At 41.0% G+C, this 288,358-nt stretch overlaps 1 protein-coding gene across 2 annotated transcripts; it reads left to right on the top strand.

Annotated features, from left to right (window-relative positions):
• The first annotated feature begins 137,808 nt into the window (after nt 1-137,808).
• Nucleotides 137,809-266,765, top strand: MPPED2 (metallophosphoesterase domain containing 2). Of its 2 annotated transcripts, none has more exons than XM_034769877.1 (7): nt 137,809-138,160; nt 143,867-144,110; nt 184,255-184,436; nt 215,491-215,716; nt 257,173-257,288; nt 261,565-261,678; nt 266,511-266,765. In XM_034769877.1, the coding sequence occupies exons 2-7, from the start codon at nt 143,983-143,985 to the stop codon at nt 266,627-266,629; spliced, it is 885 nt and encodes a 294-aa protein (XP_034625768.1). In that variant the 5' UTR covers nt 137,809-138,160; nt 143,867-143,982; the 3' UTR covers nt 266,630-266,765. The 2 variants fall into 2 exon arrangements, with proteins under 2 accessions (XP_034625768.1, XP_034625769.1); XM_034769878.1 differs by lacking the exon at nt 137,809-138,160 and adding an exon at nt 139,310-139,572.
• The last annotated feature ends 21,593 nt before the right edge of the window (nt 266,766-288,358 follow it).

Here is a 288,358-nt window from a genome sequence, read left to right as displayed (position 1 = left end):
ATGCTACTTACATGTAGTTTAGTCTACACATAAGCGCCATTGCACACAGTAGTACCGTGTAGCACCCCCGGTTTATCCGCGGTCGGGCAGCGAGGAAGCTGCAGTTACCATCCCTTGCCGCCGGGGGGCGCTGTGTCCTGGCACGGGACTGCTCGCCGAGGTCACAGCTCTCAATGCAGAGCAGGTGGCTGCAAAGAGGAGCCCGCTCCCTTTGCCCCCTGCCAACAGCAGCCCCAGCTCCGCCTCCAGAAGGGGGGGGGGGGTCAGGTATGTGGAGAGCCCCAGAGCTGGGGGTGGGGTCCAGGCGAGGATGTGGGGGGGAGGGAGGAGCAGCTATGGCTGGAAATGGGGAGGAAGGGGAGTGTGGGCAGCTGCAGGTGTTCCCAGCCTTATTGGCGGTGGGAGGGAATTTAACCTACTGGGAGCATGTGGAGGGGGGCTCATGGTGGTGGGAGGAACTGGACCCCTGTGGCTTTGCTGGCAGAGCTATTTCACTGGAGCCATCTCTAGTGTAACCCCACCCAAGGCAGGCTCTAGCTCAGGCCACATTTTGCTCTGAGTCCATTGAGGGCTGTTGGGAAATTGGCTGTTTCTCCCACTTTATAGGTAGGGCGGTTAGGGCGGTTAGGCCTTTCCCCCCAGAAACCAACTGTGTGTGAAAGGGAAGCTGAGACAACTCCTTCCCTGGCACCATCCTCCCTCTCTCCCAGACCTACAGCGGCGCTCCATATATCCAGGGCCTGTGCCTGTCTGGCCCTGAACAGTTTAGCTGGCAAAAAGTGAGCCTGGAGCTCTCTGACCTCTCTGCAGAACTGAGCTGGAGTGAAGGCAGGAGCCCCTACGCAGACGGTCCTGGCTTCCCATAGGTCCCTGGGACCTGCAGTGCACATGGTCTGTTCCAGGGAGGCGAATCCCATTCCCTGATAGAACAATATGGGGAGAAATCCTGCCACGTTTTCTGCTGGATGGCAATTTGGCTCATGGCCCAGGACTGTGTTTTAGTAGTAGCTGTATTCTAATTTTATTCCAAATGTAGTACTTTCCATCTCATTCAGAACTCCCCAGAAAGTGTTCTGCATAATGATCAGTGGTTGCTTATGGCCATTAATATTTTTAAGTAGGTTCTTATTTGTCGCCTCTGGCTAGCTTTATAGGTACTGAGATTAAAATGTATTGTTGGACCAAGGCAGCAGGATAGGGATATAGGATAAAAATCCAATGCAGAGTTGATGTCTGATTTACAGGCAAAGTAATTTATCTTGGGCATCTCATTGCAGAGGTGAGCTTATGCTGCTGGAATCTGGCAAAGCAGTAACTTGATTTTTGGGTAAATTTCCTTTTTTTTCTTTTTAACCCCTTTCCAAGTTGGTGATTAAACACACACAATCACACTTACACACTGACATTGTTGATGTGGTTTTCAGCTTTTCCTGATTGAAGAGTTCATGAGCATTACAAGCATCCTAAATTATGTGACTGAGCAGTACATGTTTGTGTAAACCCCTACAAATCTTGTGTTGCTTACTGAGTTTTGCGCTTGTAGGGAAAGTAGAATATTGAAATAGAGATTTAGATGTTGATCCCAGGGAAGAGTTTTGACTTTGCCCTCTCCATATTTAGGCAGACTATTCGGCCTTTAAAGTTGTATGAGTTGTCAGTTTGTATGTCAGTAGACTTTCTAACTTGGTAGTTAAATTTTGAAGTCACGGTCAGATATATATCTTGATTGTCTCAGATGCATAAACATAGCTTCCCTAGTAGTTCATCTGGACACACAGCTAAAGTATGTTCCTTAGTCTGTGTCCAGTCCAGAGAAGCATGTAATGTACTTGAGAGTTTAATAAGCACCTCCGTGTTCTGCGAAAGTGCAGAGTGCATAGTATGCATAGCAGGTAAGTAGCTACTTCAGTGGGATACTAATAAAGTAAAGATTTTATGGTTTAATACCTATCCTCTTCTGTTTACACCAAACTGACAATATGCTTATTCACATCTCAGTATACTGTTGCTGTAACACCTCTGTGACTTAGATTTGTTTTATACAGGAGATTAATTCCTTTGCATACGGTGAAAAATGCAGCAGTTGCATTGTTTAGCGTTTACTCCAAATAATGGCTGTAGGGCACTGATGGATGTGGAGTATAGATTGTGAACATGAGAATTGAGCATGTTAATGTATCAAACACACATTTTAGAAGAAACGGCTTCCTTTCAAGTGGCTTGTTCCCTTCCTCCTGATGTTGTTTTAGTACTTAAGAAAATAGAGCAGGGGCATTAGGCTCATGGGAATAACATCGGGGAAGTTGGTGTCTCCTGACATCCTAACATGGGTGAGGTTTCATTAGCTTTCACGTGCACCCTCCATGGAGTAGGACAGTGGTCTGGTTTCTGTTTAAAAAATAAGAATTCCTGATGGATAGGGAGGTGGCTTTCTTGTTCTCCATTGCTAGAGTTGCTGGTTAGGGCAGAAGCTTTTTCCAGATCACTGTTTACTCAGCATGAGCGGGAGAAGGGTAGTCTACAGTGTGATGTGACCCTCTCTTTCTCCTTGCCTGTCAAACACAAAGCTATTAACCAGGGATAAGTGATGTCATCACACTGTATGGCTCCTTTAAAAATCATTCAACCAGGGAAGGCATTCCTATTAGGACATCAGGTTCATCCCCTGATGTTATTCCAATGAACCTAACTCCCCTGCTTTTGTGTGAGGGAAGAGGTTAAAAGTAATCAACTTAAATAGCATGCAGCATTACATTATTTGCAAGCCTCAGTAGTAACCGAATAAAGTTTCTGGTGTTTCCTTATTTTTATACAACAGAAATACATTTGTTTTTTTGCTTATTTCTGATACATACCATGGTTATTCATGTAAATAAAAACCCCGGACCAGATGATGTAAATAAGTATAACTCCACAGACTTTAAAGTAGCTTGTTGATTTATATCAGCTGAGGATGTGGCCCTGTATGCCTGAAACCCATTTATAACATATTCTGAAGTATGAGGAAGGATGGACTTGTGAGATGACACAGCACTAGGAGTCAGGTCACCTGGGGTCTATTCCCTACTCTGCCAAGATGCAGAATGTCTCTCTACTTCATCTGTAAAATGAGAAAAATATTTCCCTACTTTTACATGTGTGGTGTGAGCCATAAATCAGTATTTAAAGTAGACTAATATCACTGGATGGAAGGTGCTCTGCAAGTGCTTATTATAAAAGAAAACCCATTTTAAAACTAATTGCCAGATCCTGAGGTGATGTAAATCAGTGTAGTTTCATTAAAGTCAATGGAGCTATGCAAATTTAGACTGGCTGAGGATCTGACACACATTTTGTGTGAGGTCTTATATAGTTCAGCCTATGCAAGAGTATTGAGGTTTGCAGATTGCAGAGACTGTGAAGGCTGCAAAGAACCTGCAAATGTTACTTATTAATGGTCTCTATTAATAGAAAGAAAAGAAACCAGTGTTACATTTTTCAAATGGCCAATACAGTTAAAGCTGAAGTAAATTTAATTCTGCTGGCTCCACATAAGTGAAATAGGTCACCATTTCCACTTTGGAGGCCTTTTTTCTTTGCTCTGATGGCACTGTTCAAAGCTTGAGAACGTAAATATTGTATACTGCTTCATTTTACATTGTTTTAAATTTACTTTTAAGCAAAAACAACAACCAAAGAGAGAAAAGAATCCCCAATCCGTCTGCAGGCTTCTCAGCACTAGTAAAACAGATTTGAGTTAAATTCAAATGTACTGACTTTGACCATGTCACAACATGTAAAATTATATTTATTTACTCTGCAATGTGCTGGGTGACCCACTTATTTCTGTCCCACAATCATGCTGAGAGAGTTAATATTAAATGGAGAAGGGGATAAACACAGTCTCTGTCCAAAGCTTTCACTGCTCTCCCAGGACTCTTGTCCTTGTCAAAAGTTCTACAGCTTCTGTGCCTGGCTGACCTATTCTTGCTAGACTTGGTTGGGTGGAGGAAATTAGTTTTGGCCCATGCCATGTGTGCCTTCCAGAGAAAAGGCCTTGAGAAGATTTTATTTAATAACCCTCAACTCCCCCTCCATAGCTGCTTCAGTACAGCCAGAAGTGGATTTGTGCAGCTGTGAAAGGTATTGTTTGATTTGCAAAAGATAATCCAGCTCAGAGATGGATTAATAATGGAACATCCCTTTAGCCCTAGGAGTGGCAGAACAGGCGGCAGAGCCAATTCAACACCCCAGATTTGGAACCGTGCCAGTCTATTGATGTGTTTACAATCCTTTGACTTTAGGCTTCTCACACTTCTACCCACCTCTGGGCAGCTGGTGCTGATTCAAAGCCCTTTTGGTAACACTTTTGCCACAGAGTGCAGATGCCATTCAGTGATGTGTTGAATGTAGCCAGGTGCATAATGCAACATGAGAATTCTCTGATGCAGGATCTCTCCCCACTGCTTTCCTTTGTCCTTTTATAATTGATCAGGGTCTTTTAACCCCTGTGTCCAACAAAGGATGCCTGACAGTAGAGAAATGAAGATCACGTGAGTTACAGAAATTCTGGCTGTTATCAACACAGAGTGCAATGGAGGAAACCTATAAATGTTAGGGTAAGAGTGCAATCCTGAAAGATGCAGAGTGTCCTCAGGTGTCCTTAAGCCAGTGGAAGATGAAATCATGCAGCACCCAACACCGTGCAGCAGTGGACATAAACCTCCTGGGGGAAGTGTGCCGCACCTCTACCTTTCTCCAGGAACAGACTGCTCTGAGAACTTGCTTATAAACACCACCGTGGAGTTTATTTACAGTGTTTTAATCCCTCTGCCAATACATATCTGTGTTTCCGTGACATTATATTTGAACTTTCTAACCCCTTCTTCAAGAAGGGGGTGGAGTAAGGTGTGTCCACTCAGAGAACTCCCTTTGTGAGGTGCTCTGAGTCCTCTCTCTTCCTCCTCAGCATTCTTTCCTGGGTCCTTTTGTACATGTGCTAGACCCTCAGCACTCTGTCACAGTGACATTACGTGATAAACAACCATAAACAAGGGAATCCAGTAGAAACCAAGATAAATGTTCTCCTGCTCTGAGCAACAAGGCCAAAGAGCATAACCCAAGGTAAATGGTCGTCCAAGAGATTCTATTTTGGCTCCTTTTACATGAGGCAATGATAAGAAATTAGTCTATTTTTTTTCCAGCTCCTAGGGTGTACATAAACACGTCCACTTATCTTGATTCTGAATTTAAGGCTCCTGCAGCCATCCTGGCTATTTTGTACCCCTTTTTGTTGTTCCTAGTCTCTCTCCCAACTTGTTTTGATACTTCATTAAGGCTGTTTTGTCTACTTTTCCACCCTTGCACTGTTTGGGGAAAGTAACAGAAACAGTCTTCCTACCCCACACCTTTGAAGATCTCCCCAAAACTATCTTCACCTTGTAAAGGGATGGGCTTGAGGTAAAGCAAAGCCGTCACTTCGTCTTCATGCATTCCCCTGTTTTGTGTCCCTTTGTTTTGCTAGAACAAACTACCTTTGATTTAGTAAGGTTGGTGTATTAGTGCATAATAGATTATCTGTCACCAAGCCAAATCAATCGTGGTTAACAGTGTATTGACAGAGCATGTAGCTACTATCCTTGACTTGAGCTTGAAAATACCTGTTATCAAGATCACCAGCAAAGCAGCATTAAACACCATATTTGTTTCTCTTTGATGATGATCATCTGCTGCAAGAATGTTCTCAGTCAGCCTTAATGTTTTCCCATAGTGAATATCTATTTTCTCTATGAACCAGCTAAACTGAACATTTTTAACACCACTTTGTGTGCACATAAGAAGTCAGTTTCCTTAATAAGGATAAAATAAAAAATGGAAGGATGATAAACCTTCATGCTTCACGGCAAACACCAACCTCTAACTTTCATTCTAAGCCGGTTATTTCTTAACTTCCCACTTGATTTCTTTAATCTTCATCTGAAGCTTCGAGTACTGACCATTGTTGGAGAGAGGATACTGAAGTAGATTGACTACTGGTCTGATCAATTATGGCTGTTCATTTTCTGCTTTTGTGCAATTTTTTTTACACAGCTCTAGAAAATTTTAATAGCAATTTGAAAAAAATGGTTATGGAAAAATTTATATAGTGTGGTGACACCTTGTGATGTGATAGCTGCTGCATTCCAAACTAGAAATGGCTGTGTTTCGGTAATGGAGGAAGTGTTCCTTGTATATTCCTTCATGAGGATGTTTTGGGATTAATGGGATGGATTTTCAAAATTGCCCAACCTTGGCCTAATTTTGCTCCCCTTGAAGACAATGGACGTTTCCCCATTGACTTCAAGTGGGGAAAAGTTAATACAGAACTGAGCCCTTTTGAAAATCTCACCCAATGTTTGTAATCTTGGGTAACAGGTACTAGATATATGCACTGTACTATTATTCGGCCAACTCCTGACATCCTTACTTACTTTTTTACTCTATTCTTACTTGGGCAAAACTGCCATTGACTCCGGTAAGTGTCTACCTGAGTAATGGCTAGGTAAAAATGGAGGGTAAATTGTTCCATTGATTTCTAAACAGAACTCCCTTTAATTTCAATGCAGAGAGTTGCTTAAAAATCAATGGCAGCATATAGCTAGGAGAAGGGACTTCAGGCTTCATCTCATTATTGAAATGGAAGGAAACTACCTTTTCTGTTGTACCAGAGTTCTGTTCCGTTAAGAACACAGAGCCTAACACCTAAGAGGCTCAGCACCTAACTTGCCACCCCAGGAGAGACCCTGGTGTAATTTAGACAGCCCTTTGGGGCCTACGGCAGCCACTGCAAGCTACTCTATGGGCTGCAGTGCTGCCCAGAATCTCAGTGCACCTTTTACACCTTGGTCTCCCTTCTGGGCTTCAATAGGAGTTCTGAGTGTTGAGCACCTTGCAAGAGCTGTCAGCACACTGCAGGATCTATTTGATCCACCAGTCCCATTCTAAGGAGCAAAAGCATATGCTCACAAAGATTTTGTCACTTATGTCCCTGTCTAGCAAAACAGAAAGGTATATGTCTAACTGTAAGCAGATGAATGGTCTCGTTGAATTCAATGGGGCTTCTTACCATGCCCAAAGTTCAGCATGTGCTTTGTTAGATCGGGGCCTTATTTGGGATTTTGCTTGCACGTTTGAAAAGGTGTGAAATATTTATGCTGAATAAGTGAAATAATTATTACCAAGCCAACCTGGGGGAGAATATTATTGATGTACTTTCTATTGCAAGAAAAATGCATTTGACCTCACAAGCAAGCAGTACTTTTTCTAGTTCAGCTTGCAGTTTATGAACAGATGAAAATGTATTCTGCGTTCATAATTTCTAGAAAATGATTAGCCAATATCCACAGCTTTTTGATCTTACTTACCAAAATATACATTTATGCAAGAGTTAAGCGAATTCTATCAAAAATCATGTATTTTATTCAGTGTTATCTATTCCATTTGATTCTATACAGGTTCTTTCTTACACTGGCCTTATTGCTAGGGTATCTGAGTGCCTTCCAGTGGTGCATTAAGGGACATGACTAACATCTGTCATGTGTGATTCATTCCCCCAGGGGAAGAGTTGTATGTGAAATGGAGTGATTTGTTTCAGTAGGGTTTTGTTTTGGAAATTTTATTTACATGTACATCCTGCTATGCATTTATGTTAAAAGAAGGCAAGGTCAAAGAAGCGTGCCTTGCACTTGGAGCAGGAGGTGATGAGGTTTGTGATGTTCCTTAGCTCCTGGGGGAGTTGATTCCACAGTCGGGGGGTGGCCCCGGAGTAAGATCTGTCTCCTGTGCAAACAAGCGTTGCCCTGGTCAGCGGCGGCTCCAGGCACCAGCGCTCCAAGCCGCCGGGGGGCGCCCTGCCGGTCCCTGCGAGGGCGGCAGGCAGGCTGCCTTCGGCGGCTTGCCTGCGGGAGGTCCGCCAGTCCCGTGGATTTGGCGGCAATTCGGCAGAGGGTACACCGAAGCCGCAGAACCAGCGGACCTCCCGCAGGCAGGCCGCCAAAGGCAGCCTGCCTGCTGTGCTTGGGGCAGGAAAAAAACTAGAGCCGCCCCTGGCCCTGGTGGTAGAAAGTTCTATTGTACCTGAGGAGTGGAGTTGTTTACCATGGTCTTCATCCTGAAGCATTCGGTGATCTTTAGATATGCTGGGCCCAGGCTATTGAGTGCCTTGAAAATAAAGACCAAAATCTTGAACTTGCCTTGATATTTTCAGGAATGAGTTTTGCTCACATGCATATCTGGGGAATGGCTGATCTTTGTAAGAATCCCTATATTCACATGCAAACAAGGGTATTCATGTGTGAAGTATTTAAAATGTTCTGCATAACCAATCAGAGTAGAATCAATACCATGTGACTTGTGACTAATATATTCACAAATAGTGAATAATTGAAGTGAACAGTTTTGAACCCATGGGCTGAAAATAGATTGTCCAAACTATTCAGCAAACACTCAAGAATAATAAATGTATCCTCAGACATTAGGGTCAGCTGTCAAATGAATCACACACAGATAATGGACTACATTTGTTGGATAATTTATTTATAATATTTAATTCAGCCAGCTTTGTGAGGATCCATGACTGCAGATAGCACCCAATAGACTGTCAGGAGAAGGGATCCTGAACAAAATGATGTGTGTATATTTTGCTGCACATTTGGCTAAGTTCATACTCAGACATCTATCAAGTAGGATCAAATTCTAGAGTCCCCACCACTAGGAGTACTCCGATAGGGTTCCAACATGATTCATCCGTGGGGCAAGTAGCTGAAGTGAAGTGTCTGTGTACTGAAATTTTTCATTCTGCTCCATTACTGTAGTCCCTGCGTACCAAGTGATGCAGTTGGAAGAAACTTTGTAGAACTCCAGCTTCAAGCAGGAGGAGACATTATACTAGTCCCTCTTTCCTCCAAACTCCTAATGAATGGATGAATGCAAACCATTCTCTTTCATTTATTGTACTAAATATTGCTTAGGTAAAGAATAGCTGACCTGAAATTAGAGGCAGGGAATTTGCATTGCACATAAATTGTATGAGATTTTGCTATCGTAGGAAGAGTTTGGTGGTACCCAGATCTTTTTAGGTATACCTGTCCCATCGGCAAATTTAATATTTTTCATGACCAGACAAGTTGAACTGAAAAATAGACTTGACTGTATCTGAGGCTGTGATGGTTTTATAACTGTGACATAGTTTCAGCTCTCTAGGTGCCAGACAAGGGGCCTGCATCTCCATTTTAGAAAAGTGATTTCACACAGTGTCTGCTGCATGCTTTGTGTACAGCTTCCGCTTGACATCATTGCATTCAACACACATGCTGTGTGTTTGTGTAAGGGCTACCAGTTTACTTGATTCAAGTCTAAGGGAGAACACAGACTGTAAAGTAGTAATTAAAACTTGTGCTGATGCATTAATAATGGTCTAACATCAGAATGTCTGTTATTAATAGTCTTAAACGCCTAAAGTGCTAACAGAAATAGCCATTTCTGGGGAGGAGCACGGCAGCAGTTGTGTCCCAGCCTTACTCCATAATAGATTTTTCAAGTGGAAATGGAAGATAACTCTACAGGTGTTTACAGTAAGTAGTGAAGTAGATATGTAGTCAGGAGAGAGAACTAATATGGCAAGAAATGTCATTGTCTTGGGTTTTATTTCTGAGCCAAATGATAGTGGGCCTGATCCTCTACTGCCTTTACACAGAGTTTGGCGTAAAACACCATCAGATCAATATTTTCCACTCACTTATACTGGTGGTATCATTTTATACTCTTTGTACTCACTTTGCACAAGCATTACTACTAGTTGTAAGTCAGTGGAAAAGTAATGGGACAGAGAAGTAGATCAGGAGCCTCTGATCATCATTATTCATAATGCAAGAAAGAGAACATTCAATGAAATTCATAGGTGGCAAATTGTAAATTGATAAAACGAAACAATTTTAACATAATATTCAAATAGCTTGTGAAACTCATTGCTGCAAGGTACCATGGAAGCTAAGAGCTTGACTGGATTTGAAAAAGGATTAAATGTTTATATAGATAATAAGGCTATATCTAGAAATATATAGTAGAAAAGAATATACATTTTTAAAAGTTTTGGAAAGGGTGCTCCTCTATTGGAGATTAGGTGGAAACTTCCCTTAGGGACAGGTTATCCCATAACTACTGTAGGGCTTCTTGCATCTGCTCTGAAGCATCTGGTACTGCCCACTTTTGGTGAATGGCTACTGGACTAGAAGGACCACAGATCTGATCCAGGACAGCATTTCCTCTATACCAATCTGAGGAGCAGCCGGAGGCTGAAGCAGCCCCCAGCACATGTTAGAACTCTTAGGGTATGTCTACACTGCAACATAAGCCCAGGGTTAGTAGAACTCAAGTTAGCAGATGCTGGGTTTGTAAGCCTACAGCTTGAGAATCTATACTCATTTGTAACTCCAGGTTAGGAATTGATTCCCAGAGCACGAGTGGGTACATTGCAGTGTAAGCCCAGGGTTCAAATTTAGGTTCAAGCCTAACCCCCTTTCCATTTACAACAAATCGCGCTAGAACACAGGTCTCGGAACCAGAGTCCCAGGATCCCACAGGAGTGGAGGGTCGGAGCCTGAATCAAGCTGGGTCCCAGGATTCATGTCCTGTTGTTTTGCAGTGTAGAAGCAACCCCACTGGACTAATGCTCTTGTATTCCACAATCCCATGAGCAGACTTTGTCCTCTGGACAGTCAAGTTTGGTGGGCTGTTAAGTTTTAATATACTGCATGAACAACGGGCTGGAGTGGTCACGTTTTGGAAGAGCACTAGGAAGTCTGGGATATGGGTGGTTGGACCCGCATAATACAGTATAGATGCTGGAGTCCCAGTTGGGACCCAGGGTTAAAAAATTCCTAACCTAGGGTTGCAAATGAGGGTAGACGCTCAAGCCCAAGATTAACAAACCCATGCTCTTCTAACTGAAGTTCTACTAACCCTGGGCTTACATTGCGATATAAACATATCCGTAAAGGTCTGCTCTAACTTGTGTTGGCTAGAACAGTCCCCTAAGGCTGTGCTGGCTTCGTGCCACCCAGGAATTTCCCCACATAAGCGTTAGGGGCAAGTCTCCATCCCCTTTGTGTTGCAGGAGACTAAAGTGCCATCTGTTTCTTTATCTGCATTTCCTCTTCACAAGTTGATGGAACTTGTCCCATTGCTGGCTGCCTTGTTGTTTCATTCAGTAATAACCATGCAAGAGGCTTCAGGAAGAATTCATTATTTTCTTTTCCTTCTTTCCATCTCTGGCTCTTGACTGTGTTGCAGCATTATTGTGTGTGGCTCACTCCCCTGGCACCTGCTACTTTAGATGTTCAGTGTCTGTCCCTCCTGCTGTTCCTTAGTCTCCTGTGAAATATCAGTGCCCATTTTTTTCTACTTCAGAGTCCAGCATGCTCTTTCTGATACATTGCTACCTCCAATCTCAAAGGGGTGGGGGACTTTGTCTGGACTCGCAAGAAAAAAGGGTAGTGGCTCCTTTAAGGGTCCCCCCTACTTCAGAAATTGGGGAGGAGGGTGGCTGGCAGGGGGAAAGGAATCACCTGAGCTGATGGGCAGAGCGGTGAGGCTCAAATAACCCATTGGCCCCTATGCACATAGGGGAGGATGTATATACCATATACCTCCCGTCTGAGCCCCCTCTCACATCCAGAGAAACAGCTCGCACCTTCCCATGTCTAGAATTAGCATATAGCTGGGTGTTTGGGTCTGCTGTGGGCAAAGGAAATTTTTCCTCATTGCTAGATTGACTGAGCTGTGGCAGGTATTTTGCCTTCCTCCCCTGCAGATCAGGGTACCACTTGGGTAGGTCAGGAGGTTAGGTTCAAGTTGCTGCAATTTGGCAGGTGTCCAGCACCTCATTCTACACAGAATACTCATTCTACACAGGGTCCAATTCCCTGATAAATCAGAGTTGCAAGGGGATTTAGCAGAGGGCATCCATTAATGAAGCTGGGGAATGGGGTTGTGGCTCCTCATTTCTTGTTTAGTGAGGAGAAAAACCCTCTTCCCCAGCTCCCTAACCCTCATATCAAGGGAGGGTAGTGGGGTGCCAACAATGCAGGAGAATCAGATATGGAGGGATGGGGGGCTGACAGCAGCCCTCCACCAGGTGGAAATGATTAAGGAAGGAATCATGACCTGCACTGTACAAGTTATTGCTGGATAGTTCCCAGATGAATTAAGTTAATAAAGTCGCAGTCTAATTAAACCACATCCATTGCATCTTGTCTTTCTGCTAGTGCATCAGGGACAATCCCCAGGATTTGACCTTAATCTCAGATTCTCATTTTCTCCTCCCTGATGGTGTTTCCATAGGGTTAATTATATATGCATAAAAGTTTGATTCTAGTAGCAAAGCAGTAATATTGAAAATGTTTGGTAATCAGGGCAAAAAAGCCAGAGCCGGTCCTGTTGGTAATGAAACAAATAGCACTTCTAAAGGGAAAAATTTAGAAGGGAGAGGACAGATCTGCCACTGGCAGGACCCACGTACCATTAGAAACTTGATTGACCTTATCTGCCTTGTACCTGAAAAGGGTGAATTGGAGTAGATGTTTGGAAAAGAAAATAGCTAACAGCTACTCTGAAGAAGGTGTCTACCACCCACCCTAAAACACACATTACTCCAGCTGATGCTTAAACACCATCACTGGGCTCACAAACTACCAGCTTGTCACTCAACTTCTCTGTCAGCTTGCTCAGAAATTAATAAAGAATTTTCTCCAACTTCAGCTGCTGCCAGAGGGAGGCTTTCCAGGTTAGGAAGGAAAAAAGAAAAGGAAAAACCCTTCAGTAGCTTTGTGAAGCACAAGGTTCTTCTAATGCATATAAAAAAAAAAAAAGCACGGTTATCGAAGCCAGGAACAAACATTTCTCAGACTTGCACAAAAGATACTAATCCTCCTTCTTAGACTCAACCCAGAGGATAGTAATAGGCAGCTGCTCCTTTGTCTCTATGCACTTTTGCTTTAATTTTTGGTTTGGGCTCTGCTGGAACTTCAGGAATAAATAACCAACTAATAACATTTTCCGGATATTCTTTCTGTGTTGTTACCTGGAAAGGTTGCAGTTTTACCAGGATTCCAGATTATGGTAGACTTGGGTGTGGGGCTTTCTAGGTTCACTTTGTTTTTGTTTTGTCTCTGGCTGGACCATTTTAAACCCTATTCTGGTTCAGCTGTAATTAAATTGGAGCAAGGTCAAAGCTTGAAAAAACAAACTACAGCTACATACAGTTTTGCTTTGAATCTGTTATGATCCTGCTCTCTGTGTACTTGCATTTTTCCGTGTTTATGCCTTTAATTGTCTTCAGAGTCAGCTGCCTTTGAGTGAGGCAGAATGATTACAGTGTGTTACAGGGGAAGGGGGGCAAACTGTGTGTGCATGGAGACTTTTGTTCTGCCTTATTGTTTGCCTTAAACCAAAATTAATAACAATTTAGGCTGAGAATGATTATATTATTGTTCTTTGTGTATGGGGAAATAACATGACAATTCTCATGATGAGGATGGAATAATAAAGACCCAATAAAGAGCTCTGAGAAGGTGAAGAACCAGTGGCAGAGCCTCCTGGTTTTAAAGAAGGAAGGTTGAAGTTGCAAGTATGGGGAGGGGAATGTCAAAATGAGCTATTTTATTTAGATGAAGGTAAACTACAAAACACAATAACTGATAAAAGGAGGGGAGAGCCCATGTCCATTTAAATTTCGTTTCCAAGCCCAGGGCAAATCCCCCATACTTGGCTTGCTCAACCAAAGATGATCCATTCCTTTTCATCCCCCTCCTTCACTGATACAGCTGCTACAACATAGGTCCATGCTTACTCAAGGAATTCTTGCTCTTTCTAGCTTCCTTTCTACTATGGCTGAATAGTCACCTCAATTAAAATCTACTGTAGCTTCACAGCTGGAACGGGAGTAGAGGGTTCTTAGGGAAGTGATGTGGAGCAAACAGCACTGGAAAAGACATCTGGGCAGGTGGAATTTCCATCATCAGGGACACAAGATAAGGAGTGGGAAGAAGCTCCAGTCTTGTAACAAAAATGCTTTTCTATTAAAGGCCCAGGCTAACAGCAACTGCAGTTCGAGCTGGGTCATTGGGATTCTGAACTATGTACTTCAGTCTAGCTTATGGATTTTAAATCTGTCACACTGTCTTTTATTATAGATGTGGCCCTGCACTTGCAACCTGTTCTCTTGATCTGTTGCCAGGAAGGCTTTTGTGGCAGTGCTTGGAAGATATACTGCAGCAGCTCCCTTTTATAATATCTATCATTAACACCTCTTTTGGCATCTGGGAGAGTTTCTTCTTTGCTGGAGATTGGAGCAGTTGATTAAGCAGCCTTTCGCTGTCCTCAGGCAATTTCTCAGATTTCCACCTTATTTCAAATCTACCTTTCTTAGCAAGGTTCTGGAAAAAGGTTGTGGCAGGGCAACTGCAGCCCTTGCCTTCATGATGATAACATACTGTTTGAAAAATTTCAATCAGGCCAAAGCACTGAGACAGCTTTAATGAGGATTTGTAGTGACCTTCTGTTTTATAGTAGGTGGATTCTGGCACATTGTCAATTTTAATTCTTACTGATCTTTCTGTGGCTCTTGATACTGTAGATCATAGGTTTCTCTTAAAATACTTGTAGCAGATCCTGAGCCTTGTGGGCACTGTTCTGACATTGCTTCATTAGTATTTGCCTCAGTGGTGCCAGTTTGTCACTATAAATAAGTGATCTTCTGATATTGCTCCTTGAATTACGGAGTTCCCTAGGGCTATGAATTGGGCGTGTCCCCTGCTTTTCAGTATGTATATGATAGCTATGGCTTGCATCTCTTGCCATTATAATGTTTATAACTGACAGAGAGAAGGCACTCAAATGTATTTATTTTTTCCTAAAATCATCTAGCCTCCCTGTCAATGTAGAATTTTCCTTACTGTAAGCTTTCTAGAATTCTTTGTCCTATCTAATTTAAAATATTAAAGAATAGGGTTTCCAATCTTTCCTATTCACTCAGGACACTGTTTCTGAGTGATCCTTTTCTTATTTCTCTTCCATTAGCTCAGTTGTGCCCCCTAAAAAATTGGTGTTTACACCCCTCACATATTTGTAAAATATTATGATATTGTTTATTTAGATATTAAGGAACACTTTGAAGCCCTCACCAAGATCGGGGCCCTGTTGTGGCACTGAACAAATGCATAGTAAGAAACAGTCTCTGCCCTTCTTCTTATTGGGTGTGGTGCTTGCCAAGCCAATTTGTAGCAGACTCATCAGCAAAGTGCAGAGTCCTCAGACCACCATTAAATCTGGTCAGAGGGCAGTCGTCAGTGATGTGTGACATTGTCTGTCTTTGGCCACACCTACACATGGGATCGTCTCGTTGGCCCCAAGTGTGAAGGTTGGCTGCACATTGACCCTGGCCCATTAGAAATCAGTTCAGAAGGGCCCATGAGTGGTGTAGCAAATCAAAGCTGGGTACATGCATGGTCGGGTCAGTTATAAAAGACTGGTTCTGATGTTAGCTGTAGACCATTCTTCATGCCACATTGAGATCACAGAGAAATCTGGGCAGGGCAAGTGGCCCACAACAGGTGCTTTGACGACAAGCACATTCTTGAGTGGTTGAAGAGATCTGTGTATAGCGGTTGGATTTGCCCTGATTTTCTCTATCATTCTAGCTGTAGTATCCTCATGACGAATGTGTGGAGGAGCTATACTGCTTAACACTACTGATGTGGGTAAAATCATCTCAGTTATGAAGAACATGGTTGAGTGTAGTTGTGTGTCAGCCAACTTGACGTAAGATAAATGGAGCCAGACTGGAGCACAGTATTCTGCTACAGAGTATCAGAGGGCTAAATAACTGGATGATTGGAAAGTTTGAGCATTTGTTCACCATGAATTGCTGGCTAATTTGTTTATGTGACCTCAATTTTCCTCAGGTAGTTAAGATATGTGAAAGATCTATCTAGTGTTACTCTGTGGTAGAGGTGGGATTCATGTTTCTAGCAATGTCCATTGAGAAAGATATTCAGTTTTGGGCGGTTGTGGTGAACACACTCAATACTGTCTTGGGCACACTTGATCGTAAATGCCACTGACTACAGTATTCGGCCATCTTAGTCAAGTCTTCAAATTCTGTTAATGACCCTGCTGGAAAGCCTAAGCAAATGCCATCTGTATACATGAACTTGTGGGACTGGGTAAGTGGGAGGTTGTTTGTGTACAAATTGAAAAGTGTTAGTGCTAGCAAAGAGGCTTGGGGTAGACTCTTGATTTCTTTTCCATGCACTAACTCTGTCTCCCACGTGCACTTGGAAACACAAGTGGAGGAGGAGATCAAGGGCGTTGGCTATGCATGCTGGAAGTGCTCTTAACAATTCGACTAAGAGCCCCATGTGCCAGACTGTGTCATATGCTGCTGTTAGGTCCAGAAATATGACTCCCATCTTTTCTAAAGATCGTTTTTGATTAATGTTATCAAAGTTAGCATTTGATTGTAGTTTCTCCAACCTCTCTGAAAGCCTGTTTGCTCAATGCTGAGAATTGACTCCACTTCTGGGAAGATGACCTGGAGAATGAGATGCTCCAGCACCTTGAATGGCACAGATAACAGGGATATTGGTCAATGGCTTGCAACATTGTTAGTCCTCCAGTTTCATGAGAGCAATGACTTGTGACATTTACCATCTCTTTGGAAGTCACTGTTGGTTGACCACTCACAAGAAGAACTGCACCAGCAGTCGGAGGTGCTTCAAAAACTCTGATGATATGTTGTTATAGCCAGCAGCAATGCCGCTCAGAATTTTGTCTCACTCTGTGGCTGCAGACGGCTCTATGTGTTGCCAAGTGGCATTTCTCTGATAGAACTGACACCATTTGTCATGGACTTGTCATCTGACATTCTTCTCCTCTGGGGTGTTTGACACGTTCAGCAGACAGCTGGCAGCTTGGTTTGGCATGACAGCTGGTTGGCTTAAGGCTGGTGGTTCCTGAGCTGTGCTGCAATGGCAAATCAAATTCCAGCATTTGTGGCTTCAATGAATGATATCTAGATACTGAGTTGTCATTCTTCTCTGCACTGAAGAGCTTACAATCTAAACAGAAAAGATAGACAAAGGGTTGGAGAGGAAACAGACACATGATAAGGTAGGCAGCTTACGGTCACGCAGTGACTCTGTGGCAGGGTTGGAAATGGAACCAATTGTGTCTCAGCTTCCAGTCTATTGCCTAACTCACATTGCCTTTGTTTCCCCTTTGAAGAGAACTATTTCCTTCTTGCTCTGTGACCTGGTGTCACTTTGTATGCATCTAAAAATTGCATTAGTCTTTTTGACTCCAATTTCAATGTGAAATTCATGTCTAACTTTTTCTTTTCTATCATACCTAATTTGCTTTCAAAATTGCTTGTTCCACTTCCTCCATCAGTGATTCAGATTTTCTTGCCACATGTATTAGTTTACATTTTGAAGGTAAATCTCATTTTATACACATGCTTCTAATCTCTCTAGGTCCCTCAGTATTATTTTTCTGTTCTCATGGGTATTTACAGCTCCTCCTTAATCCCTGTCAGCTGTAAATATCACTAGCATGTTCTTTACACTCTCTTCTCCAAATTGTGAAAGAAAATGTTAAATGAGTCCAGACCTATCAACCATCCTGACTGGACTCTGCTGGACATTCCCCTACTTAATACTTTGCCATAGGGACATAAACATTGCCATACCAGAATACACGCTTAGTCCAGTGTCCTATCTTCAGTAATGGCCAATAATAGATGCTTTAGGGGAAAGAGGAAGACCATAATGGACAATTATACAGTAGCCTGCCCGAAGGGGAAGTTTCCAGGTAGTTAGGGGTTGCAAGTTATCGTTATCCTTTGTTTATAGTCTTTGAGACAGTTTTCAATTCACAGGACAGTGGATCCAAGTCGATTTGAATTTACCTTTTCAAGTAAGATTCTGAGAGACCCGGTATCAAATGCTTTACTAATATCCAAACATATTACATCTAATGCATACTTTCCATCCAGTAGTATTCTATTAAAAATGCAGTGAAGTTTGGTAAGATATCACCTTCATAAACCAACACTGTTTGTCTGTTCAGCTCCTCATGTTTGTGGTGATTTAAAACAAAAAATATTGCATTATTTAGTTAGAACTAGAATTTAGACTTACCCAGTTGCAATTATCAGGAACACTCTTCCTTCCATTTTGGAAGAAGTCAGCACTACATTTTCTTTTCTGTAGTCTCTGTTATTCTCAGTTGCACAAGACTTTTCACAATCATTGTCAGCGATATGGTAAATAGGATCAGGAATTCATTTCATATGCTAAAATGCAGACCATCTAGATCAACTGATATTTATATATGTTCCATTTTAACAAGCATCACATTGCTTACCCTCTTCTATAATTATTTTTCAAGGATCTGTGCCATTGTTACCATCAGATAACATTACTGACGTGCTATGGCTGTACAAAGCTCCATAAAGCTGAGAGGTCAGCATCAAAGCTTATCACCAGAACTAAACATTCCAAGCATAACTCCCAAGGGCTGTGCTGGCTTCTTATTAAACAGTATATTGATTACAAGATTACACTTTTTAGATACAAGGCATTGCATGGTCATGTGTCTGTGGATTTGAATTGCCTTCTTATTCCCAACGTAGAAAATCTTGCCCCTGTCTCTGCAGAATAACTGGTTGGGGTGGACAGGCCAAATTTGTATGGGGTCTTCATGGGAAGTACATACTCCTGATGAGGAGCTCGGCATCCTGCATGTCGGGGCAAGAGTGTCAGATGGTAGCAGAGAAGGTGGTAAGGCTGCGTCTGGATGACCCACTGCCCCAAAGATTTTCCAGTCCTCTCTCAACATTCCTGTACCTCCACAGACAAGATGTGTTAAGGCTACACGAACTACTTCAGGCTGCAGTTACAAAGCTGCACAGTTCTCTGTGTGGAAAGATCCTGTCCTCCCGGTGCGTTTCCCACATGCCTACCTCAACTTCAGTATTTGGCTGGGTGCTGGACTGAGGCGTTGCCCCTATGTGCATAGTCCTGCCTTATGATCTACTGATGAGGGTCTGGTAGTAGTTCTGGCAGTAATAGTTCTTCAGTAATAAGAGCTATGTGCACTTAGCTTTCGCTCCATGTTGAAAATGACTGGGATGTGGAATGTCCTGCACATGGATCAGCACGAGCACAGGCAATTGTATGAATGTGAATAATTAGCAAAAGGCAGTGGTGAATTTCAGCTATTGCAAGCTAGTCAGTTTAGCTGCTTGGTTTATGGGTGAGTTAGGTATGTTAAATGTAATGCAATATTCTACCCAGCAGGCAATCAGGTTAAAATGTCATCAGTGCTCTCCAGACCTCCAACCTGCCCACCCCACTTTCCTTGAAATGTTCTAGGGTCCTTTTGTCTGCAACAATTTATATATTTTAATTTACAAAATGCACTTAATGCAGCCTTGCAAAATTCTAATCACCCACTCATCCAAGGTGATGAATATATTTTGGGGTGCAGGGTAAATATTTGTGTTAGGGAATTCCCAACACCAGCACCAATATACATTTTTGGCCTGGTACATTTTCAGGACCGTTTTGAAAGGCTGACCTGATAATAAAAACCCAAGATGTTATGTAACTATGTCACAGCAGCGAAGATAAACCTGTCGTATACAATTATGTACAGTCCTGGGTTGCTACTGCCAAATGGAGAAGGGCAGAGATGATATCTCAGAATTCAGTAGCATACACAGTATTCCCTTGATACTTGTAAACTATTCATGTTAGGAATAGTCGTCCAGTCATGTACAGGTGATGTGACTTTTAATTTGACAGCCTGCATGTACCACAAAATGCTTCAAACCCCTCTATTTACTCTAAACAACATCTGTTTTGATTTGTTGTACCCCACACAAATTGGTTGAAGAAAACCATATCCATTTTGCTCACCATTAAAATGTTGAAGTATCAAAATATGAGGGCAAATTAGTTTTTTAATGTGATAAGTGGTGTTTCTTCGCTTCTGAAATTCCAGTCGTGGTCTATGGCAAATAGTTGCCCTTTCCCTTTAAATGAAACACATAGGATCAGGGCTATACATATGCCATTGGTTTGCACATTTGATTTTACTATTATGGAATCAAAACTCCAGGGATTATCCAAAAACCATGTCGGGTCATTGGTTGCAGAAGTCTGCATTAGGAATTTTCTATTAACAGGTATAGTTATGCAAATGAATACTGGTAGGCAGCTTCTCCTCAGAGAAGTTTTACTAGCTAAGTATAGGATAACTTGAAAACGTTAAATTGTTTTCACTGAAATTTTCTTAGGATGGTAGAAACTTAAAGAAAATGGCACATTATGGTAAGCCTGTCCACTTCCAGGGTTCCCCCATCTGAAACATAGAAGAGAACATAGAAAGTCTGGAACTAAGGTTGTCTGTTTTTTGGAATATTGCAAAGAGAATTGGTTATGTGTTTCACCCCACAATTGACTTCACTTAAGAATGTCCCCTGTAGAGCAAAATTCTCCCCACTGCACACTGTGGCTCTCCGTTGCATAATCTACACTCATTCCATGTGCAGAACTTCCATAGATGCCAAAGGGAATTGCACATACCAAACTGACACACACACTATAAAATAGTAATGGGAATGTTAAAAAGGAATCTGCATTACAGGCCAGAAAAGAGGGCTTTTCTCATAGTTACAAAATCAGTTCATTAAGCACTTTGGAACCTTTGGAGAAAAGGCTGCAAATAAATGTCAGATGACGGCATCATTAGTCATATTTATTATAATATATAATGTACAGTGTTTATTGATAAGACAATATACTGTCCAGTAGCTGAATCACATAGTAGATCAGAGAGATCACCAGTTCCTGTCAGACCAAAAGTAATCTAGACCCATTAAAAACTGCATGGTATTATGAAGCTATAACAGAAGTTAATCATCATATGTAAATAGGCAAACTGTGCACTGGATTATCTGACAGTAGTTTGACAGATATAAGGCCACAAAGTTGAGCACAGTTTGCAATATTCAAACCTTTTTGCTCACCCCAGACACACAATATTAACATTATGATTTCTAAATTAGAAGTTCTATTACATGATGTGCAAAAACTAATAAAATCCTTTATCTGCTTCAGGTGACATAAAATGTTTTGTTTTACAAAGTGCTGCTCGGATGTTTGTTTTACCCATATTTTGGAGCCACTATAGAATGCAGTGATCTTACTGGAGGGGGAGAGACTGAAAGATGCTGATCATTTAAATAATCAAGAAGTGGTTTTTCTAACAAACATAATTATCTGAACACCTATCTATTCAGAATAAGAGTGATATGGATTAGATTTCCCCTGCCCACTGACACCCCTTTGCATTTTTTGTTTTGTTTTTATTTTGGGGGCTATGAGGGTTGTGTACATAGAGAGAAAAGGTCGTGTTCCAGGGTTATTTACAATCCAGAATTGGATGGATACTCACAAATGTTTCATCATGTGTTTGCTGCTCTTAACTTAGATTTAACATAATAATTAGTTCTCTCCATTTTATTAGGTCATTCAGACTGATACACATCCTGAACTGTAGTTTGCTAATCTTCTCTGTAATTAGTAATTATGATATACTTAACCCTGATAGAATCTGATATTTCAGTTTCCAGATGTTATTTTAAATTCCTCTCTCTTATCAATATTTGAAAATGGATGTGGTTAAATTTGTAATGATATCTTAATTATTTATGTTTTAGTTTTATCCAGTACCTTGCTGCATGGCAAGTATACAGTATTTCAGTATCATCTTTAAACTGTTGGCTGCCATCTGGACTATATTGCTACTAAATAAAATCAGATGGAAACCTTTACCTTTCCTTTGTCTCAGATTTATTCCAACCATATATCTGAACTAAGCACAGTCCTGCTAAATCCAATCTATTTTCAAAAGATTTATGAAATTAGCTTAGATTCTGGAACTTGATATTCATTCTTTGAAGACTGTTTATGAAGAGACTAGTGAATGGATTAGTGGAAGGAGAAGCAGTGTGAAATAATCAAACTAGTAAGACTAAGCTGTAAAAAGATTTTTTTTTCCTAGGGAAGGTATTGCAAATCAGTCTTCATCCCATTCCAAAGATTTTGTTCAGCTGAGTCCATTGCAAACCAGTCTATTAGAAGATAGGCTATTTATATCTTGGGAGAGAGCTACAAAGCAATTCAAAGGATTTGGATGCCCAACTCCCATTAGAAACTAATGACAGAGAAAATCCCACTAGTAGAGTATAAACTTTAAAAAGAGTCTGAAGTTAGGAGTGTAGCCAAAATAAGTGCACAAGTTCTGGGTGATATTTTCATTTGATGGGCAGGAGTGTTAACTAATAAAAATCTGTATTTGTGTTTTAAATAATTAGGGTAGTTATAAGAAGTAAATTTTATGTTAATTTGAAATTGATTGCCTCTTCTCTGGAATAGGATTGGGAACTAATAGCAAGATCTGCTTAAAAAAGGAAGCCACAATATGGCCCACAGTAACAGCAAAATTTGTTTCAGAAGTTATAGTGTATACTTGGCATACAGATGATTAATTCAGAAAATTCAGATTGAAATCTATTTAGGCCTGGAACAAAAGCAGAAAGTCTAAATGCAGCCTGGCAAATTTATCTGTCTTTTAGAAATCAAAGTAATAATCAGAATTGGTATCACTTCATCTACTGGAATAAAATGAAAGCAAAGCTCCTATGTGCTAAAGAGACCTTTGTTTTTTAAAGTGATTCTAAGGGTATGACAGGTGAATCCATTTAGCAAGACTGGAAAGTGAAATGTTTTCCTAATAGCATGGATGAAACAATTTTTAGTCGTCAGTGCAGTTGGAATGATGTCATGCATGGTTATACTTTAATTCTTCCTGCATTTACTAAAGGGGGAGTGGGGTCTAATATCCTGAGACTGAATAACTGAATGCAAATCCTAAAGCTGGAAATGAAGAGCCTTCCCTTTTCAACATGACTAACGTTAATTTTTTTCTACAGAAAAAATGTCTCTTTAATGGTAATTGCCATTTATTGTAAATGTGCCACATAAAGGAAGCTATAAGTCATTATTATTGACCTATTACTGCTCGTTCTGTTTTACCTCTAATTAAATAAAAATGTGCACTTTGAGATAATATGCTTTTTGTTTGAATATTCTTTTATTGGACCTATGCCTGGTAGGTTTTCTAACAGTTCAGAGCTTGTGCTGATACTTTTGCAATCCCAGCACATGTACTGTAGTAATCAAAATCTACCCCTCATTTTTTAATTAAGCAGCAGAGATGTTTTCATCTAATTTGTTTTCCCTTAGTTGTGTTATATTTTCATCAAATTTTTTACCTACTTGCTTTCTACTGAGACTTCCAAACCCGATGTCCTACCATTGGATTGCATTACAATTCACTTCCTGCTTGAATTGAGCATGGAACTGAGAGAGGGAGTATATTTCTAGAAAGACATAGTCCTCATGACCTCATTTGGAGAAGGATGTGTTAGTCCTTGAAAGAAGGAATTTATAGATCACATTCTGAAATTTTAAATGGCATAAGCAATGTTATAGTCCACCTAAGCAAATAGTTGAATGATTGGGAGGAAAAAAATGTATCTATAGGACAGAATGGTAGAAAAGAGAAAGTGTAAGTATCCAGGCACAAAGTGGAGACTTCAGCTCATTAAATGATGACAGCAATGCCGAAGATACTCTGGGCCTGATTCTCTACTCCACTACACAAATTTTACACCAGTGTAATTCTACTGACTTCAGTGGAGTTGCAGTGACATAAAACCAATATAATGAGGTGGAGAATCTAGTCCCGTGTGTTTCTATATCTTGGGTAGGGACCACTCCTTACTCAAACTAATAATAATGAGCACAATAATGGAAGTATGTTGTGGGGCAAGGCAAATTTTAAAACTATGGGTCTAATCCTACAACACTAATATGTCTGAGTCAGTTTACTCCTGTGAATAGTCCCAGTGAGTTCCATAGACTACTGGTTCAACAGGACAATAACATTATTTAGATTGTAAACCCTTAGAGGCAGGATTTTTCTCTTTTCTGTGTTTGTACAGCAGTCTGCACAATAGGGCCCCAATCCTGATGGTGCCTTCAGGCACTACCATAATATAAATATTAAATACTAATAAAATATTTAATCTGGGCAAAATCTTGAAAGATGTGGTGGATCATACTGGGTTGTAGATTAAAAATAAAAATGTCAAAAGGAAAAACCTTACAGTTCATAAAGACAAAAATACAGAATACAACTGAATAGAATAAGGTACTTGAGGAAGATAAATTAAGGGCAGTCAAGAAAAATTACAGTAGGTGCAAAAGACTGTGTATGCAAATTACTAATTAATATTTGTAGAAATAAAAATAACCCTCTGTATGATTAAGGTGATTAGGGAAGCGGAGAGGCTTATAGGACATCTAGAATATCAGAGAGAGAAGATAATGGAAGCATAACTATAGACAAAGGTTCATGTTTTCAGCTGGTGTAAATCAGCATGACTCCTTTGAACTCAGTGGAACTACAACAGTTTACACCTACTGAGGATCTGGTCCCATTAGTCGCTATTGCTACTTGAAATAAATGCCCCAAGTAACATCATCAGCTGGGCCCAGAAAACCCGATGGAGAGTCATGAGCTATGATGATTATAGAAATCTGATGATGGCTGCTGCAGGAAAAGGAGGCGACGGAGACAACTTTTAGGGCTGCCTGTCATCATGGGTTCTTCTAACTATCTTCTTCCTGCTATTGAATTTTTCTGGAGTGAGGAAGTGCTTTGTCATGCTGAATTTATAAAATTGTTCTTTTCTTGGTAGTGGTAGCTCCCCTTAGCAGGACATTTTTCCTGTAGTCTTTTTTAATGCAGGTGACAGAATTACAATTGTTTGTTTTTTAGGATGAATCTCTGACTTGTTTTCCTATGATGACTGATCAAACTACAGAAGATTCCTTTTGAGATATAAAAGAAAAATAAATCGGAGTAATTCAAGGAAAAAGCCTCCAGCAGAAGTCACCATGGTGTGGTAGGAACCCTAGGAAATTGATCTATATTTAACGTGCTTGAAATGGTCATTTCTGTTAATGTTCGGTCCGTTGAGTCTCAAACTTCGAGATCTCTTGTATCACCTTCAGTGACTCCATCATTAAAGTCTATGGCAATGGCCCTTAATAGGATGGAGCAAATTTTAGAAAATATAATTTTGTCTCTTAATGGTCTTCGAATAAGAGCTTCTGATGTAGAAAAATCAATACCTACTGTTCAGAAAAGCTAATGAAACAAATCAACTCTATAGGTTCAGTTGTCTGCTATTATTTGTGATAACGTTGAATTGCAGAGAGGTGTAGAAGATCTGGAAAATAATTTAAAGTACACAAGTTTACAAAACTTAAATTTACATACATGTCTTCTCATGTTTAATACCTATCTGAAATAAACTTTAGGAACAGATGAGAGCATCATCCTATGTGTGGCAAAAAATGTTTAATATCTGTGGGTAAGTATACATTCTTTGGGTTAATTTAATGGTATCAGCTTATTTCACATTTGGCTTCACTTTCTATTCCTAAATCAGATGTTCCTGTTCAAAAATGTTTTCTGCTGGTTAAATTCTCTTTTTTATTATAGTACAGGACTGGATTCTCTAGTTATCTTGTCACTATTCAGATTTTAAGGAATATATAATTCTTATTTTTCCAGATATCTCACTATCCATATTGAATCAGACCATTTCTTCTTTTTTTAATACAGATTACTCAACAATCTCTCTCGTTTCGTGCCTAGTTTCATATAATTAATATTTCTATTATTCTAAATATTATATTAAATGTAATATTTAGATTAACGATAAAAATGTTATTGACGGTCAAAAAGATAAGAAAAATAATAAAATTGGAGATGGAAATGGATGTATTAATGATTTGAAAGCAAAAATATGGAAGAAAATGATCAAAATACCACCCTTTTCTTTTTCATAGGAATGCCTTTGTCTGTGTGTGATTGTTAGTTTCTTCTTTACTTCTGTTTGTGTTTTGTAGTTTTTATTTTTTCTTTTCTGTTAAACAATAATAGAATACCATTTATTTAAATATTTTTGGTTGTTTTCTACATTTTCAAATATATTGGTTTCAATTACAACATAGAATATAAAGTGTAAAGTGTTCACTTTATATTTATTTTTTATTACAAATATTTGCACTGTAAAAACAAAATTAATAGTATTTTTCAATTCACCTAATACAAGTACTGTAGTGCAGTCTCTTTATCAGGAAAGTTGAACTTACTTTTTGTACAGAATTACACATTTGTAACTGCATTAAAAAATAAAACAATGGAAAATTTTAGAGCCTACAAGTCCATTCAGTCCTACTTCTTGTTCAGCCAATTGCTCAAACAAACAAGTGTGTTTACGTTTGCAGGAGAGAATGCTGCCCGCTTCTTGTTTACAATGTCATCTGAAAGTGAGAACAGGCATTCACATGGCACTGTTGTAGCCGGCGTCGCAAGATATTTACGTGCCAGATGCGTTAAAGATTCAGATGTCCTTTCATGCTTCAACCACAATTCCAGGCGACATGCATCCCTGCTGATGAGCAGGTTCTGCTCGATAACTATCCAAAGCAGTGTGGATCAACACATATTCTTTTACATTATCTGAGTCAGATGCCACCAGCAGAAGGTTGATTTTCTTTTTTGGTGGTTCGCATTCTGTAGTTTCTGCATCGGAGTGTTGCTCTTTGAAGACTTCTGAAAGCATGCTCCACACCTCGTCTCTCTCAGATTTTGGAAGGCGCTTCAAATTCTTAAACCTTGGGTCGAATGCTGTAGCTATTTTTAGAAATCTCTTTTTGCATTTTGTCAAATCTGCTGTGAAAATGTTCTTAAAATGAGTATGTGCTGGGTCATTATCCGAGACTGCTATAACATGAAATGCGGGTAAAATAGAACAGGAGACATACAATTCTCCCCCAAGGAGTTCAAAAATGTAATTAACACATTTTTTTTAATGAGCATCATCAGCATGGAAGCATGTCCTCTGGAACGGTGGCCAAAGCATGAAGGTGTGCACTAATGTTTAGCATACCTGGCATGTAAAGTACCTTGCAACTCCTGCTACAAAAGTACAATGTAAATGCCTGTTCTCACTTTTTGGTAATATTGAAAATAAGAAGCAGGCAGCATTATCTCCCATATATGTAAACAAACTTGTTTGTCTTAGTGATTGGCTGAACAAGAGGTAGGACTGATTGGACTTGTAAGCTCTAAAGTTTTATATTGCTTTGTTTTTGATTGTAGTTATGAAACAACAAATCTAAATTTGTAAGTTATACTTTCACAATAAAGAGATTGCACTACAGTACTTGTACGAGGTGAATTGAAAACTAATATTTCTTTGTTTATTATTTTTACAGTGAAAATATTTGTAATAAAAATAATATAAAGTGAGCACTGTACACTTAGTATTCTGTATTGTAATAGAAATCAATATATTTGAAATTTATTAAATATTTTTGGATGCTTTTCTACATTTTCAGTTGGTTTAACAGTGCGATTAATCATGATTAATTTTTTTGAGTTAATCACGTGAGTTAACTGCGATTAATTGACAGCCCTAGTAATAATGCTTGTTAAATACTAATATTTAAGGCCAATTCTACAAATACTATCAGGTGTAGAGCTTACAAGTTATAAATAGTTACTTTGGGGCTGATTCTCAACTGTTACTCCGGTTTTATGTTGCTGTACCTATTGATTTGAATGGAGTTACCTTGGCACTAAACTGGAGTAACATCATTGAAGATCAGGCTGTTTAATAGAATGGCATAATAAGCACTGCAGCCAGGAACGCTCTGAGTCAGAAAAGCACTTAAAACACATGCATAACTTCAAGCATGTGAGGTAGTCCTACTGATGTGCGTGGGAATTAGGCACATCCTTAAGAAATTTGCTGAACTGGGGCCTGTGTTTTTGCTGGATCAGGTTGTCATGCTCATGAATGCCAACCTCAGGGCAGACTGTCAAAAAGCAGGGCAGAAACTCCAAACTGGTTGTATGTTCCATAATTAGATTTCACCAACCCAGTTACAGATGTGAACTCCTAAACTACTACAACAGTCTTACCATGGAATCACAGACAGTCCATTTGGGCATTCCAGTCTGTCTTGCCACCTGGGCAGGCTGAAGTATGTGATAGATGGTCATTTTACACCAAAAATCACAATAATGTTCAGGTTACTCCCAGTCCCAAATGACCAGTCACTTACCCCAGGTCAATTGTACTCCGATCTCAAACCAAAGACGATGCCTGTAGCCAATCCTGAAATAAACTAACTAAAGATTATTAACTAAGAAAAGAAATGTGTTATTTCCAAGGTTAAAACAGGAAACGTACACACACAAATGAGTTAGTCTTAAATTCAAAAAGTTAATATAAGTTTCTGCAATAAGCATCTCTGTATGTCTTTTAGGGGTGACCCATGCCGAGCAGCATGGGGATCTCTTGCATTTGTTTAGGAATCTTTGTCCCTTAAGATCCAGACAGCATAAAAACCCCAGTTTCTCCTTGTCAGGGATTTTTATCCCCTTCACCCCAGAATCCAGGCTGATGGGATGAGTTAATGTGCAGGCCTCCCATTCCTGGAGGGAGTGAGGAATGGAGTCAACACTTCCGCTGTCCTTTGAAGCTACACAATGCTGCCTGTGCCTTCAGTGGGCCATCTTGGGGGCAGGACGAACACTTTACCTGAATTAATGCTTGTCTTGTTCCAGGAGTTACACAGTTCTAGAGGTTTACAATACAAATAATAAATATAACTTTATACCCTGGAATGCAGATATTTTAAGTAGGATTAATACATGTTGCATCCTACAAGCATTCCCTAAAGTCTAAACACTGAATGTGTTCTTATAACACTAATATCTATTTTAACTATATTAACTCCCAGGTAAGCCAGACTGGTTTCCAGCTATGCATTTGTTAGTGTTCAGTGAGGCCCTGGGCCTTTGGCATTAGTTAGCACCTGGTCTGCAAGCATCACACCGGCCATAATATATCTCTCTTCACAGATATCCAAATACTTTACAAAAGTGAGGAAGCATCATTATCCCCGTTTTACAAATGGAGGAATAATACATAAAATGCAAAACAAACAAAAAGCTCCAATATTTTTTTAAGTATATAAAAATGGATTGAAAGGTGCAGTGATATTGCTGTTGAAGGGTAGGTATGGAAATCAGGCTCCTGAAAGTGATGCTGATGATGATCCGAATGATTTCTCCATCGCAGTATTCAGAAGCAGAAAGGAACATCTCGGATACTGTCATTTTCTATTGGGAAGTTAGAAATTATTTTTTTTAAATGCCTACATCTAGTGTGCAAACTCAGATCTCTTACAGCCTTTCCTCTGCTTGGGTTGTGCAAGGAGAGTGGGCAACAGTTAGGTCCTGATTCTTCAAACAGTTTATTCATGGAAGGTAAAGTTGTGAATATATGTAAGTGTTTGTAGGATCAGAGCATTAGTTACTTTTCCATAAAGCCATGTGTCAGTATTCCTCAAATGTCACAATTGTCATAGTTTTGGTCATGAGCAAATTGTGAAGCCAACAATTTTACGGTATTCCACAGCACTACAGATTACAGCAGAGATAATACAGTTGTTTGAGCTATTACTATGGAATGCTAGGATACATTTTATAAGGTTTGATCTTTTGGGGAATCTCTGTGTATTATATATGAATTCCAGATTGATTTTATGTACTCGCAGTATCCTCCTCCTGTGTTCTCCCTCATGCTTCTTTTGCTAAGGAGACAGGGAGGTGATGTCGATCTATGAATAGGTCAATTAGTAAAGACTATCCACATCTGAATAGACCTTATGTGAGGAGAAGAAGTGACGGCATCCTGACCTCTTTGCAGGGGGCTGGAGTTTGAAGAAGAGGAATTTCCCCAAAAGCAGAACAAAAAGATCAGGTGTTAGTGCTGTAAGCACAGAGCTTGAGACATAGAGTAGGGCCTCACATAGACAAAGAAAGCTTGGTCAGGAAAGAGGAGCAGAGGGATATTCATTCATAAACTTCAGGACCAACTGAGAAAGAAGGAAACTGGCTGTGGCGGAATGGGGGAGGAGGGAGAGGAGGTGGTAGACTTCTTGATTGTGCAGGATGGGAGGGACCCTGGACTCAGTGGAGGACTCTGCTCTAAGCTCAAAAAACTCTCAAGTGGTGAAGAAACTGAAACAGGGAAATGCATACAAGTGTGTTAGTGTTTTGCCTGAACCTGTATATTTCTTGTATCTTCTAAAGTAAAGAGTGATTAGTTTTGGAATCTGTTGCAAAGCTAGTGTGCCTATTTGCATCCACTATCACATCACGTGTTCCTGAAGAGGTTGACTGTAAGCCAGAGTACCCACAAAGTGGAACACTGGAAAAGGAAGTGTTTAAGCAACTGGGGTGTCAGTGACAGGGCTGGGGGAGAGGAGAGGAGGCAGTGCTGGTCATGATGGCCTGGGCCACAAGGTCCCATTTCTGATAGGGGGTAACATGGAGAGTCTGTGCCCAGGAAATGAGCCAGAGAGATCAATGAAAAAAACAGGGTGGAGCCTGCTCAGACTCAGGAAGCTTGGAACACAAGTTTGGCATGGTCAGACCCAAACAAAGCAGCCTGGAAAGTGTCCAGTTATATATGTGTGTGTGTGTGTAGTGGTGGGAGTTGGGCTTACTGGCTGTGTCCCACATGTTGTGGGATCAAATGCAGCAGCCTAGTGAGTGTCCAGAGGGGGCTTTACCAGATCTGGCAACAGAATTTAGTGCTAATCTATTCAAGTTGGAGCTAGTTACACATTAGAAAAGGTAAGCATCATGCTGGAAATTTTCTGTTCTGTAATGGCGTCCTACAATTTTACCTCCAGTTCTTCTATTTTTTAAACTATAATAATGGACTATGGGAGTTTACAATAGTAGTATTACAGTATTTTGAGTCATTTGTACAATATTCTAGTATTTTTATATGGGTTGGTTGAACAAATTGATGGATATTAAATATATGAGGGGGGAATTATCTGAGGGTATCTTGGGGGTTATTTTAGAGACTAACAAGACAAGACAGTTATTTTGAGCAACAATCAAATAATAATTTTACATGGAATAACTCTTTGAGAGTTGTCTGATTCACTGATAATTACATTTTAATTGAGTCTTGTTTGGCCTGAGTGATTATGTTCATGCTCCAGTGACCATGCCCTCTAAGTACTAAGGCATGTAATTAGACCTTTCTTTGACCTTTCAATATCATGTTGACCATATCTAGGTTATAACAGATCCATGGCCTAGATAGTTGTTTAGAGCCAGATGGTGTTTTCATGCAAAATTAACACAAGAGGTTGCTACAAAGCTCCTAGTACCACTCACAGAACGAGAATGGATTGAGACAGCATGATATCATGAACTACAACTGAACTTACCAAGTTTGAATATTTGCTGTAACAATTTATCCTTTATGACCTGGAATTCCTTATCAAATTGTTGCATAATAGATGGGGGCCTTGATTTTAAATTATTACTTTTAATAATACTTCATCTGTTTCCTCAATATATGTCATATGAACTGACATTTTTACATCATTGATATATTTAGCTAGATATAAAAATAGTTTTTTAGAGTCACAGAAGGATGTTTATTACTGTCTCTTCATGAAGTTTCATTTTGGCTCGGCCCCATTTTAGGAGTTCAAATATTTCTCAATTTTCACAGATATGCAGATAGTTTTACCAGAAATGCAAAATGTAAGTGTGGTAGTGAACCTCTGTCAGACAAAGCTGACATACAAATGTTCTCAGATAAAAAGATTATAGCCAAGATTAAAACTGCTGCAGATTTTAGGTGCATCAGTTTTTGAGTATGCACCTTGAAACTCCTTAAAAGGGCCTGATATTTTTAGAAAGCGCTGAATATCCCCGAGGGGTGTATACTTTGGCACTCAAAAATCATTAGTCACTTTTGGGAATCTTGGCATATTGCTTAATAAACTTACAACCTTAGACCCGCTATAAATACAAGGACATGAAATAACTGGAAAGAATTTTCATATAAATGGTTTCATCTTTACTGGAGCTGTTTCTTCGCATAGCTGTCTATGAATTCAGCATTGAATAATACACCAAATAATCCATACTTCTCTGTGCAATCCTTATGTCTGTGGTTAGGTAGATAGCTGGTATGTGAAACAGATTTTAGTATGTCTATTGCTTTGATGGAAAAAGTATGATAAGATACTAAACCAAATTCTTCCCTGATGTAACTTCATGGCAGTTTTGCTGATGATGAATTTGGCCTGTTCAGTTCAAAGTCAACTGAGATTGTATCTATAATAATGAGATTTCACTTTGGCCCTTACTGCACTTTGGTAGACATTGGATATGAAGTCCTGCAGTACATTTTTTTTTTTTTTTAGCATTGCCTCAGTTTTGTATATCTTCATTTAAGAGATTTATATTCTTTCTGACCCAGATCCCACTGCTAGTCTGCATTCTGCACCTTCCCTTGTGTTCAGGTAATGGGTCCAAGATGTGTATGGAAATCCAGATAGGGGAATACTGAGTTTACATAGCTTATATGTATGTGTGTGTATGAGGAACATATAAGCCATGAAAAGTGTCTTGTGACTCCTGGATTTCCTTATGTTTTTGTCAGCAAAAGTCTTCAGTTATCAAATTTCAGTTTTCCAGTTGGCTAACACTTAGGTAAAAACTTGGGTGTTTCAAAATCTTAGTTGTTAAATAAGCAGTTTCTAATTTTCTTGAAGAAGCTAACAGTCCCAAGGATTTTATAACTACATTCCTCTCTGAAATCATGTTTTCCTTTCTGTCTGAGCAAGGATAGACCCTAACAATTGCCCTATCCTGAAAGAGAACTTGATGTCGAATCAGGTGCTTAATCTTCTATCACTTACTCATGTATAAATCAAGAGTAACTCCACAAACCCCGTGGAGTTACACCAGTATAGAACTGATGTATGTGAGCGTTATCTCAGTGACAGAACAGTTCCATCATAATTTAGTTTGTTTGTTCTAGTCTCCTCTCAATGTGTGCTGGATGGGGGTTGTTTTGGAGGATAAGCAGCATGGGTGAATAGAAACAGAATTTGTCGATGCTGTCAAGTAATTCACAGTAATTAAAAATAAGTGATTTATTTTTATATTTAAGTACTAAATAAAACTAACATTAAGTAATTTAGATACTTAAGGCCCGATCCTACAAATACTATTCATTAGAAACTAAGGGCCAGGTTTCACCTCTCTGGGAGTAAGCTGTGTAGGGAAAGGGAAGGGTCTCCGTTCCCACTCACTTTGTTCTGTTCCTCATGCCAGATTGTGCTCCCTTGAACTGCATATGCAGGGGCCTTCCAAGTATAGATCTTACACCTTCTTTGTGGAAGGGCTCTCCATAGCACCATTCTTCCTTTTCCCCATACCCAGTGGATGACCGTCTGATGGGTTGTAATTCACATTGGGAGGGAGAGGATCTGTACGGGCAGGGAGAAGGTTTTCCTGTGTTTGGGGGTGGGGAACATAGGAAGGCACGCTGTTCTCCCTCTGGCATTTACCTGTGTTACATTTTCCTTAAGAGAGCTTCCTTCGCGGTGGGGAAACTCCTCTTTAAGGAAAGCCCTTGGGAAGAGCAACAGCCACAGGGAGTCCCTGGTAGCCCAAACCCATTGGAACTGTAACTGCCAGGGACCAAGGTATGTGAAACATTTGAACTCAGGCTGGTGGAAGCTCCAAACCTCCATGCAGATCCCTTGGAACTTCAGGAGGTGAGTGGGATTTGGAGGCTGGCCCTATGGTTTGTTCTACAGAAGACAATTCTTGACAGAACAGCTTTGCAAAGTGAGCCTCACAAATTTCCCATTTCCTTATCAGCTTCCATCTTTGTTCCCTCTCATGGTAAAAATCCAGCTTATTTTTCTGTCGTGGGGTGGATGGGCAGTTATAGCTTGACCTTTTGCACTATCCGTTTGGAAGCCCATCTGTGGCAGACAGTAGATTTGATGTAGACGTCATTGAGAGAGACAGAAATGGAAACTTGTGATGACATTTTTAGGGAATCACTCTCCAGAGTTGAACTCTACTCTGTTTACCACATGGTTTGTTTTATTCTCTCAGTCAGACACATCCAGAAAAGCCATAATCAAATCAGTGTTACTTGATTTGTAAAACCTACGTAGCCCATTTTGACTGAAAGTAGTGGCTAAAGTAACCAAAAAGGAGCTGCACTCCCATCTTCTAAAAATCACACAGGAGCCTCCTCTCCTCTTCCTAGCTTGGGGAATGAGTGCTCTCCCAGAGCTCCCCCTACTCTCAGACTGGTGCACTGAATCCATACTCTCCAGTTTCATTGTATTTTAACTGCTGACTGGAAATTTAAATATGAATGGGTTTAATATGTGCTTATAGTGTAAGTCAGCTTTGGGGACTCATAAAGTACTAGATAACACAAACAAACATGGGAGATTCAGCCCACACTTACAGTCTGCTTTTGTCTGTTTTACTCTGTACTTCCAAACAATAGGTTGCAGTAAGTATTCAATTTTCTGATGAGGCTTAAAAGAACTTAGGCTCTCTTGCGCATCAGCATGGAACTCCTGTTTCTCCATGATAAGAAGGCGTTTGCCTTCAGGGAAATGGAAAATGATTGAATGTGTGTGTTTTACATCACTTGAACCACGATCATGTTACTGAAACAGGCCAAGGCATTAACAGGGTTTGGCCACTAGGGAATTAAGAGTCAGCCATATATCATATATCCTAGACATATGTTGCTTAAAAAAAAAAAGGTGTTGAGGAGAGATGCGTTGAGGGTTACAGTTCTATAGATATAGGGGTATGACATATGTAAATAAAATATAATGTATGCTGAATGTTAAAAGTGATCCTAAACTATGAATGAACTCTGAAGAAAAACATAAGGTTAATATTTGGCATGGTGGCCAGAAATGATATAAAGACTTTCAAATCCACAGGTCTGTGTCACTGGTCATACAGCATTTACAGTATTGAATGCCTTTTATTTTTATGTATCTAATTCTTTTAGAAAAAAGTAACAGAGGGTCCTGTGGCACCTTTAAGACTAACAGAAGTATTGGGAGCATAAACTTTCGTGGGTAAGAACCTCACTTCTTCAGATGCAAGAAGAAGTGAGGTTCTTACCCACGAAAGCTTATGCTCCCAATACTTCAGTTAGTCTTAAAGGTGCCACAGGACCTTCTGTTGCTTTTTACAGATTCAGACTAACACAGCTACCCCTCTGATACTTAATTCTTTTAGGTTTCTCCTGACATCTTGCAACTGTATATTCATAACATCTATCTTTCCTTCCTTCCTTCCAGAATTAAATGGCTTAAGTATTTCATTGTTCCTTGAAAATTTACTTATCATATCCTTACCCTCATCTGATAAGTTGTGTCAAAAGCGGCTATTGTATCTCTGAGCCTTTTAAGATTTTTACATTACTCTATAACCTGGAAGGCAGGGATGTCATTTGGTGTGTGGTTCAGGCTAAAACTCTACATGCTGCAATAATATTGACACTAACTCTGCATAGTTCATTCACTTCCTTTCACGTACTAGACATATTGACTATTCCCACTGACTCTGAGTGACACACACTATGCAGAGACCCTGAACCAGTTGCTGACCATTTTTAAGTAGTGGTGCTCCAGAGCATGAAAATCTTTGCAGGAATACTTAATATGCTAGATGTTCCCATAGACTAAAAATACACCAAAGAGGAGGAAATGGAAAGGAAAATTTTGTGATCTGCCAGGAGCATATGGGGAGTCATAATTCAAAATGCTTTTCTCTTAATGTTACATTAGCTTTGTCATATTACTGTCTAAAGGTCAAATCCTCAGCCGACCTAAATCTTTGTACTGAAGCTAGTAGAGCTATGCTGATTTCCATCAGCTGAAGATCTGACCCTAAAATCTAGAAGCTTAGGGCTTTGTCCTGCAACTTGTTGCAGGTGGATGGACTGCTTTGCCGGTGCTGAGCACTGTTTAAGTCAGTGGAGATATATGCAAGCTCAGCAGTCCACGTGTACCCAAGAAGTTGCAGGATCCAGGCTTTAGCCAAGTCTAGGGACCACACACATTCTGGCTAAAGGTGTAGGGACTGTGTATTTTTAAAAATAAAATAGCTGCATTCTGCATCTCTGTACACTCCCCAGTCATGTCATGGGCTAGATCCTTAGCTGGTTTATATCAGTTTATCTCTTTAAATACTTTCTTCAGCATATTTTATTTATCCACAATAACAGATCTCGTGATCTTACTCAGATGTGTACAGAGACCTCCATTTGCCTAAGGGTGAACTGTCAAACGTGATTTCCAACCAAGTTTTCTTGTGGGTATAGTTTAGTGTCTTCTTCTTCAGTCTGCCAACCTCTTCTAGTGGGTACAGTGTAACTTTAGGTCTCAAGGAACAGGCACTGTTAACCTGTGAAATCATGATTTTCACTGTGCAATATAAGCTGTCACCCAGGAAAGCAGTGTACAATGCATCTGTGAAATGTATGAAAAGAAGTCCAGGAATTCAGTTAATTAACCACATCAGTTTCTTAACGTGATCAATTTTAATTAAACTGAATTTTAATAGCGATCTGTGTAGTCTGTAGAGAGCAATTGCTAATTCTACAAAGCATGTGCTGCTTTTCACTTCAGATTTGCTCCCATCTAATTAATATGGATAGGGCATTAAGCCTTTTTGGACTCTGGTGGTTTTCATTTCATGACTATTAATGATTTTAATGAACTGGACTAATTCAGTAGTTTTCATCCTAGTGTTTCAGAGCTTTGTTCATCACAAATTTCAGGTTTATAATTGGTTTCCAGGTCTTAACAGTGGTCATTGATCAGCTTCAGCAGTTTCTTTTACAACCCAGTAGGAACATAAGAAAAGTTTTTAACCCTTTGCTAGCACAAGCCCACTGCAGCAACACCCAAAGTCTGCAGCAGCATCCAAAGGTAGAAGGTTGGACATGTAAGTTTGTTGCGAACACTAAATTGCGACACTGGGCAGAGCAGAAAGTGTTGCTGTTTAGGAAGTGAAAGAATCGCAGTGTGTAATACTAATGAGCAAACAAGCAAAGTTAAAGGTAAAAGTGTAGAAATCTTAGGCTGTCTACACTGCACACCTTACAATGACGCAGCTGTGCCACTGTGGACGCACCGTTGCAAGGTCCGCTGTGTGGCTGCTCTTTATCGCTGGGAGGGAGCTCTCCTGGAGACAAAATAAAACCACCTCCAATGATGGGCAGTAGCTTCTTTGGCAAGAGAGCGTCTCCCACAGACGTAGCGCTATCCACACTGGCGCTTTTGTCGTGTTTTTTCACACCCGGAGCAACAAACGTTTTAGAGACGAAAGTGCCAGAGTAGACGTAGCCTTAGTCTATTCATGACGCACAGAATTTTAATTAACAGTATTGATCATCTGATATTTTATTTATGTATCTATGTATTTTGTTACATGGAATGTTGTATTGAAACCTAAGCTTCAGTGTAGACTGAGCCTGATTCTCTTCTGCCCTATCTGTGTAAGGTGCATGGCAGTGGAGAATCAGGTCTGTTGATTTGTCTGTAAATCAAGGCACTGTATAAATAATAACAAACAGATGGAATCTTTCCTTCCAGTTTTTTCTGTATCTTGGGCATTGTCTAGGATATATTGTAAAGTGTTCAGTGCAGGAACTGTTGCTCACTACATGTTTGTAGAGTGCAGGGGTAGGCAACCTATGGCACGAGTGAAGGCGGCATGTGAACTGATTTTCAGTGGCACTCACACTGCCCGGGTCCTGGCCACCAGTCCGGGGGGACTCTGCATTTTAATTTAATTTTAAATGAAACTTCTTAAACATTTTAAAAATCTTATTTACTTTACATACAACAATAGTTTAGTTATATATTATAGATTTATAAAAAAAGACCTTCTAAAAATGTTCAAATGTATTACTGGCATGCGAAACCTTAAATTAGAGTGAATAAATGAAGACTTGACACACCACTTCTGAAAGGTTGCCAACCCCTGGCATAGTGCTTAGCACAAAAGGACCCTGATCTTTGCTGAAGCCTTAAAGTGTTACTGTAATACTAGTATTAATAAATTAACCCTTCATGCAGGACAAACATACCTTTCAGGTTATAGTAAAAATAATAATAAAAAAGTCACTTGAAGACTATATAAAAATTAAACAGTGTATACAGGGGTTGTTAGACAGTATTTAACAGATTATATTGCAAACTGCTTTGATCCTTACATGAAATACTAAAAGCTAAAAACTCTTTGAGCAAAAATACGGCTTTTTTTTTATTTATTCTTGCTGCTGTCAGAGCCTGTCTTGTTGGTCCTGCAAAACTTCAGGCCTCCTAATTTTGGGGAACAAGTAATCTCAGATTTCATTTTGCATTTAGTTAGTAGCTCATTCCTGGTGAAGATATATTTTTTCAAGGCTAAGTGAAAGGCTAAACTGGGCTCCAGAAAAAATAAGCAATGAGATTTTAAGACTCAAAATGCTAGATTATTCATAATCCCTTTCACAGTGTCGCTGCTGCTGTTGACAGTCTGGGGAAAAGCTATCTCCTAGCTAGATATATGTAGTATGGCATGCTACCTTCTAGCCAGCGTAACCTCTGTTTATTGTAATGAAAGGGTAGCATGATCTTCGTCATGTTTGGTGCTGACTAAGTTGTTGTCTGGCATGTAAGCTTATTAAACTTAAAAGAAAAAAAGTTACCTTTGGATTTGTAATCAATCTTGCAGAGCTTGTGGGTTGGGAGGAAGACAGTATTGAGTGCATGAGATAATCCTTTTGGGAGCATGAAGAATAAAAAGAAAACAAAATTGGGTTCTTCTCTTTGCTACACTTGCTCCCAGGGGAAAAGTTTGGGGGATGGATGCTTTTCTCACTTTATTTAAGATGACTTAAAATAGGATTTGCATGTCATTTCCATTTCCATATGTGTTCTAGGTGGGATTTGTTCATTTAATGTAATCAACAACTTGCTCTAGTGATTCTATAAAGTCAAAACACATCCTTTATACAAGGACAGGCAAAGAGCTAAGGTTATAATAGCATGAAATAGATTCTAAAAATGTCTATATCTTTATATTAATTCCCTCTGAATAATGTGAGTAGCAGTTACGAGTTTGAGATACCACTGCTTGTCCCCTGTCCTCAGATTCACCATAAGTAAATGTTGACATTTTAATGACAACCACTTTGTATGTGCATTGAGAGGAAAATCTATGCCTATAAAGATATAAAGTGTGTGTGTGTGTGTGTGTTAGGTACAGTGTCATGCAGTCTTACTTGCAAAATTGTTTCAAATTGGTTAGAAATACTATTATATGAGTTGGCTGAAAATCCATAGGAAAGGTAAAGGTAAAGTTGAGTGAAGGTGTTTTTATTTTGGAGGATACTGAATTGGAAGGAGTTGCAAATACTAATGAGGACAGTAAAATGATAATAAAACGCCACAATAACAACCAAGAGAGATTAGAAACAGGCAGAAAAGCTGAAAAATGTTATATCTAGGGAAACATGTGCAAGGGAGAGTAACTGGGAAGGAGAATGGTGAAAGCAGTAATGAGAGGGACAGACAAGTCTTCCTCTGTGTTTGATAAGTACTGAGCACAATGGTGCTGTGATTTGGAAAATGGTCACATTTTAAATGGATGGATCCCAATTCTTTCGTCACTGCAATCAATGTGATCGCACAAATATAAGTCCCATGATGTCATAAGCTTTACAGAAGAAAGCTGTGTATTTCTTGAATTATTTATTTTACATAAAACATTTATGAAATGCCTACTGAACAACATGTAAGAGCTATATAATATAATCAATATAAGCATTAAAATCAAAATGAATGTCAGGCACATCATACATCTTGTGGGTTTGCCCTTCAGCTATGCAAAGCATGTGGCTAAGAAACTTTTCCTGCCTTCCTTGATGCCATGGCCTCCCAAGGAAGGTCTAAGTTAGAGGAGCAACAGAGTTGTTATAGCTTACACCAGCTGTAACAGTTCCCTGAGGGCAGAGCCGTCTTTAGGCATATGCAGCATACGTGGCTGCGTAGGGCACCCGAAAATTTGGGGCACCACTGGGACAGCAGGTAAGAGCGGGTTGGCTCCTGCACACTCAGTGCACACTGCAGTCTCCTTAGTCAGGGACCATATTCACAGAGCTGAATGCACCAGTGGGGAACTGTGACTCTCCACTGCTGTGAGGTGGACCGGGCAGTTCGGTATCCTTTGCTGCCTCATCCCTCTCCCCCGGGCTGCGAGCCCGGGCTGCGTACGAAGCTCGATGTGTGTCAGCAATGAGAAGGCATGGGGTTCTTCTGGGGGTCCATGGGCAAGGCGTGGTGGCTGTGCCCCAAGTTGGACATAGGGGCACCAGTTTAATAATACTGCATAGGGCCCCATAAATCCTAAGAATGGTCCTGCCTGTGGGGACCATTCTCCAGCTGGAAGTCACAGGATTGTTGTCACCCTACCCTCTGCTGGCTCCTCACCATCATTGACTCACCTCCTGTGCCAAAGATTACTGTGAGAGGGTAGCATAATGTTGGCTAGGCTGTCTTTACGTCACATGGAGATTCTCCTACAAGGGAAATTCTAGCTGCACCTTTTAATAGAGCTTTAAAATCCCCTTGCACCGGTGGAGCAGCACAAAGGGGATTTAATCTGGGCCAAAGATCTATGCATAACTAACCTTAAAATGTTATTTGAAAGGTTGAAAAAGTCACCCTATTATTAATCTAAGTGCTAAAACCTACAAGGATTCAGAAAATTCTGAATGAGAGGTGTATTTTGTCCCAACTAAGGAACTATTTTTGTAGTTGTCTTGTAGCCTGATCTGTAGATTATGAACAAAAATTCCCAGTTATCACTTTAAGGGTAGACAGGTTCTTGTCCCAAGATCAGGCCCAGTATTAGTAAAATTATTATATAGTTGGGAACCTAGATGTGCACAGGTGCAACACTCACACTATAGGAACTCTTTTATATTTACAAATAATTTATTAATACATTTAGCAAAGTCACACACACTCTAACTCAGTAAAGTAGATAGAGATAATACAGAAAGTACATCTGAACAGCCATACTCACACCATCCCTTGGAGAACAACCTGAAATGTTAGCCATTATCTTCCTCATCACCGTCACCTTCCTCATCTTCACTAGTGGCCATCATTCTGGCCCCTCCCACAGCTAAATCTCTCTCCCTCTCCTACTGCCCTGGGATGCCACTTTTAAAATATGTTACGCTGACATTACCATGTCTAATGCATATTTGGTAGGGGTTTCTCCCCTCTTCTTTATTTGTGTTTCCTCCCCTTATCAATGTTAAGGTGTCTTTTTTTTTTATAGGTTAATATATTTATGAGTTCATCCCATTATCATATACGTCAATTCATTGTCATGGCACTCTTCCGGCCGGATGTTCCGTCCAAAACCTTCCAGAAGCTGGTATTAGTTCATGTTTCTATGGTTGGCTGATGTCATTACGGACAAAATTCCCCCTTGCATTCTACTTCCAGTTCCCCAAAATTTATGGATTACCTAAGTTTATCTATGTCAAAGTTCATAGGCCTCAAACCTCATCCTAATTGCTGAAGCCAATGCTTTACAGGATACAAGCCCGTAGGTTCCTTGCATTACTGCTGAATATAAGAAAGCACAATATAATGCAAATCAGAGAATATAATAGAAGTAAGCTAGCCTACTGGGCTACAGTCTGAATACGTAAAGATACACAGACTGCATTCCTATACAATAAATACTTTGCAACGCAAACCTTATATAGTATATAAGCATTCCATAAATGTCACCTCTTTGCTTGATGTACATAATTTATGTGTCTGTATATATTAATACAGTTTTGGCAGCTAAAATTAGATTACATTTCACAAGGAATTGTGCTTTTTCTGGTGTAGATTATATTGTCATATTCCATCATAGAATCTTTTCTTGAAATTATTGAATGCCACTTTTGCCACTAGGTGGTGCTGATGCAGGCAGATGGCTCTTTGAACATGTTGAAGAGTTGCTCCCATCTAGTCCTTAAATATTTGTGCATCTTTTGAACAGGTACACCAACGAGAGACGCTATGGTGCCACAAATTCCTGGTGTTTTCAGTTTTTCTTCTCTTGGTGTGCTGTATTATCTGTCTCCTGCTGAGCGATTGCAGACGGTTTATTGTCCAGCTCAATTTCCTCTCTGGCAATATTGATTTGCGTGCTGGTAAACTGGCAATGGCTTACTCAACAGTAACTAGTCTGATACAGGCTATTCAGTCTGGTTTGTTTGTATATTATTGTTCTCAGTTTCCACAGAATGCCAATCAACAGTTTGTACTCCTATTAATGCCCTCTTACACCTACTAATCCTGTTGGGTCCAGTTAGAACAAGCGACAACACTTCTGTTCAGATGCCTGCCTAAGGTGTAGTTTTGGAAGCTATCCTCTGTCTAAATTCAACACAGGTCATGACTCAGTGTTCATGAGTTTGTCTGAAAGACATAGCAGTTGCTTTAAAAAAAAATACACACGCAAACAAAAACCGTATGTTTTTAATTGAACAGAAGCTTATTTATTACTTTGTGGATTGGGAGTATCATTGATGTTTGCATGTGAACTCACTACATAATAGGCCTAGTCTGCTAATTTTTCCATGGTATGTTTTGCTGGCATGATCAAAGCATTCTAGTCTGATGATTGAACTGCCTAAGCATCTAAAAAGCCTTTAGGACATCACAGAAAATCTACCACAGTGTATGACTCTTACATTCTTTTTATAGACTTACTGAACTGTGTAGCTTTTTATTTTTCCAACCTTGCTACTGTATTTAATAGCAAATGAAACTTGACGTCTACTTAAATTAATGACAGTTTGCAACAAGACGGAGCCCTTTGCATGCCAGCTGATTTAACAAACTTTTCTTTTCTTTTCTTTTTCTTTTCTTTTCTTTTTGACACTATCACTTTTCACAAAGCATGTTTTCTGTGGTTCTGTTTGTTTTGTATTTCTATCATCTATGAGGATTGAGCCAGATGACTTTTGTTTGTAGCTAGTTTTCATCAAGCACTGGCCATAAGTCAAGAATTACTTGAGCATGATCTTGGACTTTTCATACAGAAAATCTCCTATTGGAAGTCCATGGGAGTTTTGCATGAGTGGCAGTAGGCCCATCACCTACAAGGAAATTGTCTTTCACTGATGCCTTCAGTTTGAATCCTTGCATTTTGTTCTGCAGATATTCTATTACTTTAAATGGATTTTTTTGGTAATCTGACAAATCAAAGCTAATGAAATGTCTATTTTTGGAATGTGTGGGTTTTTTGTGTTTGAAAAACCCTCATTGCATTGAAGTTGGAAAAAGGGTTTTGATTCTCATTTACGCTAGAATGGTCCTAGCAGTGCAAAGGGGCCTTAGAGTGGGAGCAGATTTTATCTACTACCTCTTTATATTATTAGACTCGTGTGAAGGAGTTTTGATGTAAATAAAAATTGGGCCCAAATTAGGACTCTGCTATTTTGAGACCCTTAAATAAAAAGCACTAAAATACTTCTCAAACACTAAGTCTCAGAATTCTTTGTAAGGTGGGTCAATTTGATTATCCCCATGCTAGAGGCAGAAATTGAGGCATCAGGATGTTAAGTGACTATCTCAAGTTTGCTCATCAGGTCACAAACAGGAACAGAACTCCTAACTCCCAGGCCCCTGCTGAAACTACTAGAAAATCCTTACTCCTTGCGATCATGATACTTTGTATAAAATAAATTTAAATGTAAAATACTTAATTTTTTTTATCAGTAGGCTCAGTTATTTATGGAACATTCAGATTGTGTGTGAGGAATACAAGTCTTTGAGAATGTGGGCTCTGCTGTGCAATGCAGCCTGTAACAGGGTGGTTGGAGGGCCAGGCTGCACAAGACTTCTGGTTTCCCTGGTAGAGCTTAAGGAGGTGTGGTAGGGAGACCAGGCCCTCCCTCTCTAGTGGCTTGACTGAAGTAGAGTCAAGTCTCTATTCCAGAGATCTGCCATGATCTCCGGTCCCTCTGCGCAGGGCAGTTGTAAGATTGATGGGGCCAACCCCCAGAATGTCTCTCTAGTTCAGTGATTAGACCCATGGCCTGCTTGCGGCCCAATCAGCACACAGCTGTGGTCCATATGACATCCTCGAGGCCATATAGGTAGTATATATATTGTGTGGATGTGGCCCACACAGGAGCGGATTTACATTGAAACAAACCATGTGGTGTGCTGCCCCCCTCTCTCCAAGGGGCACGCAGAGACGTGCCAGCAGCAGGGCTAAGGCAGCTCCCTGCCCGATCTGCCTCCCTCCCTCTGTGCCACTTCGCTCCTGGAAGCAGCCTGCATGCGGTCCCTGGGGCGGGGGTGTCTTTGTGCACTGTCCCTGCCCCGAGCGCTGACTCCGCAGCTCCCAGTGGCTGGGAACCGCGGCCAATGGGAGATGCAGGGGCGGCCCCTGCAGGTAGCGGCGCAGAGAAACCCCCCTGGCCCCAGCCCCACCTAGGAGCTGCTGCCGGTGGAGTGTGTGTGCTGGTCGCTTTGGGAGCCGCACTGCCCCCCTGCCCTCTTCCTGCACCCCAACCCCCTGCCCCAGCCCAGAGCCTGCACCCAAACTTCCTCCCAGAGCCCGCACCCCTCACACCCTCCCACATCCCTGTTCCAGCCCAGAGCCCACACCCTGCACGCAAACTTCCTCCCGGAGCCTTCACCCCTCCTCCCACATGTCTGCCCCAGCCCAGAGCCCGCACCCAGCACCCAAACTTCCTCCCAGAACCAGCCCCCACACTCCCTCCTGCACTCCAAGCCCCTGTCCCAATCAAGGTAATTCACTTTATTTTCATTTACTTCCTATTACTTATAATATAGGAGGAGGATGAAGAAAAAAAGAAGAGAGAGAATGTTCTTTTTCTTGGCTGGGTCCCAAGGGGGGGGCAAAAATGAAGCTGCGCACGGGGCCCCACTAATTCTAAATCCATCAGTGGGCCCACATAACTCAGCATATGCATCCCACAGTGGTAAATAGGTTGAGAACCACTGCTCTAGTTCAATCACACAGTTCAGGCAGATATAGAGCTCTCCTCAGTTTGCTCAGGAGTCTCCCTCAGGGCTTGTCTACATTACCCACTGGATCAGCGGGCAGCGGTCGATCCAGTGGGGGTCAATTTATCATGTCTAGTCTAGATGCGATAAATTGACCACCGAGCGCTCTCCGATCAACTCCAGTAAGTGAAGACACTGCGGTAAGTAGATCTAAGTACGTCAACTTCAGCTACATTATTCTCTTCTCCCTCCCTCCTCCTCCTCCCCCGCCCAGTGTAGACCAAGCCTATGTCAGGGACGCAGTGCTGCTTCCTCTGAGGATGTCCTGAGTATCATGCTCCTCTCATGTAGGGAGGCAGCTAGTGCCTGCTTGCCAGTCAGCCCTGAACTGAGACAGGTTATTTTCTTCTCCTTCCAGGCCTGACATTGGCTGCAGGCATAGTGGGGTGGGGCTAGCTGGGCCCATAGGCACACTCTAACTTTTTTCATGCTAGTGAGAGGTTTCTCAGCTTCATCACACAGCCCATAATATCAAAGGCCACATATGCTCAATGCTAATTCATAAACATGCAAAGAATGAACCTTAAAAGTTGTAAAGGTTCAAAGAAATGTAAAAGATGTATATAGCTATCCAAACTATAGCCAAATTCGCTGAGCTATTCTGAGCCAGAAATCTGAATATTCACTCATAACAAGATTTATTACAAGATTGAACTACTTACTAGCTTGGCATATGTCAGAAACACTAGGCACATAGTCTTTTTCAAGGTATTTCTATTTATGTGATATTCATGTTGTTGGTATTTCCATCTCCACCCCAAGTAGTTATGAAAGTTGTCCCGGTAATACATCTAGGGCCGGATTCTACAGACTGCTACGTTCACTTTGCACTGCCTGCCTGGTGTACAAAGCACTTAAACCAGCTGGAGCTTCTAATGCAGAAGAGAGGAAGGAGAATCTCCTCCAGGCAAAACTGACAGATACAGTGTAGCCATATCCTCAGAATAAATAGGAGGGAGGAGAAGGCGGAGGGTAAGGCAGGAGGGGGCACGGTAGACCTGTGTTCCAGAACACCTTACCCTTCACTGGCATAAGATCCATTACGACTTTATGCTCAGATCAGGAGGTAGAATAGGCCCCTTGCTGTGTTAACTCATGCTGGAGTTGAGCTGCCATCATCCACTGTGTCCAAGCTAAAATCGGACATAGTGGAGAATTGGGGTCCTAAACTTTTGCTGTATGCAGGGATTATTAATCATGTTGCAAACATATAGACAGGTTCAACAGGATTGTGTCCTTTAGTATGAGTTTTCAACTTCCCACCAGTTCTGATAACAGAAGTGGGAATAGACCTCACTTCTGATTTAACAACAGAACTCTGATCTCAGGGAAATACTAATTTCCTCTTGTAATATAAGAAATGTTGAGAGAGCTCCCAGTACTGGGGAATTACAGAAGGTAACAGTGTTTTTATGTAGCGTTTATTGAAACTGGCGAAGGTACTTTTTTGTGAAATTTTGCCTGAATATGTTTGCTGCTTCATATAACGTGGTTTGAGTCCTCAAGATCCCAGAGTGTGAAAGTGCAAGAACTCCAACATTCCCAGACGTTTTTGGCAGCCATCGTCACTTAATGAAGCCTCCAGCCCCGACCCTTCTGCCTGAGGCCCCGCTGCCGCCCCCCACCTTGCCCAGGGGCCCGGCATTTCTGTTGGCTGCCCTCCCTATGGATCTCTTTACTGGGCCCTGTTTATTCTACCACAGAACATTGCTCACCCATATGGATACATAGCTTTCATGGATCACTTTTCTAATTTCGACACTGTGACTCGCATCATTACAGGCACAGTAAAATCAACACCACAACTGTGGCTTCCAGTAGTGGCGTACAGAGTTATGTCACACATCAGCATTTGTAAAACTGTCAACATAACATTTTACAATCAAGTGATTAAATAACTGCTACAGTTCTTACTTGGTCACAGACTTCTACAGAATAAAGGGTTCTGGTTTGGGCTGGTTCCTAACCAGCATTATACCTGGAATTTAGAACTATTCATTACAGGATTCTTGAAATATGACATGATCTTTGCAGCAGTTCACATATTGCTTGGCATCAAACACATCACTTAACTAGCCCCAAAAGAGAGGATTTCTCCTAAAAAATAACATGAATGTTAAATGTATTTTTAAAAAATGTAACTTATTTTAAACTTAATCTCTTTAAAAATACAGAGGACCACAGTAATAGTCATTGATGAGTTTGCCAATTTGTCTTAAGTTGTCGGTAATTATCTTCCTTGTTTGGTATATGAACAAAAAACCCTGATGTTTTATGAAACCAGAAATTAATAATAACTAAGGCCCTGACCCTGCAACAAACTCCTTAGGGGGAATGCCCCAAATAAAAGTCAATAGGGCTTTGTTTAGGTGCAGACCTCCATTCTCACAGAGCTCATTGCAGGATCAAAGTCAAAAAAGAGAAGAAGGTAAATGCATTTTGTTACATTTCCCCACCCTCCACCCCATTCCACAAAATCAACAATACTTAATAGCCCTCAGTTTTTGCACGAATTATTTTATTATGTGGCACTGCAGTGGAAGGGTAGCATTTAAAAATGAGTTTATCAAAGAAGAGGAAAGTAGACGCCGAATGCTGAAGATTTGATTAAGAGTGGACTTCAAAATACTTTTTACTGATGGGGCAGGGAAAGCTGTGTGCTTACATTGCAAAGAAAAGTGTGGCAGTATTCAAAGAATACAACTTAAACCTGCATTTCAAGACCAAACATGCATCCATATAAGAACATGTCTGCTGAAGAGAAAGTTAGAAAAGCAAATGAGATGGTTGCTCAAACGCAAAAAGAGCAGTTTTTTTCACGAAACTATCTGCAGCAAAAGATGGAATTACAAGAACGAGCTACATGATTGCACACCAGTACACAACTATTTTATCAGTCTAGTAAGAAAGGTAGCCACTATCTCTACAGTGCACTGGGGACTCAGTGTTTCCAAGCCTACCCTTGAGCATCCACACTGTATTGTAAACCTGGGTTTACAGTTGCTGGACCTGAGTCTCAAGTTATGCAAATGTCTATATTGCACAATGCAGACCTTCTGAGTCAGGTCTGTGGGTTGAGCTGCATCCGCCCTGCTAAATGACAGTCACAGCAGGGTCTTAGGACCTGGATCCTGAGTGCTTGCTGTCCTGAGTCAGACAGATTTGTGTGTTAGCAGAAGCAGGGCTTGGGCTCAAACCTGAGTCAGAGCCTGCCTGGGCTTAGTGTGCAGTGTAGCCATATCCTAAAGATGCTGGAACAAGGATCTGCTCTTTACAACCTGATGCTTGCATCTAGCATTGAGATAAAGAAACTGCTTTGCCAGATGAATGAGGGTTTCATACATTTTGCAAGAAAGCTGGGTTCAAGTAACCAAGCATCTGTTGGGTGAAAGCTCTTTTGTAAACTAGCATATAACATGCATGGTCACACTAGGGATGTTCCTCCCACCGAAAGTTACTATTTGCTTCACAAGTTGTAGCCAGGCCATCTATAGGATACTCTTAGGTCCCATTTCCAGTGCTAGAGATCACAATGTTTGTTTTTATACTATACTGTATGTTTGTTAGTTTTATGTTTAGTGTTTCAGTTAAGTCCCAAGCAGACTGTGAAGAGCAACAAAAGAATCTCTCAAAACTGGGTGACTGCGCAACAAAATGGCAGATGAAATTCAGTGTTGATAAATGCAAAGTAATGCACACTGGAAAACATAATCCCAACTATACATATAAAATGATGGGGTCTAAATTAGCTGTTACCATTCAAGAAAGAGATCTTGGAATCATGGTGAATAGTTCTCAGAAAACATCCACTCAATGTGCAGCGGCAGTCAAAAAAGCAAACAGAATGTTGGGAATCATTAAGAACGGGATAGATAACAAGACCGAAAATATCATGTTGCCTCTATATAAATCTATCGTACACCCACATCTTGAATACTGCATGCAGATGTGGTTGCCCCATCTCAAAAAAGACATATTGGAATTAGAAAAGGTTCAGAAAAGGGCAACAAAAATTATTAGGGGTATGGAATGACTGCTATATGAGGAAAGATTAATAAGACTGGGACTTTTCAGCTTGGAAAAGAGACGACTGGGGAGGACGGGCTATGATAGAGGTCTATAAAATCATGACTGGTGTGGTGAAAGTAAAATGAGAAGGAATGAATAACACTTCCTTAAACACAAGAACTAGGGGTCACCAAATGAAATGAATGGGCAGCATGTTTAAAATAAACAAAAGGAAGTATTTTTTCACACAACGCACAGTCAACCTGTGGAACTCCTTGACAGAGGATGTTCTGAAGGCCAAGACTATAACAGGGTTCAGAAAAGAACTAGATAAATTCATGGGAGATAGGTCCATCAATGGCTATTAGCCAGGATGGGCAGGGATGGTGTCCTTAGCCTCAGTTTGCCAGAAGCTTGGAATGGGTGACAGGGAATGTATCACTTGATGATTACCTGTTCATTCCCTCTGGGGCACCTGGCATTGGCTACTGTTGGAAGACAGGTTCCTGGGCTAGATGGACCTTTGGTCTGACCCAGTATGGCCATTCTTATGCTCTTATGTATCTGTGATCCAGCAATATCTTACTTCAGAGAATATTTAAGTGTATGTTTATTGGTATAACAAATCTATGGCCAGCTATGACTTCACAGTTGTCACTATTGTATACCACCTGGCAACTCAGCTGATCCAAAGTCCATTGTACTCAATGGATAGACTTTAATAGGCTTTGGATAAGGCCCAATTGCAGCAGGTGGGATCACATTTGTATCTTTCTGGTTCCAAAAGCACAGCTCCTACCCCTTCAGCTAAAGGAAAATCTCGTTTAGCTTTTAGTTGTATCGAGCCTATGACTAAATAAATAAGCAATTCTTATTATGTATAAAAGAGAGCAGTGATACAAATACTCCCTAGCCAGTTCACTGTGTAAGATGCTGAACATCCTTGCCCAGTTCAGCAAAGCACTTAAGCACATGCTTTCATTGAAGTTAACAAGACTACTCACCCGCTTAAAGTTAAGGACGTACTTACGTGATTTGTTAAATTGGTTCAACCCTTTATAGGATCAAGACTGCTGTGTCCTTATACATTACATGTTTGTTTGTTTGTTTTATCTGAATGCTATAGGCAAGATTATCAAACAAATTTTGTGTCTTTTTATTTTAAAACAAAGCACAATACATCCCATTATGTGGTATTAACAAGTAAAAAGAGAGATACAAATTGAAATTGTTAAACAGTAAATCATTTGTATCAGTGATACTGCTGGTAACATTTTACATGTACCCAAGAAGCTGCAACTAGCTCTGCAGTAGCTTTATAAGTTGTTTCTCAGAGCTGTATAGTTAAACACTTTGTAAATGCACTACTTAATTTTTCCACACGTTGTAATTCATTGTTGGCCTTTTCCACAGTGAATTGTTGGGATTAACTAATAAATCAGCAGAAAAGACATGCCAATTTCCTCAACAGTTGACAAATTGCAGTGTGGGCAAAGTACTGTATGTTTTATTTATTTTTTAAAATTTACTACTTGGAGAAAGCTAAGCTTCAGATGCCTCTAAAATGCTTTGTTGGTTTTTATTTGGCAATATTGCATTTAATTATACTCTACTCTCTCTTTTTCAAGCAGCATATGAAAATATGTTTCACTAACGGTTACTGCCGATATGCAAGTAAGATTTTCCTTGCTTTGCTAATATTTACTTAGAATAAAAACATCATTTGGGGTACAAGATTTCCAGTTACCTGCTCCTTCCTTACATTGCTTCATTTTTGAATAAAAGAGATTTGTTCTGAGTTTCTTTATTCACAATAAATGAAACCCAAATTTTATTTTTATATTTAATTCTGAATTATTTAAATAATCGGGGTCTGATTTTCAAAACCTGAGGAAACAATGGGCATGTGCCAAGTTACCTGGTAATTTGGATGCATACATATTTGATTTGTGCAAGTGATATACTAAATGCACATGCAAATTATATTAGCAATTGTATGTGACCTTGGGTTTCTCCCATCTTAGAAATCCTTGCCTGCAACAGTTAAAGCAATTAAATTAATATGGCATTGCTTATAAGCAGTGGGGACTTTATTTTTTATCAGAACAAACCTATTTAAGAAAAGCTTTTGTTAAGTGCTTAGAAAGTGCCAGCTGAGAGTGTGCTCCTGTCCTTGGCCATGTATGACACTTCCTGAAATTATATTAGCTTTATACTGAACGATATGTAAGCAGCCTTTCAATATCTAGGAATCCAGAATACAAAGGTGTTCAAAAACAAAACAAAAATCCCCAACTATTTATGTGATCCATTCAGTATTTAAGGTTAGCGCTACGAAAAGGACTGAGATACTCTGCAGTGTAATTTCTTAGTATGGATCAGATATTGCAGACTTCACCTGGGAGGTTTCTTTCAGTAAGGCTTTCAGGATCAGTCCTGCTGTTAAAATGTGTGGACTGTAGATCATCCCTTGCATGGGAAGTACCCACACAGGGTGCAGGAACTTCTGATCTGTTCCTTCTGTGCAGGAGTGGAGCAGGCAGGGGAGGCATCCCTCCATGCTGTTGTGTGTTCCAAGACTCTCAGAATAAATGAAGCTGAAGGTCATCTGCACTGGGAGCCCAGAAGCTCTGCACAGCTGCTTAGGTCACAGTTTTTCCATGACAGCATGGTGCCCATGCTGCTCCTCCTGGCTACAGTCCCTTTGTATCATGCATCCACTACTTTGTAAAAAGGAGGAAGTGATGTTAAGCTCTATGAAGCTGAAGAGAGTGGTAATGTGAGGAAACGATAAGCTTCTGGATCCCACAGTGCTTCTATAGGAGCAGGGCAAGGTAGAGGAACATGTCTCAGAGCTTCTGTGGCCTCCCTGGTACCCCTCACTCTAGATGGAACTGATATGGCTCCCTTATTGTGGAGGGAATAATCAGATCTGGTCTCTGCAGAGTATGGTGCTCTGATTTAAAAAAACCCAAAGAGCTATGGGCAATTGTCTATTATTTTCAGCAAAGTCAGTCACTGGAATGCTGCACATGCTCTTTTAGTACTCTGGGGGCAAAGGTCAGTGAGTTGCTGCTTCCAAATCTGGATACCTGTGGAATTCATTTAAAAGAGAAGTGGTTCAACTTATCAGCTTCTGTGGAGAAAGCTGTTGAAATTCACTCATGCCCTGCTCCATCATTGAGACCTGCTGTGCCCACTTCTCCAATTAACGAAAAGGTTTATGTGCATTTAAATAGGGAAGAACAGTAGACCAAATTCTCTGCTGGTGTAAATAGGTGAAACATCATTAAAGTCAGTGGAGCTGTGTTCATTTACACCAAATACAATATTATTATTTAAATATTAATATTAAACATTCTCATTATTCTTAATTCTATCTTCCAGTTGTCATAGTCTGCACAAAATAATATGGAAATGAAATTATTTATTGTACAAAACCAGGACTATTAGAGTAATTAATATAATTATGAAATATCATTACTTAGATGGAAATGGGAGGAAACGGATAGGCTAGAGTGCAACTAAAGAATGTACAGCTGTGGCTAAGAGCATAGCATGGGCCCTGTGCTAGCTAGTGGAGGACAGTCAAGCAGGAATGGTCAGGCAGGTGGAGCTATTGCTCTCTTTCCTCTCAGAGAGAAAGAGAGCACCCATAGAAGAGACACACTAGAAATTACATCACTTGCCATGACTTACACAAAATGTAGGGTCATTTTCTATATTTAGGAAATGCTGAGGGAAAGGGTTGTGCATTAGGGATGTTTTATACAGATCATAGGAAGTGACCTAGCATTAAAACACAAGATAACTTAAAGGAATAAAGAATAATAATTTATAGCACTGCCAAAAATAATCCCTGTAGGGGAGAGCCAGGACTTGACTGCAATGAAATATAAAGGGGATTCTTCATTGAGACTGCTGGACACAGACAGATCATGTGGTTCGTTCTGACTCTTCATCTCCCAGACTGGCTAACACAGACAGTGCTCCTGGTGTCAGCACAGAGGTTGTCCCTAACCTGGTTTAAACATGGAAAGGATTCTTGGCTACACTATAAATTCCTTTACCCTCTTTATATTTAAAAAATAGCCCTCCATCTCCTTATGAGATGGTGGGAAGGACCCAGAAACTGTTATTAAAATACAAATCAGCAAAAAACCTCCTTGGAAGGAAAATTCTAGCTATGCTGATTTAGACTGAGATGTGGAACAATTTCTGGAAGCATGAAAAATGTCTGAGGGATATTTTCCATGTCTATTTTTAACCAGAGTCTGTAAATAAATTAAGTTGACTTCTGTTATAGTACTATGTCAGGAAAATAATATGGGGCCATGCAGTATATAAAACATGCCCTTGTTGTTTGCACTATTATGAAAATATGTCTCATCAGTCGTAGATGGAGCTTTACCTTTATCAAAGGATCTCTTGTCAAATACTGAGTATGTGATCCAAAACAAAACTCCAGATCTGGATGTAGGGGATCAGGAGGGATTGGAATCCAAACGCAGTTGCCAGGTTCATAGCCTACTCACAGCTTTATATTGGGCCAGACCAAACCTTGGATCTGCAAATGTCTGAACATTGGAGGCTTCAAAAGATGGGTCTGACTTTTATTTAATTTCAGTTATTTATTTTAAATTAATCAATAATTTAATTCACCATTAAACTATTAAAGTATTTGACTTCTTTCTCATTACAGATTGAAACTGAGAAGCTGGGGGAGAGAGAGATTCTTTTCCTGTCCCTTTCCTCCCAACATGCATATGTCAGAGATTAATTACTAACAGGGTAAGACTGTAGGCAGCATTTTTTTTTTAATCTCTGTCTTGTGATTTGGCAAAAGCAAGTCAGAAGTGACCTTAGAAGGTCAAGAATGTTTCCTCAAAAGTGTGCATGTTAGTGAAAGTCAAGTTCGTGATATTGATGACCAACTTCAGAAAGTTAGGCTAGGGAAAGCTGTGTGTCCTGTGCCTTGTAGGATTATAGGTGTATACTCCAGATTCGTGGAATTAAAAGGATTCTGGAAATTTTGGGACCAAATTCTCCAAGTGGCCTCAGTCCAGTCTCTAAATTTGTGCTAGCAGTTTTGCATAAGCTAAAACCTCACATTTGAATGTACAAATTGCATTTACACATTAGATAATTAACTACTCCATTTAAAGACCTGATCCAATACCCATGTAATGCAATGGGTGCCTTTCAATTGACTTCAGTGGGCATTGGAAAGGACTTAAGCACACTGATGTAAATTTTGCATCTACAAAAAATTATACACAAATGTTCAGGTGCAAATTTAGGGCCCAATCCTGCAATACTTACTGATGTGAGTAATTCTAAGAAAGTGAATAGGATTTGAGTAAAGCATTGGAATAAGGATAAAGGAGGGAGGATGGGGTTCTTTCCTTTTTTGGTTAATATAGTCCTTATATTTTCCCTCAGGATTTAGTAGAGATTTGATTTGATTATATGTTTTTGATGCAAAGCCAAACTTTCCGTATGTCTGGGACACTCAGTCCATCTCCGATATTTGCCTTTTTCTGCTTTTCATACTCTGGCTGCATAACTCCCTTTTTAAATGAAAAAAGAAAAGGTTTGTATGAGTACTCATAATTTTATCTGGAGACTAACAATTGCTGTGGAGAGTCATTTAGGAGTAATGATGATTTGAATAATATTAATTAACTAGTCAGGTTGAGAGCACCAGGCTAGGAGGAGAATAGACAGACAAGCCTTTGATATCCAGAAATGCTCCTATGTTTTTGTTTCATGTATTCAGTTTCTTCTGCCTCTAATTCTATTTTATCTCTAATCAGATTTTCTTGTAGTTCAAATCCACATCTTTTGGGGTTCTGTGGACTTGTTCTCATTATGAAAGAGAGATCTTCCTTCAGAATCGAGGAAAGGCAATACAGATGAAAAATTAAGAGAATAGAGAATACTATCTGAAATGAAATGACTGTGGTAATTTCAGGATATATCACTGAGGCCAGGGCTCTTGAAAAATGGCCTGAGATTAATATGTTTTGGTGATGTTGTTTATTTTACTTGATAATATTCTGATTCTCCTGAAAATTCTCCTTTGGTGTAATATTCTATTCCTAGTCCAACCTTAATCCCAAGATTCAGCATAAGAATCTAATGAGCATACGAGAGTTTCAACTATGTGACATGTCATTGACATTTTCACAACAAAAATATTTTAATGAGAACAGAAAATGTGGTGCAGAGAGGGGAATATAGAAACTAATGCACAATTAGCTTCCCAAAAGTACAAATATTTACTTTGGAGGGTGACAGTAGCATCCACATCTTCCTTCTGCAAAACAATTTTTAAAGAAACTCCTGAGTGTTATTACAATGGGATGTCATGTTAATCACATTTCACCTGCTTACAAAGCGGAGCGCAGACCAGCAGAATATAATGCAAAGTAAGAACTCTGACTTTAGATACAAGAACTTTTTTTTATTCATGTTATTAGGGAGTGGAGAATGATGACAGTGGTACCCATACCAAGTGTTCTGATAGTGCATTGAAATACTACATTACTGAGAGAAACTGGGTTATAGCATGTTGCAGCACAATATATTTTAATCCATTATCAGATCACAATAATCTGAATTTAAAAACAGATTAAATATCTGCAAGAAATAACATTGACAGCTCCACCATAAATTGATTTGCCTGTGAATCTGGAACGGTAAACTCTCCAAAGGTCTGTGTCCCATATGCCCTGGCTCCACTGTAAAATCTGGAATGGATCATTTGGGACAGTCTTTTCTTGAGTTAGAAATCGTAGGAATTTTGAGGGGGTTTTCCTAGGACATTTCATTTGTCATTGTTGAAAGTTAGAGGGAGTAATCAAAAAACAGATTTCATATTCAAGACATACTCTGAGAAATCAAGCACTCAAAAGCTAGGAAAATACAGAGTTAAAGGCAGAAGAAAATGTTATCATAAATGTGTGCCCTCCTACATATTCAATATATGTGCTTTCTTGTTATATCATTATAATCTGATATTTCTTATACAACCTTGTTTACACTGTAGCACACAAACTGTACAACCATGTAGTCTTAGAACTTCATGGAAAAACTGTCAGGAAAAGGAGAGTTCTGCCAAGAGACGAGAGCTGGTGTGCTCAAAAGAAAGTTTCAGAGTGGAGAAGCCATCAAGGACTGAGCAAGAAAGACAAAAGAATTGCTTTCCCATAGGGCTGGATGGAATGAGCCTCCAGTCGATGTGGAGTCAAGTAGTAGTAACAATTTAAAGCAAAAATTGGTTAACTGATCAGAACTGGACCAATTGAAGGGTTTCAGGTACTTGAAATAGCAGACTATTACATGGGGATGGCAGGGGAAAGATGTTTATGTTCCCAGCTTGATACAGTGAGACTGAAGGGGCTCAGCTAACTAGGCATCTGCATACACAAACACAATTTGCACATATATCATTGTAATTGTGCAATCAAGCTAAGCACAAGCCTTGAACACCCTGACCCCCCACTTCTTTGTTCAGATCCATTTCCTTCAACACTGCCTTGCTTCCCCCTTGTCCCAGAGAGATTTACACACTCTTTTTGCTTGTTGGTGACTGGCTCTACAGACAAAAAGCCCACTCCTTAGCATGCCAACCCACAGTACAGTTATCCGCTAGAGCGCTGGTCTGTTCATTCCTGACTCTTTCTTCCCATAGTCTTGTAACAGCAAACAAAAGTAAACACACTTTCTCCCCACCAGCTCTCCACAGTGGGCCTGCTGAAGTCCTGAAGCACCTCTTCTCCCCCAGGGCTCCTTATCAGACATCTGGCTCTCACTCAGAATATCCACTGAGTACTGTGGTTGATAAGCTAACAGTAGTTACTGTTCTGTGGGTCCACAGGGCAGTTTGCCTTGGAGCCTTTTCACTCTGTGGTCTCCTCAGACTAGAAGAAGAGGTCACTTCCATAAAACCAGCACTAGGCTGCTTCCTCTTCAAGCATGTGCTCTGCTATATGGCAAGTTGAACAGGTTCTCCGGGTGCTACCTCTGACTGGCTCTCTCTGTAAGGAATTAGCCCCTTCCTTGTCTGAACTAGTGTCCTTTTATTCCCTTGGGCACAAGCAGTGTAAAAGTGTGTAGGTTCAAGATGGCAAAGTTGTGGCCTAAGCATCTGTAACACCGATAGACCCCGTTTACTGTCAGGCAGGATCGAACCTGGGATCTCTGGAGCTAAATGCATGAGCCTCTACTGCATGAGCTAAAAGTTATATGGCATTAATCTGTAAGTGTTCTCTTTGCCACTAGAGGGGACAGAGCACCACAACAAGGAGGTGTGTGGGTTACACATCCAAGACATGATGAGCCTAAAGCCTTCTTGCCTTGCATGATTATTATACAACTACGGATGAATCCCTATGTTCTTCCTGTCAAGCACAGTCTATATCTGCATGAGGAATAGACACAGCAAACTAAAAGGAGCAAAGAATGTGAGGGCTCAAAAATCACTGTGGTAGCAGAGAGAGAGCTCGTGTTCTTCTCTCCCACTGTTTGACCAAAAAATTCCATCAGCTATAGTCAGTATAGAGTCCATGATGCACAGTTGAATAGTTCATACTCCATCCAGTAGCAGGAGTGGGACACACATGCTAGCCTCTTCATTACATTACTATATGCTTAGAACAACTGTTTTTTTATAAGACTGAGGTGATGGTGTTTGTCTTAAAATAAAAAGGGATCAGCATTTGGAATCATAGATATAAAAGGGAAAAGTAAAGAGAAAACAGCTCAATGTGGCTCCTGAACCAGTTTCCTACTATTAGCTGTGTGTGTGCCTTAAATTTATTTTAAAAATTACTCTGGATATTAAATACTTTTGCAGTGTTATCTTGGTCAGTGTCGGTGTGAGAGGAGAGTCAAAGCAGTGTGGACATTCTTCATGTGGGTTGTGTGTGTGTTTAGTAATTCCCTTGAAAAGGAGTCCGAACTTTTGGCAACTATCACTTTGGTACAGTAATACTGGTCTCATGAAACTCTCACCCAGGCCATTGCAAAGATAATTGAAAAATCATGTAAAATCCTAACATATAACTCGATGCCTGTGTTGAGGGCTTCCTACTTTGTGCTATAGTGATGTGACTTCAAAGAGAGAGAACTTCAAAGCCTAGATACCATATGGATCAGAAAGGGAATTATGTAAATTACTACTCGGCTGAAAACAGTCCTGGATTTAGGGGAAGTCCTTTCTTCATTTGTACTATACTGCCCCATCTCTTCATGCAGTCAAACCAGAACCCCAGCTCCAAACCTCTCTCTCTTCCTGAACGTTGGCAATGTTCCAGTCCAGAGCTGAACTTTGTAGCTTGAGCCATTCTTTAGAAGCAATTTTAGAGAGATACATGAGGGTCAGCATTCTTGGGGAGAATGTTTTAGGTCAGTGGTTCTCAAACGTTTGTATTTGTGACCCCTTTCACACAGCAAGCCTGAGTGTGACTCCCCTCCCCTTATAAATTAAAAACACCTTTTTTTATATTTACCACTATTATAAATGCTGGAGGTGAAGCAGGTTTTGAGGGTGGAGGCTGACTGCTCGCGACCCCAACATAATAACCTTGTGACCCCCTGAGGGGTCACGACCCCTAGTTTGAGAACTCCTGATTTAGGTGAATATACTAATGTATCTTAGGGTCAGATTCTGATATTATTCAACATGAGTAAGAATACTTTTCGCCACAAATTGCCCTATTGACTTCAAAGGGCTGTTGTGGATTAAGGTTCACACTCAACATGAATACAGGTATCAGAATCTGTCCCTGAGCATGTTGTTCAAGAAAACAAGACTACCAGCCACAGGCAAGAAAATGAGACTAGCATTACTGGTCTCAGGCAGACAGAGTGGCAGGTATTATACAAGCTTCCATACCTTTTCCCCAACAGCACTGCCAGTTCAACTCAATCTTGGTTGGCAACACCCCAGCTATTTCAGACAGGGGGTCCTCTTGATCATAGACTAGTCCAGTGATACCAAATTATGTGTTTTATACAAATTAGCACTAGAGTGTTTTCCTCCACCCCAAACTCATTTTCACTTGTGCTTCTGGGTGAGTATTTTCAGATGGAACAATGCTAGCAGGGACAAGTCATCTTACAAATTTCTGATGAGGAAATACATTTTCCAGGTTGCCTAGTGCAGTGGCTTTCAACCTTTCCAGGCTACTGTACCCCTTTTAAGAGTCTGATTTGTCTTGCATACCCCCAAGTTTCCTCACTTAAAAACTACTTGCTTACAAAATCAGACATAAAAATATAAAAGTATCACAGCACACTAGTACTGAAAAATGGCTTACTTTCTCATTTTTACTATATAGTTATAAAATAAATCAATTGGAATATAAAAATTGTACTTACATTTCAGTGTATAGTACATAGAGCAGTATAAACAAGTCATTGTATGAAATTTTATTTTGTACTGACTTTGCTAGTGCTTTTTATGTAGCTTTTTGTAGAACTAGGCAAATATCTAGATGAGTTGATGTACCCCCTGGAAGACCTCTGTGTACCCCCAGGGATATGCGTACCCCTGGTTGAGAACCACTGGCCTAGTGTAACATAAAGCCCTAGATAAATTTAGCTATAGAGAGGGACGAGGTAGTGGAAAGAAGGATCTCTATTTTCCAGTGTCCTTGCTAATAGTAGTGTTTAGATTACAGTTTTGTTTCTGTTTTTACTCAAAAATGTATTTAAATGAAAATCCATTAGATAGACAAATTTTCATAGCAGAAATAATAACATGTTTTCTTCAGAGTCCATGACCTTGCAAGTTGTGCCACTGGAAGGTTTTGCCTTTTTAAATAAACCAAGTATTGCTGTGCAAAGAGCTAGGTATGAAGGGCTAAAATTCATAACACATAATTGCAGTAGAACAGTTAAAGGTAATTTATCTCTGCATCTTCTTGACAAATAAATACCTACTTGTATGTAAGTATATGTGATGCAAGGTCAGTGTGCAATGTACAGAGGAAAAAACCATTATTCCAGAGATTGATACACATCCCTCATAGTGACTAAACTTCATTGGCTACAAACTGAACCTCTGCAACAAGAAACTGGAGGGCAAGGTGTCATGGGCAGTGATCAAAAAAGCAAGGACAAAATTAGATGGAGTTTTTTATTGTAAACAGAATACTGTGTTAATTGTCAACTGAATTTTTTCTTCTCTCTAAGTATTTGGACAATTTAACTTCAAAACGGGGTTTATGTAGAATTCTTTTGGTGGCTTCCTTGAGCTTGAAATGGAGAAAAGGTAGAATATGAAAATAAGAGTATGGAAGCAGGTCATAGCACTGAATACACAGCATTATCTGATCCTCTTTTTTAAAAAATCTCTAAATATTAAGCTTCACTAGGGGCAGTCAGTTCATCATCACTTTGACATTTAAATTAGCTCCAAGCTTCAGGATTCAGAAGCTATATCTCAGACTATTTACCGGCCAAGAGGCCAGCTGAGAGAACCACCATTCTTTTTGAAAACGCATACCTTGGGCAGTATTGTGTCTCTGGGCATCATTTCACAGCTCTCAGGCAGACTCTGGTTCAGTTTCAGCTATGATTGATAGGTGTTTCTGCATCTTGTCCAATTAAATTATGATACATCTAAATTAAGGCCTTCATAATCAGGAAATTTTAGAGAGAATATTTCCCAGCAACATGACTCAGCTGAGTTTGCATTTGTTGTGTTGCAATAATGATCTGTGATTATTTCCTTCCCAACAGTATTTTATTTGTCTAAATTTTACGCTTACAACCTTTGGCCCTAAAACAGAATTTTCACTGATTAAAATCAAGCAGTAGGTATGTAACTGTCACACGTAAAAAAGCAAGAGCATCAACAATTTCCAGTAGTAGAGGGCTTTCATGATAGTGTCAGTGCTCAAAAACAGGGGGACAAAAGATGGAGAAATGTCTCCAGTATTGGCACTCAGCTCTGAATTGGGAACTGCAGAATATTACTGACCTGGACTAGATTCCAGGTAACTGACTTGGGGCTGATCTACACAAAATTTGAGCACTAATTTGGCTTAGAAACCTAATTTAGTTTTATAACCAAATTGAGCAAAATGGACTTAATGTGCTCTTAAACTGACTGAAGAAGAACCGCACCAGGGAGCTGCCTGGGTTTAACTAAATCTGTTTTTAAACCAACCTCACTAAATTGGTACCCAAACTGGGTATAGATCAGCCTGTGGAGGTGAAAGGTTCTGTATTTCATTGCTAGTTTCCTGAGCCATCTAGAACTGGTTAGAGTGGACATTTCATTAACTGTGTGCAGCACTGAACATGTGTCATAATTTTCTTTTTTAAATTAAACTAACACTTGGAAAAATCTGAGGAGGAGCGTCTCCCTGTGCCTTCAGAATGGTGAAAAGACATTGGATGGTAATGAAATTATATTTTGTGCATTTTCCATAAAATGAAGTAGTCATTCCACTGTGTGAAGTGCTATAATTATAAAGCAATTTGCCACCCCTAATGGGAAGACTTTTATTTCATAAAATATTAACAAAATAGAATATCAGTGCAATAGGTTAGGAATAGTCTTATTTTCTCCATAAAAAGTCAATTTGTAACCACTGCAAAATGTCTTTCTCAAGATGACTATGTCTGGGTAACTGATCCTTTTATATCAGTGTCGAAATATAAGCATTAAAGTAATCACAACTGATCTCTCAACTCTAATGCCTTTCAACTTAGTAGGCAAATACTTTCTGCTATGAACATATTTAGTTTAGATTCTGGTGTCATTTCTGAATGGCATTGGTCAAGTGAGGAGGTATATGATCAGAGCCTAAATGCCTAATGTCACTGAAAGGAACTAAATCTAAAGGCAGGGCTTTCTGCTCCACAACTCAGACCTGTCTGATTTGCTAAGGTGGCTAGTTGCACAAGCTGAGAGAGTAAAGAGAACTATTTTATATAATATGGGGAAAAAATCAACATTTTTTCCAAAGAGAAACAAGAGAGAGGAAAATGAGCGAGTGTCTGTAATGCGGCAATACAGTTGTGACCTGGGCAGCTGCAGGGCACATATGAGGAAGAAAGGACCAAGCAGAGCAGGTCAAGCCTTATTGGATTCTCGGATTAACTAATCTCACTTTTCTTTTCTCTCTTTAAATATTTTCCTTAACCTACTACTAGAATTCATCTTTTCAGTCTTCATTAGTCCAATTTCCCATGGTGCAGAACACCCTCAGTTCCCATGGAACTCAGTATTATTTATCGCATTTATTATGGTAGCCCCTGGGACCAAGCCAGAATGGGGCCCCATTGTGCTAGGCACTGTACAAACATAGAATAAGAGGCAGTCCCTGCTCTGAAGAGCTCACAGTCTAAATAGACAAGACAGGCAAAAAGTGGGGGGAAGGGATAAAACAAACAACAGAGTGAACAATGTGATTGGGGTGGCTCTAGCTATTGGCACACTAGGAAGATGCCTAGGGCAGCAGATTCTGCCTGGAGTGGCTGGGCCAAACCTGAGTGGCTCTGTGACCCCAGTGCCAGGTCACAATACCACTCATTCAAATTTGGACCGGCCACACACTCATCATGATGGAGAGGCATCTGGGCCAAACCTGAGTGGGTGGTGCTTGGCCCACCCACTTCTGCCATAACCACTGAACAATCAGAGAGCTTGATGTGCCCCCTGGAGAAAGTCCAATGCGCTTACCCCCGACCCCAGTTAAAACCTCTGCATTAGATGGTTGGGGGAGGGAGTTGCTTTGTTGTTTATATCCATTCATTGGGGTTACGGTAGGAGGTGATTAGCTAGATGGAAAGACAAAGTAAGGGGAGGAGTTTGAGGGTGCAGGACACTGTAGGTATGTTTACATTGCAATTATGGGTGGATGTACCTAGTTTTAATCTACCTAGCTCAGGTACTAGAACAGTGAAGCTGTGGCAGCATGGGCTTCAGCACAGACTAGTCACCCCAGTAGGTACCCAGGGTTCCAGGTGAACCTGTATAGCCTCTGCTGAAGACCATGCTGTTGCAGCTTCACTGCTGTAGTACCTGAGCTAGGTAGATTAAAGCTAGCTTGGGCATGTCCAGGGCCGGCTCCAGGCACCAGCTTACCAAGCAGGTGCTTGGGGCGGCCACTTCAGAGAGGGGCGGCACGTCCAGCTATTCGGCGGCAATTTGGCGGACGGTCCCTCACTCTGGCTCGGAGCGAAGGACCTCCAGCCAAATTGCCGCCACAGATTGCAATCGCGGCTTTTTTTTGGCTGCTTGGGGCGGCCAAAACCCTGGAGCCGGCCCTGGGTATGTCTACTCAAGCTGCAATCAAACCCCGAGATTGTAGTGTAGACGTACCCCAGAAGGGAAGGGTAGGAGCAAACAATCAATCAGCACAAGAGGATAGGAGAAGAATGTGCTCATCGTTTTTGAAAATCATTTGTATATATATTTTTTCTTTTTGTTTGTTTTATTTAAAAATCCTTGTTGCTATAAAAATACCTACCTGGTATTTTGGATTTAGGCTTCCTAGTTTGCCTCACAAATCGTCATTCTTTGCATATGGTTAATTAAGGTTCATAGGAGATAAGTTATAGGAGAAATGTAGAGGGTGCAGGGAGCCCTTACCCAATCCCCTGCATTCCTGACATGGATCCCCTTCCTTTTCGCACTAGCTAGAGAACCCCTGAGGGTCAGCACATTAAAATTATTACAGGATATACCTGCAGCTGCATTGTGCACCCAGAGGGGAATGAAGGATGAATGCTTCTGGGGACTGCAACAAGATGGTTTGGTTTTTAAAGCCACAGGACCAGTAAATGTGTGTTGCTCCATTGAGTCCAATGGAGCTATGCCAATTGACACCAGCTGAGGAACAGGCTCCTTGACTTCAGTGGGGTGACACCAAAAGAGAATCTGGCCCTAGATGTTCTGTCTTTGTCCATTCCAAAATGGTGTGCAATTTTGCCCAGTATTTTAGAAAAAGCCATAGGAAACCATGACACTCACAGTGATAAGCTGTAAGGAGCTGGTTTTATCTCCTGATGCTGTGCATCACTGCTCTGAGTATTTTATGAGTAATGAATATATAACAGTGTCATTAGATGCCTTCTGTCTGTAAAGTAACAGAGGAAATCTATAGTTTGTCATTTGCAGATAGCCCAAGGGCTGCATCCACAAGATATAAGCATTCACCACCCTATTTCCCAAATGTACATCTAAACCAGCTTCAGCTGAATCATTTTGCTCACTTTCTCCAAGTGAAATAAAATACCCTTCATCGCAACCAAGCAATTAAAAAAAAAAACCCTAATCTTTTTTTTATTGGATTTTTATAAATTTCATCCAAACAAAATAAAAACAGCGTAGGGGAACTAGACTTTTTTACATACAGTACGCACAATAAGGCAAGGCTCATTAGTATTTTAGCCATTCTAATGCCCAGAGGCCCCATCCTGGTGTCCTTTTATTGAGGCAAAACTCCCATTGACTTTGTGTTAAATTCAGTGGGAGACTAGTTTGAGTTAAGGAGCTTAGGATGGGGCCCCAGCTGGACAGTTAGCCCAAGTGCGTATGAGCTGCATATTTAGCCCCTAAAGAACGCAGTGTAATGCACAGGCTTGATTATTAGCAAATATCATCGAGTGGCAAATTTTAGCCAAGCTGCCCTAGCTGCTGGTGAAAAATCTGTATCTAGCAGTGTCATTCACTCTGGAAACCCATCCTGCATCTATTATTAACAGAATGGAAGCAATCTTGCTTATGTCTGTGTGTATGTTCACAGCTGTCTGGCAATTGGAGGTGGTGGAAAACACAGAAGAAACATAGCCTAAACTAGTTGCTTGTGGGTTGAAAAGCAGCGTGTTGCTATTTATCCCCGTCAGCTGCAGGCCCTATTAACTATTTTTAATGAATCACCACTGCTTTTACTTTTGCCATCAGCCATGACCTTCACCATTTAGAAACACGCGGTCTCTCATAAACGATAGCCCACGACATATAAGCTTGAGAAGGATTCTATCACGGCTCAAACTACAATATCTATCACTAAAACAAACTGCTCTTTCTAGCTGAAGAGACACTCATATATATCACAGAACCAGCCATCCATATTTTGAAATTTACTGCTCTGCATCTATGCTTTTTTTCTTTTTTTCCTTTTTTTTTTTTAAGGAGGCCATGCAACCTTGCTCACTTAATACTTTTGATAAACTTCTACTGACAAGGAGCTTGATTAATGATGGTTAAAAGAATTGAATCAAGTGTAGGAAAGACAGGGCCAAAAAAGCAGACTGCTGGGCTGATGGAAACTAACGTCTCTACAGAAATATATGATGGACCCTCCTTTTTGCCATGCCAAGTAATTACTCGCACAGGCCTGTTGTAATAATTCCTATTACAGCCAAAACGGAAAAGTCAGTAACTCACAGCCCTGGGACAAGGTGAAGGCAAGGCCAGAGTAGTATGGATCAATATTTCATTTACTCACTGAGGTTAGCTTCTATCCCTGTATCAAATTCTTTTACAGAAAGCCATGAAAGAAATGAGGTTTGCTGAAAAACACTAATACAGGGCCCTCATTTCCTTGGGGGTGCTCATAGAGTAAGCGGAGCAACAAAACCTTTCAGCAAAACAATATGCACTCAAGGTCACTCATTACTCGCTACTGTTGGAAAATAAAGTGCCATTAGCCTGATATGAGTAATGTACATCAATCAACTGCAGACCAGCAAAAGTATGTTTTCAACTTGGTATTGCTGCTGAAAATGAATGAGCCATGTTAACACTTTCTGAACAGTTTGGCAACTGTTGTGGAATTTTTTCTTTGGCATTATCATTTGTTTCAAAGTTTCATTGCAACTCAACTCTTCACAATCAAAGCAGGTCATTTATGTTGGTTGCTTTGCTTTAGTAGAACTGAATGTATTTTCATTAAACAAAATTAATTAATGTTGATGATGATGATGATGCGCACACTATGCTGGATGCTTTCCAAATAGGCAAAAAGGTACTGTCCCGCCTGATGGGGCTCACAGTCTAAGTACAGAGACAGACAGATGCATAATGGGGAAATAATACAACATGTACGTAAAATGGTCAAGGAGATATTTGGTCAGGCTTTAGCAAAATGAGATTAAGGTGCACAAGAATTGCTGTAGGTAGCTGAGTAAAAGTGGGTTTTCAAAAAGGACTTAAGTGTGGAAAGGGTAGGTTCATTAGATGGAGTTTAGGAATGCCATACTATATGTAGGGATACCACCACCTGAGCTCAAGGGCAATATACATATGTATTATATAATAATAAATAAATCTCTAAGATCCTGAAATGGAGATAGCATTCTACAATACATTTTCCCTCTGTCTTTTTCAAACTGCTTTATAATATTTTAAATGTTTGTGTTCCCTGTGGATGTGGGGTTTTCTGACGAGCTAGCTGGGACAGGGGGTAACAGTGTGTCTTCTGGAGCACACACTGCAAAATAGTCATGGTGAAACTGAGACCATTTGAAATGTGCTTGTTTTCCACTTGATGGGGCATCTGTGAAAACCCAGCTTTTCTTTTGAAACTTTCAGCATTTGTGAAATTTGAGTGGAGATGACAGTGAAGTCTCTTGCACTCTCTGCATCTGTGGGGGTTTTGATGCAGCTCTGACTGCTTTTTTTAAAATAATTTTTGCTTGGGTTAGTTGGGATTGGTCACATGATTGAATTTATATGTTACTGTTTGAGGTTTCCTGATTGGCTGAGCTTCCCCTTGTGGTCAGGAAGAAGCCCTTTTGATTCTGTTCTTCTCAAAAGGGGACTGTAGATAAGTTGCTCATCGCTGTCAGTGCTTGGTTGCTCCCTGACCAGTGAGGGATTAAGGAATAGTTATGGGCTACTGAAGCCTTGCCCCTACGCCCTTGCTAAGCATACTCTGGTTGAAGGTGGGGTTTAAAAGCCAGCGAGACAGCTGTGTCTGGAGCTGGCAAGCCAGGACATAGAACATGCCCAGGGAGCTCACAGGGAGGACCAGAGCTGAGCCAGCATTGAGCCAGTGAGCAGGGAGAGCCCATGGCACCCAATGGTGAAGATGTGAGTCAGACACCTGGGAGACAGGGTCCCCCAGAGATAGGCAAAGGCTGGATGGGAGATGGACTGGGGTAGGAAGTGGCCCAGGAAAGCTGACTGGAGATTGACATCCTACAAAGGCAGGTGAGCAGCCCAACCAGCTACATAAGGCCCTGGGTTGCAAACCAGTGGAGCACCGTGGGCCTGGGTTCCCCTACTCCATCTGCGCAGTGACCACTAGACGGGACGGCTGCCATATCGAACTGTTGCCCCTAGGCAGGAGCCCCTGCACCATCACCTGGATCACAATTGGTGGATAAATGGAGTGTCTGTGACAGCATTAATCAACTCGGGCTGTAGTCAGATCATAGTCTGGAGACAACTCGTGGGAGAGCAAGATAACAGCAATACAGTTAACCTGCAGTGCGTTCGTGGGGATGTGTGCCCCATGAGGGCTGTGGAACTCGAGATAAGGGGACGCATCAAGGTGGTGCAGGTCGGGGTCTCACCAACTCTCATGTACCCAGTGATTCTGAGACAGGATCTGGAGGAGTTTAGGGAGATTGTAAAGGTTTGGGGCTATGGGCTCGTCCGAGAAGAAGTGGGAGCCCCCCAGAGAGAGGATCTGGACCTTGGACAGAATGGGGGTGACAATGACCCTAGAGAAGACCTCCTCCAGCCAAGAGCTGCCAGAAGGGAGGCAACCGCTCCCAAACCCCAAGATTGGGATGAGCTGATTACAGAGGTGGACTTTATCAGCACCCAGAAGGAGTACCTGATGCTGAGCTGGGCGTATGAACAGCTCGCCAGCATAAATGAGGAGATAGCAGATACCCATCTGGGGAATTTATGGTCCCATTTTGAACTGTGGAATGAAAGATTGTATTGAGTGGCCCGGGATGTATAGACAGCTGAGACCCGAGCCCAGCTACTGGTCCCCAAGAGTTTCCGATGGGAGATATTGCAGCTGGCCCACATGATATCCTGTAGGGGACACCTCGAGTGTGAGAAGACTCTGGACTGAGTGACGCTTTGTTTCTACGGGCTGGGGTGCATGCGGCGGTCAAAGAATAGTGTGACTCCTTAAGTGTCAGCTGGTGGGGGCCCAGAAATCTCCCCTCCGGTCCCCCTTCCATTAGTCAGGATACCATTTTGAGAGGATCGGGATGGACCTGATGGGGGCCCCTGGAGAAGACAATGATTGTCTACCAATATATCCTGGTGATATTGGACTATGCCACGTGGTACCCAGAAGCCACACCCCTCTGGTCAGCCATCATCACTCACATAGCGCCGGAGTTGCTGAAGGGTTCGCAAGGGTAGGGGTGCCTTAAGAAATCCTGAAAGACCAAGGAACCAGTATGACATTTAAACTGATGCAAGAACTGCACGTGCCCTGTTTAAAAATCAAAGCACTAAAGACCTCCGTCTATCAGCCCCAAGCTGATGGGTTGGTAGAGGGCTTTAAGAAGACCCTGAAAGAGATGCTACAAAAATTTGTAGCTGGGGACCTGTGACATTGGGACTTCTTTTATTCGCCATTCACGAGATGCTGCAGGCCTTGATGTGATTCTACCCATTTGAGCTCCTGTATAGGCAACGGCCCGGGGGGGTGCTGGACTTTCTCCACGAGACTTGGGAAGAACAACTCTGCTGAAGTCCAACGTGGTCCAATATGTGAACCATCTGCAGGAGGAATTGGAGAGGCTTGGGGTTTTCACAGGAAAAATGGCAGAATGCTCAGCAGAAGCAAGAATGGGCCTATAATAAAGGAGCCAAGGGAGTTTGCGCTGGGGACAGGGTGCTACTACTACTCCCGATCACCAAATCGAAGCTGATGGCGCAATGGCAGGGCCCATTCAAAATAGTGAGAAAGGTAGGGGCTGTCCATTTGAGATATGCCAGCCCAGGAAGCAGAAGGAAACTCAAGTATACCACATTAACTTGCTCAAAGCCTGGCACGAACAAGAAGGACTCCTGATGACCTCAAAACCAGGGTGGTCCCAGGTTTCCCTGCCCCATCTGCATGACAACCTCTAGGGGGGACTGCCACTATCATCAAGTGTTGCCACTAAGCAGGAGCCCCAATCACACTCCCCTTTGTGTTTTTCCCTTGCATATTATCGAAGAGAAGAGGATCCTTTGGCCCCAATGCCGAGTGTGTTACTCATCTCAACAGCTAACTCCTAGAATCTGAAATGCACCCTCCCGTTTTGAAGTTGTTCAGTCAAATGAACAAAACTTTGCACTTTTTCCCTGAAGATCTCAAAGTACTTTACAAACATCAGTTAATAAAATGTATGCCTTTGAGTTAGGCAAGTAGTAGTAAACCGAGATGGTGAAACCAAAGGAAAACAAGAGGTGAAGAGATTGATCATAATTTATACAGTAAGTCAGTGGCAATGAACAGAACAAAAGTGAGGATTCCTGATTCCTCATTCCTGCTAGCTAAGACTGCTTTCTGTTCTAGTAAAACCATTGACAAATATGGATTTGAATATATCCGAACTTTTTTTCTTTAAATATGCTCCTGATTTTGACTTTGTAAAATACAAAACCACTAATACTGCAAGACTCCCAGGTTTATCTCTGGTTAGTTTTCACACAGCCACGGAATGGGGTGTTTCCTGTCGAGTATGCACATGGCATGAGTGTCCAACAATACTTCCTCTCCCCCACCCCACTTTCATTCTGCTCTGCCTGCCTGTTCCTTTTCATTGTGATAGTACCCAGTATATCAGTCCTAAGGCATTTCACTTCCAGAGGGCTAGCTCTGTGTGTGTGTGTGTGTGCGTGCATATGAAGCAAAGCAGTGGTGTTGAATATAAAACTCTGACTAAACAGGGTCAAATACAGTCAATTTACTAAACAGTCTAGCATTAACAGGGGCAGGTAGTTTGCTGTCATAAAAGCTTTAGGCATTGCCTGAGGAGATTGTCAAAGGTACAGGGTGGAGTTATGCACTCCCTTCCCAGTGACTTTCCGGAGGATGTAAGAACCTAACTCCCCATTATAAACCTCCCCCGATGTGGTTTAAATGCATCTCTTAGCAGTCTCATTCACTGCAAATAGCAGCCCTTAATCTATCTCTGGTAGTTATATGGTGTCTCTTACTATACTATCTGAGTGCCTCAATATCTTCAGTGGATTTATTCTCCTAACACTCTTTTGAGGTAGGGAAGAGCTATTATCCCTATGTTGGAGATGGGGAACTGAGGCACAGAGAGACTAAGTGATTTGCCTAAGGCTGTAAGGGAATTGAATGTAGGGTCTACTGGGTCTGAAGCTAGCATCCTAACTACTAGGAAATTCTTCCGCCTCTGTTCATAAAACAATGAATGACTACTTGGTATCACTGAGCACTGAGAATACATACTCTTGCCTAGCTCTGAACAGTGAAGATGGACGTGAGATAGGTAAAGGGACATATCCATCACCCAGAAGTATACAAGTGAGACAGCCTATGCTGTGCTTATAATAAAGAATAAATGTTTGGTCTGGAGGTCAAGATCCTTGGATCCATAGTGCACTTAGTTAGATCAAGATCTAGTATTAGGTTAGAATCAATATTGCAAATTGCAGCTAAAATGACAAAGGATATGTTTTCATCTGTGTTATGATTTAGGTACAGTAGTTGTAATGCATAAGCAAGTCAATTTCATTAAGAAGTAATTTCTTTAAGGGATCATAACTGATACTGAAACTTGGCTACTGGATGAAATTTGTATCTGAAACAAATGCTAGGGATATACATATTTCTTGAATGTCACTCAGTCGTGTTTCAGGAGAATAAAGCTAGCATATTACAGTGCACTTTGCCGAAACAAAGATCAAAGGAAATGAAGGAAAATTGTATATCTGTGCTGAATATATTGTGCTCCATGAACTGATGCAAACACCACTGTCAAAGCAGCATAATAAAATGGAAACTTATAATTTTATCTGTTACAGGAAACATTTTGCAGTTTAAAACACAAAAATATATTATCTAGAACCTTATCCCTCAGGCTGTCTTAACTCAATCAAATCAGGTGTGAGGTGAAACTCCTGTCTTTTAAAAGTTTAGTTTCAGTTTCTGTTGTATGACAAACCTGAGCAGAGTAAGCTTTTAATGACTTAAAAGCTTCTGAATATAAAGATAAAAGAGAAAGTGTCACTTGATAAAACATTCTTTTCCTGTGCTTCAGCTGCTTAATGTGTAATCTTCTATTCCCAAGAAAGGATTAGGATCCCCCAAAATAAGTCTTGTTCTCAAAACCTAGGACAAAAAAAGTGATGTTTTTTATTTGACCATACATAGCAAGTTTTCATTCAAAAACATGTAGTCCAGAAAGGTCCCTGTAATACAGTATGTCACCCAGTTTACACAGTACGGTTCTCTGTCGTCCTCTAGTGGCTGAACTGCTTACAGGTCTATGAGTCATCTACAGCGTTAGAGCTAACCGAGTTGTGTCTTTTAGCTCAGGCAGGTGAGGCTCATGGTTTTAGATCCAAACTTCCTAGGTTCAGTTCCCCATTATGGAGTCAACCAGGAGCATTGCTTTATACGTGCAATATAACCATGCTCTCAAAAGCTTAATGAGCCCTATGCTTCCGTCCATTCGCAATGCAAAAGAGCAGGAAATCCATCTAACGTTACAGCACTGGGGGTGGTGATTCTGTGGCCTGCTCCTCTCTTCGGTATGAGCCTGAAAGTACTTCTCTTTGCACAACGATCTGCTCTGTGTTTGTGAGGAGGGAGTCTGGGTAGAAAGGAATCAGAAGTGGGGAACAGCTGCTTTGCATGGCCTGCTCCCTTGGCAACCTGGCAGATCTCCAAGTGGAAATCTCAATAGGAGAGTTAATACTGGCTTGAACCAGCATTAACTCCTCTCACAGCTTCAACACTTCTGCCTCTCCTCGCCCTCTGCAATGGAGTGGGGTAGTGCTGAGTTGAAATGGAGGGTGGTGATGGCCGTACAGCTTTTGAGGGTCCATGCTGACAGTGGGGAGAGTGACCTATGGAGCAGAGCATGGGGGGGCTAGCTCTAATCACAGAAGCCCAGTGTAACAAAGGTGTTATACACAGGGGTGCTTGTCAAGCTGGGCTGCAATGACTCTACAGCAGGGATCAGCAGCCTTTGGCACGCGGCCCATCAGGGAAATCTGCTGGTGGGCTGGAACGGTTTGTTTACTAGCCGCGTCCACAGGTTTGGCCGATTGCAGCTCCCGCTGGCCGCGGTTTACTGTTCCAGCCCAATGGGGGCTGCGGGAAGTGGCGGCCAGCACATCTCTCAGGCCACGCCGCTTCCTATAGCCCCCTGGCCTCGAATGGCAAACCACGGCCAGTGAGAGCTGTGATTGGCCAAACCTGCAGATGCGGCAGGTAAACAAACCATCCCGGCCCGCCAGCGGATTTCCATGACAGGTCTCATGCCAAAGGTTACCAATCCCTGCTCTAGAGCATGAGTGCCAATGTCAAGCCAGACTGTTAGGAAGCAGGGCACAAACCCCTAATTGGTTGTGAGATTTTATCAACCAATCATCACGTTTAAACTCCTCAGGCCCTGTAACAGCCTTAACATGGAATCACAGTCCCCTGGGGTATTCTGATCTGTCTCACCACCCCAGTGAGCCTACGTTTGTGATAGATGGTCCCTGATACCAAGAATCACAGGAATATCCAGGTTACACTCAGTCCTAAAGTACCAATCACTTACCCCAGGTAAGTTGCACCTTAGATCTCACACCAAAGACAATGCTTGTAGTTTATTATATAAGTGGCTATCTAAAGATTTATTAAATAGGAAAAGGAAACAAGGAAGTTATTTACAAGGTTTAAGAAGGTAACCATATTTATACAAATGAGTTCCAATCTTAAGTTTCAAAATGTAATAGAAGCTTCTATAAAAAGCACGCTGTCCTTTAATGCTAACCCAGGCTTAGCAGCTGGGGATCCCTTGTTTATACTTAGAAAACATTGCCCCCCAGAGTCCAAGCAGCCTATAGATACACATCCTTCTTTTTAGGGGGTTTTATTCCCCTCCTCCTACATGCCCTGAGCTGCAAAATCAGTTGATTGGGGGAAATCTATTTGCATGACTCATCTTCATGGGTGGAAGTAGCGGGGGAGAGCAGAGTAGCAAAGTATTTTCTCCTTTTAGTATTCCACAATAGTCCATTAGGTGTTGATGGGCCTTCCTTGTTGGTTAGGACATAACATCTTCTGATGGAGACCAGCACTTTACACTAATCAATGTCTCTCGCCTGTCTGGTGATTTACAGTCACAGAGGCTTACCATACAAATGCTTAAATATTACTTTATAGTATGGGATACAGGTACTATACGTGAGATTAATGCGTGCAGCAACTCACAAATATTTAATAAAGACTAAACACATTCTTATAATCCTAATACCTGTTTTAACAATACTAGCACACAGGGGGGCCAGACTGATTCAGTGTTCAGTTGTGACATGGGGATCTTGGTGCGAGCTAGCACCTGTGTCTGCCAGAGTCACGGTGATGGCAAGAGGCTGATCTTTATTTCGTGGCCCCAGTCGTTGGACATCAGCCAGGGTTACAAAAAGTTAACAACCTTGTCGCATGATTGGGTGAGCGTCCAGTGACTCCCTTTACAGACAGAGTTTTCCATGTGGCCTGAGGATCTTGAGGTTGCCTCCTGCCTGCTTTATGGGTTGGTCATCACTGCAACAGTTAGCTTGAGTTAGTACACAAGTTCCTCCACTTGAGCTAACCTAGCTTGATTAAAACCACACAATGGGCATCTTTCCACTGCAAGGGAAGCTGTAACATAGGGCAAGTAGGCAAACCTGTACTAGTTGTAATCTAGCTACCTGGGGTACAATCACACCCTCGCTTGCAGTGAGACATACCCTGTGAAATGACACTGGAACCACACAGAGTGATCTGGTTAGCAGCGCCCAGGGAATGAATTAGCACAGTGATTGGATTAGCAGTTGATGAGTTGTTGTAACAAACAGCTACATCACCACTGCATTACTAACTTGAGCATCAACAGCACTTGAGCTTCAACCATCTCACCCCGACCCCACACACATCTCCCCAAACAGGCCAGCTAACTCCAGTTTAGAGCACCACTTAACTCAGAGCTACAGATTTGTGTGTGTGGATGGGAATTGGGTTAGGGGCCTGTCATGTTCTGGGCTGCAATCCAGACCAGTGATGGGTAATGTGAATATCTGCCCTGAAATCCCTGGGTGCCTTAAATGCTCTGCTGGCTGTCAGTGCCCATACAGTGTCTGTGTGATAAGCGGCTCCTAACTAGCAATTCTGATTCTAGCAGCCTGCTTTGTTACACCCCAGCCTGGTATACACCAGCTCTGGTTATACCTGGCAAGATGACCCCAGCACCCCCAAGTCCCTGATTTTCCCACAACTGTATATTCTGCAATGTCCAGTCCTCTTTTGGACCATTCAGTGGACTAATAAGGGTTCTTTGCTGCTCTAAAGAGACAAACTGCACAGTTGATCACTTTAACTGGTATTATCACTTTAATTCAAGCACAGCACTGGGATCGTTTAGATTAGAAGTAAAAGAAGTTTATTCACAAAAGGAGATAAGATTTTAAGTGAGTTCAGGTATCAAAGATAGAGTTAGAAAAAGTTACAAGCAAATAAAAGTGAAAAATGATTTCTAGTGACTAAGACTTAACACAACAAGCTACAGCCCTTGTTCAAGGTAGTTTCTTTATCAGTCTACCTTCCGCAAGATGGCTGACCACCCATCTGGTCAGGATTTCCCACAGAGTCCAAGGTGCTCAGTTCCTAGGTGAAAGATAACTTGGGGTTCTTTGCCCCTCTCTTGTATAGTCCAGTGAACCTTTGAAATGGATTCTTCTGAAGGTTATCCCCCAAAGTAAAGTTCATTCAAGTTGTGAAGTAGGTGACAGTCTACTGGTGAAGGAAATTCCATGCCATCTTCTTCTCCCATTGGTGTTTGCTAAAATGCAAACTGATCTGTTTCCTGCAATCTTCTTCCCTTGGTGGGTCTGTTTACCTTCTATGTAAATTGTACTGCCATTGTCTTTTAATGTACTTTGGAAGAACCTTCAACTTCAAGGTGAGAGAAGCATATTCCCTTGTGTAGGGTGGGGTAGCTTCAGCCTTCCCTGGCAGACACTTTTTCAGAACATAATTCCCAATATGCTTGTAATTTTGAATTTCACCTTTGTACATGCACCACACAGTAACAATAATCAGTATTTCAGAGTAGCAGCCATGTTAGTCTGTATCTGCAAAAAGAACAAGAGTACTTGTGGCACCTCGGAGACTAACAAATTTATCTGAGCATAAGCTTTCGTGGGCTAAAGCCCACTTCATCGGATGTATGGAATGGAACATATAGTAAGGAGATATATATATATATACACATACAGATGATTTCATGTTCTCTGTATGTGTATGTCTATCTCCTTACTATATGTTCCATTCCATGCATCCGATGAAGTGGGCTGTAGCCCACGAAAGCTTATGCTCAAATAAATTTGTTAGTCTCTAAGGTGCCACAAGTACTCCTGTTCTTTTAATAATCATGGGATCTTACAAGATTCCTTTTAGATACAGGTTATGACCTTAGTGAGTTGGGGGTACACTCACCTGGTTAGGCCAGCTGGAACTCACTACCAGATACCAATGAGCCTCTTGCACTGGGATGCTGTTATGGTCATCTGGCAAAACTCAAGTTATAACTTGAACGATCACTACAGTCAAGATCAACAAGGAGTGACTCAAACCCTGCTGAGGGGGGCATTCTTTAGAAGTTCCACCACATAAGCAGAGTTTGCTGAGCTCTTTTTCAGGATCAGTTAGCCTGCTGTCAGGCACTGTTGAAGTTCCTGTTCTTCATTTAAACCCTCTGGTACATAAACAGTTTTCTGCCTCTTACATATTTATGAACATAGTTTGTATTTTAAGAATTAAATATCATAGTAATTGACAAAAGCTTTTTAAAATGCTGCCTTTCAATCATGCCATATTCTTCCAGGTCACTTCTGTAATGGTTTTGTATTTTCACTCAGAGCCTAAGGTTCAGATATTACTGACTAATATATTCCAGGATATTGCAATAGGGAAAGAAAAATCAATTGTCTGTATATTCAAGGGGTTCCAGAGTTTGTAAAAGTTAAGAAAGATGAAAATTAGTATCCGTTGACTAAAGCCCTCATGTTTATTTTTCCAAGACATATAAAAAAAGCAGCATTAAATTAAATTGGAGTAATCCATGCTCTGTTAATAGGTACAGCTACTTTGTGCTTACCATTGAGTTTTCGCTCCATGAAGGCAGTAACAGCAGCAGCTCAGACAGTTTCTTAAGGCCTTTCCTGCTCTTCTGTGCCCCCTATTTGATCATCTGCCAAGGCTTGTGAATAGTGCCAAATCAAACAGCACAGCATCTTTATGAGTCTGCTCTTGGGAGCTAAGGAATTCAGCAGTTGGAGTGCAACACAGGATGTAAAAGGTGCAATTATAGTGGACTTCTAGGAGTTTAGATTTAGAGTGTTTTATTTTTAATCATATATCATAGATATTTGGGGCATTGAGCCTCTTATACTGAAGACCATTTACTTCCCATGTGCTTTGCCTACTGTAGATCTTACACCATGCAAAATTACACTTGCCTAGATTCAAGGGTAACATTTTGCTTTCATTCTTTTGAGATACCAGAGGTCCATGTAAAATTTGGAGACTGTATTTTGTGTATGCTATTGTTGATAACTGAAGTGCCGTGTTAATTTGCGAACAAGAAACATGCTCTCAAAGGCAAATAAGCACATACTGGAAATAAACAAGACCAATGCTTCTGTGCGCAAGTGTTGCTTTTTTTTTTTCCATAAATCGTGGGGCCCTCCTTACTTTTTTAGTTTTAGTCTCTTTACTTGATGTCAGACAAGAATGCATTTGATATGATCAGTCACTATTGGGTTTTTATAATGGTTAAGTTAATCCATCAATAGTGAACAAGGATGTAGTGAACTGTTTAAAGTGAAATAGGACGAAATCTCTGAATTCTTCCAGTGAATTACAGTGTGGACACTATAATTCTGATAACAGGGCAAAATGCACCCTCAGGCAGAGGGCCAGCACATGGAACTTAAAGCATCTCTACCACTTGTGCCGGCGTGCTCAACAGAAGTGAGTTTCACCCAAAGTGAAATCCACTCTTCGTTTAGAGGCCGTTACTAAATGGGAAGTGTTGCACATTCTCATCAATTGTAGCTGATTCAGCACCTTACACAATTGAGTCCTAGGTGAAAAAAGTCTGAGTAAATGGGCTTTGTTCACTTTAAACTCCACTATAATTAGGCTTGGCAGAATCCATTTGTGTGTGTGTTTTTTTTTAATCATTTCAGAGGATAACATCGATGTTTACTTTAAAGCATTTTTTAAATTTATTGATTTAAATTTTAACAGTTGTGCAAAATTATGGGTTGTAAGCCTTTGATTTTTATCCATTTAAAATTCACAGCTATGGGAAATTATGTGATGGGAGCATTCAGAGGGTGGGATAGCTCAGACAATAAATATTTAGTGACAGTAGAAATTGAGATCCAAAAGGTGAAAGCTTTATAACTGTTAAAACACAAATTGTCAACATCACATGTCAAAATATACAAAGTAAATATCCTTACATCAAATCCTAATAAGTTCTTGAGCAGAATTTTTCTTTCTTTGCCTATCTGTAAATTTCAGTTATCATCAATGGAAATATTTTTTCATTGGTTTGTGTGGGTACAGTCACCTGAAGAAGAGCTCTGTGTAAGCTTAAAAGTGTGTCTCTCTCACCAACAGAAGTTGGTCCAATAAAAGATATTACCTCACCTACCTTTTCTGTCTATGGTGAAATGGACATTTTCTGATCATCTAATCCTTCCAATTCTAATATATAATACATTGGGGCTGAGGGAAGAAATCTTTACCACCAGTGTACATTTCGTGACCAGAGCGCACACATAGTTGGCCATGAGAGGACATATTGAATGCAGTCTTCCCTTCTACATGGGGCTTTGGGTTATGTGGATCAGTGCAGTGTGTGGAACTTTACTGGCCCCCTTCCCCATTTGTGATTGGTGTGCCTGCTTCTCTGACTTCTTATTCTCCTGGGAAAACCCACAAATGACTTGTTCTGATAGCTCAAAACAGGTTGCAGAAATCTCCTCCACGCGCTTGCCCCTCAAGTCTGTTGGTAGCACATTGGGCCTGATTTTCCTTTCACATGGCTGTGTAAATCAGGAGTAACTTCACTGAAATAAATGGCATTACCCTGGGTTGAAATGGGCGTAAGAGGAGAATCAAGCTCATATTGACTGCTTCACGTAGGCCTCAGGTGCTCACAAAGGGCATTTCAGCATTTGACCCAAGGAAACAAATGTGACCTCATCTAAGAGAGTTCCTGTGGTGCTTAGGACCTGATTGAGCTCTATTGAAGTCAATGGTAAAACTGCTTCATGTGATCCACATTAGAGTGCCTAAGGCCTCGTCTACCCTGGGGGGGGGGGGAATCGATGTAAGTTACATGACTTCAGCTATATGAATAACGTAGCTGAAGTCGACATACTTAGCTCTATTTACTGCGGTGTTTTCACTGCAGTACGTCAACTGCTGCTGCTCCCCTGTCAACTCTGCCTGCTCCTCTCACCGAGCTGGAGTACAGGAGTCGACGGGAGAGTGCTCGGGGGTTGATTTATCGTGTCTAGACTAGATGCAATAAATTGACTCCCGCTGGATTGATCGCTGCCCGCCGATCCAGCGGGTAGTGTAGACATACCCCAAGTCTTATTTTTAGGCACCACCACAATCCACAAAGCTCTCACTCAATTGCTGCCTAACCCTGCGGGTGTCTAACGTTGCTTGGCACATATGTTTTTGCAGTAAAAGTTGCCTGAGTGTCTATGTTTCTGTGTGTGTGTGTGCACTGCTGCCTCACTCTAGGAGCCTGGATGCCTGTCTCCCCACTAAACCCCAGAACAATCCACATAGCGGGGGAAAGACAGGCATTCAGCTGCCTAAGTCACATGCAGTGCCCAATCTGGTAGGTGTGCTCGAAAGCCACCTAACTCCACACAAAACAGCCTGGGTGCGGGGAGTGGAGAAGGATTTCCTTCAGTCCACGGGTTAGTGTACTCAGCAGGGATGTGGGAGATTCCCAGTTCAAGTTCCCCTTCTGCCTGAGAAGGAGAAGGGATTTGAACAGGGATCTGCCACGAAAGCTAGAACTTGTATGTGTGCAGGAGAAGGGGAATCACATCCTTAGATCATTGTGTAGACATAGCCTTAGCCTACAAGCAACATTTCTTAAATTGACTGTGTGTTAGAACTCATTACTACCAAGAACAAAATAAAAAAAATCCTTTCTAATCGTACTTGTTCCCCCCACCCCCACCGATGGTGTTTTAGAATTCAGGCTCAAATCTTTTCTACAGCAGATCAATACAGAACTTGTTTGCATTTGCAGGGCTAACTTTACAATTGGCTTAGGTGGCTGGATGTATACAGAGGTCAGTTCAGCTGGAAATGCTTGAGAGAAATCAAATCTCTTTTACCTGTTCTGGCTGAATCTAGGGCCAAGTTCAATACATAAAGAATTCCTCCTTTCTCCACAGAATATTAGCTTCTTCTTGATTGTAGCTACCATAGTTCGTTATTTTATAGTTTCTATGAGGCTAGTAGGAGCAGTAAGAATCTTAGGTTTAATTTTATTTTTAATCTCACTCAGCAAAAACTCAAACCACCTGTCTGTCTTGCAAACCCTTTTTATGTATGTCCTCCAAACCTTGCAGTCAGATTAATTTTCAAAATATTCATTCAAAAAGATTTTCATAAATCGGTCATTTTGGCTGATGTGTGCTTAATTGTAGCACATGCACTCACTGCATGCTAAAGGAGGGCAGGCTCATTGTAAAAGATATCACACTTATGCCCAGAGCAGTTGACTCTCCCTGTTACCTGACTCTTCCTGTGGGTGAGTTTCTAAATTGTACTGACATATGCTGAGGAGAGGGTTACTCCCTCAGTGGAGGATGTAAGCAGGAACTATGACCATTTATCAAGTAGAAGTGGATTCAGATGTATAGAGAGTAGGTAATAGCTGGTTGTGGGAATCAAGAGTGCTAAGAAAATAAACTTAGCATCTTTCATCCAAATGATTTCCATAATGACATTACATCTTTCATTTCCTTCTATAAGGAACGGTGCTTTTCACCCATATGGATACCAAAGCACTGTACATAATATCATGTACTACAGAACTAACTGACTATACCATTTTGTATGTATAAATTGTGTACCCACCAGCTGAGTACAACCACTTTTAGGATGAAATCCATGAACTGTTTTACAGATCTCAGCAGTATTATACAGATTATGTCATGAAGAAAGGAGAACTGTATCCATTTGAAACTGTATTTGGAACTTTTAGTGAGACAGGAAGCAATAAAAACGCAAGTTGGAGTTTGGCCAAGGCCCCAGGGCTAATTTAATAACAGTACTCTTGTGAAAAGTACCACTGGACTCTTAATTATCACAGTTGGCCAGAGCCTTGGTTCTCTGGAAAGTCCAAAAGCTGGCACCTCTATCAGCTCAGTAGCCACAGTACCATGCTGGAGCAATAGTTCAATACCAACTTGGTGGATGCTGCTATTTACTAAATCAGTAGCACCACTTTCCTGTAGCATGCTGGGTTTCCTGATATGTTCCTCCTCCAAGTACTGACTGAGCCCAGCGCCATTTAGTTTCTGAGATCTGACAGAGTCACAGCTTGTTCATATGGCTGCAGAATTCTTAGTGTACAGCCTTTTGATTTAGGGCATGGTGGAACAAGGAAAATCCCAGGCTCAGGATGGAATGGATGGAAACGTTAAAGTTCCACAGGTGGAAAAAGTTTTTGCTTCACTTATAAATCTTGTGAATTCTTTATTTCACTAATGTGTAAAGTATCCTTAGAAAACAACCTACAGATACACTTTTATCCATCATTACAGAGGTTCTGATTTTTTTTTCTGAGAGAAGCACAGCAATGCTTTGGGCTTAAATCAGATACACGTGTAAAGGTAAAATAATTCCACTTTCTCATTTCTGAAAGTGGCTCTTTGTAACTCGTAAACCTCAACTCCCACTGACTTCACTGGGAACAAAACTGGGCCCATTATATCTATTTTGTCTAAGACTGGTTGAGTGAGGTGCTCAACACCATACAGGAAGCTCTCAACACGTTCCAGGATTGGGACCTTACTTTTTCTGTTCTGTGACAGGGTGGTCTGCCTCTTAAGGGTAGTGGTGCCTAGGGGGTCAGCCCACCTCCATCATGTGTTGTGGGGCTTTAACATTTTGGAGGTCTGGTATATAAGGACCTAGGAGATTCATAGATTCATAGATTCTAGGGCTGGAAGGGACCTCAAGCAGTCATTGAGTCCAGTCCCCTGCCCTCATGGCAGGACCAAATACTAGGGCTGGAAGGGATCTCAAGAGGTCATCGAGTCCAGTCCCCTGCCCTCATGGCAGGACCAAATACTGTCTAGACTATCCCTGATAGACATTTATCTAACCTACTCTTAAATATCTCCAGAGATGGAGATTCCACAACCTTCCTCGGCAGCTTATTACAGTGTTTAACCACCTGACAGTTAGGAACTTTTTCCTAATGTGCAACCTAAACCTCCCTTGCTGCAGTTTAAACCCATTGCTTCTTGTTCTATCCTTAGAGGCTAAGATGAACAAGTTTTCTCTCACCTCCTTATGACACCCTTTTAGATACCTGAAAACTGCTATCATGTCCCCTCTCAGTCTTCTCTTTTCCAAACTAAACAGACCCAATTCTTTCAGCCTTCCTTCATAGATCATGTTCTCTAGACCTTTAATCATTCTTGTTGCTCTTCTCTGGACCCTCTCCAATTTCTCCACATCTTTCTTGAAATGCAGTGCCCAGAACTGGACACAATACTAACCAGCGCAGGAGTAAAGCAGAAGAATGACTTCTTGTGTCTTGCTCACAACACACCTGTTAATGCATCCCAGAATCATGTTTGCTTTTTTTGCAACAGCATCATACTGTTGACTCATATTTAGCTTGTGGTCCACTATAACCACGAGATCCCTTTCTGCCATACTCCTTCCTAGACAGTTTCTTCCCACTTTGCATTTGTCTTTATTAAATTTCATCCTGTTTACCTCAGACCATTTCTTCAATTTGTCCAGATCATTTTGAATTATGACCCTATCTTCCAAAACAGTTGCGATCCCTCCCAGTTTGGTATCATCTGCAAACTTAATAAGCGTACTTTCTATGCCAATATCTAAGTCGTTGATGAAGATATTGAACAGAGACAGTCCCAAAACAGACCCCTGCGGCACCCTACTTGTTATACCTTTCCAGCAGGATTTGGAACCATTAATGACTACTCTCTGAGTACGGTTATCCAGCCAATTATGCACCCACCTTATAGTAGCCCCATCTAAGTTGTATTTGCCTAGTTTATTGATAGGAATATCATGCGAGACCATATCAAATGCCTTACTAAAGTCTAGGTATACCACATCCACTGCTTCTTCCTTATCCACAAGACTTGTAATCCTATCAAAGAAAGCTATCAGCTTGGTTTGACATGATTTGTTCTTTATAAATCCATGCTGGCTATTCCCTATTACCTTACCACTTCCAGGTGTTTGCAGATGATTTCCTTAATTACTTCCTCCATTATCTTCCCTGGCACAGAAGTTAAACTAACTGGTCTGTAGTTTCCTGGGTTGTTTTTATTTCCCTTTTTATAGATGGGCACTATATTTGCCCTTTTCCAGTCTTCTGGAATCTCTCCTGTCTCCCATGATTTTTCAAAGATAATAGCTAGAGGCTCAGATACCTCCTCTATTAGCTCCTTGAGTATTCTAGGATGCATTTCATCAGGCCCTGGGGACTTGCAGGCATCTAACTTTTCTAAGTGATTTTTAACTTGTTCTTTTTTTTTATTTTATCTTCCAAACCTTTGTGTCTGGGGTGAAATCTATTGCTGTTTCATTAGGACCAGCTACCAGGAGCTTTTCAGGGCAAAGCTGCCCTCTCACCCAGGCAGTTGGGGATCAGCTTGTGGAAGGAACCAACATATATGCTGCCTTCTCTGTTCTAGCAAGAGACACACCAGCGAGAGCAGGGTATTTGTGGAACCCTCTGGCCAAAGAACTAATTAGGGTGGGGGGGGGGCGGGGATGGGGTCAGCTGGCTAAGGCCCTAAAGCTAGCCTAAATTACAACCCATCTCCAAGGAGGAGAGATGGAAACTCCTGCCTTGAGAGGATGACTGGAGAAGATGCAAAGGAGAAGTAGGCCTTATTCTTTAATAAAAAGAAAGGGAATAGTCTCAAAATTTCAAAATACGCAAAATTATCAGTTTGCTTTTAGAAAATCACAAACTGCACAGGAATTTTTGTTACAGAAACTAACATAAATATTTCAAAAGAGACTTGGACAATAGGTATAAGAAAAAATATGTGATTATCTATTCTTTAGTAATGAAAATACTATGTATAGTCCCTTGGAGGATATTTTGCTGTGTTAGGATGGAGATGGTTAATTCAAAATAAGATTAATTATAGTTCTACATATTGAAAAATCTATCAGTCTTAGTCTGATTTCTGACATATAAAAATGGATGGGTTTTCATTCTGAAGGTGCAATTGGGCTGTTTTACTGTGTGTAGTCAATATATAAATGCGCAACATCCAGAATCTTAGTCAAAGTTGTGTTTATACAATCTGCAGTTCACATTAGAAATCTAAAATAAGCCTGTTAATAGGAAATCTTAATCTTATCCTTCACCAATCATTTTTCATACAATTTAAATTCATATTAACTCACTTTGAAAACAAAGGAAGAAGCTAATGCAGGGTCTGATCCTGCCGTCACAAGTTCTGAGTCAAGGATTACATGATTGGGCCGGAGATAGGAAAGTTACTATTATAGCATCCTGTGTTCACCTTGAGCAATTATATGGTTTAAAGTTTATGCAGCAAATTATTAGGTTTGGCAATGACTCAGTCATCAAGATTAGTTTTACACCAAATTGCTTTCAGACACCAAATGACAAGCTGTGTAATGAAAGGTTGGAATTATTTCTAATTTCTTCAGTAGTAGTCACTAATCACTGATGCTAATTCTCCCATTTGAGCATGGCTTATTTTTTTAAAGACTATCCCGATGTGTCTGCCTTACCAATGCTTTTATTCAGCTCCTAAAATTGACAAAGAAATCAGGTAAAGTTCTAAACAAGCAGGAGGAATTTTCAGACAAATTACTGTTGAATTATCAGTTTTTGCAGTGCATTCTTATTACGCCTCTAGCTCCTAGGCAGCATTGTTCATTGTCTATCATTCATGTTTATTTATGTTTTCTCCTTTGGATTGATTAAAGTGAATTGCAACAGAATGTTTTAACGTGATTTATATCCATAATTTTTACAGTATGATGATATTAATACTGAACCAAATGCTGCAGCCATTACTCAAGCTAGACTCCCTTTGAGTTCAGTAGGAGTTTTGACTGAATAAAGGCAGCGGGATTTGGCCCAATAATATTGATAATACTACTCTCATAAGCATTTTACAAATTCTGGGCCTAATCCATACACGCTGAAACAGGAGTGGGCTCTCCTTTTAGGTATGTATCACTTATACCCATTTTTATACAGAGATGGACTAGTTTGCCAAAAAATCTTGGTTCCTCCCAATGTGGAGTTTCCAATTACTTTCGAAGAGACTTAGAAAGTAATCCTTGTATCCCAAAGAAGTTTTATCCATAGAACACATGACCTGATTCTTTGCTTCAGGGACCTGGAATCTGAGGAATCCCATTAAACATAATGATTTGATTTCAAACTGAATCTCTGTTATGCTTAACCTTGGGCTACATTAGCCACCTCAGTATTAGTAGCACTCTCCTCTGCAGGCCAGAAAGTGAGCCATTGGAATGTCACCCCATGACATGAACTTGTATCCATTATGGAGAATCTACTATGGTATAAATGTCAGGGGGAAGGTTTTCATATATAAGAGATGGGATCAAATGAGATATTAAACTGAGATGCCTATTTGCCCATTAGGGTTGTCCAAGTGCATCTTAAAGATCAGATTGTACTTTTCAAGAAGAAATAACTGAGTGTCTATTATATTTAGTAAGCACTGAAGAGTCAGGTTTGTCAGGAAAGAACACAGAATTCAGACTGACTTTGCTCAGGTTTCTGTAAATAGCTAAAAGCAACAGAGGGTCCTGTGGCACTTTTAAGACTAACAGAAGTATTGGGAGCATAAGCTTTCGTGGGTAAGAACCTCACTTCTTCAGATGCAAGTAATGGAAATTTCCAGAGGCAGGTATAAATCAGTATGGAGATAAAGAGGTTAGTTCAATCAGGGAGGGTGAGGTGCTCTGCTAGCAGTTGAGGTGTGAACACCAAGGGAGGAGAAACTGCTTCTGTAGTTGGATAGCCATTCACAGTCTTTGTTTAATCCTGATCTGATGGTGTCAAATTTGCAAATGAACTGGAGCTCAGCAGTTTCTCTTTGGAGTCTGGTCCTGAAGTTTTTTTTGCTGTAAGATGGCTACCTTTACATCTGCTATTGTGTGGCCAAGGAGGTTGAAGTGTTCTCCTACAGGTTTTTGTATATTGCCATTCCTGATATCTGACTTGTGTCCATTTATCCTCTTGCGTAGTGACTGTCCAGTTTGGCCAATGTACATAGCAGAGGGGCATTGTTGGCACATGATGGCATATATAACATTGGTGGACGTGCAGGTGAATGAGCCGGTGATGTTGTAGCTGATCTGGTTAGGTCCTGTGACGGTGTTGCTGGTGTAGATATGTGGGCAGAGTTGGCATCGAGGTTTGTTGCATGGGGTTGGTTCCTGAGTTAGAGTTGTTATGGTGCAGTGTGCGGTTGCTGGTGAGAATATGCTTAAGGTTGGCGGGTTGTCTGTGGGCGAGGACTGGCCTGCCTCCCAAAGTCTGTGAAAGTGAGGGATCATTGTCCAGGATGGGTTGTAGATCACTGATGATGCATTGGAGAGGTTTAAGCTGAGGACTGTAGGTGATGGCCAATGGAGTTCTGTTAGTTTCTTTTTTGGGCCTGTCTTGTAGCAGGAGGTTTCTGGGTACACGTCTGGCTCTATTGATTTGTTTCTTTATTTCCTTGTGTGGGTATCGTAGTTTTGAGACTGCTTGGTGAAGATCTTGTAGGTGTTGGTCTCTGTCTGAGGGGTTGGAGCAGATGCGGTTGTACCTCAGGGTTTGGATGTAGACGATGGATCATGTGGTGTGTCCGGGGTGGAAGCTGGAGGCATGAAGGTAGGCATAGCGGTCGGTGGGTTTTCGGTATAGGGTGGTGTTAACGTGGCCATTGCTTATCTGTACTGTGGTGTCTAGGAAGTGGACCTCCCGTGTAGATTGGTCCAGGCTGAGGTTGATGGTGGGGTGGAAGCTGTTGAAATCATGGTGGAATTCTTCCAGGGTCTCCTTCCCATGGGTCCAGATGATGAAGATGTCATCAATGTAGGTAGGTAGAGAAGGGGCGTGAGTGGACGAGAGTTGAGGAAGCGTTGTTCCAGGTCAGCCATAAAAATGTTGGCATATTGAGGGGCCATGAGGGTGCCTATAATGGTGCCACTGGTCTGGAGGTATATATTGTCACCAAATTTGAAATAATTGTGCGTGAGGATAAAGTCGCAGAGCTCAGCAGCAAGTTGTGCTGTGTCATCATCAAGGATACTGTTCCTGAAAGCTTGTATAACATCCCACACACAGATGGAATGTAATCTTTTTATCATGGTCACTCTCACTCAAATAACGTGACAACTTATCCTTATGGTGTCCTGGCCAATATTAATTTATTCTCTCTTTCATTAAAAAAAAACAAAACCTGCTTCTAATTGCCTAAGCTGTGTGTGAGCTATTGTCTACATGGTTACTACTGCTACTACAAGTATTGAACAAATGACTTTGCAATGCCATAAGTATGAAAAATGCCATGTAAAAAGAAGCTCTAGTCTATTTTGTGTCGTGTTTCAACAGCCTAACGTACCTGAAACAATACTATTGTATTGGGCTCCTACTGCACTTTTCTGATAAGTGCTTTTTATGAAAGCTTTTGCTCATGGTGCACATATACTGCATCCTACCAGGAATGTGCAGCCCTGTGCTAGCTATTCAAATGCAATGGAATAGTAGAAAGTTTTTGGATGCTATTGTGAGTAAATCTAGAGAAAGTAGGCCCTGCTTTTTGTTAGAAATAGTCTTTTAGGTTTTCTACTGTAATTCCTTTGTTTTTTTTCATGGTAGTATTAGGAAAGAACTATACTGTGCAAGAGGCAACTCCTAATCTGCAGTAACTAAATGGGACTTTTTATTTAATTAAATATTAATTTCTTGTTCATCTGCAGGCTCAGTCCAAGCTGTGTTATCATACTACACCTTTGTATATGGTGTAGGTACAGCTAGTTGGTATTCCTATGGTGGGTCATCTCTAAATTTGTCCAACTATATCACTTACTAAATTTTCCAAATGATCTGGTTATCAAACATTCAACTCAAATCCTGTCTTATTGCAGGAAGCAGCATAACTAATGCAGCTTAACATAATACTGTATAGAGAAGGCAATACTCCACTTGGGACACTTGAACAAACTCTGGGGTTTTCTACTTGCGTTCCAGAATGAATCTCATTTTTAAAAAATGCTGAAGTGTTTGCATTGAATTTATTCACATGCAATGGGTATTTCCCCAGACCCAGGGGTACAATTGGATAGATATTTGTTGCTGTAGAGAGAACCTCTTCTCTGTTTCTGGCAAGAAACAAAGTGTGAGGAAATGACTGCTAGATTAGCAGACAAGAAAAGGTGTCTCCATATTCCTCATGGAGACCCACTCCTCAACACTTTGGAACAGATTTTCCACTGGTGTAAATTATCATAGTTTCATTTAAATCAAGCTTACATCATTTGGTTGAAAATTAAGCATGAAGAATAATCCAAAACACATAAAGAAACCAAGCTGGCCTCTGTTTTAATGCTTGCAACTTTTTGCATCTGCAAAATTGGTTGTATGTTTGTGTGTGTGTGTGTGTGTGTGTGTGTGTGTGTGTGTGTGTGTGTGTGAGATGGAGAGAGAGAGACAGAGAGCAAGAGCACTTTGTTTGAACAGGAGCAAATACCAAACTTTAATACACCTTCAAGCATTATTATTAAAATATAATCTGTCAATAAGTGTTGAAATAATTAAAATAGGATTTTATTCCCAACAGTGGTATTTAGAGTATGGTGAAAAAAGAAATTCTGAAAGCTTGAAGATAAAATGTTTTCAGTTTCTTGAGGGGGGGCGGGGAGGGGCACAGTGTTCTTATTTCTTAACTAAATGGGGTTCAGAACATACAGAGTCCTGATACAGATACAGGCTGCTAGTCTGGAATTGAGCTCATTCTCAAAGATGTAAATTTTTATCTAAAAAGACAAATCACATTGAAGAAAGTTGATGGGCACAGCTCTTTTATGTCTGTCTGTCTCTCTTACAGGCTCCGCAGGCTTTTCTGCTTTATCAGTCAAACTCAAGTTAGAGGACCACTGCCTACTGTATGCTGGTGCTACTGAAGAATAGCATGGTGTGGGCTGCTAAACTCAGAAAACCTGTCACTACACTGAAAAATGCCAAAGTAGCACTGACAGCCAGACCATAGCAAAGCTTTATTGAGAGATAACGAGAGCCTGCAGCATATCTTACACATGGCAGTGTAAGCAAGCCTGCTGACAGTCCAGTGTAACACAATGAATTCCAGGAATTCATCTTAGATCCTGACTCTATATGATGGAAAAATAATACTGTATGCTGGCTGGGGAGGGAAGGTAGCAAACCATTATAATCGAGAATATATTTTGGGGAGGCACCAGTCTTGTTTGTTCAGCATATTTTATTAGTTGTAGAATATGTAGCAGGTTCTTAGTAGCAGTTTTGTGGTGGACAGCCTTGACACTATACAAATAATAAACGAAATGGAATTAAGTACAAAAAGGATAGGAAGGTTACCATCTGCTTGCAAATAGAATACGACTGTCACTATAATCACAGGAGGGACAGTAAAGCTAGCTCACAGGGCTAGCATTTTAGTCTCTATGGTATTTGATTCTTAGTACTGCCGGGTGGTTTCCACTCCCCAGGCTGCCTTTACATTGACAATGTTCTTGTCTGACCTAACAAGCAAGTCAGTATTGAACCTATTCTTCATCATGGTATTAGGGAGCACTTTCCTACTGGAGGTGCTGTCTTACAGATGAGACATAAAGCTGAAATGTTAACCACTTGTATTCTGACCGGATTGCATTTTAGGTAATTACATCTGTCTTGTTTCCCTCTGCAGTTTCAAGAGGATGCAGTATTCTTCACTTCCTGTCTCAAATTGTGCAACATTTGAGCAGTAGGTGAAGTGGTGCCTGTATATTGTGAAGTTCTGCAAAGCACTTGAGTGCTGCAAATGAAAGGCTCTATATAAGTGTAAGGCAGTATGAATAATTAGGCTCTTAAATCCTGCACTATAAACTAATTAATCTAAAAACTTAAATGGTACCTTAATTTCTGTCGTGCATTTCCTTTGTATTAGGGAATCATCTTAGGCAGGAATATACAGGTGGCTGTGTCACAGAGAACAAACCAAATAGCAAGGAAGCTGGCTTTCTCTTTTCGCCTCATCATCTTCTAGCATATGAGTTCCATACACTGTGGTTAATATTTGTCACATGACACAGATCAGTAAATATTGTAAAATTTCCTGCCACAATGGCTTAGTAATGAGAGATCAAGATCCAGCAGACTGAGCCAGCTCAGACAATACAGAAATACCTCCATCATCTTCCTTTCTCATTCTCTGGGAAATTCCACAATATATAAAAACTCTCCATTTTTTTGCAGCTCTGTATAGTCAAAGCTTAGTTATCAATCTACTTTATTTTCAGTTGTCTCCATGCTAATTTAAAATATATTATTTTCTTTAATAAGTTCAATAATAAGAAGATCATATCCTTCTACTGAGGTATTCATTATTACCACTGTTCTTTGACTCCAGAAAATCTGGTCTCAGAGGTAACAGATTTATTAAATCCAGAGGTATAACAACTTTCTGAATGGCATCCAATCTCCAATAACAGGTGCTTTTTTACTGGAACAATTTAACTTTTCTAAAGTATTTTGCCAGTGTGAGTAAAAAGTTAGGAGGTGATGGGACATCACAAAAGAGGGAGACTACTTCAACGCCCCCGCCCTTACTGCTTGCTATGACTAAATTGCTTTGACTTCCCACTGAAGAAATATTACACACAAACTTGAATTTCCCACCACTCTGAAAAAGTGAATGCCATAAATCAATGTGAGATTTGAGGCTGATATAAAGTTCACCATCCTCTCTACTCTCTCTCTCTCTCTCCCCCCCTCTCTCTCTCTGAAGTATATATGACCATTCCTTCATCATATGGAGTCCATCCCTGCAATGGTTGACACAATTTATTTTTCTGTATTCTGTCATTTGTTGCAGTCTCTTCTTCTTAGTCTATTCCCATGGGCTACTGCCTGGGACTTCCGCTGCATCAAAGTACAACTATGATGACAGGGAGAACTTAATAGCCACAGTACTATTCTTGCAGGGTCCAGAAGACACCAGCAAAAGCATAGTTAGTTTATATTTTTATAGTGCTTTGACTATGTAAACCACTACAGGCTGTAAATGAAAAATACTGTTATTACTGTTAATTGACAGAGGGATGATTTGCGGATTCTTCCTCCATTGTTGTTAGATCCACAGCATAAGGCCCCCTTTCAGGAAAGCATCCGTATTCAGGACAGCACTCAAACATATGCTTAAAGTCAATTGGAACTAAAGCATGTACTTACAAGTAAGCATGTCCTTATGTGTTTTTCTGATTAAGAATGAACTGAAGCACGTACTTAAGGGCTTTACTTAATCAGGGCCACATTTCTTGAAGAGCACCGTAGACTGAATCCTGAAGTCCTCACTAAGTTCTTAGTCAGTGCTTACTCAGGCAAAACTCCCATTAAAGTGAATAAAGTTTTGCCTCAGAACGGGCTTTAACATTTGACCTCTTAACTTTCGCAGCAGGTGTGATGCCATAAGGTATTAACATTAGGGTTGAAATCTTGGCCCCACTGAAGTCAATGGCAGAACTCCCATTGACTTCAGTAGGGTCAGGATTTCACCCTAGGTGCATGCCTGAGCTAATCAACCTCAGCCATGCTGCATCAAAAAAGAACACAATGTAATAGTGACATCTATAGAAGTCAAAGAAGTTTATAAATAAAAGAGAGAAACATCCTGGATATATAGGAAGGTCTCTCAGCTACAAATGTGTAAACTTAGCTTGGTCAATTAGCAATAGTTACTCTTCTATGCTGTCATGAATACTCTCTTTAAAAAACTAAAGTAAGATGATGGGTATATTAAGCTGTCATTAGAAGAGAATGAAAACAAAAGATTCTGAAAATAAATGAGTACTCACATTGTTCTCTGCAGGCGTTCCAGCTTTGGCTGGGTGTGATCCCATAAGATCTCACAAGCCAAGCAGTGCTGGGTGGGAAATACGTAAGGAAAACCCAGGATGCTGCTGGAGGTGGTTTTAGAAAGTCAGTAGATGGCCTACAGACCCTTCCCTCTGAGTGTGTGCTGAACCTGTGCCTCACCATGCTAGGGGATGCAGCACTGCTGAAGATGTGTGATAACACCAAGGGATTGACCTCTTGTGGTCATTAAAGATTCCACAATACTTCTTATGAGTTGGTCATTAGCCTTGTGTCCTGGCCAATTGCCATTTTTATAACTAGATTCTGCCTACCGAATTCCCCCCATAGAGTTTCAAATAGATAACATGGGTCAGATTCTGTGGCCACCTCCAGCCCTTCTGTCCCTCTCTTGCAGTACCAAAGGGCCAGAAAACAGCAGATCTCTCCATTTGGAGACTTGCCTGCTGTGGACAGTTCCCCAACTCATGTATTGCATATGGAGTTGGCTTTTACGTCAACCTGTCTGCTGTAGGTGCCAACATGGGGAGTTAGGGTTAGAAAAGAGTATGTCTGGAGTGCAATTATGCTTTGGAAATCTCTGGCTGGTGAATAATCCTTTGGGAGGACAATAACTAGCCAGTGTAGATTGGAGCAACCTTGTTGCTGCCCTGATCTACTCTGGGACTGGCAAAAAAACTGGTACCAGAATCAGAAAGCTGTAACCAGTTCCTTTGCAGCCCTGCACCAACCCTCTCAGCTGCCCTAACTGGATAATACAAGCAGAGAGATATAAGAGAATCTTATCATATTTTTCATACTTCCTGTCACAAACTGTTGTGCATTGTAAATATTTGCTGCATTCCACTACCGAAGTGGCTGCATTTTAATGGTGCATGAAACAATTGCTACATATAAATTGAGTAAAGAAACTTGGAGTGAACAGATGCCACACAAATGTAAGATATTTATTATTGCATTTAATTGATTAAAAAAATCTGAAGCCATGTTTGTGATGATGGTTGAACAATATTAAGAAACATGCTGTGTAGCTTCAAAAACCACATGGAAATGAGAAAGCACAGAATAGCCTGCATTCTTTTAACCTCTGTCCAGTATGCCTGATGGTTTATTTTTAAAGAGGTAGAATATTAATCACGAGAACTGGATCTGCAGTGGTATTTGCAGAATAGAATAAGAATTGGATATGGCCTTCAAAGTAAATCAAGCACAGATGGAGTGTTTACCAACATATCTTTGCAAGGGATCTTTAAAATAAGGTACCTATCTACCCAATCTTTTTCTTGTCCTTTCTACTAAATTGTCATGGAGCTTTGATTCCAAATAAGGGAACTATAATGAAATAAAGGAAACATTGTTTAGTTGTCAAAATGAATTTGAAGTTTGACATGTGTGGGAAGGAAGAAACCATACAAGATTGGATATTGGGTCCCTGAAATGTACCTATGTGATGCGATGACTATGTTCTGTCTCAAATGAAAGCCCTTCATGCTTGATAGAATCAACTGTTTTGTTGGTTTTCATGATTTCACAAACAAAGCAGAAAAAGTGAGATGGTTAACAGGAGCTGGGAAAATACTGCAAGAATGTTCAGTGAATATCTATTTGAATTATTAAACAAATTTGCCTTGACTGTTTGTGCCTCCATTGCATTTGATTTTTGTGAATTTTACTGGACGGACGTTTGTGGAAACGGTAAATTTTAAGTGAATGTTGCAGAATGTACACAGAAAGTACATTGTTGAATTTGTAAAATGTCAAATCAGGTTTGCAGAGCAGATACGAAGAGTCACTCTCATCCAGTCAGGAATCAGTAACATATCATGTGATCTTTGAGGCCAGTCAATACAGCTACAGTTTCTAATATCAAAAGTTTCTGGGATAAGGGATAAATGTCACATATTCCGACTACTGCTCAGTATCCTGTACAAAGGTTTTTACTCAGGGTTTGTGTATAAGGGAGCATGTTTCTCCGTACCTGTGATTGTTGTGTATATTATTATGAGTAAGTTGAAAAAATTATGAATTGACACATTTTAAACCAGAGACACGAATTTAAGATATTGTGTTTGTCTTGCAACAGCTAAGCAGTTTTAGGTAGCTATGATTGTCAACTTCGCAAGAGACACACAGAATCCCAAACTCAGATCTTGATAGTTACAGAAAGTATCTTGTTTTAGAGTGTCCCTTTATAGAAACATTCTGGAGCATTCTTAATAATGAGGAAGCCAGTAGGGTGCTGTAAAACCTTTTCTATAGGTTTTCGTAGAATTTTATATCATTGTTCAAAAAAACGGTTATCATTGTTTTTTTCCAAAAGGGTCATGCAAAAGTATTTGATATTTTGAAGTCTATGCCTGTTTTAAGTTATGGTGTTCGTTGTTGAATAGAGGTATTTATTTTTTTAAATACGAGCATTGCAGCCCACCGTTCTGGGAAGTAAACTGAAAGGTAAACAAATTAACTTGGGAAATCTGAACTCAGGGCTGAAGAGCAACTACAGATGTCTCCTCTCTTATTTACTCAATCCTGTGTACTGTACTTTACTCTGAGTACTTTTTTTTTTTTTACCATTTCTGCTTGGGGAATTGCACACCCAACTCTATTTCTGTTAACAAGTTATTGTTCCTTTTGCATTATGCTGAAAATATTCCTTAATAAGGTTACATTTTTGTCATTCATTTTCCCCAGCTCATACATCACTAGAACTCTGGTTAGAAATCAAGAAAAGCCCAATTATAAGGTAAGCCCTTCCTTCCTTCAATAAAGTTAAAGCTGAGAAATAAAGAGACATGGTTTTAATATATTGTATTAAATAAACATTCTTGGCCAACCCCATCTAGGTGCTTTGCACTGCTCAAGCAGCACAAAGTAGCTGGAAAGCTGCCCTAACAGGACAGCTGGGGATTCCCCTAGCTGAGGGGAATCCTGCTGTAAGCTAGTGGCTTGAATGGGCTCTCTCCTGCCATCTTCTGATGAACTGTGGGGAAGATTCATCAAGAGCACACTGTATTTGCATGGACACACCTACTTTGCTTAGGTGATCAGCAGACATACCTGCTTTCCCAAAGTGATCACTTTTGACTGTTTTGGGTTAAAAAAGTCTTGGATGTTCTCCTTGTTGTATGCCTAAAGAGCCACAGAAGTGTACTTAATATACCCTAATTGAGAGGGGTCATCCTTAATGTAATCTCACTCATTAAGTAAGGGGTAGTGAGCCCAAAATCCAAATGAAAGACACAGGGAGTATGGAAAGGTCTTCCTACCAGCTCTTGCTGTTTAAAGGGTCCTGGGTACATTTGACCCTTCTCCTCTTCCAGTGTTTAATCAAGGGATCTAATCAGCTCTGTCTTTAGAGTCCTTGTTTCTTCATAGCGATCACCAAAGCCGAAATCACAGATAGGCTGGTTTGCGGGGGCTGAGCCTTAGATCTGGTTTGGGGACAGTGTTATGGTGAAAGATGCAGTGGAGGCAGCAGCAGCGAGGTTCCTCACTACCAAGTCAAATCACTAACAGTTGAAATCACTGAGAAGTGGGCTAGGTGCTGCAGTTGAAATCACTGAGAAGTGGGCTAGAATACTGCATCGCAGCTAATGGCAGCAATGAACCACAACAGTAGTAAGCAGCAATAGAGGCAGTGGGAGAGGTAAGTACTATCATCTCTGTAGGTGGGAGTTAAATCCACCTGAAATTACCCCGGACTCTGGGACTTCTCTGACCTCTGACAACAAACCATGAGTGGGGTGCAGCAGAGGGAAAGTGGAAGTGGCAAGTTAATGGATGAATGTCCCTTTGGACATTTACATCACAAGGTGAGAAGATGAGGCAAAGGATTACTGCCCAAGATTGTGGGAGGTGGGTGTTCACTTATTGTTTGCATACTTTTGAGTCATTGTGGTGTTTTCCCAAATTAATACTGTGTTCCCGCTCCTCTTAATAAAAATTTCATTTTGTTATACACAGACTCAGTGCTTGCAAGAGGAGAAGTATTGTCTCTTAGAGGCACTGAATGGTAGTGTTTAGTTTTCCCAGATTTCTGGGTAGGGACTTGAGCCATTTCTGTTGTGTGATGTTAAGAAGAACCCCTAGATACTGAACCCAGCCCTTGTTGCGGTTGACACCACCTGGTAGAAGAATTACACCTTGTTGGTGTATAACCATGTAAACAACTCTCCTCCTCCTGCCCCTGCTCTCTTTCATAGTGAGAATGTTGAGCACAGGTCAAAGATGGGAGGCTATCACAGGAACACACTGCTGCTGGCATAATATAGAGCAACTCTCAGGCTATTCTGGAAGACAGGCTATTCCCCTGTCAGCCCAGGATTTGGGGAGCAGAATGCTGATTTAGAACCACTTGACTCCTGAGATCCCTCACTGAATGCAGCTCAGTTGGAGCTGAGAATCTGGCACATTACATTTGAACATTTAAACGTATGGGTTATTAAGGAAAGTACCTTCCTCCAAAGAATATAATATTTATTCCATTTCTTAAGAAGAGACTTGCTTTTACTAACTGTACAGGAAAGGTTTAACAATGGCAGGCAATCAACATTTCTATCATGTGGGGCTGGATAGCTCAAGTGATTGGTAATAGGCCACTGGTTAGAGTCTGCCATAGGTTGATAGTGACTAAAAGTCATTACTATCTGACAGCTGTTTGTTAATCAGTGTAAATAAATTGAGTGGATGTCTGGTCAGCTCCAGGCTGACAAACGTCCCACATTTCAGAAACCACTAGTGTGATTGTCACCAACTGCCATGCTTTTTTTGGCAGTCTCTGCAGGGAGATTCAGGGACTGAATGGGTTATGGGGATATGACTTAAACCCCTTACAACTACAGGTGGGATAGACCTTCCCTCTACAACCCACAGTATTGATATTGATTTATAAAGCCCTATGAGGAGAACCTCTCTCTTTTCTCTCATGCTTTGCTATGTCAGTTGAGGTAACGTGAGGTAATAATCTGTTAATGTAAATGTTGTGGGGCTGGTAACAGGACTTTCTCATGGGGGGAGGGATACAATTCTGGACTTATTTCTCCTGGTGACCTGACAGAGCCTGAAGTTTGCACATAGTGCAAAGCTCATCTGTTTATATAGGCGTTTCCATAAGAGAGCTTTGTGTATGCATCAAGAGCATTCAACCCACTACCTTTAGCTTCTTGTGGGATCAAACTCTAAAATAATAACCCCAAAGGGCTCCTTTTCAAAGACGTAAGATGATTCTGACAATTACTCTAGTATTTTATATCCATCTGCCTATCTAGCGTGCGTTTTGATGGCAAGGATAATGTGGTCTGTGGTGTTGAAATTAGTGCATAACAGGTGGAATTAAATATATTTGTTCACCAAGTCATGTATACGGATCTGGTCTTTTCATTTTTCTGTCCATGACTGTCTTGAAATGCAGTCCACTAGTGTGTACCTGTGCACCATCTTGTTGAAGTCACTGAGACGCCACATGAGTTCAGGGCTCGGCCCTAGCGTTTCATACTGCAGGAACAACGCCCACAATTTCAAATGAATAAATGATGGGCCAGATGTGTATTTAGGTGCAGCCTGCTGTCAGGAGTGGTGTGCAGTTGCACTACCCCAATGTAGCTCAGGGAATTGCTACTGCTTTCCTGAACCTTACTTGTTCATGGGGAAAAATAATCTCCTACTACTGACCTTTAGAAGTACCAACTTAATCCCCCCTCCCTCCTGCACCAGCTCTGTTGTTCTGACTGGGGCACTGAGGGCAAAGCCAAGGCTCCATTCATTCCATGTGTATTTACTGTGGGGGGAGGGAAATTGGGTATGCAGCACCTGCTCTCCGGCTGTACATATAGCTGAAATGAAAAGAGGCTACATCCCTTTATGCCCCAGTGTGGCAATGTAAAACCAGTCCACAATATAGTCTCGAGCAGGGTTGGCTCTGGGTTTTTGCCGCCGCAGGCAAAAAAGCCTCCCGCCGCCCCGCCCCCGGTGGGGAGCGCGGCAGGGGAGGGCGGTGAGCCTGGCCGCGGTCCCGCTCTCCCCGACCGGCCGGAGCGCCGGGAAGAGGGCGGCGAGCCCGGGCGTGGCCCCGCTCTCCCCGACCGGCCGGAGCGCCGGGAGGAGGGTGGCGAGCCCGGGCACGGCCCCGCTCTTCCTGGCCGGCCACAGCGCCGGCGGAGGGTGGCCCTACTCTTCCTGGCCAGCCGGAGCGCCGGGGGGAGGGCGGTGAGCCCGGCCGCGGCCCCGCTCTCCCCAACTGGCAGGAGCGCCGGGAGGAGGGCGGAGAGCCCGGCCGGGGCTCCGCTCTCCCCGACCAGCCGGAGCGCCGGGAGGAGGACAGCGAGCCCGGTCATAGCCCCGCTCTCCCCGGGTGGCCAGAGTGCCAGGGGGAGGGCGGCGAGCCCGGCTGGGGCTCCACTCTCCCCGACCGGCCGGAGCACCGGGAGGAGGGCGGTGAGCCCGGTCGCTGCCCTGATCTCCTGGCCGGCCAGAGCGCCGGCGGAGGGCAGCCCCATTCTTCCCGGCTGGCAAGCCCGGCCGCGGCCCCGCTCTCCCCAGCCGGCCAGAGCGCCGGCGGAGGGCAGCCCCACTCTTCCCAGCTGGCCGGAGCGCCGGGGGGAGGGCGGTGAGCCCGACTGCGGCCCCGCTCTCCCCAACCAGCTGAAGCGCCGGGGGGAGGGCGGCAAGCCCGGCCGGGGCCCCTCTCTCCCCGGCGGCTGGAGTGCCGGGGGAGGGCAGCAAGCCCGCCCGTGGCCCCGCTCTCCCCAGGTGAGCGCCGCCCCCCTCCAGATGCCGCCCCAAGCACATGCTTGGAAGGCTGGTGCCTGGAGCCGGCCCTGGTCTCGAGTTAAATAATTTGGTGAACCAACAAAAAGCAACAAAACTCAGATAAAAATGGCAGTGCATTTGTGCTGAATGTGAATTGTTCAAATATTTCATCAGCAGCTAAACTGACCTCTATTTAAATGGTGGTTGAGCCATCCCAGACTTGCAAAACTCACAAATTAAGAATTCAGTAAACAGAGGTTCCATCATTTGCAATCTGAATCTCGATGCAATGTTTGTGCAAACTGTTGAAATGGATTCGGAACAGTGTGTGTTACTAAGGAACGGAGTTTGTTCACCGAGGCTACAGTGGCGATCAGCCCGTGTGTGGGATCCACAAATGGAGGAGGCTTTTTACACCTCCCTCTCTTTCCTCTCCCCTCCCCCTCCCCATTGTGCCCGTGGAAGGTCGGTCACAACCTAGCTCTAAGTGTAAGGAGGTGTTCCTCTACCAGACCTAGGTATAAAGGCAGAGGGCCAGACTCTGATCTTCGTTACACCAATATAAATCTGGAGTAACCCCATTTGCTGTAATGGTGTTACTCCAGATTTCTTGTGATGTGTCTCAGCTCAGAATCGGGCCCTTAGATAATATTTTGAAGCATGGTTGAGAATGGATACCTGGGCTAAAAACAGGGAAATGTCTGTTATTAGGGAAGGGTTTTTATTCTGTGTTAAATGTTAGATCTTTTTTAGCTTCACTTTCCATGTGTATTTACATTGTACATATAACTGTACATACAGTTTTTTATCATGCTTTAGTAAGATTGAAAGTCCTTATGGTAAATTGCAATTAGTCATTTAAGCTTATTCTGAACAATTTAATGTCTAAATCACTGAAATACGCTCTGACATGTTTAAAAGACTACCAAGTACTGTATTTCAAAAGCTTATATTTATGCTAGTGTCATTATATTTTATTAATAGGAAGTCACTCTACAACAACAAACTCCCAATTTACATACGTAAGATTTTAAAGATGAGGTATTATCCATTCTAAGTACATAATTCAATTTTGATGCTGGTTTTCCACTAAAAAAATAACAATTTGGCATATTTCTATTATTAGAAGCCATTTTGCCTTGATGGAGGGCGTTTTAAGTAGCCAATATTTTGGAACAAAAGTTCTGATTTGTAACTTGTCGTATGTATAATGTATAAGAAAATCTTATCTATTCATTTAATTAGAGTGCGAGGAGAAAGAAATATTTCTTTGATCAGTAGTAACCAAACTCTAACAATAAAGTGGGGGGGGGGAATGTGCAGAAAGGTTCAAAATACAGAACTGCATTGTTTGCAAAAAGCCTGCTGTTTCCTTTATGTCTAACTGATCCATGCCAGAAGCCCTCTTGAATTTCTACAAGAATAGAGCTTCAGATCATCTGCATTCAGCGCCAGAGTCATGGCCCTGGAACCGATAATTGCCTCTGACAGGATTTAATTACCTTCTCCAGGACCTTTTCTCTGTTTGATTGGAGACCACCCCCTGCCTCCGATCAAATCAGACAGTAATAACACACTGAAGCACAGCAGCCAATCACGAGTCAAGTCTGAACAGTGACCTTGCTGAGTAGAAGCTGATTGGTGGTGTCAGCCTTGTCAACTGTGTCAGTGAACCATCAGACAAGAAAGAGAGAGAGAGAGAGAGAAAGAGAGAGAGTGGAAGATAAGAGAACAGCATTAATGCTAATGGAGTCTGTCAGCATGCAAAGCTCGAGGTTGCATTTCAAGCATGGCAATGCACAAAAACAAAAATATTATAAAGCTAATGCAAGTCTGAAATATTCAGAATTGTACCTTTTTCAGGAGGCTAGTTATGGGAACACATCAAAGCTATAATTCACTGACAGCTCAGACACGGTGTGACAGAATCACTTTCAAGAAAGATTCTCCCTGCATCCCATCCCTAAATGGGGAGAATGTGACGGAATCACTTTCAAGAAAGATTCTCCCTGCACCCCATCCCTAAAATTTCTCAATTTTAAGCCCACCACTGTCATATCAGATTGTAGCGGAATATTAGTAGTTGGTATGCGCCAGGCAGCCTGTGTTTTTAATATTAACCTGACACATGCAGTCACTATAATATTTATGGTCATTTTAATGTGGAATCTAAATGTACCTGTGGTTTTAAGAATATGGCATTCTTTTAGCAGCTAGCTTTTAGATTCTTATTTCTTTTAAAGAGAAGCAGCTGAAGAAGTTAGAGTGTGGTATTTTTTGCCGAACATTTTCTCAGATAGCATGGAAAACTTGACAAACTTTCCTCTTCACACCTCCTCCACGTGCCCCCTATTTATAAACCAAATATGCTTATGCTATTGGCTATGAGTACCAAAATCTTGAGACTTGAACTGACTGGGATTGGAGGGAAATTAAAGTCTTAATATGTTGACAACAGGCAAGGAGAACCAACTGGGGTCTTTTCATTTTTGCTTAAGTTTATATTGCTCTTGGTACAAGTAAAGCGCCTATTTCTGTTTGTCAATGGCAAAACTCCAAGTAAAGTAGGGTGGGGCCCATGCTCTTTTTGCTCTGTATTGGTTACTTTATCTGTTCCACCTCAAAATGAGATGTGAAAACATTTTGGTAAATGAACAGAGAGGTGGTATAGTTTCATGGTGGCTTCTCCAAGCATCCCTACAACCTTAGGTGAAATGCTAAACTTTGATTTACAGCAATGCTTCTTAGTGAATTGTAGCACCTCCTAGTGTTCTGTTGCTGTATTTCCTGTCTCCACCAATGGGAAGATCTACTGTGCTAATGAATGTGCTAAATTGGGGCATTTCCCCTTCTGTCCTGATATCTGTAGATGCCACTCTCAGGGTGTGTTTACAAAAATGAAATCATAATTGAGCATCCGTGTTGCTCTGGCAGTGTCAGTAATGGTTGAAGCTGTAGTGTAGAAAGGGATCCTGTATTAGCTAATCAAGATCTGTGCATGAATTCCACATATGAATTTTGCTAATGTAGCTGTACCCTTAGCACCATACCTCACCATCACACCGAGGCCAGACATATCAGGTAAGTGGCTTATATTGTGGTCGAAAAATATAACAAAGGTTATTTTCCTACTCTCGGAACAGCAATTTACACTGGAGCTGAAACTTCCACATTAAGGCCAAAGAATCCCACTACATGGAGTATGGCTTCAGTGAAAATAAGTGGTTTTTACTACCATGAACCAGTGAATCCGATTTTTCTGTCCTTATGCTGGTTTGACTGAAGGACAGTTCTGATTATATTTTGCAGTGTAGTTTGTAGCCATGTTGGTCCCAGGATATGAGTGCGACAAGATGGTGTGGGAATATCTTTTATTGGACTTCTATTAGTGAAAGAAAATAACTTTCTAGCTGTACAGACCTGAAGAAAAGCTCTGTGGCATACGAAAGTTTGTCTTTTACCATTACCAATAAGAGATATTACTTCACCCACCTTGTCTCAGTTCAGATTATAATTATTTTACCTGTTAAGTGGACTCTAGCACACAGCAGTCTCCTTAGATATAGAGCATCTAAAGAGAGAGGGTTGTATGTATGCATTTTTCACTCCATTGCTAGTATAAAGCTAAGAATCAAGAACACGTCTGTGGATTTGGGGCATCCAATGAATGATCCTAACTCCATTACAAATTATTTGGCAGCCTGTTACATACAATCCTGCTTCTTATTTTTTTCAGGGCGAACTGTCAAATAAATATATTAAAATAAGCACCTCCGTATCAATATAAATACATTTTGAAACATAGAAAAAAGGACTGCATCATTGTATGAAAGTGCAAACTTCTAGGGCTTACAGAACAAATAAAAATTTTCTTTACACTGTTTTGTGAACTTTCAGCAGTGAGAGAGCAGAACAGAATGGAAATTGCCTACCCTAAACGTGGAAGGAGATTTGCATCATTTTTCTTTTGCCACTTGCCAGCCATCTGCCACAACCTTACAACCTATACAAAACTATATAGCCACAAATTCCATAGCAAATGCATAGGGCCTGATGCACAGGTTTTCTGCTGAAGTAACTCCACTGATTTCAGAATGGAGAATCAGTTTCATGTTTCACACTTGGAGGGAATAGGAAAAATGAATCTGATTTCTTTCTCCTTTAGATGGCTATACGGTAGTCCGTGCAGATTACATCAACTGCATCCATAATGGCAAAACAGCAGTAAACATACAAGTGAAAGAGGGATGAAGGATTGTCCAGGGGTTAGGCTGCTATTTTGGAGACCCAGGCTTAATTCCCTGGAGCCACAGACTTCCTGTGTTACTTTGGCAAAATCACTTAAGATAAAATGATCAAACACACTTAAGTGACTTGGGAGACTGAGTCCCAGTAAATGTGAAAGTCATTGGAACTTAGACTCCAAAGAGTCTAATTCACTTTTGAAAATTTTATCTCAGTCTCTCTGTGCCTCAGTTTCCCATTTGTAAACTGGGGATAATAGCCAGGGCCGGCTCAAGGCACCAGCCCTCCAAGCATGTGCTTGGGGCAGCACCTGGAGGGGGGCGGCGCTCACCCGGGGAGAGCGGGGCTGCGGCCGGGCTCGCCGCCCTCCCCTGCCGCGCTCCCCGCCGGGGTGTAGGGGGGGCGGCGGGAGGCTTTTTTGCCTGGGGCAGCAAAAAAGCCAGCGCCAACCCTGATAATAGCATATCCTTAACTTCTTTCTTGATCACTGTGGACAACATCATCTCCTGCCTGTCACTCAGGTCCATAACCTAGGCATGATCTTCAACTCGGACCTCTCTCTAGATCCTCATGTCACACTATATCTAAATCTTGCTGATTCTTTCTGAATAGCCTCTCTAAGATATGGCCTTTCCAGTCCATCCATGCAACTAAAATTCTTGGCCAGACTCTCTTCGTCTCCCATCTCGGTTACTGCAACATCCTTCTCTCTGGCCTTGACAAATGCAGTCTTGCCCCACTCATATCCATTCAGAATGCAGCTGCAAAGATCATTTTACTAGCCCATCACTTTGACCATGTCATCTCTGTCTTTGCACCCCTTCATTGGCTCATAGACTCTAAGGTCAGAAAGGACTAAAGGACAATAATGATCATCTAGTCTGACCTCCTCCACATTCCTGGCCACAGAACCTGGCCTGGATCCCTATCCATCTATCACATCAAACATAAGCTGCTTCTCTTCACTTTCAAAGACCTTCGTGGCCAATCCCCACCCTATCTATCATCTTTCATTCACTATCAAACTGTTATTGCTTGCCTCTGATTGGTCCATGATGCCAGCCTCCATTGCCCACTTTTTGAATTTTCAAACAAACACCTTTGTGCTTTCTCCCATGCTGTCTGTCATGCTAGGGAGGAGCTCTCCATAAACATCCATAAAGCTACCTCATTAACTCCTTCTAATCTCTCCTCAATATTCTCCTTTGTTATAAAGTCTAAAAAACACTTCATCGTGGTTAGTCTGCTGGTGTGCAGAAATCACTGGCTATCATGCTGACCAAAACTGTCTAAAGTTTCCTTATATTCCCCAGTCTGTCTGCATCCATCTTTTATTTTGTTTTGTACATAGATTGTAAGATGCTTGGGGCAAGGACTGTCCTTTAGTTTTGTGATTTGTACAGCATCTAGCATTATGGGGTCCTAGTCCGTGACTAGGAGTCCTAGATGCTAAAGAAATACAAATAGTAAATATTAATAATCATGGGCATGGTGTGAGGATAAGTACATTCAAGACTGTCAAGTGATCAGATAATTATATGACCCCAGTTACAGTAGTACCTAAAATAGTGCATTTTCTCATTTTCTGGCATTATATGGTCCCTACAGCGACCAGAAGATCTGCAAGTGTCTACAAAATTAAACAAACACACTCACTCTAAAAAAATTATTCACTTTTGAATGAACAGTTGGGCTGTGATTGCTTTCATAGTCTGTGCTTAGAAAAGAAATGGGTTTTCCAGAATTGTAAATGTTCTGTTGTAACATTTACAACAGAAGGCCTATCAGTAGGATTGATCCTGCTCCTATAGAAAACTGGGAGAGTTTTGCCATTGATTTCAATGGGAGCAATACTGGGCCCATAATTTCTGTATATTTTATTTTTTGCTTTGCCAGAACATGCTAAATACATAGACACTATCCTATGTAAGAGCCATGTGAAACAGCATGTAAGAGTTACGCTGTTCATCATTGGTGATCCCTCAATTCGAGCATGATCTCTACCCCAGATTTAATATGGGTCCTAAGATCAAAGTTCTTTCTTTTTCCTTCCTTCTCTCTCTCTTTTCAGCTTCAAGGAAGGTGCTTCTCGAAGCGGGCCACTGCCTGATGGAGAATGTCTCCATTTGGGTCAGTTGGTGGCTTGCTCCTCCCAGCTTATGATGTCCACTTCAGTTTTCAAGTTATACTGTTAGCCACAGTGTAGATCACCAATTTGTGTTTGATAACAATAATCTTCAAATATGTTAAGGGCTGTTATAAAGAGGATAGTGATCAGTTGTTTTCCATGTCCACTGAAGGTAGGACAGGAAATATTTGGCTTAATCTGTAGCAAAGGAGATTTAGGTTATATGTTAGAAGGAACTTTCTAACTATAAGGATAGTTAAACTCTGGAATACGGTGCCAAAGGAAGCTGTGGAATCCCCATCACTGGAGGTTTTCAAGAACAGGTTAGACAAACATCTGTCATGCATAGTTTAGGTATAGTTGGTCCTGCCTCAGTGCAGAGGACTGGACTAGATGATCTCTCAAGGTTCCTTCCATCCCTACATTTCTGTGATTCTATATAGGGTCAACTCCATCTCTGGTGTATCTTCATGGGCTTCAGTGGAGTTACACCCAAGATGAATGTAGACCAATCTGTCTAGCACAGGCTGTGTAAAAAGAAAATGCTTTACTAGCAGAACAAGTTAGGATCCCAACTGGCACCAAGTCCTTCAATGGCTAGATCTGTCCTGATATCTCTATAGTGATTATTGAGAGGAGTAAAGAAACAGGAGAAATTCAGAGACTCAGAGTGTTACAACTTGCTAAGGTAATTCTTGATTTTACTCCCTTCCTCACCCCATTTTCCTGATCTTCAGCCCACTTTGAGTAGTTACCAATCTAATTCACAGGGCGGTTGTAAGGATTTGTTGTTTAATATTTGAAAAATGCTATAAAAACAGATCCTGATCCTGAAACAGCTACAGAGGCCTGATCCAAAGCCAGTGAAGTCCATAGGTATCTTCCATTGACTCTAATAGACTTTGGATGAGGCTCTACTGAATTCTTCTCATTAAGTAGCTGCAGGATCAGGCCCATAAAGCATAAGTGCTGAGGAGCAGTAACATAGCTATGGGAAGCCTTTTTTATTTTGGAAACCCAAAACTAGGCAAAATTTACCAGGGTTCATGTTGTTATGAACCTGAAAGTTGGCCCATGCTCATCAAGAATTGCAAACCTATTGGTATGCCTTGGCTGAGCTTCAAGCAAACCTAGGCTGATTTATGATTTCAGGTAGAAACCAGATGGAACATGGCGTTTTCAGCTGTGTTCTGCTTTGATCTTCTGAACAATTTGAAGCCCTGGAACATGAAACAAAGCTGGAAAAAGAAGTGCACATGAGTCCTTCTGAACCAAAACTCTTTACATCTAAATATATATTTAGTTAGGCCTGTGACGTGTTTATCGCTATACAGGGAGTTGGGTGAAACCTCATTGAAATTGGTGGGCATAACAGTTGGATAAATGTAAGTAGTCCTTTGTAAGTAAGATTTCTGAAACAATAGTAGCTACTGCCTAAAACAGGCCACATGCAAGGCCAGTGAGGAGCTGAGTTATGTGGACAGAGAGGTTTCACTGGACATTGTTTGGTAGAGCTGTGAGTGAGAGTAGCAGCCAGAAATACCATAAAAGAAAATAGAGAAGGCACTAGAAAGCCAAGAACAACTAGAGAAGTACTTCTAGCATGGCCCTGAAAGAAAGCCAAGATAGAGGGCTTTTGGAGCAAAGTCCTGGTTGGAAAAAGAGGCTTGGAATATTCAGCAAGCAGTCTGTCTTCTGTTGTTTGATTCCTACGGTGTCCAGCAAAACACTACTTTGTGTACATTCTTTGTAAATAAGATTGCATCAAAGAAATACCTGACCCCAGCATCAATTCCTCCTTCCCAATAGAAACAACCCATTTCGCCCCAAATATTGGTGAACCACTTGGATAAAAAGTGGTAACAATATGTACTACAACATATTTTTATGTTCTACAAGATGTACTACAACTATTTTTACCACTTGTGCTGATATCAATCAACTAACCAACACAACACAGAGCTGTTTTGTATAGTTGTATTATTCATAAATCACTGTATTTCTATGTGGTGTTTTACTGGCATAAAATAAGGTAAGGTACCCACCCAGGCAATTTACAATCTGTGTAGTGTCCACAGAGTTTGAGATTTGTGCTGATCTTCAAAAGTGAAGATACATTTCCCCTATAAGGAAATGACTAATTCTTACTTACATTATGCGAAAGCCACATATCAAGTGGACTGGGATCAAAATTCACAAAAGTATATTTGAGATTAAATAGTTAATAGAGGCAAACTATCTTTGAGACTATTAATCTGGTGCTGTTTGTGATCCTTAGCACAAAACTCCTGTCAGAAACATTGTAAGTGAGAGCAGGACCAGGGGAAATTAATGTAAAAGGAGTTGCTTATAAAATACCAGTGGATGCTTTTGTTTGTGTATGTGTCTGGGGAGAGAGGGTTGTTTTTAAGGTGACCCCATCTGCTTAAGTGCACTGCATATTTATTTTAAAACTCATAAAAAAGATAAAATCCTGAATGCAAAAAGGCCTAAAAATGCATCTAAATTGAGAAACTGCAGCCAATTGATTATTCAGCTGGCAAAATGGAAATTTCAAGTTGCATAGACTGCTAATTGTGGCCTGCCTATGGAATGACAGGTCTATAATTTTTAGTTTTGTGCACATTCAAAGCCAGTCACCTTGACACTTAGCAGTCCATTATCTGCTGGCCACCAACCATATGATGATATTCAAAGAATGACAGGTCTCTTCCATTATAGAATGATAAAATGTGCCATGCTTTATTTGGATAAAGCTGTCTTCACAGACAGAACAAACCAGGTGCTTATCTGATCCCTACATGTGACAGTGACTCTGGGGCACCTTGTACTACACAGGGTTAAGATTTTCTTTTGTTCTTCTGGGAAAAGATGAGTGAAATTGGCATCCTCCACATTGCTTTCTAAACAGACAGGTCACTTGTGATTCACTTCTCTGGATTCTTTCAGTATTGAGCATTTTCACACAAGACAGATTGAGGGAAGCTCTGGGTTCCAGTTCATAGAACTAAATGATTCACAACCTGATGAGAAATGTTTTCTTTTCTTTTTTCTTTTAAACATTTTTATTGAGTATTTTGTATGAATAGAGAACAAGGTCATGAAAAGTGTCCCAGGCGACACATTATTAGACAATAAAAATCAACAAACCAGGACAAATCAACAACAAACCAGGTCAGGACCCAGCATTTAACTCAAATTTAAACAAACAGAGTGCCAGATTCAGCTTGAGCTTATGTCAGTTTCTGCTGCACACACAAGAGTGCAGTGCCTGGTAAGTCTGTCAGTGGCACCTGGTAACAGAACAAGATGGCTGCAATCTCCCCAGTGCTATAGAGCAGTGGTTTTCAACCTGTGGTCCGTGGACCCCTTGGGGTCCACAGACTTAAGTCTAAGATTTCCAAAGGGGTCTGCGCCTCCATTTGAAAATGTTTAGGGGTCCGCACATAAAAAAAGGTTGAAATCCACTATTTTTAGAGGACAAGCACAGACTGAAAAGTGGGTGATGCCTGCTAGTGAGAGGTGTTGCCATTTTGACTGTGGGATTCTCTGATACTGTAACTCCTCACTTAAAGTCGTCCCAGTTAACGTTGTTTCGTTGTTACGTTGCTGATCAATTAGAGAACATGCTCGTTTAAAGTTGCACTATGCTCCCTTCTAACATCTTTTGGCAGCCACCTGCTTTGTCCACTGCTTGCAGGAAGAACAGCCTGTTGGAGCTAGCTGGTGGGGGCTTGGAACCAGGGTGGACCAGCAGCCTCCCTATCAGCTCCCCGCTTCCCTAAGTTCCCTGTGCAGCAGCCACCCAGCAGGCCATCAATTGCTGGCAGTTCAGCTGTCCCTCCCCCCACTGCCATGTGCTGCTTCAGCCCTCTGCATTGGAGCTGCTCCCTGCATTGGAGCTGCTCCTGCTTGCTGTGAAGGGCGGGGAGGAAGAGAGGGGCTAATGTCAGGGTGTCCCCATCCCTCCTGCTCCTGCACCCCGGTTACCCCATCTTCCATAGAACAGGGGGGACACACGACAGGGCTCAGGACGGAGGGAGCTTCCTGGCAGCAACTGCCATCTCAGCTTGCTGATCTACTTAAAAAGGCAGTGTACTTAGAGTGGGATCAGCGTACTAAAAGGAGCAATGTGTATCTCTCTCTCACACACACGGTGTGTGTCTCTGTCTCCCATGCTGTCTCCCCTCCCTCCATTCGTGCTGCCTTAGGGCTCAGCCAACTGCTAGTTCATCATTTAGCAGTAAGGCATTACCTGGGAAATATCCCTCTGACTTCACCGTCTCAACCAAGCTTCACAATCATCATCGCTGTGTACCAGTATTAAATTGTTTGTTTAAAACTTATACTGTGTGCAGGGGTGGCTCTATGTTTTTTGCCACCCCAAGCACGGCAGTCAGGCGGCCTTCGGCGGCATTTCTACGGGTGATCTGCCGGTCCCACAACTTCAGTGTACCCTCCGCTGAATTGCTGCCGAAACTGCGGAACCAGCGGACCTCCCGCAGAAACGCCTCCAAATCCGGAACCAGCGGACCTCCCGCAGAAACGCCTCCGAATCTGCGTGACCGCGGATGGCACGCCGCTGAAGGCTGCCTGACTGCCGACCTCACAGCAACCAACAGGACGCCCTCCACAGCTTGCCACCCAGGCACGTGCCTGGAGCCGCCCAGACTCTGTGTGTGTGTGTGTGTGTGTGTGTGGGGGGGGGGGGGGTTCTGTTCTGGCTCCAAAGGTTTTGTCTCAAGCCTAACTCTAGTTTCAGTAAATAACCAGGCGTAACTCAGTTACTTTACCTGAGGTTTGATTTGAGAATTCTGTACAACCCATTCAACAGGAAAACTGTTTCAGAAATATTTTAGGGGGTTTTAGCGAGACAGTAGTACCATGTTTGTATCTCTCTGCCTATAATTCCAAGGCTGCCTTACTCACTGTAGGCCTGATCCAACACCCACAGAATCAGAGGGTCAGGCTGTATAAGCCCAACTGAATGCAGACAGAGAAAAACTTTCAATAATATATTTTAGAAATCTCTAAAAATGACCTAAAATGGATTTTCTGTACAAAATAAAATTGCAGATTTAAGGTCCGGTACCTTCTAACCTGAGCTAGAAACAATAGCCTTATACTTCAGGAAAGGAGGATTCCTGGCTTTGAAAATGATACCCAGCTTCCATTTCAATGTGAGATTTTATACCATAAACTCCTCACTCAGCCAGGACTGAGTACTGAAAGCTAGAGTAATTTGAAGGGAAAAATCCACATTATTCTTGTAAGTTTTTTGTTTTTAAGAAACATTTGTGTATAATATATTGCATACACACAAATACCCCCCTTTTAGATTCTAATGTATAGATCTTGTACAGTACACTCCACATACCTTAACTCTAGAGAATGGACTAATGGAGAGAGAGTGCTCTAAACTGAACAATCCTGAGATTCTCATCTATTCCTTATATGCTACAATAGCACTAACACACCTTTTACGCCACAGGATGGCTTGCACTCAGGGAATTGTGTTTCATCCAATTTTCTTACAAATAATTTCATAGATTATAGGACTGGAAGGGAGCTCGAGAGGTCATCGAGTCCAGTCCCCTGCCCGCATGGCAGGACCAAATACTGTCTAGACCATCCCTGATAGACATTTATCTAACCTACTCTTAAATATCTCCAGAGACGGAGATTCCACAACCTCCCTAGGCAATTTGTTCCAGTGTTTAACCACCCTGACAGTTAGGAACTTTTTCCTAATGTCCAACCTAGACCTCCCTTGCTGCAGTTTAAACCCATTGTCTCTGGTTCTATCCTTAGAGGCTGAGGTGAACAAGTTCTCTCCCTCCTCCTTATGACACCCTTTTAGATACCTGAAAACTGCTATCATGTCCCCTCTCAGTCTTCTCTTTTCCAAACTAAACAAACCCAGTTCTTTCAGCCTTCCTTCATAGGTCAAGTTCTCAAGACCTTTAATCATTCTTGTTGCTCTTCTTTGGACCCTTTCCAATTTCTCCACATCTTTTTTAAAATGCGGCGCCCAGAACTGGACACAATACTCCAGCTGAGGCCTAACCAGAGCAGAGTAGAGCGGAAGAATGACTTCTCGTGTCTTGCTCACAACACACCTGTTAATGCATCCCAGAATCATGTTTGCTTTTTTTGCAACAACATCACACTGTTGACTCATATTTAGCTTGTGGTCCACTATAACCCCTAGATCCCTTTCTGCCGTACTCCTTCCTAGACAGTCTTTTCCCATTCTGTATGTGTGAAATTGATTTTTCCTTCCTAAGTGGAGCACTTTGCATTTGTCTTTGTTAAACTTCATCCTGTTTACCTCAGCCCATTTCTCCAATTTGTCCAGATCATTTTGAATTATGACCCTGTCCTCCAAAGTAGTTGCAATCCCTCCCGGTTTGGTATCATCCGCAAACTTAATAAGCGTACTTTCTATGCCAATATCTAAGTCGTTGATGAAGATATTGAACAGAGCCGGTCCCAAAACAGACCCCTGCGGAACCCCACTCGTTACGCCTTTCCAGCAGGATTGGGAACCATTAATAACAACTCTCTGAGTACGGTTATCCAGCCAGTTATGCACCCACCTTATAGTAGCCCCATCTAATTTGTATTTGCCTAGTTTATCGATAAGAATATCATGCGACCGTATCAAATGCCTTACTAAAGTCTAGGTATACCACATCCACCGCTTCACCCTTATCCACAAGGCTTGTTATCCTATCAAAGAAAGCTATCAGATTGGTTTGACATGATTTGTTCTTCACAAATCCATGCTGGCTGTTCCCTATCACCTTACCACCTTCCAAGTGTTTGCAGATGATTTCCTTAATTACTTGCTCCATTATCTTCCCTGGCACAGAAGTTAAACTAACTGGTCTGTAGTTACCTGGGTTGTTTTTATTTCCCTTTTTATAGATGGGCACTATATTTGCCCTTTTCCAGTCTTCTGGAATCTCTCCCGTCTCCCATGACTTTCCAAAGATAATAGCTAGAGGCTCAGATACCTCCTCTATTAGCTCCTTGAGTATTCTAGGATGCATTTCATCAGGCCCGGGTGACTTGCAGGCATCTAACTTTTCTAAGTGATTTTTAACTTGTTCTTTTTTTATTTTATCCACTAAACCTACCCCCTTCCCATTAGCATTCACTATGTTAGGCATTCCTTCAGACTTCTCGGTGAAGACCGAAACAAAGAAGTCATTAAGCATCTCTGCCATTTCCAAGTTTCCTGTTACTGTTTCTCCCTCTTCACTAAGCAGTGGGCCTACCCTGTCTTTGGTCTTCCTCTTGCTTCTAATGTATTGATAAAAAGTCTTCTTGTTTCCTTTTATTCCCGTAGCTAGTTTGAGCTCATTTTGTGCCTTTGCCTTTCTAATCTTGCCCCTGCATTCCTGTGTTGTTTGCCTATATTCATCCTTTGTAATCTGTCCTAGTTTCCATTTTTTATATGACTCCTTTTTATTTTTTAGATCGTGCAAGATCTCGTGGTTAAGCCAAGGTGGTCTTTTGCCACATTTTCTATCTTTCCTAACCAGCGGAATAGCTTGCTTTTGGGCCCTTAATAGTGTCCCTTTGAAAAACTGCCAACTCTCCTCAGTTGTTTTTCCCCTCAGTCTTGATTCCCATGGGACCTTACCTATCAGCTGTCTGAGCTTACCAAAATCTGCCTTCCTGAAATCCATTGTCTCTATTTTGCTGTTCTCCCTTCTACCCTTCCTTAGAATTGCAAACTCTATGATTTCATGATCACTTTCACCCAGGCTGCCTTCTACTTTCACATTCTCAACGAGTTCCTCCCTATTTGTTAAAATCAAGTCTAGAACAGCTTCCCCCCTAGTAGCTTTTTCAACCTTCTGAAATAAAAAGTGGTCTCCAATGCAGTCCAAGAATTTGTTGGATAGTCTGTGCCCCACTGTGTTATTTTCCCAACATATATCCGGATAGTTGAAGTCCCCCATCACCACCAAATCTTGGGTTTTGGATGATTTTGTTAGTTGCTTGAAAAAAGCCTCATCCACCTCTTCCACCTGGTTAGGTGGCCTGTAGTAGACTCCTAGCATGACATCTCCCTTGTTTTTTGCCCCTTTAAGCCTAACCCAGAGACTCTCAACACTTCCGTCTCCTATGTCCATCTCTACCTCAGTCCAAGTGTGTACATTTTTAATATATAAGGCAACACCTCCTCCCTTTTTCCCCTGTCTATCCTTCCTGAGCAAGCTGTACCCATCCACACCAACATTCCAATCATGTGTATTATCCCACCAAGTTTCAGTGATGCCAACAATGTCATAGTTCTATTTATTTATTAGCACTTCCAGTTCTTCCTGCTTATTCCCCATACTTCTCGCATTTGTATATAGGCATCTAAGATACTGGTTTGATCTTTCCTCCCAGTTTTGTCCTGACTCTCCTTTCTCTCTGCCAATATAGCCCACACTCCCTCTCGTTTCCGACCCATCTCCCCAGTCTCCATGTTCCCCACTTACCTGTGGGCTTTGCTCACCTGTCCCCGTCGAACCTAGTTTAAAGCCCTCCTCACTAGGTTAGCCAGTCTGTGTCCGAATAGGGTCTTTCCTCTCCTCGAAAGGTGAACGCCATCTCTGCCTAGCAGTCCTTCCTCGAATAGCATCCCATGGTCTAGGAAGCCAAAGCCCTCCTGGCGACACCATCTTCGCAGCCAGGCATTCACCTCCATGATGCATCTGTCTCTGCCCGGGCCCCTACCTTTGACAGGAAGAATTGAAGAGAATACCACCTGCGCTCCAAACTCCTTTACCCGTACTCCCAGAGCCCTGTAGTCACTCTTGATCCGCTCAGTGTCACACCGCGCAGTATCATTTGTGCCCACATGGATGAGTAGCATGGGGTAGTAGTCAGAGGGCTGGATAATCCTCGACAATGCCTCCGTAACGTCTCGGATACGGGCCCCCGGCAGGCAGCATACCTCCCGAGATGAAATGTCAGGGCGACAGATGGGCGCCTCCGTCCCCCTCAGCAGAGAGTCTCCGACCACCACTACCCTACGTTTCCTATTCGCAGTGGTGGCAGCAGACTTTCCAGCCTTAGGGGTACGAGGCTTCTCCTCCTTTACTGTAGGGAGTGATTCCTTCTTTCCTGTGTCAAGAAGAGCATAACGGTTACCTATAACCACGGCAGGAGGGTTCGGAGCAAGGGTGGAGCACTGCCTGCTGCCAGAAGTAACCAGCTGCCAGTGTCCACCCTGAGCCATCTCCTCCTCCACCAGTGGTGTATCAGCAGTCCTGTGTCCTGGGACAGCTACCTCAGCTGTCTCCACATGGACACTGTCGAGGAATTGCTCGTGGATACGGATGCTCCTCAACCTAGCCACCTCCTCCTGTAGCTCTCCCACCTGCTGCCTGAGAGATTCCACCAGCAGGCACCTCTCACATTGGATGGTCCCCCCAGCCTGGATATCAGTAAGTGGAAATTGCAAGTTACAGTCTTTGCAAAACCACACCAGGATCTGGGTAGAGGCATCCATGCTTAGGCACTCTGTCTGGCTACAGGCACAGGTGGAGGAGACAGTAGCAGTGCTGGCACAGGTGTTGCGGGTCTTCCTAACCATCGTAAGCCTCCCTCTGTCAAACTCCCGTCTGCAGCCTCCTGTCAGCTGAAAGGGTTGTTTAAGCAAAAAGTTAGAATGTAGTTGCTTTATAGGTATTAAGGGGAATCAAGAGAAAACAGATGGAACCGGCAAGGGAACCTCGCCCCCTTCCAAACTCCCTTGCGAAACTCCCTGTTAGCAGCCCCTGGTCGCAAAGCTCCCTGGTCGCTTGTGCGCTGCTTTATAAAGCCCTGGCCTGTATGAATGCCCCGCCCACTGATTAAGGCTCAGCCACTTACCAGAGGCTTCTAGCTTTCAAACCTTCCTTTGAAGCTCACAGCTTCCAACTGCCAGCCACAGCACACGGTCCTTCAAACAACCAAAACAAACAAGCAGACTGACAAACACAAGCTCAGCACACAGCAAGTAACCCTCAAACACAAACAAACACACACTACAGACAGTCACTTACCCCAAAAGGATGCTGTATTGCTCCTCCTTCACCTGGAGAACTCCCTTGCGAAACTCCCTGTTAGCAGCCCCTGGTCGCCAAGTTCTATCAGGTTTATTGGCACTATCTTTGTGCACACTTTTTTGGTGTAAATTATTTATTCTATTAATTTAACTGCAAACAGTCATGGACCGTGAGCTTACTGTGGCAATTTCATACACATTGGTTGTAGGTTAATTATTTAAAGATTGAGATATGTGTGGTAATGCCAAATAAGTGCCGATCTTATCAGTGAAAAAAATTGGATGCTTCTAGGTTTTTCCAGACTTCAGATCATGCAGCCATTATATAATGCCTACTAAGTTCTGGGTGTTATCACAAAAGAACACAAATGTGGTTTGAGATAGTGCAGGAGTTAACCCCTTTGGTTCCCATTATTTCCTCGCTGACAAAGAGCTTTGATCCTTGTAAGTCAGCTGGCCAGAGCATGCAAATCTACAAATAGTGTTGCTGTAGTAAAGGGGATGGTGCATGCTGCTACTGGACATATATGTTATGAGATGTTCCAGTGCTTTAGATGTGTTGGGCATGTTGAAACTTGCATGCCTAAGATTAAGCACCCAAATCCATTTTTAGGCACCCCCCAAAATGGTCTGATTTTCCAGAGGTGCTGAGCCCCCCAAAAAGACAATGGAATGTGTGGGTGCCCAATACTTCTGACAACCGAGTCACGTTTATTTGGATATCTCAATATGGATTTTGATGTCCAAAAGTTTGAAAAATTTGGGATTTGAGTATAATTAGATATCTTGAACTCCACATAAGATTGATATTCAGTGTTAGTAACATAGAAAAATTGCACAGTATTCCATTCCTATATCACTGACAAAACATCATTCTCCATCAACATGTGGGTTACTCAGCTCGCAACAGGAAACTTTAACAGTTCACTTGAGGTAGTGCGACTCCGATTAGCATGGGCAGGGAATGAGTCTAAAGAGAGATCACCATCCCCAGCGAGGATAGAACGTTGACGTTACAGCAAAGCTGATCCCTTTCTGTCATCTCTTTTTCTGCAATAATATTACTGCCCTGTGCTGCACCATACCGTTACACACCTCACACTATTTTCAAACCAGTCCTTCAAAAGGGCTAGAAACGCTACTTTTGATTCTCAGTGTATTTTATATCCAGATTTCTGCATGACAACATTTAGAGAGTTTTTTAAAGCTGCAATTACAATTTTTAGAGTTTTATTTATCAGACTATATTTGAGCATATGCCTAGGCTGTGACCACCTGATTCTGTTATAGCTGTTGTAGTTCCTATGATGGGTGGTCCCAGCTCAAGCCAGCCAGGAAAAACACTGGATTAGTGCATCTCCTAGGAGACTACACTGACGGAACTCCCATGTAGCACCACCCCAGACTGTAAGCCTTTCTTTCTTCTCTCCTTCCATAACCTTCAGCAAGATCCTTTCTTGTTTCATAACCTCCAACAGGCCCACTATTCTTACCTCAAGCTTGTGCCTTCTCTGTAACCTCACAGTCATCACCACCACTGCAACCTCAGTGCAACACACTGTTTTTTGTCATCTTAAATGCACACATGTATGACATACCATGTTGGAAACTTCACTGCAGGCAGGGTGTAATGATGCTGCCCTTGGTGGGACACATCTGAGAGTGTCAATTCAGGACAAATTGATTAAAGCAGGGCAGTTACAGCCCAAGGCTAGGGTTCCTGTGCACACCAAGGCAAACCAAACCAGCCAAACAGAGAAGACTTTGGTTTTACCCCACTGGCTAACCATAAGTCACACAAGCAATTCCCTTAGAGACTCCAGTTTCCCAGTATCACCACCAGTGCCACTCGTTATGGGGATGAATGGTTATGAAAACCAATACCCCAGTAATAGAAAAAAGATTCTCCCGATCCCAAAGGACCAAGCCCCAGACCCAGATCAATATACAAGTCAGATCTTACCCACAAATCACGCTGTTGCCAATCCTTTAGAATCTAAAATCTAAAGGTTTATTCATAAAAGGAAAAAGATATAGATGAGAGCTAGAATTGGTTAAATGAATCAATTACATACCGTAATGGCAAAGTTCTTGGTTCAGGCTTGTAGCAGTGATAGAATAACTGCAAGTTCAAATCAAGTTTCTGGAGTACATCCACAGCTGGGATGGGTCATTCCGTCCTTTGTTCAGAGCTTCAGTTTGTAGCAAAGTTCCTCCAGAGGCAAGAAGCAGGATTGAAGACAAGATGGAGGAGATGCAGCAGCCTTTTATAGTCTCTTGCTTTCTTTGTTCCAAAGACAAACTATCCAGCACATGGCATGGAAAAACCTTAGAGTTCTGTCCATAGGCATGTCCCTGCATTCCTTGCTGAGTCACAAGGTGTATCTGCCTTCTTTCAGTGGGTCAGTTATATAGCTGATGGTCCTTAATGGGCCATCAAGCAGGCTAGGCAGTGCTGATGCCAAATTGTCTGGGGTGTCACCTAGAAGCACAGCACAAGTTTGAAATACAGCCAGTATAGCGCCAATACTTCTAACTTTAAATACAAAAATGATACATGCATACAGATAGCATAATCATAACCAGCAAACCATAACCTTGTCTTAGACACCTTATTTGACCCCCTTTATATGAGATTTGGTGCCACTACAGGACCTTGGTTGCAACAATGATCTATAATGTCGATATGTCGTTCCTGTCGATAACGTCACACAGGGCCCAGCTGGTTTCTAGTCCCTCTGCTGAGCAGCACATGACATGACCAATTTACATCATGTATGCCCCATTATGCTCCTCCCTTAGAGACATTAGAGTGATCTGAACGATTAAACTGAAGGCTGGGAGTCTGGAATGCCTCAGTTCTAGTTCCAGATCTGTCACGGATTCACTGTGTAACTGGGCAAGTCAAACCAAGCTTCTGTCAGTTTTCCAATCTGTAAAATGAGGATAATAAATAATACCTACTTAACACACTGAATTTTGCAACCTTTATTTCCAGGGTGGCACATCTGTCTGTTGCCACTGTCCTACGATTTTAGTCCCCTGATTTAGCCTCAGATTTTAATCCCCTAATTGCCTGTTCTGATACACTTTTCTTTAGTATTTTACTCCCTCCCCTGGGAAGTGTAAACACTTCATACATTTATCCCTCCCTCTTAGTGGAATTGATAATATTTCTCTCTCTCTCTAGTAATATCTTTTTCTGTTAATTATTTACCCCAGCCATCTTTCACTGGCCTCTTTCCCTTTTTGCACTTAAACTGACTTATCATGTATCGTAACCTATATGTTAATCTTTTCCCAGCTTTGCCTTTTTTAAAATCAGTGTAATGCTGTGAGTGGAAGTGGGCAGATCAGAGGTATCACTTCTAGTCTGACAGTAAGGGTTGGTCTCACTGCAGTCACAGGATGTGATTGCAACATGTGTATACATACCTGAGTGAGTTTTAATATAGCTAGCTCAGGTACCAGAGCAGTGAAACCGCAGCAGCACACTTCAATGCAAGTATCAGGAGGGAGCCGTGTTAGTCTGTATCCACAAAAACAACAAGGAGTCCGGTGGCACCTTAAAGACTAACAGATTTATTTGGGCATAAGCTTTCGTGGGTAAAAAAACCTCACTTTTTCAGATGCACCCACAAAAGCTTATGCCCAAATAAATCTTTTAGTCTTTAAGGTGCCACCGGACTCCTTGTTGTTTAAGTGCAAGCTGTACAAACTTGTCCGGAATCGTGGGTAATTACTCCGTCTCCTGCAGCTAGCCTGTGTGGAAGCCCATGCTGCCTTGGTTTCATTGCTCCAGTAGCGGACCTAGCTAGATTAAAGCTAGCATAGGTGTGTCAGTGTGAGCTGCAGTCATTCCCCGTAATTACAATGTAGACATTCCCTAAGACATACTGATCTCCTGCTTTGGTGTTTTCTGAGCTCCCCGGTTCCTCTGAGATTTTTGCCCTTACACTTTTGTATTATGATGGCAACCTCTCCCCAAAAAGAGAACTAATAAAACTCAGCACCCCAGCGAGAGGATAGAACTTTGGACAGTACATTGATAATGGAGTTGCTTTAGCGGTTATCCAATCACGCAAGAGGCTAGAATTTGATGTTGGTCCATGGCCAACTTCTCAATAGAGATCCAATGGATGGATACTGAGGGCTTTCAAAAACTCACTTGGGTGGGGTAGAGGTAAACTTCCAGTAATGAGATTAAAGATTGATTCTGTCAACCTACATTTCATGGAGCTCTGGAAAGTAAAACTAAAAGTCATGGAAGAAAGGATGCAATTGTTGGAAGCTTATGAGGAAGATTAGCTAGGACATGAAGGAAAGTATATAGCAGCTGTAATTAATGGAAATACTCCACTTTAAATATAATATGCCATTAGAATGTGTTAAAAAGCAAAAAGCTGCATTATTTAGAGTGTCCAGCAGGTATGGAGGAGGAAGAAGGCCACAAAGCAATTAATTGCAAATTTTCTTTAAATTATTTTAGTTGATCAGACTCCTGTACAGAGCCACAGCCAGGGCATGGGCTGTAAGGCCTAGTGGGTGTAACCAGAGTCAGGCCTAGTTGGTAAGGCCAGAGCAAAGGGTCAGAGCCAGAATCAGAAGCCGGGAACCAGACGAATCCGGGGTCGGAAGCGAGGAACCAGAGCCAAGGGTCAGAGCCAGAAACTCAAATAAGGCAAAGGAACAGGGTCTGTCAGAGTAGCTGGCAGGGGATCCACGTAGTTACACAAACAACTTCCTGATGCCCCTCCCATCTTAAGGAGTGCACCTGGACTAATCAGGGATCCCGGGAGCACTGCCAATCGGGCCCTCTGTGGATGACCACACAGATTGCTACTTTGCCAGAGTTGTCAGGTAGTGATGTGGATGCGGCAGTCTTTCAGGGTCCAGCAGCCACAGGTTCTAGTCCTATGGAGCCTCACACAGTCCCTTTGCCTTATTCACAGGTCCATCCTGTTGGCTTGAAGCCCTGAATGTACTTATAGAAATGGAAACACGGACTGAAAAAGTCTTCAGAACTACATTATGATAAAAAATAATAATAATGTGGAGTTGATAGGATTATATGAAAGATTTGGAGCAACTGGGAAATGTGCCCACTATCATTACTCTTTATAGACTTATTTTATTAAAAACTGGCTTTGAAGCCTGTGAACAGTAAAAAGGATTTTTTGTTTCCTCAGAAAATAAGAATATACACTTTGCTGACCTAGTAAACTGGGATGAAAGAAGAAAATTTCTTTAAATCTGACTTTCGAGGAGTAGGTAATAGTACAAGATTAACTTGATTATTTATCCCGCAAAGCTGAGAGCCCTGTATAAGGTGGGGGTGGGGTGGGGCGGGGGGGAGGAGCTATGCAAACTAATTATGAGTAAGGTATGATTTAACAATTTAGCTATTTTACCTGGATAGTGAGTTAGAGCAAGAATTGGAAGAGAACTCTTTAAAAACGGAAAAAAAATCTTGAATGAGACAATGAAAATCTTGAATATAGGTCCAACATGAGAAGAAAACATTTATGCCAAGCAATAAAGTGATGCTTCATAGGACACTAAAAGCCTCAATGTTCTCAGGATTTTCAAGCATAGAAATATTTATTTTACTGACCCTAGTATGGGCATCTTGGCTAGTCCAATGTTTAACTAGAATGTTGTGTTATAAATTCTATGATCTCTCTCTGGCTGTGAAAGAACCTAAGAGCAATTTACAGGCTATGAACTTGCATGTAGCACTAGAATTCCTCCTGTTTTTAAAGTGTTCCATTTTTGCTAAGTAAAATCTATTTATTCATGCCTGAATATTGATAATATACCAGAATTTTCAGAAGACTTCTTGATCCATCGCTAGCTTTGAGTACTCAGCAGCAGACCTCCCAGGGATCAACCACACATCATATATCCATCTCCGCACTGGTCGACCTGCCACCATTCTTGCCATGATAACCTTCTCAAGGTTATTTCCATCTCTACATCTAATGTGACCAAAGCACATAAGTTTATGCATCTTGATTTCTGACAGCAGGGTCTGCTTCTCTCCAGTGATATTTCTAATATAAGTATTTGTCTTGTTTTCTATCCAGGAGGTACACAAAAATCTTCCTTAGCAGCACATCTCAAAGGCTTCAGTTTTATTTTTGTCAGCAGCATTAATTCTTCTTCGAATGCTTGCTTGTGTCCATTCCATGCTAGCTAGGTATGTGCCATGTGCACAGTTGCTGGAGATTTTTCCCTGAGTGATATCCCTAGGGTCAGCTCTAGCACCCTCTGGAGCTACACACATATGTGCCAGCGCCACTGGCCCCGCATGCTCTCAGTTCCTTCTTACCACCCATAACAATTGCTGGAACAATCCTTCTTGCTGTGGCAAGGTTTCTTCCCCAATGGTTGGACTTTCTCTGTCATATTCTGTATAGTTATCATAGTTAGTATATATAGTTCTTAGTTAGAGTTAGTATATATAGTAGCGTTAATAGTTTTTCCTGTCGTTGGGGGTCTATTTGCCCCTGGGGCTGGGCATGCCCTGGGCTTCAAGCCGTCTGCCTCTTGCGGCAAGCTGATGCCATTTAATGACCCGCACACTAGCTGTCTAAAGTGTCTGGGGGAGTCTTATATCAAAGAGAAGTGCTAGATCTGTAGGACTTCAAACCCCATAACAGAAAGGATAGGGACATTTGGCTGAAATCCATTCTTATGGAGGCGGCCCTCAGACCAGCCTCAGAGCCAAGCCACTTCAAATTGGATCAGAGTACTTCAGTATCTGTGCGGAGTGCTCCTCTGGCACCATGTTCTTCACAGAATTCTCCAGTGCTGAAGAGAGACAAGCAGGGAGGGACTGATGCAGTGAGACTTGCATCAGGCCACTCATCCTCCCCTGAGCCACTGATGGCTTTGCAGACTCTGCCTAGAGTGCTGAGTCTGGTATGGGACCCACCACCGACTCTCAGGAACAGCCAGGGGGCCATACGGTTGTAGGCCCCCTCGATACCAGAGGCCTTTCAGATGGCGAAGGATCTGCTGTCCTTCCCGATCCCACCAACCCCTCAAGGAACCCCGCCGGGTAGGGCGACATGGGTCAGAAGGGAACAAGGTCTGGCAAGCTCCATCCTGGTACTGACCACCGTGGCACTGTCTGGAGGCAAGTCCTCCATGGTACCAGTGCATCGGTCACCATCCCGGCACTGGTCTCCAATCTCTCAGCACCACCTGGTGGCAGAAGCAGGTACTGCACCGCCATGGTCTACAAGGGAAGAATATTCTTCGGAGGGCAAAGAGGAATCCTTCACTCCAAATCTCAAAGACCTACCCATCCTCCAGGCCTCCAGATTTTGGTACTGGTCCTTCCATGACACTTGGCTGCCAGGCCACTGGCCGATGCAGTGGCAGTACTGGAATCCCTGAGGGTTCCCCCCAGTACCAGCTCCCAACTTGTGGCTATCTTAGAGGAGTGCAAGACAGTGGCCAGGACCTCCCTTCAAGCAGCTCTGGATGCAGACAACTTGGCAGCCTGGACTATGGCATTGGCAGTCACCATGAGGTGCTTCTCATGGCTTCAATCGTCTGGCCTTCCTCACAAGGTTCAGCAGTCTGTCCAGGACCTCCCTTTTGAAGGCTCCTCCCTGTTTTCCAATCAGACGTACTTGAAGCTCCAGAGCCTCAAAGACTCAAGACCTACATTTATTCCTTAGGCCTTTACAAGTTGCTAGCCTCCAGGAAGCTTTTCAGGCCCCAGCAGCCTCCCAGGTTCATGGCACCTGCCAGGCAGGAGCCCAACAGAAGAAAGGGGAAAGGTTATAAACAATGACAACTCCACCCTTCTACCTCAGCCTCCCAGTCGGGCTCTCATAGATATTTCAGTGAGCCAAGCGGGCCTTTTGAAGATACGCCCAAGGGGGTTAACCAGTCTCAACTCCAGATCCGACCCCATTTTTGTTTTTTGGACTACCTGTCACCCTTCAGTTTAGCGTGGTCATAGATAACATTGGACCATTGGGTACTGACTACAGTAACAGTCATTTAACCCTTCAATTTTCATCCATCCCTCCCAACCCCTTCACCCATTCCTCTTCAGGGACCCTTCTCACAAGCAGCTTCTCATTCAGGAGGTGCAAGTCCTCCTACATGTGGGGGCCATGGAGGCAGTTCCTCAAGACTTGAGATGGGGAAGGGGTTTTACTCCTGATATTTCCTAATCCTGAAGGCCAAGGTGGTCTACAGCCTATCCTGGACCTGTGTCACCTCAAGAAATATCTCAAGAAACTGAGGTTCTGCATGGTCTCTCTGGCCTCCATCATTCTGCCCCCTCTTTCCCCCCCAGAGCCAGGAGACTGGTACTCTGCCCTCAACTTAAAGGATGCCTATTTTCACATCTCTATTTTCCGCAGTCACAGAAGATTCCTCAGGTTCATAGTTGGGCAATGCCACTACCAATTCACTGCTCTTCCCTTCAGTCTATCAGAAGTCCCACAGGCCTTAATAAAGTATATGACAGTGGTGGCAGCCTTCCTCAGGCATTGAGGTATGCAAGTCTACCTGTATCTCGATGACTGGCTGATCAAAGTTCGGTAGCAGGCTCAGGTGTGGCACAGCATCTGCACTGTATGGGCCACCTTCCAGGTGCTGGGCTGTTGATAAATGAGCAGAAGTCAACCCTGGTCCCAATTCAGAGAATAAAGTTAGTTGGGATAGCGCTCAATTTGACCCGGGCCAAAGCTTCCCTACTGGAAGCCTGTTTCCAAGCTATGTCGGACCTGATTTCCAAGGTCACAGTCCACCCACTAATGATCACTCAGGTCTGTCTTAAGCTGTTGGGTCACATGGCAGCATGTACCTACCTGCTGCCGCTCACAAGACTACACCTCAGACCTCTTCAGATGTGGCTGGCGTCAGTCTACTCCCCGAACAGATACCACCTGGACTCAATAGTCACGAATCCGCCTCCAGTCCTCACTTCACTGGCCTGGTGGAGAGACCCAAGATCTGCAATGAAGGGGTACCCTTTGTTGCCCCTCATCTGTCAGTAACCTTAGTCTCGGACACGTCAGACCTGGGATGGGGAGCCCACCTCGATCCCCCCATGGGACTTAAACCTGGTCCTGTCGAGGCTCATAGGGCCTCCCTTCGAGCCGTTAGTATCATGCCCCATACTGCTTCTCTCTTGGATTGTATGCGTGTGTCTAACAATGGATTCAGGTAATGTCTCTTTAAACAAAAGCTCACTGTTGTAATGTTTTCTTTCTGATATGTACATGACAAGAATTTGTAAACCTGTTAATGCTTCCTAAATGAATATAATATATATAATATAATATGGATATGGATTTAAGAGCAAAACCATCACCCAGTTTTAAAAAGTTTGGCTTCGGGTTTATGTGAGTGGAGTGAGTTTTAACTACCATGACCACCAGCAAGGATGGTGAGGAGTGTTCAAAAGTGGTGATCAGTGAAAAAAGTAAATCTGTGTTTGAGAACCTTTTTATAGTTAAGTAATTCTCTTCTCTCACTCACTCTACATTCACTCTACATCTCTTCTTCCAGCATTCTGCTTAGTAGCTGTTTGAGAATATACTAATAAATTAGCCCATCCCATGATACCCACTGTCAAGGAGTTGGTGGCAAATTGTCGATTGGATGGTGAACTTCCCCAGGGTGGAAGTTGCCAAAATGAATCACTCCAACGTACATCTCAACTGAATTCCCAAAATGCACGTACATTTTTTACCGTAGTTTTGATTGAAACAACCGATTTAAGATGCCTGAAAGAAAAAACATATTAAAATGTTTAAAGTCATCAAATATTGCATAGTAATAATACATGATGCTGATTAAAGTAATGGAATATAGAATAGTATGGTTCCAGTGCTGGTACTGCTTATATCTGAATGTCTTATAACTAGAGCTGCCAAGCGATTAATCACTTTGTTAAACAATAATAGAATACCATTTATTTAAATATTTTTGGATGTTTTCTACATTTACAAATATATTGATTTCAAGGGCACATCCCCTTGAGCACAATGCAAATCTTGAAACTTACAAGTGGAAGGACTGTACTTTAATACAAAGTCTATACTGGCATCCAACATATTATTGAACTGTTTTTCAGTTTCCTTTTTCATGCTGCTGGTAGCACAAAGCTGAGGCTGTGCTATAGGAAAACTCAGACTTACACTAGTGGTGCTTGAGTTTCAGATCTAAAGAACTCCTTTGTCTGGACTGCCTCCCTTAACTTTGTTCAGAGAGCTCTTAGACCATCCAAATGAAAATGAGGGCACGTGCCTGATTTGGATTGGAACCACAGTGATCTGAGAGGTTTGAAATAAAAGGAGTTGACAGATTTGGGGGTTTCCTGTTGGAATCTAACCTTTAAAAGACTCTCTAGAGACTCACACTTTGTCTTTCATTGAACTGAGTCCTCTCATTTTTACCAAAGGACGTGTTATTCTTTAGTTTAAAATGTTAAACTGAGATTCCATCTGCCAGTTTCAGAAGTAGGTCAGTATTTGATAACTGTATGTATTAGAATTAGTTTTTGCTAGAATCCTCTCTTGCTCTCCTTCACGAATGTGCTTACCATCCCTCCCAATTTTCCTAAGCATGCACATTCCATTGCGGAGAAGAATTTTAGTCTCCTCTATTTTATTTTTTTTTAAACTGTCCCCCACGATGGAGGTGGAGCTTTGTTATGTGTGTTTGGTTTTTGTTTTGTTTCCATCTGCTAAAACAGCTTCCATCCAGTTACAGATATAGGGCCAAACTGGTGTAAACAGTGACAATCCCCACTGGTTTCAGTGGGAAGTGCACTCACTTATTTCAGGGCTGAATTCTGTGTCTCGCTTCATTGTCCTGAAAAGTGCAATCTGTGATCCTGTGGAAATCTCTGCAAATGCTTAGAGTATATTCAGATAACATTTAAATATATTTGGTTTAATTCTCAAGTCTAACACCCAGCTCATTTTCAATGTGGTCCATCATTCTGGTATGACATTACTGAAAACCTTCTGATTAAAGCCAGCTCTCTTATGCATACTTTACCTCTGTGACCTATGAGTAGCTTGAAACCATTTGAACTCCCTCTAAATTGGATTCCCCTGGTTGTGAGTGTTACTGCCTGTCAGTTCTATGTCAGTTGGATGGAAATCTTGCTGCAGAGGATGAAAGTTCATGGCTCAGTATTAATCTACTGGGCAAACTACATCTATTGCTTTCAGTTTTCTTGAAATACCGTTTCTGATGACCTCTGACAGGTAAAATGCAATATGGAATGTTCTAATATTCATTTTTAGTGGGGATATTTAAAATGTAGCATGTATCACACATGTATGCCAAATAAATATTATGAGAGACAATATTAAGAACACCGAGAAATGGCTATTGAAAATGAAGGCCTTATTAATAGAACATGTTTGGGACTATTTCTATGTTATTGTCTTTTTCTCCATACAGAAAACAATGAGCTTTTCTTATAAAGGAGGCTCTCTCCTGAGAAGCCAGTCCTGGTTCCCTTGATGTCAAGCGAAGCAGGATCGGGCATCCAAATTGGTAAGTGAAAGTGACTCTCAAAAATACCTGGAGCAGCACTACTTTCAAAAGTGGCAGGATAAGTCGCGAGGGTGCTTGTGCAGTGTGTCCTCCACACACACACGTGAACATTTAATTTAGCATCAACAAATGTTTAAAAAGAGAATTTGTACAGAATATTGCAGCCCAGGTGACACAATAATTAACCCAGAAAGGGCCTGATTGCCCTTGTACAACAATTTGGCAGGGTAAAGGAGCCCTAAACTGGGAGCAAATTACATTTATGCCCCCTTTAAGTCAGTGGAAAGGGACCTACGTGTAAATGAAAAGCCATCCAGGTCCAGCCCAAAGAATAGAACAGGTGTGGGTTTGTAAACCTAAGGCTCAATCCTACATCCGTTTAAGTCTATGTTAAAATTCCTGCTGATTTCAGTGGGAGCAAGGTCTGGCCCTTGATTACTATCTTATTCATTGAAATATGGGCAGCAGATCCTGCATTCCTTGCACACTCAAAATTGCATTTGAAGTCAATGGAGTTTGGAATCAAGAGGATTGATCTCTAACTGCTTATCTTGGCAAAACCAGTGTCACTTAATACAAATAATGCTCCTGAAGTACGAAGCATGGATCAAATTCATCCTTGGCATAACAGGGTTTCCGTCCTATTGAAGTCAACTGGAAGAAGTGACACTTCTGCCAGGGCTGAGTAGAGCCCTGTGTGCATAGAGAACTTCAGATATCAACACCATGTGAACATAGAAAGCTTAAAGCAAAAGACCTATTAATCTAAACACCATTATGTTTAGCTTCTTATACTCTTCACCTCTTTAAAAGGTTTTTCCTTTTAAAAAACATGACAATTCTGACAAACCAGACAGAATACCACATCTGGCAAACCCTTGCCATGCTGCCATTTGGTTTCTCTCAGACACTGCCAACAATAAATGAATAAACAATTTTTTTAAAAAAAGATGAGATATAATGTTTATATAAATAAGTGTTGGTGTAATTCCAGATGTTGACTATGTGATCATTCCTTGTACAGGACAGGAGCATATTTTCCCACGAGTTCTGTGTTTGAATCCAGACTGTACTTATGCACTCATTGTGACATTTTTTTCCTGTGAGCCACATGCAAAAGTAAAGTTGTGAACTCATATTATTATTAACAAGTGCAGAAGAATTACAGTCCAAAACAGGGGGGAGGGGGCTCTTCTCTATCAATAGCTCTAATGCTGCAGTTGAATCTAAGGCAGTGGAACCGCTCATGGGTGCAGAGGTCCTTCCGTGTAGCTCTGATTGATGGGCTGGGGCCTAGTGTGTTAAGTCCTTGGCTCTGAGACCAGAAGGCAAATAAAAATAATGTAAACATTTTTGTTTTTAAAATGTCATGATTTTTTAAGTCAAGCTCATGATTTTGGGAGGCCTGTTTCATGATTTTTTAATGCTTGGGTTTGGCAATACTGAGCTGATGCAACATTAGTGTTATGAACTGTCAAGCCTAGTGAAAAAAAAAGTGATACAAAAGTGCAGAGGATAGATGTCCTCTATGTCTAACGTGTATTTGGCCTACTAGGGAGCTTCCCAAATTCTGAATCAAAATTAGCAAAGAGTACATTGGATTGATAGTGGTGATCTTGTCCTTCATTTCTCTTTTGTTCTGATTGTTGACTTGGGATAGAGAAACCCCAAGTATGAAGAGATAACCTGCCTTAAGTACTAAATGCTGCATTTTCTGATAGTACTGACAAGTTTCAGCTTACAATTTACTTTGTATGTTAATAAACTGGGAATAAGAAAAATTATTTAATTCATACAGGATGGAAAATAGAGTAGTAGGTTTAAATGTATTTGTTGCTTATACAGCACCTGGCTTAGAATAATGTGTGCTTAAGAAAAAGTTCCCAATATACAGTGTAGTACAGACATTTCTACATTTGATAAGTCACAAATAAAAGGTCTGATCAGAGGAAACCCAGAGCATCTACAACTTCCGATGTTATCAGTGACAATTGGCATGTCCTCATTTCCATGAAGAACGCACAGATATTGCTTGCAGACTTAAGTGGGATGAAGGGGACTCCTCTCTCGCTACAATGTAAAATATGGCCGTAGTCAAAGAGACAAAGGTACACATATACTCCAAGATTTTTCCTAATTTGACATTGTTACTTTTTTCTAAAGAGACCAGGTGGGTGAGGTAATATCTTTTATTGGGCCAACTTCTGTTGGTGAGAGAGACAAGCTTTCGAAGGTCAGCAGTTAGTTCATAGTGGTGAAGAGGATGATTTTCAGGCCACTGATATATCCGGCATCTATTTTCCACTCTTACCTCTAGAAATAGGCTCCAGTTGGAGCTGGATACCAATCTCCACCTCAAACTCTGGGACAATTTGGATTTGGCTCCAAACATTGCAGATTTGGCCTGTGTGTAAAGTGGGCCCAAACTAGAATCCAAAATGCAAACACCTCTACACTTGCAGAAAGTTGTGATCTGAATGTGGATCCTATCATTGCTCAGAGGGGTAGCTGTGTTAGTCTGAATCTGTAAAAAGCAACAGAGGGTCCTGTGGCACCTTTGAGACTAACAGAAGTATTGGGAGCATAAGCTTTCGTGGGTAAGAACCTCACTTCTTCAGATGCAGATGTCTTGCATCTGAAGAAGTGAGGTTCTTACCCACGAAAGCTTATGCTCCCAATACTTCTGTTAGTCTCAAAGGTGCCACAGGACCCTCTGTTGCCTATCATTGCTGTTCAGCCCGGCTCTAATTTTTTTCTTTGCCTCCTTCCTTACCTTTTTCACTCTGTTTTTCCTACTCTCTTTATTTTATTCTCACTCTCCTTTCTTTTTTCCATAGGTGAGAGGATTTCCAGACTATTGTCATCAGTGACAGACATCTCAATGGACAGTTCCTTGTGACTACTGGGGTTTTACAAAGAGACAGTGTGGTTCTGCTTCTCTCAGCCACTAGCTTTCAGACTATGGCATGTGCAAGTCTGAAAGCAAAACTGGAATCAACATGAATCCTAGACAAACTAAAAGATACCTTGGTAAAATTCTAAATGATCTTGATTTTTATAGACTGCTTCTGCTTTGGATGGCAGATTTTACAATGAAAGCATTGTTTTGAATTCTCAGTAATAACACTATTAAATACGACCTATGGGGTCAATATATCTGAAAAACAAAATTATACAGAAAGGTTCCTGAAATTCAGAGTTCGGTCTGAACGGTGAATTGGCAGAGAAAAAATGACTTTTAATACCTTGGTTTTGAGATTTCCTCCCATGTAAAGATGACATCAAAAGCCCAGAAACTCATGCCTGGATTGCTTTTAGAAGCCTGTATGTATTGCCTGGAAATCCTCTCAAGATTCCACTCATTCTTTTTTCTAATAAGCCTCCTATCTTTCCACCCTTTTATAGGAAGAAATCTTCAAGCTGTTTATTAGCACAAGATGTACTCAAGCCCATTGACAATTATTTTATATAAAACTGTGTGATGAAATTTCTCAAATTGAACTTTAAAACACAGTACAAAATTTGCTTGTGGCATTTTTTGTTTAACCACTTACAAATCTTCTTAAATTCATACTATCTACACCTCACATTGGTGTTGTGGGGAGTAATTAATGTTTATACAGTGCTTTGAAATTGTAATGAAAAGAAAAAAGTGCTAACTATTGTAAATGATTATTTTGATATTAGTATTTTTCTTTCATACATAAATAAAATCTTGATGCAGTTTTAATCAAACTCTTGATATTAATTTTTAACCTATTCTAGCGTTTTCTCCCCCTGCCCCATTACTTCCTGACTATTGTTCAGCTCTGAGACTATGCTGCTAAATGGCAGCAGGAATAACATACATAGCTTGCAGTCTATCATCTGCATTCCCTTTGCATTAGGTGTAACGCTGGCATGAAAATCAGAGCCCCAGCTCCAATTTTTCCAGCTGTCTCTGTCTCCCTGTGATCTTTTGGTATAAATTTTCTGGCATGTCTTTGAATATACAGGCTTACACCCCTTGATTGTACCTAGGCATGTCGCCAGCTCAAAACATGGATAAATCTGAACAGAATCATTGACTATTTTGAACATCAGTAATTGTAGTGAGGTTAGTGACATAGTTGAGCCCTAAAAAAACAAAACAGAAAAACAAACAAAAAATCAGAATGTCTTTTTTTTTTTCAAATTTATATATGGTTTAGGTCTGTTTTGATTTCATTCAGATGTAGGAATATCAGAATCTCCTCAGTGTAGTCTTCAAGTTGTCTTTATGAAGTCCCTTAACTCCTTCATGAATTGCTAACTTTTAAGCAATTTGTGCCATCTTACTTCTGAGGTTACATTCTTTCTCTTTTTAAATTCTGTAATATATGTTCTATTTTGGTCCCTTTCTGTTCCCGTGAGGGCTTGAGCTATAGCCAGGATTTACGCTGGCCACTGCAAAGTGTTCTGAGTAGGCACATGGCTAGCGTAGACAGGCTACAGTGCCAGGACCAAACATGACATTCCTTGTGAAAAGCCTGTGCCAAGCTGTAGGTCTGAACAGTTTAGGGGAGACATGATGTCACTGTCTACCTAATGTTAATTTGGGCAGTATTTTTGTTGTATTTTTAGGTGTTGGTTTCAAAAATAACAATAAAAAAATGATCACCTACATTTCCTTAATTTTTTAGTATACTATGTGGTTGCACAGCTCTTGCCCTGCATTTCTCATGTACTGGTAGTATTTCTGTTTCATTATTTTTCAGGCACTGTTTGATTACACTGATTTAGCAGTTTCTCACAGTTCACTGCTTCAGTTTTCATCAAATTATACTTCTAGTTACACTAGACACTTTCATCATCAATTTCCATATGCCTCAAAGACATGTAGGGACCAGTTTGCCAACACTGAACTCAAATGCTAGACAATAACTAGAGTAGAATAGTTTCCTCATAGAATGCCTGAGACAAAGGGCTTAGAACGCCACAATTCTTCCTTGTAGCAGGCTGTTTCTGCTTCTATATGCCCAAAATCTAGACACAGATAACTGCTAGAGAATATTAATTTTAGTGTCAAATCAAAGTGTAAAAATGAGCATTAGCCCAGAGATTAATCTTACTGTGGTGTAGGAACCTTTCCCAATTCTTCATAGGAACCTACCTTCCATGCAGGTTCACTTCATGTGAATTAAACCTTAGTTCTCTCTCCACAGGATAGAAGCATCAAAAGCAGCCTACACCATATTTTCTATATAACAATTGAAATGTTTATTGCATGTATATTATGATAAGTATGATGTTTCATATTTATAATGATTATGATTTCTGCCTTCAGGATCTAAGCTATTTGAAGCTTCAGATCATTGGTGCTACTGGCAAAATTCAGGAACACTAAGAGCCAAGAATTGTGGGACTATAAAAAATGACCATGGAAAGACTTCTCTTTCTTTTTCTCTTCATTAGAGCTTGTTAATTTTGTTTATGGCTAAAATTAAGACCAATAACTGTATGGAGAACAATTGGGAGATATTTCCACATTCTGATACTTACTCCCTTAGAAAACTTTTAGTGATATTCACTCTACAATTTCATTTTCTATTAAGGGAGCCCTGCACATGAGCAGAATTTGTCCCATAAACTAGAACTGAATGTAAAAATGCTGGAGACTGTCAGTCATGCATCCATCAAAAACATAAAGTTCATTATGCAAAGCATAAAATGAAACAATGATGCCCACATATCTGAATGTAACAGAGGTTAATCCTGACTATCTGTTGACAATGATTGTCATCAATAAGTTGTTTTTCTCGTGTAGACTGTACTTAACTCTGAAAGGGAATATCCCTTAAAATAATCTTCAGGACTGTTACAAAACAAAAGCACTGTGAGTTAATCTGTATGGCAGATTTTGCAATTGTTCCATATGTGGAACTCCCACTGATGTCAAGGGAAGTTTCACATATGAAATGAGTGCAATATGTGCAATGGAGAGCCACATCGAGAAGAGAATTTTACTCTAACGGTAGGAATGTTGGTTCAGTAAGTCCTTCTTTTACTTAGTGCACATAGCGTAATATGAACTGTCTTCATCTATGCTTGACTTCTCTTACTAAAATCAGAAAGACATAGCCAGAGTAGGAGCATGAGACGGAAGCCCTCTGAGTTGGTTGTGGCTTCCCAAGACTCTGATCATTTTTGAGTGGAAATGTAATGTGATTAGAAGGTTTTAGTCAGTACAGTATGCCTCTCTGCACTGGCTCATGTTCAGGGCTGCTTCTGGTTTGAATAATCTACATGATGAAGAGGGAGGGGACTGTTGCATAGGTCAAAGGTCAAGCACTATTGATGTTCATGATAATGATCTTTGTTGTATGAGTGTGCACTTGATTTCTGTCAAAACCTAGAGTACTGAAACTTTCCCCTACAGTAGGTATGTATGTTAGCTGTGAGAGTGGCTGGGCTGCAGCCACAAAAAAGTGAAATTACTGTTATGATATATTGGCTCTGTTGCCTGTATTGCAGCAAAGTCAACCCTTTTGAGCATCCTTAATCCTCCCACTTTACATCGGCAAATAAGTGGTCCTTTGAGAGAACTGATTTAGTGAACAGTATGCATCTGTCATCTACTTAACAGATAACTGATACAGAACAAGCAGGAAGTTTGGACACCCAACATTACTTTTAAGCAGGATTCTTTTGCCTTTTGTGTTCAAGACCTGAAAGTGAACTGCCACAGATTGTTGACCAGAAGGCAACCTCCAAACATCTTTCCTCCAGTCATGGTCCGTCTTTCCCACATTTCACTAGGTTTCACTGTCTGTGGACCCTAAGTGCTTCTGATGTAATGTCTGTCCAATAACTACCATGTGTGAATCAACGTTAACATTTTTACAGTACATGTGTATTTATAAAACTGAAGTAACTATATACCCAGTTTACCAAGGAGTTATAAATCACTCTGATTTCCTTTGTATTTTTAAAAATAGTACTCAGCAGAATATTCAGAAGACCAAAAATTCGCTGCAATACTTTCTTATCTGGGTGCATTTACGGGTAGATATACTTCTGAAAATTTCAAATGTAAGTGATTAATCCACAGATTTTTACATTGCTTTATTATTTTTACAGAGAACAAGTGGGAATATTCCAATTAACTAATTTAATTTAATAGGAGCAAGGCAGCAGATGACCATTATCTTGTGACAAAGTTCTGGTCCAATGAATGTAAAAAGAATGCCCAGAGGAAACTGGTGATATTTCCTTTGGTAGCCTTACTCGATGCTCTATCAGCATTACAATGATATATCCCTCCCTGACTGAGGATGCTGATAGCACATATGAGAGTCACATCCCTATGAGAATTGTCCCCTTCTCAGAGTCCTGGACTGCTTAAATGGACAGAGAGAAAGATGGACCTTGTGTCCTTCCCTAAGATGCAGTGTTTGCTGGAATGTTCAACAGCTTAATTTCTGGAGCTTGTTTTTGTGAGAGGGGGGGAATCAAATAAAGCTACAAAGCAGAAGAAACGATAGAGGAATGAGATTACAAAACCCTAAACCTTGGACACAAGGTAGCATTCATTTTTTCATGGTTCAGTTAGCTGCTGTTTCTTCTTGTTCTATTTATTTTCTTAGTTCAAAGCACTTTTAAGAGCTATAAGAAGAGCTTTCTAGCTAGTCTGGATAGCTTGTAGTCTGAACCCTCTGACTTCTGACCTTATTCTGTATGTACTAATTGTATTCATATAGTCAATGAAATTGCTGGGGTCGGCTCCAGGCATCAGCGCAGGAAGCAGGTGCTTGGGGCGGCCAATGGGAAGGGGCCGCATGTCCAGGTCTTCTGCGGCAATTTGGCGGCGGGTCCCTCAGTCCCTCTCAGAGGGAAGGACTGGCCGCCGAATTCCCACTGAAGAATGAAGCGGCGTGGTAGAAGTGCGCTGATTGTGGCTTTTTTTCTTTTCTATTCTTTTCTTTTTTCTTTGCCGCTTGGGGCAGCAAAAAAGCTGGAGCCAGCCCTGCAAACTGCCTATCCAATATGCACATTTTCAGGCTATAAAATGTGGAAAAAACAAAACCCAGTAGAGATCTTCCTAGATCTAACATTAGATCTTCTCTCTCAGATGTGATGACTGATCCAATGTGTTAGTGTTTGCTTTAAGTGTCTTCTCTTCCCCAATTACTTAAAAATATATCCTTTTTACCACATGTGTGGGCCTGTATTCACTGTAATCCATGGCCAAATCCCACTGACCTCTGTGTGAATGTGATCAGACCATTGGTCTTTGTTGTAGAGTTCTACTTGTAGCGTTCTTACTTGAATATGTTGCTACTAATTAATGATCACTTGGGGACAACCAGATTCCCAGATCATACCTTTCTTCAAGCAAGAATCCTTAACTCTCTAACCTTAAGATGTCAGAACGTTGTAAACACTAAAGCAATACAGAATGTACAGAGTATCTCTTTAGTGTTGCATCCAAACCAGAAGAAACTTTCAGTCACACTGGGTAGCACTTTACTGCAGAAGTAGTCCCATTGAAATAAATGGCACTGTTCATGGAGTAAGGCACTGAGTAAGGATGGCATAATCTGACCCATAGATTGTATGCTCTTTGGGGCAGGAATTGTGTAATTGTGGATGTCTATCCAGTACTGCAAACACATACCAGTACTATGATTTAAGTCAGAGTCTGAGAACTCATTTCTTTCTTTCCTTATGGAAGATGTGCAAAACTTTTCTTTGTTTCGGAAAACCATCCTTAAAGAAAGACTTTAAAAATGCTTTTCTTGTACAGTTTCACAGATGATTTGGAGAGACTTTCCAAAGTGACTGATGGAGTTAGGTGCACAAGTCCATTGACTTTCATTGGGGGTTGTGTCCCTAACTTCCTTGTGCACTTCTGAAAATCCTACCCTCCTTTCTTCTGTTTGCCAGAGATAAAATACAGTGGTATTAAGCAGTGGAACTGCGATGGGATGACAAGGGGAGCTTCTATAGCACCTATTTATTTTACAAAATAATGAAATCTGTAATGAAACTTTTAATAGGCATCAGCCTAGTCCGTGTATTTCTTGTAGTTCATTTTAAATTAATATAAGTGTAAAAAAAGTGTCTAGGGTCTAAAAACATGGTTACGTAGATCTTTTTTCCCATTAGAACTAGGAAGCATTTATGTAAACAAAAGCTGTTTGTTAGAACCTGAAGAACATTTTTAATTTCATCAAACCAGAAAATCAAACCTGTGGCATTCACAACAAACCACTTGTTTACTTTTTCTATTCCCAAATGTATACCCTTAGATAATCTCATCAACATTTGTATTAATAAATCAAAATCCCCAGTCGAAATAAAGATAGACTTACCACAGTTTTTCTATTCTTGCTTATCTTGCATTCTTGTATTTAATTTTTTTCAGGAACTTAACACTTCTTTATCAATTAAGGAAGAAAGGCGGGAAAACAAAATAAGAAGTTGTATTCCAAAAACCACTTTAATCAATCTAAGAAGATTTGCTCTGCTGGAACAACCTCAGGACCACATCTATTCCTGTTTCACATCCTTCCAGAGTAGCCACTGATCTCTGGTGCCCTCATTTTTAACCAGTGATCACTTAAGAACGTTTTGGCCCCAATTCCTTCCTCCTTCCTTGCAGTGTCAACTTGACTAACGATTACTCAAAAATTCTTGCCACTCCTCTGTGCATATAAGAGAATTGCCTAGGAGGCCCAGAATTGTCAGAAATTAATTCGTTTATTAAAAGAATTTGGGGTCGAATGGGTCCCCATTTGACTGGAAATGTTGCATTTCTCAGAAACATTTTCAGAATGGTGATCCGGATGACTGGGTAATGACTTAGCACTTATAGACTGAAATGTGTGGGTGGAAGCAAAGTGATCTGCAAGTTGAGTAAATATATGCCCTCAACGTACAGATGAGGAAACTTAAGAACAAAGAAGTGCCCAAGGTGAGGCAAATCAGTGAGAGAGCCAGGAATAGACAGCACCTGTCTCTTCTGATTCTCAGTCCTGTGCCCTATCCAAATACCTCAGGGCAATATTTTTTCCAGTGGTGGAATATATTTCTCTGAAGTTCAGTACTTTAAATGCCTTTATTTGGTGAGAAGGAAGACTCACTTGTTTGAGGACCATTTTAGCCAAAACAAACGAAATCTCTTTGGGGCCTTACAATGATCACCCTAAAATAAGCCCAGAAGAGCCTTATGACCAGTCTTGAAAAAACTCCTGCGACTTAATATGTTTTAGGCTGCTTAGTGGGATAACTTAATTTGTTGCATATGTACACTGCTGCCTTTGCTCTCATACTGGATTTCTTCCTGATGATAGTCTAGATCTGTGAGGCTATCTTCAACAAGAAATTTAGGTCTGGTTGCCATGCATATCCTAAGGCTGGCCAAAATCAGCAGTACTTTTAAATGCATAGGACCCTACTGGGCATCATTCTTCAAGGTCAGATAGAAATAGTTTTATCAGCCTGATTTTCTGGGTTTTCTTTGACATTTCTCTCCCCCCTTTGCCCCTACTTGTATGTTTTTAGAAGTCTTTTCTTCCATTTGTTGTCTTCAAAGAAAAAGAACAAACAGTTCCAGTGTTTACTTTGCTTCTGATGTGACTGTTGACACAATTACTATAGGCTTCTTAGGAGGACAGCGAGGGGGAAAGAAAAATCCCAACAAACTACTAAAAAAACCCCATGTTTATTATGCCTTCTTCTGGGCACTGAGGTTAATTTTTGCTATAGAACAATTAACACATTTCAACCAGCTATTGTATTTGTACCTCCTGCATTACAGAAAATGTGCTTTTCACAAGGGAAAGCAGAAGTGCAGAAATCTGGGGAGACAGGTTTTTGTTTTGTTTTGTTTTGATCATAAAGTATGCCTACTTTGTTCTCACCTAGCCCCAGCTGAGGGCTTTTCCCCCTTCAGGACTGGGGAGGTGTTACAATGCAGGTTTGTTTGTGTGCTCCCTTATCCGAAAAGTCTCCTGAATTTCCTGCCTTTTATTATTATTTATTTCAAACGCGATGCTCAGTCTGTCCTTCTCCTTTGACCCAACTAACACAGCGCTTCTCCTTTCTTTCTCTTCCAGGCTCCATGGGAGGGGGAATTGCAGCAGTTTGGCAGAAGAGCTCTGCCCCCCTTGCTTGGGGAGTGAAGTCAGAGGCAGCAGGAGGAGCTGGCTGGCTGTGTGTGTATGTGCAGAGCTCCTTGGCCGCCCTGTTTCCTGGTGCTCTGCTCCCTGACCCCAGTGGCAGTCCCTTCTCACTGCACGGCTCTGCTCTCTCCCTTCTTTGCTCTCGCTCGCTCTCCCCTCTGTCTCTCTCGCTTGCTCTCTCTCCCAGATCGAGGCTCTGCTCTCATTCTTTCTCTCTGTCTCTCTCATTTCCACTCTCCAGCCAGCCGGGGGACCCTCAGGGTCGAAGGTTTTGCCCTGCCTACACCAACCTCCACCTTCCAGCCTTTCTCTTAACCAGCTCTCTCAAATCCCCCATGGATCGGTTCCTCTCCCAGCACTGAAGGCATCCCTAGGACACACAGCAGCAGCCAGAAAAAGAAAGGTAATCAACCCCGATTAGAGAGAAGGGGAGAGAAATCAAATGGAAAAATAACAAAACACAAAGCCTCGGGTTAGAGGTGCCTTGTCATGTACAAGTAGAAGGGGATCAGACAGGGGCTAGCGCAGCAGCGCCTGAGCCAGGCTGCTTTAAACAATAATAAGAATAAAACTGGCTGCTTATTTTCCTTTCACCAGAATGATCATTTAGCTGGATGGTTTGGTTTTCATTTGTTTGGGGGTTATTTTTTGCACAGTGAAAAGCTAATTATTTTGTTGAGCGGCGTGTCTTGTCTCCCTCCCTCCACCCCATGCAAGCCCCCCTTCTATCCCCCACTGCGTTATTTCTTGTCTGGGGGGGAGGAAGTGGTGGAAGTGATTTGGCAGCAGAGAGAGAGAGAAATGGGATGAATTTTCCTGGCTGTTTACTAGAAAGTCTCGGGTGATCGGGGTTATAATGTTAGAGCACGACCAGGGGAGGGTAGGCCAGGGAGCATTTTGCTTGCTGGAGAGACCAAGGAAACGGCAGATCAAGCGGGCGAAATGCAAAGTACAGTTACATTCAAACTGAAATGTGGCGTTTGCTCCGATTTTTTGTGCATTGGAAGGGGGCTTTTTCTCCTCCCCCCCCAAGCAGGCAACCGGAGGGGCGGAGGGAAGCGAGTCGACTCCAAGAAAAGTACCGATTGCAAATCGGTTTCTTTTATATTCAGAGCTGGAGTTTCGGTGTCTTATTTATATGCGAGAGAACTACATTTTAAAACATGCTTTGAAATCCTGATCCCAGAGGCCTAGAGCACTTGGAAACCTTTAGAAAGGAGGGATATTTTTTCGGGGGGGGGGGGGATTGGGGAAAAGACACAGCCGGCAAAAAAAAGGATTTATTCTCTTGTTAGTTGACTATGTCGCTCGTTCCCCCCCCCCAAAAAAATCAGTTTTAGTGCAAATGTGGGCGTGGAAAAATAACGTGCATTAATTTCAGAGAGCGGGGAGGAAAAAGGAGGATGGAAACTTTATGTATTTAAAAAAATGCAGAAATGCCCCCACCCCCGAGGAAATAATAAACACAAGAGCAATTGCAAAATCAGGAGCTTGCAGGGCGGGTTTGTGCTTCCCGGGGGCTCTGTCTGTGGTGTGTGTGTGTGTATTTGATCTGGGCTATAATGCCAGCTCGCCTAGTGGAAGGGGAAGATCGGATGGGATGAATGACGTTGGGAAAAGCGGGATGTTGTACAAAAGGCAGGATGGTGCGGTGTCAGAGCCATTGGCCACTGATTGCGATCAATCGATCCGAGCCTGGGAAAAAAGGGGGTGAGAGGGAGTGAGCCAAGCACCCAGCGCATTCACAACAGCCAGCACAGAGGGTGCCCAGAGAGTACGAGGCGGCAGCCGGGCATGGACTGACTGATAGAGGAGGTAGCGTGTGCAGACTGGTACCACTTCTGCCTTTTCCGCCTAGTACTGAGTGCTACAGAGCTAACCATTTTGGCAACTGGATCGTTTATACTGAGGGATCGGCTTGCCACGAGGTTTTATTCCACAGACACATGAAGGGAGAGGAAGTCGGTGTGTGTGTGTGTGTGAGGGGGGGAGGGAGGTGGTATTTATGAATGTACAGCGTTGCGTTTGTTTCTCTATGCGACTCACGGTGTGTGTGCATAGTTTTTTGGATAAGCTTTCTGTGGGCATCACTAGTTTGATTTAACTTTTCATGCCTCCCGCTCTCTCTTGAAGTCTTCGAGCGCTTATCTAGAAGTGTGTCCAGAGTGGGTAATGTGTTGTCTAGAATGAAATTTTAAAACACACGTTTACACTTAGTATGCGGTGTCACTCTGATATATACACCACTCTTGATGAATAGGATGAAGTTGGAGTTGCATGAAAAGTATAGTACTGTACAGCATTGTAGGGATTTCGGGCAAATTATGAAATAATCACGAGCACATCCTGCAATAACCTATAAGAGACCAAATAACTATCTTATTTATTGTGGTGGGCTTGTGTTAATATTTTTTTAATATGTTGTTGCTCTATCAACGTTGATGTAACAGATATTGGAAGCCTACTCGAAAAGAAAACGTTAACAGCTAATTTAACCCCTTTTTTCCCTCTTCAGTTTTGACAGACTTCGACATTTTCTCCCACTAAATACCAGTCAGAAGAGAAAAAGCATTGATTGTTCAAACTGAGGACACACAAGTGCTTAAATCTGAGGGGGATTTTTTTTAATATAATGCTATATAAGTCCAAAGAGCTATTATGTATAATGTTTTAATTACAGTTAAAATTAAAATAAAATTGTAAAAGCTGCTCAGTATGAATACTCCTTAAAAAAGTAGGCTGTAGTATAACATTTTTGTCTGCCTTTTGTTTTTAAAAGTGCCAGCCTTGTACATTTTATAGATGTAAAACTGAGCAAACAGACCCATGCACTAAGGTATCTCTTTGTAACATTCTAAATCATAAATACACACTGAAAGATGGCTATTGTCATTCTCAGAATAACCTCTGGCATATCATTAGTAAAACATGATATAATGAAGTGGATTGCATATCCTTTTTATAGTTAGATTTCTTGCTTAAAAATTATCAGGTAAGAAGTGGCAAATATTGCATACTAGGTTGCACTTGACAGCTATGAAAAAACATGCAACTATTCTTTTGTGCTCATCATCTCAGTGAGTGCTTACTGTCAGGGGGGGTGAGAAGAACAATAGTGCTGAAAAATGAGCCTTTTTTTCCTTGGGCTTAATACAAATTTGTTTATGAAAGTTCTGAAATACTCTGTTTCAGAGTAGCAGCCGTGTTAGTCTGTATCTGCAAAAAGAACAGGAGTACTTGTGGCACCTTAGAGACTAACAAATTTATTAGAGCATAAGCTTTCATGGGCTAGAGCCCACTTCTTCGGATGAAATACTCTGCTTCTGTTTGACATTGTCTTCAAAGAACTCCACATTAAAGAAGATAATCCAACACCTCTGATAGGTGAGCTGTATTGCTATATAAAACATTCAAGAGAAATTAGGAAAATGAAATTAAAATCAGCCTCCCCGTCATATATTTGACTTTTTTCCACGTCGGATATTTGTTGTTACCGTTCAGTTGAATTCGTTGCTTTGTTTAACTTAGTCTTATTTAATCATAAAGGTATATTTTTAGGATTAAATATTATGGGAAGTTTTTACTTTAAATATTACAATGAAACAACTTAAAAGTATTTTCTATGACTATCAAATATCCTCTTAGTACTTCTGTTTTGTTAGTTAGCGGAAATTTATATTTTTGTAATAGTTTTATGAACACTGTAAAATGATGTTTAATATTATCTTTGTGTGTAATTCACTTTAATGAGCAAATTAATTTTTTTCTGAGTTACTTGTAATAGGAAATGTAATGTTCTGACTTTTGCTTATACTATTAATAGAAGTACATAGCCTTCCTAAAAGTCTGAGCAAAAATTTGGTTGTGGTTCCTTTTAATGTTTTCTGTTTTGCACAGTAGATTTTGATTGCAAAAAAATAAGATTGGGCTTGTAATTTCCACACTATTCCCTAATTTATGTAAACCCTACAGTTCTTGTATAAAAATGTGGTTTTTTTCCCCCCTTCAAGCCTTGATGGCTAACATTCTTTTTAATGACAGTCATTTCTCTAACAGGAAGATGTTTTCATTTGTAGTTACTTTTGAGTGCAGTGCAATTATGCAGTTTTTACGCTGCACACTCTTAATAGTTTGTATCTCAAAAGAATTACAATACTTAGAACAGGACTGCAATTTGAAGCAGGTGTTGTGTTTTACTGTTATGCAAAATAACAGTATAATATAATTGTGAGGGAAATTAAGGAAACAGCTGCAGATTTGGTATGGAAACTACCACATTATGATTCGTGAGCAGTTATTACATGTATCTTACATCACACTTAACAGGGCAAAGATTTGATTTAGTAAATCTTACCTTGTTGATTTTTATCCCTCAGACCCTTAGTACTATTCTTATGAGGGCAAATTAGTATAAAGACCAAACAGTGATTTCACTGAAACATACAAAATCACAAGTAGCTCTCTCTCGTGGTGAGAATTTTAAGGTTTAGTTTAATTTTGTCTGCTTTTTACTGATATTGGAAATGGATGAGAGAATCCTATTCCTGGAATGAAGATTGTGGCATTTCTTTGCCCAGCTAACATATGGAAGCGGAGGTAGGCCTGAGGTTGTAAAATAATAAAATAAATGGCCTATGGCAGGCCATCTGCCATTTGCTGGGCATTTTTTCAATATTTTATGCCAAACTGGAAACTAGTCTTGTAATCTAAATAAGTTTTATTACAAAGAAAAGATTTCAAAATTTTAATGTTGCATGTGGTAAACATACTTCTGTTTGGGAGCTAAGAGTATTCCAAGAGTATCACTGTAGAAAAAATATTGCATAGTTTGATGCCTGAGGTTCAGATCAGTCTCCTCCCTTCTATTTCGTATGTTCTCATCTCAGCACATGGAGATTTACTCTTGTAACTTACACATAAATACAAGAACCTGCACCTTGCATCTAGTAATTTAAGGCCAGATCCTCCAGCTGAGGATCTGGCCCATAAATAGTACTTATACAGAGATTGAAAGCACTTTACAGACATTAACTGATCAATTTTCACAATACCCTTGTAAAGTAGGGTCGTCTTGATACCCTCATTTTACAGATGGGAGGGCGGGGGAGAAATGATTTTATGAAGCAGTCAGAACTAAGAGTAGAAGTTGGGAGTTCCTGGCTCTTAGGCCTGTGCTCACACTGCTAGACCACCGGGCTGGGCTTCTCCACTTGGATACTAATATTCTTTATGATGGGTGTGTGTGTGTGTGTGTGCGCGCTAGAATTTGATGCTGTCTGGTGCACCAGAAAAGGTGTTGGTACTTTAGTGACTGGCACATTGTGTGTGACATAGGCATGAGTGTGTATAGGCAGAGAAGCATGTTTTTTTTTTATCTTGTATATGTATGTAGAATTCTAGTTAATAGAATTATATATGTGCACTGAGAGAATGCTGGTAATAGTAGCAAATAAATCACAACTATTTGATTACATAAAGTGTGTAGAAAGCTTAGTTTTGTTGCAGGTAGAATGAGTGTATCGGTAATGCTGCTCAAATGCCAGTTTTCCTTCTGACAGATATAACTACTTTGAATCAAAGTGGTTTACCTTTTGTTACAACTTTGTAAGATGGGCTGTCTTATATTCAGCTGGCAAAAGATCTGACGAAGTGTAACCAACTTTGTAAAGCTAACTGTGCTTCCAAGAGGGTGCAGGCATTTGACAAGAGCCATTTGACCTTCATGAAGTTAGGCCCAGTTATTAACTTTCACAGCTGTAATTAGCACTAGATGTTTATTTAAAATTAAGAGGAATAGTAAATATAGGGCATTTAGCTGGGGCTTTCCACACAGATTATTTTGTAGTGTAAACAGAGTCTTATTTTAAGCAATCCATACTACAACAGTTCTTAAAACAGTGCAAAGTGAGGAAGCTTTAGAAAAAGATGCAGATATAATTAACCTTTAGTGGCTAGATACTAAAATAAATGGGTACATTAGAAATATATAGATAGAAATTTCCAAAGGGTATCAACATAGGGCTAGATTGAAATACAGCCATAATTTGAACTTTTTGGCATCTCGGGACTTTAAACACTGTCTCTTGTGTTATTTTTCTTCCTTTTGTAGAAGTCTGTAGTGTTGATGAGGAGATCCTTGGGTTCAGAAGTTGGCTGGAACACAATGCCCTCCGCCATTCTTGACTCTGGAAAGTTGTAAATTGCTCATGTCTATAAGGAGGAAGGATGGCTCATGGAATTCCTTCACAAGGCAAAGTTACCATAACAGTGGATGAGTACAGCTCAAATCCAACCCAGGCATTTACACACTACAACATCAACCAGAGCAGGTTCCAGCCTCCACATGTACATATGTAAGTATTATTAACCTTGATTTTTGAAGCTAATTTAAAATGAGGTCTGTCAATAGGACAGTTGGTTGAAAGCTAGAACAAGGGATTTGTCAAATAAACCACTTGATGAAAACTGCCAATATTTGTTACGTAATATATTTTACAAATAGTGTTCCATCACCTCTAGATGCTACTGACTTTGCCTTCCCAAGAGCATGGCACAGACTTAGGCCTGCTCTACACTAGAAAATTAAGTTGGGTTAACAACTTTGCTCAGGCATGTGAAAAATCTGCACCCCTGAGTGGCATAGTTAAGGTGACTTAACACACCCAGTATAGACAGCGCTAGGTCAACAGAAGAATTCTTTTGTCAGTTTAGCTACTGCCTCTTGGGGAGGTGAATTACCTACACCAACAGGAGAATCCCTGCTGTCGGCGTAAGTAGCATCTACACTGAAGCACTGCAGCAGCGAAGCTGTGCCATTGTAGCATTTTTACTGTAGACGTAATCTTGGTGAAACTCATCAGAATGTAGTACGGTGTATGAGGTGCCAGGGTCTGAAGTTCACTTGTAACTTTAGTGATCTCACGGTAACTTGCCGGAGGAACCTATTTCTTTAAAATTTTAGCACCCTTCCCCCACCCTTTACACTGAGCTGCAAAATAGGCCTAATTGGGACTAATTGTCCTCTGATCACTGAATCCTTTGTCCTCCTTGTTGTGAGTGGAACGTGTGCCGCATGCTGTATTCCACTCACAACAAGGATTCAGAGATTGTGGAACAATTAGTCCCAAGAAATACAAATACCGAGTTAAAATAATGTTCATGGCCTGAACTTAAACCAACAAAAGCATGGGAAATTCAGATCTAAGGCTCCTTACCTCATGGTGTTATCCCTTAGTATTGTATGATTTGTAAAATCATTCTACAATATAGTATCTAGGCACAATGGGGAGTGCTAAGAACTAAGTGCTAGCTTTAACTCTGAATTTCCTTCCCATTGTTTGGCTAAGTCAGATCCTTATCAGCTATTTCTGTTTAAGTTCTTTTTTTTCTTAATAGCCTCAAATGTATGTTAAACTATAAAACAAAAGGGACGGCTCTTGACCTCAGAGGGGCCCCCTGTGTTAACCAGGATTTTGCACATTGTCACGCTATTGCATTTGATAGGGCCTTTGCATAGTAAAAGTGCTAAAGTAGCATGCCACTTCATAGCATTTTTGCTATGCAGAATCCTGTCAAGAGGTTGACAATCCAACAGTTGAGCACCTTCTCCTGGGACTGCATGTAGTAACAATATTCATAAAATCATAAACCATCGGTGGAGCTTCTAAAAGGATTAAGTTCAGAAGAGTAGCCACTTCCCAAACTTGGAAATGTTTACTTTAATTACATTTTGTTGTAGCTGAAAAGATCATATTACTCTGCTTTCGGGGCAAAACTCTCCCCTCTGCTCCACAGTGTGGATCTCTTATCGGCAGTGCAGATCTCCATTGCACATTCTGCACTCCAGGCTGCCCTGCTGACTCCCATCAATATCAATAGAATTTCTATGTACAGAGTGAGTTCAGAATAACCCATCAAGATCCAGACTGTAGATTGGAGAGAATTTTTGGTCTTGAAGGGCGTCTTCTAACTCCTATTGAATGCAACAGGAAATTATTGTGGATTTCAGAAGGTCCTGAAAATGGCTGAAAGACTAAAAAAAATTTACTTTTCAAAATGCATCTGTGATTGTTCTAGAAATAGGCAATAATAATAATAATGATCTCTAATTTTAATATTTTTGTGCATCTCTAAGCCAGAAGTAGTTTGGCAGATATCTTAGTTTCATTGGATTTGAAAAACTCCCTAGTCTGAATTAAAAAGATGAGGATATAATTTACAACATAATGAAAATGAAAACAGACTCTTACCTACAATGTTGCTGCTTTGATTTCAACATATAAGCATAAAAGAAGGGTGTGATATGATAAAGGGATGGAGTGATGGGGAGAAGGAAATGATTTTTGCACCAAAATCTTGACTAAACTGGAAGAGAGTGAGTGAGGTGAGTTACAAAGTTCAGAAAGCCAAAGATTGCAGAAGTTGAGGCAAATTTTGGCATTAGGAATGAAGAGCAAATGCTGGATTTTAGAGAAGTGATAGAGGAAGAAATGACAGGATGTGGGTGCAGAGGTGAGTGATGAGGTAAATATGTCACCAGAGTTGTGAGTGTGAATAATCAGGACAGAGGAGTTGTCTCTGGTCATGGAGAAGCGACAGAAAAGTGAGAGCTTCAGAAAAGGATGCTCATTTGCCTTTCTAGGGTGTTATAATGGAAGCTGTGTGCATACACAGGAGTCGGGGGATCAGCAGGCAAAAAAAATCTGGGGAAGAAAATTGGGAAAGACAAAAATAATCAAAAAACCTTTCTGTAAAAGCACACCTGCTCTTTTTTACCCTTCAGTCTCTGTATTAATGCCACACTGCTGCAGCTGCCAATCTTTTATGCAGCTTTGTTTTTCTTATTGCACTATCTTGTTAATGCCTCTTTATAAAGAGTTCGAAGAACTTTTTTCTTCCCGTTAATGGAAAGTTACAATGCAGCCTAATAAAAGAGTGTTGGGAAGTTGATAAACGAACAAAAGAGTATACAAGCATTGAGCATACTAGAGTATACAAGCCCATGCTAAAGGACTGGTATATTGCTTTGCTTGTTCTAAACACCATAGTCTAAGGTAGAACTCAGTTTGAAGGCCAAGCTGTCATGTTAGCACCCAGGTTTTCTTCTCAAGGAATTTTCAAAATTATGTTTGTGCAACACATCTCAGTTTCTCCTTTGTGTGTGTGTTCCTCTGTGTGTGAAGGCAAGGGTTGGGGACAGGGCTTAAAGGACTACTGAATACAATTTAATTTTGATTGCCTGAGCTGCATACACATCTCTTGCATTCATAGGGCTTGATTCTGACCTCACACTGGTGTAAATTAAAAATCAGTGGAACCTTATCAGTGTAAAACTGCAGCATGAGATCAGAAACATGCTTACTGTTTCCTTAGACTTTGTCCACCTCTTCTTCCTCCCCTCCATTTGATGTCTCGGTACAGAGACACCTGGTGTAATCAGCACAGAACAGAGAAGTACTCCTGTTCCTTTTGCGGATATAGACTAACATGGCTGCTAGTCTGAAAACAGTTTCTCTTGTGTTCTAATCCCGGTTCTGACACTTCCTGTGGCTGTGGATGAGGTGTTCTAAAGGGGTACTGTCAGGTGAAAAGTCATTTATTAAATACCCCAACCAACCAAAACCCACATTTGTCTACTCTTGTTACTCATAGCAGCTTTAATTACTAAATTGCAAGAATTGTACAACTCTAATATAATTTTCCCCATTTATGCTTTTTTAATTTTTGCACTGCAAAAATTAAATAATTTTGAGCAGGTGACACAAGGCCAGTTTCACTTTTTCACGGTCTGATTGTTCTGTATGTGTGCACAGTGATGCAGTGATTGGTTTGCAGACACCATGAGACCAAAAATACTTCTTTTCATTAATATTTTAAAGAATTTATTAAAATATTTCGCTTGCATTTTGTAAAATCCATTCATTTTATGGTTTTGGACTAAACTACCTGATTGTACCATGCTTAAAGGGAAACTACTAAGGAAAAGTTACAAAGTAGCAGCCGTGTTAGTCTGTATCCGCAAAAAGAACAGGAGTACTTGTAGCACCTTAGAGACTGAAATAAATTTGTTAGTCTCTAAGGTGCCACAAGTACTCCTGTTCTTTTTACTAAGGAAAAAACACCACAAATTGCATTTGTATCCCTTTTTGCTTCTTAAGAATGTATAAAGAAGCTGTGAAAGATCGCTTTCCCCTCAGATTTTTCTATTTCCTCATTTTAAAATGTTAAAAGTATCAAGAATATATTTTTCCCCCTCCTGATTCTGCTGGAGGTCTCATTGGCAGACTCTGAGAAATAGGTTGAAATCTTTCTTAGTTCTTAATTGAAACTTTGACAAAGATAACTTTCCTTTCATTTGCTTACTAGGTATTTGAATTAAATAGGTATCAAAAACCCAGCTGGCCAGCCAAGAAAACAAAACAGAACACTAACCAAAAAACAAATACAACACAGATAGTTGTAATCAGACTGAATAAAAATCTCTTTCCTTCTCAAACAAGTTTCACTTCTTTGATAATTGTGATTTTATTACCAGTTCTCCAGTCATCCATAGAATAATTTAGGAAAAACAAGGTACTGAATATTTCTAATGTAATAAAGAAACATGGAAGAAAAAAATCTTTAAAAAATAAAATGACCTTGAAGACTTTTAAATACATGCATCATTTATGTAGACTGTAAGCTCTTTGGGGCAGAACTTTTTTTTAACTGAAGGATTATACAACACCCAGCACTTCTGGGCTCTGATTGTGGCTTGTGGCCTCTGTGTGTTGTTGTAACACAAGCAATAATAATAAAGCAAAATAAAAAATGCCTCCTCTTCCACACCCTCACCCCACTTTTTCTAGGCCACCTTTAATCTTCTTTCCTCAGTTTTATTCACTAGGGGTGGTCTTTTTGATTAACAAATAATAATTGTCCAACTATATGAAAACTTTCACAGCAATACTCATTTTTAAAATTTTTCATTGAAATGAATCAAAAATGTTTCGATTTGAAACAAAAAAAAAGTTATTTTAAGTGAACTGAAACTTTTTTAATTTTCTGGGTTCAGACCTCTCTCTCCTCTCCCTTTTTATTTTCATCTTGAAAAGAGAGTAAATGGATGTGAAATTGAAAAGGGGAGGGAAAAACCAAACTGAAAAATGTTCAATTAGTGCCTAATAAAAATGCATTTTTTTTTGTTTAGTTTTGACAAAAGATCACAAATTTCCAGGAAAACTTTTTTGGGGAAAAAAAGTCAATTCTTTTATTTTAATTTTTTTCATGGAAAATACTTACCATTTTTTGACCAGCCCCATTATTTACTCCACAGTAGTCTTGAGAGGATTTGTTAATTGAAGGTTCTACTACTGCAAATTAGTCCATGTAGACAGATCCTCATTTACTTTTTTGGGGCTCTACCCAGTTATAAAGGTCCACCCATGCAAAATAGCTTGCAGGAATGGGATCATTGTTTTTAAGGTGCTTTGAAGATAAATAGTGCTATATAAGCATTAAGGATTAGTATGTTAAATGTATGGTATGGTTTAAGGACAGTTCACCACTTGGGAGTAAGGAAGGTGGCGATCTCAGTACAACAGCAATCGATGGAAACTTGCCTAAGGGCTTGTCTACGTGGGAAAATTTACTAGTATAATTATGTTGCTATCATTATTCTAGTATAACACCTCTTGTGGACACTCTTATTCCTGAATAAGAATACCCTTTTCCACTTCAGCTTGGAAAAAAGGAGACTAAGGGGGAAGGTATGATACAGGTATATAAAATCATGAGTGGTGTGGAGAAAGTGAATTAGGAAAAGTTATTTATTTGTTCCCAAAATATAAGAACTAGGGGCCACCAAATGAAATTAATGGGCAGCAGGTTTAAAATAAAAGGAAGTTATTCTTCACACAGTGCACAGTCAACCTGTGGAACTCCTTGCCTGAGGAGGTTGTGAAGGCTAGGACTATAATAGGGTTTAAAAGAGAACTAGATAAATTCATGGAGGTTAAGTCCATTAAAAGCTATTAGTCAGGATGGGTAAGGAATGGAGTCCCTAGCCTCTGTTTGTCAGAGGGTGGTGATGGATGGCAGGAGAGAGATCACTTGATCATTGCCTGTTAGGTTCACGCCCTCTGGGGCACCTGGCATTGGCCACTGTCGGTAGACAGGATACTGGGCTGGATGGACCTTTGGTCTGACCCAGTTGGGCCGTTCTTATGTTTAGCATATACTCCCACCAAAGTGACACAAGGTTAACTGGAAAAAAACTTTTATTCTGGAATAAGGGTATCCACATGGGAAGTTATGTCAGTATAACAGTGGCAATGTAATTATGCTGGAAATCTTTCCTTTACACTGGGATGCTAAATTGTTAAACCCACAGTCATTATGAGAGAGTTAACCTTGGAAAGTAGGATCTTTTACATTTTTCTTCTTATAGGGAGCTGATCCAACAGTCACTCAGTGCTTGGAGCTCCTATTGAAGTCAATCTGTATGTTGCTTGGATTTACTTTTTAGTATTTACTTTTCAGTATTTATGCTGTTTTTAAAAAACAAACAATACAAAATAATAAAAAAGCAAACACACTACATTTAGGGCTCAAGCCTGCAAACACTTAGGGCTTGTCTACACTTACAGCTCTGTGTAGCTTCTGTTAGCATAGGTTACTCCACCTCCCCGAGAGGCAGTGGACATAATGCTATCTACACTGGGAGTTAGTCTGGTAAAGTTCAGATTTTCCACATTGCTGAGCAACATAGATATACCAACATAAGTTTGTATTGTAGAGCAGGGCTTGCACACCTGAACGTGTTTGCAAAATCAGGGCAGTGAAAACAGGCTAGTCAGTTTTATTTAGTCAGTGTCCGTTTCATTTTCTGGTGCTCATATAGTAGAACAATGGGATTTGAACTGCAAATATGGTCATTTTTACTTGCTTGCAAAAGATCTGTTCCACTGTTTTTTTTTTTGTTTTGTTTTGTTTTTAAAGTCATGGAAGCATTACTACTGCTCTTAAATTTTTAATCACTTATTTTATAAAATCAAAGTTTGGGACCTGCCAGTATTCCTTTAATTTCATTGTGCCTAAAATTCTTTATCTGTAAAGTGAGAATAACAGTGTTTATCTACCTCACAAGGACATTGTTAGGTTTAATTCATTGTATGTAAAGGACCTCAAGATCCTTAAATGGGATGTGCCAGAGAAGTGAAAAGTATTCATATTATTTTCATTTATAGCTCAGAGATTTGAATTTCATTATTAAAGTTCAAATTAGGACCCCAGTCCTGTAAGCACTTATACATGTGGAGAAGTTTAAAAACATCTGTAGTCATTCACACTATTCAGATGCTTAAAGTTAAGCATGGAGATAAGTGTTTGCAGGACTGGCGCCTAAGGGTGAAATCCTGGCGCTATTGAAATCAGTGGGAATTTTGTCATTGACTTCAGTGGGGTCAGGATTACACCCTTTGTTACATTAAGTATATTGTGCTAAACTCTCTTTAAAAAGGTATTCCCTCTGCTTTCTGTTTGTAAGGCACTTCACATCAATTTTAACATTGCAGCTTTATAAAGAGACTGCCTGTGATGGCATGTGGCGCATCAGCGACTGTCAGTAGCAAAAATCCCCAAAGGCTGGAGATGGGACACTAGAAGGGGGAGGGCTCTGAGTTACTACAGAGAATTCTTTCCCAAGTATCTGCCTAGGGGGTCTTGCCCACATGCTCAGCGTCTAACTGTTCACCATATTTGGGATCAGAAAGGAATTTCCCCCCAGGTCAGATTGGCAGAGACCCTGGGGGGTTTTCACCTTTTTCTGCAGCATGGGGCCTGGGTGACTTGAAGGTTTAAACTAGTGTATGAAAGGAATCATGAGTCTGACTCACAGATTTTGCTGATCCACTAAGATTTATAAGAGACAAGAGCAAGCCAAATATGTGCTTTGCACCAGCTGATGTCACCATCCAGATTGTTGGTCGTCCCAACATAGTACGGCCTGGAACAGCTCATTAAAAGGGGTTTGCTATTGTGAAAGGGCTCAATAGAAAAGTTGACTGCCTCATGGGACCAGTATTCTCATCCCTACTGAATGTGGCACTTCCAAGGCCCTCCCCAGCATAGAACCCAGAAATACCAGGAAGGCAGGGATGTTGCTGTGGAGGCAGCAGACCCCTCCCCTCCGTTTATGCATGAAGAGTAGGATCAGGCAGGTACAATCTGACCTTTTGTTATCTGTATGTTTAGAGCTACTGCCTGATTGTTTCCGCAGAGGGGTAGGGAGGAGATGGCACTCCTTATGGAACTGACAAGGGAGTTTGACTCCTGCACGCTTTGGATCTCCCAAGTTTGGCAGAGGCTCTGTACTTCAGCAGTGATTCCCAGCCTCTTATTTTATGTGTCTTTGCTTGAATTTCTCCATTAGAAAAGCAAACTCAAATGAGACTAAAGGAGAGCCCTGCAATGAGTGTATGTTTGTAATGTAACTGCACATAGCCTTCATGCTTGTTTCTTGCGTGACGGTTTCAGAAACATCAAAACATTAGTGCAAGCATCAGTTTCAAATAATATTTTACACAATGACCCTCAAGTTTGGATTTCAAATCTTGAGCTACCAACATTTACAGGGGTTAAAACAAACAACTCACTGCTGAGCCAGCTGTGGAACAGGAGCTCTGTTGTAGGGTCCTAGAAATTCAGGGCAGCATGTCTTCCCTCTCCTCAAATGGTACCGGAACGTTTTTGCTTATTTCTGAATTCTGTAAAATGTCTTTCTCAGGATATGTTGACCCTAGGTAATAAAGCTTCTCAGACATGATAGAAAAATCATAGGGTAGGAGAATTTCTTGAAAGCATGTACCTTTTCAGAATGCTGCAAAGTTACTTATTCAGAGACATAATAAAATTTGGCCTAGGGGCTACCTATGTTGTCACAAATGACAAGTGCTAGCTGAAAAAGTCAGCACCAGAGTCAGGCAGAGAATCTCCTGAGTGTCATAAGGTGAATTAATTCACCTGTAAATCTCAGACCAGATTTTTCCAAGTCCCTAGAAAGGATTCCAGTATGTACTAATCCTTGAAATATTGGCATATATAATCTGTGGGCCAAATTCAAATGAGATATAAGAAGGGGAAATCCCATTTATATCAGAGATGTTGTTCCTGCTTTACCATGCCTGATTTTGGCACCTCCCTCCCCCTGATTTTCTTTTGTTTCTCATTTGTTTTGTGCAGAGCTGTACAATATGCATAGACTAAGGATATTTTAAATGTACTTAGCAGCATTCATTCCAAAAGATCCTAAAGTGCTTCACTAACTATATACATATTACACCATGGAAATGCAGCCATCTGTGAGGTGGAGCGCAACAACCAACTGGAACATAACTCACTGTTCAACAGATAAAGAGGGTACATTTTGGCTAACGACACTAGGTACCCTATTCTTGCCATAATTTTTTAAATTTTGACACAGAGCTGACAAGGCCTGAGTTCTTAAGGTTTGTCTGATGCAAATAAACAATATAAAGATAGCCTGCTGTGTTTTTGTTGCTTCTGTTTATAGGCAAAGACATATCCAATACAGTGACCTTATTTATTGTGCAGCATTTTGGAATTTTGTACTAGTCCTCCACTCAGGAGAGGTAGTGACCAAAAGGGAAAATATGTATAAGTTAAAAACATTGTGACAGGAAGTGCTGTGTAATAAACACAACTAGATCTTTTATGGTTTTATTTCAGTGGACATTGCAAAACAAGATTATGGAATCTAATACAATAGGTCCAGCATGCAAAGATGTACTTCCCCAAAGTTTAAAGCAGGACACTGAAAGTCAAGGTTCCTGGGGACCTGAGTTTTCATTGTGTTAAGAGTTCCTTTATACAGTCCAGCAGAGTAGGGGCCATAAACCAACAGATCCGTCCAGTGGGTACTATCCTTGCATAGTTGATCTATCTCTCTTGCAGCTGCTAGGGCAGGGGAGCATGTGTTGAGCAAGATGCATGTGGATGTGCTCTGAGTATTCTTGGTCGCTGGAATGTTGAGGCACTCAGGGACCGGAGCAGCCTATAGTTGGCCCCAGAATATAGGTAGCCCTTTTTATGCTTTGTGAAGCTCAGCTAGACCTGAGAATCAGGATCTTACCATCTTTTCCTGGTTCTTCCATTGACCTGTTAACACATGGATAGTCTTGTATCAAACAGCCTGTCTGTTCTTCCTATTCCCATGTCTAAAGTTAGAACGATACCACCCTATCTCACAAGGGTGTCCTTTTGTAAAGGATTTGGAGATCCTTAGATAAAAACATTTCTCAAAGGAAAATTTGAGGAAATATTCTGAAATGGGAAGATCAAGAAGTTTTCTCCATAGACATGCTTCTTGTGTGTAATTTTAGATTTCATGGAAAAGTCAGCTCTGACAGGTTTTGTACTTTTCACTGTCAGAAGAAATTTCTGCCCTTCTTTTTTATAATGTGCATATTTTAAACATGTATCATTATGTATACGGATAAAATAAGTAACAACAAGAAAACCAAAACCCTACCTTGTTTTTACCAAGAGATTATTCTTCGCTTTTGAACTATTATACCATGGTATCTTGTAAGATTTATTTTTATCTCCATTTTTGTATTTCTTATTCCAAGCTCTTTCTTCTCTGTATGCTACTTGACATTAGGGCTACAAAGACCCAAATAAATGTTGACAAGAAGAGATGGTACTGGAGGCTCCTTCACAGCAAAGCCCTGACTTATTGTACTGGGCATTACCTTATATCCAGTACATTGGATTGAAAAGCACACAGCCATTCAGCAGTAACTAGTTCTGTCCCTTCCTAGGAGGATAGCTGCTGGGGAGGGGTTGAGAGAATGTGTATGAGAGAGGGACCTTATCTGATGCATTTATAAGCCAGGAACTTGCTAGTTACCACATTTACAGTTTCTGTGGCATAAGAAATTGAGTGCAGTGATTAAAGCTAGGTACACACTACCCGCCTGATTCGGAGGGTAGAGATCGATCTTCTGGGATCGATTTATCGCGTCTCATCTGAAAGCGATAAATCAATCCCAGAAGCGCTCCCCCGTTGACTGCGGAACTCTTGCTCGCCGAGAGGAGGAAGCGCTGTTGATGGGGGAGCTTGCCTGCGCTGCGTGGATCCGCAGTAAGTAAACTTAGTTCGATCTAGGAAACGTCGACTTCAGCTACGCTATTCTCGTAGCTGAAGTTGCGTTTCCTAGATCGATCCCCTGCCTCAATGTGGACCAAGCCTGAGAGCAGCAGGGTCAGTACATTATTCCTAAATGTTTAGCTACTGTATCAGTTTGCAGGGAGGCAATGGTGCTACTACTGTACATTTTCCCTGGTACTCATGTTAGAGGACACAAAGCAAAAACTCACCAGGGTTCAATTATATTAGAATATCCATCTTTTGAATGTCATGTTTGCTTTTGACGAACAGTTGGAAACAAAGAACCCTTCTGTGAATCCTCAAATTTTGCAAGGCAATAAATGGTGAGGCTGTGAATTTTGGGAGAAACAGTAGTGTATTTGAAATTCAAATTTCATGTAATTCAGAGTTTGTTGTAACTCAGGGCTCTGTCCTCCTCCCATCCCATTAAAGACAGTGGTAACACCCTCATTGGTTCCATTGGAGCAGAACCAGCCTCTAAGAGGCTATATAGCAATATTAGTAGATTAAAGGGACTCATCAACTTATCAGTCACACTTTTTAGTGGAATTCTTTTACCTGTGATTGTTACAAATAACACCTATGATTGCCATAACTAGCAAATATTTGGGGTGGAATGCAGGGGAGTCAACATTTTCAGTTTGTTTTCTTTGTGCATTTGATGGCAATTGTATAGTGCAGCTGGTCAAAAAATGAAACAATTTTTGCAATTTCTTTTGAGTTCAAAATTTTGCTGAAAACATCAACATTTTGGGATTTTTTTTGATCTGCTTTAATGTATGGGAAGTTTCAAACCTGGACTGCACACAGTTTTTGTATCAGTATAACTATGTTGGTTTAGGGTGTGGTTTTTCTTACTGAACAACACCTAGCTAGTATGGACTAAACTATAAGAACATAAAGATGTTATATACTAGTATAGTTTATTCCCTTTCCCATGGGGATTAAACCATACAGATATAAGCATCTTTATACTAATATAACTGCATCCATACAAGGGGGGGTGCTCTGCTTTAACTATATATATAACTATATATATAAAACGTGTACAACTTTGGGTGTTTTTTCCTCAATGTAGTCAGCCAGTTTTTGGTTTCCTCTGTTGTTGCTGTGTGACAAACTTGCACAAAGAGGGGAGAGAATACATTTTAAAAAATTAATGTGACTAAAACCACAAAAAATGGGTGGGAGACCCAGAGATGTGTAAGCTCTGAAACTACTTTTAAACTCATTTTAAAAAAAGACTAGATTTCAAATAAATGGTATCCCCTTAGATACTACCTTGATTTTCCTTCCTCTTTTCATATGAAGAAGAGATGTTTGTGGTTTTGAAAAGAATGCCATTTTATATGCAGAACCTATATAGTGGTAGGATCGCTATATATAGATAGCTTGAGAAGAAGAACATTTTCACTTGTTGAGGTCTGATCCATATTGCAACCTCTTGGATCTTTTGGAGATTGTTTTACTTGCTTGTGCTAAGTTTCTAGACTATTTTGTCTACTAGGAATGTTATCATTATAATGAGGCAGCACAGATCAAATACAGCAATACAAGTTTGTAGATACCCTGTGAGAATTTAAAAAAAAAAAAAAAAAAAAAGAGAGAGAAAATAATAATCCACTAGGGGTATTATTTATAATGTTTTTTCTTTTTTTTTTTTTCACTGTGACCTTTGATGGTATTTTTGCCAGACTATTTTGTATTGCCATATCTTGACAGTGCCACAGTATTAACGGAAGGAGGCACGAGCTTTGTTTATTTCGGAATCTGAGACACCATTTTGGCAACAAAACTAAGACCTTTAACTCTTGGAGTTTTCACCATTTGTTGTTAATTATCCAATATTGTAAATTCAACGCCTTGGAGAAAAGGGTGTGTTTTGAAATGTGTATGTAAGTAGAGCATTCAGTTTCTCGGGGCAAAAAGGAACAGGGAGTCCTAACGGTATTGCTTTCAAGGAAATTAAATGCTCTGTTTTTTTTTTTCAATCTGATTCAGCTAGATCCCATTAATACTGAGAGGATTTTACTGTAAAGAACCTTTGCAATTCAGCTATGGTCTAGATTAAAGAGAAATCCCAATTTAAGTGAAAAATGAACTTTGCATTGTGTTGCTTTCCTGATGGTCTGTTCATGCTGTAATTATGTATTGTACGTGCAAGAACCATTGTTTCCAGCCACCTCTTCCTTTCGAAGCTGAAGACAACATGCTATAGAATGGCAAGAGGCTTTAGCTGCCCATCTTTTATGATGTGTTTATTTTGTCCAATATAGAATTAAAGGGTTTGATCCAATGAAAGTCAATGGAAATTTTTCAAGTGACATAAATGAGCTTGCGATCAGGCCCTACATGAACTAGGAGCCATTAGCAGATTTCATGCAAGAAATGACAATTTGCAGGGAAGATTTTACCTTGAGTCACACTATAAAGAAATAATGCAGTTTCCTTAGGCACAGTATGAAGGGCCACCACACCTCCTGTCTAATAAAATACAGAAGGAATGCAGGAAAATAGCAAGTGAAAAACACAATGATGTTAGGCAGGGAACAGAATAAATGGAAAATGAAAAATGAGCAAATGATTTGAAATAACCAGCAAGCAACCAGAGGAAAAAAATATTGGAATTAAGTATAGCTCTCTCTCCATGTCCTGCAGTTGTGCTTTGTGTGTCAGGATTTTACTGTCTGCATATGAGTTTGAAGGCATTCCTGCTCTAGCATGAAATATAGTGATTGCATATGGCACACATTATTACTGAAGCTTTAATACCAGAGTCAATCTGAAGTTGTTTGTGTTTTATTATTTCCTAAACAAAAGCTTTTTTCAGCTCTTAAGCCTCTAGTCTTGTGTCTTGTAGTTGCTCACAAGGGAATTTCTCAGTGCTGAACAAGGGCTTGTATGTTCACATACTCATGCAAGGTCATTTAAACCTTTCAGTGCCATGCCCAGAGCCTAACCACTTTAAAGACACACTATTATTATTATTATTATTATTATTATTTTATTCTTTACAGTTTTTCTTCTATTAAGCTTAGTGTCCTTGTGAAAGGTGCCAGGCTGACTGCACTGGGAGAAAAACCCACTCTCTACAGAGCTATTGTAGTTGCCATTAAAGCTTCCTTCATAGTGTCCAACAAATGACCCTCATCTCTTACTTCCTTCAGGATTGCAAGGGTAGATTCGGCTTCAAACCCATTGAGCCCTAGGCATTTCTTCAGAGAAAGCCAAATGTAATGGTTGCATTTGCAAAGCAGACACTCATCTATGAGGAAGCAGACAGAGGCCACTAACTTGTTTCAGGCAGGTTACCAACAACCCATCTGATTGTAAGGGTTTTTGTTGTTGTTTCTGTTTGTTTGTTTAAAGTCAGATTAGAAACAGTGATCTAAGTGAACAACCGCATGACCCATTATCAGTTCCCCAAGCCATCTACTTCTGTGCAATATACTCTATATCCCTAGGACATAAGGATGTCTCAACTGGACCAACAGGATGTTTCTAACGAATTTACGGATTTCATCTTTTTATTTTCCAACATGAAACTAAGTTACTATGACTCATATGGTGATTAATTTCCCCCTTTCCCCAAACAAACAAGATCTTCTTGTAGCACTTGTTACATAAAGTGGTCACCTTTAAAAGTTTGCTAGTCTTGCCTTAGATTGATGGATAGGTAGTCTATGTACAGTTCCCTAATTTTCTAAGGGAATACCTAGAATAGTGCAAATACAGTGCTAATATTACTTAGTTAACTGAAGCAAGTGTTTATGGGTGACCACTTTCTCATATGAAAGTTATATCATCATCAGATACGACAGGACACTTTAGGATCTTTAGGTTTGAGCTAGTGTAGTTCAGAGTCCAAGACAAGTACAATGAGTTTAACTCTTTGCACATTTTAAAGCTTACAAGTGCCGTTAAAAATTCAACATTTGCCACTCTGTAGTGGTTGTGGGTACCAACCACAGTGTCACCTAAGAAGTGAAAGGTGTTGTAGTTACTGCAGGGGTTGTCAAAGGTGAGATTTTGTAAATAGCATTCACTAAATGGTCCTCCTGGCAAGGTCATAATTTTAAGAACCATCACAATGGTGGAAAATTTTAAAAAAGATTATTTACAGTTTACAAAAAATGACTTACTTTTCTACTCGTTTTGTGTTCCTTCTGCTTTTATTTGTGTTTGAATTAAAGTTTTCTGCTTCTTTATCCAGCGTCACATCTCCTGGATCCTGTGAGGAAGCCATAATGTTGTGTTTTAGAGATGAATCGCTTGTTAAAGACATAACTGGGATGTCGCAGAGTTAGTATTTAGATATCACAGCAGAATCAAGTTGAAAATTCATATGGGCTGTAAGAGAGAGAAACTTTATTAACCACCCCAATATATCTTTTGATGATTAGAAGAAGAGGCAGGGGCAATATTAAACAACACTTGAAAGGTGTAAAGTATGATATATTAGTGAGTATTCCCCCAGTGTGAGAATCCCTTTTTAAAATGGGGTGAAGAGAGAGACATCAATATTCAGGTCCCATTTAAATGAGAGACAAGGTGGGTGAGGTAGTAGCTTTGATTGGACCAACTCCTGTTGGTGAAGAAGACCTTATGTTGGTGAAAGAGACAAGCTTTTGAGTTTATACAGAATTTGGTCCAATAAAAGATATTACCTCACCCACCTTGTCTCTGTAATCTCCTGGGACCAACACAGCTACAACAATTCTGCAAACAATTTAAATGAGTCTGTAGTCTACATTATAAATATACACCGGATGCAGCGGAGAAAACCGGCACACTCTCTCAGGATGCTGTTAGGGCCAAGCAGAATCTCATTAGGGACAACTTCAAAGATCAGTTCCTCATGCCCATAAAAACAAGTGTAAATTATCTTGTGTGAGTCTGCTGTTAGCAGTTGCACTGTTACATTATGCATGATTCTAGACTGCACATGGTTTGTTCAAACTGCACTATGTTCCATTAGTGTTTTTCATTTTTATGCTAAGCCTTGCAACGTAGCAATTTATTGGTGTTATTTTGGCTAATATATTATTTGACTTATAATTTCCAATACATTTGCTGTTAATAATGACACAATATCTAGAAAGGACTAACAAGGTTCTACAGAGGTTAAAAGAAATAAGACATACAGCTCACTCTGTTTTATTGACAGCTTCACCTGCTTTCTCATTCCACTGCTTCCCCAGTCATGGGTACAGATTTTGAAGGTAGTAACTGCTCTTGAGTGACTGTGTGTTTCAAGTGAATCTAGAAAAGCTTCTTGGGATACTGCACTGAGGCAATTGACCTAAATATTTGTGAAAATAAAAAATACATTCAACCCTCATTAACTTGTACTGTAGCCATCCCACACACCCCATAATACACATAATACCAAAAGGACAGTCTCTTACCACTAATCAGGAGAGACTTAAATGTAAAACAGCCTCTGTATACTATGGAGTTTTGCCATTCGCTTTGGTGGGACCAGGATTTGGCCCCAAGATTTCACTATCCTTTCAAATACACTGCATAATAGTTACTAAGATGCCATGGTGACAGGTTTCAGAGTGGTAGCCGTGTTAATCTGTATCCGCAAAAAGAACAAGGAGTACTTGTGTCACCTTAGAGACTAACAAATTTATTTGGGCATAAGCTTTCAAAAGCTTATGCCTTAATAAATTTGTTAGTCTCTAAGGTGCCACAAGTATTCCTGTTCTTTAAGATGCTATGGAATATTGTACTACATTTCTAAAAAAGAATGAAGTGCATTTTGTGATGTGGTGTCTTAATTTTTTTATACAGTTTGGTCACTTGGGGCTCAGTCCAACTCCCAGTGAAGTCAGAGGGATCCTTTCCATTCACTTTCTTTGAGAGCTGGATTGGGCCCTTAACTGGTAATTTCATAACTTCTAGTTGATCACTAGTGTATAGTTTACAGCTAGCTTTACAGGTATCAAACAAGATGCTCTTGCAAATTATGTCTAGATTATGGGTTTACATGGTTGGTGATGGGTGGTTCAAAGGGGTCAGCATTCAGTGTGCTAGTGAATTGTTTTGTAACATTACAGAACAAGGGGAAAGGATTTCCCACCATTGTCCAAACCTGCAGGAATCAGGACTCTGTCATGCAAGACAATTACCACATCCTTGAAGGCCTGATTCTGCATCTGTTGAGATCAGAGTGGGCATTTTAACACTGACTTCCATGGGAACAGGGCAGGTCCCTAAGGCAGAGAGAGATCTGAGCTTCAGACCCTCTGGTTTCTTTGCCAGAGTCAGTGAAATCACAAGCACCTGAGACAAATGTTAAAAAGAAACATCCCATTCTAAATGCCTGTTCTCATTCCTTTTACATGTGGCAGTTGTGGTGTCGCTCATTGTCAGGGAAATCAGGGCACCTACAGCTCTTCTCAGAACCATGAGGCCAAATCATCTCCCTCTGCTCAGGCAAACTCCCATTGATTCCAGTGGACTGGCCATGGAGAAAGGATACATGTCAGGTTTCAAACATTAAGCACTCTGGGGCTGTCTTATCTCTCCATCCTGAGCTCTGCAGACTGTAATACCTTTCCACTGGGCTTCCTCTGAGGTGGGGATCCCCAGGGTCCGTGGCAGAGCTGAGCTGCAAGCTGCCAGATCCCTGTCAACATGGTTCCGTTGGAGCTGTGCTGGCGGAACATGGTGGAGGAAAGAAGCCTTGAAACACCTGCCCTGACCTCTCTCTCTCTGTTTTCCTTGAGAACCATATGGTGATATCCTCCTGTTTAGCTCTGTCCTCCAGTCTGATCATCCCCTCCAACAGGAAAACTGAAGTAGATCTAGTTTACATGACGAAAGGTTGGCTGGCATAGCTATACTGGTGTAACCATAGTAGTAAACCTTCCTAGGATAGATGCAGCTTATATCAAAAAATATGTATACTGGTTTGGTGAGTGAAATAAGCTATGCCAACGAAGTGCTTTTATGCCTGTATCACTGCATCTATGCTAAAGCCTTTGCTGGTATAAAAATGTGGCCAAAAAAAAAAAAAAAATCACACTCCTCACCAACACTGCTATGCTGTCTGAAGTTTCATAATTACCTCCCTAACAGACAAATCCAGAGTTCTTTATTCAGGCAAACTCCCAATGACTTCAATGGTGTTAAAATATAGTTAGCCTGATCACTCCCTTCTACTTATCCAGGTGTAACTGATCACATAATTTGGTCGGTTGTCTTTATTTCTGTGACTAAAAAGAAGTTTACAAAAGGTCATTGGGTGTGTTATAGGTAACACTTACCAGTTGCCTGGGGAAGATGGTTACATCCATAAATGCCTTTGTGATTGTTGAAAACCTGCATCTTTATGGCATTTTTTTTAAGCTGTAACTTGCTTTTTAATTCAGCAGAATCCCAACAATTTCTGCATTATCTGAACCTAGAGTGATCAGTTTCATTCGGAGTTTAGTAAGAACAAGGTGGGAAGAAATGTTCACTTAACATAATAGTTTAAGCCTGAGTTTTATCTGACCGTGGCAGATGACCTTTGCGCTGGCCATAAGATAAGAAGCAACAGTGATAATCATGCTATAAGGTTACTAGCAAGGCATGAAGTAACATTTGGACATTAGGTATCAGGGGGTAGCCGTGTTAGTCTGTATCCACAGAAACAAGGAGTCCGGTAGCACCTTAAAGGCCAGATTTATTAAGCTTTCGTGGGTAAAAAATCTAACTTCTTCAGATGCAATTTGGACATTGGAGGTCTGATTCATAGGTATGTCCACACGTGGCTGTGTAGTCATGGCACCAGCGCTGGGAGAGAGTTGTAAAAAACCCACCCCCACCCAGGGGGTAGCTAACAGTGCTGGGAGCCGTCCCAGCACTGGTGCACTGTCTACACTGCCACTTTACAGCACTGAAACTTGCAGCACTCAGGGAGGTGTTTTTTCACACCTCTGAGTGAGAAAGTTACAGCACTGTAAAATGGCAGTGTAGACAAGGCCTTAGAAGTTGATTGAAATGTTCCTTTTCCCAGGTTTGGCAGTTCAAGTGGCATTCATGTCACTGTGTCCCTTGGGGGAAAAAAATCAAGGTGTTGTGAGAAAAATCCTGTGAATGAAGGCTGCAAAGCGAACTTGAATTTTCATTTACAATATAGTTGTATACTTCTTTTAAAGTAAAAAAGAAAAAGAGGGAGGAGGGTTGGGTGGTGTAGTAGTCGCGGTCTAGCCTCAAAAAAGGCACAGGATTGGAATAGCCGAGTAGGTAGGGACTGAGAGGCATTGGGAGAGATGGTGAGGAAAGTTGCAAAACCTGGTGCCCAAGCACAATAAATAATGCTGGCACAAATCAGTGCTGCTATTTACCTCAATCTCACAAGTGCTAAATTTTCTCCTTTTTGCGGGGTGGGATAGCAGCCTGGGGAGGGGAAGAATGAAAGTAAATTATGGGGAAAGTATTTTTGAGTCTGTTTGGTTGGGAAGTTTATGAGACTCAAATCTAACTCCATCCTTAACAAAATGGATCTTTGGAGGGTTAAAACTATGATGCAAGTTCAAACTACCTTTGGTATTAAAAGAGAATTTAGCCTAATGAGCTTGACAAACCAATGTAAACTTTGTACTCTGTCCTTGTACATAATAGCAAAATAAAAATACCGAGGTTGCACTGGGGAGCTGGGAGTGTCTCAAACTTTTTCATGGTGTGGACCACATCGCAATATAGAGTTGATCTTGTAAGTACCTCCATTCCCATTCTTGATTACACTGACTACTTCACCTACCATTGGTGGCTGAGTAGCATCTCTGTAGCAACAATGGGCCAATTGCTCACACGGAAGAGTAATAGGGTAATATTTATTGTATATTTAGCTTCTCTTAATATGATTTAGCAGCTGGAAACAAGGAGGAGCCAGGACCATGTGACCAGCTGACGCTACATGGACCATCAGCAAGTACTCTGTAACCATTGTTGGTACATGGAATCACAGTTTGGGAACCACTGGGTAAATCCAGGAAGTAGCAATCAGGTCATCATAAGTCTTCCCTTTGCTCTGCCCATTTGGACTGTTTGTGCAGTAAATAGTGATTTACTGTGGTTAATTTCAAATGCAAAAATGGTACAACTTTGTACTCACCTTACTGCATAACTTTGACATCAGGTTAGCTGGTGAGAGATTGTGCTAAGGCAGAATTTTGTTTGTATCATACTACAGTTGTCTTCCCAAAGATTGTGCATGTACCCCTCACACTTGGATTGGAATTTCATTTTTACCATCTGGTTGGGAGCTGAAAATTGAGTGGCACATGCCCCAAGTAGGATGACATGTTAAATTCCAGTGAGGTTGCAGGCCATTTAAAGCTTGAATGAGCTGAATGTGGCTAAACAAACCTAGATTCACTAAGGTCTGATGATACAAATGGTAGGTCTCCTCAGACTGAGGAATAACTAGATGGCAAGTCTGTGACTTGTGCATGCTGTGCTATGATCATGGTTATTTATCAAAGGTCAAGGACAAAGCAATGAACTGGCTCATATGGTTTTATATAGATTTGTTTATATACCACTGCCCTCTAGAGGAGCAATTATCGGATCTACTGTTGACTATTATATCACACGTTAGTTAGCTGGTGTACAGACTGGCTACACAGATGCTTATTTAGCTAATTTGTGTTTGGAGTGATCCTTGATGACAACTGTGGAGGGTGTACAGCCATGGAATCATTACAGCAAGGACACAGGTACCTCTAAGAAATTCACTGTGGCCATTGATTGGTGATGATGATTTGGAGTACAAAGAGGCTCTCACATTGCAGAGAAAATCAGAGCAATTCCTCAGAATTAGGAACTGCATGTTAATCATTTCACCAGGAAAGACTGTTGAATGCATGAAATCTGAGAAACTTTGTCACAATGGAAAAAGGGTTTCATGATCCAGGAGAATTTGTAATACCCTCCCCCCACCCCCCTTTGTGGAGAGTGCATCTGAAAAGTGTAAGGCATTAGATTCACTTCCTTATGTGATTGAAGCCGCTGCTAGAGAGCCAGTTGCAATGTCCCCTCCCCTTTCAATGGGCACCTTTAGACAAATTTCACTTTTGACCAGTAATTTAGTACAATAGCCATATTATGAGGCAGATTTGCTTGAGCCTTCTAACTGTTCCTGGAAGTTTAAAGAGAATGGGCCCAATCCTGCAAGTTGCTCAACATGTCCTTTGAGGAGGTAGGCCCCTTAAACTCGCTGGGAAGTCAGCAGATGTTGAGAGTACTTCCCAGCTTGTAGAATAGGGTCTGCTGCAAACAGTGACAATAGAACCTTAGTTTATATTAATGAATGATCAAGTACTGAAGCAATTTCTAGAGCTGGGTGAATTATTCTTTGCAAATAACTTTTCTTGCCAATTTAGCCCTTTTTTCTGAAGGTTGGCTCAGAAACACCCTATCTATGGGTCTATTTGTTATTCGTATTTGCTTAATAGTTTGTGTGAAAAATGTTAGCCTATTGGTTGTTTTGTGAGCTTGTTTTTCAAGGTGTGTGATTGGTCACTTAAGTTACATGGTTTTGTTTTTGTTCTATGATTAGATGACTGAAATTTTTCAAAGAAGAGAATAATGAATAACAAATAACTTTCAGTACTAATCATTTGACCTAAAATGGTTGAACATTTCTGCTGGTACTTACTGTATGTTCTTATGGATAATGGATAATATAGCACCACCAGTAACAGCAAGCCAGCTTTGCTTTTTCTAGACATGAAAATATTTGTGAATCACTACTTGTGTTTTTTTGACCAGGTCTAGAGACTTCACCTAGCTTTTGTTTAGATGTGTTGCTTTTTGGTGCTGAAGATGTGTGGAATGTGAAAATTTGTGAAAGAAACTGGTCAGTTTTAACCATAATGAACAGAACTGAAAATTCAACTTCAACTAATTTTTCAATTATTCTTATGCTATTTATTATTTGTATTATTCTAATCAAATACCCGGACCAAACTATAGAACAAAAAAATTGACCCTACTTCACAGAGGTTACAACAGTTTCAGCTAAACAACTACTGGTGCATTGAGGTGAACAAAATGTTGTCACTTAGGCCCTGATCCTCCACCATTAAAGTCAGTGGGATTGTTGCCATTGACTTCAATTAGCGTAGGATCCTGGCCTTAATGATGTGCTAGTAGCAACATTGGTCACGTTGCCAGATTGCAATTGCTTGCGAAAATGTAAAGAACACTACAAAAGAATAGAATTCCTGAGAGAAATAGTTCTGTGTTTAGAGGAAAGAGTGGTTAAAGGACAGCTGTTCCCAGCTCTTTAACGGACTGGACTTTGTATCTCCTCAGGCAGGTCACTTAATTTGTGTCTCCTCATCTGCAAAATAATATTGCCTGCCTCTCAGGAGCATTAGGAAGTTTAGTTATTCAGTATTTTCAAAATGCTTTATGATCATTTTGCTGGAAGGTCATAGAGAATTTTAAAAAAAGAGACTACAGCATGGCAAAGCTGTTATGAAACTTTACCAGCCCATGCACAAAATGCTTCACTACTCTTGCCACAATGATGATGATGATGATAATGAAAAAAACTGATACCTTATTTGCATGTCAAAAAAACCTAATTACCCTGTATGACTGAGTGGATAGAATTTTGCAAATTTTATTATTAAAAGCAACTCGCCTTCCCAAAAAATTTACTTGTGTTGATACAATCCAATAGGGTTGCAGCCAAATATCACTAACATATATTTGCATGTCAGTGTTGCCAACTCTTGTGATTTTATTAAGTGTCTCACAATAGCTGGTGTTGTCCTTAAAGCCCCAGCTACGAAAGGTAACTGCTTACATGAGAATTTCAGCTTTCATTTGAGAAAAAAAGAAACAAAGATAAGTTTCTAACCTTCTTGGTTGCAAAGAAAAGCTTGAAAATGTAACCCAAGTGTCCAGGCTTATCGGCCTGGGGAAATGGACTTTAATAACTATTGCGGAATAAACTATTCTGGAATAGCTATAGTGATTTAAATTCACACCCCACTTTATTCCAGAATAACTTGCCTGTGTGACAACCGTAGAAAACCAGAAAGCAAATAAAAAGAACCAAAACATTCTTCTTAAAGATCTCATGTTTTTAAGCTAATCTTGTGATTTTTGGGGCCTGACACATCATTTTTAAACATTTGGTGTTGGTAATATTTATGTTGGGTAAAATTCACTCCAATGCACCATTTACAACCTGGGTTAAAGGTTTAAGTAAGGTTTAATCTGTTCCTTGCCTGCATTCACTGTAATGGGGTGAAATTCACTCATTGTGGTGCCTATTTGTTCTACTGCAGGTAGGTTGTGTCATGATTTTTACATGTCTGTTGCACTGGTTGCTAAACAAGCAGATTCAGTCTTTTGTTTTAAAGCATAACCAGCAAGATAACATTTGCACTGCTTGTAACTGAATCACATAAGCGAAATTACATTGCCTGCATCTCATTTTGTATCATAAAATGTTATGGGATGCAGCTTGTTTCCCTACCCCCCCTAGAGCTTCTTATGGTGGCATTCTTTTTCCGCATTTCAAAGCTAGATTGCATCCGCTTTCTTTGTTAAGCATGGAAATAGCTGTTCTCCAATGTGTGGCAACATCTGCTATGCAAACCAAGATTTCAATTCTGCAAAGTGTTGATTTGGAGAGCATTTGGATTTCCAAGTTTTCAAGGTCTCATGTTCTGCTGCATAACAAGCGATTGCTAATCAGGTTTGCATCATTAGTGATGACTTCTGCTTACTATGTAGTAATGCCTAAAACTATTCACATTCATGGGCATATAAAACTAACATATTGTGGTTTTTCAGCATGTTTGACTACAGAATTAACTTGTGTAGTAGAACTGCAAACATTGTCATCCAGTCTGTGGTTTTTCTAATTTTCGTTACGGGCATAAAAGTGAAGGTAAATGTATTTTCATATTGAGTTTTCTAGAAGTGTTCCAAGGCAGATCTTTATCTTGACCATAATTCATGTTAGAATTTGATTTTTTTTGTACCTCTTTTTGAAAATAAATTATTTAGTACAGTAAGAATAATTGTCGACGGCAGAAGTCAGAAACATTTGTGATAAATTTGAATGTCCCAGATATTCCCTCTGAGGATTTCTTAATTCATTAATTTTTAAGATGGAAAATAAGATAAGCAAAAGTAAATGTTCTCAGATAACCTATAACATAGTGTGGTTGCCCACAAAACCTCTGCTTATTAACTACATTATTGATAAAACCTCCTAATGCTACATACAGCAGTGCTTCTCATAGTGCTGTTTGCCTAAATGCAGTATGTGTTTCCAATAAACTCTAAAGACAAGTTATGATAGTGATGTAACAAAAATATTAATTGGTGTCTGTTTTAAATTAATACAGAAAATAGTTTTTATGGTGCTATTGGTACGAAAGGGGTTCAGTGACCTGTTGCATAAAAATAGTCATTGGAGAAAATGCATGACTGCATCAAAGGAAGAAGGAAAGTTTAAATAACAGCAACAAAGGTTAAAATGTCTGGGGTGTACAGTTTTGAAGTGGGGAGGTCCTGTTACTCTTTCTTGAGTTGCACTATGCAGTGCTTTATTAAAGAGGATGTCAAAATTTTGTTTCCTTAGGTAGCTTTGTCAACTTGTTAAACTGAAATAGTGTTTGTTTCTAATTCGAGTAGTGCCCCCCCCCCGCCCCCATGGGTGCCCCACTGTGAGTGTATATGCGTCCCTGCACTTCTGATCAGGGATTTTTGGTAGAAGTGTCTGTTTGGCCTGCCCGTGCGCTCTCCCCTCCTTGTGCTCTGCCTCCAGGCTAATTAGTGCTGCACGGACAAACCACCCTCTGCTCCTTCTTAGGTGCCTCCCCTCACCCCAGCTAGAGAGGACGCAGCGATTAGCTGTCCATTCACGGATACTTCTACTCTTTAGAAATTCATTCTTAGCTAGTTTTAGTGTTTTTCTTCTTAGTCTCATATAATTTCCTTTAGGTTTTTTCTCTTCCTGTTTAAAAAAATATTTTTTTCTATTATCCTTCCCTCCCCCCCAGTACTGGGGATTGACCCCCAGTAAGGGGTATGCCCGGTTCTCTTGGTTTTAAAAGATGCCTCTCTTGCAAGGAGTCCATTCTGGTAACGGACAGACATTCCCGCTGTGTCCTTTGCCTCAGAGACCACTGCATTCCACAGAAGTGTACTATCTGTCAGAAGCTAAAGACAGACCCACCCCCATCCACCCAAAAAAACAAACAAACCGGGAACTGAAACTACAGCAGCTCCTCATATAGGGAGCTCTTCAGCCTGCGTCTGACCTGCACCCAGAGGTCTCCCAGGTGACCTGAGTCTTCTCTACAGCCTTCCTCCTCCAAGGCCAGTGAATCCAGGAAGAAATCCTCGGACACCCCACGTAAGACCTCCAAAAAGAAAGCTTTGAGCTCTCTGACTAAGAGGGTGGCAGATACATTAAAGATACTTCTTGAGGAGATAAGACACTCACCTTAAGCTAATGGATATTCTACATACATCCTCCTCCAGGATAGCGCTCCCCATCAATGAGGTGCTTTTGGACTCAGCTAAGTTTATATGGCAAATGCCAGCATTGGCCATACTGATATGCAAATGGGCCGATAAAAAAATATTACGTACCTCCCAGGGAAACTGAATTTCTTTTTTCCCACCATCCGCCTATTTCCATCGTGATAGGTACAGTGAACTCCCGTAGCCAGCAACATCATTCCAAGCCTACCCCTTATGATAGGGACTGGAAGCACCTTGACCTATTTGGACGAAAGGCCTGTGCTTCTGCTACTCTGCAGTTTATAATTGCAAACTACCAGGCCTTAACTGTAAAATGTAATTATATAAACTACACCTCTACCCCGATATAATGCGACCCAATATAATACAAATTTGGATATAACATGGTAAAGTGCTCTAGGGGGGGAGGGAGCTGCGCACTCCGGCGGATCAAAGCAAGTTCGATATAACGTGGTTTCACCTATAACGCAGTAAGATTTTTTGGCTTCCAAGGACAGCATTATATCTATATATATAGAGAGGTGTATACCAAATTTAACACTTTATTGACCATCTTTTAGAATCACAACCAGAACAATTTTGAGCCATTATCAACGAAGGGCAGTTAGTGGCCAAAATAGCACTCCAGAAGGCACGTGATGCGTCTGAAAGAGTGGCCTTCCATCTTAAGAGCAGTCATGATGCGGCAAGAGTTGTGGTTGTATCTTTCAGGCTTCCCAAAGGAGGTGCAAGCAACTGTCAATGACCTCTCCTTCGAAGGCTCTTAAGTTGTTTGCTGAGAAGACAGATGCGTCACTCCACTCACTCAAGGACTCCAGAGCCACACTTCGGTCACTATGCCCAGACAAGAGAGAAAATGTAGTTCTCTGCCTTCTCACAGACTGCATAAATCGCAGTTTCCACCACAATGCTACTCTGAGCCACAGAGAAAGAAATTCAAATTCCAGAGGTTCAAACCATCAAGCCCATAATCTTTAAGATCGCAATCTGAGAGATCAAGGTCCTGAGGGACCACTCCCTTAGACTTAGCTGCAATTTCCCAATCCATTGCATCCCTTTGGATGCCAACTTTCCCAATTCTGCCACAATTGGGAACACATAACATCCGACAGATGGGTTTTGGAGGTTATCACCAATGAGTATTTTATCCATTTCACTTCCCTTCCTCCCCACCCCCTTCTCCATCACTGTTCAAGGACCCTTGTCATGAGAGATTGTTGCGACAGGAGATAGATTACCTCTTCCATCCCTCTGCATCTCCGTGGCAAAGGTTTTTTATTCTCAATATTTCCTGATCCCCAAGAAAAAGAGAAGTTGGAGACCCATACTGGACCTCAGGGCACTGAACAAATATGTCAAGGCCCAAAAATTCATGATGGTCACACTAGCAGCGATTATTTCATCTCAGGAACAGGGAGATTGGTTCTCGGCCCTCAACCTCCAAGATGCATATTTCCACACATCGATCCTACCGTCTCACAGACAAAGTCCCCATATTTCCTCTAGATCAGGACATTACAAGTACAGAGTATTCCCCTTTGGCCTCTTGTCGGCTCCCAGAGTATTCTCCAAGGTCCTTTCCATAGTAGTGGCTCACCTATGTACCCAGGGGATCATGATCTGCCCATACTTAGATAACTGTCTCCTGAAGGCCTGCTCCTTTGAAGAAGCCCTACCATTCACCCACAGAACTATGCATGTATTCATGAACCTAGACCTGCACCTCAACATCCAAAAATTGAGTTTAAGTCCAGTACAATGTTTGGAGTTTATAGGAGCCAACCTTGACTCACTGCAAGCGAGGGTGCTCCTTCCATAACATAGATTTCACAGCCTACCACACTTAGAGATAGTTCAAACCAGCCCTCAAACTTCGGCCAGACATTGCCATCAGCTTCTGGGGCACATAATGGCCGGTATGTTCATCATATCTCATGCCAGGCTACCCATGAGGTGTTTGCAGATGTGGTTCATCTTGGTTTACAGGCTAAAGAAAGACAGGTTAGATGAACCTCTCTTGATGCCTTCCAGGGTCAGACACTCCCTGAATTGGTGGAAATACCCTGTAAAATGTGTGTAAGGGGGTCCCGTTCACTCAGCCTCCCCCCCCCCAACTTTGCTTCTCAGAAAGGATGCATCCCTCTTGGATTGAGGTACACACCTCAATAATCTCATGACTCAGGGGAAATGGTCACGATATAGTACCTCCATCTGGAATTCACACACGCTCCATGAGGTTGGTTTCCTCCTCTGTCACCTTCCTCAAAAATGTTACCATCTCGCAAATCTGTCAAGCAGCCACCTGGGCATCTATACATATCTTTGCAGAACACTATGCGATTACTGGGACTCTGCTTCCGACGCTAGCTTCAGCTCCGCAGTATTACCATCCATAACAGACTTGACTCTGAAGCCCCAACCTCCCATTAGGGATACTGCTTTGGAATCACCTACAGTGCAGCACCCATAGGGATACTACTTGAAGAAGAAGAGGAAATTACTCACCTTGTCCAGTAACGATGGTTCTTCAAGAAGTGTCTCTCCATGGGTGCTCCGCCATCCTCTCTTCTACTTCTGAATTCTTGATATGGACTCTGAAGTAGAGAAGGAACTCAGGGTGGTTCGCCCACACAGCAATAAATAGCCTCGAAGCAGAGCACGAGAAGGGGAGAGCGCATGTGCAGGCCGAACAGACCCAGCTACCAAAGGTCTCGGATGAGAAGCACAGGGATGCACATATACCTACAGTGGTGTATCCATAGCTCTTGAAGATCCATCATTCTTCTGTACAAGTTGAGTAACCTCCTCTTCTTGAGGGGGCACAGCAATTGTCTTGTAGTTTTTTTGTCATAATCTATTTAAGTTCCATGGAAAGAGAGATGAATCTGATCGTATCTGATAACCTCTTTTTAACTGATAGTTTCCCCTGTTTTTGACATGATCTTTTAGAAATATGGAGATGTTTTTTAAAATGTGAGGAAAATCAAGTTTTAGGATTCTGCACTGCATATCCAGAGGACATTAGAACACCCCTCAATTCCAGTCATTGAGCCATTATATTTTCTTGTACTTGGGATCTAATTCTATCCTAGGATGTGTTTCAGTGGTAATCATGTACATCTAAGACCAGGTATGAGCCTTAAGAGGGCTACTACAATAGACCTCTAAAAAGGTAAGGGGGATAAGGGCAGCATCAAAATTAGGCGTGTTAAAACTTAAAGGCCAAATTCTACAATTGCATTTATGTGGCCCTACTGAGGTCATTGTGGGGTGGCACAAACAAGAGCAGAATTCGTCTCTAACCTTTTCTTCCTACTTTAAAATATGTTATATGGAACAAATACACATTTTTACTGAAATTATGAGTCTGATTCTGATCTCACACCTGTCTAAATCTAGAATAACTGCATTGGCTATAATGGAGTTATTCCAAATTTATGCTGGTGTAAATGGCATTAGAAACAGACCCAATAGAATTAGTACCTCACAACTATCCCAGGGAGTAAGCAGCTCCATAAACTGTATTACAGACAGAGGTGCTGAATTTCTAATGTGCCAGGGGGTGCTTGACCCCACCCAGGTCTGCCTGAGGCCCCACCCCCCTCCACCTCTTCCTGTCCCCACTCCACCCCTTCTCCCTCCCAAGCCCTCACCCCACCTCTTCCCACCCCCGCTACAATCCTCCCCCTTCTCATCCTGCCCTTTTCCGCCCCTTCCCCCAAGCATGCCCCACACTCATTCCTCCCTCCCTCCACCAGCGCCGCTTTCATACCACAAAAAAGGCTGATCTGCAGCAGGTAGGAGGCGCTGGGAGGTACAGGGAGGCATTGATTGGTGGGGCTGCTGGCGGAAGGAGAGGAGCTGGCTTCTCAGCACCCACCATTTTTTTCCCGTGGGTGTTCTCTGGAGCACTCATGGAGTTGGTTCCTATGATTACAGGATCCGAAATTTTCCTGCAACGATAATTGTTGGAAACACTGGCATGAGTAGAAATTCGTGCACAGAGTCTTGTTACAGTTTGGTAAAAGCAGTTTTTTCAAAGGCTTTGCATTGGGTCACAAATATCACCTCTCTCAAATACACTTAGGGCTCCATTTTACAGTCCCACAGAAAACTCCTATAGATTTCAATGGAAGTAACAAGTGCATAAAGATTTTGGAATGAAAACTAATGTTTTAAACATTTGGTGATAATCTGTTCTTAGACATATGTGTAAATCTAGTATCTGGTAATAAGAATAAGAAAGGTGTTATTACCCTGGTGTGCTTCTTTTGCTAGACAGGTGGAAAACAAGTGTCTTTGGGGCTTGTCTACAGTGGGAACTGGCATCATGTTATAACATCTGTTAATGAACATGATGTTGAATATTTGTTAATCTGGATCTAGCAGCCTGGCTACAAACAGCTAACATGATTTCATACACAACAGTCTTGTGTATAGTGAGTGCTACTATGTAATATGTCAGTTAACACGTTCTAACATGATGTCATTTTCCAGTGTATATTCTCACTGTCAGTATATTCTCTTGCTGGAGATGTCAAGTTATCGGTTGTGATACACTGAGAGTTAGTGCTGTACGAAGTTGCTTACTAACTAGTCTTCCTTTCAGTAATGGATACATTTAGAGAAGTTACCAGACAACCTGCCTGTCCATTTACCAAAGTGCTTGTAGTTCCCATTTCAAGGTTGGGAGCAACAATTATAAATATTGAAAAGTTAGTCCATTGTCCAATCTTTTTATTATATTAAGACAATTTTTAAAAAAATTCTGCAGAAGGTTTCTTAGGAAATTCTTATTTAACTTGGTGAAATGACATAATCCCTGAGGTCAGTAGAATGAATTCGGGACCCCAAATTCTTACTCAGCAGTATTATTCAGATCATTTTGGAAGTAGGTGTCCTGTATGATAAACGTAAGGTTTCTGGAGCATACTAGTGGATCACAACTCCTTTTTAATAAGAACTAGCTGTTTGTGTTGCTAACCTTTTCTCCCTGTCCACAGATCTGATAACTGGGGGATTGGAATCTATGTCATTTAAGCTATTTTCCCCTCAGTATTCACAACTGCCAAAAAATGTTCATACCCTTACCCAATTTTTAGTTTTGGAGGGATGTGCCATTTACTGGTGTGTTTTCTCCGGTACACCCCTGTGAGACAGTTCATGTCAATTTACAATTACACTCATTTGAAAAATGATCGTAATATTTTGGATCCAGTTTTTAAACGCAGATGCTGAAGTGTTGCTTCCAAAATAATGTGCATGTGCACCCATTGGAGGTATTTATTCAGAATTTGACCATAATGCAACATTGCAACCCAAAAGCATTCCAAAATTATAAATCAGGCCTCCCCACATCACAAAATTGGCATAATTATGAGATTTAAAATAAATAAAAAATGTTGGTATTTTTTATTTGCCTTTTGATTTCCGAGTCTTTAGGGTGCACTCAAGTCATATTTTCATGCATTTCTCTGCACCAGGAGAGCTAGAAACATACTCATTTTTTTTTTTACATAAAAGCTGTGAGTCTCACATAATTATAGACTCCAGCACTGGGGCTTTAAGAAAATTAACAAATATAACGATACTCATGATAAAAATCACAAGAGTTGGAAACCCTGATGATGTGTAGTCAATATTTTAAGAAGCCGCTTTCACAGAAATGTCCTCCTTTTATTTTTTCATAAACCCCATGTATGTGCACATGTGTGTGCAATCTCATGCCCACAGAGAAAGGGGCGATGTTCTGGGAAATCTGTTCTTTTGGTTATATCCATTTTAAGTACAAATATGTTTTCTTAAAGCCATAGACGAGGAGAGGAGGTATCAGCACTTAGAACCAAACTTGTTTTAAGTGCATTTGCTGGAAATATTTGTACTGCTCCTTTTGAGGGGGGAGGGAGGATTTCTGAGTGTACTGATTTTACTGCAGTGTTTAATTTACAAAATTTGAAATAGGGGTAACAGGGGGCTCTGTAAGAGGACAGTAAAGTATAAAAACAAACCCAATTCATCACCACTAGTGGTGAAAAGTATGAATGGTGAAAAGTAATTGATTAAAATGTTTACTTAATATTAATAACACAGCTGTGTTTTAATATATGATATTTAACTTATTACCCCTCTAAATGACCCACAGAAACATGTGTGAACGTTACTTTTGCGAACGAAGGTGACATTTTTGAATTTTTTAGTTGCCTTTTAACAAATGCTTAGCACATATTAACTAACACCATTGTAAATTCTAGTATAGATATTACACAAATGTTTGTACCAGGAGACAAATGTGTGTTGCTGATTGCTAGGCTCTATTTTTTGTTGCTGTAGCCTACAGTTAAGATTGACTAGTAACAAATGGTTTTGGTCTACACCAGAATTTACAATTGCATTAATTAACATATATTAATTAATGTGTTTAAAGCACGACTAAAAATTCAGATGTAGACCTACTCCAGTGGAGAAACTCATCTAGAAAAAAAAATTGTTTGGTGACACATAACATATAATAGAGGCATGGCCAATATCCATTTCCACAGCCAGCAGATCTGGAAAAGGGTAAAATTTCAAGATCCTTTATGGTGGCCCCAAAGTTGATCCCCTGTAGCAAAACCAACAAAGGCAGTTTAAGAGCAGTAGACTGTACACAATAATATTGCTGCTAAAATTTGTGTTAAAAAATGCCTGATAGGACAAATAAAATTTGTGTGTGTGATGTGTGTAAATGTTTTACCTACCTGCATGATTCTCTATGTGGGGTATTCCCAGTGAGAAGACTGGAAGTTCTGCCAGGCAGAAGTTGCAGCGTCCCAGGAAATCTTCCATAATTGGTGGGGAGGGGATTTGGGGATTGGCTTCTCCACACACCAAAAGGGGCGGGAAGACAGCCTTCCTGGTAGTGAAGATACATATGGTTCTGTTTTCAAAGTTAACTGATGCCGTGCTCTCTGCCCCTCATTCTGCAGAGAGCCTGCAACACTAGCTCTCAGAAATCTGGACTGCCCCATTTCATTTCAGTGAGACGTTGGTCTGAAATCGAGAGATGACTACATGTCAACATTAACTATTTCACTACTGAGTAGAAACATCCAGCTAATGTACTTATCCCACTGTTCAATGTCTCATGCCTCCCCATGTGCCAAAGGCTCCAATCGTCTCCCATCTAGCTGCCAAAACCTCTAGCTTTCCCCCTTGATAACTTCTGCAGCGCAGTTGTGCATTGTCACTAAAATATTTGTGGCATATCCCAAACTGAAAATTTAGAAACAATGCAAAATAAATTTAATATGAAAATCATTACACAGGGGATGTTGCAATGATTGCAGTATTTATTTTCATTTTCAGTAACACATTAATTTTTAAAATGTAAATGAAGCCACCACAGAATATCTAGTCAGCTGCATTAGTACTGTGGAAGCTAGTCTCACCTGCTGCAACGTACGTTGTGGCAGGCTGAAGACCTGCCTCTACGCTGACACCTAGCTCTCCTGGCCCCCGTGTGGCCTTTTGTCAATGTAGTTCCATAAGCTACTGTGCTTTGCTCAGGGCTGCCATATTGGCTTAGGTAGCTTTATATAGATGGTGATGGACCCATCCACCCACAACTCTGCTCATTTCCACACTTCTCAAGCTAATATATTAGTGTAATGAGGAGCCTTTAGACAAGGGGTCTTCTATAGGGCAGGAGGTTAGAGCTGGAAAGCTGACGGTAAAAGCACCTTATTTTAAATTGGGCAGTTGTTTTGGGGGGCAGGGTCTATGCATAATATACATACCCCCTATTGCTTCTGATTCGTAAAATGTGTTGTCATAGTTTTTATTTCGCATATGTGTTACCCCAGAGTGTGCAGAATTTACCATTACTTTTCTTAATCTTAGAAAGCATTTGATGGTCAGGTATCTAATGGGATATCATTAATTGGGCATAGAGCACTCTAGAATTCTCAGGAAAAAAATGTGAAAAGCATCTAAGTCACTTAGATTCATTTTGAAAATGCGGCGTAGGCTCGTATGTCATCTAGGTGCTTTAAAATTTTTACCCTAGTGTCACATTCTGGGATGCAGTCCAGACTGGTGAGGGGTTGTGTCACCGGCTGCCCCGCACCTTTGGGTGCCTCTCAATGCTTTGCTGTTGTACCTTCCAACCAGGGCTGCTCACAAGCAGCCTACCAGTAGGCAGGTCACACCCTGAGTCTGTGTATAGCTGCAACCCTGGTCCAGCAACTCTGACCTCAGCAGCAACACTCCAGTCATAACTCCGGCTTTTATCAGCTTTGCTTACTACTTGCAAAGTGACTCCTAGTCCCAAATTTTCCCAAAACCTTTTCCTTGCCTTTCCCTGGACAGTTCAGATATTAAAGGTCCATTGCCCCAGTAAAGGGTCAATATTCAACAATTTGATACTTTTAACTGGAGTTACCAAACAGTTCATTTTAAACACAGCACTGGATTAGTTTAGATTAAAAATAAAACAAGTTTATTTAATTACAGAGAGAGAGAGATTTTAAGTGAGCACAAATATAAGGTATTATGGTTACAAGAAAAATAAAGATAAAATGCTTCCTAGTAGCTAACATTTAGCAAGCTAGACTTGGTTCAAGGTAAAATCCTTACCACATGTTCCCAGCAACAAATTCTCAGGTCAGGAGCTGCCCGCAAAGTCAAAGGGCCAGTTCCTTTGTTGTTTTAGGTATAATTGATGAGAGAGAGAAAGAGAGAGATCCTGGGGTATTTTTGCCTCTCACTTTTATAGTCCACTCACCCTTTTGAAAGGCATTTTCCTGAGGGTTACCACTAGTTAAGTTCATTCCCGCTGGGAGGAAGAAGACATGGAGTCTTGTGGTGAAAGAGGTCCCATATTATTATTCTGAAATGCAGCTCGATCTTTTCCTGCCCCCTCCATTGCCAAAGAATGGCCACTTGACAGGTGATTGCCAGTCAACTTTGATAACAGCTGGCTAGTAGAGTCAGCTGGTCCTTTGTCTTTGAGAAACTGGCTGACCCACTCCACAGGTTGTACTCATAATTTCATCTTATGCTCATAACTCTTAATATGCATTTCATACATACATTACACAAGAATATTGATGATCAATGTGTTAGTTTTCAAATGATACCTCACAAGGCATATTTTGTATAAATATTACTACAGTAGTGTGTAGGGTGTGAATACGTGCTGCTTTTGGTCACACACAGTGCTTTGTATTACCTGGTTACCATATTAATCAAAACAGATGCACATGTGAAAAAAATAATATGCTTTATTTATTTTTGTTAAAAGAAAGCTATGGCTGCCCAGTAAAATCATGCAGTGTCAGGCTGTATTTCACAAAATTGGAAATGTGTTTGCCATTCCTTCTCCCCTTCCAGATGTGACAGTGGAATAATCTTCAAGGTGTTTTATTCTGCCAGCTGGGATCTTTTTATTCAAAACCTGGGGACAGGGTGCTGAGTGGTTCAAGGAATTGATAAAGGAAAACAGAGCCTTTCTCCTTTCAGTCCTTGGTTCTAATATGGCTCAGGTTGGTAGTGATTAATTAAGGAATTAAGGAATTAAATGCCCCTCTCCCATGACTTGCATCTGAAGAAGTGAGGTTCTTACCCACGAAAGCTTATGCTCCCAATACTCCTGTTAGTCTCAAAGGTGCCACAGGACCCTCTGTTGCTTTTTACAGATTCAGACTAACACGGCTACCCCTCTGATACCCTCTCCCATTGGATTTCACTGTGAATTGGATACGACTCCCTTGGTTCCTTTAAAAATCCCAGCCTGAAATCTGTTATCCTATGGCCATTGAGGGTATGTCTACACAGGAATAAAAGATCCCTCACCCTCGCAAGTTCTTAGAGCTCAGGATCCAGCCTGAGCCCGAATATCTACACAGCAGTTTTACAGCCCTGGAGCCCAAGCCGTGTAAACCTGACTCAGCTGACCTGGGCCAGCTACAGCCTTTTTTTGTCTCAGTGTAGACATGCCCTGAGTGGCTAGTGTGAAGTGGTTTCAGTGCAGATCCTAATGAACAAGTATGCACATCAGTGGACAGACCAAGGACTGAATGGATATGGAGTGTGATGAGTTTCTTACTCAAGGAGTTAGTTGAGAGTTTCATTGGCATTGTGATGCAGGGGGAGTTTGCATTGCTGCGGCTTGTGCTGTAGCTGTGGATAAATAGAGAACTTCAGCTGCCAGGGCTAGCAATACACCATCTTTCCTAAGCCTCTGTTGGTGGAAGAGGATGTTGAAATATTCAGCTTGTCAGGTGATCTGATGGGCTGGGTATAAGAACCTGCAGTGGTTTAGTTTCAGATATTTAGTAAACTAGCATTGCTTAATAACCGAGGAAATTAAGCGCCAATCCAGAGGAAAAGCTATGCAGCAACATTATAGTACTCACAAAGAGAAGAAAGGCTCATAATGAATTTGGATTTTGTTATGCTCTTTGGGTTAGTTATTGCATGCATAGAAAATAACCATAAGCCAGTCTCCAATAATATGCTTTGATGGGATTGCCTGTAGCAGAGCAGATCTTGAAACAACCAGCATGTTTGGGAATGAGCTGGAGGGAGCAGGGAAAAATGTTTACAAGCAAAAGTGGATGCCACAAGATCCGATGATGCTATTCATCTCTAATGCAGACATACCCGAACAAAGTATGCTACAGCAATGAAAGCAGAAGTTCATTTCTTGTATTGTCTGGGGGAAACATTCCTAGAAGAAGAGATGTTGATAAGACTGTAGCTGCAGAGACCCATGTATTTACTTGGTAATATATATCTCAAAGTTTTCAATTTAGCCTCAGTAATGGGAAGGAAGATGCCAAATAAGAAAGCACTATTGCTTATAATCACAGTTCTGCCCACGTTGCCAGTGTGATCTCAGTGGATTAGTGAATTTTCTCTGTGGTAAAAGCGTTATTAATTTCTAACCCTTGTGGCGAAAAACCCATTAATTGTTTGTTGGAGTTAGGATTTCTTTTTGGGTTTCCAATTAAACCCACGGTGATAACCAGTTATATGGGCCTGTAAGGGTCCGGACTCACCCCTGCGGCGCCCCCTACTGGTTACTCCGGGGAATCAGCTCGTCCAGCATCTGGAGCGCCCTCTGCAGGCCGGTGATCCGCCTTGTCCCTACTTCTGGCCCCTGTGTCCCTCCCAGGACCCCTGGTACCCCTTGCTCTGGGTCGCTGTCCCCTGGCAGTATCCCACAGATCTGGGTCTCCCCCCCCCAGGGTACCCCCACCCACTAGCCCCACCTTGCCTCAGCCCTAGGCCACTGCCAGTCACCAACTAGCCCCCACTCCTTGGGGCAGACTGCAGTATAGGCCACTCATCACTGGCAAGGCGGGTTTGAACCTGCTGCCTTGGCCTAGCCCTGGGCTACCCTCTGCGACCCCCAGTACCACTTGGCCTTCCGCTAGGCCGCAGCCTGGGGCTATCCAGGCTGGAGCTCCCCAGCTCCTCAGCCTGTCCCCAGCCCTTCTCCACTACAGGTACCCTATGTCTAGCTTCCTGCAGCCAGGCTAGGGTTACCATATGTCCAGTTTTTCCCGGACATGTCCGGCTTTTTGGCAATCAAACCCCCATCCGGGGGGAATTGCCAAAAAGCCGAACATGTCCAGGAAAAATACCGGCCGGGCACTTCCTCTCCCGCGGCTGCTCTGCTCCTCCCCGGACTCAGACTTCGGCTCTGTTTAAGAGCCAAGCTGCCCGAGCCAGCGCTACCGCCTTCGGGCAGCCCCCGTGCCTCCGGACCCTGCACCGCCGGAGCAGAGCAGCTGGAGCCGGGGAGGAGAAGTGCCCGGCCGGCGGCTGGGGCCCGGAGTCAAGGGGGCTGCCCGAAGCCCGAGTGCTACTGGCTTCATGGTTTGCCGGGCAGCCTCCAGACCCTGCGCCCCCGGCTGGGTGCTTCCCCTCCCGGGCTCCAGCTGCCCTCGGGGGCGCAGGGTCTGGAGGTTGCCTGGCAAACCGTAAAGCCAATAGCGCTCGGGCAGCCCTTTTCGCGTGGCTGGGAGGGAGGAGGGGGAGTTAGGTGGGGACTTTGGGGAAGGGGTGGGAAAAGGGCGGAGTTGGGGCAGGGGTGGTGAAGGGGCGGAGCCGGGGTGGGAAAGGGGCGGGGCTAGGGCCAGTGGAGTGTCCTCTTTTTTTATTTTTTAAATATGGTAACCCTAAGCCGGGCCCTTCTCTCTCTGCACTCAGAAAGAGACTCTGGCCTGAGCGCCTGGCTCCCAGCCTTTATAGGGCCTGCTGAAGCTGTTTGGGGCATGGCCCCAGCTGCAGCCACTTCCCCTAATCAGCTCAGCCTTCACACTGCCTACTCCCTGGGCTATCTCAGACCCTTCCAGGCAGGAGCAGGTGTCCACCCTGCTACAGGGCCATATAATCATACAATCTGCTCATTATTTTATTTTTTGGGAAAACAAATATTTGCAGTACTAAAAAAAAATACAGGAACAAGTCCAAGTTACATACCAAACAGCTCCTTCCCACCTCATTCAACTTGCAAAATAAAGACCAGGCAAATAAATTCAACTAAATACAATTGAACCTCACTGATTTGCACCAGAACCTGGGGGGTACTTTATGAATGACTGAATTTTACAAATTAGCAAATCAGTGAACAAATGCAACAAAAACTCGATTCATTTATATGACAAGTGAACTGTGGTTTAGGCCTAGTTATTTATGATTGTGCTTCAGTGTGTAGCAATGTGATCTATCCATTCCTAGCACACCCATCTTTGTAGCTCTTGGGCACTATTCAGGAAATGTTTTGTAGTATATGAGATAAAGTAAATAAATTCTTGGTAGTAAAAAAAATACTAGCTAGGGTATTCTTCCATTAAGGCCCTGTCTATACAGCAGTTTGTCTTTTGCACTAATGTATTTATGCTACCGGTAGTGCAAGCCCCAAGTGTAGATAGGCTGCACCAGTGTAAAATGAGGTTTGCGGTACTGAAGTTTATCCCAATAGGTTGTCAGGGTAAGTTGCACTAGTACGTGCCCCGTTTTGCACTGGGATGGTTTGTTCCCTTTAAGAAAGGAAGGATATGCTCTGTCCAGTGGTTGGGGTAGTACTCCAGGACTTGAAGGACACCTATTCAATACTTTAATCTGTCACAGACTTCCTGTGTGACTGCGGGCAAGTCACTTAATCGCTGTGCCTGTAAAGTAGGGTAATAGCACTTCCCTAACTCACAGGGCTGTTGTGAGTCTAAATTCACTCAGTGATGGGGACTATTTAAGTATCAAAGATAGCGGTTTACATCAGCATAGTTACACTGCTGCAACTTTCCCTAGATTACACTGATCTTAGACTTCACTGAGGATGGGGAGGGACAGCTAATGAACACACAAACCCACACTTTACATCACACGTCACCTGAGTCTGGATTAGGAAGCAATAGTGAGAATAAAGATCTAAAAATCTTCAGAGTTCTGTACAAGATCCTTTGGCTCCATATAGTATGTGACTCAGTAGAATGTTCCGTTACATACTTTCTGGATATGATCTTGTGGGATATTGTTCTATGTATCTTGTTTTATATTACATAGTTCTGTTATTTATCAGTTCTTCTTGTGACATTTTCACTGTGTGGTTCAAATTCTCAGCCAGCATAAACTGGCACCACCCCGTAGACTTCAACGATGTTCTGCCAATTTACACCAACAAAGAATTTGGAACTATGCGTGGAGGTCGCCACACAGCTCAGGACATAAATAGATATATATGCCTATTTAAAAAAAAATAAAGAGGAACGCTACTAGGCTTTATGTTTTCTTATTAATTGTCTTATTTCTCTTACAGATAACACATCACATTACTAAAACGGAAGGCATTTTTTAAAAACAAATCAATTTTATTCTTATGCTGGCTGTTCACCTTTTTTCCTTTCATTCAGTTCCATCCTGCAAGGTATTGAGCACCAGCAAAGCACTTAAGCGTGTGCTTATCTGTATGCATGTGGCTGGTCCTACTGAAGTCAGTGGAGCTATTCATGTGTTTAACATTAAGCATGTAGCTTAGTGCTTAGCTTGACTGAAATCCTGTTGCTCAGTCTCTTGCAGGATCGAGCCTATTAGGAAACTATTCTGGCCCAGCTGGCAGTGAGGTTATTTAATGGCCCATGCACTTGGTCATTTAATAAGATATGTGGTAGCATCTATTGCAGGGGTAGGCAACCTATGGCACGCATGCCAAAGGTGGCACGAGAGCTGATTTTCAGTGGCACTCATACTGCTCGGGTCCTGGCCACCGGTCCAGGGGGCTCTGCATTTTAATTTAATTTTAAATGAAGCTTCTTAAACATTTTAAAAACCTTATTTACTTTACATACAACAATAGTTTAGTTATATATTATAGACTTATAGAAAGAGACCTTCTAAAAACGTTCAAATGTATTACTGGCATGTGAAACCTTAAATCAGAATGAATAAATGAAGACTCGGACACCACTTCTGACAGGTTGCCGACCCCTGCTATTGGTTGAGTGAAAAAGGTCTGACTGGATTATACATCTCTAGAATCCATGTTCTCTGATTTCTTCATTGCTGTTAATATCAGGACTTGGTGCTGGGCAGGCCATATCATGTATAATTTTTGACGGTCTTGTTTTCCTGTCAGGAAAGTGTTTACCTTTTGGGTTGTTCATGCTGCTGCATTATGGAGTCCTAGACAACAGGACATTTCTGATCTTCCACAGTTTTCTCCCTAAGCACTTTGTGTCTATAGATTTATGTTCATATTTAAAGTAATGCATGTGAGGGTTGTAACCCATGTAACTGTTATGGGCTCTGTTATGTGTCTGCTTTAGGGTCGACCCTATCCCATATGACACTCCAAAACCAACGGGCCACACGCGATTTGTCTGCGTCTCAGACACACACTCCAGAACAGATGGCATCCAGATGCCTTATGGGGACATCCTTCTCCACACAGGCGATTTCACCGAGCTGGGACTGCCCTCCGAGGTTAAGAAGTTTAATGACTGGTTAGGTAAGGAATTATTGCATTTTGGTGACCCCAATTAACCTTTTCTGTCCAAGTGTCACTCACTGCTTTCTAATTGAATTAAAGCACTTGGAGACCCCACCTCCACAACCCCTGCTTCAGTTGTTCCTATGTGATGTGCTCTGTCTAATATGATCGTGTTAATTAAAGATGAATTGAGATATTTTGCTTTATCACTGCATTATCTTGGGAGTGGGACCTCTGTCATTCCAAGGCAAGGGTACAGGAGCTATGCGGCAGTGTACACTGTAAGGGTGGGACTGGATGTGTGCACACAGTACGTCCCACTGGCAGCTGGCATTTCTGTAACTCTGGGTCTGCAGCCAAAAAAACCCTTTTGCCACCACTGGTAGGGGCAGTTTCAAAGGGTTGTACTACACAGTATGTGGTTGTGATTACTGAATTGAGTGCACCTTTCAGATAAAGGAGGGCTGCCATTTTAACTCTTTGACTGCCGACTCCTGCTATGCTCTGGAATTTCCCAGATGGAAGCACCTATTGCACTGGTGAATTTGCCAGGTGTGTCCTAGTGATCAGTTGATACTGGTGGGTCATTAAGAGAATAACAGCAGCTCCCTAAGAATGGGGCAGGTTGCAGCGAGTAGGTTATACTCAGGAGAATGGATTTTCCCATGTGCCAGGCATCATTGTTACATACGACATCATGCGGCCAGTTATGTGTTGCCATGTCACTGTTTGCACTAGGGGTATTAAAGATGCTAGGATGGCCCAACAGAGCAAGCAGGTCTTCCAAAATCTCTTCCTTTCCAAAATAAATCTGCAGCATTATATAAAAGCTTTTAAAACCATGGCTGAGTCATTGCACTGTGCCCCAGTCATTGCACTCTCTTTCAGCTGCTGCTGTGTGATGACCGCGTCTCTAAAGGCCGTTAATAGCATCATTAAATCCCATTGGATTCTCTTGGCTCTTAGGGAGATGAGAGAGGACTTTTATTTTGGTTCATAAAAAGAAACAAAAGAGCTTTCCTTCCACATCCTTTGCCTTTCTCACCCTCCTCCTTGCTTTTCCTCTCCCTGTCTTGTGCATTTATACTTTCTTACTCCCTTTCCCCCACTTGCTTTCAATGTCTCATAGTTCTTTGTCTCATTTTAAGAATATTTGCCCCTCCTCTGGCTGTTGTATACTGGTTACAATGGCTTCTAGTATTCCTCAGAGCCACCCTGCTGTAATTATGCCTCACCACCCTTATGATTAGAAAGTCCTAGTGTATTCAAATGGTTCAAAACACATCCCTTTCTGCAACAGTGTTAGTACAGGGTCAGATTGTGACAGGAGCTTATGTGGGAGTATAGGAGGAGGAGCATACAAAGAGCCATCACTTTTTGTGCAGCCTCCACAAAGGCCTGTCAAAACTGGAGTCCATATGCACAGACGTATGCAGGGGATACATGGTTTCAAAAGAGATTGAATATGCTCCCCCCCCCCCCCAAACGAGCCAGTCCCACTAGGGAAGTAGGAAGCACTGTTGTTAAAGACGGTTCAGTCTTCAGACCCCTTGTGTGGCAGGCTGCTCTTGGAAGGATTTGCTGTCCTGAGCCCATAGACCCAAGTATCCACCATGGATGGAGCTCAGTGCAGTGTCTAAATATTGAGTCATTACTCCAAAATACCATAGTGGTATCTTGATAAGAATAGTGCTGAGATACAGCACTTTATTTGAAGATGCCAATCTGCGCTGCCGGAAGCCAGCACAAGTAAATTTTTTCATTGTTCCATATTGATACCCCTTTTTTTGACAATTAATTATTATAATTCGATTTCATCACATAAGCCCCTCGTGTACATGCTTAGTATATGTGTGCAGGAGTTACATGTGTATAGCTTAGTACCTTTATTCATATTGCTCTGTGGTTAACATTAATTACATATGTTATCATTCACTGAATAGATACGTTCCAGCCTCCAATATTTATTTAAGGGATTTTTTAGTATATATATATGTGTGTGTGTGTGTTTGTATATGTGTGTATATGTGTATACACACACAGACACACACACACACACACAGGGCTGGTAGAGGTTGGTGTGGCGTATATGTCTAATAGGCCAGATTCTGTAGTCTTGAGCAGTGAGAGCATATGAGAAATCTTAGGCATATGATTTGCCCTTGCACATCTATATTTCCCTCGCATGTTTAAAGGAGATCTCTAGTGTATTTCTTTCTGGTTTTGGTAGTCCATAGAGTCCACCTGTAACTTCATACACAAAACAATACCTGCCACTCTGCTTGCATATTAGAATGAGGCTGCAAATGATTTTTTCCCCACCATATAATGGTTGCAGTTATTCTTAACTTTCTTTTAGGTGATCTGTTGTCTTGCTTTCTGTCATACCTCACAGTGATGAAATTTCCCTACTCTCCTTGGGACGTGCCTGTACACTCCCCTTTATTTACGCAGTGCATAGAAGAACTGAATGGCCCTATGGAAGAAGGTGGGGGAAGAGTGACTGGGCAACACATCTCTCCTGCCTAGTGTGTAGCCACCTCTCCCCTCTGTGGCTACTGTGAAAAATATCACCATGAAACCATGGAGAAAGGCCATGCCCTGAGCACTGCCCCGCCTGCTGCTCTCCATCTCTATAGCGAGCATCCGCAAAGGTGCTTGTATAGGGTGAGGTGGTGGTGGTGGTGGTGGGTATTCCATATAGGTGGCACTCCTCCATTACATGCCCTGCCAGTGTGGATCTGTTGCTTCTCCTCTCCTGGAATTAGAGCAGTGTGACTTTAAGCAAGTCACTTGGGGCCAGAATTTTAAAGGCATTTAAGCACTTAACTACTAATGGCTTCAACGGGAGTTAGGCATCTAACTCCCTTAGTCAGTCTGAGCCTCAGTTCGCCATCTGTAAAATGGGGATAATATCACTGCCCTATCTCATAAAAGTGTTGTAAGGAGAAATATAATAAAAATAGTGAGATGCTCAGATAGTGTAGTAATGGGGGCATAGAAATATCTACATATGTTAGAGGTGAGCAAATCATCTTCTGTTTCCTATTCTTAAGATTTATTCTCACTTCTGCACAATGGTATTCCTTTTGTCTCTCATTCTGTCTTAGCTATTCATCCCATCCTGTCTGTTAGGGCCTGTTCCCAAAACCTTTCTGCACACAGAATTCCCATCAAAGCCTATGGGTATATCGCAGAAAAGGGTTTTGTACAGCAGGATTGCTAACGCAGGTTAGTGATTCTGCTGTAAAATCCTGGTGTGAAACCAGCCACCTGTAGTTTTCACTGCAAGGTAGCTAGGTCAGGTCAACAGTATACTCCCACCTGTGGTTGACCTGGTCTAATTTATCTTGTGGTAAAACTACAGGGCCTTGCTCCATGAGGATTTTAGAGGGATTGCTAATGTACATTGGTTGTCCCATTATAAAAACACACCCTTTTGGCAGAAAAACCTAAGCCAAAGTCAAGAGATTAATATCCTACCCCATTTTTACTTGATTAAGAGTTTTGTATGCAGGACTGAGTCCTTCGTTTTGCCTTATGACTCTCTTAATTTTTGTGCACCTGAAATGCCTGCTGGACTCAGTGGGTGTTTTGGCTGCATAAGGTATTTAGGTTTGGGTCCTACCTATCTGCGTCATTAATATATGCAGTGGTGTTTGTGATGGGTTGGATCACAGAAACCCCCTTGGGAGCTGCCACCTGATGTGCAAAGACTACCCCTGCTCCTGTTTTCCCTGCCAGCTCAGGACTCCAGCACCCTGTCTTGCTGAGCCAGACACTCCCGTCTGCTCCAACACAGACCCAGGGTCTGAATCACTTGCCCCAAAGCTGCAAGTTTACCTGAAAACAGCTCACAGAAGTGTGCTTGTCTTTAGCACTCAGATGCCCAACTCCCAGTGGGGTCTAAACCCAGATAAATCTGTTTTACCCTGTATAAAGCTTATGCAGGGCAAACTCATAAATTGTTCGCCCTCTATAACACTGATAGAGAGAGATGCACAGTTGTTTGCTCCCCCCAGGTATTAATACATACTCTGAGTAAATTATTAAATAAAAAGTGATTTTATTAAATACAGACAGTAGGATTTAAGTGATTCCAAGTAGTAACAGACAGAACAAAGTAAGTTACCAAGCAAAATAAAATAAAATAAAATGTGCAAATCTATGTCTAATCAAACTAAATACAGATAAGTTCCTCACCAGTTCCAGAATGCTCCCTTTTACAGGCTAATCTCCTTTTAGCCTGGGTCCAGCAATCACTCACACCTCCTGTAGTTACTGTCATTTGTTCCAGTTCCCTTCAAGTATCTTGGGGGAGTGGGGGTGGAGAGGCTCCTTCCTTAGCCAGCTGAAGACAAAATGGAGGGGTCTCCCATGGGTTTAAATAGACTCTCTCTTGTGGGTGGTGACCCCCCTCCTCCCTCCTATGCAAAGTCTAGTTCCAAGATGGAGTTTTGGATTCACCTGGGCAAGTCACATGTCCCTGCATGACTCAGTCTTTACAGGCCGAAGCCATTGTTCACATGGTATCTTGCATGTCTCCAGGAAGACTTCTTATGTGGATTGGAGCATTCCAAGATGCATTGTTCCCCAAGTGTTTCCTGATCAGGTACTTAACCTGGTGAATTCCTTCCTAAAGAAGCTGACCAAATGCCTCACAAAGCTTACTTAGAAACCAAGTAAGCATACAGCCCATATTCTTAACCTCAAGTAGAAAATGATATATCTGTACAAATAGGATGAATAGATATAGTAGACCATAACCTTTATGGAGATATATTACATGGCACAGGCAGCACAAAACATATTCCAGTTATGTCATACATACATTTATAAGCACTCGCCCCCCCCCATAAAGCCTTATGGGGTATGCTGTCACAGTGTTGTAGCTGTGTTGGTCCCAGGATATTAGAGAGACAAGTTGGGTACGGTAATATCTTTTTTTTGACCTGTTTCTGTTGGTGAGAGAGAGAGAAGCTTTCAAGCCTACACAGAGCTTTTCTTCAGGTTCTCTCACCAACAGAAATTGGTCCAATATAACAGTGTTTCTCAATGACTGGTCCATGGACCAGTGCCGGTCCCTGAGATCTCACTGCACAGTTTAGGAAAGCAGCAAGCCAGTCCCTGGTATCAAAAAGGTTGAGAAACACTGCAATAGAAGATATTCTCTCTCCAAACTTGTTTCATTAATGTCAGCTCTTCTTCCTGTGCCTGTTGTGTTTTTCAGCCTTGGTCCACCATTCATCAAACTCTGCCTTCCACATCATGTCTTCTGCTCCCTATAGTTATGTAGTCTATAGCATACATAGCTTTTGCTAATTCTTATGCTTTTTTCCCTTGACTGATAAATTTTCATTATTGGTTTTGCATGAAACTCTTCTGGGCTTGTGCACTGAATAGCCTCTGTGGTCACTTAGTGATTACACATGCCAGCTGAGGTAATTTATTCACTTTGTTTTGGTGTGAACATGTCCCACGGGTCTTGTAACTGCTGTAATCACTTGACCTTAGTGGCTGTTAAATGCTTTAAACACAGTTATTTTAAATTTATAATTGTTTTCATTAAAAATCCCTTATAGTAACTTAACTGACCTTGCAGTAAACACAGCATTATATGCTGGAGAAGAATTAAGATATTAGGCTTTGGCTAATATACTTCTTTCCAAATATACTTAGTCTATTATTCTATTACAGTGAGCATTTTCCCCTTCCCTTCACATTGAGTCATATATGGAAAATTAAACAGAAGAATATGTAATTATAGCATAGTTGACGATATTCAGTATGTCCTTTCCCATGTGCTGGGAAGTGACTGAATAAGTCATGAATGCAAAAGTAAAGAGAAAGCAAGGCTGAATTTACATAATATATATCTGTAATGACTGAAGGTATATTTATCCTGTCAGACAGGGCCTGATTTTGCAAACCCTTAAACCCTTGCTCACATGAATAGTCTGCATCAATTTCAATAGTACCATGACTGAGGTACTGTTTGCAGGATCTGTTTCTACACCAGCTGAAGTTCTTCAACCACTTTTTTTTACAAATAATTGCTACTGCTACTTATTTCCCGAAATGCTTGTTCTGTTCTTACTTAGACAAAACTCCCCCATGGGGTGTGCAGGTTCGATGAGTCGGGCTGAATTATGGTCTGTGGCAACTGTGATTTCAATCTGGAATAACTCCTGTGAAGTTGATGGAGTTACCACAAATATACATCACTATAACTGAAAATTGAAAATTTGACTCACTGTTTCTGAAATAAGAACAGGAGTACTTGTGGCACCTTAGAGACTAACACGGCTGCTACTCTGAAACCTGTTTCTGAAATGTTTGGGAGGGGCAAAATGATTATTTTATGCTCTCCTTTCATCTTATATGTTCATTGTCAATAGTGTTCCTCTTAGGGTACATCTACACTGCACACTGCTGGTGGCAGCATGTAGGGTATGTGTAGCTACATGCTGCAATGAAAAGCAACTGCATCCACACTGAGACATGTAGTTGCATGCATCAGTGAAAGGATTTGGCAGGAGGGAGGCAGCAGGAAAGGACTTTGGCAACGGGGAGACAGCAGGACCGTACATAATTGTTTTTAGCAGTGTAGATGGGGGAGGCACTGCTTGGTTGTGTAGAGGGCTGTGTAGGGTACATACCCACAGAGATCAGGTGTGTCTTTACTCACCTAAGAAGTGCCTCACCATCTATGCTTCTGTTTATACCCATGCTGTGGGGCGTGCAGCGAATGTACTCTACACATTGATGTAATGGGTGTACAGTGTAGACGTACCTTTAGGGTTTTCTCTTTCTATTGCTGCTGCATGATATAGGTAAGCTGAGGAAACATGTGAATAATGTGACATAGTGAGGCAAGTCTGATTTTTGGATTAGGGTCAAATTCTTCTAGTTACACCAGTGTCATCTTTGTTGACTTCAGTAGAAATGCACCGGTGTAAATGAAAGAAGAATTTTGTCTTTATATGCAGTATATTTAGTTTGTCCAATATGTTAGTGAAAGAAATAAAAGCAGAGGACATGTATATTTAAATTTGGTGATTGGCTGGTTACATTGTGCTTATTTGTGTATTGGTGGTAGTTCTGTTAAGGCTTGTTTTACGCTAAGCAAAAAAGTTACTGTGGGTTATGTTGGTATGTGACATTTGATTAAGTTAATGAAAGTGGCAGCTTCAAATGAAACTGTTGACTGTTATGTAGAGTAGATGATAAAGCTGGAAGAGCTATGATAACGTGGTGTTGCTGTCGGAAGTATGAACAGATGATTTGTTCTAATCCACCCTTAGCTTGTCCACATGAGCCCTTGTCGATATCTAAAAGTGTATCCCACAGTTGTAGATTGGATGTCTGCCATTATAGTGTTTGCTTCGTAAAAACCAAACTTATTCTGAAGCAGACAAATGGAATAAAACAATATAATGAGATTGGGAACATTTTCTTATCACTGTTAAAAAAATCCAACATTCAGGGTTACATTCCTGAATAGTTCTTCTGGTCACTTTACTTTTAGGAGAGGGGGGAGAGAAAAGGGCAGGGAGAGCTGGTTCCTTTGCTCTTCTTCCCAACCATCTCTTTATACCTTTTTGGTTAGGTTCCTCCTTCATTATTTTCTCATTATAGTTGCACACTTGGATCATCTCTGAGCCCAATCCTCTACTTACGTAGGAATAGTAAATGGGAATTTTTTTCTGAGAAAGGCATGCAGCGCCTCTCACATATTTAGGTACATTTAAGATAATAAATTCACTGTGATCAAACATTTGACCTTTCAGGACTTCATTTCATTGTATTCCTTTTTAAATATTATCTTTTGTAATAAGAATTCGGTCAGTGTTTGATATGTAACTAATATAAACACATTTGATTATTTATGAAAAACAACCCAATAAACTCCAAATTGCCAAAAATTCAGAAGACTATTAATGCAAAATGCTCTGAGATAATTTAAAATCTAAAGGCAGTTTCAAAATATTATAGATTAAATTATGGCAACAGAAAACAAATTTTTTATTTTTATAAATTTTGATTTATTTCTACTTTCTGCTCTTACCATCTGGAACTTGTTTTAAACATGCTCTGTTCCTTACATCCAGAATGAATAATTAAGTGACTAACTATAAAATACCATATTGCTGCACTTAGCTCTTCTAACAAATTTTGAATGCATTCAATAGTTGCAATTGAAAGAAAATGTTGTTCTGATTTAAATCCTCTTAAGAGTGTTTGAGTTCTGCACTGCTGCTCTGGGAGGAGAGAAGAAAGCTCCAGAAAAGTTTGTTAGTCTCATTTTAGAAAAAGCTACGTCTTCAGTGACTGACTTCTAATAGTGTAGGACTCTTCCATTATGCATTGGGATAAGTTCTGCTTTCTTGGGGCCAATGGGAGCTGGAAAAGGCTTTCTGTGATCTCTTTGCTTAAGCGAGGATTTCAGGATCCAGCCAAATTAGCTGATTGCTGCAGCATAGTTCAGAAGTGAGATGGTAAGTAGAGGTCTTGAGGTGCATTGACAAAGCTGTATAGGCAAACTTGTACAGTGTCTGCCTACCAGCACCTGCTGTTAGCTGCTCAGTTTCAGAAGCATGAAATTCATTCTTTTTAAAAATCTCTTGGGTATTTATTAAACTTCTTTTAAAAGGATTATCCTGTTTTGCTTCTTGTAAAAATCTGTGTATCTTTGTTTGAGAGTCCAATCTCATCTTTAATTGTGTCCTAACTTGTAATGTGTTTAACATCATTTTAAACTGTGGCATAAATTTTTTAAAATCCCCAATTTAATCTATGTTCAGTTTTATTTATACAACTTCTCTGGAATAAAAACCTGTCTTCCTTTCTCAGGAGAATAAAAACAAGTGTGAATGTCACATCTTGATATGTTTATAAAGTATGGGTAAATATACCAATAAGCACTTGGTATCATAAAATAAGGAACTATATTTCCCCCTTCATCTAGCAATTTATAAAGAAATTCAAAGCACAAATGTAAAATTCTTTCTCCGTGCCATATTCATTCCAGTTCTTTCCTGATATTTTATTTTACTACTTTGTGTGTCAGCTGAAATTCTTGCTATATGCTATGTAGAAAACAGTACCCTGAAAGTATAACTTTGTAAATATAGTAGAAGAGACCATTTTCCTGCCATTGATTTGCATGCAAAAATTCCATTGACTTCAGTGGAAATTCTCCATGTGGATAAATGTAAGTGTGTTAAACTTTTATATGTATCTGATCTCCCTCCCACCCCCCTCCGGAAACTTAAAAAAAAGTCTCAAGGAACTGCATGTATTTTTTATTGTCTGTTGAAGGAACCTTGGTCCTTTTTGTCTGTCACCTCTGCAATCAGAGTAACGCATTGGAAATATACTGTAATGCAACCTGTACAACTCAGATACACCTCTACCCCGATAGAACGCTGTCCCCGGGAGCCAAAAAATCTTACCACGTTATAGGTGATACCACGTTATATCCAACTTGCTTTGATCTGCCGGAGTGTGCAGCCCCGCCCCACCCCTGGAGCACTGCTTTACCACGTTATATCAGAATTCGTGTTATATCGGGTCGCATTATATCGGAGTAGAGGTGTACTACCAAGCATTAGTATGGAAATCCATCTTAAAACAAATCAATGTAAATTTTAGGATGACATCTGAAAACAGAATACTTGGCTGAGGTTAATCTTATTTTCAGAAAGGACAACATCTCCAGAGAGACTTAATATAAAGAAACCACTTCAATAAGTTAATTTGGTAATTTTCATTGAAAGAAAGGAGCAGGGGAGCACTGGAAAATATTCTACAATTTTTGGTTGTGACTTTTCATATCAGTAATTCCTATGTGATTTATTGGATCTGCTTGTTAGGGCTGCCCTTACTTAAAGCTGGGATAGTTACTCAAACCACAACCAAAACAAATGCACTAAATAATCACAAGTCACCTCCTCACCCCTCAAAAAAATCCCTTTTAAAATATAACAAAGTAAGAGCATTGCAGGAAACAGCCATGAGAAAAACCCAAGCCACTCAAACAGAAAGATGAGTTCCACAAACATTGCTGTCAGGTTTTTCTGCTACACTGCTACAAAACTCAGTCTGGAAATGATTTCACTGAAAAGCAGTCCTAAAGCATGTTCTCTTTGTATACCATTGATTTATATATAGCTTCCAAATTAAGCATTGCCTCAAAAATAAACAAACTACAAACTACATAGATGTAAACCTCTCTACTGAATCTTTCACTGCACCATATTAACAGTACTTAATTTTTTTTAAAAAGTCTTTTGGTTAGTAGAGCATTACGTTCCTGCTTAGTAAAAACAATTGTTTCAGAGGAGGAGGAGTTGCTTGGAACAGAGCGTTGGGGCTGTGGGGGAGAAAGCACTGTGTAGATTTTAGTGTGTAGTGTCCAAAGAAATTTTATCTCATCATAAAAATTAGCAGGCTGTGTAATTCAATTTAAAATTGGTCATCAGTGTCCTGTCTATTACAGAGCTCTTTTTTGCCTTTTTTTTTTTTTTAAATCACCACTCTGTTATTTCCAGCTTAGGTGGCAAAGAGTACAAGGGCTCTTAGGGTTTTTTTTAATTCTCCTCACAGTTCTACTCATTTAGGAAATTGTTGGTGAATACAGGAGATTATTTGTAAGATGAGTAAAGAAAGTGCTTGCTCAGTGGAATGCCTCCTTGGCTTTTTTGTTTGTATGAAATGAATTTCTTCTGGTCAAGCAACCAGTGAGAGTGAAGATCTGTTAAAAGCATTTGTTGGATATAGGGCTTGAGTCCTAAAACTCTAATGTTAGCATTTATTCACAGTATCTTGGGCATTACTGTACCATTCAAAAGCAACTTGCAACAACTTATGTTAATGCAAGGCTGGCAGACTCTCATCTTATGGTAATTACCAATACTGGGGGTTAATTAATGTTCCAAGAATTACTGTCTTTATTTTCTTTATTGCCAGAAAAATGGGCAGCTTTTTGAGCCATGCTTCCTACTGGATATTACCAGTCTATGTGACTTGTTAATTAACCCTCTTGTTCCAGTGGGCCAGAAGCCAGGATTTGAATGCTGACAAATTTTGCATTGCGTTTTTATATCAGGTTCAAAAAAGAAAACCCATGTAATTAATTCTGGGGTTGTGTTGAGAGTGTATAGAAGATCGATGTAGAAAAGGGGTAGCCCTGTGGGCTTCTTAGGTTTGTGAGGAACCTTGGGACTCATGTTCCCCGTGTCCAAAACAATTAAGAACTTGAAGTTTCCCATGTTGCTCAGTCAGGAGGCTCCATTTTTAGAAACTCAGTTCACTCAAATACTTTATTTAATTGATTGGCCTCTTACAATTGGTATGCGTACTTCCACCTTTTCATGTTCTCTGTATGTATAAATATCTTCTGTCTGTGTGTTCCACTCTATGCATCTGAAGAAGTGGGCTTTAGCCCACGAAAGCTTAAGCTGAAATAAATTTGTTAGTCTCTAAGGTGCCACAAGTACTCCTGTTCTTTTTTCAAATGCTTTACTCCACCTTCTTATCATGCTGTCCTCGGAGCTGTGCTGGGCTTTCTGTTCCCACTCTGCATGCTAGCTGTGAGGCAAAGGTTATTAAAACCTCACTACTGATGGCACATGAAGTAGAGCAGGAACAAAGCAGCACAGCAGGGGATAGTAATGTAAGGAAAGAGGTGAGGCGATGCAAAGACAACACAAAATGATGACAAGAGAACATCAGACTGGGAAAGGGCATGGAGAGAAACTACAAAGAACAGAGAGATACACAAGACAACAGGGGGACTCAAAAATAGTCAGATGGGAGATGTTCCTGCTTTTCCCAGGGCTCACTTTGATCCATCTTAATACAAACATTTGGACTTGGAAACCCTCTGTGCCCCATGAATTGCATATTACTAGTGACAAGTGAACCCTCACTTGTTTTGGATAAGTCTCCAGAAATGTTTGGTTACATTTTTCTAACGCAGCTGAGTTTCTTGAATTTTCCAAACTGGGATGGAAATAGGACTAGAGCAGCCTTTCTCCTGGCATCTTGGCATTTTCTCTTCTGATGCTGTTCATAACCAAGCATGCAAAAATGGAAATTCTAATAGAAAAAATAGCCACCAAAGTTGTCCACATTTTGTCATACCTCTATACAGGGTCAGCTTGGTTATTTATCTGAACTGTCTGCTCCCTCCCTATGTATTACATCATGTTCCTGGAGTTTGCTGCTTCTCAGTAAACCTCACTATACTTGAATACCACATGGGAGACAGGAGAGATTCCAGAAGACTGGAAAAGGGCAAATATAGTGCCCATCTATAAAAAAGGAAATAAAAACAACCCAGGAAACTACAGACCAGTTAGTTTAACTTCTGTGCCAGGGAAGATAATGGAGCAAGTAATTAAGGAAATCATCTGCAAACACTTGGAAGGTGGTAAGGTGATAGGGAACAGCCAGCATGGATTTGTGAAGAACAAATCATGTCAAACCAATCTGATAGCTTTCTTTGATAGGACAACGAGCCTTGTGGATAAGGGTGAAGCTGTGGATGTGGTATACCTAGACTTTAGTAAGGCATTTGATACGGTCTCCCATGATATTCTTATCGATAAACTAGGCAAATACAATTTAGATGGGGCTACTACTACAAGGTGGGTGCATAACTGTCTGGATAACCATACTCAGAGAGTTGTTATTAATGGTTCCCAATCCTGCTGGAAAGGCATAACGAGTGGGGTACCGCAGGGGTCTGTTTTGGGACCTGCTCTGTTCAATATCTTCATCAACGACTTAGATATTGGCATAGAAAGTACGCTTATTAAGTTTGCAGATGATACCAAACTGGGAGGGATTGCAACTGCTTTGGAGGACAGGGTCATAATTCAAAATGATCTGGACAAATTGGAGAAATGGTCTGAGTTAAACAGGATGAAGTTTAACAAAGACAAATGCAAAGTGCTCCACTTAGGAAGAAAAAATCAGTTTCACACATACAGAATGGGAAGAGACTGTCTAGGAAGGAGTACGGCAGAAAGGGATCTAGGGGTTATAGTGGACTACAAGCTAAATATGAGTCAACAGTGTGATGCTGTTGCAAAAAAAGCAAACATGATTCTGGGATGTATTAACAGGTGTGTTGTGAGCAAGACACGAGAAGTCATTCTTCCGCTCAACTCTGCTCTGGTTAGGCCTCAGCTGGAGTATTGTGTCCAGTTCTGGGCACCGCATTTTAAAAAAGATGTGGAGAAATTGGAAAGGGTCCAGAGAAGAGCAACAAGAATGATTAAAGGTCTTGAGAACATGACCTATGAAGGAAGGCTGAAAGAATTGGATTTGTTTCGTTTGGAAAAGAGAAGACTGAGAGGGGACATGATAGCAGTTTTCAGGTATTTAAAAGGGTGTCATAAGGAGGAGGGAGAAAACTTGTTCATCTTAGCCTCTAAGGACAGAACAAGAAGCAATGGGTTTAAACTGCAGCAAGGGAGGTTTAGGTTGCACATTGGGAAAAAGTTCCTAACTGTCAGGGTGGTTAAACACTGGAATAAATTGCCTAGGGAGGTTGTGGAATCTCCATCTCTGGAGATATTTAAGAGTAGGTTAGATAAATGTCTATCAGGGATGGTCTAGACAGTATTTGGTCCTGCCATGCGGGCAGGGGACTGGACTCGATGACCTCTCGAGGTCCCTTCCAGTCCTTGAATCTATGAATCTGTGGTGTTGGAGCTCAAAGGCTTACAGCTGAGGGACAGCAGAAGAGCTACAGGGAAATGATGAAGTTTTGTACATGAAAGTTCCATTGAGTTTTCTCTTGGAATTGTAGTGAAGGAGATTCATTCTTACTCCTCCTCTCCTCTGTCCCCAGTGAAGCTTTCGGTGCTGGTGGGAATAAAGTATATTTGCTTTGGCGATGCTCTTAGTCCTAAAACTAAAGGATTTTTACCAGCCACACATCCCTTAATAACCACAACTCTGTAACTCCTAGAATAGCAGTGCTGTCTACTGTAGAAAAGGCTGTTCACCTGGAAGTATACAGTACCATGATGATAGCCAGAATCTGAAGAGAAGGAAAAGGCACTGAACAGTGATGGAGTGGGAGATACAATACTGTCTAGTCACCAGGACTGCTCCATTGGAGTAGCATTGGGTCTGAGTGGAAGGAAGAGGCCTTGCTTTCATGACTGGACAACTCTGCCTATGGATGTTAAAATGAGTCTGGCATTTGACCAAATGACTTCAGAGGACATGCATAAAGTTATAGTGGAAGCAATAGAGCCATTCATAAACAAGTGCTTCCTTGAGGCCAGCTGTAAAAACAGTGATGGCTACCTTTTAGGTGAAGGGGCGAAAACCTTGGTGGAAAGGAATATAAATAAGAAATAAATATCTTAAATGGGTGGAATAGTGATATTAGCTTGCATTACTAATTGCCAGTTCTGATTAAGTGTACTTGTCTATTCTGTAGTGTTTAAGGTGTGCAAATCACACTTTTCAATAGGGGGTTGATTTTTTTATTTAACAAAACACTAGAATCGATGGCTGAAAAGGATAAGTGAATAGGGTCAGTTAAGAGTAATTGAAGAAGACACAGTAGGTTAGAAATTCCAAATGCTGCCTGCCCAACACTCTATTACAAATGGCATTTAGGTGCAGAAGTATATTTTCCAGCAGGGCTTTGAATGTGTAAGAAATCTTCATACAGGACGGAAAAGGGCATTTGCAGCAGAAGTCAGCTACTTCAGAACCTCATTAAAATAAACGGTGCTGTGAATTCAGATGCACAGAAATAGTCACAGTACTTAGCATTTTACCACTTCAGTGTTCTGTGTGAACGTTAATTAACACAACAGCTCTGGGAGTGAGGTAACTGATATTATCCCCCTCTTAATAATGAGGAAGGTGAGACAGAAATGGATGGGTAAGATGGTCTTGTAGTTAAGGCAATAGACTGGAACAGAAGAGATCTAGGTTTTATCTTGACTCTGCCAAAGATTTCCTGGTTAATTCTAGGTCTTGGGCAAACCTCTTAATCTCTCTGTGCCTTGATTAACCATTGTAAAATTGAGATTATAATACTTACTATCTCCCACCCTTTGTCTGTCTACACCCCTATCTTGCAGTTAACGCTGTATGGGAAGTGACTTTATTGAGGTGCCATGCAGGCATAGGACCCTGCCCTGAGAGAGTCACTTGCAGCAGATCAAGGCCTTAGGTTTTAAGCTCTTCAGGACAGGGGCAGTCTGTAATCATATGTATGTACAGTGTTTAGCACAGTGGAGCCCTGAGCTCAGTTGGTGCCTCTAGGCACTGCCATAATATAAATAATTGCAATGGCTTGCTCAAGGCCATACACAGAGAGGCAGCAACAAGAACAAAGTGCTAAGATTGGAGCTCAGGAGTTCCTGGCCCCCAGTGCCATGATTATCCCTTTAGACCAGGGATTGGCAACCTTTGGCATGTGGCTCGCCAGGGTAAGCCCCCTGGTGGGCTGGGCCGGTTTGTTTACCTGCCGCGGCCACAGGTTCGGCAGATCATGGCTCCCACTGGCCGCAGTTCGCCGTCCCAGGCCAGCACGTCCCTCGGCCCACGCCGCTTCCCGCAGCCCCCATTGGCCTGGAGCGGTGAACCGTGGCCAGTGGGAGCCGTGATTGGCTGAACCTGCGGACGCGACAGGTAAACAAACTGGCCTGTCCCACCAGGGTATTTACAGGGTGGGCGGCGGGCCAAAGGTTGCAGATCCCTGCTTTAGACCATCCTGCTACAGTCCTCTCTTTGTATAGATCTCCTTGTGGATGTCAAATGAGGAGTTTTGTAGAGGGTTATGGTTACTATATGTCCCTACATTTTCATGGAAAATGTCTGTGGGGGAGGTGTTCCTCCCCACAGGCATCTGTAGATGGCTAGTAAAATAAATAAATAAAAACAAGGATTAAAAAAAACAAATAAACTTGCTTGCCTGAAATAATAAGGAACAGCTGGAATGATTTGGTTGTCTCATGTTAGTAGCTAAAAAACCTCTCAGCGGGTTGGATTATTAAAAGGAATTTCCGTACAAAACTCAGGAGATTCATGGTATCCAGGTTCATCTCGAGAGACTGTACTGGAATGTTTAGATTTATTTAAAATAATAAATTTAAACCTGGGCAGTAAAAAGAGGCAATAAATGATGGATAACAGTAGCTCACAAGCATCGTGCACCTGAATATATTTTTTAAATTGACTGTAACCGCTGATAGCATCTTCCCTGCAACTAGTCATTTGTTTTCATCCCCCGTAGAAAAATCTAGAAAAGAACCATCAGGTTTATTGTGAGATCAGATACATTAAGCAGGGCTATCAGGAAATGCCGTCAGGTTGGTATTGATCAGCTGCCGGAAGTGGAGTTGGTTCAGTTTTTCGTCTTCTCCTTTTTGGAGAACAAAGAAACAAAAACAAGAAACCGAGCTAAATTCAAGAAAGATTTAAAAAATATATATTATTTTCTTTAACAAATGTGCTTATTACACAAATGTTAACAAGTAAACACATGCGTCCACACACAAGATATGGGGTAAAAATTTGTAAAGCACCTAAATAGCTTAGGAGCCTAAGGGCTTGTTTACATGAGGACATTAAGGGCTTATCTGCACTCTTCTGCAGTGTGGGTTGTGGGATTGTGAATTGCAGAGTGCAGAAAGTGTTGCATGCTAAGTGTTCTGTGTGAATGCTGCTGACACAAACTAAAAGGTACCTACCTACTTCATGTTAATATTAGTTGTGTTTGAAAGAGGACTATGTGCACTAGTTACCTTTTACTCCACACAAAGCAGTTAGTGTGCAACACATTGCTGTGCTCTGCAGGTCACAACCTTGTAGCCCACACTGCGGCGCAGTATAGACGTAGCTTAAGGGAGTTAATCTGAATTAACTTTTAAAGTTGATTAATTAAACTGCATTAAATCCCTGTGTGGATGCTCTTACTCAGAATTAAAGTGGCCTTAATTCAGTTTAGTTTATCTTAATTCACTTTGGAAGTAAATTAAACTGAATTAAATCCACCTCAATTCTCAATAAGGCTACATCTACACTACAGACCTTACAACGGCACAGCTGTGCCACTGTAAGGTCTCCCATGTAGCCGCTGTATGCCGATCAGAGAGAGCTCTCCCCAGCGAGCGGCAGTCGCTATCTCAGTGAGTGTTTCCTGCCAACCTAGCGCTGTCCACACTGGCGCTTTTGTTGGTGAAACTTATGTCAGTCAGGAGTGTGTTTTTTTTCACACGCTTGATCAACAAAAGTTTTACTGACAAAAGTACTAGTATAGACATAACCTAAGAGTGTTCACACAGGAGTTTAGTGCTGTCCAACTAAGCCACTTTAAATTCACACCTCTTACTAATTAAGATGAACTTTCCTGACTCTTCCTGTGTAGAAAAGCCTAAAAGTCCCATTTTCAGAAGTGATTTAGGAGCCAAAGTCCCAGTGAAAGTCAGACGTATGCACCTAAGTCACTTAGATGCTTTCACAAATTTTACCCTGTATCTTTTTCTTCTTATGTTTGTGTTTTTACTTGTATTTATTGTTCCTTAGTATTGCTATGGCTTATTATTGATTCTCATTAGTATTTTATTCAGTTATGTTTAACATTTGTATTGCGGCACTGCCTAGTAGCCAGCCAGGTCCAGGCCCCATTATTCCAGGCAGTTCATAAACAATGACAGTTGCTGCACCAAAGAACTTATTATTTCTTGAAAAACAAAATTTATTATTTCTAAATATAAATCTGAAAATTTGCAAAAATGATGGCTAGCTTAATAATAAAAATTCCTTACAAGGCTTCTCTGTATGTGTGATTGTAACTATCTTTGTAGGATACAGAACAATCAAGGCAATTTTTTGGATTTGTGTAGAGGGATTTTGTTGTTCAAAAAATACTAAATGGACATAATAGTAAGGTGTGATACATATAAATGTGTGTGAACACTGTTGCATATGAACTGTAGACCTCGAAGAATGTGGGTCTCTGGGTTTAGAAATTAGCAACAAAATAAATAGAACAAATTCATGGGGAGGGGAGACAAAAGGGAGAGTTTTGGTATTTGGGTGCGATTCTCAATAAGAGGTGTTCAGGTATAGAGCCAGATCTCACTTTGTTGACAGCAGTGAGAGTCTCTCCATTGATACCAGTGGGAATTGGATCAAATCGTTATACAAAACCAGTAAAGATTTTTGGCCCACATCTGGGTGTGGGTCCTGCAGTCTTTATTCAAGAAAAATCGTCCATTGATTTCAGGGCATTGTTTTGTCTGAGTAAGAGGTGAAGTATCAGGTTCCAGTCGTCTTAGATCTTTCTTTAAAACAAAGATTGTCTTTTGACGTGAAATTCTAAGTAGTAGCATTTGTTGGCCTTTTGAAGTGTGGAAATATATATACAGGAAAATACCAAGGCTCTCCTCCATGATAATGATGATTAGTTTAATTACATTCAGTATAATTGTTTCTCAAGATGACCTCCTTTTCTGATAGCCTTTTTTTTTTCATTAAAAAAAAAAAGCTTAATTGGAATTGTAAATTGCAGAAACGAAAGAGGATGTTATTAGAAGTATTAGCTATTTGTGTCAGGCACTGATGATTGGTTTTGGTGTTCTTAAGATGCAAAGAGCAAATTATTAAAATTGACACGGTGTCGATGTGCACAAGGGAATATCCACTTCTGATGAATTAGTTCAAAATCTGGAGGTTTTCGTTATAGAGGATTAGGTTATATAGTGAATTGAGACTCTGAAAAGAAAATAGAATTGTGTATTTATGCCTTTAGAAATATTATTTGATGGCAATAAAATGTTCCCTGAAATTCCCTCCTGAGTGGAGAAAATGGAGTTTGTTTGCAGTAATTGCATTTTCTAGCATTTGCTTTCGCACTTTCCAATATGAGTTAAGCCAATTGGAACTTGTGATTTGGTTTTGCTTATTGGCAAAAGTACCATGTAAATTGATCTGTGATGCATTTATAGAGAATGCTTTGAAAGTTTTGAAATTGAGATGGCTTTTTCTTATTAGATTTAGATAGTAGTATGATTCATTTCTGTATTTTAGCCTAATGTAATATTAACCAAAAATGTTCTTTTTCAATTTAGTTTTAATCAAGTTCTAGAAGAGTATTTCCATTTCACTTCACTGGCACAATGAAGGCTGAGTTTTTGTTTCCATTATCTGCTCTGTATCCAAAGTTCAATATCTCAGCCATTTGAAACAACATTCATTGAGTCAAAATTTATCTGGAATTTGTCAGATCTAATGTGTCATATCTTAATATATTTAGTATTTCATGTCCATGGTTCAAAGGGATAATGTTAAGTTCTTTAGGAGCCCCCCTCCCGATTTAAACTATATGGGACTAGACACCGATCTTATTTACACTGATGTAAATCTGGAATGATTCTGCCTAAATCAGTGGAGCCCCACTCCAATTCACCAGATGAAATGAAGGCTAAATCTGGCCTATAACCCTTATATTATCCCAAGTTAGTGCTATTTCGTTTCAGTGGATCCTTTTAAAAGCAAACATACAGCACTCAACAATCAGGTTAGGCCTGCTCTTTGTGCCATGTATTGTTTATATGACGTCCTAGAGCCATTGGCACATTTAAATTTCTTTTTTACAAGGATTGATTTTAAAAATGAATGAAAAAAAACAATAAAAGCTATTGCAAGATGTAATGACCATATTGCCCTTCAGACTTCGTTAAATTTAAAGGTAGACTTTAAGGACAATGTTGCCAACTCTTGCAACTTCATGTGACTTTTATTGATATTTGTTATTTTCCTTAAAGCCCCATCTCCTGGAGTTATTATATGAGAATCTCAGCATTTTTAAAGTAATTTTCTAGCTCTTCTCATTTTGGAGGAAAGCTTGAAAACATTAACCCTAAAGGCTCAGTCACCAGCAGGCAAATAAAAAGAGTTCCAAATGTATTCTTTTTAAAATCTCATAATTTTTAAGCCAATCTCATGATTTTGGGGGGCTGGCGCATGGCTTTTGAATACTCGGATTGGCAGTACTTTGAGCTACAAAATCATGCTGCGGCTTTCAAAGAATGCCTAATTTGTATTCCAACGTCAGGACAAATAAATACTGTGCACCAGTTGATAAGATCTAGAGAAAACCTTCTCTTACTAGACTCCACTAGAGAGACAGTTTCAGTTACATTATCCCAACAAACTTCCAAACAAACTCGAGAGGTAAAAAATAACTGATGTCAATGCAGCTGTAAATAGGCAGTGGCATCAGTGGTGAAACAAAAGATTGTATCTTACTGTCGTACTAACATTTTTTTTTCTTTGAACAAAAATAACCCCGGATATAAATCACAAACAGTTACATTAGAATAATGTTACGGTTGAGACATAAATGCATAAAAGCAAGGAATTTCCAAGTTACTATTGTCACTGCATCCTTAAATCAGCCCCTTTGTAACTAGATACCGCAGTGTATATGGCCCTGTTTCAGGGGTCCTACTTCACTTGGTGATGTTACATGTCACTGTCATACAATATATTTTACTTCTGTATGGGCCAGATATCTGGATAGGAATATTTGCTGTTGAGCACCACTGGTTCTGCAGCATAAGACTGCTGGTCAGGGACCACACAGGTCAAGTAACATCTCCTAGTGCTGTGGACTCTAGTGGAAGGCCTTATGTGCTACAGTGCTTCAGCTGTTGAGGACTGAGTTACCGGTGATGAGACAAAGATTCACTCAGCATTTCCTTGCTTTCGTGGGTTTATGGCTCAACCTTGGCATTATTGTAACGTAGTTTTTTGTGTTTAATGTTTCTTAGACTTGGTTTTCCATTACCAGCATGGAAGAAACCCTAATGCATGAGTTTCAGAGGAGAAGGTAGCAGTCTGAACCTGCTGTGTGGCTCGATCAGCAAGTGTGAGTATTAACGCTAGAGCTGTCAGGCCTTGTGAAAATGAATGAAGCCTGACGGTTACAGAGTGAAAGGTCAGAGGCAGAGCTTGCACTTACATAACATTTCTTTTCTGTGGTGTCTAACAACCTTTTCAACAAAGGGGAGCTTTTATGTACAAGCTTTAGATTTATCACAGGAATCTAGGGATCTCAGCCTTCACTTTTCTCTATACTGCGGTCTGATGTTTTCTTTGCATAAAGCAAAACAGTTAAACTTTTACTCTTTCGCCCACCTTGATATAGTTTCCATGTGTTTTTATCTTTCCCTTCACGCTCTTCCAAAACCAAATGTTGCTTTAAAAAGGCATTTGTGAACTCATGGTTAAAAAAAACCTGGTGGAATATTTTGCAGCAGGAAGATTTGCAGAGTTTTGGGACTTGGGCTGTCTTCAGTGGCCTGGAGCTATGCCTGGACCTTGTGTTTCTGTTTTTCATGTGTGTTTTGCTTGAACTATTTTATTGTTGTGAGTTGTTTCGTTCTTTTTATGTCATCAAGATGTGTGTGTGAATGGTTGGAAATGTGTGTTAAGCTGTTAGCTTGTTTGGCCAATATAGTTGTCATTTTCTTTATTTGATTAAAGGATTTTTTATTTTGCAGGGCCGGGGATAGTGGGAGGGATATTTATTCTGAGAACAGCCAGAGCTTTTTCATTGCTGGTATAATCCAAGGGAAGATGTTTGCTCCTTCTATCCTGCTTTGGATTCTAATTTTTACAGAGGACTATTGTTGTTCCATTCAGTGTGGGGAATCTAGCATGTATTATAAAAACTGGCACAGATACGAGTCTGATCCATCCATTCCATGTGGAAGGAGGGAGCAGAGCTTTTGAGGCATTGTCCCACCTTCTCTCAAAATAGAGAAGGCCCCATTGTGTGGTTGGGGCATTGTGAGTTTGAGAGGTAGGGACGGCCACATGCAGGGAAGAGCTAGAGGTGAAGCTGCTGGTCACACTGATTTCCAAAACCAGTGGAGTTTCCACCAGACAATCTACCAGGAATTATGGTTGCAGAACAACATTAAGTTCCACTTTACAGCATTTGTTGCCCTCACCTCATTGAGGGGGATTGTGTACAGCTGCAGCCAGGCCAATAATGGCAGCCCTTCTGCTGGGTGAGCTCTGCTGCCAATAGCAAGGAACGGCACAGAGAAACAACTGGCTGTCTATAAGGATGTCTGTGGTCTGCTGATTTCCCTGCTGATCCCTGAGCTTCTTTGTAGTTACAGGAGAATGTTCCTTGCTGCTTCTACATATCTGTAAGCCCTGTTTCATTTAGTAGTAGTTAGAACAGGGAATTGAGAGTCTCAGACTGTGACTCGCTGTATGACCTCAGGCAACTCCCTTAACCAGCCTGTGCTGCAGTTTGTTCACCTATAAAGTGGGCATGATAATACTTATCTATTTGATGGAGGTGTTGGTGGCTTAGTTAATTAATGGTTAAAAAGAACAGGAGTACTTGTGGCACCTTAGAGACTAACAAATTTATTAGAGCACGAAAGCTTATGCTCTAATAAATTTGTTAGTCTCTAAGGTGCCACAAGTACTCCTGTTCTTTTTGAGGATACAGACTAACACGGCTGCTACTCTGAAACCTGTCATTAATTAATGGTTGTAATACCTGTTGAGATCCTTAGATGAAAGGCACTGAAGGAGTTGTAAAAATGAGAAGACAGCAGTCAAATATCTGTGACTGAAATACATTTACAATGTTATGTACTACAGCTATAGACCCAGCAAAGCCTCATTTCCATGTAATCAATCAAAAGTAATAACAACAAATAGCAAAGTGTGCCACTACCCCAAATGCCTGAAGCATGAAGTTGAAGGCAATGTGGCTTTTACAACAGTGTGGCGATCTGGAGTCACTGCACTTCTCAACCATGTTATGATTATTGTTATATTTTTGAACAGTTGACTAAGAAGATCTGGCATTTTTGCTTCTAACAAGGACATGCATAGTTAAATCTCATAGCCAATCACATTCTGTCTTTTATAATGCCATATGTAGGGTAAATCTTTACTTTTCTGAGTAGCCCCACTGAAATCAGAAAAGACAGCTTGGGTGAATATGGGCTTCCAGGATCAAGCTGTTATGAAGCAGAAATTTAAAGAGAATTATTTGGTGTGACATTAGGTTGCGGTTTTGGAACCCCTGGCTAAATCATGTAGTAAAAATCTGGCCGTTTAAGTATTTAAAGTTAATCTGGCAAAACCAGTTTCTTTGGGAGGGTCATATATCTTCAATGTAATCCTTAATTCCAAAGTCATATTTTAGTGGCAACTGGTGGGTGGAGGAAGTATAAAAAATTATTTGTGAGCCCGAAACTGACTGACTTACTCTTAACGGTGATGTTCTTCTGTGAGCAAGAGTGCCACTGAACTGTCATATTTAGGAAGAGAGAAGCCTTCATAGCTATTACAGTAATTTGTTAGTCATGGATTAAATTCTGCCCTGGGATGTGCACAGCTTCCATTGCATGCAGATGGAATTACATTCAAGGATGTAATTGGCCCAAGTAATATATTTTGGCACGTTGACATGGCTGTTTGATTTTGGAAGTTGTAGAGTGACTGATGTTTGAATATCTCCATCATAAACTCCTTACTAGTTGCTCCAGTGGGACAGTGGCTTCCTTTTAATCCTCCTCCTGTTAAGATTTCACATGCATACACTCAGCAGCTGCAGTTGTGGCCTTTGGCCTAATCTGGAAACTGGTCGAATGGTTTAAAATTGGACTTTACTGTCACTTTGTGAGTCTGCGACTAGGGTTTTTGAAGTGCTCACTCCAACAAACGCATCAGGCATCTTCCACAGCTTAGGAATGGATCCCTCCCCACCCAGCAATTTCATGGAATAATTTAGAATAAGTAGTATTACTGTTTTCCTGAACTACTGTATTACGTTAGTATGTGTGATATAAAGAAAAAATGGGGAAATGCCCATCAAAGCTTGCACTGTGCTACCCTCCACCGAGCTACCAAACAATTTGAATGTGGATACATAAAGATTAATGTAGGCAAGAGGAAAACTAAAATACCATTGAGGAGGAGATTTGTGTGTGACTGTGGTTATGCTTCCATAGAAAACATAAAAGGTCAGCAGATTATAGATGAAGGGCACCATTGCCAAAAGAAAACATGCCAGAATATTTCATAAGTTGTAGCACAGAGAATTATTATTATTGGGGCCCTTTCAGGAGGAGATAACCTGAATGAGATGTACAAATACATAATCTGATTGGAGGTAATTTATTACTCTGATTAATACTATATACACTTTCCAAGGGGAAGGGGAAAGCAATGGATGGACTGCCTGTGCTCTTCATGGGCCTGTGCTGGCTTTCGACAGATTTAGTTATATATACGTTGGGGGCAGGAGGTTTTTTTTGTGTTTTTTTTTTAAGAGCAAAATTCCCCTCATCTCCTGAGCCTCCTTCTATGCCCCTACCCATCAGAAAAGGAAAAAGAAATCTGGCAGAATCTAAAGTCAAGAAATTATGGAGCAAAGTCAGGTTTGTGGTACATAATGAAAGTATTTAAGCATTTAAATGTACTTAACACACAGCAAGTACTGTCCCATGAATGATTAAAGATAGAATGAAGCACATTCATCCTGATCCATTAAAAAAAAAAAACCTGTATGCCATTTAAAGACTGCAAGCACATACAACTGTGCCCATAACTGATTACTAATCAAGCTAGGATCTTGAGGGTGTGTTATACGATGTACCATGACATGCTTGCTTCACTGTCAGATGCGGATGTACATTTCAGTGTCCATGCTATCACAATACAGTCTTAGTACACTACACTTAGGCATTGGGATGCTCAGTGTCACAATCCCTGACTTTTGAGCACTAGAAAACCACAGGAACAACACTGCAGTCCACAACGCCTAAGTACCCTACACAATATATCGGGAGAAATAGGCACCTTAGAATGTAATCCACAAAGCCAGCACAGTGGGGAGGAGGAGCCAGTGGAGATGCCAGTGAGAAGGATGTGTGCTAAGCCCTGCCCATCTCATGGAGATAGGTGCCTATCTCTGCTAGAGATCCATAAACCCGGGGCAAGACAGGCACTCTGCTGTTTAAGTTGTGTGAAGGGCCTGAGCCGGCAGGCTTTCTCAGAGGCAGCTTACCTTCGCACAAAACAGACTGGGTGTAAGGAGTATACTGAGGTCAGTCCCCTCAATCTCTCCTCTTGAAGTTGTTCCACTTTAATTCAATAATTGGGCAACAAAGAGTGAGACTCTGTAGCCAAGGAGGTAGGGCACTGACCTGACCGATCCCTGTTCAAATCCCTTCTCATCAGGCAGAGCAGGGACTTGACCTACTAGTCTCCCACATCCTGGTTGAGTATCCTAACAACTGGGCTAAAGGGAGCTTCTCCTCCTCCTATTTTGGCAACCTCTGAAAGTGCCTCCTGGATCAGGCTTCACAGGCAAGTTAAGCAGAGGAATGCCTGCCTTCTCCCAGTTCATGGATTGCACTGGGATTTAGGCAGGAGATAGGTGTCCAGACACCGAGAGTGAAATAGCAGTGTGCATGCTGTGATGCTGTCTGGGGATACTCAGAGTTGTGACGCACCTCACTTGTACTTGCTCTTAGTGTGAGGAAGCCTTTCTGTGCTTACTGTGGATGAGCTCCCCAACTCCAACAGCCTCTGGCAACACAAGCACTCCCCTCTAGGCCACCACAGGCCCCACTCTCTCTTTACAGGTTAGCGATAGGGCACACTCCAATCCCCGAGTGCTCCAAGCGTCTCCCAGTTCCTGATCCACTGGATGGTCACAGAATTCCTAGGTCCTCTGTTCACAAAGGAACAGTACATCACGGCTTACCAGTACAGTACAGAACACAGTTCTGCTTAACACACAGCACTGAGATTTGTTTACAGAGAAAGCAAGTAGAAGTTTATTTAATAAAGAACAGGGATTCAAATGATAGCAAGCAGAAATACTGGCAACAAAGGTTTACATATGAAATGAAATCGTAACACGTGTACTAGAGCCTAAACTTAACTAATAGGACATTGTTCTGTCATAAGAGCAAAACCTCACCCAAAATCCTTCCAGCCTATTACAGCCAGGGCTGACTGTGATCTTCCACTCACGAAGCAAGCCCACTGTCAGCTTACTTCCTAAGTGAAAGATATCAGGGTGTCTCTCTGCAACCCTAGATACGGCAAAACAGTCCTTTGATCTTTATTCATAAACCAGACACTCTCCTGCTGTGTGTTCCTTCCTATAGCTTTAGCAATCTCTTGTCAATTTCTCAATGTTGATTAGCTGAGGGGCTTAGTTTGTAAATAGATATCTATTGTGAGATATACGATACCCAGTTTGCATATAACCAGACAGATAAGCGTCTTATCAGAAAGGAACATGTTTTTCACCTTCTGGTGCCCTGCTTTAACTTTCATACCTTATGAACTTATTCTTCAGTATAGGCAAGTACCTCCTTTAATATTATCCGTATATACATGTTGCAGTGGTTATGCCAACCAGTGTGTTACTGGATCTCAGTCGAGACTTCATATGCCTTTGTTGAATTATTATGCATATAACTGACCCGGGGGATCCCTGTAAAACTCTGTGCACACCCATGCCCTCTGCCGGTATCACAAATGCCCAGAGGCAGAAACATAGGTGCCTAGGGAACTTCTACTGCAAAAACATAGGTGCTGAGTGAGTTTAGGTGCAGAGTTAGGCAGCACCTGAACAGGAGTTTTGTGGATTGCAGTGGAACCTAAAAATGGGACTTAGGCACCTGAATCTGGGGGATAGGCACCTACGTACCTTCGTAGATTCAAACCTTAGCCTCTCTGTGGTTCAGTTCCCCATCTGTAAAATGGGGATAATACTACTTCTCTCCCTCACAGGTGTGTTATGAGGATAAATACATTAAAGATTGTGAAGCACTTTGTGATCTACTGATGAAAAGCACAATATAAAAATAGGTATACAAAATGAAGACTGAGCAGGGACATGATTGCTATCTATAGATACATTGGGGACGGGAGGTGGTAAACACCAGGGAGGGAGAAGTGCCATTTAAACTAAAGGACAGTGTTGGCACAACGGGCATGAACAAATTCATTAGAAATTAGAAGAAGGTTCTAACCATCACAGGAGCGAGGTTCTGGAACAATCTTCCAGTAGTAGCTGGGGTAAACAACCTCACTAGATTAAAGTTGGAGCTTGATACATTTAAGAATGGGATTAAGTCCCAGGCAGACTGCGAAGAGCTACAAAAGGATCTCACAAAACTGGGTGACTGGGCAACAAAATGGCAGATGAAATTTAATGTTGATAAATGCAAAATAATGCACATTGGAAAACATAATCCTAACTATACATATACAATGATGGGGTCTAAATTAGTTGTTACCACTCAAAAAAGAGATCTTGGAGTCATCGTGGATAGTTTTCTGAAATCATCCACTCAATATGCAGCGGCAGTCAAAAAAGCGAACAGAATGTTGGCAATCATCAAGAAAAGGATAGATAATAAGACAGAAAATATCATATGGCCTCTATATAAATCCATGGTACGCCCACACCTTGAATACTACGTGCAGATGTGGTTGCCCCATCTCAAAAAAGATATATTGGAATTGGAAAAGGTTCAGAATAGGGCAACAAAAATGATTAGGGGTATGGAATGACTTCCGTATGAGCTGGGACTTTTCAGCTTGGAAAAGAGGTGACTAAGGGGGGATATGATAGAGGTCTATAAAATCATGAGTGGTATGGAGAAAGTAAATAAGGAAGTGTTATTTACTTCTTCTCATAATACAAGAACAAGGGGCCACCAAATGAAATTAATAGGTAGGAGGTTTAAAACAAACACAAGAAAGTATGTTTTCACGCATTGCACTGTCAACCTCTGGAATTCCTTGCCAGAGGGTGTTGTGAAGGCCAATACTATAACGGGGTTCAAAAGGGAGCTAGATAGATTCATGGAAGATAGGTCCATCAATGGCTATTAGCCAGGATGGGCAGGAATGGTGTCCCTAGCCCAGTGGCGGATTAATAATTTTGCCGCCCCTAGGCTGGGAAATAATTGCCGCCCTGGCCCCGCCCCGACTCTGCCCTTTTCCCGCCCCCATTCCAACCCCCTCCCCAAAGTCCCCGCCCCAACTCCGCCCCCTCCCTTCTCCTATTGGATCCCTTCTCCAAATCCCGCCTCTTCCCCCCGCCCCGCGAAACAGCTGTTTCACGGCACAAGCACTGGGAGGGGAGAGAAACAGGACGCTGCGGCAAGCTTGCAGAGGAGGCGGAGGTGAGCTGGAGCGGGGGGCAGGGCGCGGAGGGGAGCTTCCACCCCTGAAAATTTGCCGCCCTAGGCCTAGGCCTTGTCGGCCTAGGCAATAATACGGCGCTGCCCTAGCCTCTGTTTGCCAGAAGCTGGGATTGGGTGATGGGGCATGGATCACTTGGTGATAACCTGTCTGTTCATTCCCTTTGGGGCACCTGCCATTGGCCACTGTCAGAGGACAGGTTACTGGGCTTGATGGACCTTTGGTCTGACCCAGTATGGCCGTTCTTATGTTCTTATATGACGGGGTTACTTGTGACAGCAGGGGTCAGGACTCCATGACCGAACATGTCCCTTCCAGTCATTTGTTTGTGACTTTGCCATTAACTTACAGGATCAAGCCCTTTGTTAGTTTCCCCTCGTCCTTTTGGGCTTATGCACATGTATATCATTCCATTTATAAACTCATACAACAGTGATTGAGTTGCAGTTTGTCTGCTGTGTTCGGCATGACTATATAGGGAACTCTCCAGCTTGGGATGTTTGTTTGGCTCAAGAAAAAATTGTCTTGAAGTAAAATGTACAGCTTTTCATTGGGCATGAGCTCAGTGGTATGCTAATTTTAAAGTATCTTATTAAACTAAATGGGAAAATGTAAAACCTGGTCATTTATCCAGAATGTGGCTGGAAGTTTTCTCCACTGAAGTTAGCAAATATTGATACTTGGCAGAAACCTGGTTTTAACGTCGCTATCCACCTTCTCTTAAGAATTTCACCAAATCTAGCTTTGCGGGGATTGATAATTGTGACAAGTGTATCAGATTTCATGCCAGTGGTATCTTTTCTGTTTCCTGAGAGAGAAGAAAATAACAATTTTACCTCGTGCCCAGGAGTCACAGAGAGCAGGAATTGTAGGTACCTATTATTCCTAGTTTTTAAATAAAATGAATTGCAGAGCAGCATGTGACAGAGATGGGAAAGAGGGGGCGGGAATGGGGCATAAACTGCAGAGGAGTGACAAATGCCCAATAGCATCTCCCCCAGCTTTTAGTCTAATGCAGCACCACAGAGAGTTATTAATATGTATGATCTGCATTTTGTTAAGACATTAGGAATCTATGAAGATGTCTAGTGTTTGGGAGGGGAGGGGTCATAGCTTTTTATTTTTCTACCCAGAGTTAACAAATTTTGATCAGGAAATGTTTGCATAAAAATCCTGCCGAACTCCCATTTCCTTGCCATAAATATTGAAAGGGAAAGAATTTTCACTCTTTCCTCATAAGCCCCAGTGGGGTAAAGTTAGTCTGACTATCACAAACATTTCTCTAATTATTTTTTCAAGTAAGCTTTTTGATTTTATTTGCAAACCAAATTTTGAAATTGGAAAGTTGTGTGTGTTTATGGGGGATAGTGCTGGCAAGAAAACATAGAGCCCAATCCTGTATTCCTTCAGTGCGAGCTTCAGGAGTGCAAAGACTAAAGAATTGGGGCAGTAGTGTCCTTATTAGAATAGTATTCGTAAGTATAGAATATTAGTCTTTCCTTCACAGTTTGTACAACCAAATAGGGCCAAGAACAGTAAGAAGAGGTGGCTATCTAATCCATGGTATTTGTAAGGAACCAATCACCTTTGTGAAATCATTCCCTTAGTGATCATTAGGAACATGCACTAAACTAAATGAGTTTCTATAAGAGAAGAAAGATGGCTTGTGGTTAAGGCGCTGCATTTGGACTGGAGATCAGAGGCCAATTCCCAGCTCTAACAGTTTTCTGTGTGATTTTTGGCGAGCCGCTTTGAATCAGATTTTTTTAAAAGAACTCAGCTTTTGTTAGGGCACTGAAATAAATGACCTTATTTTCAACTTTTTTTTTTTTTTTTTTTTTGCTTTTTTTAAAATCTGGCACCAACTGGGGGTACTGAACCCTTGAAAATCTGTCCCTATGGGCCGGTCCCATTGACTTCAGTGAGCTTTGGATTAAGCCCTTAGGAAATACTATTATCCCCATTTTACAGATAGGCTCTCTGTGCCTCAGTTCCTTTCTCCCACCCTTTATCTGTCTTGTCCATTTAGCTTGTAAGCCCTTCCGGGTAATGACTGTCTCTTACCATATGCTTATAGAGCATCTATCTCAGGGTGGAGCCCTGATCTCAATTAGGTGCTACCATAACACAAATAATAATAATAATAATAATAATANAGCCCTGATCTCAATTAGGTGCTACCATAACACAAATAATAATAATAATAATAATAATAATAATAATAAAATGAGAGTCCATCATAAGTGGACTGGTACTGTGTAGAACAGGGTAGAGCATGGGAATAAATTGCTTAATGGGTATTTTGGCATCCTTAAACTCTCGTAAAATATACCTTTAATAAGTAATCCTACCTAATATATACACAGTGTAGAGCCTTTCCTTTAAGCACTTTACAAACATTCATTCATTATGTCTCACTGCATACTAGACTGGAACCCAGGACTGCTGACTTCCAGCTAGTCCCATGTACTAATAGATAGTATGCCAGATGTTCAGAGCTGTTGTATCTCCATTCAAGCCTGTGGAGCTGAGATTTACACCAGCTGAGGATCTGTCTGCATGCCTGCCAGCCTGTTTTGTTTCATTTTGCAGTACATGCCTTTGGTTATGACATTTCTTTGTATGACATTACTTTACATCTTAACAAAATTTCATTCAGAGAAAAAGCAGCAGCATTAATAATGTTTGCTGCCCATGGAGATACACACGGATCCTGTGTATTTCATTCTGTCAGTGTTAGCTGTCTACTTATTTTGCCGGCTATGCTGGGGTGGGAAGCAAATGTGCTAATTAAGTGCTCTTTTTGTTATTTCAGGAAGCCTGCCATATGAATATAAAATAGTGATTGCTGGGAATCATGAACTGACATTTGATAAGGAATTCATGGCAGACCTTGTTAAACAGGATTACTACCGCTTTCCCTCTGTGTCCAAATTGAAACCAGAGGACTTTGACAATGTTCAGTCACTCCTGACAAACAGTATTTACTTGCAAGATTCAGAGGTAACAGTTAAAGGATTCCGAATATACGGTGCCCCATGGTAAGTCCCCATTTAAACTTTCTGTGCTTATATTTGTTTTCTCAACCACAGCAAGAGTTACTGCCATTGAAAATGCAATGAGTCCCGCTTTGTTGTGCTGCTGTGCAGAACCGTACTGTATCTTTAAGTAAACCTTGCATTGTGCACAGCTATGAAAACACAGACCGTGTTGTTTTAATTGTAGTGGTAAAGATTTTATGTAGCAAGAGAAACATAATTATTTGTTTGTGTGAGAGAGAGAGTGAGCAGAACAAGAAAAGAAGAGCTGTGATCTATATCCATTCTGCCTGCTGTTTGATTACTGGAAACTCGTGGACAAATTCTGCTCTTCTCTGAATCCATATAGTTCCCATGAATTCAATGGTCTAGTATAGGTGTCAGCAAGGGCAGAATTCAGTCCCTAGAATCTGAGTCTCCACTGCCTTGTGTGTTGTGTAGTCATTTACACTTCTAAAAACTTAGATCAATATGGCACCATTTTAAAGTTGGTGCCTTAATCTCTATTTTTTTTATCTTGCTACTGAGGAATACTGAAAATTTGTCTGTTCTTCTTTGTTATCAAAATTTTGATAATTAGACTTTGAACCTAATTCTGACCTCAGTGACATCACTGTAAGTCCATTGCTATCAGTGTTGCTCTTGACTGACACTAGTGTGAGAGAGATCAGCGTTGAGGCCCTGTGCTGAACAAACTCAGGAAGATGCTGACTATAGTTGTCTACAGTTCTGTACTGAAAATACCTTGAACTGAGTTTTTAAAATACCACCTCCTTTATCTGACCGCTATTCTTTCAATCTGTTGTCACATCACATTGCCCGGCTATTTAGATGTAGGATCTTGGTACTTCTTGAATTCACTTAGCACAGTAAGGAAAACTGTTATGCCTGTGCCACAAAATTGAGTCTCAGGGATGTTAATAATTGTTAAATATGTAGGAATTATAATAGTAACCTCTATGTCGATTTAGCTGATTAGATATTAGTGTGCAACCTCTAGCATGGACTTAATATAGGTATATCATGTAACTCAGTGATACCAGATTCACTTTAAATGAGAGACTAGGGGTTCTTTTGCACCAAAGAATGGGGCTACTTTATGTGCATTTCTGCAGTTGCTTCTTATGCGCATTTGAGAAGATCTCTCCCTTGCTCACCTGGACAGTGCTGCTTAGCAATTTATAGGCAGCACATTTGCTCAGTTATTCTCTGGTGGTGAAGTTCCTAGCAGTGTCCCTTGTATGGTCCACATGCAACAGTGCTGGCTACAGACGACCCAGGTGGGAAGGGAGAACTTTACAGACTTACTCTGTGGCCAATGCCCTTGACTTAAGCTACTGATTTTTTTTTTATTCAAAAGTCATAGTCTTTTGCTTCTAGTTTAAATCAACTTGACACTACCTAGTTTTTAAAAAATACTCTTAGATTCACAGTGTCTGCTAATTGATAGAGATGGTCATAATTCAGGTAAAGAACATCTCTTAAAGACATTACAAAGTCTTTTTTTTCTAAGGTAACCATAGGTAGTTCACTGAAGAAGACAAGGACACATAAAGGCCTTGGTAATGTAACATGGATTTGAGGCTGTTGCTGGAGGGCTAAAAGCTCTGTGAGCTCTCTGGAATGTTAACTGCAGATTACCATGGTGAACAGCTTCCTCCCTCAAGTGTGAGCTCTAGACAGAAAGCTTGCAGTTTGCAGACAACCTCTGATGTTTGCAGACATCCTTTCATATTAGTATAGATGGGTTTTACTTAACCTAGATTAAGATTATTGCCACTGGAGAGACCAGAGAGGAAAAATGTGGTTTACAGGCCTTGAGGAATGTCTTCTTGTGGGACATGTGACTTGGTGTTTTACAATAGTAGACTCTATGATACCCTTCCAGCACGTGTATAGTTGTACTGATTTTTGCCTTTGTTTCCTGAACCCATAATGGTGACCCATGGCCTACTTTTTTCAACTGCATCCAGAAGTCTTTAAATTTTGCATATTGTATGTGTGAAGACAGAAAGTTTATTATGAAATATTAAGGGACAACTGATCAAGGAACAAAGGTTCTCCTAACCAGAGGCTCTGAGTGGTACAGATGACCTTCCCCATGCAGCACAAGCCATTGAACACTTAACTTTATTTCATAATGACCTGACTCCTTAGCCCATTGATCCTGGGATTTCCTTATGCAAAACGCATGGATGGCAATGGATACTTTGCCAGAAAGGAAAGCTGAGCTCCATCCATCCTAGGACACTTCTTTAATCTCTCTTGAGCAAAGTCTGTAATTTGTGTCAAGTTGTGATGAATTGTGGTAAATATGTGTGTAGGGCAAGTGGGAATGAGAAAATTGAGATGAGACAACTACACCTCTACCGCGATATAACTCTGACCTCGGGAGCCAAAAAATCTTACCGCATTATAGGTGAAACTGCGTTATATTGAACTTGCTTTGATCCGCTGGAGTGCGCAGCCTGCCCCCCGCCCCAGAGCACTGCTTTACTGCGTTATATCAGAATTTGTGTTATATCGGGGTAGAGGTGTCGTTTAAATTCATGTAGCTCTTTAGGTTAGGGAGTCTACTTATCTTGGTTTGGAAGATGCTGACTGCTGATGCTGAAATGGCAGCTTTCATCCCTTCCTCTTGTGTCAGCTACTGGGAAAGCATGAAATCCAATTAGATTTCTGCATTTTGTGTGGCTACTTCAGAGAAGGGAAAAGGTGCATCAGATGTACGAAGTCAGTTGTTCAAAATTTTACAGAGAGACTGCTCCTTAATGATGGGAAAAGACTTTTTTAGCTTTTGTGCTTTTCTTGTATATCGCATTCTCCCCACCCTCCATACTTACCCTGAGCTTCTATCATAAATACAGATTACCCCAAAAGGAGGAAACCTCTGGGGTTTTTTATATGTCTGCTTACCTTAGTTAGGCTTTTTATCTACATATATAAAAATACACACACAATTCTGTCTCAGAGGTGGAACACAAGTGCATTAAACCAAAAGACACTCCAACCCTAAATTGAGCTAAGTTGGCAAGTTCGATTTATATGCATTTTAGATGATATTTCCAGAGGGAAAAATCCATGTTTGCTGATACAGCTAGTGGTTTTAATTTAAGAAGAGGAACCAAACTAAGAATAACATCTGCAATTCTGAGGGTTTCAGCCTGTCAGAGGTTTCTAAGAAGTAATTGCCATCAGACTGGGAAAACTGGTTATAACTCATCTATCTATTTAGAAAATGTAAATTGCCAACTCAGTGTAGCTATGGGAAAGGAATATCAGTCCATATTCATTACATGTTATTACTCATGGTACATCTGAAAGCTTTCTAAAGACCTAAGAGAATTCAAGTAGTGCCTCCTAACTTACAATTTAGTAGAATTTGTATGTAGAAAATAACTTACAACACACAGGAGCATTCATGTGTATTTGCAATTGGAGAGTGCAGTGGAGCATATCAACAGTCTTTGAGGTGCAGAAAATTTGAATGTAGCCTGATGGGTCTGGGAGGATTAAATGGCATTAGCTGCAGAGTTGTTGAAAGTGGAGCGCCAGCCCCTGAAAAGTGAAAGACTCCTCCTGAGCAAGGGTCGGACATGCTAAAGTTGCTCGTTGAACTCCTACTTTCAGAGACTGGGGATGTAACTGCTGTTTTCACACTCTAACTAGGAGACTGGTTGATGCACCTTGAAGAAATAACATGGGTAGAGATTTTCCATTTAATCTGTAGATAACAATCTACTTCTACAATCTGCTTCCTTTCACTTCCTACTGTCGTTGCCCTCTGGACCTGGTTTAGTTAGTGGAGAACTATCTGATTGTATAGCTCCTTATGCAGGCAAAACCCCTAACGATTTCAACAGGAATATTACCTGTTTCAGAAGTACGAGTTTAGGTCTTAATTGCTAGCCAGTACAAAATAAATAAATAAATCTCTTTGAACTTTATAATTGATATTTAATGATTTCACTCTTAAAAAACTCTTTAATTTCCACAGTCATAGGCCTCAGACATTGAGGTGTCCAGTAAAGAGGGCAGCGTGTAAATCTGTTTTTTTTTTTTTTATGGATCTCCAGCATCTGAGCTGGGAAAATCCTTTCTCCTCCCAACAGGAACAGCTGCATTGTTCAGCAATATCCTGCACCTTTGTCAAGTTGTAGCTTGGTCAGGTCTCAAGAACAGAAACACAAAGCTGGCCTCCCAGTTGCTTTTAATGAATGCTAGTGGGTTTTTCCTATGTCCAGCAATTTGATCCATAGGGTGATCCAGAGGTCAGGAACAAACAGCTCACTATAGCTCACCTCTGAGACACAAAGGCTTTCATTTGCTTTTTTTAGTAACTCTGGAGGAAGTGCCTTAATTTTTTTTCAGAAGCAAAATTTTAATTGGCATAGATAATGTGACCTTGAAAAGGCCAAAAGAGGTTGAAAAACAACACCACACAGTTCAGTCATCTCCTTTAAAATACAATATTTTTCTCCTCTGTGTGTGTGTGTGTGTGTGTGTTTAAATCTGGTGTAAAATTGCTGGATTCACACCATCATTTAACCTAATTTTGCACATATTTCAGTAACAAGAGTTGAAACTAAGCATGTTTATTTCTCCACTGCATTTACAATTATATTTTAGTACAAATAGCTATTGGGTTGTTACATCTTCCTTGTTCTGATCAGTGCTTTAATACTTTGTGTTTACCCTGTCAGAAAAGCATCAGATTTTTTTTCCAATTATAAGTTTTGTAATGCATCGTGGATTTTGCTGACAGTCTTCAAGTTCTTGAAATAGCAAGCAAATTAACAGCAGATATTGAGTGTGAGGATTAGAAAACCAATTGGCAACTCACATGATAGGATTCAGATATACTGATGGGTAGAATGAGTCTCATTTCTTTTATTTTCATAGTCTTACTTGGTAATTAACTTGGGCCTTAAAAAAAAAGTGAAAAAGGAACAGAAATTGCCATGCTCAGCAATAAAGTTCCTCCTTGCTATTAGCACTGGGGAATAGAAAGGGAGATTGGAAAATTATATTGGTGCTGCACAGTCTTTCAGGAATTCCGACATTTATTCAGTAGAAGTCAGCAGTTGAGAATAGTATTGGCAAAGAATAAGGTCTTCTGTGTGTGTGTTAAACAAATAGACACACTGCTGTAACGTGGTTGTGTTTAAAGGCACAGGCTCCTATTTCATTTTTCTTGGCATTTGTCCTTCAGCTCTCTCATTATAAGATCGAAGAATGTATTCCCCCAGGTCTAGAATTACAGGGGGGTTGTTTATATTTTTGCCTCTTTGGGAGTGTCACAGATTTCTGTTCATTTTCCCTGAGATCAAATTCACTTCTAACTTAGCCTCCATTTTTATTTTTAACAACAACAAATTAAAAAAGACTGTAATGCAGATCATTTTAAAATGCATTGTCTCCTAACAGCTTTTAATAAGACTCCAGCCAGCAGCAAACTAGCCATTTTCAAAATGCTCTACCTCTAAACATTTGGCCAAATCATGTAGTGCTTATTCTGTTTACACTAGGACTTCACTTCAGTGGGAATGTTGCCTGACTATGGAGTGAGTAAGTACTTGCAGAGAATGCAGTACTAGTGTAATTTACAGACCATGCCTGCTTGCAGATGACATGTTGCTGAAATGAAAAACCATTAACAACATTCCTTACACCTCTGTGTTTGTGTTGGTGTGTGGACAGGATTTGGACTAATTATTAATCTCTTCACTGCTCCATGAGTGTTCAATGAGTGGTCAACCAAACGACAAAGGTAACATGCCATACGTCTAAGATTCCTTAAACATTTCCATGAAGCACAGTAGATGCTATACAAGAATTAGTGGAGGCAGAATGTGCATCAGCTGCGGTGCTCCAGGGGTTAATAGATTACGGGAGACTGCTATTCATAAGTGTGTATATGATCTGATCAAGAAGAAAGTCATTGTAAAATGAAAGTTGCACTTACAAAAACCACAAGCTGTGTGTGTAGATGCTTTTCTTCCAGTTGGCAGCTGTCCAGAAAAAGTTCCTTTTCCTCTTGCTGAGTGTTACAGCAGCACATGGGTCCACGTGGCATTTGTGCACAGTGGTACAAAGCGGTATCTCATTGAGCAGTTCAGAGCATTTGGGCCCAGCAAGACGTTCAAGAGGAGCAGGCACTGCTTAGATTACTACAGATTCTGATTTTTCCACACCACCTCTATAAGGATCTGACCCTGAGAGGAGTTGAGCACCTCTGGAGAATATCAACTTCAGTGACTCAGGCTCTGAGGGGTCAGGCTGTGGGGTTAAAAATAGCAGTGTAGAGCCCAGGCTCCAGCCCGAGCCCAAACATCTACACTGCCATTTTTAACCCTACAGCCCAAGTCAGCTGACCCATGCTCTAAAATGTGGTGCTGCAGGTTTTTGATCACAGTGTAGCCATACCATGAGAGAGCTAGGGAGCAACTGAGTGCTTGGAGTCACAGTCAGTGTGGAGAAGAGCAACAGAAGAAAGATGAGAGAGAGGAGAACAATGCAGGCTGAGTGAGAAGCGGACTAGCAGGGGAATTGGGACCTAAGGGCTGGAAGAATCTATAAGTGGGGGCGGATCAAGAGTGTGCTGAGTGGGGATACCACTACCGGGGGGGCTGAGCACTGGAGAAACCAGCCAGCAAGACACTGGGATCATCAAGCCCAAGATGCTTGGGGAGACCCAGCCACTGAGGGCACCTGGGAAGCCAGAGGGACAGAGAGCAGAGCCTTCAGACCCAAACAATAGAGAGAATCAGTCAGTCTGGAATCAGAGGCTGGGCCTGACCAGCGGGAACCGAAGCCTTTAGGCCCAAGCAGCGGGTAGGCCCTGACCGTTGAAGGGAAGGAGAACCAGACAAGCATGAAAGCTCTGTCAGAAGTACAGCTGTTGCAGAAGCTGACAAAGTGTGGTACAGTGCGAATGGAGGCAAAAGTTTCAATTAATCTTCTGTTGTGCTTCAGCTCAGCCACGAGAAGAGAAAGTTACTACAAGCCAATTAGGTCAAAAATTGGTCATTTAAAAAAAATGCTCTTTTAGTTAGAGAATAGGAGTTAGGTTACCAATCATTTCAGACCCTGTAGAACAGGAAATGATTTTAGAAGTGTGATCTGAAATTAAAGTGATACTCAGGATGGTGTCTGGGAATTTGTGAGTCTCTCTCAAAATGAAGCCAGTTGTATCCATAATAACGAAGGGTGGCTGATAGATCACGTACAAAGGTTTACAAGTAGTAAAGGCTCATGCTTTTAGATCCAGAGGTCCTAAGTTGAATCCCTGTAGATGGACCCCTTCAGGAGTCTTCTCTGAGATGGAATTACCTGCTTTAGATCTACTTGCAATGAAAAGATGGCCATTAAAAGGTTCTTCAGACAGATTTAGTGGAGGAAACTGATATGCATGTAGTTTGCCAAGCCTCTTAGGTAGCTAGAAATAGAACTGGTCAATGAATTTTTTTCCCTTCCCACAAAAACATTCAATCACAATGAAAACATACTCATTTTTGTTGAATTTTCCTCTGGAAGTTTTTGGGTTTAAATCTAAAACTCACAAACAAAACTTCTTTGGTTAAGACCTGAACATTTTTGACCAAAACAGAATCTTTTATGAAAATACCTATTTAATCAAAAAGGCATTTTCTGTTAAAAACAAATTTTCCATTTAGTTTTTTTTTTTTAATCAGCTCTAGCTGCAAACCGTCTGGAGAAAGTATTCATTCAATACCTAATCAGGAGGTGGCCAGGGCCTGTATAGTAGGAATGTCAGAGAAGAAAAACTTGCGAGCAAAAGCCCCAATCCAGCAACACTCTTAAGCAGATGTTTATCCTTGTTACCATTTTGAGGCAATTGTTTGTGGCACTGGGCTGTGCACCTCATCAAATGCAGGTTTTATAAGGGGAGGAGGGGGCGGTGTGAGCCTTTCATTCTCCTTTTCCTGGCACAGTTTTTAATACATCTTGTTTCCATACCCAACAAGAGACAATTGGGCACATAAGAAAAAAAGCCATAAGAAAGGAAACGTCTTTTCCTTCTTTTTTGGTATTCCATCTGGGACTGCTTGGGATGGATCCAATATTCTGAACTGTAGAAGAATGCAGTAGATGGGCAAAATGCACGTTAACCTGAAAACTCTAGTTCTATGGTTTGCCCCAGTATATGGTAAACCAGAATTATGTGCGCCTGCAGTTATATTTTAGGTTTGTAGCAGTTTTTGTCTCCCTCTGCTGGTAGCTGATATAACTCTATAATTCATTTTAATGCAATTTATTCTGGAGAACAAATTTTCCCTTTCCCAAGCTAAACACCCTATTCAACTAGCTATGTCAAGTTTATGAAAGACATTTTCTGGTCCTTTCATATGCCTAACTTTGAAAAGGTTTGAGCTTGTGAAAAGAGTTGAAAAAATGTAGAAATAATGTAAAAAACACATATATAAACCCCCACCATATAATTCACCACAAAATGTTTAATCTTTCTGTAGTTAAATGAATAAAAGAGAAAGGGTAAAGTCCTGGCCCTGTTCAAGTCAGAAGGAGTTTTGCCAATGACTTCAGTGAAATGAGGTTTTCACACACACCTCTAATGATGGGTGCAATGTAACATTTTCCTGTGTGCTCCAACTGCCCAGCATCCTAAACCAGCCACAAACTTTCATTTTCCTTTTTAACCTGGACCACTAAATTTCATGTTAAAACAAACAAAAATGCAACAAATGAATTTAAATAAAACAGAACAGAGAAATAAATTTGTTATATAGCCATTATATTTGTATACACATTGTATACAGGCCAAATTTACCTCCTAACTGAAGTTTGGTTTGATTTGTAAATCATGTAACAACGAAACTGACACTGAAAGCCTAAGCTTTTTCCCCAAGCTCAGCTGTATCGTAAGTTTTTACCTTTAGAACCATATCTGTCCCAGGTGCTAGTTCCTTCCCTCCCTCTCTTTGCTCCTCTTGTATCCTGACTGGAGTCAGCAAAATTTAACTCCCAAAATGACACAGTGGTAAATATCTTGCATCTTTATGCAGGGTTCAGAAACCTGACGTCAAAATGACTCGACAAAGGATCTTAGCATGTGTCACCATGAGACGGTAACATTTTGAATAATATTCATTCATTCCAAACCACAGCTCAGTCACACACACACACACACACACACACATCCTACAAACACACATGCACTGTCTGAGCTGTCACATGTGCTCTTCTGTCCATGGTTGTAATGGAAAAAAAAGTTTGGAGCTTGGAAGTGTCTGTTGAAATCAGCAAATGCCAAATGAAATGGAGATATTTCTACAGTAAAACTAGAGTAATTCATCATTCCCATGAAAGATTTTGTTTCTGTGTTTTTAATCTTGGAGTTAAAGCATAGATTGATCATCCTGAGATATGTAGACTGATCAGCCTATTAGAACCGAGCCTCTTCAGCACGGAATTGTGATTCATCTATACGAGTGAAATACTGAGACTTGGCCCTGAAGATTTGTCTTTGGTTGATAAGTACTAACAATCAAACTACACAGTGTTCACCTTTCCTTATTCATATTCCAGTACTGTAACCTTCCTTATTCTCTTGTGCCTTTGTTCTATTAATCTACCAAACAGGGCTCGACTTGTGATTAGTCCTTAGAGCTTGTTTCTATTAATCAGTCTGCAAAACAAGTCTACTTGAATGATTTGGTGTAAGTGCTTAACGTGCTCTCTTCATCAGTCTATACACAGAGCTGCTAGGGATGGGTTGTGTTAAATGGGACTAAAATCTGTGATATCTGCTACAATTTTTTTGTTTTTACATTTTGATTTTTATTGCTGTGGGATATTAGCAGGGGAAAAAATCATTTGAAAAGTCAGCTGAATTTTGTTTAAGTTGTTTAAGGAATGTTTAAGTGACTACATGCTAGTAGAAAACTTGTGGAAGATTATCAACAACTGGAACAGTGTTCTATCACCACAAATGGATTTGTCAGTCATATCTTGAGTAAAAAGGACGCTCTCACATTCCAAAATGCAAGGCTCAGAATTCAAGTTTTTATAAAGTAAAACGGGTAGATTTTAAAACCTGCAATTTTTTTTTCTTAAAAAAAGCCTAGTGGTTGTTTAAAAATGCAGATATTCTCCTGCATTGGTGGAAAGCTAAATTAGCTAATATCTGAAAATGAGGAAGTCAAATGGATTATAAACAAAAAGTAAAACTCATCAGTAGTAATTTCATTGTTAAAAGTGAGTGAAATGCAAACATAAGAATGGCCATACTACTTCAGATCAATTGTCCATCTAGCCCACTATACTGTCTCTGATAGTGGCCAGTGCCAGATGCTTTAGGGAGAATGAAAAGGGGCAGTTTCAAGTGATCCATTGTCCTCTGTCATCCAACTTCTGACAAATGGAGGTTTAGGGACACCCCGAGAATAGGGTTGCATCTCTGACCATTTTGGTAATAGCTATTATACTTTTGGCCTTCACAGTATCCCCTGACAATGAGGTTGACTATGTGTTTTGTGCAGAAGTTCTTCCTTTTGTTTGTTTTAAACCTGCTGCCTATTAATTTCATTGGGTGACCCTTAGTTCTTGTGTTATGTGAAGGGGTAAATAACACTTCCCTATTCACTCTCCACACCATACACAATTTTATAGACCTCTATCATGTTCTTCCTTAGTTGTCTCTTTTCTAAGCAGAACAGTCCCAGTCTTTTTAATATCTCCTCATACGGAAACTGTTCCATACTCCTAATCATTTTTGTTGCCCTTTTCCAATTCTAATATATCTTTTTTGAGATGGGGCGATTAGACCTGCATGCAATATTCAAGGTCTGGGTGTACCATGAATTTATATAATAGAATATCAGGGTTGGAAGGGTCCTCAGAAAGTCATCTAGTGCAACCCCCTGCTCAAAGCAGGCCCAATCCCCAGATCCCTAAATAGCCCCCTCAAGAATTGAACTCACAACCCTGGGTTTAGCAGGCCAATTCTCAAACCACTCAGCTATCCCTCCCCCCATATAGTAACGTTATGATATTTTCTGTATGATTATCTATCCCTTTCCTTGTGGTTCTTAACATTAGCTTTTTTGGACTGCCACTGCAACATTCAGTGAACGTTTTTAGAGAACTATCCACAATGACTACAAGATCTGTTTCTTGAGTGGTAATAACTAATGGAAACTCCCTCATTTTGTATGTGTAGTTGAGATTATTTTTTCCAAGGTGCATTACTTTGCACTTATCAACATTGAATTTCACCTGTCACCTCACTGTTCACCCCTTTTCCCAATCATGAATATGTTGAACACTACAGGTTCCAGTACATATCCTTGGGGGGCACCACTGATCACCTCTCTCCATTGTGAAAACTGTCTATTTATTCCTACCCTTTGTTTCCTATTTTTTAACCAGCTACTGATCCGTGAGAGGACCTTTCCTTCCATGACTGCTAACTTTGCTTAAGAGCCTTTGATGAGGGATCTTATCAAAGACTTTCTTAAAGTCCAATTATGCTGTATTAACTACATCACCCTTGTCCACAGGCATGTTGACATCCTCAAAGAATTCTAATAGATTGGTGAGGTATGATTTCCCTTCACATGATTTCTTCCCCAACATATTGTGTGTATCTGTGCATTTGATAATTCTGTTCTTTACTATAGTTTCAACCAATATGCTTGGTACTGAAGTTAGGCTTACTGACCTGTAATTGCCTGGATCACTTCTGAAGCCTGTTTTTAAAAGCGGCATTACATTACCCACCCTCCAGTCATCTGGTACAGAAACTGACTTAAGTGGCAGATTACATATCACAGTTAGTAGTTTTGCAACACTTGAGTTCCTTCAGAACTCTTGGGTGAATACCATCTGGTCCTGGTGACTTATTACTGTTTAATTTATCAGTTTCTTCCAAAACACCTCTATTAACTCCTCAATCTAGAACAGCTCCTCAGCTTTGTCACCTAAAAAGAATGGTTCCGGTGTGAGGATCTCCCCAACATTCTCTACAGGGAAGAATTCATTTAGCTTCTCCAAAACGGTTTTGTCTTCCTCAAGTGCTCCTTTAGTCCCCTCAGTCATCCAGTTGCTCCATTGACTGTTTGGCTTCCTGCTTCTGATGTACTTTAAAAACTAACAGCAACAATTTTGTTTATGTGCGTGTCCCTAGCTAGTTGCTCTTCAAATTCCTCCTTGGCTTACCTTACTACACTTTTGCATTTAACTTGCCAGAGTTTATGCCCCTTTCTCTCTTCCTCATCAGGGTTTGACTTCCAATTTCTAAGAGTCAAAAAGGCATTCTTAACTGTCTCTTTTACTCTTCTGTTTAGCTGTGGCGGCATTGTTTTAGTTCTCTTACTGTTTCTTTTGATTTGGGGTATATATTTAGTTTGAGTCTCATCATGGTGTTTTTCAATAGTCTTCATACATTTTGCAGCCATTTTGCCCTTGTAATTGTTCCTTTTAATTTACATTCAACTTGCTTCCTCATTTTTTGTAGAGGTTGTGGTAGGTTTCTTTGGCATATTTTCCCCTACAAGGATGTTTAAATTTAATTACATTATGATCACTATTACCAAGCAGTTCAGCTATAGGCATCTCTGGGACTAGATCCTGGGACTTATTTAGGACTAAATCAAGAATTACCTCCCCTTCCCCTCCCCCACCCTCCAAAGGGTTCCAGAAGTAGCTGCTCTCGGAAGCAGCCATTTATGGTGTCTAGAAATTTTATCTCTGCATCCCTCCCTGAGGTGACAAATACCCAGTCAATATGAGGATAGTTGAAATCCCCCATTATTGCATTTTGTGCCTTTGTAGCTGCTCCAATCTCTCTGAGCATTTCACAGTCACCGACACCATCCTGGTGAGGTGGTTGGTAGTATATTCCTACTGCTATATTATTATTATTCAAGCATGGAATTTCTTTCCATAGAGATTCTTTATTATAGTTTAATTCATTTAAGTTTTTTACTATATTTGACTCTGCTTTCTTTCACATACAGTGCCACTCCCCCACCAGCATGACTTACTCATTCCTATATATTTTATATCCCTGGTATTACTGTGTCCCATTTATTATCATCGTACCAACTTAGGTATCCAGATGTCCCAATTTTATAGGGACCGTCCCGATGTTTGGGGGTTTGTCTTATATAGGCTCCTATTACCTCCCTTACCCCGTCCCGATTTTTTTATACTTGCTGCTAGTCACCCTAGTACCACCAAGTTTCGACAATGCCTATTACATCAATATCCTCATTTAATGCCAAGCCACTCTAGTTCACGCATCTTAGTATTTAGACTTCTACCATTTATTTATAAGCACTTGTATATTTTGTCAGTATTCAGTTGTTTGCCTTCATGTGTTATATTTAAATAGGACTCATTCACAATTGACTGTGCCTCATTAGCTCCTACCTGTACTTGGCCAACTTCTTTCCTATCCTCTTTATTAGGATATAGAGTTTCCCCTTTAGTAAGTTCCAACCCTAAGGGGTATAAATAATAAACCAGCAACATAAATGGTAAAAAATAAATTAGCTGTTTAGATTAATTTCAGTATATCAGGTATTATTAACCATACAGAAAAATGTAATAAATATGATCTGATGTTTATCATGACAATGTCATTTAAGGATATTTTAAAAAGAACAATTTTTATTTCAGGAAAGGTCTTTCTTAATTTAAACTAAGGGATTATCTGTCCAATTAAATATGGGATTTAATCCATGCAAAATGAAAATATGTTTTAAAATACATATCGAAAAGAGCATGCCAGAACTCCTGTTAATCAGCCATTTGTTGTTGATTTTTAAAGTTTTACCTTTCTGGTTTTATGATGTATTTGTTTGTTTAATTTAAATTCTGTCACTGAACAAAATTACTGGAAGCTGATGTGTCTGGATTGCTGTCTGTAAAGAAAATCAGCAGTGATACAACATGGTTTTCATCAGCTGAGTTGCTGATCTCTCGCTGTGTATATGGCTAGTTTTTCCTTTATTTTTATGGAATGCAGGCAGAACTCTTGATCCATTTTCATTGGTACACAAGCTTGAATTTTTCACTCCTCAGACAAAATGGACCCACTCATGCTCCCGGTCAAGTCAGTGGCTGAACTCCCATTGACTGTAACAGGGGGCATGATTTGCATCATGACTCAACTGCTAATTTGAAAGGCTTTGTGTCTCCTCACCCCCAGATACTAGCTGCTTCATTAGGCTCTGTTTTGTCCAGTTTGACCTTTCATGGCCTACAGAACACAGTTAAATACCAACACCCCTATTTGACACAGTCCAGACATAATTCCTTCAGTGCATATCTTATCAAGATCTGCTACTGAGATGAATAGTTGAGTGGCCTATGTGCACCCAGTAGCCTGCTTCGTAGCAATTAAGGGGAATGGGTTCCAAAGTGTATTGTTCTTTAAACACGTCTTTCACATTATTTATTTTTTTCCTGTTGGTTAAGGATTTCTCCACTAGTTACATTGTTGTTGGTTTTTCCTGGTGTGAATTAGGCGTATATTAGCAGTACTTAAAATCTGGAAGCCTGGGTAATGTGTTACAGGCTTGCAAAATAATAATAATAATTTATCAAAAAAGAAAATTAATAAATAGAATAATTAATTACTAGAATACTAAGTGTAGCCAGCTTCCACTCAAGCTGTTAGGAAGCCCTGGTGTGCAGATTTTCATTTATTGTATTTATTAGGAATTCAGAAGAAATAAACCCCAAAACATGGTTTTGTATCTTTCTTTTTGGACATTTCATTTTCACTAGCTTTATCTACAGATTTTATTTGATCATTTCCCTAGCTATCAGAGAAATTGTTCTTCCTGCATTGATTCATTTCGACCCACGTCTGGAAGGCAGAGAGAATCAAATTAACTAATATTTTATTTTTGCATGTGATTAATGCTAATGCTTACAAAGAAGAAAATACTTTTCCATGATTTAATTTCCATTCTCTAGTTGATTCTCCGTGATTTAATTTTGCAGAGGTTTGTCTCTCTGCTTATTGTCTTTGGAGCTCATATCATGGAATCATAGAAATTATAGCTGGAAGAGCCCTATTAAGTCATCCTGCTAGTGTAGGATTGTTCCCTGGACTATTCTTGAGTGCTGTGTCCATTTTAAATAACTCAAGCACTGGGTCTTTAACCATTTCCTCATGGAGACTGTTCCTCAGTTTATTAGATGTTTACTGATGGGCAGTTTTATTTGATATTCAACCTACACTTTTCATTCTTTTACTCCAAGTTTTATACCCACATTGGTCCCCCTAAACAATTACTTGCGGTGTGTTTACTCTTCAAGTACCTCGTTTATTATACATGTGTAATTCTCAAGAATTAAATATGTATAGACAGGTTATTTATAAGTACTTGAAGAGGGTAAATCCTCCTCCCTTTGTTTCTGTTGCTCCTCTGTATATTCCCTCATTTTTAATAATCTTTTATTGAGAGGCTCAGAACCAAAACACAGTGCTCCAGGTGCAATTTTGCCAGTGTAATATATGTTGAGAGAGATCCTTAGCTAGATGGATCACTGGTTTGTTCTGGTGTAGTAATGCCTATGTTTCAGTACTCCAATAGAGAGGAGCAACCTAGGATCTCACTGCACTCTGCTGTGATGCCTCTGCAGCTCCAAATCACTTTCGCTTGTCATAGTGCAAGCTCCTACATATTTTGCTATCAACTATTTCACCTCAGTCTTTTTTGGCTTATCTGCTTTCCAGGTTTCTCCCAATAAATATCGATATTTTGGATTGTTTTTCCCTCAGATGTATCAGGTTGTCTTTCTCCATGAATAATCCCATTTTGTTTTTTCCTCCCCATATTTTTAACCTCTAGGTCCTTTTTGCATGATTTCTTTCTGCTTTGTTGTGCTTGTAACAGCTCCTAAATATTACAATCTGTGAATTTAATTAATGTGCTGTTTATCCCTTCTTCCAAATCATTAATAAAGATGTTAAGTAAAACTGATCCTAATACCAGTCCCCACAGCAATCCACTGAACACCTCCCCCACATCACTTCAATCCCTTTGTTTATGGCCCTAAAGCCACAGTTCAATCCATGTGACAGTCCTCATATCTAAGCCTGTTTGAGTTCATTTTTTGAGAGTACTGTATCTAATGTTTCACTGAAGTCCACTCTTCATAATTTATTTAAAAAATAAGTTTAGCTGTAATCTATGTCTTTTGTAAACCTAAGCTGTTTAACACGTATGGTTCTGTTATCTTTTAGAATATGATTGCGCCTTTTTTCAGCACTGAATTTAGACCAGCTATTTGGTAATTTTCAGATTCATTCCTTAATTTGTATTTGGAGAACAATACTGCATTTGTTTTGGTTTTTTCAGTCCTCTAGTTCTCCATTTCTCTGATTTCAAAATAACTGCTCTGATTGATATAGTGTATTTGTAACTGATTTATAGAATTTTGAGATGCATATCATCCAAGCCAGAGATATTCACTATCCCCAAGCATTCCCATAGCTGTTTGTTAACATGGCAAGCTTTGTTACTAATTGTACATATCCACTGTCTTTATTTTTCGTTCACCGATTTGGAGGAGCAGCTCCATAATTAAGCCATCTATGTTGATCTTTTACTTCTCATTTAGACTGAACCAGCAGCACTGGGTCAGTGGGAGTTTTGTATTTTACTTCAGTGCAGGTCCTGATAGGGTGGGATTGTCAAAAATACTCTTTCTGCTCCCATTGAAGTCAATGCGAAAATTTCTGTGGATTGTGTGTAGAGTTAGGCAAATGCCGAAGGCACTTCTGACAGTCTCACCTTTACTGTGTAACTTATCATCAAGCCATCTATATGAACCAGTTCCTGGCTAAAATTCTTGTAGTAATTAGGTGATTAAAAGCCAAATTTTGGTCTCAGACATTTGCACACAGCTCCCATTGAAGTCACTGAGCACTGCATGCAGTTGTGAGTGCCTGATTAGGCAAAGCACTTAACCACCTGCTTAAATCCATTCTTATTAGCAAAACACTTAAGCGTGTGCCTTAATTTTAAGCACACCTTTAAATCTCATTGAAATCTCCAGGATTTAAGCACATGCTTAACATTAGCATGGCTTAAGTGCTTTTCTAAATGGGGGCCTGAGGAAATAATTTGGCCTTTAGTGCTTTGAGTTTATATTTCATTCAAATTCACACATTTTAAATTGCAACAACACAAATCTTTTGCTTCATTCATTATATTGCAAACACCTACAGAGGCCAGAGTTGGATAACCATCTATATTGTCAGCAGATGGATAAAAGATGTCCTGGAAAATTTTATATATTTGCAGTTTGATTTTTACATGGACAATGCAAAAATTTTATTTTATATTATAAAACTGGAGCGTTTATTTGGAAGAGCTAGGTTGGAACACAGTGCAATGCAGTTCACCGCTGAGTCATTAAAAGAAGGTGTATGGACATACTGCTTGTGGGCCTACTGTAATCTAGACCTTACAATGAGATAAAACTGAAATAGCCTATCTATCTGCCTGTCTATTTTGATTGGGCCTAAATTAACAGTACCAGATGGCAGTAGTCAGTGAAAAGTAATTTTTTTTGCTGTTGTTTGCAAAACTGCTGCAAATAGTAAAAAAAAAATCCCACTTACTAGTCATCTGCCATATGTCGCCTGTGCTCCAGTTTAATACTGTTTGGGTGTCTGGAGGACTCAGCACATGGTTGAGAGGTTATGAAGTCATGAGTTAAAATCCCTGGTTCTGATACTGGCTTGCAGGCCTTGGGGAATAACTTTGTCTCAATTTCCATATCTGCAAAACAGGCTAACAATACTTACATGCTTATTTCACAGGGGTATTGTGAGGGGTGGATTAACTAATCAATGTTTGTGGAGTGCTTGAAACAGGTAAAGTGCTAAGTATTACTATTACTTTATTTTCAGTAGGATGATTTGGATCCCATTTCAACAAAGCATTTAATGTGTGCTCAACTCTGAGCAAGTGAATGGTTCCATTGAAGTTAATGGAATTATTCTTGTTATTGAAGTTACATACCTGCTTTGCCTCCATCCTGGCACTGGCGAGCTAAACAGGTGTCTATTTTTACAGAATGAAAAAAATGGCATTTTATAGAGACTGTTGGAGTACTTGTGCTATTTGGAATTGATAATGTAAGTCTCCTGAAATCACACAACCCTCTCCAAAACTGAAATATAAATACGAGCCCTATGTTGAGTTGACCTCTTGCAAATGCTGTTTGAGGCAAGAAACACATTACTTGATAATTAGTTCATTAAAACAATGCTTGCAGGTCAACTTTAATCTATATTGAAATATTAAGGGAGCATTGCTAGTAAAAACATCCCAAATATTTTGATGGAAACATTGTGCCCTCTTGCTGCTATCAAAAGGAAGCAGCAAACTCTGTATTTTTATTTCTACTACACCTTAAATACTTCTAGAATATTTGCTTTAAAAAAAGAACAAAACTTAAAATAGCACCCACTCACTGACTCTCTGTGCTGGGAGGAAGGAAGGAAGGAAGGAAGGAAGGGCAGATTACATTCCCACTGATAGTAAGGTACAAAGTTGCTGGCTACTGAAAAAAGGGGAAAAGTTACATTATTTTAAAATGGTTGCTCAGAAAGAAGTCTATACATTGTCTCTCAGTGACTTCCATCATTCCCAGAGAGTTCATCCATGCAATTTAGTTACAAACCGCATATACCCTGGCCGAAAAACAAAAATCATGAACCGTAACTCCAGATTGCAAATTCCATGGAAGTTTGGATCTAGTTCTAAACTCTTTGGCTGTTCCTTCTCTCTCTGGTAAACTTCAGAACTGAACAATTCCAAAATGCTGACAGAATTTAGAGCTGCATTCAAATGCTCAGGTGCATCTAGAGAAAAGACAAACACACCCTGCCTGACCCTCTACAAAATAATGATAATTAAAAAACCAACAACCCGGCATTTTAAAATGAAAGAACAAGAGGTTAAAACAAACTAAATACCCCAGGAGCTTCCATAGTGGTTAGGTTCTTTCCAAAGGTTTCTTTGAGAAAAGAATTCTGCCGTCTAGGCAGTGAAAACCTTACACTCCTTTGCACCTTCTATCAAAAGCTGTGTTGAAATGTAGGGTCTGCTGGTGTATATTTATTCAGGCATCAATCACAATCAAGCCTCTTGCTAGTTCATCTGTAAGGGCATTGTAATCCTATTTTTATCAGTTGCTTCCTGTACAGCAGACAGTTAAAATAGCATGAGTAGGGGTCAGAAATATCTTAATGGATTTGGTTCCCAGAGATATCAGTGACCAGAGGGAGAGTATTGCTGAAATTTCTTCCTGAGCAGATAAGTTAGATAAGCAGCAGCAAGGTGTAGAAAGAGAGCATGCAGTGCAGTCCGGAGCATTGGGTGGTACTATAAATGCATAGAAACCAGAGATTATCTGGTACGGAAAAGCACTGAGAGCAGAGGGGAAATACACTAATATTTGCAGATTAACTCTGTGAAAGTAAAATTATTTGATTACGGTAACTTTAGCACTTTCTGGTGAAGCCCTGTTTGTGATAAACTTGCTGATGAGTTTGGGCAACTAACAAATACACATGCACACAACCTGCCTGTCCATCTGTGTCTCTTGTATCTGCCCCCTTCTCTGAATCCTGTGCTCTGAGCTGCTTAGAGAGTATATAAAGTTCAGTTTAGTTACATCAGAGAAACATGAAAAAGCTTTGTTATGCTAATGGTTGCCTGCAGATCATATGGCCCATATTACACTATGTTTCTTTTTAATTTTAGTTCTTAATTATTTAAAGCTACACATAAACATTCTACCACATTAAAAATTATTTAAAAATAAATGGAATCTCACACACTCACACACAAGTGACCAGCTGGTAAAGCCAGGAATTCTTGTGAGGCTGATAAAGCAGTGAAAGCATCAGCATTTTTCAGTCATGAATAGTGAAATGATAGGAATATACAGAAAACACATGACAGATTAAAAAGGATAATTCCATAGTGAGCTACACCCTGCCTTTCCTTGCTGGAGTTAAGTTGCTGATAGTGTGGCAAGAGAAGTGCTGGCTGGTATAATGTTTTTCAAACCAACCTTAGACAAGAAGGGTTGAGGCTTGTGGGGGCATACACTTTAATAAGCTCATGCCATTTACTGCATAGTAGATCTGGAGTGGGAAGGGTGGTCATGCGCTCAGCTGGCAGACTACAATCCTACATGGCTGTGGAATGCTGGCAAGCACAGTAGCTAGGTCTTGATAGCTATTTTACCTTGGTACTACATTCTCCTTCAATGCACCTTCACAAAACAGGGTGGGATTTCACCCACGGACATTATGCTGATTTTTAAAAAAAGGCTGGACGATTTTATGACCTGTAATACTTGTAATCATTCGTATTAAGAGTAACCAAATGTCGTGCTTCAGGGGTCACTTGGATTGCCCCATTGGTCAGGGGCAATGAGTTCAATTGCAATGAATGCTGGTTTCCCTCCCCTCCCCCCCATCTTTTGAAGTATCAAGTATTGATCACCACTGGAGGCTTAATACCCAACTCATTAGACCATCGGTCTGATCCTTGATGGCAACAGGTAAATAAAAGTCTGGACATTTAACATTCTTCTGGTTGTGATGAAGTTTAATTGTTCTTTGCTTTTGTCAGTTTCACATCACAGCTTTCAAGTAATACAACATAGCTTTTTAATGTAAATATATTGAGGGTGTCCTTTTCTAGATAGTAACATTTCAGGTGAATAGATTTTAATACATTACTGCAAATACTGGCTAGCAAGGGTAATCTCTGTAATTTATAGAGACTGTTGATTCTTGATGTTGCATTCTAGCGTCTGAGTTTTTGAGTTAACATGATGATTCTTCAAAACACCAACCCTTAGGATTGCTGAGAACCTTAGAATTGTCCTTTAAATGTGAGCAGTAAATCTAACCTTATTATTCCACGGCTCCCACTGGATACACTCAGCTCTTCGCTCTTCAGAACTGAAGAGTTGCTGTTTAAACTTGCACAAGTTCATACTTGGTATTTCAAGGACCATGACTTCCCAGCTTGGGATCCCAACATGCAGTGAGTTTGCAGAGCCCAGCTGTATAGGAGATGGTGGTATTGGGAGTCAAGACTCTCCACCGGAGGACATCAGAATACCAGGAAACAGTTATTTTGTGCTTTCCAGTTGTGTTCATTTTATTGCTAAAACAGCAGATGAGGATTTGATGCTATATACCAGTTCCTGCCCCTTTCAAAACATGTTACTGTAATGCAGGTGGTGTTCAGAAGAGACTTGAATAGATGAGAGAGAAATTATGTTCCAAAGTGATACCAAGACATTTATGTCTGGTAAGAGAAAAAAGTGTGTGTGTGTGTGTGTGTGTGTGTGTGTGTGTGTGTGTGTGTGTGTGTGTGTAAGATCCAATCCTACAAATTCCTGTGTATGTACGTAACTGTGTTCATAACGTGGACTGAGTGGAGCTACTCATATGAACAAAGTGTTTACAGGATCCATCCCTTCTTTCTGTTTCTGCTTCTCTGTTGTGCATGCTGTATAGATATCTTTTCATCTCTCATTTTATTATGTTCTACAGTGATAATCAGTTAACATACTTATGGGGGGGGGGGAGTTATGTAAATTTTTTCTGGTTTATAGAAGCTGCTGCTTTACACTCAAGTCCTGGTACAGGGTTCACTGAAGTTCATGGGAATCTTTTCATTGATTTCAATGGGCATTGGATGTGGCCCTTGTATTGCCTTTTTTAGGAACTCAAAGCATTTTACCAAGGTTAATGAAGTAAACCTCACAACAACAAAGAGGCACGTAGGTGTTATGCCTACTTTACAGATGTATAAACAAAAGCACAAAAATGTGAAGTGCCTTGCCGGTAGTCAGCTAGGATGAAATCCAGTCCTATTTAAATCAACAGCAAAACTCCTATTGACCTCAGTGGGGTCAGGGTTTCACCCCAGTAATTAGTCAGAACTGGGACTAGAACCTGGAAGTCTTGACTCTCAGTACTTTGTGCCCAACATATGACATCACTCCCCACTATACTGATATGGTGGCCCAGTAAGAGTTATTACAGGTACCCACTTTAAACTATATGCTTAATAGTTCCTAATTAACATAGGATATTGAACTGGAATGAATATTATTTAAGATTTTTAGTTTTTGAAGAATAAATAAAAGCTAGGCCATAAAGAATACAAAAAGCAGATTACATTTACATTATATACAAATATACATGATGAGTCTAATCCAAAACCCATTGAAGTCAGTGGAGAGATTCCCATTGGCTTCAGATGAGGCTCAGTAAGAGTAGTAAGATGTATCATTTTATGGAAGACAACCCATCTCTAGGACCAAACTTCCAGAAGTTGTGAGAATGATTTTTAACCTGCCAGCATCAAAGGAGATCTTCCTGCATGACAGGGGATGGATCACTCAATAAATTGCCCTGTTCTGTTTCTTTCCTCTGAAGCATCTGGCGTTGACACTATTGTAAGACAGGATACTGGAGTAGATGGACCACTGGCCTGACTCAGTATAGCCATTCTTATGTTCCATCAGTCAAGAAGAATCTGTGCACTTTTTTTTTTTAACCAGATCTTAAAAACACTCTACTTTTTAAAAAAGAATTCTGTCATCAGTCTGCTATAAAGATATTGTGCTAGCATCATACCATATTATCTGTTATCATTATCTGCTATAGTTACCCTATAGCAACAATTCCTTCATAAATGAATACCACCGAGAATATCATTTACAATACAAAAGTGAGCGAGGTAAGTGAAAGCCTCTTATAATTTGGTCCATTCCCCTTTAGGAAGAACAGAATTTCTGTCTATAGTTTTAAAAAGAAATGCTACTGTGATAATATCATGTAGCAACTCTGGTTTGGAATCACCATTTCCTACAGCTTGAGTTCAGTTCCATCAAAATTAAAACATCCTTGAAATATCAGTGGGGCAGGGGGTGTTCTGTATTTTATCATGGATGTCTACTGCTAATAAGTAGAGAACTCCCAAATGTTTGAGAGAGAGAGGGGGAAAAAGAGCCAAAGCCAGGGTATGGGGTGTCTGACAAAATGAAGGGTGTCTAACAAAATATCAGACCGATATGCTTTGGGGTCAAAAATAGGGTTAAGGTAAGGGGGAAACTAAGCTGGTCAAAAAATAACCAAGATGGTTGTAATTCTTAGCTTGTGTAAATTGGCATAACTCAGCTGGGAATCTGGCCCAAAGTCTTTGTTGATGACCCAGGACCAGATTTACTAAGGTGTACAGGCACCTAAAGATGCAGACAGGTGCCTCCTGGGATTTTCAAAAGTGCCTAAGCAGGTTAGAATGCAGTTCTCAAACTGTGGGTCAGGATCCCATTTTAATGGAGTCACCAGGGCAGCGTTAAACGTGCTGGGGCCCCAGGGCTGAAGCCTTGGGGAGCGTGGCTCAGTTTACAGGCTCCCCGCCCATGGCTGATGCCCTTGTGCTTCGGCTTTGGCCCTGCCCCCTCCCCCCCGGGCGGCGGGGTTCTGGTGGGCCCAGACTTCGGTGACCCCTCCTGGGGTCATGTTGTAATTTTTGTTGCCGGAAGGGGGTCGCAGTGCAATGAAGTTTGAGAACCTCTGAAAATCCCATTTGGCAGCTGGCTGCCTAAGTACTCTTGTATATCTGGCACCCAGGGCCTGATCCAAAGCCCATTGATGTCAATGGGCTTTAGAATTAGTCCCTCAATCGTGAAGATTTTAGTCAGGCAGAACTCTCAAAGAAAACAGGAATAGTTTATTAAGTTACCTGGAACTCTGCCTGAAGGACTGCAGGTTTCGGTCCTGATATACTTCAGTCAAGTTCAGCCATTTATTTTCTTGACTACAGCTAGAATGTGTTATATAAAAGGTTTAGACCAGTTTCACTATTTAAGGCCCCAATCCTGCTAGTATTTACACCCACGATTAACTTTACACATGCAGATAGTCCCATTGGCTTCAAAGCAACTGCACATGTGAGTAAAGTTATGCATAAGCTTAAGCATTTGCAGTACTGAAGCCAGTGACAGTGCATCAATGATTTGTTTTTAAAAATGCTGGTTGCCTTTCCATGGGGAAAATAGGAGTTCAACATCACACGCTGATTGTGGAAAAAATTCCTGAGGTGAAATCCAGACCCCACTGAAGTCAATGACAGCGTTCTCATTAACTACATGGGGCCAGGATTTCACCTTAAAAGTTTTTTTTGTTTGTTTGTTTGTTTTTTTTGCTGAAGACTATATCCTTTCAAATAGGAATGAAGACCAACAGAGTGATCTCAAAAAGACAAACTAAATCAGTTATTTACCTTTTTCACTTGTATGCTGTCAATGTAAGAGCAATAGAGACAGCTGCTTGAAATAATTAACTCAATGAGAAACCCTTCTGAAACAGTTTTCTTAAAAAGTAGCACAACTTTTACTGAAGAATTCTAGTTCTAAATGTCAGAAAACTTGGATCCAGATCTGCATGATGCAGTCTGACCTCAGATGTTCAGAATGGTAACTAATATGGTAGATATATTTAAAATCTGACACCTAAAACAAAATTAGGTATCAATATCAGGAAATTCGTCAGACCTTTCAGATTATTTTCTACTGAACATGTGCAGTGCTTATAAGAAAGCAGCCATTATATTGCTGTTAGGGCCCTTGAGAGGCTTCTCATAAAATATTCAATATTGTTGCTTTCAAGTCCACAAAGTTTAACTTCAAAAGCTTGGAGTCTGCAATATAGCCCATGCTATAGCCAGGGTAACATAAAGGTTGTGTGTGGGTCACATGAAATCCCTAGCCTTCCTCTCTGCCAGCATATCTTCCATGGACTTCAATGGAAGCAGAATCTAGCCCCAGTGCATTTGTTTCTGAAACAGAAATTTTGTAGAAGGGGTTTTCTTCTATTTTTCATTCATATCTGGTTACCCAAGACTCGGTCTAAGTAATTTACAGTACCTAATAAGGTCGCTTATGGATCAATCATTTGAACTCTTACTACTGATGCATTGTTTTTACTGCAGCAATGAGACTACAGGATTGGGCCCCTAGTGTATTCATATTCATATTTTCTGGTGTTTTCCTAACCAGATTTTTGAATGAAGCCAAGTCCCTAATACTTGTCTCAGTTACATTTAAGGTTTGGGGGTGGACCAAAAGCCAGCAGGCAAAATACATTTTCACATGTGCCAGGCTTGCTTCACTGGGGGAACCAGTGAGATGGTTTTCTAGTCCTTTGCTCATTTATCATGGAGAGAGTGTATAGTGACATTTCAAACTGCTAGCATGGAAGCAAGATAAAAAGTGTTTGGGACAACTGGGAAATTTCATTTAGACAGAATGTCAGAGTGTAGTCTCCAGTGTAAATACATGGCTTCACCATGTCCAGCATTGTGATATTTTATATTAAATTAAATAAGAGGCCAGCTATGAGCAGGAAAGCAATTGAGATGGATAAATAAACTTTAGTTCATAGTATAATTATGGCACCCCAGCCTTCTTCCCTTTCTACAGCAAGTTATAAGGCATTGCAAAGGTGCTCAGTGTTTTGAAAGCGCAGTCCCCACAGAGAAGTCCTTTAATTCCACGCATTACACTGAAGTTTGTAAAGTTTGTTAAAACTCTCTAAAAACTTTACTCTGGCCCTCATTGTTTTCTTGAATCAAGTTCATGCTGGCTAACAGTTATTTTGTTTTGCACAGTAACCTAATACTGATATTTCAGGACAAATAGGCACCGGTGTGGCTCCTGAATGGTGGGTGAGTTGCATGCATTCATAAGCTATTCCATTCATTTCTCTGACATGGGGGGAAGGGAAGGGGAGAAGAAGGGTAGGGCTGCTTTCATCCTGCTGCCAACTCTTATCTTAAAAGAATCAAATTTCAGGAAAGCTTCCTGCCTGGGTCAGGATTTCAAAGGCCTCCTGTACTATTTAGAAACTTCAACTTTTTAATTCTCATAATTTTTTGGTGGATGTTCCTTTTCCCACCAAAAAGTGGGGGGGAAGGGAGGATTAGTAACAATGTTTATGTTCTGTTTTACTTTACTTCCTACTATTCAGGACTGTGGATTGTTAAAACTGATGCAGTGTTTATACACATTGTGGTTATGGCTAAGGCCATGCTATTGTTGAAGGATGTTATACACCCATTTATCACAGTATGTCAGTAAACCCATTGTAAAAATGTCCCACTAGTTAAATGAGGCTTAGATTTAATGAGACTGTAAGAAAGGATTTTTTTTCTCATACTGTAAATAAGGTTCCTGTAGCAATGTCATTGGGATTAAGATGAAGATTCCTTTTTCTTTTAAAACAACAATAGTAGCCCTGCAAAGGTAAGCAGGCAATCTGAAGAAAGCATTTTTATGAAGCCTTTGAAGAAACGGTTGGTTTGGTCACACTCAGGCTAAACAAATACAGTAAACAAAGTGTGGCACTATAAAAAAACAAGGCAGGAAATGAATATTTTTCAAGGGTTGGAACTCTCAGTTACTTTGGTTCATGGCATCTTTAGTCAGGCAAGAGGGCAGCAAAATGGGCAGCCGTTATGTACTCCACAATAATTTACACATAGTCGTGGACACTCAAGCCTATCGTTTGGGGATAGGGATGTTGGCAAAGACATCCTCTATTCTTTCCCTATAGTGCCATGGGTTCTTTAGTTTGGCTAATCAAAACTAAGGGCATAATTTAACTCTACAGTCACAAAGTGGAGGCCATATACGTTAAGTCTGTACGGAACTACACGGATTTACACCAGTTGAAGCTCTGGCTAGGTATATTCCTAGGGATTTTGTGAGGGCAAAATTTGGCCCATTAGAGTTCTAATTTAGTAAGAGACTGGTTAGTTCATATTAATTTAATGAAACGACAGAGTGATAAGAACACTAAGCTTTCAAGAACAAGGAAAAAAACTCGTAAGTGCACTCTAAAAGGATACTGTCAGTTAAAATAGTTTCAAATTTTTGACCTACTTTACAGTTGTAATAATCTAGTGAATAACATTGTTTGGAGTTAAAATACATGTTTTTTTACCACATTTCTGCCACTGAGCATGTAAAAATGAAACCCCCGGCCACTGTTAATGTCTGACCCAGCAATATTTAGGTTAAGTTTTTTTTGTTTTTGTTTTTTACAGCTGCAGAAGTTGCTTGCAAAAGATGCATGTGGTAATTTTCAAAAACCATTCCCAGAACTGCTCTGGCGTCAGCTGTGGTATTCAAGAAAATCAGAGAGTAAAAACGGGAAAGCCAAATTGGCTAGTGTGTCATAAGATAAAGGCAATGAGTTTAATGTATGTTAAAATAAGTAATATAAAACTGCTAGGGGTATAAGAGGTAAATTTTATTTTAACATTTCCAAAAATACATGATGAACAGTGGAAGGTCCTTCACATTTATTTATTACTAAAAATGCTGCATTTAAGTATGGCTTAAGACTTTATTTCTAGATCACCAATTCAAATCCAGCCCAAATGAGCCCTGCACAAAAGCTGTTACCATCTGATTATGGCTTTGGCTTATGTAGAAAAAGTTTTATTGTTTCAATCCACTTAATACTGGACAGGTGTCCACATCACAACAGCCACTATTAGAGTGGGAATTAACTTGTACCCTTGTTCATTGTCAGAACAGAAGTTGTGCTCAGCTGTCTTCAACTTGGTCACATTAGTTAGAGGCTACAGAACTTGATTCTGCAACCTCGGATTACAAATGTTTATGGCTGGCTCCAAAAGGAAGATCCAAACAATAGAGTATTCTTGGGGCGGGGGGGAGACAGTTCAGGATGAAGATAATTGGATCCACACTAGCAGCCATAAACATTAGAGCTTTCCTCCCTCAACACAGAAGTTTCAGTCTACCTCCCTTTCTCAATCTAGTTTTATATCCCAACGATGTCTCATGTTTGCCCTCTGCAGCACATATCCTTTTTCCGGTGCTAGGCATTTGGCTTAAACCTTGCCAAAGGATGTTACTATGGGCAGAATTTTGATTATATTATCCAACACAATTGTGAATCCATGTACCTCTCTGTTGAGAAGGCTATTTAATGCTCTCTCTCTCTCCATTTGGAAATAATAGTCTTGTAAAAAAAATTTTAATTAAAAAGTCTTGAGAAAGTAGTTAATTATAAAAAGAAACTAGCCTGGCCTGAAGTATAAAATACACTGCGGATTGAGGACTCGCATAGGGGTGCATTACTAAAATAATTAATGTCAAATTTTACATATCACACACAGCAAATGCTGCTGCTGCTAACGAGTCCAGGGCCCTCCTAATATCTGTGAGCATCTCTTGTGCCTCACATCCAGGCACTTTTAGATATGCTAGTATTACTTTTTGAAGTGAGCATATGATTTAGTTTAAAAACAACAACACAAATCCGCCCCCCCCCCCCCCCCCCCCCCCCCGTGAAGTCAATGAGACCGGTCTTGGTTAGTTTTTTGACTCACTTTCCTTCTATCTGAACATGCATGTGCACAGGGTAGTTCACAATATGTTTTCGTTTGTCTCCCTCACCAAACCTCGTTTTGTATTTATCAACTATTAATATTGTGAGAGTCTTGCCTCTTGTCAGTCTAATTTCTGATTGCTGCTGGTTCCTGACATCCAGCACTTTATCAAACATAAGCTGCTTGGCTCCCATTACCACTGATCTCAGCATTGCTAATAAACAGCAACACCAAGGCCATATTTTCTAGTTCCTGTCAGACCGCTGCTTTCCTGGGTGAAAGAAAAGTCCTATTAGCATGCTCCTCCTCATTGGCTCTGACAGCTTGATTAATTAGACCCCCTGTTTAGATGACCTCTGCACTGACACAACAAGGAGGTGAATATAAAATGAATAGTTTGCCCATATAATGGGCTACTGTAAGTTTCCAATTTTTGTCACATCAGATTGTCTGAAGTTGGGAGCCTGTATTAAAATATATAGTGTATAGCAATAGGTGACTACAGGTTATGAACTGCAAAGATTTACAACATGGTTCAAGAGTTGAAAACAAAAAACCCCAGCCACCTGACATATCAACTTCTCCTCTAAGAATTATCCTGTCCTTATACTGTCGTGGCCATACAATACAAATCTAACTCCTTCTTAGGTTAGGAAATAAAATGACCTTTTGTTTTCAACAGATTTTTATTACCAGAATATACAGCATGTTAACTTTGTGGTCATTCAGCCTCCCAGAAAACATGAATGTAAAAGTTGTTGTTATAAGCACCACTCTAGTTAAATGTCAGTCTGCCTTTCCATTATAATCTCCTAATTTGGGGATTTAGAATAGAGCCCCGCAGCAGGCCTGGGATCCCACAGAACCCTCTGCCATAATAGTGGGAGCAGGATTTTAAAAGTTCCATGCAGGGCTCTAGTTTATAGCTTGTCTGTAAAAACTTACTCTAAGCTGAAACTTGGCATGGGAGGTCACAAACTTTCTCTTTTATTAACTATAACTTTGTTAAATACAGCAGTACAAAATGCAGAAGGATAGATATTCTCATTTCATCTTCATTTTGTACTGCTACGGAGCTTCATCTTCCTCCACTGAAGTCAGTGGGACTAGGATCAGTACCTTGATAGGAAAAATTGGGGCCCAATCTTGAAAGTTGTTATATTTAGAGCTGGCAGTTGAGAAGGAGGAGTGTTACTAACAGTCTTCATTAAAACAAAACACAAATATTTTAATTAATTGTCAATTTATTTTAAATATTAAAAGATTTTCCCCAGCATTTTAACCCCGGTTCTGAAGTTACGTTGTAGAAGCTTTGTTTTTTCACTTTAACTTTCTGCTTTCTCCACTCACCCCAGTTTTACTCTAGGACAGCAGTTCTCAAACTGTGGGTTGTGACTCCATTTCGATGGGGTCAGCAGGGCTGAAGCCCAGAGCTGGAGCCCCTGCCATGAGCCCTATGGGGCTGAAGGTAGGAGGTCGCAGTTTTTTCTACTGGGGGGAAGTCCAAATGGGATCGCCAGCACAAAACATTTGAGAAACACTGCTCAAATTCCTGTTGAGTTTTATTGCCAGTGTGCATTGAGTCATGTTGCGTGTGAGGTAGATAATAGTCGTGACTGTAAGTACAGTGTAGAAACTCTGTTCCCTTTTCAGAAGCTTTTCTTTAGAGTAACAGCAAATTGAAAAAAGTGCTATTCCCTCTTCATAACCCAGCTATTGTCTCTCTTCCCTGGTCAGCATGCTGGACTTGACTTTGCACCCTGGCTTATACTGTGATGTCACTGAATTTCCTGTCAGCAACGCTATTCCTTATTTGTTAGTGAGGATCTAATCAGATTTATGTCTGCCTTTTTAGAGTTGACTGTGCTCAGGGGTGTGTGTGTGTGTGCGCGCGCACATGTGTGAGAGAAAGCACTGTATTATCTTTTGCATCTGCAGAGATACTGCTGACACTGCAGTCACTTATAGGAAAAAGAATTTGAGAATATTGGCCCTAGACAGCTCTGCAACAGAGTTGGGCATGCCTCAAAAGGTTGAGAGAGAGGTGACAAATCCAGAAATCCTGTTTGGTGCACAGTGCCCCTCAATTTCTGTTACAAAACACCTCTGATTGTCAGGGCTCTGATGCTGATCTGATTGATGACCTCTGTTCATTCCATCTCATAATACAGAAACATTCAATGAACCCAAAAGGTGGCAGATTCAAAATGGATGAAAGGAACACTGTTTCTAGCCTGTGGAACTCATTGCCACAAGATGTGATTAAAGTCAAGAGCATAGAAGGATTCACAGAAAGACTGGATGTATATATGATAAGAGTATTCAGAGTTGTTGTAATACATATTAAAACATGAACAAGAGCTTTGGATGCATGCTTCAGGGCATAAACCTCCAGCTTTTGGAAACTTCACCTACCTCAGGCAGAGTTTCTTGTATCTTCCTTTGAGGCAGCTGCTACCACTCACTATCAGAGACAGGATACTGGACTACATGGACCGTTGAGTATACCATTTTCTAATTCTTATGAACTATCAGAGCTATTGAGGCTCCCTCCATAGTCTTTCCATATCTTCAGTATGCCCCCAATTCCCTCTCTCCATTGCCTTTAGTCCATCAATAGTCCCATTTCTTCACCATGAACATCTTATCATTTTTTTTTTTAAGTATTTGCATGTAAGGCACAATGACCAATTTATCTAGGCACCATTACATATAATAAAAGGAACATCAGTGATCCTCAGAGTGAAGAAACCGGCGTACCTCCCTAATATCCTCCCAGTTGTCATCTCCTTTCTCACACAATTATGCAGTGCCTCCAGGGCCTCCCTCTTCCTTCCAATGTCTAGTCTTCCAGTGGGCCACATCAATGGGTGAAATTCATCCCTATGCACAGGAGTGAATTTCACTCAAAGAGTAAATAAGGTCTGGTGGGATCATGAAAGCCTGCCCTCATTCAGCATTACATTAAAGTCAGCTGGTGTTACATGTATGGCGGGGCTGAGGGATCAGGCCCTAAATTACTCCTTTGGGAAAATGTTAATCCATCACATTGATGTATTAAATTACATAGGTTAATAGGAATGTGTGTGCATATGTGGATAGTTATGTGTGAAGGAACTGGAGCAGTATATAAAAAATATGCACCTGGCATTCATCTTGTTTGTGACCTTCAGCATTTAATATTGAATAAACAATCCCATTGTTTTCTGGCCAGTTCAGGCTCTCAATAATGCAGGGATAGTAGACACTCAACGTTGCTAAAGAAACGTTTTAAGCAGCATTGAAAAACACACGTTTCTAGAGACTGCTCCTTGGAAACACTAGTTCAGATTCACTACTGGTGCAAACAGGCACAACTCCTTTACTTTCAGTGGCGTTGTATGTTACACCAGTTCAGATTTTGGCCAAATTTGTTTTGTAACAAATTGAAATAAAGTTAAAAGGTTGGCTGCCTTTTAAATGTATTTTATAAACATTATTGTTTTCTGTTTGTACTATGCTCTTAGAAACTATTAGATATATCTTCTTGCAGATTTTGACCTTTTCATATGTCAAAGATTGATTCTTCTCTTTACCCACCCCTTTTCCTAGAGTCTTTCTATCTACATAATGAGCTCTATCTTAATTTACTCTACATTTTTATACTGCACTTCTCACGAAGTTATCCGTGCAAACCATTGTATTTTCAGCGGCGCCAAAACAAACATGAAGTTATTTGTTTACTTCAGTGATGTTATTACAGAGCTAGGAAAAGGTTACAGAGGTGAGACTACTGCTTCAGATCCAGCTGGGGGAGCTCAGACACTTTTTATGAGTCACACACAAAAATGTTTGGTCTTCCATGGATGCTAGAAGGTATGTAGCAACATGCAAAGATCATTCTTGTGCAGTCATGTGTTTGGGCAGGTGTGTCTTCCCAACATGGATGTTCATTTTATTTTGCATTCAACCTCTGGGGTAGGGTCCCAGCCCCAATCTTTTAGAAATGGCCACACAAAAAAATCTGTATTTAAAATGGTAACACTTAGGCCCTCAAAAATTGCTGAACATTGCAATTGTATGCAACAGAAAATGTAGAGCTGTAAATTCCAAATGTGGACGTTCTTACTCTTACTAAGGCTACAGTCTTTTTTAAAGTAGAGTAAAATTAGCCCTAAAGTCAAATTTGAAATTATGTTCATAATTTTGGGATATTAAAATACTTCCCAGAGCTCATTATCTAAAGCCCTAAATAAAATTGCAATATAATTAGAGTTTAGGAAACCTCAAAAGGTTTAAAGAGTGTTTTCTTTTCAGATGAGTAATGAAGTGTGCAGATGCTTATTAAAGCTACTCCTCTCTCCTCTCCCATCTCCTTCTCAGTGGTGCCTCCTTATATCCCCATCTCGTTCAGTATTCCCCTCCTACACAATTCCTGTTCTCGACAGGCCATATGTTCTTTACTTCCCTCTTTACATTTTTCTTTCCCTCCTGTAATCCCCCAGGATATTGTTGGCATCTTGGTCTCCTGCCTTTCTGGCCCTGTTCCTCAAAGTCTCCCTAATGCAGATACTGCACTATATGTTCCTCCACACAACCTCCTTCCGTTCTCTTCTTGCACACTTTTATTCCATAGCACTGAAGACCAGTTGTGGTGTCTAGATGCTTGTCTGCTGGCTTCTGGCACCAATAATGTGAAAAAACTGCAAGTTCTGTTACACTGTGGTGGTTCTCCAGTGAGATGCATACCATATATAGTATAGCAGGGCAAAGAATTGTAGAGCAAATGCCAATAGTTTGGGGCCCCATCGCAGAGGAAGCATAGCCCTGAAACAGAGTTTCAGAAGTGGAAGCAAATGCTCTTTGAAGCATGTTAGTGAAATATGGGACTCCAAGAAGGGAGCAAGTCAGAGTTAGCTGGTTTAGTTGGCCAGCTGAGGATATCCCTGTCATAAGGGAATCCACGGGTGGCATTGGGCCAGTATAGTGACTCCTACACAAATCTCCTCCTCTCCTTGTCCCCGATGAAGGGGCCTGGCTCGAAATAGGCTGCACTATCTGTCTCCAGGACCTAGGACCAGTGCCTGGCTGCCACAGGATCAGGAACTGCAAAGGTGGCTTACTGACATCTTTGCTTCCCACCCCTGGTCTAGAATTGCACAGCTCAGCTGGGCCAGAGGATGTGGGCCAAAGCTTTTCTGGAGTTATCAGCATCTCTTCAGAAAAAGATGGTCGACCCCCATCCCCAATTCACCTTGTCCCCCACAAAAACAAAACTAACGTAACTCAGCTGAACTGATTTCTGATATTACTTCAATAAGAACAGTTCAACTGGAGGCTGATAGCTTGTGTAGATCCCAGGGCATTTTCACTCTGCCCCATAGGGTGAGAGAGCCAGAGAAGAGAGAATTTGGTCGAATTGATTGAAAGACAGTATAACACTTGCTGAAGAGGACTGCATGCCAAAGTACCTCTGTATTTTACATACCACCATTCTTTGCCTTAGACTGTGCGGAGATATAGGAAGAAGGAGACACACATCAGGGCCCAAATGAGGCTCTGGGTAATCACTACTTCCCACCACCCAACACAGATGTAATGAGGTTAAGTGGTTTCCGTATAAAGAAATGAAAACTACTGATTATTCCTCAAGAAACTCTTTTAATGACTTACGGCTATAAATGCAATACAGAAGACAAGCACAAGTACAAGTAAATTTTTACGACTATTTTTAATACTGCAGCATTAATATAATCTGAGATCAAATTATTCCAACACTATTATTTTTTAATACTATAGTGTTAGTACAACTTGAAATCAAAACAGCTCAAGCAACCCAGACTTCTTTATTCTGTTACCTTATTTTGCATGCAACCAGACTGTTTTACTTTCAAACATTACCCTGCCGAGAATACGGTACTCTTTAGTCAACCGCTCTTTGCATTGGCCAGGTGCAGATAGTCGGTGCAGTTCAGGTTTCCTCGATTCAGGGGATGCGGGTCAGACTGATCAAAGAGAATAACTTCTTAGACCAAGACACACACACACCTGAGGTCCTACACATTTAATCTCATCTGCCCGCCGTGTTTTGAAGCAGGTCAACCAATCAGATTAGGCCAAATTTAGTGTTGTCACTTTGGCTGTATAATTCATGCTTACTTATTTTCTTGTAGCCAATTGTTGTTTTAATTTTATAAGTTATGCTCAAGGAGATAGCTTATTTCTATATAGCCCACTGTCTCGACTGTGGTTTCCCTTAGTTTTCTAGGTAACTTACCTCTAAATGGGCTATTGGCTTGATTGTGGGTAAGGTTATCTTGATGACCTAGGCCTAAAGGCCTAGGTCATCAAACCCACATAGGAATCAGTTTTTTGGCTGCAGCGTCTCTTAACCACAAGTTCCAAAGGTGGTTTCAATAAGCCATACCCGGGGGCATGACCTATTATACCATATAAGAGTCAGCATAAAATGTTGTCGGGTTGTAGGTGTCTTTTGACCACAAGTTGTAGCTTCATTTTGCAAAGCTTGCTTTTTAAAGATAATTTTGCAAAGTTCATTCTATAAAGCTTCCGGAAGTTTTAGGCCTAACACTGGCAATACTGGTGTTCATCTTAAGCTTGACAACACTCTTGCTCAAATTAATCACAGACTGCATGAGAGATTCTGGGTTATATGTATCTACTCATTCTAGAGGTCTACAAAAGCAACATGACTAAAATAATCATAATATTGTGCATCAGCATAGTGATGTCCACATGAAGTACTCAAAGTGCTTTACAAAGAATATTGCAGTCCTAAAGAATTAAACCTCACAATCTTTGTTGAGTTTGACAGTATTAGCCTCATTGTAGAAACATGAGGCACTGAGAGGTTAAGTGACTCTCCAGGATCACACAGGAGGTCTGTAGCAGAGCTGGGACTAGAACAAGTCACCTGACTCTCAGACTTGTCCTTATGTCACAAGACTATCCTTATGACAAAAGAGCTTCGAGAAATACACTGTATTTATTCTTTAAGATTTTCACGCTGTGACCCTTATTTATTGCCTGCTTCAGTATCTATTATGAAATAATATCCTGATGTTTGCTATTAGAAAGGGCTTAATCAAAATTAGGTTCCATGGAGCTTAGTTCCAGGGTTAAAAGTCTTTAAATTATAGCAGTTCTTATCTTGTAATTCATAGATGGCTTTTAAAAATGCACTTACTTAATCCATTTCACACTATTTTTTTCCACTTATTTTGTTTTTACTTAAACTACATACACACCGCTCCCCCCTCTACAACAATTTTCTGTCTTCCCACGAAGCGCACTCTGTTGTTTCATTAAATGGAGAAAGTCGCATGTGCTTTTCCTCCTTAGCAAACATTTATGAGCTGTATGTTTTTTATTGAAAGGCCCTTCTTTATTGTGCATAAAGGTCAAATCTTCCCTTTACAGTTTGTTCAGTTCAGGACAACTCTCCGCTATTAAGTCCTAAATGTAAAACTGAAATAGGTACTTTCAGGATGTGTTTATAGGGCAGTTCTGTAATTGAACAATTCTGGGAATGCCTATTTGGTGCTCTGTTCTGTCATTTTTGTTCTACAAATGGAACTACTATCTTCTTCCCTAGCAATCTCACAAGTTTGTGCGTTTGCTCTAAGTGCTGACCAAAATAAAGAGCCCATCATCATCATTATTACTTGTGTGTAACTGTTTCCTTTGGAGATGGATTTTAGGCATTTCCCCCACTATTGGCCTGTGGAAAGAAAACAGACATAGGCTTGGCCTACACTACACAGTTAGGTCGATGTAAGGCCGCTTACATCAACCTGATTATGTCAGTGTACATACTACAGCCTTGCTTCCGCCAGTGTAGGTGCCCTACTGACATAATAACTCCACCACCACGAGAGGGCTTACGGCAGTGTAGTCAGGGTGATGCAGTGTCTACACATTGGCTGTTGGCTCTCATGGAGCCGTGAAATTGACAAGAAAGCTAGGGTAGGTAGGGGGCTCCAGCAACAGCCCAGCTGCCACCTGGGCTCCCTGCCCAGCCACAGCCCGGCTGTCCCCTGAATTCCCTCTCACCTGTTGCCTGGAGGCTCCCACCAGGGAGTGCTGGTACTGCCCAGGGGCTCTCAGCTTCCTGCCCCATAGCCCCCAGGTGGAATCATTTTGGGGAAAGGAAATCTGGTGAGAAACAAATCCTGTGCTGCTTTTCGGCAGCAGAAGGGATTGTTTTCCTTGTTAGGCAGATTTCACATACACCTGTAAGTCTCATCATGAAGCTTAAAATTCCCCTCCCTCTTGTGTTTATGTCAAGTTACGTGCACGTCTCTTGCAGTAAAAGGTGTGAAGAGGTTCTGTGGCCTAGTGCAAAGCATCTTTTTAGTTGCAGAAAAAGTAGCTTCCAAATTGCCAAGTGGAGAGGAATCTGTGGGGAGAGTGCTGGCCTTCTGCATAGAAGTCAAGCGCTGAGGAGAGAAAAATTGGCCAGGTGTCTGCCTTTCATCTGGATATTCAATGTGACACATCTGGTGCCAGTATAACTGCTATTTCTAAATGATAAGGAAGTTTTGCAGTCATGGGAGGGTTGAGCTGTCAGGTGAGCCAGAGATCAAGAATTATCATGACAGTTTCATGGCATATGAAAGATGCTGTGAAGTGCAGTATGATTCTAGCCAGCGGTGGTTAAATTAGGTTCTCTTGGACTTAGTCTGATGTGCAGGATAAGAGGGACCAATATCATTCCATGCATTGTGTAGGAGGAAGTTAGGGTTTGTTTGGGCCCACCAAACGCAGAGACAAAATCACTTGTAATGTCCGATTACCAATCCTGTGTTTTACTCTGGCTCTGGGCTTCAGGGATGGTACTACTCAGCAGTCTAATTACTTTCTTTTCTTGAAAATGTCGTAAAAATCAAGTATACCAGTAATATTTCCAGGAGCCAACTAGTCACTTTCATTTGGTTCCCAATCTTGCAAATTTGTCAAGAGTCTTAATCATGTGTACTACTGCCTAAGCAACCTTGAGTATCAACTTTGCCCCCTGCTTCAGCATACCAAAGGCCTGTGTAAGGAAAACTGATTGAAATCTCTAAAAAACAAAAACAAAAGCAGTATCTTCCACCCCCAGCTAAGGAAGTTTCTTTTAACAAGTAATCAGCCCAGGAAACTTGTGCAGCATATTGGTAACTACAAGTACAAGTTAATTTTCTTCTTTGTGAAATAATTTAAAAGTATAACAGTTATGACTAGATCTTGCTGTTTAGGCATGCAAAAAATATAATGCAATTGAAATAAATTGTAACTATTTGCAGTAGGGAATCTAATGGAGGCACTTAATGTTACATTACCCCTAGTCCAGTCTCTCTCTCTCTTACTCACTATACATGTTTCAGGTTTGTTGGGGGTAAACAGCTATTCATTGGTCCGCTCAAGGGATTCACAGTACATCAACTTCATTTTGGCTGCACCACAACACAGCATAGTACAAAAACGGGATGACCTTTCTTGTGATCTCATCTAAACCTGAATCTGTGTCGGAAACCCATTTTTTATTGACATTGTTCTGAACAAGTTCTCCTGTGTACGCTTCTAACAAGCTTTGTTCTCTCTAGAAACTTGAGGCGGCATAAAGGGCAAGTGAACAACTCTGCTGAGTGAGGGCACAATATTCTCATTGAATATGCACAAGCGTTAGTAAACTCAAGCTGAAATAGCTCCACCAGGAATTGCAGTTTAAATCTCTGTCATCCCAGGGGTTCTTTCTGTCACCCCCATATACAATATTTATTAATTGCTTATGAAAATGTTTAGTGTGTTAAAGAGAATGTTTTACACTTTATACTATGCACACATGGCACTACTGGGGAGGTTTGCGAGAAGTTGTCTTACAAGTTAGTTCCCATGTGGTGTCTGTTAGTCACAGCTAATTATTAAGTCTTTGGTGAATGCAGACTACACTGGAACTCTGATTCCCTTTCTCCTCTCCCCCCACTGCTAACGAACAAAAATTACTGCACATAATCTAGGTTTATTGCATGTATCATTCTCCAAAGAGCTCCAGTAAGATAACAGCTATGGTTTCACATTTCAGGTTTAACTGTAGTATTATTACAGTACTCTTTCCATGAGAAACGGGTAAAGAATCATTAATTGATAGTGACAAATTTTCAACCCCCCCCCATTGTGTGTGTGTTTTGTCATAGTAGAGTTTGACTATGGTTTGTTATATAGTTGAAAAATTAGCCAAATTATGTTTTAATTTTCAAATGGAACTCTGAAAAATTTAATCATCTGCCTATGGCTAGAAACTAGAGTATTACAACAAAGGAAAGATTGTTAGCTAATTTAGCTGTTTGTTTCAGACACCTGTGAATAAGAAACTGAACTTAATTGCAGTGGAAAAGAATAGCAGAAGCGAAGTTCTGACACGGCAGAGTTCAGGGACACAAACTCCAGTCCAAATTCAGCCTTCACTTATTGAACTCTGCTGAAAGCAATGGGAGTTTTGTCGTTGACCTCAGCGGGTGCAGGATTAAGTCCTAAATGGAACTAGAAGTTTTCTTTCCATACGTAAACTCACAGGCTGCAATCTTGCAAACTTTTACTCAAGCCAGTAATCCTGACGTACATGCATTATTATGTATGGGACTACTTATATGATGGATGGTCTGTCTATTGTACACTTTAAATGGTTCCTTTCAATTAATCTGGTATCTGCAAAGGTTCCCATAACTCTTATACCGGAGTCATCTTTATAGGACAAAAGACCCTTCCATTTCACACACACAGTAGATTGAACAGGTGTTCAGAATATCAATCCCTGGCTAAATACTGATCTTCCTCAGATCAACTTCTGATAAAAACAAAACATTTGAATTATGAAAACAAAAAGTACATTTATAATCTCAAAGGGAAATTGTTAATTTAATGTAAGTCCCAAATATAGTTATTGTATAATATGAAATACCGAGGGGGATGGGTGAGGATGCAGTTTTCACAGTGGAGATACGTAACTCTTGCTGACTTCACTGTAAACTGAAAATTTAAATAAATATTTCCTTGAGGGTGTTTTACATTTTTAATGAAAACAGATTTTATCTATTTAAATGTTCCTTTCCAGAGTAGTGATTCAGTGTTGGCATAACTCTTCTCCCATTGAAATCAATGGGAATTTTGCCCTTCAGTGCGATCAGAGTTAGGCCCAAACTGAGTACTGTAGAAAATCCCACCTATTCAACACCTCTGTGGTAGTACATCACTTGAGAGAGAAGGAGCTAAAAATCTAGAGATAGCCCATTGTCTAGACTGCTTTGCTTGCTGCTTGGATCCCAGATTTTAGCCCAAGAGCATCTCTAATAGTATGTAAAACTGACTAGCTTAAGTGCCCAAGCCACATGAAATGCAAAACTGCACAAATGGTGAAAAGCAAGTGAGGATTTTGAAATTCCTTTGCTTGTAATAACCTAAAATGTTGTTAGTAATAGAGGTAAGGATATAATTTTTATCTTGATGGTATGCATTTCACATCTGATAACAGCTTTTATATTTCTACATCAGAACTACTCAATTTTGCTTTCACATTTTATAGCAAAACTTATCAAATATTAAACTTCAAATATTATAGTTCCTTTCATCCCTATAAAGAGCGTGTGTCTCAATCAGATGGTTTCTATAACAGACTCTCCTAACTGCTATGATGGAGAAAACTGAAGGGCCCCATTTCCCCCCAGAATTAAATATGTATTAAGGTATTTTAAAGAGTGTAGTATCTTTTTAAGGTTACCACATATAGTTATGTCGTATCATTTCACTGTGCTCTAATGTTAGAGATAACAAATATGACGAGTAACAATGGTGTTAAGGTGTGATTAGTCTATGAGAAATTTACCATGGTACAGCCATGGTATACTATACAGGGCCTGTGACCATTGACACAAAAAAGGTACAACTGTTCTGTGTTTCCATCTTCCATTAGGGCACCCTGCACTGCAGGTGGTTCTCTTTTCCCTGCTCCCAAACCATGTTTTGGGGTTTGATTTTTTTTTTGGTCTAAGTCAGGGGTGGGCAAACTTTTGGCCCAAGGGCTACATCTGGGTATGGAGATTGTATGGGAGGCCATGAATGCTCACAACATTGGGAGTTGGGGTGTGGGAGGGGGTGAGAGCTCCGGCTGGGGATGTGGGCTCTGGGGTGGGGCCAGAAATGAGGAGCTCAGGGTGCTCTGGGCTGGGACCGAGGGTTCGGAGGGCAGGAGGGGGATCAGGGTGTGGGAGGGTGTCAGGGTTGCAGGCTCCAGGTGGCACTTACCTCAAGCAGCGGAGGCGCTGCTCTGTCCACAGGTGTCGCCCCGCAACTCCCATTGGCCACGGTTCCCAGCCAATGGGAGCTGCGGGGGCAGTGCTTGGGGCAGGGGCAGCGTGTGGAGCCCCCTGGCTGCCATTACACGTTGGAGCCGGAGTGGGGACATGCTGCTGCTTCTGGGAGCCACGCAGACCAGAACAAGCCCCGGACCCCGCTCCCTGGCTGTAGCTCAAGGGCCAGATTAAAACATCTGGAGGGCTGGATGCAGCCCCCGAGCTGTAGTTTGCCCATCCCTGGTCTAGGTGCTTACCTTAAAGTAAGGGAAGAGCCCAAGCCCAAATCCTGGAACTGACATCCCCCAAAGATCTAGGTCTGAACACACTGACTGTCTCCTTTCTTTATGATGGGTAAACCCAAGCCCCGGAGTTGAATACCCTTGAAACTATAGGAAAGATGGGCTCCTGATCTGGATCCAAATTTACAGCTAGGACACTTTAAAGTTTTTGTTGTTGTTGTTTTTTATTAAAGTTTTTATTCCCCTTTGTTTTGGGAACAGTCCCTTCCAAAGACGAATGCTCTTTGGTCAGTGAGTGATCTTAAAAAGACAGGAGAGATGGCCCAAAACAGTACAGAAAAATTTACAATTTAGAAATTCCAAAGAGAGAAAAGATTGCTGTATCAGACTGAGACAGTTTGTCTTATTTTTCCCCAAAGGACACCATGGTTTAATGGATGGGGCTTTAACCTACCCAGAGGTCAGTCTTTGCTGGACAAGTGGAACCTTATCCCTGAGGGCATTGATATACTAATGACACATGGACCTCCTCTTGGTAAGTGAATGAAAAGCTGTGTGTGGTTTTGTATGTAGAAGCCTTATGGCTAGAAGAGGTGAAAACATTGCACTTTTAGTGCAAGCAAAACTATTAATACCTTAAGTGACACAATTTTACCCTAACACAAAACTATGAATTAAAAAAAAAAATCAATAAAGAAACCTAGTACGATAATTAAACTTAGCAATTATGTTGGGCTCCTAGGTATTTTTTTAATTAATTTTTTTGATTTAGTGAAGCCAAGGAAAATCGAAGGTGTATCTAGCTGCACAGCCATTTGAGTTAGATCCTTTATTTTAAGAAGAGTATTCTATTTGTCTGACAAAGCTTCCAATCACATGGGCCTAGGATTCTCCGGGACTGACTAAAAACGTTTTGAAAGATTGGTCCTCCCTCGCAACTACCACCAGCATTAGAACATAATGTTTATTTAAGCTTTTTATTGGGTCAAGATTATATAGTGGTTATCTAATTATTCTTCTAATTTACCCTTAAAAAGTATTTGCTTCGTGTAGCGGTGCCTTCTCCCGGCCCCACCACAAACTCAGGCGGAAACTGCTCCAAAGTACAGGCACCAGTGCTCTTTTACTGTCCATGCCTATCCCCACCACCTACCATTTACATATCTGACAGACCACACCCTGGGAGACCGCTAGCTTCTCCTGCCAGCGGGGATCTAGAGCTCCTTGCTCCTCCCTTTCCTGACTCCTCCCTCTGCTTCCTCCCAGCCAGCTTTATATAGCAGGCTGACCACTCAGGCCTGCAGGTGCATCCCCTCAGGTGATTAGGGCGTGGCCTCCCCAGCCAGTCCTAACTAATCCCCCTTTTAAGCGGAGCTGGGCTAATGGGGTCCTGGCTTGGATTTCCTAGCCAGCACCCTGTTACACTTCGTTAAACGGATTTACCAAAAGTTCACACTTACGCTTAAATATTAAAAATTGGATTACATTAATGAAGGACCAAAATTCTGTCGCCACCTATTCATTCACACTACACCCATTTATTTCAATGAGAGATGAGTACAGGTATCTGAGTGCAGAATCTGAGTTTTCATGAATGGCATCTTGAGCCAAATCCCGCTTCCCATACTCACATGAGTACCCCTGTTGATCCACAGAGTTATGCTCTGATAAGAGGCATCTGTAGGGTTGTCCCCTGATTGTCTCAGAAAGCAGGTCAAAAGAGTATTCAGCACACGTGATTTTAAATAGAGGGTAGGATTTTCTACAGTACTCAGTTTGGGCCTAAATCTGATCGCATTGAAGGGCAAAATTCCCATTGATTTCAATGGGAGAAGAGTTATGCCAACACTGAGCCTTTCGGAAAATGCTACCATAACACTTCTTCATGCCGTGTTCCACCAAGTCACACATGTCTGGTTCCTGCTCTGTAAGACAGATATAAATCTAGGGTCACATCCTCAGCTAATGTCAATTGTCATAGCTCCATTTAAGTCAGTAGAGCTATGATAACTTACACCAGCTGAGGATCTACCTGTATAAAAATGTTCTGTCAGGGTGTGGAAGATCAGGTGCAAGGACGTATTAAGTAGTAGATAGTGTGGTTTTGCCAAGCTTTTAGCCAGATCCTCAGCTTATGTAAATTAGAGAATTTCCACTGACTTCATTCTGACAGAGCCATACGAGCTATACAAGTTTGCACCAGCTCAGCATCTGAGCCAATCGTTACAAAATACTATTTTAAACTGTGTATGATATGCTGTAAAAATGGCATTTAAATGCCAGAGGCCAGCTGAATGGTCCAGCAGGTTTCTTGGTGGATGGAGTGTGAGGAATTTAATGCATGGTAGGGCATCACAGCTAAGGGCTTGGCTACACTATAGCAGCACAGCTATAGCAGTTGCTTGTAACCCCCTGCTTGCTACAGTGACGTTAGGGGCTTTTCCAACACTGAGTTAATCCAGGCCCCTCTTTCCCCCCCCCCCCAAGAATTCTTCCATCTAGAGTGGGACTTTAGGTTGTCTTAACTACATCTCTCAGAGGATGAATATTTTACACCCGTGAATGACACAGCTAGGTTGACCTACGTTTTAGATGTAGACCAAGCCTGAGTTAGGAGTCAGCAATCCTAGCAGAGCTGAACATTGTGGGACTTAAGAAGAACAGAAGAAAATTTTACACTAATAACATACTCCGGGGATCGGCAAACCTTTGGCCCGCGGCCCGCCAGGGTAAGCACCCTGGCGGGCCGGGCTAGTTTGTTTACTTGCTGCGTCTGCAGGGTCGGCTGATCGCGGCTCCCACTGGCCGCGGTTCGCCGCTGAAGCGGAGGCCAGCACATCCCTCAGCCCACGCCGCTTCCCGCAGCCCTCGTTGGCCTGGAGCGAAGAACCGCGGCCAGTGGGAGCCGCGCGCAATCAGACGAACCTGCGGATGCAGCAGGTAAACAGCCCGGCCCACCAGGGGCTTTCCCTGGCAGGCCGTGTGCCAAAGGTTGCCGATCTCTGTTATACTCAGTGCTTATCTTTAGCCTGGTTATTAGGGGCATTCAGTATATAATGCTACCAAGGGACTATTGTAAAAATGTGCAGGTCACCTTTAAATCCTCCAGAGCCATTGTGTGTCTTCAACAGAGCTGTGATCTAGCACTCCTTCTCAGTGGAATGCCCTGTACTTTGAAAGCCACCTTTCTGATTGTAGTGATTCATTTATTTACATTTTGTCTATTTACTTCTTCCCAAGAAACAAAAAAAAAAAAAGCCCCAAGCACCTTTATAACTTTTCCTGGTTGCTAGATTTCAATGGGGGCCAATCCACATATTGTAAATTGGTTTCCCATAGTGTACTTTAGTCTCAGCAGCATCACAGTATTTCTTAGTTGGATTTTTTGTAACATCCCTTCTGAAATTGTACTCCAGTCCTTCTTTGAACAAAGCAGAAGTTTAGCCTCCATTTTGTGGATATAGTTAACATCAATTTTAATTGTGGGCACAGATCAGGGCATTAGAGATGCAAACAGAGATACTGGGCCTCAACATGCCTGAAAATATACCTCAAATATTGCCTTTTAAAGTGGCTACATATTAATTTAGGTAGAATTATGTCATTACATACCTTGGCTGTTCGACTAGTTTTGAAGAGGACATATAGTCCAGTTTATGTCCCACCATTTTTAATCAGCTTGGGCCAAATTTATCCCTTGTATAACTACTTTGAAGTCAACAGAGTAACATCAAGGGTAGGTCTATACTTACCTCCGGGTCCGGCGGTAAGCAATCGATCTTCTGGGATCAATCCCGGAAGTGCTCGCCGTCGACCCCGGTACTCCTGCTCCGCAAGAGGAGTACGCGGAGTCGACGGGGAAGCCTGCCTGCCGCGTCTGGATCCGCGGTAAGTTCGAACTAAGGTACTTCGACTTCAGCTACATTATTCACGTAGCTGAAGTTGCGTATCTTAGTTCGAAGTGGGGGGTTAGTGTGGACTAGGCCCAAGAGTGAGTTTGCTCCTTCCTTCAGCTAGGATTTATCTTTTGCTTCTCACAATCCTTCACACCCTTTTGAATGTTAGTCTAGGCTGTAATAGTCCAGACAACCCACATTTATACTAATTGATGTCAAATTTTATGGATTTTCCGTATTAACTATAGAACTAAGTGGTTTTTACTTTAAAAGTAGTCAATTAGCACTAGGTTGCTTGTAGCTGTTTCCCTGTCACTCTGTGCTGCCTATTTTCAGTGATCCGGGCTCCACAGTAACCTAACACTCAGAGACCCTGGGCCTCTGGAAGTTGTTGAAGATGATATATTTTAAATTTGTGGGGTGGCAGTGGTGCCAGGTGTGAGAACAGAAGATCCTTCCACTGGCCTGTCTCTGGAATAACTGTGACCAGCACTTTTTACCTGACTAGCTTGGGAAGTAGACTGCTACAACAGCAGACTGGAGCAGAAGGGAGGAAATAAGACAGGGGGTGGGGGTGGGGGAATCAAGAAGGGGAAAAAATTGCAGCACTGCCAGGAATAAGAGTCACAAAGCTTCCACTTATGAAGAAGAGTCTAAAACTCTAGTTTAATAAATCAAATCACATACAGAAAATGTTAATTAGGCAGGAGTGGGGGAAAGGAAAAAGGAAAAAACCTTAGGAACCTAAGGAAGACAGAGTGAGAAGTTTCTTAAAAGCCCTTGTATGCTTTAATGGAGAGGTTAGGATTACAGATAATGTAATAAACCTTTAGTGAATTATGGCTTCCTGAAAGTCTAAATGAAACCTTACCTGAATAGAGAAAATTAAGAGTATTGATTGCATTTTGCCCTCAGGTTTTCGAGACTGGGTTCCAAAGGAGCTGCAAAGAGTTGGCTGCGTGGAATTGTTGAACACTGTGCAAAGGCGAGTAAGGCCCAAACTCCATGTCTTTGGTGGAATTCATGAAGGTAAGAAATAGTAGGGCTCCCTAGGTCTGTATGAGAATCCTCATGGGGGAAACAAGTAGATCTCTGAGGTACTTTATACCAGATGTGGGCTTTCCATTTATTATGACTAAGGGCTTGTCTACACTACCCGCCGGATCGGCGGGCAATGATCGATCCAGCGGGGGTTGACTTATTGTGTCTAGCTGAGCGCTCTCCCATCGACTCCGGTACTCCACCAGTACGAGACACGCAAGTGGAGTCGACAGGAGAGCGTCAGCTGTCAACTTACTGCAGTGAAGACACTTAGACACAAGTAGATCTGAGTACGTCAACTTCATCTACGCTATTCACGTAGCTGAAGTTGCGTATCTTAGATCGACCCCGCGCGGCAATGTAGACAAGCCCATAGTTAGAAAACAGTCAGATCTGCTGGGTGCTCAGCACTTTGGAAACTCACTTCTTAGTGTCCAAACAAAGACTTAGTAATCCACCTTGAGGAACTCATATTTTAAAATATTGACCACATACAGGATAGCCACACCTGCAACTTGCAATAATTGTGCTGTGCCACTTCATTTGCTTTCAAAGCATCTGTGGGGGGAGTTCCCTCATATGTAGAAGAATAAAAGCAAATTGAAATTTGTCTTACCAAACCACCAGAAAGTCCAGTTACTCCAAGTACAGGAGCCAGCAAAGGAGATAGAAGAGACAGGGTGGTATTCGGAGAAAGCTTGCTCCATCTGTCACCTCAGTCAGTATATGGGGGAGAGTACAGTAGAATGGAGGGCAGCTTGTGCCATAAGTCAGGAGGGAAGAGAGGGTAAGCACCACTGTTCCTTTGACATCCACTTGTGAAGTCATTCTGCAATACATTTCATGAGGTGTAATCTTTCAAGGTCTGTGAACCTCAGAAAAGCTTTTTCAGAAGATATATTTCCCCATTTTTAATCTCACACCTGGCAGGCGGAGTGTGAAACTTCAGAACAATAAGCTCATTTTGTGGGGATGGGCGGGAATGAGAGATTAAATAAATACATTTGGAGGTTTTTAAATATTTAATACACTTTGTGGCTTTCATGTTCCAATGAGACAAATACTAGGAGTCCAGCCTGGGAGAGATAGTGAGACTTTGTGACCCTAGGACTAAAAATTACACACTAAGTGCTTTATATTTCCCCCCCTGGAGATTTCACCATTGACTCTAATTAAGCTCTCCATAGGCTCACAGAGTTGGAGAACTTTATAAAAGAACAGACAGCTTACTCGCCTGCTGTTGTTGATTTTCCGAAGCCCTCATGACTTTACACGGTGAATTTTTATGTGCGGGTTATAAAGTCCTGTAAATAAGGAGTTTATAACAGAAACATTGACATGACCTTAACTGTAGTGGCATCAATAGCAGTACTCTAATGCAAACCAGGAACGATTGGACGTTTTCTATAAATATTAATGCTCAGATATTAATGATAAGTGAATACAAGAAGGATTCCAACTAGAACATGCAAATTGCCTATAGCCTTTTGTAGGTGCATGGTAAGCTGAAAGTAATCAAACTTCCTGCAGTAATCATGTTAAGCTGAGGGAAAGCAAAGGCTTCTTAGTGCATAAGATCATTATGAAAAAACACTGTGGAGTCATGTGCACCTTACTTTTAAACCTTGTAAGTAAGATGGCAACATACACTACAAGCATGAAAGGAGTCTTATTTGAGCATTCAAGGGCACTAAAAGATCCAGATCCTGCTCAGTTGACTAATGCTGAAGGCAAAGGAACTGCCTACTCACTTTACTGTAGTAAGATTTGGCCTGAATTTTTTCTGAGAGTTTAAGTTAAGGCACAATTAATTCAGGACCAAATTCTGCTCTCGGACCACATGAACCCATTTTTCATTGAAGGCCATAGGAGTTGCACACAAGTATTTGGGGCAGAATTTTGCAGAGTCTCAATTTATTTTTTTAAGCCAGTATTTTTCCACTGCAAAGTGACCTAACTCAAAATTGCCAACTTAAACAAACAAAACGATACAGGCAGACCACACAGCAATTGTGAAATGATTAGTCTCTGATGGACATTTTGGTAGCACAAACTTTGTGTTAACTTTCATTCAGCAGTGATCTGTACTATATCGCATTGCAAAAGGAAAAATATTTTCCCTGAGGTTTGGCCTGCTAATACTAACAGTGGGAAGTTCCTCTCCTCTTCCTCAGCCACGAGCAAGACATTTGGTGCCAAGCCCTTCCTACTCTGTCTAGTCTCCTGTCTCTGTTCCTGCCTCTCCATGAGCAAAGCAGCAAGTGTCATTCTGGGGCACCGTCTTTCAGTGCCGTCTGTCTGTCCCATCCAGTCCTTCAACGGGCCAGTGTGCCTGAAAAGTCAGCTGCCTCCTAATCCTACCAGTGGGAGTTAGATCTGAACAGGTATCCCAGGAGAGCAGAGAGGAAGAGGTAAAGCAAAGGAGTCCCTTCAGACTCCCCCCACTTCCAAAACACTTTTTTTTTGGGGGGGGAGGGAGGAGGGAGAGAAGCAAAGACCCTTTTGGGGGCCAACATCTGTTTCAACAGAACTTATCATGCCTCTCTGCTCTCCCCAAAAGAAGCTCCCCAAGCAGGTTATTCCTCGCAGGTTCTCCTGTCTCCTGCTCTGCCCTCAGTAATCTCCGGGGACTGTTACTAGTTTTCATTCCCCCTCCCCATCACCCTATAAACACTTTTGAGAGAGAAGGAGGAATGTGACTCAGATCCTGAAGGCTGCGGGCAGATAATGGGCCCCAAGGGTTTATTCTGCCTGCCCACCATTACAGGAGTGCATTACAGGCATGTGCTTGGCACGGTTTACCCCTATCCCAGACACCTGCCCCTTTTGCGGCGTGAGGGAGACCCTGGCACACGTTTACCTGGAGTGCGCCAGGCTGCAGCCCCTATTCCGGCTCCTCATGGATATTTTGTTAAGCTTTTGGTTGCACTTTTCTCCTCACCTTTTTATTTATGCACTCCCTATCCGTCGCCCCACAAAGTCACGGGACCTCCTGGTCAGCCTCCTCCTGGCCCTAGCAAAACTGGCCATCTATAAAACCAGAGTGAGGAGGTTGGCCGATGGAGTCTCCTGTGACTGTGGGGCCTATTTCAGGTCCTCCGATCATTCACGTATCCGGGCAGAGTTCCTCTGGGTAGCGTCCGCTGGCTCCCTTGACGCCTTCGAGGAGCAGTGGGTGCTGTCCGAGGTTCTCTGCTCGGTGTCCCCGTCTGGTTCGCTTCGTTTGACCCTTTGACCTCACTCCTGTCCCTGTTCTTTTATTAGTTGTCCCCCATAATTTTTTGGTCTCCAGGTCCTGTGGACCCCCCCACCCCCTTAGGCTGGGGAAGGGGATCCTTTAGCAGTGGGCGGGCAAAGCCCAATAGGATTACAGGAGTGCAAGGCACTCTAGCCATTTCTCCTCATGCCCCTACAGGGGAGCCAGGAACAAGTAGCTTAGTGCTGGCTACATAGGCTTTACCTCACCTCCTGTGCAAGGAGAACCCCAAACCAGCTGTCGAGTTCTTTGTATGGAGTTGAGGATGGAGCAAGGCCGAGAATCTAGCCTTACATTCCTAAAGGCAGTGTCCACTAAAGAAATAAGGTAGAAGTCTGTGATCACTCCTGGACCAGGTTGAGAGAGCTTGTGGTCTCCAGGCCAGGTGATCATCCCTTTCATTAAGACAACAGCATGCTTCACATTTGTTCCAAATCCCTTATCAGTCTCCTCTCTTCACCTTTTTATCCCACTGCTGCCTTAACCTTAAGGATGGTGGGGAATCCTATGAGCTTTCCTTGGACATCCATAAGCCTCTGATGTCTTATTGGTTCTATATGTAGCAGATCAGAAAGCCCCTTTCCCTCTTCATTGAGGATCCCCTGCAAGGAGCTCCTCCATCGGGTTCACTTATACCTCAGTGAGCCTCCCCTGCTTGGCCAGCTTAAAGCCCATTCTTTCATTACGATAGGCCTCTCTTGGGTCAAGAGAGGGAAGAGGCCAGCCTCTGTGGAGGAGCTCTGCATAGAGGCCACTAGAGCTGCACCCACACTTACACTTCGTACTACCATTCAATCTCTCTATCAGCGTTTGTGATGTTCAGACAGTAGAATTCTCCAAACAATTGTTCAACCACAGCCTTAAGGTTTGTGGGAGCTAGTATCCCACTCTTCCCCTTCCTCTGTGCCCAGTCCTCAAGCCACTTCAGCTCATCTAGCTGGCCTTTCATTTTCTGTGCCCTGGGCTGGAATTGCTGGTCAGATCCATTGCCCATGCTGGGAAGCCAAGCTACAGAAAATGCCTATTCTTTCCTGCTAATTGATTTCTGAGGTTTAGCAAACCAGTGTGAACACCCACCCCCACAACCCTTGAGCTGACAAACTATACAATATGGCAAATGCAGGATAGGCCAGCCAAGTTTGTTTGAACTCATTGAGAGGATGTCTGCAGACCAAGTGCCTAAAAAGAGAGGGGTTTTCAGCTCCTGCTCGGTCCTTCACAACCTGACATTAGGAGCATACCAAACCATAGGAAACCAATTAGCTCAAAGAAAACAAGGGTTTTTTACCTTGTTCAGTTGCAGTATAGTAAAAGGCCTTTCTGGTCAGAAAACTGCACTTTTAAAACACCCCGTTTTTATTCCAGATACAATGCATTGCATTTTTTTTTATTTGTAACTTTGTGGTAGCTTTCAAAAGCTTATAACATTTTGACAGGATTCATTGAATTTTATTCCAAAGCCCTGCTTTCATAACAGGTTTTTGTGTACCTGCCTATAGGCATTGCATAAGGTCAGCATCGTTTGTTTATTTATATTATAGTGTGTGTGACATTCTCCCTACAGGTTATGGCATTATGACAGACGGTTACACAACGTACATCAACGCCTCAACATGTACAGTCAGCTTTCAACCAACCAATCCTCCAATTATATTTGACCTTCCAACCCCTCAAGGATCATGAAGCACTACTGCACAGTTAAGTGGGGAAGGTCTATAAACTGCCATTTTCTAATTATAAAACTTACATTCTCTTACATGTTTATTTCCAAAATTATGTGGGGTTTTTTGTAAATTGCTGGTACAAAAAAAAAAAAAAAGAAAAAGAAAAAGAGGTTGTGCTTTTTGGAAATGCAGCATCCATTTTAAATTGATACAGCCATTGTGAATTTGTAAAATGAACTTTTTTTGTTTTCTCAAACTTGCCATTGTAAAATTGTTATAGTATTCTCAAAAGGACAGCCAAGCTTTCTTTTAACAAGTGAGAGACCTTATTTTAATATTATATTATAAGCTAAAAAGGCAGCATTTAAAAAACACCAAATTTGCACAACTGTTATTGTTTGAAAGTTTTTAAATGTAATTTTTTCCTAGTTAAGATGTCACCTTCCCCTATCTCCCCCTGCAGTTATATTAAACTTTTTTTTAGTAATGTAAACATGATTTAGGAGTCTGTTTGCCCCTTGATGAGTGTGCATGTACTGCACACTCCTATTACCAGTAATGTGCAGCAAGGGGAGAACAGACTTCACAGTTGTTTGTCTCTGCCTACTTTAAATATAGAGAGCTGCATCCTTTATGTGATTTTCTACCTTTTTATTATTTGGGTGGGTTTTTTTTAAATTATTTTAGCTTTAAAAATATGGGGATGAAAGCTGCAAAGAGCAGGTGTTTCATGCAGTAAAAACATGTAAATGCGGACTCCTTTTAAATATGAATTTATATATATATGTATTTTTTGTGCATTATAACTAGGAATTTAATATTGCAAGTATAGCATCTGAAAAATTATGCTGTACAGCACATCTAAATTATGTAGGATGTGACATTTTCCAAGTGCTCAAGGCCTTCAAGAGCTTGAGTTAAATCTTTGTGCAGTTTCAGGCATGTATAGAGTCAAATGGATACAATCAAGCCTAACTAAAATAAGGCTTAGTTGTCCTTTATATTTAAATATTCTTGAATTGTCTTTTTATTTCCTTTTTTCCTTATTTTGCACTGTGTGTAAATGCAATCTTGCTAGCACAAAATATTGTTGCAGATAGTTATTTCTGTTCTACCACTGTAAATGCTATTGAGCTTTGTTCTGTTTTATGTTACCTTGTTAATGGAATTTAGAAAAGCAGTTGTTTCTTTAAATTTATTGTGATATTATATATCTAGCGGCCTTTATATGCAAATAAAATTGCAAGATTTTTAAATACTTGGTGTTAAAGAGTCTTTGAATTAATCCCATAGGCCTTGATTAGAATAAGTAAAAAATTCTCATTTTCCATAAATTTTTATTGCTCACCATTCATAGGATGGCAGTTGGGTCGATAAAGCACTCAGTGGACTTTTCCTTCCGTTTCTCTGCCATCCATCTTTCCACAGCTTTTACATGGAGATTTTGTATTCAGGTGTAATTCAGTGTGAACTGAGTTTATGTGCAGTTTAAGGCTCATAGGACAGTATTTCAGACAGTGTATGGAAAAATTGATTATGTAATAACCTTTGTACCTCCTCAGTTATTCATAAGTACTTTAACTGCTCTGGGTGTTTTATGTTGTTCATCGCTCATAGGTTAAAAAATTAATAGTCCTAGATGAAATATAGTGCATATTTATTTTGTTTTGACCTATTCTGCAACTCTAGGTCACAGAATTTGCAGCAGAACCCACCCCTTGCAGGAGAATTGTGCAAGAGCATGAGCGCCTTAAGGCAGTGACTGTAATTTACTGTATGTTTGTACAAGGCCTAGCACCATGGGGCCCAACCTTGCTTGGTCTCTAGAGCTACCGCAATATAAATGTAAAACAAAAGTATTTTGTAAATTACTTTTAGCTCTTATGAAGATAAATGTCCAACTGGCAGTGGATATAGAGCTGTCTTCGTGAACCTGCTACAACCTAAAACAATAGCTCAAGAGAACCATGAACTGCACCCAGTCACCTCAGCAGATTAACCTTTAAACCTACCGATGATTTTGGAAACATCATCATCAGCTATTTCACTATTGAGCATTTTTAGTAGAAACATGTAGATAACTGGTGCCAAAGTGCTTTTGTTCCTTTTTAAAATCTCCCAAGTCCCATTGATTTTCAGTATGCTTACTCATGTCTCAAACAGTACCACAGAACTTCCCTGAGCCCAAATTGTCCCGTACCCATTCGCAAAATCCCAAACTGTCCCATACCCAGATTCCAACCTCTTCCTCCTGGCTTTCCCTTTCCATTATATAAATCTGACATGCTGAATGCTGAAAAAAGCAGGGGGCATCTTTAAAATGATTTATTTCAGTATAAACCAGGATGCTGTGGTGATAGTATTCTGCTTGCAGAGTTAATTCTGTCTATTTCTGAATTTAGCTAAAGCTGACATCAGGTCTCCAGTCTGCTACAGCAGAGTGTTACAGAAACTACGAGGCCTTGACTTTACATAGGTGTATATTGTATGTTAAAGTTTAGGGGAATTTTACACCAAATCCCCTAGACACATTTGAAAATCTCAGCCTCAATATTTTTCCAGCCAGAGGCTTGTGTGGCTTTGATAGTCTGAAGTAGGAACTTCCTTCCCAAAGAATAATCCTGTCTCTTGTTTTGTATGTGACTGTTTGTTTGGTTTCTTTATGGAACAGACATTCAACAAAGTGAGCACAGCTTGGTTGACTTTAGAGAAAAAGCTGCCTGCCAGCTTTGCTTACACCAGGGCTGAGTTTGGTCCCTTAAGTCAACATGTGTCCACTTATATCAAACCCCCTTTTCTGACTTATATTCATAATCCTTCTTATATGGGTTTTCCTTTTAAGAAAGTCTACTTCAGAGATTCAGAATAGTTTTAGGCAACTGCACCAGTTTATTAGACCAACAGCTCAGCTGGACCAGTCAGTGACCCTGATCCCTCCCCTCCTTCTGCAACTAGCCCTTCCTACCCTAGGATCCAATTCCCCAATGAAACCAAAGAGTAAGGTGGTATTCAACAAGTGGCAGAAATGGGCCCCAAGAGTTCAAGCGTGCCTGTAAGACAGCTGTGCATTGGAGATAGTTCTGAACACCACATCCCCAGGGGAAGCACCTGGAAGCACTCTTCCTTGCATAAGCAGAATCTTTGTTGGCACTCCCAGGCACAAACAGGCAGTGCGTCTCCAGATACACCCCTCTGTGGTCTGTTGCTGATTTGTGCATGGGTCCACTGCCTTGAATCCTTTGTGGTGCTGTGCCTTTGAGGGAGCAGGCAAAGAAGAGGGACTGCAAGAGTGGCTGGACCTTAAGTGAGCTCTGCAAAATGGAGATAGTTCCTTGTGCCCTCTCGCCCATTGCCGAAGGCTTGGGCATAGTCTGCAGCTCTAATTCCGTTGTGTCTCTCCGGTAGAGAGTGCACTGCTCCAAATCCCAGAGCAGACCAGGTTGAGGTTTAGGGGAGCTTGAGCCCTACTGTGGGTTAAAGCACAGATCCAGTTGAGTAGGAGCCATCACTGATGCTCCAAGACAAAGTACAGAAGCTGAGGCTTGACTAGGGTAGGCGAGACCAAGTACCAATGTCAAAACCTCAAAGTACTAGAGCCAGCACCAGGAGATTAAGGCACATCATAACTGTTCAGGAGATGAGTACAGTTCCTACAATCATACCATTCTTTCTGCATTGGAAAGCATGAGGACTTGGTCGTGTAGGGCACTGAGAATTCTCTCAACTCCTGTGTAAGCTTGGGTCTTTAGGACCCATCACCACCTATTGATGTAAATGGAAATTGGCTGTATATTACCCTAGTGAATTTTATTTTCCCCAAAATGATCAGGTAGTTTGTATGGTTCTTTCCTTGACCGGCACCGCCTTCAGGTTCAGCAATCATCTGCTTTATTGAGCTTGTCTCCTCTCCTCTAGAAACTTCCCTAGTTCTTTTCCTCCTTTTCCAGGAGATTCCAGAAGTCAGTCTAGTTTTTTTCTCTTCCTTGTGAAAGCCAACCAACTGGCTAATGGAAACTGCATGAGGACAGGGAGCATTAGCAGATACAGCGTTTAGCACCTTTTATTTCTGTGCTGTTCAGAGACTGTGTTTTCTGTCACAGACAGGTAATTTTCCTTTGCTAGATATTAGGCATATTTGACAAGAAGTGTGTATCTAGGATAACATTTGTTGAAGAACTATGCTTTCATCTGTGATAAGTGTGCTACTTTTCAAGGGTGCCTCTCTCTTACAGGGTTCCATATTAGCATATAGAATAAGCCTCTGGTAACAATTCTTCCTCTGGAGCCTGCTCCAAAGTCCATTGACCTCAGCTGGAGACTTTCCATTGACTTCAAAGGGCTCTGGATCAGGCACCAGGCATCTAACTGGAACAAGTTTCTGTCTATTACTCGCCCTTCAAGCTGAAAGAGAAGTCCCTGGTTAACATGCAAGAACCTTTTGGCAGGAAGAGGGACCTGCCTATTGTAAGTGCTGAATCATTCCAAGTGATTGATTAACAGCACTGAAGTCGATTAACCTTTCCTCTTTTGAGAGCAGCTTTCATCTAGTCATCTTGATAAGGCAGAAAGCAGTCAAGGCCTTTATCAAGGGAGGGCTGCAGAACAGGATGTTCCCCAGAGGTGACTGGTTCCCAATTCTCTGTGCATAGTGAATAGTGAATTTAGTGAATTCAGCAGACCTTGAGGTCAAGCATTTATTAGGTTAAGAGACTGTCAAATCAATCCGGTCTACTCCAGGCAAATTCTACTAGGAGAATGGATTTTGCCAAGACTGTGTCTAAGGAGGAGATTGATGGACTAACTCCTGTTCTAGCTGCTTGTTTTTCATTTTCTGTGACTCAGACTTTTCCCCCCCATTGAGAGATATTTTCCCCATAGGAGGCATTTTAATAAGCAGAGCTCCAGTATTCAAAGTGAATGTAACTTAACATCACAGGGAGACCGCCACCAAGCCTTGCAGCCCTTCCAGATTGATGGTAAATAGACCTGAGAACTTTTCCTGGGGCCAGCTTCTGACCATACTTGGCTGATTAGGGTTTTAACATTTCTGCCTTCTCTTCATGACTCTGTCATTCTAGTTGAACAACCATGCATCTTCCACCAGTGGCACAGGTCCCTCCCTCCCCATCCCAATATGCTAGGGCCCACTCTCTCCTCTGCTGGGCATTATTGGCTTCTTGTACTGAAAAGAGGAATACATTCCCAATTCTCTGTGTAACAAAGCGTGCAGCAACTTGATTGTGTCTTTACTTGGAGGTACAGATCCCAGCATTCACACAGCTCTTTCATCTTCAAGAATCCCTCTTTTGTGCACAATCTCTGCTGCTTATTTACGTTCACCTGCTATTCAGTTAAAATCCTATTAAGCATCCCATTATGATTCAATCTCAGACAACCACTGCAGCCATTAGCCCCTTACACCCTGTGAGTGCGTAGGTTTACATTTTTTCCTTAGGTTGATGAGACTCAACAGCTGAAAATGTTAGAACACACCTGGAGTCCTCGTTGCACATGATCTACTTGCTGTCTTGCACATTCCCACAGAGTCCTTTTAATTGAGTTTCTGTTGATTATATTAGTCCTTTTGGTGGCTGTTTTCTCTGCAGGAGAAGTCAGAAAGTGTTCCATTGCACTGCATCTGTGTCTTGTTTTGGATCACCATACAGATTTACTTTTCCCAAATGAGGTCTCACTTTCTGAGCATGCATCCCACTATTGAGCCAACCAGTTTTGTCCCAATGGACCTCTGAAATGTGCTGCCAACTCATGTACAGTACAGGTATCTGGATTTATTCTGTATGGAAGGGGGTTGTTTGGGGAGTTTTGGATGCCTTTTCCCCCAAATCTTTCTGATGGTGTGGGTTTTTCCATCTTCAAGCTCAGTGTGTTTGCTATTTGTGGATTAGAGGTAGAATGAGAGTCAAGGTCCTGACTCTTTCATAGGGGGAAGTTTCCCTGTGCATATCCTCTCAGTACAGAATGATTTATTCACATATATTTTCATACCTGAAGATTATATTTCTGTTAGATCAAAATCTATGTCTATATCTCATCTTGTGGGTGCATCTTCACAGCACAGTTAGCTTGCGTTAGAACTTGTTCCTGCATCTCAACTCCTGTCCACTCAAAATAAAATCTCTAACCAGAGTTAAGTGGTGCTTTAAACTCTAAGCTCACCAGTTCGTAAGGCTTGGGGGAAATGGAGTGGGTATGGGTAGAAGTTCAAGCTACTCATGCAGTGGGGATGCAACAGCTACAATAAATTACAACTCATTATGAGCTAATCCAATCGCTGTGCTGCTAATCAAGTCACTCTGTCTCACTCCAGCACTGTTTTGAACTGTGGCTCTGATTCAAGCTAACAGTTGCAATGAAGATAAGCCTCACTGTATGTGTCTCTCCCTTCTCAGACCTTGTGAGTATCATCTAGGTAAGTGGCATAGTGGTACTAATAAATTCCATTAGCTAACTAGCATGATTGTGGGCAGGAACTCTTCAAGAGGTACTGAAGGATCTTAGGGAAGACCCTTCAGTAAACTACTAGAATAGTGGTGTTCTTTACAATATACATCATTTCAAAGTTCTCATACAGCTATTGCCAACAGAAAATGCTGCTAATTCAATGTCAAACTTATGTCAATTGACAAGAGCTCCCATTGATGAAATATGGATGTTTACAATGACAGACTGTAAAAATAAGTCTTCAATTTTCTATCATTCTTTACCATTAGAAAAGGAGGTTCAATTTAAAAAATACTCAAGAGATTTATCATTGTTCCTTGTACAGGTAAATAATCTCATCATTAATATATCGGGAACATACCCGATACCCTCAATGCAGCCAACTGCTCTGCAGTTCTGGTGCACAGACATTTCTTTATCCCACTTTTAGTTCACTATTGGTATTACAGTAGTGTCTAAAGTTATTTTGGGCCCCAGAAGTTTGGGAGCTGTATATGCACGTAGTAAGAGGGAGACCATACACTGTAGAGCTGACAATCTAAATACACAAGCCAGAAGAAGAAAGGGACAAAGAAAATATTGTGCTCCCCATTTTACAGATGGAAAACTGAGGCACAGAGAGGTTAAGTGATTTGCTCAAGATCACCTAGGAAGCCTGTGACAGAGCTAGGAATTTAACCCACATCTCCCGAGCCCCAGTCCAGTGCCTTAACTACAAGACCATATTTTGAGCACTAGGATTGAAAAATGTAGGGCCAAATCCTGCAGTTCTTACTCTGGATAAAATAAAGCCATTGGGAGTGCTGCTTGAATAGGGACTTAAAGATCCAGGGATCTTTTGTTTAGCAGGACATGTTGCCTACTAAATGCACAGGAACATCACTAGTCACCTCAGTGTTCAAATGCATCACGCATTTTTCTCCAGCAGGCAAATGTGAGATGATTTAACTTCAGCATCATTGCACACATTCACTTGGTGGATTCTTTAAAAGGTCAGAAGTGGTTACCAAGCATATTCATAAGATTACTGAATAGGAGCCAGATAGAAAGTAGTAGCTTCAGCACCCTTTTTCAGCAATTCAGTGTCATTACTGGCTTCACATTACTCAGCACACATCACGTATGTTGATAGTAGAACTCCTGGTCAATACCTCTCTGGAGCTTTCCTATCCTAGAGCACTCAGTGGGTTGTGCTTCAATGAGTTCCACTGCACCAATCAACACATTGGACCTAGGATTTACCCAGACAAATTTCCAGGTAGGTTGCACTGATTGAGCAGCACTTTACATTCACACTCAGAAGTCTTGATTGTTTGAGGTATCAGTCAACTGAAGGGGAATACTTGATGTAACTTTCTCCAGCTTAGAAAGAGCCTTAGGGAGGACCCAAGGACAGTCTGGTTTAAACATTGCATCTCTCACATAGTAAGACTTCTACCATTTTGTCATATGCCAGGTTTCCAGTTAGGAATGGAGGGCCAGATTTTTAAAGGTATTTGGGCACCTAAGAGGATTTTCAAAAGTGCCTAGGCTCCTAACTCCCATGGGCTAGGCATCTAGGCACTTTTGAAAATCCCACCAGGCTTCTGTCTACATCTTTAGGCACTTAAATACCTTTAAAAATCTGTCCCCGAGTCCTTGACCTTTCGTGGATTTGTCCTGTGTAGAAAGTCATCTAGCACTCTCTGCTGCACTGACGTTCTTTTTGGAGCTCCTGTTCAGTAACTCCTGGATTTACTTACAAAATTTACCTCTAACTTTCCTAGTATAACATTAGGATATCCCAAATGATGATCTGTATCTGTGTTATACAACTATTCCATCCCACGAAAATTAGAGCTCCCAATTTTATGCATGGAGGAACTGAGGCACAGAGAAGTCAAGTGATGTGCCCACAGTCACAGAAGAAGTCTGTGGCAGACCCGGGACCTGAACCCTCCTCCCAATCTCTATCTGCTGCTATAACCGTAAGACTGTTCTTCCTCTCCAAATACTACAGTTCCTGATTATTAGTATTGTCTTGAACTCCCCCAACTATTTATTTCTAAGAATCTGAAACTCATATTAGCTGTCTTTCTAATGCTTGTCTGAGACCTGCACATTTTTAATTGTTTCTCTCTCACTCACTCATACACACACAAAAATCTTAAAAGGGCATTCTAATGGCACTCTTGATTTCTATGCCCAAGTACATACATTGTAACTCTGCTGCAATAATATTTCAAGCACCTCACCTTAAGTTACCAGTTGAAATTTAAAACAAAACAAACAAACAAACCACTAACTATGTTCAGGCCCTAATGATGCTGGTAGAGGCAGTTGTTTCTTGTCATTTTTATCTGAGTAACATCCACCTGCATGAGTTAGGGGACGTGTGTTGGTTTGTTGATGGAGTACTAAGGCCTTTGGATGTGTGTGCGCTGAAATACCAGGTGTAGATCGAGTATAAAGAGCTTCACATCTCTAAACATTTTTGCTGACTTCGTAGTCATATTTCTTTGGGATGGAAATGCTTTTGTGTTGAAAGCCCAATCCTAACTTTTAATTTTTCAATCAGTCAACAGAGCTTCGATACACCATGTAATAAAATTCTCTCAAACTATGTTTTGATGGATTTAGTTCCCTGACAAAGACATGCTCAAACACAAAGGACAGGAAAGCAGTAGGGTTGCACTGATGATTTAGGATTTGCTGGCTTTTATATGGAACAAGGGGAAAGCTGGACTGGTGTAAGCAGTCATTACAATCTGTCCGTGATGTGCTTTCCCAACACAGTGGCACTTGACAGACTGTTTTAATAGTAACAGTTACAAAGCAGACTTTTCCAGAGGAATGAATTATGTACCTAATGCGTCGTAGCAATATGCAGGCAACCGCAGCTGTAGGTGTCGATTCAGCAATATTGTGTTTACAAATATGAATATTTATAACAGTGCCAGTAAAGTTGTGGTAGCTTTATTTGTTTGGTTATATTGGAATCTCTGTTTCTGAATGGCTATTTAGCATGCTTTCATAATACTAAGGCAAACTTTATTTTTAAAGTAATATTTACTGAAAATTCCATCCACTGGGCTTCTAGGATTGCATAAACTAGGGATTTCTGACAAACTAGCGAATTACAAAGTCAATCAGGCTGCTTACGTGAGTTAGGCTTGTAAGACAGATCTGTGTGATACAAACACCAATGAAATATGGCATTGGTAAATAAATCACAAAGCCTGATGGATTATAAAAGGAGACACTTCTATCTTGACACAAGTATCTTGACACCCAGCAGCTACACTGAGACCAGAAATACTCAAAGTGTCCAAAATTACCTGAATGTTGCTGAAAAATATTTTGAAAAATTTACGTTCTCCTCCAACAGTACACAACAAGTAAATGATAATTTGGTTGAATGTCTCAGCTGGAGGAGGAAATTGGCCAGATGCAGATAGAGCACTAGTATGGTTTAGAAATGGCAGTAAAACATCATATGCAAGACTATGAAACGTTACATGTGCCAAGTCTGCAGACCAGATTATTTAAATAGCCTCTACCATTTTCTGACCCCAAGAAATCAGTCAGTGGTTGCATTACTTTTACTAGATATAATATCTGTACGCTGATACAGTGGTGATAATTTGGTACATCCACAGTAAGTATATAATCTTTCATCTAGGTCAACTGGTTCTTTTTTCCCCGAGACAGAATAGTAGTTCTTCATAGCAAATGAAGCCTCTCTAATCTTCAACCATTGTCCATTTACACATGATCAAATATGTTAACCTGTTCCTATAATGATAGAATAATACTGAAGACTAATACAAAGTGACTTTAGCAACACCGAGACCAGTACATTATATTCCGCTCTGGATAATATCTGCCAATGTAGCAAAGACGAACTACAATATTTGATAAAAGAACAAATTAAGGGATATGAAAAAAAAAACCAACAGGATTTCAGCAGAGTCCCAGCCCCCAGTGAGGGAACAGGAATTCTCTGGTGAAGATATTCCACAGCTCTGACCTTGTTCATTCAGAAGTTCTGATGCTGATACAAGAAATGGTTAGTGCAAGACCAGGAAAATGGGTGCACCATGAAGAACTAAACAAAACTGATAGCTCATGACCATTGCTCTTTAACTCAGTATGCTTTGAAATCAGGTCTTCTCATTTACACGTGAGAACAATGAGTTTAATTGTATTAGCTTTTAATATGTACACATCTATTGCGAAGTCAGCATCCAGATAATTTGATGTCCATTTAGTTAAAATCAGCCTTTAGTGTATGGTCTTTAGCAAAATAATGGCCCAGACTGTTCCATCCTCTGATGGTGTGGCTGGAAAACCTATGGATGCCTATCTTGGGTCAGTGAATTGAGGAACAGCATTTCTGCAGCCTTGTTCTACTCTCACCTAAAGTTGCTCGGAGGGGGATGGGAACCCATGCATGGAGGCTGAGGAACAAGTGCTCTCTGCACAACAGTGATCCTCCATCAGTGTTAGTACCGATCGGGGGGAGGGATGACTCTCTAGCCCCTAAGGGAGGGTTCTGAGTGAAGGAGCCAGCAGAAGAATGCGTGGCAATATGACTTCCTTCAAGCTGCACTGCCCTGGACTCACAGACACAGTTTGGAGGCATAGAGCCTCTCTATGGACAACCCCAATCCCAGGCACATACTGGGCTCTGCATAGATCTCACCAATTGGGATTTGTAGGTTTTGTGGGCAGAAACTCAAGTCATCTCCACAGGGGGCCGGTCTCCCACAGACAGAATATTCATAGAATCAGACCTTTTAAAGTCCAGAACGGACCATTACGATAAACTAGTCTGACCCCCTACCTAACACAGGACAGAGAATTTCACCAGCTGCATCACGGGTATAACTTCAGAGGAAATGAGTCTTCTTGCAGATTTTCCTGTCCTCTGTGTAGATTTTCCCCTGCATAAGAGATGGTGTGGGCTAGTGGTCTGCAATAGTAACACATTTCGTAACAAATTCCCATCCAGGGGCATTGCAGAAGTGTATTTCCCAAATGGCATGTCTAAAATAAAAGCAGTGGAATACTGCTAACATTACTCAGTCAAGCTGGAGTGTTTAATTGAGCTAGGCAGCTTCAAGCTCACCTTTGTCCCTTAAAATCTAGAAAGTTATCCCTTCTATTGGGGCAGTTTGTCCAACACAATTCAGCCAAGTCGTGTGGCTCATACTTGCAATAATAGGTCACCTTAGGCCTCACATCTGGTCCTACAGAAAATCTGTATTTAACTAGTGCCTCTTCATATGAAGACAACTATTTTTAGGAGAAATTCTCAAGAGTACCATAGGTAGATCTAGCAGTGCTGATAGGTTAGTAATTTCATTAATCACCATTAAAACCCCATTTTACTACTAGGCATACCTGGTAAATGTGGCTACAAGGGACAATCACACCCTGCGTTGTCTTTAATATTTAGAAACCTGGCCTGGACGCAGTTGTGTGCTGGTTTTTTTAAAAATGGGTCCAATTCATTCGATGGTCAATGGATAAGGATGAATTCTCTAGGGATGACAGAACAGAGATGTTTTTGATTAAAAAGTAATAGGAGAGCATAAAGTTCAGTGTATTTACATCTCTTGGCCCTTCGCTCTCCCCGATCTGGAGCCAGAGGAAGTGCTGTATTATAGTTTCATATAAAATTTAAATAAGCTGCCAAGTGAACACTACAGCACTGGCCCCCAGTTTGCAAAATAGTTTTTAACTAATAGGAAAAGAGTTTCTTTTAAAGATTGTAAGGGGTGACCCCTCCTCTCTGGAAAACTAGTTCCACACTACTACATTATGGAAGCCAAGGTTTAAAATCAGAAGAATTTTTATTTTCTGCAGAAATTTAAATGCAAAGTGAATTTAAATACAAATGCTTTGGCACCAAAGTAATATTTCAAAAAAGAGCTGTACAAATGGCCCTGCTAAAATAAAATATGCCAGGTTGGTTAACTTGGGACCTGGACTGCTCACTGATTGCAGAAACCTAGGTAAAATCCTTCAAATAGCAAGTCAATATCTTGGTCTTCCTTGATTGATGGGGCTGGAAGCATCAGATTCTCTAAAATAGAGTTAGCTCATTGACAAGAGGAGAGTAGGCAATAGGCCCAAGTACAGTTTAGATCAGTGGGTTCTCAAAGCCGGTCCGCCGCTTGTTCAGGGAAAGCCCCTGGCAGGCCGGGCCGGTTTGTTTACCTGCCACGTCCGCAAATTCGGCCGATCGCGGCTCCCACTGGCCATGGTTCGCTGCTCCAGGCCAATGGGGGCTGCGGGAAGCGGCGTGGGCTGAGGGACGTGCTGGCTTTGAGAACCACTGTTTTAGCTCATACAATTCATACACTGAGGTAGTTTCCTTGAAGGCTTTGACGCTGAATGGTGTCAAAGTAGGACACTGACAACCACCCATATAGAGTGATCAGAATATAGGCAAAATAAAATGATTTGGGTTTCTCTATATTGCTATTATTCAGCATCTCAAAATTCATCCTATGCTCCATTTAACATACAGTGACAGTGTAACTGTATAATGACAGTTTTTGGCTTGAAGGATTAGATTACATGGAGTTTGTAAAGGACTGTCTCATATGACAGCATTGAATGAGGTGGGAAATCTATGACTGAGCTCCGTCTTCTGTGAGTAAAGTAAAACACTTAACCCTGCTTTATTCATACTGAGGTTTCTTTTAACCAAGATTAATGAAGGTCTGGAGGCCCTGGCGCCACAGGTTCAAATCCTAACAGCCCTCATCCACTCCATACCATTCACTATATATGGGAATCTTCCAGATGAGATCTTGAAAAATTGAGGTCCTGCTGCTCTGCACGTATCCTATAGCTAGGGCCCTACCAATTTTCACAGCCATGAAAATCATGTCACGGACTGTGAAATAAGCCCTTCTCCGTGAAATCCGATCACCTAGGTGCTAGTGCGGGCCAGGCTGGGGAGGGACAGGAGTTGCACAGCAACTCTCAGTGGGGAGATCAGACCCACCTCCAGAGGCAGTGCATAAGTGAGGGTGTGCTCCTGCCGGGGCTCGAGGTGCCTGGACTCAGGGCTTCTGCCCCCGGGGCTCCTGCCGGGGCTTGAGGTTTCCACCCAATGGCTCCTGCCAGGGCGTCTGCCCCTGCAGCTTCTGTTGGGGCTAGGGATGCCCATTTTCCAGGGCCCCCCAAATTGGCCAAGGCCCCCGGGCACTGGCCGGGACTATCAGCTAGGAACCCCCCAGCTGGGGTGCTCCCAGCAGCATGGAGGAGATTGGACCCATCTCTGGGAACCAGAGCCATGGAGCTTCCTGCAGCTGGGGGAGGTACCCAGAGTTGGGTCCGATCTCCCCACTAGACGGGCCATGCAGGGGAAGAAAAAGCCCTGTGCCTCCACAGGCAGCCGGGGCTAGCAGCTAGGAGCCCCTGGCTGGGATGCTTGCAGCAGCACTTCAGAGAGCCCCCTCCAGCTGCAGGAAACTCCGCAGCCCAGAAGTGAAGGTGGCGATCCAGCGAGCCCCCTACAACAGCTTTGCGATCTCTCCACAATCCCCTTTTGAGTTGGGACCCCCACAGCTACAACACCCTGAAATTTCAGATGTAAACATCTGAAATCGTGAAATTGACCAATTTTAAAACTCTCTGGCCATGAAATTGACCAAAATGTACTGTGAATTTGGTACCTACACAGCACTTTTTGTAAGGGCAGAGGTTTCCCCAATACCCTTGGCCAAAGTTTCCCCCTCCAGTTGCTGTGCAATGAGTGGTTCATTCTTCCACCCCAGATGTGACTGTCCTTTGTAGCGTATGTGAATACACTTTCGGAAACACTGTTATCCTTTTGTGCTCTGTAAATGTGAATTACTATTCATGCATATTAAATGAATTGCTCTCAACCCATAAAGTAGGTTGAATTTGGTCCTCTCACTAGAAAAAAACTGGATTTATTCCACTGACTTCAATGGAGATATTCTAGATTTACACTAGTGTAAGTGAGAGTGGGTTCTGGCCAAGACACTTTCAAGTTAGGTCCCTTTAAGGGCAACCCACTTTTAGTGGCTGTCTCCCTGCCAATTTAGAAACTGGCACACGAGACATTTAAAAACTTTTGGAAAACTCTTTTTTCCAACTGTCCGGGACTGTGTTAATAATCAAGGAACAACGCTGGAGATATACATATAAAGAATATAATGTAGGTCTCCAATGTTAAGATGTATTTAAAGCTTGTGCTTATTTTTAGAGGGTTTCTTGCGGTTATTGTCAAACCTATGCTAAAGCAATTATTCCCTGCGAGGGTCACCAAGAGTTCAGTATTACTGAGATACGTACAGTATTTGGTATTAATGGCATGAACTGCTTTGCAGTCTGGTTAGAGTCTTAAAGAGACAGAACAGCATTTCACATGTAAATATTCTAATTTTTATTTTTTTTAAGTAGGTTTAATTCATTGTTGTTAATTATGCCAAGTCACACTGCAAGGAAATATTACTAAGATAATAGCACTACTTTGCATTTCTCTTCTGCTTCCCCCCACCCCATGGATCTCAGAGGTATTTATAAATAAATTATAAGCCTCACAGAACCCCTTTGAGGCAGGAAAGTTTTATTATATCAAGCCTAAAGATGGGTAAACTGAGGCAGGGAAAAGTTAAATGACTCACCCAAAGTCATAGCAAGCCTTGGCAAAACCTAGAAATAACTGAGCCCCAATCTCGTGCTGAAACCATTAGCCACCTCTTCCACCACTTGACCAGCTGCCAATGTCAAGGAATTCCATTCCTCTCTGACCAAATTAGCAAATCAAGGTATGAAATTAGATTACTTTACTGCACATGTCACTCCTCTGTGAAATGCAGTTGCATCGTTATGAAAGTTTTTACGGTCTGCAGACAGTTTTATTTCTAATATCAGATTTCCCCCAACTGATTTACAAAGTCTTAATTTTCAGAAACTTCATTTTCATTTTTTATTTTAGGCAAGTTGGGAAATTAGTTTCTCTGCCCAGACCTTGGATTGGGCATTACTGAGGGAGTGTAATGCAAGGCAGCTGTTCCTCCATTTTAAGGCAATAATACCAAAGTCTGAAAACTACTACATAGAGAGTAGCCTGCAGCAGGCAACAGGAAGCCTGTCAGCCCTGGCAGAATTTCTCACTGGGCACTTTATATGAAGGAAGGACTGAGAATTAAATTATTGTATGTGTGATGGGACAATATAGTCTTACATTCTTCTTAAGGAAAACAGCTGTGACGTATTGAAGTCCACAGCTTGTCGTTTAAAGACTTTAAGGTGCAGAGAATCCTCCAGCAAGTGACCCGTGCCCCACGCTGCAGAGGAAGGTGAAAAACCTCCAAGGCCTCTGCCAATCTGCCCTGGAGGAAAATTCCTTCCCGACCCCAAATGTGGCAATCAGCTAAACCCTGAGCATGTGGGCAAGACTCACCAGCCAGACACCCAGGAAAGAATTCTCTGTAGTAACTCAGATCCCACCCTATCTAGTGTCCCATCACAGGCCATTGGGCATATTTACCGCTAATAGTCAAAGATCAATTAATTGCCAAAATTAGGCTATTCCATCATACCATCCCTTCCATAAACTTATCAAGCTTAATCTTGAAGCCAGATATGTCTTTTGCCCCCCACTGCTCCCCTTGGAAGGCTATTCCAGAACTTCACTCCTCTGATGGTTAGAAACCTTCATCTAATTTCAAGTTTAAACTTCCTGATGGCCAGTTTATATCCATTTGTTCTTGTGTCCACATTGGTACTGAGTTTAAATAATTCCTCTCCCTCCCTGGTATTTATCCCTCTAATATATTTATATAGAGAGAGCACCTTTCATCCAAGAATCTCAAAACATTTAAGTCAAAGGAGCTACATTGATTTACACCAGCTGAGTCCACTCATTTTAGAAAATTGGAAAACACTAATATTATTTTTCACATTGACACCATGGCACCCACAGAATTTAAGTCCCCCATGGTTTTAAGAAAGACTCTTCAGTCAAAAGTGAAGCCTTGTTTCACGATATACTACAAAGGAGGATGTTCCACACCAAACCTCCTGAAGGTACAAAGTTTTATTTGTATTTACATGTCTTCCAATAGCAGGATAGTGTTTAATTATAAAACAATGACATAACTAAGATGTTGTGCCAAGGAAATTAAATTAATATGTAATTCTCCATGCACGCTTTTAGAACACACTGAAAGGACACAGAGTAGATTACAGATGTTTGGGTACTCTTGGACCTAGAATATAACAATTAAGGTCATGATCCTGCATCCATCTAAGTCAATGGGAGTTTTGCCATTCATTTCTGAAGGAGCAGCAGCAGATTTTTAACTGAGAAAGAAATACCATCAATTCTAGAGAGACAAGATGAGTGGGTAAGGTTTTGAGCTTACACCTCAGAGCTCTGTGTATCTCACCAAACAGAAGTTGGTCCAATAAAAGATATTACCTCACCCACCTTGTCTCTCTAATATCCCTCGAATCAACACAGCTACACCACCACTGCGTACTACCAATCCTATTCAGACAGCATTGTTTTATTTGCTGGGGAATAGAATGTTAACCTCTCAAAAAGCTCTGAAATCAAATTTTGGAAAACAGCACAAAATGTATTTGGTCACACGATCACACAAATCTGCATATTTAATTATAAGAAATATTGACAGTGATATAAGGGCATCAGAGTCAAGTCTGTTCTGTAACGGTGATTGGTGCTTTCAGAAAAGGGTCAATCTTTATTGCCTGCGAGGGTGCTGTCAGAGTAAATAATGATCATGAACTTCAACATAAAACAACCAAACTTCATTGCATTGGAGAAGCTCTATTAAAAGCTTGGATTGTTCTTAATTTCTAGTGCAATCGATTCCTTAGGGAAACAGACACTAAAAAAAAAATCAATACGCCATAGCAAAGGAAGCTGAGGTATTTTGGTCATGTCTACCAGAGGAAGTGGAATCGTCTGGAGAAGGGGACTCTATCAGTCCCAGTGAAACAAAATGCTGATAAAGCTAGTTGAAAACAAAACCTTCTAATCAAAAGCTCTGGAACTACTAGGAACAGATGACAAATTTCTAGAGGCAAATCAGACAAGATTAATCATACTTGAAACAGAGTTTCTTTCTAAGTCCTATTGTGATTGCATTAAGCTCCTGATTTAGGTTTCCTCCTGTTTCTTAATTGTTCTTATCTGGCTAGTTTTTGCATGACGTCGGCTAGTCTGCCATCCTGATACTTTTTCACTTCTCACTGCATGCAGCAGCTATGCAGCTGCATAAAAAGCTTGACTAGTGCTACTTTCCAGCTTCAAGTTTAACTTCTTTCATCTTTAGAGTGAGACACAACAAAGGAAGCTTAACTACACCGTCTGCTTATTTTTCTCAGCAAAACTCTAATTTTGCAAGTCAAAATATGCTTTTTCTTTTAAAGAGAAACTCCAATAATACTGAAGATCTAATTTCAAAGGGTGAAATCCTGGTCTTAATGAAGTCAATGGCAAACTCCTGTTGATTTCAGTGGGGCCAGGATTTCACTCAGTGGGTGCATGTGTTTAGCTTTGGGATCATAACAGTGAGATGGAAATGACCCTTTTGATTGTTGACACAGACCCTGGTCCTGTATGAGTAATCCTTATTTGCACAAACAGTCCCATTGATTGACTGATGGAGCTTTCTCTATAAACTTATACTATTGTAGGCACTGAGCATACCAACAGAGTTGGTCAAAAAATTCACCCCAAAATTAAAAATGTTGTTTTTGTTTTACTCTGTTCAAAATGGACCCTTTGTTTATTATAATATTTTCCCCTGACTGGGTTATTGAAATATGTACCACAAAACCAAGTAAATACATTGTTAAGAATCATTTTGATAACACTTGTGATCAAAATATTGTGAAAAATTTCAATTTTTTAAAATATTGATAATTTTTCACACCAAAAAGTTCCATTTTTCAGCTAAACTCCTTTTTGTTTGGAAACACCTCCACCAGCTCTAACTACTCACAAGTGTTAGGATCATTAAACAAGTAAGGCTTACAACATCAGGCCAACATTTTCCCGCATAGGAGACATCAGATGTTAATGGCCACCTTTAGCTGAACTGTGCCCAGATAACCACAAGCTAATTTTAAGGTGGAGAAGCAGTAAGTCATGTAGATGGAGGATATATTAAAAGAACAACCAATTATTTCCCTTTTCCTTCACAGTGTTAATATTAGGAGATCAAGAGCATGTTTTCAGAACTGGAGTAACAGGCCTCAACTCTTTCAAGCTGGTGTCACACTACAGAATCCTTATTTTATGAGCTACAGAAAGTTTTTATGCCATTTCAGCCTCTTTCCAAAAGTAAGCTCAGAGAGCACTCTCAAATCCACAGTGTGAATGTTTAAAATAGTCACTATTTTATATGGTAGACGACATGGCTTTGAGTGACTGACATGGCAGGTGCCACTTGAGCTGAAACAATTCTGTACTTCAACTGACTGTTGATGCTGCCAAGCCCTGTTATCAAAATCAATAAAGTTTAAGCTTAAGGGGATTCTGGGTGTTTGTGTTATTTGCCAGAAAGCTCATCTTCTAATAGACCAGCTGCTTTATTCCCTCTCCTTCCCTTTGTATATGGGAGCCACATGTAGAAATGGCAGAGCTTGGCTGCCAGCTGGGGGTATCATATCATCCTTACAGTCAGTCTCCAGCGGGGAACATCACCTCTTCTACCTTGCTCAACAAAGCACATCACATTATTCTCAGGCTTCTGACAAGAACATAGTCCAGTCTCTCTTCATGCCTCCTTTCTGTGGCCTGGGAGCATCACTAATGCTCGGATTGCAACTGCCCGCAATGAATGTCTGTTTTATATTAGAGATGTAACTGCTAATGTGATAAAGTCCTTTCACAGTCTCTTCTCTGACGTATGTCCTTGAAAAGGTATTTAATTTCTGTAGCAGGAAGTACTCAAATGAAACTGCCTACCATTCATCACCATGAGAATTTATGGATCTGTTCTCCTCAGGATGCTCTTAAACCTTGTATTCTCTGATGGCCACCACATTAAGGTATTATTGCCACATATCTTAGCATAAACAGAGAACTGGCCAACACCAAGAGTGTAAGGATATCATCTATTTCCCATCTATGTTTCTATCTATGAAATATCCTAGATTTGTTGTAAGAAATAAGATCAGTTTACATTCTGTGTTCCAGGTAGTAATATAAGGGTACTTTGGGCATATAATACTACTTTGGATTTCTATAACATCTTCAATCCAAGGGTCTGAAAGAGCTCAACAAATAAAGATTAATATGGCCTCAATACACCACTGAAGAATCATCATCACCATTTTACAGAAAAAATAACTGAAGCACAGAATTAAGGCCCAAATTTTCCTAAAGGGGTCTCAAATCTGGGGGGGGGGAGGGCATAGTTCAGACACCAGGGGCCTGTTTTCCAGAGATGCTGAGCATTCATCTCCCATTTAAGACAGTGTTCAACAATTCTGGAAGTCAGATCCTATGTGCAACTTGGGGAAAAATCAACCTCCCTCCTTACCACTTGAAGATCCCCCAAGCAGATGAACCAGTTCAATTTGCTGAGGAAAGGAGGCGACTGAATTCTAGTAGCCTTGCACAGGGAGGGTCTTCTCTTGCATGGCAGAAAGCTCAGAGCCTCCATATGCAAGAGCTCGTGCAGAGTAAGGGAGGGTTGGGAATGCAAGGGTTGGGTGGACTAGGGGATCCTTGCATTGCCTCCCACACTGTATTTAAGAATTTGCCCCTTAAAAAAACATGTGCTGCATCTGTTACCTATAGACATTTACAAGAATCCTGGAATCCAGCACTGTGCCTATTCACAAGGCAGAGCAGAGGTATAGCAATGTGCCCAAGCGTGAATGAACTAAAACAAGGTAGGTCTAATTTTAGGCCTGACAACCTTGCCCACACCGTTTTCTAACCATACACGACACTGTGCACCCTACTGAAAAAAAAGAAGAAAACATGATTCCCCTTCTATGTGGGATTTGAATGGACACTTTTCATAGCTTAAGCCCAAGTGGCTTGCTCAAGGTCACATAAAAAAACAATTGAGTCAGAGTTCTAGGCCTGAAAGGACCACCAGATCATCTTCTAGTCTCACCTCCTGTATATCACAGGCCGCCAACACTACTCAGCACCTGCACACTAAACCCAATAACTGACATTAGACCATACACCATACAGCCCACAGGAAACTAGATTATTATGTGCCAATGATGGAGAATCGGAAGGACTGAAGTACACCAGTGCTCGAGACCCCTGCAATGAAATGATTACATATACCTACATAATCTGGCAACTGACCTGTACTCACGCTGCAGAGAAAGGCAACCCCCACCCACAAGATCAATGATCAATCCTAATTTTGGGGGAAATTCCTTCCTGATCCGATATATGGCGTACAGTTAGACCCTGAGCATGTGAACAAGAACCAGCCAACCAAATACTTGAGAACATAGATGCTGATTCCATGGGTGCTCCGGGGATGGAGCACCCACGGAAAAAAAATGGTGGGTGCTCAGCACCCACCAGCAGTCCCACAGATCAGCTCCTTCCCCCCAGCTCTCCCACCCGCCGGCGGGCTCCACTGATCAGCACTTCCCACTCTCTCCCAGCAGCTCTCGCCTGCCACAATCAGCTGTTCAGCAGCGTACAGGAGGTGCTGGGGGGGGGGAAGGGGAGGTGAGGTTGGGGACGGAACGGGGTCAGGTGGGGGCAGGAGGAGATGGGGCAGAGCGGGGACCAGAAGTGTGTGGGGGTTGGGGGATGGTGTGGAGTGGGGGCAGAGCGGGGGTTGAACACCTCCCTGGGAACTCAGCACCTGTGCTTGAGAGAGAGGGAGACTGCTTGGTGCCATCTCAGAGCCATGACCCTCTTCATCCAGCATCCCATCTCCAGCCATGACCATCCCTAATACTTCAGAGGAACGGGAAAAAAAAACCTCCTAGAGTACATTTGAGGAATTCCCTTTCTGGCCCCTGCAGATGACCAGGTGAAGCCTTGACACATTAATTTTTAGGAACATACGGCAAACTGAAACGAGCCCTGAGTCCTTTCCCCTGGGATCACAAGCTACTCCATCTTACAGTTGAACTCAGATTTAACCAGCTCCCTTAAAATAAATTATTTCCCCCCACAACTCCTATTGGGAGGCTGTCCCAGAACCTCACCCAGCTGATGGTTAGAAACCTTCTTCTGATTGCAGCCTGAATTTGTTCATGGCCAGTCTATATCCATTTGTTCTTGTGCCAA

The sequence above is a fragment of the Trachemys scripta genome, chromosome 4 (assembly GCF_013100865.1).
Source record: "Trachemys scripta elegans isolate TJP31775 chromosome 4, CAS_Tse_1.0, whole genome shotgun sequence".
NCBI lineage: Eukaryota > Metazoa > Chordata > Testudines > Emydidae > Trachemys > Trachemys scripta.
The sequence above is the reverse complement of the archived record's forward strand: the minus strand, read 5'-3'. Positions and strand labels throughout refer to the sequence as shown.

Bases quoted from the DNA above. Each gene is read 5' to 3' on its own strand.
- MPPED2 (XM_034769877.1), top strand. From the start codon at position 143,983: ATGGCTCATGGAATTCCTTCACAAGGCAAAGTTACCATAACAGTGGAT. The intron at 184,437-215,490 runs GTAAGGAATTAT...TTGTTATTTCAG, and splicing joins GAAGTTTAATGACTGGTTAG to GAAGCCTGCCATATGAATAT. The intron at 261,679-266,510 runs GTAAGAAATAGT...TTCTCCCTACAG, and splicing joins CTTTGGTGGAATTCATGAAG to GTTATGGCATTATGACAGAC.